At 47.4% G+C, this 266,841-nt stretch overlaps 4 protein-coding genes across 16 annotated transcripts; 2 read left to right on the forward strand and 2 right to left on the reverse strand.

The window, feature by feature from the left end:
- Positions 1-668: 668 nt before the first annotated feature.
- SLC2A5 (solute carrier family 2 member 5) lies at positions 669-53,890 on the reverse strand. Of its 5 annotated transcripts, XM_049877832.1 has the most exons (12): positions 51,961-53,870; positions 30,009-30,107; positions 29,311-29,471; positions 23,564-23,688; positions 12,590-12,742; positions 7,291-7,416; positions 7,012-7,199; positions 6,697-6,807; positions 5,624-5,725; positions 5,248-5,323; positions 4,373-4,500; positions 673-3,995 (listed from the first exon to the last, which is right to left on the reverse strand). In XM_049877832.1, the coding sequence occupies exons 1-12, from the start codon at positions 52,060-52,062 to the stop codon at positions 3,792-3,794; spliced, it is 1,575 nt and encodes a 524-aa protein (XP_049733789.1). In that variant the 5' UTR covers positions 52,063-53,870; the 3' UTR covers positions 673-3,791. The 5 variants fall into 5 exon arrangements, with proteins under 5 accessions (XP_049733792.1, XP_049733793.1, XP_049733791.1 ...); XM_049877834.1 differs by lacking the exon at positions 7,012-7,199 and having other exon boundaries at positions 670-3,995; positions 51,961-53,879; XM_049877833.1 differs by lacking the exon at positions 5,248-5,323 and having other exon boundaries at positions 3,868-3,995; positions 51,961-53,873.
- Positions 38,544-92,247, reverse strand: GPR157 (G protein-coupled receptor 157). Of its 6 annotated transcripts, XR_007516523.1 has the most exons (6): positions 91,767-92,247; positions 72,022-72,235; positions 68,042-68,236; positions 66,007-67,579; positions 54,093-54,185; positions 40,170-40,187 (listed from the first exon to the last, which is right to left on the reverse strand). XR_007516523.1 is itself a non-coding variant. In XM_049877838.1 (5 exons), the coding sequence occupies exons 1-4, from the start codon at positions 92,147-92,149 to the stop codon at positions 67,364-67,366; spliced, it is 1,008 nt and encodes a 335-aa protein (XP_049733795.1). In that variant the 5' UTR covers positions 92,150-92,247; the 3' UTR covers positions 61,887-64,127; positions 67,333-67,363. The 6 variants fall into 6 exon arrangements, 3 of the variants coding, with proteins under 3 accessions (XP_049733795.1, XP_049733794.1, XP_049733796.1); XR_007516524.1 differs by lacking the exon at positions 54,093-54,185 and having other exon boundaries at positions 38,544-40,187; XR_007516522.1 differs by lacking the exons at positions 40,170-40,187; positions 54,093-54,185 and adding an exon at positions 61,887-63,162 and having other exon boundaries at positions 63,884-67,579.
- On the forward strand, positions 92,148-163,066 carry LOC126071268 (collagen alpha-1(I) chain-like). Its single transcript, XM_049875503.1, has 4 exons — positions 92,148-92,364; positions 92,473-92,642; positions 143,955-145,102; positions 160,751-163,066. Exons 1-4 carry the CDS (start codon positions 92,148-92,150, stop codon positions 160,836-160,838), a joined length of 1,623 nt encoding a protein of 540 aa, XP_049731460.1. The 3' UTR covers positions 160,839-163,066.
- A 36,861-nt stretch (positions 163,067-199,927) lies between these two features.
- Positions 199,928-245,151, forward strand: H6PD (hexose-6-phosphate dehydrogenase/glucose 1-dehydrogenase). Of its 4 annotated transcripts, none has more exons than XR_007516525.1 (7): positions 199,928-200,470; positions 205,466-205,798; positions 213,108-213,744; positions 215,099-215,216; positions 234,696-234,965; positions 236,344-238,587; positions 243,150-245,148. XR_007516525.1 is itself a non-coding variant. In XM_049877840.1 (6 exons), exons 2-6 carry the CDS (start codon positions 205,773-205,775, stop codon positions 237,705-237,707), a joined length of 2,415 nt encoding a protein of 804 aa, XP_049733797.1. In that variant the 5' UTR covers positions 199,928-200,470; positions 205,466-205,772; the 3' UTR covers positions 237,708-245,151. The 4 variants fall into 4 exon arrangements, 2 of the variants coding, with proteins under 2 accessions (XP_049733797.1, XP_049733798.1); XR_007516526.1 differs by having other exon boundaries at positions 236,344-238,368; XM_049877840.1 differs by having other exon boundaries at positions 236,344-245,151.
- Positions 245,152-266,841: the final 21,690 nt, after the last annotated feature.

Genomic DNA, 266,841 nt, shown 5'->3' on the forward strand with positions numbered 1-266,841 from the left:
TACATGCACAGGAATCAAATCGACGACATCCGTGGAAAGAGATGATGGAAAAGCTCAATATCAGTCAGAACAAGGCCAGGGACTGACTGAGGAACAGACCATCAGTTGCTCATATGCAAGCTCATGTTGAAACTGAAGAAAATTAGAACAAGTCCACAAAAGCCAAAGTATGACCTTGAATATATCCCACCTGAATTTAGAGACCATCTCAAGAAGAGATTTGATGCGTTGAACACTAATGACCAAAGACCAGAGAAGTTGTGGAATGACATCAAGGACATAACACATGAAGAAAGCAAGAGGTCGTTAAAAATACAGGAAAGAAAGAAAAGACCAGAATGGATGTCAGAAGAGACTCCGAAACTTGTTCTTCAATGTCGAGTAGCTAAAGCAAAAGGAAGGAATGATGAAGTAAAAGAGCTGAACAGAAAATTTCAAAGGGCAGCTCAAGAAGACAAAGACACAGAGATAGAAAAGCAAAAGGGAAGAACACACTCGGTAATTCTCAAGCTGAAAGAATTGAAGAAAAAATTTAAGCCTTGAGTGCAATATTGAAGGATCCTATGGGGAAAATATTCAATGATGCAGGAAGCATCAAAAGAAGATAGAAGGTACACACAGAGTCACTGTACCAAAAAGAATTGGTTGATGTTCAACCATTTCAGGAGGTACCATATGATCAGGAACTGATGGTACTGAAGGAAGAAGTCCAAGCTGCACTGAAGGCATTGGTGAAAGACAAGGCTCCAGGAATTGACAGAATACCAATTGACATGTTTCAACAAATAGATGCAACGCTGGAAGCGTTCACTCATCTATGCCGAGAAATGTGGAAGACAGCTACCTGGCCAACTGACTGGAAGAGATCCATATTTATGCCTATTACCAAGAAAGGTGATCCAGCCGAATACGGAAATTATCGAATAATATCATTAATGTCACATGCAAGTAAAGTTTGGTGAAGGTCATTCAAAAACAGTTGCAGCAGTATATTGACAGGGAAATGCCAGAAATTCAAGCTGTATTCAGGAAGAGGACATGGAACCAGGGATATCATTGCTGATGTCAGCTGACATCTGACACTGTGTTTTATTGACCATGCAAAGGCATTCGACTGTGAGGATCATAACAAATTAAGGGGAATACTGCAAAGAACGGAAATTCCAAAACACTTAATTGTGCTCATAAGGAGCCTGTACACAGATGAAGAGATAGTTGTTCGAACAGAACAAGGGGATATGTGTGGTTTAAAGTCAGGAAAGGTGTGCGTCAGGGCTGTATTCTTTCACCATACTTATTCAACCTGTATGCTGAGCAAATAAACCGAGAAGCTGGACTATATGAAGAAGAACAGGGCATCAGGACTGGAGGAAGATTTATTAACAACCTGCGATATGTAGATGACACAACCTTGCTTTCTGAAAGTGAAAAGGGCTTGAAGCACTTACTAATGAAGGTCAAAGACCACAGCTTTCAGTATGGATTACACCTCAATATAAAGAAAACATAAATCCTCACAACTGGACCAATAAGCAACATCATGATAAATGGAGAAAAGTTGAAGTTGTTAAGGATTTCATTTTACTTGGATCCACAATCAACGCCCATGGAAGCAGCAGTCAGGAAACCCAAAGGCGCATTGCATTGGGCAAGTCTGCTGCAAAAGATCTCTTTAAAGTGTGGAAAAGCAAAGATGTCACCTTCAAGACTAAGGTGTGCCTGACGCAAGCCATGGTGTTTTCAATTGCCTCATATGCATGTGAAAGCTGGACAATGAACAAGGAAGGCTGAAGAGGAATTGATGCCTTTGAATTGTGGTATTGGTGAAGAATGTTGAATATACTATGGATTTCCAAAAGAACAAACAAACCGGTCTTGGAAGAAGTACAGCCAGAATGCCACTTGGAAGGGAGAATGGTGAGACTTTGTCTCACATACTTTGGACATATTATCAGGAGGGATCAATCCCTGGACAAGGATATCATGCTTGGTTACAAGCAAAAAAGAAGAAGACCCTCAGTTAGATGGATTGACACAGTGGCTGCAACAATGGGCTCAAGCATAAGAATGATAGTGAGGATGGTGCACAGGATCAGATGGTGTTTTATTCTATTATACATAGGGTGGCTATGAGTTGGAACTGACTCAACAGCACCTAACAACAACAGGCTCTGATTGAAACACTACCACCACATGAACTCATTCAATGCTCACAACCATTATGAGATATTTATTAGTTCCATTGAATGTAAGAGGAAACTGAGGCACAGAACAGCCAAGCAACTTACCCAATTTGCACGATTAAGTGGCAGAGCCAAGGTTTGAACCCAGGGAGCAGACCTCCAGAGTCATGGCTAAAGTTCATAGCCCCCACTCCTCCACTCCAAGACAGAGGAGATGCAGTTCATGTTAGCTGAATGGATAACTACTCATCAGTCCCTTGACCTCTGACATTCCGACCTTACCACTCCTCAGTGTTGTGAGTTTTTATCTTTGGCTCCTCTGTGCACCCTTCACATTATCGATTCCTGCTGCCAGTCAAGGATGGTTCGACCACAACTTTAGCGTATTGACTTTGTCTGGGCCCTCACTGTTCTTATAAGCTATTTAATTCATTGGCTGTTGAATCCATATTCCATCTTTACAGACCAGTTCCCAATTCCCACTGCTGTTCTGCTGGCCTCTAACCCCTGCTTCCATGACTCCCACAGGAGGACTTTCACTCCTGCCAGAGCCATTTGGCCAGCTGTCCGTGCACTTCCCTTTTCCACACCTCAAGCTTTCTCCATATTTTTATACATACCCTACCCTCTCTTTACAACCCTTCCTTTATTCGCATCTATAAGGAAAGTCTGGAGCTCTGCTGTTGGGGTGCACAGGTATTCCCTCCTTCTTCCCTCCATCTCACCTTCAAGACCGCTTGGTTTCACTGTGCACCTGAAGACACGCAGAGGCTTCCCTGGTCTCACATTGCAAAAATCTCAGCTTAGCTACCACCTTCTCTTTCCCTCCCTTCCTTCTTCCAGCAAATACTGGCTGAGTGGCTGGATCTTCCATGTCAGGCACTGTTCTAAGAATTGGGGATTTGGGGAAAAGCAAAACTGACAAAATCCCTGCTCAAGGAGCTGACATCCCTTTTCAGTCAAACTGCCTAAAGGAGAAGGGAAATGGCCCTCCTGCCTTCCATCTGCTCATAGGAAATAAGCATGTCTTGGCAAAAAGTGATCCAATGTGTTTTATTGAAGCAATTCCATTTTGTTCTATCAATAGAATTTTGGACAAATGATCTCTGACTTAATCAGTGTCTCCATAGGGACCTGGTCTCCCGCTTTCTAGACATCACCTTTGTGGACATCTCGCTTTCCCAGACAGGTTTTTCTGGAGAAGTCTTTGATAAGAGAGTGTGAGCAAATGGCGGTGGCCTGGAAGATCCATGGGATTGGAGAAGAGTTGGTTTCTTTGGCAAAAGTCGATTCCTTCCATCTCTTCACTATAATAACTATTTTTGTTATCAAATTTGGTGTTATCAGGAGCCACAAAATGACTACCCCAGCCGGGCTGAGGAGCAGCTGTCCTTTATAACTAAGGGTCAGTGACTAGTCAGTCTGGAGAGAGATGGCTGACTTGAAGAACAGCACAGAAGCCATTTGGACATTCCCAGCTGGGTGGGGAGGCCAGAGATGAGGCCTGCATTCCACACTGTACTTGTCCTTTTCTGGAAAACTAGAAGTCAGGAAAGCAAAAGGAGGACGTTCCATGCAGACCCACATGACAGGCTTCCCCTCCCCTAGTTACTGTCCAAGAGTAGAAGGTGGAAGATTCGTTAGTTCCTCCTTTTCTGGGTACACCTCTGACACCTTATTTATCTTGGTGAAAATCTGATTGATCTCTATAAATGTCTTGGCCTTGGTCTCGGGGACAACCAGGAAGGTATAAATGGTGGTGAGAAGACATATTACGGCAAAAATGATGAAGCTGTAAGCCCCCAGGCCGACCTGTGGGAAAGAGCAGGCGAGAACCATGTGGGAAGGGGCTTCCTCACCTTGCAGCTGCCAGCTCCACAGCCAGCTCCACAGCTAAGTGGGGAGCCCATGAACTTTCTCAAATAGGATCTCATTGTACTGCTTGGGAGTCCTGGTGGTCAGACAGTTAATGTGTTCATCTGCTAACTGAAAGGCTGGAGGTTCAAGGCCACCCAGGGGTGCCTCGGAAGAAATCCCTGGTGATTTACTTCCAAAAAATCAGCGATTGAAAACCACATGGAGCAAAGTTGTACTCTGGAACTCATGGGGTGGCCATGCATTGGAGTTGATTTGATGGCAAATGGTAACAGGACTTTTTGAGGATTTGTGAATTCGGGGCCCCTGCATACCTGAATGAAGGGGAAGACCAAGCCCACGGTGAAGTTGGAGAGCCAGTGAACGCTGCCCCCCACCATGTAGGCGGCTGGCCGAGAGGACTGCAGGAAGATCTCGGTGATGAGCAGTGCGGGAATGGGACCTTGGGGAAGAAAGAGGCAAGGTGTAGGATCACTGCAGGCAGCCCTTGAGGCCCTGCCCATGAAAGGCACTCTAGCATTCTAGTCTGAAGCAGGGACTCCTGGTCTGGTGGAGAAGCAGTGTGAGGATGCAAATGACAAGAGTTTACTGATGACATTTTGATGTCCCTAAACCAAAACCAAATCTGTTGCTGTTGAGTCAATTTCGACTCCTAGCGACCCTATAGGACAGAGTAGAATTGTCCCATAGGGTTTCCAAGGAGTGGCTGGTGGATTTGAACTGCTGACTTTTGGTTAGTAGTCATAGCTCTTAACCACTGTGCCCAAATGACCTCCTGTAGGCTTACCAAGTTAATCTCCCAGGGGAGCATGCTTTGACCTCCAAAAGTTACTGTACAGTTTCATTTTGGTTATGCTCCACCCAACCCTAGGAAAGGCCTGGCAATCTCCTCCTGCAAATCAGCTAATAAAAACCCTGTTGATCTTAACGGCCTGATCTGCAGCTGATCATGGGGATGGCACAGGACTGGGCAGAGTTTCATTCCATTGTGCATGGTGTCACCATGAATCCAAGACCCACTCAAGACAGCTAACAACAACCGCCCTAGGAAATAGGAGGGGTAGAGAGAATATTCCAAGTCCGCCTTCCTACTCCCTGGAACCGCTCGAAGAAGCTCAAGGTGGAAGTTTCTAGGGCTGGTGGCACAGAAAAGGGGGAATGAAACTGAGACCAGCTCTGGGGTACGTACTGGGCCCGATTGCGTGTCCTATGACATAGGAGATGACACAGACAATGCTGATGTAAGGCATCCAGGATACTGTCTCCTGTGGAAGGAAACAGAATCGCGTCACACTTTGCAAAGCAAAGACAACCTGGGAGGTGGATGTTAAGAATCTTGGGCCCCAGTGGCCGAAATTGTATGATCCGAGGGATGGCCTCTCTAGCCAGCCAGGAAAGACAGACCCCTAGCACCATCTTGATGGACCATTATCAGCTGAAAGCGGGTATGGGCTACTGGATCTTTTGTCCTCATAACACCAGTTGGGACACAGTGTAAGAGTGACACTGCTCTCCTTCCCAGGCACCGCTCTGAGCCCCGGACATTGAGCCCTGCCTTTTCTCACCTGTAGTACCAGGGCGGCGGTCAGCACGCAGCAGGCTGTGAGGCAGATGGAGAAGCCGAGGAGGATCAGCAGTCTTCTGCCCAGCAGCTCCACCACAAACACCTGGAGAAGAAGGTGAGGCAGTATGGATGGAGGCGCAGGGGCCAGTGCCCTGGCGTCCAGCTACACCCCTGACCAGAGCAGTGGGTCCAAGTACCTTTGCAGAGCCGCCTTCCTTGGGAACCTATCCCAGCCCTCACACCCTCTTCTGATGAGGCAGCTGTGTGGAGAGCCAGGTGAGCTGTGTTCTTGCCGCCTGTGTGTGAGTATGCCCGTGCTTGGCCACTGGTGTACACATGCATGTGTGTGCATGTGTGAATAATGTGTGTGTACATGTACATAATGTGTGCACATATGTAATGTATACGTGTGTGTATGCACACGTTTGTGTACATGTACATGCGTGTGCATGTGTGCATGTGCATGTACGCTCATGTGCACAAGAATGTGCCCTTAAAAGACCAGCAGGAAAGCCTGGTGGTGTCACTAGGCCCAAGCTGCCCAGGCTTCAATGGCTCCACTCCTTCCACTCCTTAGGGCCTTATAATTGTATACCCCTGAATCAGGATCCCTGCCAACTGCTGGAGGCCGTATATCTGGATGAACTCAAGAGATTCTCTCCTCCAGGGGTGGCTGAGGAGCTTCATCCAGGTGCCGCCCAACATGGAGCCATTCAGTGGGGGCACTGCCAGGGCCACCATGCTGCCCCGTCTAGGGCCCGATCCATTCCTGTCACAACATGGACCTGGCACAGGTAGCATGCACCCTGGACAGCTTGGCAGCCCCAAATGTAAGAAGCTGAGGAGTCATTTCACACATTGGAGTGGGGAGAGGGGGGTCTTCATCTCTGGGGAGGCTATAGGCTGCTCCCCCAGGAGACAGGCTGGGCCCTGAGGAGAGCTCAGAGGCTGGAGACGAGGGACCAAGGGGCGTGTCACTATTTCAGAGCCCAGACTCACTCCTTGGTGGGCAGTCCCCCTCTCAGATGCCCCTCAGTTGGTGGTGGCAGACGGGGGACAGCCCAGGACACTCACAGCACAAATGGTCATCACCACGTTGACGGCCCCTGTGCCTGCCGTCACGTACTGGACCTCGGCCTCCTTCACGCCGGCGCTGAGGTAGATCTGGTCCGCATAGTAGTAAATCTGGAACAGATGGTGGAAAGGGAGTGAGGGGCCAGACGGGGAAAGGGCTGTGCCAAGGGGCCTGCTGCACTGTGGGCTCCACAGCCACGTGAAGGAGGGCCTGTGTGTGCCCGGAAACCTGCCTCTGTCCAGGGTTTTGTGTCCCTGTCCCCCAGAGCCCCTAGACCCTGCCCAGCCTCCCTGTCCCTCTGTTAGCTCCCGTACTGCGTTGACGCCGGACAGCTGCTGGCCGCCCATGAGGACAATGATGGTGATGAGCTGCCACCGCAGGGACCGCAGGCTGAACAGCTTCAGCACGGAGATGGTACCCGCGGCCCGCTCCGCCTCGTCCTCCTTCCGGATCTCCTCTATCTCCTCCTCCACGTTGTCCCAGCCTCGCAGCCTCCTCAAAGCTAAGGGCAGTGGGCCGGGGGCATGTGAGGGCATTGAGCTGAGATGCCACGACCTCCCACCCCCATTCTGCCTCTCGGAGGACAGCGTTACCATTCTTGGCAGCCGTTTCATCCTTCTTCTGAACCAGCAGGTATCTGGGGCTCTCAGGGAAGAAGGGCAGGAGTGCAAGCTGCAGTGCCGCGGGGACCCCGGTCAGCCCCAGGAGAATCGGCCAACCTGCAAAAGACCACATCCCCACCTGAGGTCTTGGCTCTGGCACCACCTCCCACAGTGGCCTTCCTGGTGTCCCAAGTCTGCTGCCCTTGCCCACTGCACGGGGCCAGTCACACTCTGTTCATGGAGTACACACTCTGCAAGGGCAGGGGCTGTCGTTCTCCCCCAGGGTCCCAGCACCAAGAATAGGGCCTAACAAATAGTGCATACTCAGTCAGTACTTAGAGAAGGGACAACCGGTGATAACACCACACACCCAACAGATTGTCAGAAATGAAGAAGTCTGACGATGCCAAGTGCTGACAAGGCTGTGGGCAAATGGGAACTCTCCACACTGTGTTCTGGGGACACTGTGGTGTCCTCTAGACGGCAGTCTGGAGGATCTAGTGAAGCTACACATCCCCATAGCCTCTGCTGGCTGTTCTGCTCCCTGACATTTGCCCAGAGAAGCCTGTGTGTGCCCTGGGCAACCAGGACAGGGGAACTAGAATCATCAGAGCAGCATCAATTCTAGAAACTAAAACAGAAACAGTGAAAATGTCCATAACAGTAGAATGGATCCATAAATTGTGGTGTATTCATAAAATGGAATTCTGTACCTCAGTGGAAAAGAAGCAAGCCACAGCAAGGGCAAATCTCACCAACAGGATGTCGAGCACAAGAGTCTACACAATGTGACTCCACTTATATGAAGCTCAGAAATGGGTAAGATTAACTCTACCATTGCAAGAGATGGAAAAGGTCTCTGGGTGGTGCAGACGTTTTCTGTTTGTCTACTGTGGTTCAAGCCCACCCAGCAGTGCCACAGAAAAAAGGCCTGGCAATCTGTTTCCATAAAGATTACAGCCAAGAAAATCCTATGGGGCAGTTCTATTCTGCAACACATGGGTGGCATCACCACGAGTCAGAATGAACTCAATGGCAATGAGTTTGTTTTTTTTGGTTTGTTTTTCAAAAGGTGAAGAGGCTGTGAAAAAGCAAGGATGTAATGACTATAAATGTCAGCACAGAGGCTCCTCTGAGGGTGACAGAGGCATGACTGTGGGGCACACAGTGGCTTCAGGGGGACTGGTGTGGTGCTACGTCTGGACCTGGGTAGTGGTTACATATGTGTGTGATTTCTATTGTTTGATTACATGTCCATTTATGTTTTATGCATTTTTCATTATGTAGGTTACAGTTCACAATAAAAAGGGTTTAAAAATAAGTGAATGAATAGCTTAGGCTCCTTCTATCAGTCACCAGTTATGATGGAGTTGATTCTGATTCATGGCAACCATATGCGTGTCAGAGTAGAGCTGTGCTCCATAGGGTTTTCAGTGGCTGATTTTTCGGAAGTAGATCACACAGGGGCGGAGTACCCAGTAAGCAAGGTGAGCATGAACTTACTTGTGCTTACTTACTAATCTGTAGTGAACAATTTCATATGGATTTCACCACACCTTTGATGTGGGGAAAAACATGAAACTGTTCACTACAGATTAGTAAGTACAAGTAAGCCTGTGCTTACCTTGCTTACTGGATACTCATCCCTGTCAGAGATTGTAAATTTGAAAAGAGGCTTTGATTCTGTAGGAAGGTGCTGTGGGGTTGGGGTACAGATGCCAGCCATACCTAGGAGAATCTTTGATGTGGTGAAAAAATGTGAAGCTGTTCATTACTGATTGGTAGGTAAGCCCGTGCTTACCTTGTTTATTGGGTAATCTGACACTGGGATCACTAGGCCTTTCTTCCAAGGCACTTCTGGGTGGGCTTGACCATCTAACCTTTGGGTTAGCAGCTGAGTATGTTAACAGTTTGTACCACCCAGGGACTCAGGCTCCTTCCAGGAGCTGTTAGTGCCCTTGGCTGCCATCTTTCCTCCGAGGGTACACTGGGTGGTTATTGCTAACATCTGTGTGCCAGGCACTGGTCTGATCTCCTTCTCAGCAGCCAAGCTGTCTTCTGGCTCTCTCCCAGCCCTGTGACTCCAGCTGCTGCTTCATGTCTGCTGGAGCCTCCCAGATCTTCCTGGAGCCCCACGTCCTTAGAAATCTCCACCTGGGTATCCCCTGGCTACTTAAATTTAATATGTTCAAAATGAAATCACACCCCCCCACCCTGTGCTCACAGCATCTCCCTTGACCCAGCTGTTTAAGTTTGAACACTGTGCCTTATCTGCCCCCTCCCTCTGCCACACCCACCTGTACCGTGTTCAACTCTTCACCAAGCCTTGTTGAATTTTGCTTTGGGCTGACACTCAGATCTGTTCCCCCACCTCTGCCCTGGTTCAGGGCCTGAATGACCACCACAGGGTCCTGCCTGCTCTCCTGCCCCTTCATCCCACTAACCACTTCACTGCAGTGATCTTTCTCAAAACCATGGCAGGCCACCCACTCAACTACCTCTCAGCCAGTGCTTCTCTGACTTTAATGTGCCTTTGAATCACCTGGGATCTGTTAAAATGCAGATTTTGAGTCAGCAGGTCTGGGGAAGCCCAGCTTCCGCATTTGTAATAAGCCCCTGGGAGAAGCCGAGGCTGCGGGTACCACAGACCACACCGTGAGCAGTGGGGTTCAAGAGCCCAAGTCCAAGTTCCTCTAAACGGCATTCTGAGCTTTTTAGGAAGCTGACTCTAAGTGGTCCCATCCTCACCTCCCATGTGAGGCCTCCACTATGCAGGGGAACAATTTAAACACCCTGGTGCTCACAGGATTAGTTGTCTTGATTTGAGGGCTTAGGGTCTTGTGGGAAATGCAGTCAGTTGGCATAATATAGATCTTAAAGTGTATATTCTACCTCCCAGTATAGGGAGTAGTGTCTGGTATCTTAAAAGCTTATAAGGGGCCATCTAAGATACAACTAACTATTGGTCTTTATTCATCTGGAACGTAAGAGAAAGAAGGAAACCCAAGAATCAGAGAAGGAACCAGACTGCAGGACAAATTGTCTCATGAACCACTGCCTCCTATACCTTGATACCTGAACTAGATGGTTCCCGGCTACGACTACCGGATATTCTGATCAGGGGCATGGTAGGTGAATCTTGATAGAAAGGGAGAAAAATGTGGAACAGAATTTCAAATTCTTAAAGAATCCAGACTTATTGGACCTATTGAGGCAGGAGGAGTCCCTGAGACTATGGTCCTGAGTTACTCTTCAAACTTTGAATTGTAACTATCCCTGAAGCCACCTTTAAACAAAGTAGGAGTTCAGCTCAAAAAAGTAAAGACTGTCACCCTTGAGTATTGAGCTCTTTTGAAAACATTATCTATAGAAGACTAAATGGTCAACAGCTGTTTTAAAGCATAGATGAGAAGACTGGGGTGGGGGGCAGGGACTTTCAGTTAATGGAAGTGAAACAACTAGAACAGAAATAACGAGAACGTTGACACAATTATGAAGAATGTAACTGATGTCTGGAAACTATGGAACGGGTTTTGCTGCAAATATTTTCACCAAAAATAAAAAAGGCCTGGTGGTAGAGTAATGAGGGGTTGGACCCAGGGCAGGAAGGGGCTGTAGAGTGCTGCACGCCCACCTCCAGCATTCACATTCAAGTTCTAGGTCAGAGATGCATTGCAGCGAAAGATGGCCAGTCAGGGACGGAGTCCCCAACAAGCAAGGTAAGCACAGGCTTACTTTTGCTTACTTACTAATCAGTAGTGAATAGTTTCTCATGGGTTTCCAAGACATGGTGAAACCCATGTGAAATTGTTCACTACAGATTAGTCAGTAAGCACATGTAAGCCCGTGCTTACCTTGCTTACTGGGTAATCTGTCCCTGACAGGGACGGTAAATTTGAAAAGAGGCTTTGATGCTGTAGGAAGGTGCTGTGGGGTTGGGAGAGAGATAGATGTCAGCCATACCTAGAAGCAGAATCTTTGATGAGGTAAAAAATGTGAAATTATTCACTACAGATTAGTAAGTAAGAACAAGTCAGCCCGCGCTTACCTTGCTTGTTGAGTAATCCGCCGCTGTGTGGCCTGGCTACGAGTTTGCAGCCCTGGCTGTCCACCACAGTGTTTGCAGGTCCCTGAACATACAGAGCTTTTACACTTCCTCCCCCTCTGCCCATGTAAGAATGCTGGGCCTGCACCCCGCCCCCCAATCCCAGGCCCTCTCTGAGGCCCCTCCTCAAGCAGAACATTCATTCCCCCACCCCTGTACCACAGAACGCGTCACAAACACCTAGGTTCTTCATATTGCTTCCAGTCTCGTTTAAGCACCCATCACCATGAGCTCCCTGAAACAGGAACCACAGGTCACCCGCCTTTGGGCCTAGCTCCTAATGAGGATAGGCAGCTCAACACAGGTACCCTGAAGGCACGCAGGTTGAAAGTCATGGGTTCGGTGGTTAAACACGGGCCTGGGGCCAAGCTGCTGGGTTTGTGCCTAGTGAGGCCTTCTACGTGTTATCTGACCTCTCTGTGCCACAGGCTCCACATCTATAAACGGGTATGATAATAGTACACGCTTCAGGGTGTTGTTTGGACGATTGAATGAGCTAGTATAAAGGACCCTGGCCTCGGAAAAACACTTTGTATGTTTTGACTGGTGTCCTTATTAATGATGATTTCCCTTTCAGAGGTTCCAGACCTGGGATAAAGAAAGGAGAGGCCACATAAAAACGATGACTGCTACGAGTTACTGCACACCCACTGCGGCCAGACCCCAGTGCCTTGGAGAGGGTGGTGCAGGCTCAGGAGCACAGGTTCTGTCCTCACCCTGCAGTGCACAGCTTCACCTGCAGGGGGCATGCCCCTGACTCTGGGCTTCCTTGTCGTGGCCACAGCATCAAGCAGCAGGACCCTGGAAGGCTCTTATGAAACAGAACTTCGTGGCCCTAAGCACAAAGCCTGGCACACTGGTGGCCATCATTATTGAGCCCCAGGCCCCAGTACCAACAGCCACCCAGGAGGCGAAGAGAAGCTGATCCCCCAGAAAGCAGGCCATGGCACTTCCTGCTCACTCAGAGCCGCTCATCAGTCTCCATGGGAGAGACTGAAAACATAAGCTGATCTACCTCCACAAACACCACACAGGCACTGTAGGTCAGGGCTGTGTGAGACCTCCATGGAGAGCCGACTGATGAGAGAGAAAAGACCAACTGTAGAAACATTGGGCCTGAGCCCATTGCTTCGGAACAGAAGGGGCTGAGGGAGGGCTGAGGGTCCAGAGCCGTCCTGAGCTCACCTTCTTCAGTTGCGAGGAGACTCCGGAGCCCGAAGATCTGGGCCACAAAGATGCCGACGGTGATGAAGAGCTGGGGTACCACCCCGAGGGCCCCCCTCAGGTTCTTAGGGGCCAGCTCCCCTAGGTACATAGGGACCACATTGGAAGACAGACCTGGGAGGAGGGTTCAAACGGAAACATGATCAGGGAAAATTACTCTGTCAAGACAAGGTAAGGTATGTCCTTAAATACTATACATTTCTGTTAAATTGCAATCGCATAATTCAGGCCAGAACTTTCCCAAAATTATAAAAAAGAAAGCGAACATTTCTTTTAGTTCTTAGTTCTTTAAATTTTAGGAAAAAAGAAAATAGGCCACAGGCACCCTTGCTTCTTGACTGATATCACCACGGGAACCCAGGCTGGCTGGGTCTCTGGTCTTCCATCCTAACTGGCCTAGGTCTCAGAGAGGAAAAAGCTAAATGTGGTCCAGACACCCTTCTCCTCACTTGTTCCTTGGGGAGATTCTGTTAATAAAAGGCCAAGGACTGCTTCCCACCAGCTTTACCTGCTGAGAACAACATATTACATGATACACCAATGCATAGACACATTTATACACATTTAAGCGCGAGCTATAGAACAAAAAATTTAACATATATATCATGGAATCTCTGCATTTGGGGGATTTATGTAATATAGTATATTCTATTACAGTGTTGGTGAAGAATAATGAATATATCATGGACTGCCAGAAGGAACAAATCTGTCTTGGAAGAAGTACAGCCAGAATGCTCTTTAGAAGCAAGGATGGCAAGACTTTGCCCATGTACTTCGGACATGTTATCAGGAGGAACCAGTCCCTGGAGAAGGACATCATGCTTTTAAAGTGGAAGGTCAGCAAAAAAGAGGAAGCCCTTCAACAGATGGATTGACACAGTGGCTGCAACAATGGGCTCAATCATAGTAAAGACCATGAGGGTGGCGTGGGACCGGGCAGTATTTAGTTCTGTTGTACATAGGGGTCGCTATGAGTTGGAACCAACTTGATAGCACCTAACAACAACAACATGGAATATAGTAAAACCTGCAAAAGCAGGAATCTGTGTAAGGCAGAAACTTGTCAGAGAAGGAAAACTAAAATATTTTCCACTAATACCAGCGGTAGAAAAGTGGTAAGACTGTACACTGTCAAAGGCGGAAAATTTGCGAGACCTGGAAAAACAAGGCAGTCCCACCAAGTTCCAGCTCTCACAGGTTTCACCGTACATGTTGTTGTTGTCATATGCCGTTGAGTCGGTTCTGACTCATAGTGACTCTATAGGACAGAGGAGAACTGCCCCATAGGGTTTCCACGGTTGTAATCTTTATGGGAGCAGGTCACCAGGGCTTTTCTCCAGATCGCTGGTGGGTTCAAACTGCTGACCTTTTGGTTAGCAGCCGAATGTGTAACCACTGCACTACCAGGGCTTCCTTGTAATGCATGTACTACTTCTGAATCCACAATATTTAAACCTGTACTGTTTCCCCCCATACCGATCCCCTTAAGAATAGATGGAGTGTAATTTTACAGGTCCCAATGTATTTTCACAGCTATCATCCCATTTAATTCTCTTACAAGCCCCTTGAGAAGCCAAGGATCTCTGAGGAAGCTCAGAGGGGCTGTCACTAGCTCAATCGTCAGACTCCTAGTCAAGCTGAGGCTCAGAAAGACAAGGTGGTCTGTTATGAACTGAACCGTGTCCCCCAAAATGTGCGTTGAAATCCTAGCTCCTATACCTGTGAAAGGAATCCCTGGGCAGCATAAAACAAAAGGCTTGAGGTTCAAGTCCACCCAGAGGCACCTTGGAAGAATGGCCCGGCAATCTACGTCCGAAAAGTCAGTCATTGAAAGCCCTACAGAACACAGTTCTACTCTGATACACATGGAGTCACCATCAGTTGGAACTGACTTGGTGGCAACTTTTTTTTAATACTGGTGGACGTGATCCCACTTGAAAATACAGTGTTCCTTGTTCTATTAATTAGGCCATACACAAATAGAAAACCAAAAAGCAAAAAACATTGCCATTGAGTCAATACCGACTCACAGCAACCCTACAGGACAGGGTAGAACTACCCCATGGGGTTCCCAAGGCTATAAATCTTTACAGAAGCAGACGGCCACATCTTTCTCCTGCAGATCAGTGGGTGGGTTGGAATCACTGACCTTTCGGTTAGCTGCCCAGTGCTTAACTACTGTGCCACCACGGCTCCTTTACTCAAGTAGGGTGGGTTCTAAATCTCATCACTTTAGAGTTATAAAAAGTGCAGAGTAGACCCGGAGACACACACAAGGGGAAGAGGAAGGCAGACCACGGAGACAGACGCATCTGCAATGATTGCAGGCAGCCTCTAGAAGCTGAAATAGACAAGGAAGGACCTCCATCTACAGTCAGGCCCTGAACTCAGAGTTCTAGCCTCTGAACTGTGAGAGAATAAATTTCTGTTCTTGAAAGGCAACTACCTGTGGTATTTGTGTTACAGCAGCACTAGGGAACTAAGTTAGGGCCTGAGAGGGAGGCCCTGGCCACAGGCAGACATGGAGGGAACACAATTTGGGGTCAGTGATGGTTAGAGCTGCTAATTAAGGTGCCTGGGTGGCACAAACAGTTCGTGCTTGACTACTAATGTAAAGATGGGCAGTTTGAACCCACCCAGTGGCTCTGCAGGAGAAAGGCCTGGCAATCGGCTTCCGTAAAGATTACAGCTTAGAAAACCTTACGGAGCAGTTCTACTCCGTCACATGGGGTCACCATTGGTCAGAATCAACTTAATGGCAAAGGGTTTGTTTTTGTTTTTTTAATAATAATGTTGAGATACGAAGGCTCTGAAGGCTAGGTTTTCCTGTTTTCAATTCTGCCCAAAGGTATGTCTGCTTAGTGTTTCAAAAGAGAAATTGCAAGTTCGTTCACACCAATTCCTTCAGGTTTTCAGAGCAAAGTGGGGCAGTCTTTGGAGCGACCCTCTGAGAGAGGGGTGTACCTCCAGCCCACTTGGTGCCCAGAGGGCTGTGAGGAAGGGAGCCCACTAAGGACCACCAGCCTCACCATTTACCAGGCCCAGTGAGAGGCACGTGGCTTCCTAACAGCAAGGGATCACGGACATAACCGAGGATCAAACATGGGGATATGTATGAAGAGACAGGATTACCTCCATGCTAGTGGAAAGCAATCTCTATTTTGTCTTAAAATTACTCCACAGAATTTCAGATTCTCATGGAATCCACACTTTCTGGAGCCATGGTGGCTGGATGAACCCCTGACACTATCACCCTGAGAAAACCTTTAAACCTTAAACCAAAACTATCCCCTGAAGTCTTCTTAAAACCAAACAATAGTTTAGCTTAACTAGTAAAGAATGTTTGCCTTGAGCATTATGCTTTTTAAGATCTATCTAATGGACTTAAACTGAGAACACCAGCGGGAAAAATTAGATAGGAACCTTGCGGGGCAACGAGTTTGTGTTAATGGGGGAAGAACAACTCAGAAAAGGAGGGTGGGAATGGTTGCACAACTTGAAGAATGTAATCAGTGTCACTGAACTGTACGTGTAGAAACTGTTGGATTGGTGCATATATGTTTTGTTCTCAACAACAGTAACAAAATAAATTATTTAAAAAGCGTGAATTTCATAGTATGAGTGATATATCAATAAAACTGTTACTAAGGAAAAAAAAAAAAAAAAACCGACTCCACTGGGCTCTTCCAGCCAGCCTGTTGTGGCTTTTAAGGTTGAAATTCGTTCAAGCCAGTGAAAGCTTTCAGTGTTCTTACCCTTGCCAAGACATTGACTACGAACAAATCAGTAAACTCTGAGCATCTTGAAGTCCAAACTTTAACCGTTATGTGAGGCAGATCAGCAGGCCCTTTTTCTACAGCTCTGCTGGTAGGTTCAAAAAGACAACCTTTTGATTAGTAGCCAAGTGCAAACCATTTGTACCACCTAGGGACCACATCTTGAAGTCCAAGTCGCATTTATCATTGCACTTTCTTTGTCAGAGTAGGTTTACTCCCTTGTTGGATGGAACTGTGTGGTTCATATTGATAGGAATGCTTTTAAATGAGTTTCTGATTAGCATGGAGCTAGATTACACACTCCACTGACTTCTAGGAGGCATATGAAAGAATTAGGTGTAAATGGGTTACACACCAGCAAGTATTCTCAGAGCATCAGTGAGGACCCCAGAACTTCCTGAGACCTTTTCAGGAGGTCTGTAAGGATGAAGGGGCCTTGGTGGTGCAGTGATTAAACGTTTGGCTACGAATCAAAAGATCGGCTGTTCAAATACACCACCTGCTCCTTGGAAACCCTATGGGGGCAGTTTTGCTCTGTCCTGTAGGGTTGCTATGAGTCAGAATCAACTCGACAGCAATGAGTTTTTTGGTTTGTAAGGTCGAAACTGTCTTGGAAGAAGAACAACCAGGATGTACCTTAGAAGCAAGGATGGCGAGACTACGTCTCACACTTTGGACGTGTTATCAGGAGGGATCGGTCCCTGAAGAAGGAAAAAAGAGGTCAGCAAAAAAGAGGAAGCCCCTCAATGAGATGGATTGACAGAGTGGCTGCAACAATGGGCCCAAGCATAGTAACAATTGAGGATGGCGCAGGACTGGGCGGTGTTTCTTCTGTTGTATATAGGGTTGCTATAAGTCGGAACAGATTCAACGGCACCTAACAAGAGCAACAACAACAAGGTCTAAACTATTTCCATAATAGTACTGAGATGGTAGTTACCCTTTTCTTTCTTGTTCTCTCGTGAGTGAACAGTGATTTCCAGAGGTTACATGACATGTAGGAGTCCCTAGGTGGCGTGAATGGTTAAGCCCTGGACAGCGAAAAAGGGGAAGACCCTCAACCAGATGGATTGACACAGAGGCTGCAACAATGGGGTCACGCATAACAACAATTGTGAGAATGGCGCAGGACCGGTGTTTCGTTCTCTTGTACGTGGGGTCACTAATGAGTCAAAACCGACTCGATGGCACCTAACAACTAACAACTCTAACCCAGAGGTTATCGGTTCAAATCCACCTAGAGGAGCCTTGGAGGTAAGACCTGACGATCTGCTCCCGAAAGGTCACAGCCTTGAAAACCCTATGGAGTGTGATTCTACTCCGCACACATGGAGTCGCCATGAGTCAGGATTGATTAGACGGCAAGTAACAACAACAACAACATGACATGTGATATCACAACAGACTGAATGCGAAGCAAGTTTGAGAGTCCAGCTGTCCTCTCTTCAGCCAGACTTTAAGGAGATGTGCAAAAATGTAAAACAATCCCACTCTTCCAACTACATTTTTTGTTTTAGAAAATATAGTTATTTTTTGCAAAAACAGGTAATGGGTTTATTATTGTTATTTTTAAATGAATTCATGTATTTCTCAGTTGTAATTTCTAATATGGTAAATATTGAAAGATATAACTCACATAAACAAAAGCTATTTGGAGCCCTCTATAATTTTAAGAGTGTAAAGGGGTGCTCAAACCAAAAAGTTTGAGAATCGCTGGCTTAATATTTCTCAGACCCAATTGCTATAATGTTGACTCTGACTCAGGCGACCACATGTGTGTCAGAGTAGAGCTGCACTCCATAGGGTCTTCAAAGGCTGACTTTTCACAAGGCCTTTCTTTTGAGGTGCTTCTGGGTGGACTTGAATCTCTAACCCTTTTTTCTTTTTTTTAATCGGGCTTTAGGTGAAACTTGACACAGCAAATTAGTTTCTCATTCAACAATGTATACACAAATCATTTTGTGACATTGGCTGCAATTTCCGTGATATGTCGACACTCTCCCCTTCCACACCCCAATTCCCCATTTCTATCTGTCCATTTTTCCTGTCCCTTCCTACCTTTTCGTCATTGCTTTTGGGCAGGTGTTGCCCTTTTGGTCTCCTACACTTGATTGAACTAAGAAGCATGTTCCTCAAGTGTGCTATTGTTTGTTTTATAGACCTATCTAATCTTTGGCTAAAGGGTGAACTTCGGGAGTGGCTTCAGCTCTGAGTTAACAGGGTGTCCAGGGGCCATAGTCTCTGGGGTTCTTTCAGTCTCTGTGAGACCAGTAAGTCTGGTCTTTTTTTTTTTATTCTACGTTTTTCTCTTGCTCTGTCTAGGACCCTCTATTGTGATCCTTGTCAGTACTTGCTGGTGGTAGCTGGGCACCATCTAGTTCTTATGGGCTCAGGCTGGTAGAGGCTGTGGTACTTGTGATCCATTAGTCCTTTGGACTAATATTGCCCTTGTGTCTTTGGCTTTCTTGATTCTCCTTTGCTGTGGATAGGATGGCATACGGTAATGCCATTCAGCTATATGCATTCTCTCCCTAATGGAATCAGGTTTGCTCTTCCCCGAAGCACACTGGGGATGAAGTCGGGATGGACTCCGGCTAAGGGACAAGGCCAGAAGTGGCACAACTGGGCCAGCGGCCAAGGCCAAAGAATGCCTTAGCAACAAGAAGAAAAACATCTGGGCCTGGATGCGAAGTCCTTGGGAAAACTGGCTGCCCAAGAATGTGGGAGAAAACAATAAGCTTTGGTCCCAACTGGAATGGTATATAAGCTTGGGTCCCTTGCTGGGTGGTTGTGGAAAATACTCCAGCCGGCTGCCACTGGAGAGCAGCTGCTTGCCTGTGTCAGTAAGTTTCCCTGAACTCATGAATCTGGGAAGGGCTACATGTCAGTTCTTGGGATTATCTGCCAGGACACACAGTGAGGGTCTTTCCTTGCTGGAGCTGTCCCCCAACAGATGGGAACAGTAAATGTATCTTAGATGGCCACTCACAAGCTTTTAAGACTCCAGACACTACTCACCAAAGTTGGATACAGGACATTTTCTTTATGAACAGTGTTATGCCAATTGGCCTAGATGACCCCCGTAACTGTGCTCCCCAGCCCTCAGCCCCAGTAACTCAGTCCGTCAGGGGGTTTGGATGTGTCTATGAAGCTTCTGTGACTTTGCTTTGGTCAAGTTGTGCTACCTTCCCCTATATTGGGCACTGTATTTCCCTTCACCAAGGTTAATTAACACTTATCTACTATCTAGTTAATGATTTCCCCTCCCCAATCCTCCCCTCCCTCATCACCACCAAAGATTGTTTCTTTCAACTGGAAACTTTTCCTTGAATTTTATAGTAGTGGTCTTATACAGTATTTGTTCTTTCGTGATTGACTTATTTCACTCAACATAATGCCCTCCAGATTCATCCATGTTGTAAGATATTTCATGGGTTCATCATTGTTCTTTATCATTTCGTAGTATTCCATTGTGTGTATGTACCACAGTTTGTTTATCCATTCATCTATTGATAGGCACTTAGGTTGTTTCCATTTTTTGCTATTGTGAATAATGCTGCAATGAACATGGGTGTGCGTATGTCTATTCATGCGACGGCTCTCGTTTCTCTAGGATGTGTTCCTAGGAGTGGGATTGCTGGATCGTATGATATTTCTATTTCTAGCTTTTGAAGGAAGTGCCATATTGTTTTCCATAGTAGGTGGACCATTTTACATTCCTACCAGCACTGCGTAAGAGTTCCAATCTCCCTGCAACCTCTTCAACACCTGTTATTTTCTCTTATTTTGATTAGTGACAGTAATGTTGGGTATCTCAACGTAGTTTTGATTTGCATGTCTCTAATGGCTAACGATTGCCCACATTTCCTCATGTGTCTGTTAGCTGCCCAAATGTCTTCTTTGGTGAAGTGTCAAATCTCTAACCTTTTGGTTTGCGGCTGAGTGTATTAAATGCATTAACCTAACCGTTTGCACCACCCCAACCCCACTGCGGTGGAGTCAATTCTGACTCAAGGCAACCCTACAGGACAGAGTAGGATTACCCTGTAGGGTTTCCAAGGCTGAAAATCTCTAAGGAAGCAGATTGATACATCTTTCTCCCACAGAATGGCTAGTGTGTTCAAACCACCAGCCTTCTGGTTAGCAGCTGAGTGCTCTAACCACTGTGCCACTAGGGCTCCTTTGGCATCACCCAGGGACTCCCAAAGTAATGTCTACTTAAGGGGAAAGGTCAGGATCTTTAACTGTGGTTTGTTATCTATTGAAGCCGACTACAGGTAGACCCTGACTTACAACATATTCGAGTTACGACAAACCACACTTATGGCAGTCTGGTTTATTTTTTTGTACAGCTTATCCTTAGTTATATGTACTTACATACAACGTTGCAGCACATAAATTGCTAATGCTATGAGTCAGAATCGACTCGACGGCACTGGTTTTTTTTTTTTTTTTATCATTCTCTGCAAGTTTATACGCAATGTTTCCAACCCCCAAAGACTGGATCTACAAAGACACTGAAAATACAAGGCATTAGTAATAAAAACTATTAAAAAAAAAAAAAGGACTCGACTTACATCAGAACCAACTTACTATGCAGTCATCAGGATGGAACCTGGCCATAAGTCAGGGATTACCTGTATTTCCCTGCTGGAACCAATTCTGAATTGTTGGCTGTTCTACAGGAAAGTGACTAGACCGTTCACTGCTGACGACTTCAGGAGTCATCTATCTATTGCAACAGCTGAGCTTGCTGCAGGGCCAACCTGAAGGTGGGAGCAGGGCCAGGACCAGGTGCCCGGACGACCAGGTGCTCTCAGGGAAAGCTGTGCACTAAGTCCAGCTTGCCATGGGGCCCATCGTTTCCCCTTGAAATATCTCTTTCCTCTATAGGAAACTTGTTCTCTTATTTTTCTCCCCAGCCCTGCAATTCTTCATTACTGCTCTCAACACCAGGTTTCTTGACTTCTCTACTATTGTCAATTAACTCCAGCTGAGGGTGCTAACATCTGGCCAAATCACCCCTTCTCTACCTCATGCTCTCTCTTAAAAATGAGAGTTACTTGGCAATGCCAGGGCCAGAGCTAAGGCATAAACTTTCCAGAGGCCTAACTCTCGGATACCCACCTTGCACTTGCACAAACCTGAGACTGGGCACCTCCTTAAACTTGGCTCCCAGAAGCCTTGCTCCCCTCCCCCTGGTGTGGCCCTGGGAATTACTGCCTACAAAGGATGCCACCCTGGGGGGTGGGGAAGGGCACAAGCGTGGCTTCAACTAGTATCTCTCTCCGGTTTGAGCCAATTAGGGGAGAGATTCCTAAAACCACAGAAGTACAGCCTGGCCAGTAGTTCTAGAGGGTATCAGGCCAGTCTGCAAACCTGCTCCATGGTTTATCAGGTGAGAAACCTCAGGCAAGTCAGTAGCTTTCCTCAGCAGGTGAACATTAAGGAATAAATGAAACAGTGCCCATGAAAAATTCTTTGCAAACTTTGAAGTACCCTTTATACTTTACTAAGGAGACCCTGGTGTAGTGGTTAAGTGCTACAACTGCTAACCAAAACATTAGCAGTTTGAATCCACCAGGCATTCCTTGGAAACTGTATGGGGCAGTTCTGCTCTGTCCCATAGGGTTGCTATGGGTCAGAATCAACTCACTGGCAATGGATTTGGTTTTATTTTTTTATTTATACTATACTAAAGAGCTCGGTTGCTAACCAAAAGCTTGGCAGTTTGAAACCACCAGCTGCTCTTGGAAACCCTATGGGGCAGTTCTACTCTGTCCTATAGGGTCCCTATGAGTCGAATCGATTCGACGGCAATGAGTTTGGTTTTTGTATACTATACTTTAGGCACCCAGGTGGTGCAGTCGTTAAGCCCTCGGCCACTAACTGAAAGGTAGGTGGTTTGAACCCACCAGCCACTCCGTGGGAGAAAGATGGGCAGTCTGCTTCCCTGTGGGGCAGTTTTACTCTGTCCTGTGGGGTTGCTGTGAGTTGGAATTGACTTGATGGTAATGGGGTTGGTTTGGTTTTATACTACACTATGCTACCAGTGGAGCTCTGGTGGCACAGTGGTTAAGTGCTACAGCAAGCTAAGGCTGCTGACCAAAAGGTCAGCAGTTTGAAGCCACCAGCCACTCCTTGGAAATCCTGTGGGGCAGTTCTACTTTGTCCTGTAGGGCCACTGTGAGTGGGAATCAACTCGACTGGAATGGGTCATGCTACCAGTATTTCAATAACCAACAGGGTCACCCATGGTTTCAGCAGAGCTGCCATACTAAAATAGAGTAGGAAGAAAGACTTGATGATCTACTTCTGAAAATTTGCCAGTGGAAGCCCTACAGAGCACAACGAAATATTGTTCAATATAGTACTGGAAGATGAACCCCTAAGGTTCGCAGGCACTCAAAATATACAGTGGCCATAGCAATGGACTCGAGTAGACCAATGATTGTGAAGATGGCATAGGACCAGGCAACATTTCATTCTGTTGTATACGAGGTCACCATGAGCAAGAGCCAACTCGACAGCAGCCAGCAACAATATAAGAGTTGAAAGGTTGCTATCACTAAATCTTTTTTTTGGTAGAGGGATTCATACATTAGATTGCTTCTCAAACTTTTTTGACCCTCAACTCTCAGTAAAGAAGCACAGAAATATATTTTACATTGCATCCTAGTTTACACATACATATGTTGATAAATAACTGAAAATAAAGTTTCAAAAGACAACATTCACCCTTACTACGTATGATGCTTTCTACGCTATTTCAGTTTTAAAAAGAAAAATGCTGCTCACTAAACAGATTTCACTGCCCACTAATTGGCCATGGCCTGTGGTTTAGAAAACATTAAAATAAAATGTTTGGATTGGAGGGGCCCTTCTGAGCCTAGGATTCTGTACTTCAGCACTCCCAGAGAATAAACAGCTCTTTTTGCAGGAAGCATCACGGTAAGGATCACGGCAATGCTGTCTGCGCACAAGAATAATGCAGGGGTTCTTTTTTTTTCAAGCATCTACTTCACCGCAGAGGCAAAGGGACAGCTTGAATTTATATGCTTCGGAAATGCCAAATTGGCTCCAATTCCTGGGAGTCTGTTCTTCCTGCTCCTTGATCATCCCAAATAACAGACTGCCGATACATTGTAGCATTGCTTACCTGCACATATTCCCACCAAAAGTCTGGATAAAATGATCATCTCAAATGACCCAGCGACCTTGCTGCATCCCATTAAGATCGCTGGCACGATGGAAAATATGTTGTTGAACAGCAAGGTTCCTTTTCTGCAGAGGACAAAACACTGGTTAGTTTGGTTTAGGGATTTGTTCGCGGATTCCACACATTCACCAGCTGTCTCCTCTGTACAGGCTCCCCCATCACAGCTGTGGCTTTGCTGTTGTGTTTTCAGCTCTTGCTGACCTAAGACACAGCTCAAAGGCATGGCCTGGTATGGGAATATTCTCTGTGTTGGAGCAAATGGGAAGAACCACAGTTCAGAGGGTATCAGTGGTGAGAATGGAGGGAAAAGAACACCGTATTACAAGAACAAGAAAAGGTTATTGAAGACATAAGCTCACTTATGATTTTAGTACAATCTTGCCAAAATGGGCAAGTACATTAGAAGAAAAGGAAAGTATAGGTCAACCTCACTTATCAACTCCCCAAACCAAATCCACTGCCGTCAAGTTGATTCTAACTCACAGCCACCCTGTAGGACAGAGGAGAACTGCTCCGTGGGATTTCCAAGGCTGGAATCTTTACGGAAGCAGACTGCCACATCTTTCTCTCACAGAGCGGCTAGTGGATTTGAACCTCCGATGTTCTGCTTAGCAGTTGAGCGCTTTAACCACTGCACCACCCTATAGAACAGTTCTACTCTGTCACTTTGGGATCACTATGAGTCAGAATAGACTCAACAGCACCCAACAAAAAGATTATACACCTAAAAAGTCCATCAGCAGATGAATGGATAAAAAAATGTGGTATATACACACAACGGAATACTACTCGGCCATAAAGAGAAATGAAGTCCTGATGTATGCCACTACGTGGATCAACCCTGAAAACATCACACTTAGCAAAATAAGCCAGTCACAAAAGGACAAATATTGTATGCTCTAACTTATGCAGAAATCGAGATGGTGTGTTTTGTTATGTATATTTTCACCACACACACACACACAAAGATTATACTGGTGAAAATAAAGGATTATCTCAATAGAGCAGCAAAAGAAGTCAATAAATTTAATACCCACTGGTTTTATGATTTAAAAAAAAGGAGCCCTGGTGGCACAAAGTTAAGAGCTCGGCTGCTAACTGTAAGGTCGGTGGTTCAAACTCCCCAGCCACTCCCCAGAAGAAAGGACCTGGTCATCTGCTTCTGTAAAGATTACAGCCTAGGAAACCCTACGGGGAAGCTCTACTCTGTCATATAGGGTCACTGTGTGTCAGAATTGGCTCAATGGCACACAACAACAATTTAAAAACAAAACAAACAACCGTAACAAACTACAAATAAAGGGGATTTCCGTAAGCTGATAAGCTTCCTGAAGCTGGAGCTGGGCCAGTAGCAGCTCTGGAGGACCTGAAGGAAGCAAAGACAAAACTTCTCTGGATTGATCCCCTCAATCCAGGCTCCCCAGGAGTCCGCAGTCAGGTGCACTGATGATGGAGTGCCACCATTACAAAACACGTGAAACAATCCACCACATGCAAGAGGCAGCACATACAAACAGCACAGTTACAGACGAAGAATTAGACAGAGACCGTAAAGTGTTTAAAATGATTAGTGCCATAAAACGAGGAATCAAAATGGTACCATCAGAATGAACAAAAACTACTCAAAACAGTAACAAAAACAGGTTTTTAAAACAAACATACAAAACATTTGAAATGAAAAGTATAGTCATTGAAATTTCAAATTTAGCAGGTGAATTACAGCTGAAGAGAGAATTAATGAATTGGAATGTAGGCTTGGAATGTAGAAATTACCTAGAAAGCAACAGAGAGATAAGAAGATGGAAAATATGAGAGATTAAAAGACACGGAGAAATGCTGTGGGGTTCTAGAAGGAAAGAATATAGAAAATTGAGGAGAGGCAATATTTGAAGAGATAGCAGCTAAAAATTTTCCAGAACTGATGACAAAGACATAAAACCTCAGACAAGGAACCACAGTGAGTCCCAGGATGAATAAAATTAAATCCAGCCCTTGACCTATCATGGTGAAATGTTATCGAAGGACATAGAAGAAGACCTGAAAAGAACGGAGAGCTCCAGCTTGCTCATGGATGGGAACCATTCAACGGGATGTAGTTCTCAAATGGATTGATAAATTCAAAGCAATTCCAATCAGAATCCTTTTTCACAGGTTTCAATAAACTGATTTAAAAATTCACAAGGAAGAGTGAAGGACCATGAATAATGAAGATAAATTTGAAAGCAACTGACTTTCCACATGGAAAAAATAAGGTAAAATTGGCCCTCTTTCTCATCATATATTAAAATAAAATTCCAAATCTATCTGGGAAAAACAAAATTGCAAAAAAAATTTCAAGTATAGAAGAATGTCCTTATGCCACCAGGCTTTCTTAAGACACAGAATACGAAAGCCATAAATGAGAGTTAAAATCAACCACTTGAAAATGAAAAAAAGTTTGCATCAAAAGGACACTATATGTATGATTAAAACAAAAAGGAAAAAAGCAACAGGTTGTGAGCATACGTGCCCCATATAAAGCAGTACATTGTGTGTTACTAGCACATACTCACAAGCAAAATTTCCCAGGTTGGAGTCCTGGCCACCCGCCAGCTGTGTAATGATGGATAAATCACAGCATCTCTCTTTGCCTCGTTTTCCCATGTTTAAAATGAGGATGTTAATAGTATTTTCTTTAGTAGCTTTTGTAACAATTCAATGAGGTAAGACATGAAAAGCACTCAGGATAATGTCTGGCACATAGGACCCCTCAGTAAGCATCAGTTGTTACCATTATTCAAAGCACCTACAAGTCCTGAAGAAAACTCCAAATGACTGAATAGCATTTACCTCATTCTTAAGTAGACAGTTTTATAGGCAACTTCCAGCTCTGTTTGTAGACCCAAAGGACAAGTCTTTCATTCAAGGAGAAGCTACCTACAGCTCTATCTAACTGGCTTAAGTCAGTCTGTCAGCCCCATGGAGGTCCACAGGAAGAAGTGCCGCCCCCCACCCCTTATAATAAAAAATATATATATATAATAGTGGTAGATATATACGTAACAAAACACTGGCCATCTCAACATTCTTCACATGTACAATTCAGTGACATTAGTTATGTTTCCCATGTTGTTCAACCGTCACCATTATCCATTTCCAGATTTTTCCATCACCCTTAACAAAAGCTCAGTGTCCCCTAAGCAATGGGTCCCCCTTTTCCCCTGCCTCCCACCCACCCCTGGTAACCAGTAATAAACTTTGATGTCTACACACTTGCCTATCCTAGATATTTTATATAAGTGGGATCACACAATATTTCTCCTTTTGTGTCTGCCTTATTTCACTCGGCACAATCTTTTCGAAGTTCATCCATGTTGTAGCATGCATCAGGACTTCATCTCTCCTTATGGCAGGGTAATAGTCCATTGTATGGATAGACCACATTATGTTTATCTATTCATCTATTGATGTACATTTAAGCTGTTTCCACCTTTTGGCTATTGTGAATAGTGCTGCCATGAACATTGGTGTACAGGTTTCTGTTTGCGTGCCTGCTTTCAATTCTTTTGGAGAAGTTTTTTTGAATTGTGAGTTCAACGCTAACCTTCCGCGAAGATCTTAGAATCTTAGATCCCAAACCAAACCAAAAACCAAAAAACCAAACCCATTGCCATCGAGTCGATTTCAACTCATAGTGACCCTGTAGGACAGAGTAGAGTTGCCCCATAGTGTTTCCAAGAAGCGACTGGTGGATTTGAACTGCCAACATTTGGTTAACAGCCATAGCACTTAACCACTGAGACACCAAACCAGACAGAAGTTGTATATTTCTATTCTCAGATCTTTTTTTCAGAAACACTGGAGAAGAAAACAAAGTCTGGGCTCTGGTCTTGACTCTTGAGCTAAGTAGACCTGTGACCCAGAATGAGTGGCTTGCCCTCCCCCAGCCTCCATGGGCTCATCTGTGAAGGGGAGGGGTTGGATGGGATAACTCCAAAATACTGTATAACCAGGTTAATCTCTAATTTCTGGTGAATTTACATAGGGCAGTGCGATATCTTGAGGAAACTTGTTTTGGAATCAAATACAGAATATCTAATATTTCTAGAATTGGGGTCGATTCTGCCCCTGGCATTCAGAACACTCACGTTACCATGAGAGAGACACTCTAGGACCACACTTTCTCAGACCAAAGTGCAGAGCATTCATCCAAGCCATTTTACAGCTTTAAAGGTATTTAAAGGTATTCCACTGACTCTGGGCTAAACTTTGAGTTTTACCTGATCCTAAAGTAAAAGAGGAATCCCTGGGTGGTATAAATGGCTAAAGCGCTCCATTGCTAACCAAAAGGTTGGCAGTTCAAGTCCACCCAGAAGTGGAAGAAATGCCTGGCAATCTACTTCTGAAATATCAGCCACTGAAAACTTAATGGAGCACACTTACTCACACACACACAGGATCACCATGAGTTGCCGTCAACTCAATGGCAACTTGTTTTTAAGGTAAAAGAAGAGATCTTTATGCTAGTTCAGGATGCAGAGAACATTATGCGGTGAGCTAGGTTGTGACTAACATCTTGGCCATGTCATCTTGGTGTTTGATACTTCTAAAGGCAGAAAAATAGAGGAGAGAAATTGCTTTTTGTTTCTATTAGAGAAAATACCAACTGGGCAAAAGAGCAGTAAGATAGAGTCCTGGGTCTTCATGAGCAAACTCTGTTCATCCCACACTTGTCCAAGAGCCTGGAGATCCCCACTAATCCCCACTGCTAACCCCTCAGGCCTTGGCTGAGTCCCCAGACACCTTGTCCATGTCTGCTGTCTATGTTATCTAGTGCTGCTATAACAGAAATATCACAAGTGGATGGCTTTAACAAACAGAAATTTATTCTCTTAGAGTCTAAGAGGCCAGAAGTCCAAATTCAGGGTGCCAGCTCCTGAGAAAGGCTTTCTCTCTGCCAGCTCTGGAGGAAGGTCCTTGTTATCAATCTTCCCCTGGTCTAGGAGCTTCTCAGTGCAGGGACCTCGGGTCAAAAGGCCACACTCTGCTCCTGGCTCTTCTTGCTTCGAGGTAATGAGATCCCTATCTCTGCTTGCTATTCTCTCCTTTTATTTCTTCTATTTTCTCTTGTAAGATCAAATGTGATGCAGGCCACACCCCAGGGAAACTCCCCTGACATCAGATTAAGGCTGTGACCTGAGTAAGGGTGTTCTATCCCACCCTAATCATCTTTAACATAATCTAATCTTGACTCATTAACCACAGGCAGAGATAAGGATTTACAACACACAGGAAAATTACATTAGATCACAAAATGGAGGACAACCACATAAAACCAGGAATCATGGCCTAGCAAAGTTGACATGTTTTGGGGAGACACTATTCAATCCATGACGTCTGGCCTTCTTATGATCACATTAACCCATTGCCGTCGAGTTGATTCTGACTCATAACAACCCTACAGGAGAGAGTAGAACTGCCCCATAGGGTTTCCAAGGAGTGGATGGTGGATTCGAACTGCCGACATTTTGGTTAGCAGCAAAGATCTTAATCACTGCGCTACCAGGGCTCCATGATCACATTAGAAAATAACAATTACCACAGAGGTTAGTGCCCTAGTCTTATGATAAGGATTTCTGTTTCAGGCCTACTTTTTAAACCCTGACGTGGTCTGAGTTTCTGGGAGTCAAAAATTTACCTACCCTTACCTGCCAAGTCTAGTCACCAAGGGGCCAACCAGGAGGGATCCGAGGAAACCTCCGAAGGGGAACATGGACACAGAGACAGACCACAGCAAGGTCAGGGAGACCTCAGGAATATATTCACCGTATCTTTCGTAGTTGGTGTCATTGTAAAACTGCTTCATGATCTGGAGAGCAAAACAAAACAAAACACCCAAATGATCCGGCCTGGCTTGGAGAAAGAACAATGGAAGTTGTTAGGTCACCCCTAACCCCTGTCCACCTGGGGACAGTCTGGGCACACGGATATCAACAGATTCAGCAGAGGAGAAGGAGTTAGGACAGAGTCGTGGGTCCCCACGGGGAGGGCTGCAAGGCCTCTGACATGCAAACCGCCCAGCACATTTCTCACACCAGAAGCCACTGGGCAACCCTGCCCCCTTTGGGCCCATATTTAAGTTGCGAGGTCACAGAAGATCTGACCTTCTTCCTGAGACCAGCCCACATGTGTCCAGCCAGGCCTGGCCGACAAATGTTTTCCATGAGAAGCTAAGGGTCTGGGGACCTGGTTCGTCCCAATGAACCGACTTCACCTGGGTCTGTACCATACGTCCTCTCTCTTCGCTTGCAGACCCACCGCATGCATTCGCTGTGCGCACAGTACTACTCTAGCGGTCCCTCCCTGTTTCTTCAGGGGCTGCGTCTCACCTACAGCAGAGACCTACCTCCGCAGGGGAGTTGATAACAGCCACGTTGTACCCATACTGGAAGGACGACCCAAAGGCAGCAATCAGCGTGGCCAGGGCCAGTATAAGTGTCAGCCTCTGTGGAGAAATCATGGCTGAGTCAGGAAGCAGTCCCGGGGTCCAAGGGGTCTCCCACTTTACTTCAAAGGGCCCCAGTCTTGTAGAAACACATAAAAGAATCTGAAAATCTGCCATCTTTCAACTACTCCCATCTTGAAACATACTCTCTACCTACCTTGGGTTAGGACAGGCTTTTTCATTTTGCAAGTGGTCACTGCCATTTCTAGTTTCGTTTCTCTGGTCTTCAGTTTCCTCATCTTTAAAAGGAGGGTTCCATCACTTGGGCACAAAGTTATTGTGAGGATTAATTATGAAAGTGTGAAGCTGTGGAGTTGAACCTAGTGGGGCGAGCACGGGACGCTGCTCTCTGCATTCTCCATTAAAGACCTTCATCCCCTCTGGTGGAGTTTTCCCTTTTCACGTGTGATAGATACACCCATGTCCATGCTCGACCCTTCTGGGCTCCTCCAGTGGAGAGCTGAAGGCTTCATGTCTCCCTCTGGATGCTGTCCCACCAAATCTAACAAGGACTTCTTGAGAGAGCTAAGCCAGGAGGGAGCACAATGAGGGAGAGAAACAGGCACCCAGAAAGGACAGAGTTACTTCCCAGAGCAAGATAGACAAGGAGCCTTCTTCAAGAGAGGGACAATGAAAAACACACTGACACTTAACCCTTCTCATTTGCCTGCAGCATTCTTTTCCTTTCCCCACCTCAAGTGACAAATCGTTAATTCAGCAGGAAGATCCTGGTAAGAAGTAAGCCTCGGTCAAGGCAGTCTAGAGGTAGCAGAAGGCTCTGGCTGGAGTCTTTGCTCAGCCCACACCCTTTCCTGGTGTGAGTGTCACCGTAGGGAGAAGCCTGAGGAGGGGGTGACGGTGGGCAGAGGGGGAAAGCAGTTTCCACAGCATTTTCTAAAGGCAGGACCTGCGCCCACACGCATCCACACACACATACACACATGCACGCGCACACGTGCATGCACACACACCACCCCTGAGACGTAGGACACTGCTAACTTAGCTCACCTCCCATCTGAAGTGCCCGGGAGAGGCAATCATTCATTCAACATATTAAGCACCTACTGTGAGCAGGCAGGCACTGTTCTAGGTGCTGAGGATATGTTGTTGTTAGATCCCATTGAGTCAGTTCTGACTCATAGTGACCCTATATGCCACAGAACGAAACACTGCCCGGTCCTGAGCCATCCTTACAATCGTTGTTATGCTTGAGCCCATTGTTGCAGCCACTGTGTCAATCCATCTCATTGAGGGTCTTCCTCTTTTCCACTGACCCTGTACTTTGCCAAGCATGATGTCCTTCTCCAGGGACTGATCCCTCCTGACAACATGTCCAAAGTATGTAAGACACAGTCTCCCCATCCTTGCTTCTAAGGAGCATTCTGGTTGTACTTCTTCCAAGACAGGTTTGTTCGTTTTTTGGCAGTCCATGGTACATTCAACATTCTTCGCCAACACCACAATTCAAAGGCGTCAATTCTTCTTCCCTCTTCCTTATTCATTGTCCGGCTTTCACATGCATATGATGCGATTGAAAATACCATGGCTTGGGTCAGGCGCACCTTAGTCTTCAAGGTGACATCTTTGCTTTTCAACACTTTAAAGAGGTCATTTGCAGCAGATTTGCCCAGTGCAATGCATCTTTTGATTTCTTGACTGCTGCTTCCATGGGTGTTGATTGTGGATCCAAGTAAAATGAAATCCTTGACAACTTCAATCTTTTCTCTGTTTATAATGATGTTGTTTATTGGTCCAGTTGTGAGGATTTTTGTTTTCTTTATGTTGAGGTGTAATCCATACTGAAGGCTGTGGTCTTTGATCTTCATTAGTAAGTGCTTCAAGTCCTCTTCACTTTCAGCAAGCAAGGTTGTGTCATCTGCGTAAGGCAGGTACTTAACGAGTCTTCCTCCAGTCCTGATGCCCTGTTCTTCTTCATATAGTCCACCTTCTCAGATTATTTGCTCATCATACAAACTGAATAGGTATGGTGAAAGGATACAATCCTAACGCACACCTTTCCTGACATTAAACCACTCAGTATCCCCTTGTTCTGTCTGAACAGCTGCCCCTTGATCTATGTACAGGTTCCTCATGAAAACAATTAAGTGTTCTGGAATTACCACTCTTCTCAATGTTATCCATAATTTGTTACGATCCACACAGTTGAATGCCTTTGCAGAGTCAATAAAACACAGGTAAACATCCTTCTGGTATTCTCTGCTTTCAGCCAGGATCTATCTGACACCAGCAATGATATCCCTAGTTCCACGTCCTCTTCTGAATCCAGCCCGAATTTCTGGCAGTTCCCTGTTGATACACGGCTGCAGCCACTGGTGGGGATACAGTGGTGAACAAAACAAAGATCCCTCCTCTGTAGGTGGTCTACTCTGACACACAGTGGGTCACCATGAGTCAAAACTGACTCAACGGTAATTGATTTGGTTTGACTTATTGACAGCTGACTATACTCCAGGCATCAGGCTATACTCCGGAGAACTAAATGGATGCAGTCCCTGCCCTTGAAGAGGTTATGGTCCAATGGTGAAGACAAGCATTAAGAATAATTACACAATAACTTAATAATTAAACTATAACCCTGATAAGGGCTATGAAGGAAAAATACAAGAGTGGTTAAAAAGGTGAGTCACAGAAGTGACATTTAAGCTGAGACCTAAAGAAAGGAGGAAACAGGAAGAAAGAAGGGTGTCCAGAAAAGGGGAACAGTATGTGCAAAGGCCTGGGACAGAAAGGAAAGTGAAATCTTAGAGCATATGAAACACGGCCAGCAAGCCTGGAGTGCTGGAAGAGGAGGCTGAGGCAGGGGCAAGAGCCACAGGGCACTTTGGGATGTTCTGCCCATGTGCTCTGGGAGCCAAGCTGTGGGCTGGAAAGATCTGAACTTTTAAAAGATCACACCAGCTGCTGAGTGGAGAACAGAAGTGAGAAGACCGAAGAGGAAATTACTGCAGAGGGGCAGTGAGAGAAAATGGGGGCTTGGGCAAGGAGCAAGAAGTGCCAGCTCTGAGGACTGTCTTAGGAGTAAAATCAATGGACCTGCTACCCCATCAGGAAAATCTAAGTCAAATCCATGATGATTCACCACTCCTTACCCACTAACCAAACAAAAACCAAACCCATTGCCATCGAGTCTATTCTGACTCACAGAGATCCTATGGAACTGAGTAGAACTGCCCCATGGGGTTTCCAAGGCTGTAAATCTTTACAGAAATAGACTGCCACATCTTTCTCATGTGAAGTGGCTGGTGTGTTCGAACTGCCAATATTTCAGTTAGCAGCCTAGTGCTTTAACCACTGTGCCACCAAGGCTCCTTTCTTACCCACTAAAACCCAACCCAAACCCAAACCCAGTGCCATCAAGTCAATTACAACTCATAACAACCCTATAGTGCAGAGTAGAATTACCTCCACAGGGTTCCCAAGGAGAAGCTGGTGGATTCAAACTGCTGACCTTTTGGTTAGCAGCTGAATTCTTAACCACTGTGCCACCAGGGCAATAAAAAAGGCAGACACTAAGTGTTAGTAGGGCTGTAGAGAAATCGGACCTCATATATTGCTTGTGGGGATACAGTATAAATATAAAACGATGCAGCCACTTCGAAATACAGTCTGGCAGCTCCTAACAAGGTTAAACATAGAATCACCATATTGTTGTTACGTACTGTCAAGTCAATTCTGACTCATAGGGACACCACATGACAGAGCAGAACTGCCCCATAGGGTTTCCTAGGCAGTAATCTTTATGGGAGCAGATCTCTAGGTCTTTTTTCCTGCAGAGCTGCTAGGTAAGTTTGAACTGCCAACCTTCCAAAGAGCAGCTGAGTGTTTAACCATTGTACCACAAGGGTTCCTTAGAATAACCATTGTTGTTGTTGTTAGGTGCCGTTGAGTAGGTTCCGACTCATAGTGACCCTACACAGAACAGAAAGAAACACTGCCCGGTCCTGCACCATCCTCACAATTGTTGCTATTCTTGAGCCCATTGTTGCAGCCACTGTGTCATTCTATCTCGTTGAGGGTCTTCCTCTTTTTCACTGCCTCTTTACTTTACCAAGCACAATGTTCTTCTCCAAGGACTGATCCCTCCTGACAACATTTCCAAAGTGTGTAAGATGAAGTCTCACCATCCTTGCTTCTAAGGAGCACTCTGGTTGTACTTCTTCCGAGACAGATTTGTTCGTTCTTTTGGCAGTCCATGGTACATTCAATATTCTTCACCAACACCACAATTCGAAGGCTACCATTCTTCTTCAGTCCTCCTTATTCATTGTCCAGCTTTTACATGCATATAACCCATGGCTTGGGTCAGGGGCACCTTAGTCCTTGAGGTGACATCTTTGCTTTTCAACACTTTAAAGAGATCTTTTGCAGCAGGTTTTCTCAATGCAATCAATGCGTCTTTTGATTTCTTGACTGCTGTTTCCATAGGTGTTGATTGTGGATACAAGTAAAACGAAATCCTTGACAACCTCAATCTTTTCTCCATATATAATGATGTTGTTTATTGGTCCAGTTGTGAGGATTTTTGTTTTACGTTGAGGATTAATCCTTACTGAAAGTTGTGGCCTTTGATGTTCATTAGTTAAGTGCTTTAAGTCCTCCTCACTTTTAGCAAACAGTGTTGTGTCATCTGCATAATGCAGGTTGTTAATGAGTCTTCTTCCAATCCTGATGCCCTGTTCTTCTTCATATAGTCCAGCTTCTCAGATTATTTGCTCAGCATACAGATTGAACAGGTATGGTGAAAGGATACAACCCTGATGCACACCTTTCCTGACTATAAACCATGCAGTACCCCCTTGTTCTGTTCAAAGGACTTCCTCTTGATCCATGTACAGATTCCTCATGAGCACAATGAAGTGTTCTGGAATTCCCATTCTCTGCAACCTTATCCATAATTTGTTATGATCCACACAGTTGAATGCCTTAGCATAGTCAATAAAACACAGGTAAACATCTTTCTGGTATTCTCTGCTTTCAGCCAGGATCCATCTGACATCAGCAGTGATACCCCTGCTTCCACATCATCTTCTAAATCCAGCTTGAACTTCTGGCAGTTCCCTGTTGACACACTGCTACAGCCACTTGTGAATGATCTTCAGCAAAATTTTGCTGGCATGTGATATTAATGATATTGTTTGATAATTTTCACATTTGGTTGGATCACCTCTCTTGGGAAAAGACATAACTAATGATCTCTTTCAGTTGGTTGGCCAGGTAGCTGTCTTCCCAATTTCTTGGCATAAATGAGTGAGCACTTCCAGTGCCGCATCCGTTTGTTGAAACATCTCAATTGATATTCTTTCAATCCCTGGAGACTTGTCTTTTACCAGTGCCTTATTTTTCAGTGCAGCTTGGACCTCTTCCTTCAGTACCATTGGTTCCTGATCATATGTTACTTCCTGAAATGGGTGAATAACCATATGACCCAGCAATTTCACTCTTAGGTATATACTCCGAAGAAATGAAAACATACGTCCACACAAAAAATTGAACACAATTGCTCATAGCAGCGTTATTCATAATAGCCCCAAAGTGGCAACAAACAACCCAAATGTCTATCAACCGATGAATGTATAAATAAATAAACTGTGGTATATCCATAAAATATAGTATTATTCGGCCATAAAAATTCATGAAGTACTGACACATGTTACACCATGGATAAACCTTGAAAACACTACAAGTGAAAGAAGCCAGTCAGGAAAGGTCACATATGTTACGATTTCATTTGTATGACATGTCCAGAATATGCAAATTCATAGAGACAGAAAGTAGATTAGTGGTTGCCTAGGGTTGCACAGAACTCACAGACAATACTCATGTTTATGGCATTTATCAGCGAAGTAACAGATTACAGTTCAGGTTGAGGAATGCTCAGGACACAGTTCTTCCATCAGAACAGCCTCTTCCCAGCTGTGCTCGCAGACATGCATCTTCCTGACCCTTGGCCTCTGCCCTGCTCAGTCAAGTATTATGAAGCTATCTCAGCTTGGCTAAGTGCCTGGCAGCACCCTACTCTACCAGCAAGCTCCTGCCCAAAGGCACTCCGCTTTCTCACTCTGTGAGCTGGGAAGCCCACTGTGCCATCTCCTGCTGGTCTCTCCTGCTGCTCTCTCTTTCCATCATTCATCTGCCACTGCTTCTCACCATCTTCAGTGTTACAACTCTCTTTTTTTCATATCTCTTTCTCTCCTGGTTCCAGGAGCTTCTCAGGGCAGGGATTCCAAGTCCAAAGGATGCGCTCCACTCTTGGCCCTCCTTCCTTGGTGGTGGTGGGATCCTCCTTTTCTTGCCTCTGGGATGGCGCATTTCAAGCCCAGCAGGATGGCAAAACTGACCATGCCCTTGGTGGGCCACAATTACTTAATTTGCACAATCCCACTCAATCACTTGGGTGGGAGTTACAAGACCATGGGAAGAAAGGCCACACAGAAGTTATCTATTGGCTGGGAATTGAACTTGGGTCTCCCACAGTGAAGGTAACTAGTCTACCACTGAACCACAACTGTCCCCATTCTTATAAATCACTAATACTTTAAGCTAAGTCACTTTATCACACCATGAACCCAAAGTTTCACAAACTGTCATGAGGCTTAAATGGTGAGGGGAGAGTAGAGATAAAGGAACATTCTAGGGCTAGTGGTGCACAGAGGCATAATCTCTGTGCCCTCATCTTGTTGGTGAGGTGGTGAAGTGCATAGTCGCTGGAGCCAAAGGCTCTCTGGGATCAAATTCCAGCTCTAGTACTGCTGGCTGTGTGGCCTCAGGCAAGTTACTGCACAAATCTGCATCTTGAGTCCTTCACCTGTGAAATGGGGATAACAATTCTACCTTCCTCATAGGATGGTCAGTGAGAAATGAGTGAGCTCATGTATGTAAAACACTTAGAACCACATCTGGCATGTAGTAGGTGTTACATACGGGTTTGCTATTATTGTTAATTAACATCAATGAGGACCCAGAGGGCACAGAGGGAGAGGTACTTGTTTGATGTCACAGAACTAGTCTGTGGTGGAGGCACTGCACAAAAATATGTATTTTCACTTTTCAAAGTACTTTGGCATCTTTTTTTTTTTCTTTTAATCTCTTTTTAGCGGTGAGCCTATTTTCCTGGCAGAAAGTCCTTGATGCACGTTGGTCAGATCCTGGCCTTTTCTCTTTACATATGAGAACACCAAAGGCCAGGGAGCACAAGGGACCTGCCCAAGACCAGGCAGCCACTCAGGAACCAAGAGCTGGGCCTGTCCTCTGCCCGGGGCCCTCCCTATCTATCCAGCATCTTTGGAAACCCAAGGCTGGCTCAGGGCAACCCTCACCACCCCCCACTTCTCCTAGCTCCTCAGTCCTCTTCTCCGCTCCACTTAATGATTTCTCAGATACACCTGACCATAGTTCTGCTGGCTGTTTTGTTGTCGCGTCTCTCAGGCAGCCCAGCCAGTGCCCTGGCTGTCTTCCAGAGGAGCGGCCTGGCCCTTTGGGCCCCCTGTGAGGGGGAGCAATCTCCTGTGGGTGCTGAGTGTCTTTCTTCATCGTTTGGTGCCGGGAGAACGGAGGAGCAGGTAGCTGTGATGGACCCATACCTTTTGTATGTGACCGTTTTAATCATTTCCTTTCAAAATGTTTTGTTTTCAGGGAACACCATGTGGGGACATTTCTATTCCCTCTGCAGCTGCATGCATGCACATGGAGGGCAGGGCTAGGGGATGCGTTTCTCTTTGAACAGGAGGCACAGAGGAGAGCAGACCCTCCCCGGACCCCATCCAACAACTCAGTCCTCAGTGTCTCAGCTCCTTTTCTATAAAATAGGGGCAATAATACTTGATTTGTCTAACACTTTCTTAGTTGTAAGCTTCGAACAAGATGATCCATGTGAAGGCACTTAGCAAACTTTAAAGCAGTGTTTCTTAATGGAGGTGGGGAGCAGGGATGGGGGGAATGGGAGTCTGTCCTCTAGGGGACATCTGGTTCTCACAACTGGGGGGTGTATGCTACCAGTATCTAGTGGGTGGAGGCCAGGGATGCTGCTAAACATCCTATTATAGACAGGACAGCCCCCACAACAAAGAATCATCGAGCCCCAAATGTCAACAGTGCCAAGGTTGAGAAATCCTGCTCTAAATGATGCTAGAAAAGTAATGACATTTATGGGGGGGTTCCCTATGTACCAGGTACTTCACATGCATTATCTCATTTAATCGCAGTTTGATGTTGGCTAGTGGATTCCAACTCATGGCGATCCCATGTGTTATACAGTAGAACTGAGCTCCATAGGGTGAGAAGTGATTCTATAGAGTTTTCTTGGCTATAATCTTTACGAAAGCAGATCAACAGGCCTTTCTTCCTTGGTGCCGCTGGGAGGGCTCAACCGCCAACCTTTCTTTTAGTAGCTGAGAGCAAACCATTTGCGCCATCCAGGGACCTCAAAGGGTTAATAATTTCATAATAGATTTCCTTCATTATGCTTTTTCCCCAATCAGCCACAGTTATACTGAGGACAGGTAGGAATAGGGAGTATCCACAAAAAAAAAAAATCTTTTTGTCTCTAAAAAGGGAGCCTCATCGTCTAAAAGGCAGGGAAGCTCTGTTACTGATCTTACACGTGAACTAAATTCAAGTCGTGAGGCTCATGCAACTAGCAACATCTTTTCTGGGTCTTCTTTTCATGCAGCCTAAGCTGAATAATATTTAAAGTACTGAAAAGATTGAAGTTGTCAAGGATTTCATTTTACTTGGATCCAAAATCAACACCCATAGAAGCAGCAGTCAAGAAATCAAAGGATGCATTGCATTGGGCAAATCTGCTGCAAAAGACCTTTTAAAGTGTTAAAAAGCAAAGATGTCAGTCACTCTAAGGACTAAGGTGCACCTGACCCAAGCCATGGTATTTTCAATTGCCTCATATGCATGTGAAAGCTGGACAATGAATATGGAAGACCGAAGAAGAATTGATGCCTTCGGATTATGGTGTTGGTGAAGAATATTGAATATGCCATGGACTGCCAGAAGAACAAACAAATCTGTCTTGGAAGTACTGCCATAATGCTCCTTGGAAACAAGGATAGTAAGACTTTGTCTCACATACTTTGGACATGTTATCAGGAGGAACCAGTCCCTGGAGAAGGACATCATACTTGGTTAAGCAGAGGGTTAGCAAAAAAAGAGGAAGACCCTCAATGAGATGGATTGATACAGTGGCTGCAACAATGGGCTCAAGCATAACAATTGTGAGGATGGCACAGGGCTGGGCAGTGTTTTGTTCCATCATAGGGTCGCTCTGAGTCAGAATTGACACTATAGCACATAACAACAACAAAGCTGAGTAACTTGTTAAAAGGTTAACTAAAATGGTAGTGCACAATATGTTCTGTAGCCAAAATAAAAACATCTCACAATGTGTCGGGATTGGTTATCGACATATTTGGTTTCAGAATTCCATTGCCTCAAAATCTTACCTTAAGGACATTAGGAGAAATTAACCCTTTGAGTCTCTTCAATTCAGTTACAAGTACTTTTAAAGTATGTTCCAGTACAATGATTCTCCAAGAGCACCTAACCCAAACTGTTTCTCTGTTGTTGTTGGTAGGTGCCATTGAGCCAATTTTCGACTCATAGAGACCCTGTGTGACAGAGTAGAACTGCCCAGAGGGTTTTCTAGTCTGTAATCTTTATGGCAGCAGGTCGCCAGGTCTTTCTCCTGCAGAACAGCTGGGTGGGTTCGAAACACCAACCTTTTGGTTAGCAGCCAAGCACTTAACCATTGTGTCATCATGGCTACTTAAACCTTTTCTCTAGTCCTTGTAAAAGTCTGGTTGCTGGGTGGCCTCCAAGGGGCAGAACCCCCAAAACGGTACTTCCCAGCACAGAGCTCCTATAGCAACACCACGCACCCCCCGTGACTCTCCAGGCAGACTCAACAGGCCTTGGGAGCTGGAGCTGCTCTTGATTTCCTCCCTGGGTATCGAACTTACCCCTTCCTTCTTGGATTCCCCCTGTTGCTCCATCTTTCCTCAGGAAGTACAGAGTGCCGTTTGCCTCTTTTAAGCCAAAATAACGAATGCACTAGATGGAGAGAGAAGACATTCTGGCTGCACTTTGGCCCTGCCAGGTAATAGCCAATAGCATTTTTATAGCCAGTCGCAGTCAGAATAACCCTTTCAGGAGCCCAAAGGTTTGTCTTCCTCTCACTTCTTCTTTTAAGTTAACTGGGGTTTAGCCAAGCAACCAGTGCCCCTGGTACTGCAGGGGCAGCATCTTCCCGATTGGGACAGTCTGTGATATTTCCCCATTGCTAAAGCCTCCACCAGTCATGCTCTTGGGGAGTGACTCGAAGGGTTATTTCTGTTACGAACACATGAAAGCAACAGCTGTCACTGACCCTACACCATTCCAGGTAATATGGGGGCAATGGATTGGGTCATTAGAGGCTTCTTTGAAGTTCTCCCTGCCAGAAAGCCTGCAGCCAAGTCGTTCTACTGGGGAGCTGACTTTATGCCCAAATACAAAAATTTTATACTTGCCCAAATGAAAAAAGAAAATTTTGGTGAGTGCCTTATTTTCCTTTGTGACTTTCTGTGTATTCATCACTATTGGGAAGGCAGTAAATACCTCAAAACCCTTTATTGATAGGGCAGGGAAAATGAGTCACAGCTGCTGGTCTGGATCTGTCCATCCTACTACCAGGCCACTGCCAGCCCCCTGTGCTCAGCACGTGTTCAGCTGCCATGGAGCGTGCCAAGTCAAGTGGCCAAAATCCAGAGCAAAGTCCCACAAGGCCTGCAGGCTTTCGTCTTTACAGGACATACTCCCTGTTTTTTATTTGCTGTGGCACAAATCCAGTTAATTTAGTCATTCCTTCCCCTCAGTCACCTTTAAACAGTTAATGGAATATCACTAATTATCGGGCACTGTTCTTGGTATCAACAGCAAACTGGGGAATTATGAGCAGGGCTCCTCCCTGTGGGAGGCTGTGAGGAGGATGATAGTATAATAGACTCTGTGTGTGCGTGTGTGTGCGCGCGCGCGCGCGCGCGGGGGGGGGGGGCGGGGGTCCCTATTCACAAGGGAGAACTGACCGTGTCCTTTCACCAACTTCACTTAGTGCCTTTTTTTCTTTCGTGTTGCAGCCCTAATACACACAAAGATTTCCAACTAAGTGTGGGCAGACCAGAGGGTTCCAATTATTTTAAAAGAGTTTTGAAAAACTCTCCAGAAAAAAAGGCATTTTAATTTTCGGGGTGGGGGGAATCAACTGAAGGAGAAAAAAAAATCCGCCCTGAAGGAAACCGGAGGGGTAGTACAATCAAACAAAACAAAACAAAATGTCGAAAGTTGGCATATCGTCTGTCATGGTAAGCATACTGGAATCAAGAGACCCGCTTCTTGGGCCAGATCTTCCACTTCACTCCCTGCATGTCTTTGGAGGACCGCTCACCCGCCACTGCCTCGACTTCCCCAACTGGAGGGCAGGACCGTGGCCCAGTACACATGGCCCGAAGAGTGCTTCCTCTGGGAGGCGGAGGCTGCGAACCAGTTTCCTGGTGTTCTCAAGACGTTGGGAGCATAAAACCCCGGCGCCACCGACGCTCCCTAGGCCGTTTCCGGTGCTTCAGCGGTGGAGGGCGACGAGCGCGTAGGGTGGGCCAAGAGCAAGGCGGGCGGCCGCCATGATGGCCGTTATGTGGCTGGTCGCAGGCTGTGCCCTCGAAGGTCAGAGCGGGCTTGCTCGGTCCAGGCAGACCCACTGGCCTCGGCAAGTACTGTCCATGCCCGGAGTCTGCCTTTCTGGCCAAGGCCCTCCGACTGCCTGCAGCGGGGACAGCGGTCTCCAGGCCTGGAGCCTCAGGGCGCCATTAGGACGAGCCGTGGCCTCTGAGCTACGAGGATAACTTGGGAGCTCTGGGCTGGCCTGGGACAGTCAGGAACGGGCCCAACGGCTGGGGGACTGTCCCTGCCTGGTTCCTCTCCATTCTCTGCCTGCCCGTGACCTCGGGCACAGTGGCCTTCTGGCCTCAGGCCACCGTTAGGCCGTCCAGGGCCCTGGGGGCTCCAGGGATTTGGGGGCTCAGAACCGGCCTCGGACTGTGGGGAATGGCCCCCACTGGTTAGGGACGGGGGTTGTCCCTGCCTGGGATCCTCTCTGCGGGTCCCTACCCTCAGGCCGACATGAGGTGAGTGGCCTGGGCGCGCACCCTGCAGGTGAGCCTTCTTTTTGGTGTTGTCTCTTCGTGTTCATTTACTCCTTGGAGCTGACAACTGGGGATCGATGCCCACAGCAGAGTCTCCTTCGCTTAGCCTCCCGTCCTCACCCCGCCTTGCCCCTCCCCCCACATTGCTGCCCCCTCTGGACTAGGAAGGGAACCCACGAATTTAAGCCTTTTTATTTTCTCTTTGGGGTTTAAAATGGCAAATCAACACACTAACTCAAGGACTTTTTAGCGAATTGTAGTTAGTAGGTTGAGGCTTGTCATGGGAACATGTATCAGTATTTTCAGGAAACTGGATTGTGGTTTGAAATCACCTCTGTTAAGAGTCAAAGAATCACTTTAAATGGGAAAAAGGACAGTTTAAGGGCCATATTCGGGTGTTGACAGTGCCTTCCCTGCTTTCTGTTCCCCACCCCTCGTATAGTTTGATTCATCACTGAGGAGAAGGACCTAAAGCCAACTTTCCTCTTTTGCAGAGGGCCATGCCTTCTGTCCTCTTTAACCTCTCATGTTAGGCCATTTTCCAGTGGGGAAAGTGGGAAACAAGCATTTACCAAGGATTGTGGTATGAGGATTTGGTTTCTAGATCTCATTTCCAAAATCATATTACTAACATAAAATGTAAATATTAATGGTAGCTACAATTCTTTGATCCCAATGGCATTGTAGGGGATCAATCCCAGCTAGACCTTAGAAAACACACAGTTGTTGTTGTTAGATGCTGTAGAGTCAGTTCCGACTCATAGTGACCCTATGTATGACAGAATGGAACTGTCCAGTCCTGCGTCATCCGCACAATCGTTATTATCCTTGAGTCCATTGTTGCAGTCACTGTATCAATCTATCTCGTTGAGGGTCTTCCTCTTTTTCGCTGACCCTCAACTTTGCCAAGCATGATGTCCTTCTGCAGAGACTGATCCTTCCTGATGACGTGTCCAAAGTATGTGAGACGAAGTTTTGCCGTCTTTGCTTCTAAGGAGCGTCCTGGCTATACTTCTTCCAAGACAGATTTGTTTGTTCTTCTGGCAGTCCGTGGTATATTTGATATTCCTCGCCAACACCATAGTTCAACAGTGTCAATTCTTTGTCAGTCTTCCTCATTAGAATCTGAAAACTGGTTTTTCTGGATATGGTTATTCTGTGTGGTTTTAATCCTAGTATATATTTATTTATGTTCATATTTACTGCACTAACACAAGTGCTAGAGTGGAGAAACAACAGCGTACAAAAACAGCCTTGTCTTAATAGGGCTTAGACTCTAGCTGGGGAAACAGAATTTAATCGAATAATCACATCAGTGTATTTGCAGCTATAAAAGTATTCTGAATTTGGTGGTGGGGAGTGGGAGTGGGCGGTCAGGGAAGGCCTCCCTGAAAAAGTGAGTTTGAGCTGAGATGGGTTTGAGCTGAGATGGGAAGGATGAATGGAACTTAACTAGGCAAGATGGGGATGGGGTAGTGGAGAGAGCCTTCCAGACAGAGGGAACAGTATGTGTAAAGGCCCTATGCTACAAGAGTATGGTGCTGTCAAAGAATTGCAAGGTCAGTGTGTCTGAAGAGCAGAGAGTAAAACAGAAGAGTAGTGGGAGAAAGAGGGTGGTGGGGTGGGCAGGGATCAGATTAGGTAGGGCCTTGTAGACTGTGTTAGGGACCTTGATATTTGTTCTAGGAGCAGAGGGAAGACATTAAGAGTCTGTGAGAATGGTCAGATTTGTGTTTTTAAAAGTTCATTCAGGCTGTGGGGAGGAAAACTGATTAGGAGACAGAACAACGCAGGGAGAACAGTAGAAGTCCATTGCCGTAGACAGGTGAAACCCGGTGGTGATTTGGACCAGTATAATGGTAGAGATGAGAGAAGCATATGCATTTGAGAGAGATTTAGGATGTAAAACTGACAAAACTTGGTGATTGACAGGATGGGTATTGAGAGTTTCTGTATTACTGTTGTAATAAGAGAATACAACATAAAAATTGTCTTTCTGAAAATGAATCGTGTTTGGAATTTTTTAAAAAATGGTTTTTTTAATATAGGAAATTTTAAACAGGATGTAAAATGTTGGATTAGCACCACAGAGCAAGTTAGCAAATCCCTGGGCTGTTCGGTGACCAGACAGTGGTACCAGGATTTCAGGCCACTGATGATCTTACGTCCACCTGGAATGTCCTGGAATTTTAAGTTTTCCCACAGACTCTATTGCAGGGACTGCTAGTGTCTCCCCCCTCTCCACTCTCATATCCCTTGAATCAGTCCCTCTTGTAGAGTAATAGAATTCTGGGAAGGACCTGTGGTCACCCGAAATAAAGACTACATTTCCCCGTTGCCCTTTCAGTTGGTGTGGACATATGACAAAGTTCTGTCTAATGCAATGAATGCAAAAGTGCCACGTGGTAGCTTCCAGGAAGCTCGCTTTCTTCCTCGTCTCTTTCTCAATCCTGCCGCCTGGAATGTGTGTGCCACTAACTTGAACCATGAAATTGAGGCCAGGCAGAACAGAGCAACAAGATAGAAGGAGCTTGGATGCCTTACCCTTTGGAGTTCCATACCAGCCCTGGAATGCCTGCTTTGGACTTAATATGAAAATAATAATACTCTTCTAGCTTGTTTTCTGTCACTTGAGGCTGAACATAGTTTTCACTGTTATACCCATTAAACACATGCTCGAAAGTCTTACTAGGTCAGAAAACAGGAAGATACTCTAACTGAAAGTCTCTGGTTGTGCAAAGTGGACAGTCTGTTCAGCCTCAGTACACGCTTCTGTAACGTGAATGAGCTCATGAACAGTTGGTGAATAGCGGAATACTCTTGATACAAGGTCGTCAGTTCATATCCACCAAGCACTCCTTGGAAGCCCTGTGGGGCAGTTCTGCTTTGTCCTATAAGGTTGCTATGAGTCAAAACTGACTTGATGACAAGTTTTTTGTTTGTTTTTTTTTTAAATCAATGTAACACAGAAGTTGTGTTTGTTCGTGTGCCATGCTTACCAGCCTGTTCATATAATAGTTTGACATGGTTGGGGCAAGCATTCTCTCAAACAGCAAGTCTTGGCAACATATGAAAACCTTAAAAAAAAAAGCTGAAAATCCTGCATACATGCTGTAGGGCTGGTTGAGAGGTTTCAAGAAGCACTTTGCTTTCCAGAATCTTAAGCCAACTGGTGGAGTTTCAAGGACGATTGAAGAAGATGCAAAGACATTTATATATATTGGTGGTGGTGGTGGTTACTGTTGAGTCGGCTGCAACTCATGATGACTTTATGTACAGCAGAACAAAACGTTGCCCAGTCCTGCGCCATCTTCATGGTCATTGGTATGTTTGCACCCATCGTTGAGGCTGTTGTGACAATCCATCTCATTGAGGGTTTCTCTGGGTTTCAATGACCTCTACTGTACAAAACGTGATGTTCTTTTCCAGCAGTTGGTCTTTCCTGATGACCAAGGGAGCCAAAGTCTCACATCCTCACTGCTAAGAAGCATTCTGGTTCTGTTTCATCTAAGACTGATTTGTTCTTTTGGCAGTCCACAGTATATTCAGTATTTGTATTTTTATACACAGTGAAACCTGTGAGAGCCAGAACTTGACAGAACTGCCTTGTTTTTCTGGGTCTCGAAGTTTTCTGCCTTTGACAAGGTGTTGTCTTACCACTTTTCTATCGCTCTCTACTAGTGGAAATTACTTGAGTTTTCCTTCTCTGGCAGGTTCTGAATTTTGCAGGTTTTTACTATACATATCAACTCAACAATACTAAACCTGTTGCCATGGAGCCGATTCCGACTCATAACACTTATAGGCCTGAGTAGAACTGCCTCATAGGGTTTCCAAGGCTGTAATATTTACAGAAGCAGACTGCCACATCCTTCGCCCACGGAGCGGCTGGTGGTTTGAACTGCTGACCTTTCAGTTAGCAGCCAAGTGCTTTAGTCACTGTGCCACCATGGTGCCTTTATATATATAGTGTGTATGTGTGAGTGTGTGTATGTATATGTATATATAAACAAACAAACAAAAAACCCAAACCCGTTGCCGTCAAGTGGATTCTGACTTATAGTGACCCTGTAGGACAGAGTAGAACTGCCCCGTAGGGTTTCCAAGGAGCAGCTGGTGGATTCCAACTGCTGACCTTTCGGTTAGCGGCTGTAACTCACCATAGCCCTTTAACCGTGTGTGTGTGTATATGTTTATACATATGTATGTATGTGTGTGTGGATATATATATGTATTTAACCAACCAGTTGCTGTGGAGTTGATTACAACTCATGGTGACCCCACATATGCAGAGTAGAACTGTCCTCTATAGGGTTTTCATGGCTGTGACCTTTCGGAAGCAGACTGCCTGGCCTTTCTTCCAAGATGTCTCTGGGTGGGTTTAAATTGCCAACCGTTTAGTTAGCAGCTGAGTGCTTGTTTGCACCACTCAGGGTACTGTAGATATATACATATATAATTTCATTATGATTACAGCCTAAATCAGATTTTAAGGTTTGATGAAACTGCTCTTTACTGGGAGTGACAGGCCTAAGGGCCCTAGTCTAGGACAGAACACGAACCCCTGTGCTGCTGGAACACTGGGTGGAGATGGCTGTGGAGGCTTACTGGGCAGCTGTTTTTATTAGGACTGCATCTTTTTGTTAGCGTTTAGATTACAAAGCTGCACAGGATCCAAGTGGTCTGGTATAGCCCTATTTTTCCCTTAAGTCCTGTTTTTACCAAGCAAACTGGCTGACTGTGAAGTTCTTTTGTATCACGTGTATTGTGTTATAGCAGCACGTGCCTCAGAGGGCACACATGAGGGTGAGTTTTCCAAGGTGGGTGTGTATGCGGGGTTGCTTGATTGGAGGGAGCAGCAGGAAGGGAGGGCACAGGGCTCTAGTTTCTTCCATTCCAAGTATAGATAAGGAAGGAGTAATTAACAGGTCCCAGAGTGAATTCAAGGTCCCTGGGTTACACAAAGGGTTTGCGTTTGACTACTAACCTAAGGGAGTCCTGAGTGGTGCTCGGCTACTAAGTGAAAGGTTGGTGGTTCGAACCTACCCAGCAGTTCTGTAGGAGAAAGACCTGGCAGTCTTCTTCCATAAAGATTACAGCCAAGAAAACCCTATGGTGTAGTTCTACTCTGTCACATGGAGTCACCGTTAGAATAAACTTCATGGCACCCAACAACAACTAACCTAAAGGTTGGTGGTTCAAACCCACCCAGTGGTTTCATGGGATAAAGACCTGGCAATCCGCTTCTGTAAAGATTGCAGCCTAGAAAACCCCGTGGAGCAGTTCTATTCTGTAACACATGGGGTTGCCATGAGTCTGAATCAACTAGATGGTAAGGGGTTTGGTTTGATTTTTGGAGTGGATCTGAATAGGCTCTTCTTTTGCACAGTCAGTGATCCTGGTCCCATGAAGCTGGGTGTGTGTGGGAAGAAGTTGGGGAGGGCTAGGCAGTCCACTTGGTTGACACAGGACCTCCCATGTCCGGTGCCCACATAGGGTGTCTCCCTGACCACGCTGTGCCCTCTGAGGCCAGCACACCCCATCCAGGCATGCCACCTGGCCATCAAAATCCAACTTCACAGGTTGGGCAGAGGGAGAAAACGTGCACGATCCAAATTACCTTTCTTGATCTAGGAGGCAGTTCTTAGAGCTCTGTCCACGATTCCATCAGGTGCCCCCAATGCAGGGAGGCTGCCAGTCACACTCTGACATGCCTGGTGTGTGTAAACCTCAGAGACATTACAAGGTGCCTATGTTTTTTCTTACCAAGAACAGAGTTTGACCTCGCCTATCAGAGAGTGCATGTGCATGGGAGGGGTGTGGTACTGGGGAATCATGGATGAGAATCATGAAGGCAGGTGGGTCGGGAGGCTCCTCAGGGACCCAAGTAGCTCCTGTTGGTTACAGATTATTCAGGGTAAGAAAAAAAAAGTTTCCATTCAGTCAATTCTGACTCATGGCAACCCCACAGGGTCAGAGGAGAACTGTGCTCCATAGCGTTTTCAATGGCTAACTTTTCAGAAGCTGATCGCGAGGTCTTTTCTTCCAAGGAGGCTCTGGTGGACCCGAACTTCCAACCTTTTGGTTAACAGCCAAGCTCTTAACAGCTTGCACCACACAGGGACAACCTACTCTAGATAGACAATTAATTGTCTTTGATCACAGAAAGACACCCAGAAGGCCAGAAACAATATCCAGCGGTGTGTAAAAGGCAGCTCGAATGGGCTCAGCAGAGACAATGGTTAAAATATCGGGGATTTTGTGAGCACATTGTTAAACACAGCCATTATTAAAAATTAAACTATGTGAACATCAATTAAATTGTGTTAAAAACAAAGGTAACCTAAATATACACGCTAAAACCATAAAAATCTTAGAGAAGAAAATGGGAAAATTTTCATGACCTTGGATTTGACAAAGGATTCGTAGATACAACACCAAAACCATGACCAAAAAAAGAAAAAATAGATCCAATAAATTTGGATTTCATCAAAATGGAGAACTTTTATGCATCAAAGAACATTATCAATAAAGTGAAAAGACAACAGAATGGGAGAAAGTATTTCTAAATCATATATCTGATAAGGGCCTAATATCCAGAATATATAAAGAACTCTTACAACTCAACAAAAAGACAGACCAATTTAAAAATGGGCAAAGGACCTGAATAGACATATTTCCAAAGAAGATGTACAAATGGCCAACAACCACATGAAAAGATGTTCAACATCATTTGTCATTGGGGAAATGCAAATCAAACCCATAATGAGATTCACACCCACTAGGATAGGATGGCTACTATTAAAAATAAATAAAAATAAAAACCCAGAAACAAGTGTTGTCAAGGTTGTGGAGAAATGGGAAGGAATCCCTGTGCATTGCTGGTGGGAATGTAAAATGGCGCAGCCACTTTGAAAAACATTTTGGCTGCAGGCCCATAAAACAAAATGAGACTAAATGGGCACACCAGCCCAGAGGCAAGGAGGAGAAGACAGGAAGGGGGCAGGAAAGCTCGTAAAGGGAAACCCAAGGTCAGGAAGAGAAAAGTGTTCACATGTCGTCGGGTTGGCAACCAGTGTTACAAAACCATATGTATATTAGTTGTTTAATGAGGAACTTGTTTGCTCTGTAAACCTTCATCTAAAGTACAATAAATAAAGAAAAATAGTTTGGCTGCTTCTCAAAAAGTTAAACAGAATTACCATGTGTTGTTGTTAGGTGCCGTGGAGTCAATTCCAACTCATGGCAACCCCCTGCACAACAGAACGAAACACTGCCTGGTCCTGTGCCATCCTCACAGTCGTTGTTATGCTTGAGCTCATTGTTGCAGCCACTGTGTCAGTCCACCTCGTTGAGGGTCTTCCGCTTTTCCACTGACCCTGTACTCTGCCCAGCATCATGTCCTTCTCCAGAGACTGATCCCTCCTGACGATATGTCCAAAGTATGTAAGACGCAGTCTTACCATGTGAATTACCATATGATCGAGCAATTCCATTCCTAGGTATATATTCAAGAGACTTGAAAGCAGAGACTCAAACGGATACTTGTACACCAATGTTTACTGCAGCATTGTTCGTAATGGCCAAAAGGTGGAAACAACCCAAGTGTCCATCAACAGATGAGTGAATAAGGAAAATGTAGTATATCCATACAGTGGAATATTGTTGTCATTGTTGAATTCGACTCATAGCCACCCCATGTGGCAGAGTAGAACTGCCCCATAGGGTTTTCTAGGCTGTGATCCTTATGAGAGCAGATTGCCAGGTCTTTCTCACACAGAGCCCTGGGTTGCTTGGAACGACTGACTTTTCGGTTAGCAGCCAAGCCATTGCACCACCAGGGCTCCTTCAATGGGATATTATGCAGCCATAAAAAGGACTGAAGTACTGATACATGTTACATGAACCTCAGTAACATCATGTTAGATAAAAGCAGTCAGACACGAAAGGTCTCACATCATATGGTTCCCTTTCTATGACATAACCAGAATAGGTAAATCCACAGAGACAGATGCAGATTGGTGTCTGCCAGGGACTAGGGGGAGGAAGGAGCGGGGGAGCGCCTGCCTAACGGGTATGAGCTTCGTTTTGGGATGATGAAAATGTTCTGAAGCTAGATAGAACTGGTTGTTGCACAGCATTGTCAGTATACTCAGTGCCACTGAACTGTTCACTTTAAAATGGTTGATTTTCTCTTACTCATATTTCACCTCAATAAAAAGAAATACAAAGGTGGTAAATACGGAAGTGCTCTACAATAGTGTACTACTGTGCATCTCTTTCTAACTTTGTTCAGTGACCTCTCATTAGTAATGTTAAAGGAGAATTAAAAAAAAGAAAAAGATACAAATCATGGCTCTGGTACAAAATAAAAAACACGTATTAAATATTTTTTTCTTTTTTTTTAACTCATTAACGAGGGAGCCAGGTAGATGTTCTAACTGATTCAAAAGAGTTTCCAAGGAACAACCACATTTCTAGATCAGCAATGTTGAAATGATTCCCTAAAGAATGCAAAACTGGGGGAAGGAAGTCCACGGAAACTTCCCAACAGTACTTATTTGCACGTCTATAGACAAAAATTATTTTGTACCAGCATCAAAAAACCCCTTGCTGTCGAGCTGATTCCGCCTCATAGTGACCCTACGGAACAGGGGAGAACTGCCACGTAGGGTTTTCAAAGAGCGGCTGGTGGATTCCAACTGCTGACCTTTTGGTTAGCAGCAAAACACTTAACCACTGCGCCAGCAGAGTTCTATACCAGCATCAGTTATTTACAATTTAGAGAATTGTAAAAAAGGCGATCAAAGAGCAGAGCCCTGGTAGAATCAGAATCAGATAACCAGGAAGGGTGTGCTCCAAGCAATGTGTAGTCTTCCATTGAAGCAGTTTTTCCCTGCAGCAGTTTTAAATCAGCTGCTGTGGGAGTAAGAAGCCCAGGTAGCCCAAGGTGTTTGCTGTCAGCTGCTAACCTAACGATTGGCAGTTTGCACCCACCCAGCGGAGCTGTAGAAGAAAAGCCTGGCGATCTGCTTCTGTAACAATTACAGCCAAGAAAACCCCTATGGAGCAGTTGTACTCTGTCACACGGGGTCACCATGAGTCAGAGCTGATTCCACGAAAGCTAACAGCTGTGGGAGTATCACAGAAATCAGCGCAGGCTATAAATCAGCGCCACTCCCCACCCTTCCCTGTTGTTGAACATGCACCAACACACCATGGAATCTTGACCTTTCCCACCTGGGTTCTTGAGGAATGATATGGGAGCCAGCAGCCCTACAGGGGCTGCCTAACGTACAGGTTCCCTCAAGACCAAAGGAAGTCAGAAAAGCAGCGCTTTATCTCCAAGGGGGCTGGTGAAAAAGAGGTCTCCGCCAGCCAAGTGAGCATCAGCCCACAGCCTTGAAGCTTCCTCCAGGCCTGACTGGTCTGTGAACTGGCAGCATGCACACCACCTGGAGGTGTTAGAGATGCAGAACTTATTGGAATCTGCATTTTAACCAGACCCTCAGGCAATTCGGGCTCACAGTAATGTTCGAGAAGCCTGCCGTTTTTTGTGAATACAGCCTTTCCTCCTTGAACCCCTTAGCCCTCAGGCTCCTATGTCTGCACCCAGCCAGAGCAGACTTATGCCCTGGGCGACTTACCTCCTGGCGGTTTGCAGAGTGCCAGGACTTTCCTTGGTGCTCAGCTGGGTGCAGGCTGGCAAACCTCAGAGGGCAGTCAGCTCTGTCCTCCATTCTCACCATCTGATTTTCCTCCTGGAATGGTGGGTGATGGGTGGCAGAGGAACGGAAAGAGGCTCCCTCCCCTAGAGCCAAGACAATGCTGGCAGCTGAAGAGTTTCCCTATTGACATCTGAGAAACTCTTCCTGGTGCAATGGGGCAAGTCCCTGGCTCCGCTGTCTACCAGGGAAAAGAGCTACAGAAAGTCTCAGAGGGAAGGTCTGCTCCCAGCTCTGGCACAATACTCATGAGAAATTCCAGAATTGCTGTGCAAACAGGGGCCACCTCAACAAGAATAAGTCTAAAGTTCTTGCCTTCTAAAGACAAGTGAACTGTTGAGGCTGGCCCTGGGTCTCTGGAAGCAAAGAGGTGGAATGAAGTGTGTGGAACAGGTCAGAAGGAGAATTTTCAATGCCCTTAGATAACACCAGAAAGGCTAAAAGCCATAATGATAGCAAAAGTTTGTTCTTGTGGTTAGTTGCCATAGAGTTGGCCCCCAAATCATGGCAACCCCATGCACAACAGAACAAAACACTGCCCAGTCTTGCACCATCCCCAAGATCAGTTGTGGACCAGACCGTTGTGATCGCTGTGGTTTTTGCTGGCTGATTTTCAGGAGATTGCCAAGCCTTTCTTCCTAGTCCATCTCAGTCTGGAAACTCTGCGGAAACCTGGTCAGCATCACAGCAACATGCAAGCCTCCACTGACAGACGAGCGGTGGCTATGCCTGAGGTGCATTGTCTGGGAATGGAACATGGGTCCCGCATGGAAGGTGAGAATTCTACCACCCATGTCCATGGTGAAGGTGTAGAGAGATCCCATTTCTTTGGGTCAGTTATCAAGATAAGCACTGGATCTCATTTCAGTCTCATTATTATCTCCATTTTAAATGAAACTGAGGCGAAGAGAGGATAAAATAATTTTCCCAGAGTCATACAATGATGAGATGGTAGAGAGTGGCCAGAGCCTAGTTTGCCTCCTTCTAGAAGCACATGATTCAAGAGGCTGATGGTTGGGACCCACCTGCTTCTCCTGATACTGTCCCAGAGACTCAAAACCTTCCACGTAGCTTGTCTACCTGAACAGGACTTGATGAAGACATGACTGTTTCCATCAACACCACTTTACTATTCCCAGGAGATGCTAGCCCATGAAGGTAAAAATGGCAAATAACTTTGTCGTTCACTCCAGGAACTTCCAGCAAAGACTTTGGGGGTGTTGTGGAGGACCTGGAAGCCCTGGTGGTGCAGTGGTTAAGAGCCCAGCTGCTAACGAAAAGGTCAGCAGTTAGAATTCACCAGGCACTCTTTGGAAACCCTATGGGGCAGTTCTACTTGTCCTATAGAGTTGCTATGAGTCGGAGTCAACGTGATGGCAGTAGGTTTGGTTTAGTTGTATGGTGGACCTGGGAGGCTGGTGGGCAGTCAAGAAAGAGGTGATAAAGGGTCTTTGAGGGAATGGAAAACAAAGAGCTGCAGGGAAGCTAATGAGGAATAGAGGGTCTTGTGGAGGTTTCTTAGCTTGGGTGGGAGAAGCTTCTTCCGTTTTCTCACAGATAAGCATGACACATTTCATATAGATATGGAGAGAAATACAAGAAACAATAGTTAAAGAACTCCAAAGGAGCCCTGGTGGCACCATGGTTAAGTGTTTGGTTGCTAACCAAAAGCTTGGTGGTTTGACCCCACCCAGCAGGTCTACAGGAGAAAGACCTGGCAATCTGCTCCTGTAAAGATTATAGCCAAGAAAGTCCTATGGGGGCAGTTCTCCTCTGTAATATGGCATCACTATGAGTTGGAATAGACTCAACAGCACACAACAGCCAAGAACTCCAAAGTGGTCACCACAAAAAAATCAGGACAAGACATTGCTATTTCAGTATCATTTAAGAATTGTGCATGGAGTCCCTGGGTAGTGCAAACAACAAATGCACTTGGCTGCTAACTGAAAGGTTGGAGGTGCAAGTCCACCCGGAGGCGCCTTGGAAGTAAAGGCCTGGTGATCTACTTCTGAAAAATCAGCCATTGAAAACCCCATGGAGCACAGTTCTACCTGATACGCTTGGGATCGCCGTGTGTCGGACCCAACCACCAGGCTCCCAGGACCCGCAGCATTTCATTCTGTCCAGGGCTGACTCGACGGCAGCTAAAGACAGCAACAATGACATTGAGTATCTTTTCATGTGGTTATTGACAATTTGTGTATCTTCTCTGGAGAAATGTCTATCCAAGCCCTTTGCCCATTTTTCAGTTGGGTTGCTTGTCCTTTTGTTGTTGTCAGTGTGTTTTTAACTTCACACAATCCAAAAAGGAAGTGGAACAAAGAAACAGTGCTCTGGGGAGAGTGAAGTTCTCAAGGCCTAGCAGTTTGGTTTTTTTTTTGTAATCACCTGTAGGTGGGGCCCTAGAGGCTAGGCAGGCCAGCTCCTGCAAGGAAGAGCCCATTAGCATCATCAGGCGCCCTAGGACACCAGGAATCCTGTAGCTACGGTTCTTGTGGGTCACCATGTGCCATGGTAAGACGATGCATAAGGGACAGGGTGCTGGGGTCAGCCCAGGAGGGTCTCCCTCTTGCAAGGTTAGCTCCAAGTGGGGATCCTTGGAACATGAGAGTATTGATCCTCACTGGCGACAGGGCCCAGAATTATCCCACTGAAAATTATCCCACTGAAAACTCTCATCAGGCAAACTCGGGAAAACGTGGCTGTGCCAGCAGGGTGGCTGCCCACTAGACCACCTTTGCCAGTAAAGAAGGTGTGACAGCAGAACCCTTCTCCCCACCTCCCCCAATCCTTGGAGAATCAGTTTAGCAAACACACAAGAGAAAAATAATTTATTTAATTTACAATAGTAAGGCTTTGACTTCATCCCAGACAGCCATGGTTTTCATTACAATTTTGCAGGTGCAAAAACTCAACACTATGTTATTACACCATGACTGGAAGTCTGTAAAAATGTTTTTCCTTGTAGCGGACATATGAAGAGTTCTGTTTGCACCTTTACCCCGGGCTGAATAATCATATTTATTTAAAAAAAAAAAAACACCGCAAGCTCCGAAGCCTAAACAGGGAGAAAGTGGCTGGTAAACGTGATTTCAGAGAGTTTCAAAAAGTGCTTACGAAGAGACTGAGCTGACAGTCAGGGCTGGGGCACTGGTTAAGGCTGAGCTCGTACGCCAGAGACTGAGGGATGCAGGCAGGTAAACATTAACAACAATAACAGAAGAGAAAGGAATCCACTGGAAGAGAAAGCTATAACCCCTCCTGGATTTTTAGGACACTTTCATTCCCAGAGTCCCTGGGTGGTGCAAACAGTTAATGCACTCAGCTGCTAACCGAAATGGTGGTGGTTCAAGTCCACCCAGAGGCACCTTGGAAGAAAGGCCTGGCAATCTGCTTCTGAAAGTCAGCCACTAAAAACCTTACAGAGCTCAGGTGTACTCTGACACACAGGGGTCACCACGCGTCAGAGCTGACTCGATGGCAACTGGTTACTGGTTCATTCCCATTCATCGTTTAGTTCTTAACTCTACCCACCTGGCTGTATTTATTTAGTCACTCAATCCAAGACACAAGAGATGTTGCTGCTTTCGAGGTCAGAGGCCCAGCGATTCAGACACAGACAGAGCAGACCTGGCCTCAGGCCCAGGCTAAGGCACTTTGGCAAGTTCCTTCCTGGTCCACACCACTTGCCCACCGTCACTCACAGTAACACAGTAAACTGTGTGCAGAAACAGCTGGGTAGGGAAGGTGACGTGGGAATACTCACGGTGTAACTTTTTGGAGGAGTCCCTGGGTGGTGCAAACGGTTAACGCGCTTGGCTGCTAATCAAAAGGCTGGAGATTTGAGTCCACCCAGAGGTGCCTCAGAAGACTTGGAAATCTACGTCTAAAAAGTTAGCCACTGAAAACCCTGTGGAGAGACAGCCCAAGATGGCAGCTTAGTCAGGCACACCATGCCGACCGCCTACAGCAAAGACCCAAGAAACCAAATGAAACAGATACAGGTGACAGTCCTGGAGCCCTGAGCATCAAACTAAGGATAAAGAATTAGATTAAACACCGAATGGAAGGAAAAGCTGAATGATAACAGTGAATGAGGAGAAATACTGAACGGAGGTGCCCTGCCAACTGGCCTAGCACTCTGAGGCCATCTTGAGACAAAGCCAGGAGCAATCCCAGGTGAGAAGCACAGGAAGGCAACTCCATGGAATTCCCAACAGGAGACAGAGAAACTGTATAGACACACACAGAGTGAAGCAAGGTGAGCAGGACATGAACCAGATCTAAGGAGGGAAAGTACAGGAAGAAGGGTGTCATGGATTGAACTGTGTCCCCCAACAATATGTGTCTCAATTTGGCTAGGTCACGATTCCCAGTATTGTGTGACTGTCCACCATTTTGTCATCTGATATGATTTTCCTATATGTTATAAATCCTATCTCTCTGATGTTAATGAGGTGGGATTAGAGGCAGTTATGTTAATGAGGCAGGACTCAATCTACAAGATTGGATGGTATTTTGAACCAATCTCTTTTGAGATATAAAAGAAGTGAGCAGAGAGATGAGGACCTCATACCACCAAGAAAGCAGCTCTGGGAGCAGAGTGTGTCCTTTGGACCGGAGGTTCCTGCACTGAGAAGATCCCAGACCAAGGGAAGATTGATGACAAGGACCTTCCTCCAGAGCCAACAGAAAGAGAAAGCTCTCCCCTGGAGCCGATGCCCTAAATTTGGACTTGTAGCCTATTAGACTGTGAGAAAATAAATTTCTCTTTGTTAAAGCCATCCACTTGTGGTATTTCTGTTACAGCAGCGCTAGATGACTAAGAAGGAGGGCGAGAGCTCTAGGGATCCTGGAGTCCACAGAGCAGGGAAGGAGTTAGGATCCAGAGATGGGACTACTCACCAATGGCAGTCCATGACCATTAAGGTGGGCAGCATACATGGGCTAACAGATCCATGAAGTGTCAGCAGGAGGTCCCCCACCTAACCGGACTCTGCGCAGCACCCCCTCCTCACACTTGATCAGGGTCAGATCCCGACTGCTGCCTGCAGCCAGTGCGGAGCGCCCAGGCACCCATGCCCAGTGACCAGAGGAGCACACTCCCCTTTCCCCTGTCCTCCTGGTGACTGGTGGCACAAACTCCCCCCCACCACCACCCTGCCTGCCTGGGGACCACGGTACAAGCCCACCTTTCTCACCGCCACCTGCTCCCCCGTCCACCCAGTGAGCGGCAGTAAGCGCTCCACATCCCTGGTCGCTAGCTGCTGCCCTGCCCACCTGGTAAGCAGCAGCAGAGTGCTCCCACACTCCTGGTTGACCACCACACCCTGCCGCCCTGCTCTCCCGGCGAGCAGCAGTGAGCATGCCTGCCCCACTGATCGCCCACCAAACCCCCCACCTGCCACACACTCCTATCCACCACGCCACACACCCAGTGAGCAGCAGAGAATGCTTCCACACTCCAGTTTGCCTGACACTCCCCTCCACCTGCCACCCTGCCCACCCAGTGAGTGGCAGTGAGCACATCTGCCCTGCTGGTCTCCTACCACGCCTCCCACCTGCCACTCCACCCACCCACCACCCTGTACACCCAGTAAGCAGCAGGGAACGTTCCCATGTTCCTGGTTGCCTACCACAGCCTCTGCTGGCCACCCTGCCCACCTAGCCAGTGGCAGTGAACACGCCTGCCCCGCTGGTCGCCCCCTACACCCCCTGCCTGCCACTCTACCCGCCCAGCAAGCAGCAGTGAGCACACCCACCCTGCTGGTTGCTTACTACACCCCCTGCCCACCACCCCACCCACCCAGTGAGCACCATAGCATGCTCCCACATGCCACTGGACCAATGATAGGCAGAAGCCCATGCCTGCCCAGCCCGCCCCAAGCTGCCCAGCATGCTCAGTAAACAATGACGCACACTCGTCCTGCCCGCAATGCCCTGCCCACTCGGAGATAGGTGGTGAGCACTCTTGTGCTGCCAGACCAGTGGTCAATGGAACATGCTTGCCCCACCTACGCTGATAAAACAAAACAAAAAATACCAGGACAAAACAAATATACAATCAGTACATAAATAAATAAAGTAACCCCTTAATGCCTCCAAGACAGCACACAATAACAAATCATGAAAAAACACGATGAGATGGTTCAAACAAGTGAGCAAAATAAAGGGAAAGAAAACCTTCCTGAGGAAGAAACGATAATAGAACCACCTGAGAAGGAATTCAAAAGACTTATATTTAGGACCCTCAAAGAGATGGGCTGATGTAGTGGCTGCAACAGTGGGCTCAAACAGAACAACAACTGTGAGAATGATGCAGGACCCAGCAGTGTTTCGTTCTGTTGTACACGGGGCTACTGTGAGTTGAAACCAACTCGATGGCACCTAATAACAACAAAAACAAAGAGATCAAGGAGAACACGGAAAAAACCCTAGAAGAATTCAGGAAAACAATACAAGAATAAAATGATAGAATCAACAGAAAATAGATAATACAAAAACGGCTAGAAATTCAGAAGATTAACAATAAAATATCAGTAATAGAGAATTCAGTGGAAGGACACAGAAGTAGAACTGAATCAACAGAAAGAATCAGTGAAAGAGTGGACAGATTCCTTGATACTAATTTGTTTGAGGAACAATCAGAAAAAAGAATGAAGAGAAATGAAGAAAGCCTAAGAGTTATGTGGGATACCATCAAGAGGAATAATTTATGGGTAACAGAAGTTTCAGATGAGGAGATAAAAAAAAAAAGCACAGAATTTTTGAAGATATAGTAGCTGAAAACTTCCCAACTATCATGAAAGATGAGAAGCTTACCCTCCAAGAAGCTCAGAAAACCCGATACAGGATAGATACGCCCCCCCCCAAAATACACCAAAACATATCATAATCAAACTTTCCAAAACCAAAGACAAAGAAGGAATTCTGAAAGCTGCTCGTGAAAAATGAAATGTCACTTACAAAGGGGCACCAATAAGAATAAGTGTTGATTTCTCATCAGAAACCATGCAGGCAAGAAGGTAATGGGATGACATATACAAAATCCTGAAGGAAAAGAACTGCCAACAAAAATCATATATCCAGCAAAACCGTCTTTCAAAAACAATGCCAAAACTAAGACATTCTCAGAAAGCAGAAACTAAGGAAATTTGTAAAAACCAGACCAGCCTTACAAAAAACATTAAAGGGAATCCTTCAGACAGAAAACCAATGACATCAAACAACCTAAGATAAAGACATGTGACAACATCGCCCAGATACCAACCCAGATGTCTTCATGTATCCAGCAAAATAAAGCTAAAAAAGAAAAAGACTACGGGGAACCAGAGGAGTTAAGCTGTAAACAGCAACTTCAAAACAAAAAAGAAGAATAAAAAAGATACAGAACTTCCATATGGGAAGGAAGTCAAGGCAATTTCAAGATATAACAGATTATTTTAATTTCAAGAGGATTAAGGTAAACTTCAGGGTAACCACAAAGAAAAATAATGAGTCTACTCGCCAAAATAAAGAAGAAGAAACCCAAAAAGACTCAGTAAACATAAAACAACAACAATTAATAGGAAAAGAAAATCCGTATACAGAAAGAACTCAGCACAGAAAATTAAGAGGAACAAAGAAGCCATTAACACCACAAAAAAGTATAACAAAACTACAGCAATGAATCCATACCTATTGTTAATTACACTGAATGTACATGGATTAAATGCACCAGTCAAGACACAGAGAGTGGCTGTCATGGACTGAATTGTGCCTTCCAAAAATATGTGTCAGCTTGGTTAGGCCATGATTCCCAGTATTGTGTGGTTGTCCTCCACTTTGTGACTGGTGTAATTTTCCTATGTGTTATAAGTTCTAATCTCTGTCTGTAGTTAATGGGGCAAAATTAGATTATGTTAAAAAGGATTAGGGTGGGATATAATACCCTCACTCAGGTCACATCCCTGATCCAATAAATTGAGTTTCCCTGGGATGTGACCTGCACCACCTTTTATCTTAAAAGAGAGAAAAGGAAAGGGACGTGAGCACAGAGTTGGGGACCTCATACCACCAAGAAAGCAGCACCAGGAGCAGAGCGCGTCCTTAGGACCCAGGGTTCCTGCATGGAGAAGCTCATCAGTCCAGGGGAAGACTGATGAGTAGGACCTTCCTCCAGAGCCAACAGAGAGAGAAAGACTTCCCTTGGAGCTGATGCCCTGAGTTTGGACTTGTAGCCTACTAGACTGTGACAGAATAAATTTCTCTTCATTAAAGCTATCCACTTGTGGTATTTCTGTTATAGCTGCACTAGATAACTAAGACAGTGGCAGAATGGATAAAAAACATGACCCATCAATATGTTGCCTAGAAGAGACACACCTTAGACACAAAGACATAAACAAGTTAAAAATCAAAGGATAGAAAAAGATACATCAAGCAAACAGTATCCAAAGACGGAGTAGCAATAATAATTTCAGATAAAAGAAACTTTAAGTCAAAATCCATTACAAGAGATAAAGAAGGGCATTATATAATGATCAAAGGGTCAGTCTACCAAGAAGATACAACAATAATACGTACCCAATGACAGAGCTCCAAAATATATGAAACAAACTAACAGAAGAAGAAGAGAAATAGACAGTTCTACAGTAATAGTAGGAGACTGTTAGGGATTGAATTGTGTCTCAAAAAATATGTGTGTAAATCCTAACCTTTATGCCTGTAGTTATAATCCCATTCAGGAATGGGTTGTCTTTGTTATGTTAATGAGATAGGATTAGTGTAGGGTGTGTCTTAAATCAATCTCTTTTGAGATATAAAATAAAAGAGATTAAACAAGCAAGTGAGAGAAGCAGAGATGGAGGAAGAGAGATGCCAAGCCACATGAAGATTACCCAGGAGAGACAAGGACCTTCCCCCAGAGCTGACAGAATAAGCATTCCCTTAGAGCTAGTACCCTGAATTCGAACTTCTAGCCTCCATAAACTGTAAGGAAGTAAACTGGTGTTTGTTAAAGCCACCCACTTATGGTATTTCTGTTATAGCAGCACTAGATAACTAAGACAGACTTTAACACACCACTTTTGATGATGGACAGAATAACTAGAGAGAAACTCAATAAAGATAACTAACCCACTGCCATAGAGTCGATTCCAACTCATAGTGGCCCCACAGGGCTTTCAAGGCCATAAATCTCTACGGAAACAGACTGCCACATCTTTCTCAATGAACATACAGAAGATCTAAATAGCACAATCAATCAACTTGACCTCATCAACATATATACACCACACCACCCAACAGCAGCACAGTATACATTCTTCTCCATTACACATGGGTCATTCTCCAGAGTAGACCATATTCTAGGCCACAAAACAAGCCTCGATAAATTACAAAACATTGACATAATAAAAAGCATCTTCTCGGACCATAATGTTATAAATCTAGAAATCAGTAACAGAACGCGCAGGAAAAAAAAATTTTTTTTAAATACATGGTAACTGAGAAACACCTTACTAAAAAACTACTGGGTCATAGAAGAAATTAAAAATTCTTAGATTTAAGTGAGAATGAAGACACAACATACCAAAATACAGGAAAACCAGTGCTCAGAGGAAAATTTATAGCAATAAATACATCAAAAAAGAAGGTCCAAAATCAGTAACTTAACCCAACAACTTGAACAAACAGAAAAGGAACAGCAGAAGATGACCACGGTCACCAGAAGAAAGGCTATAATAAGGATCAGAGCAGAAATAAATAGAAGTATCAACAAAAGTAGAAGTTGGTTCTTTGAGAGGATCAATAAAATTGACAAACCACTGCCCAAATTAACAAAGGAAAAAAAAAAAGATGCAAATAACCAAAATAAGAAATGAAATGGGTGACATTACAACAGAACAAACTGAAATAAAGAGGATCATAACAGAATATTCTGAAAAAATTATAACAAATTTGAAAACCTAGAAGAAATGGACAACTTTCTAGAAACACACTAACTACCTAAACTAACACAAAGAGAGTTAGAAAATCTATATACAGACCCATAACAAAAGAAGAAATTGAAGGTATCATAAAAAAAACTCCCAACACAAAAAGCCCCAGCCCAGATGGCTTCACTGGAGAGTTCTACCAAACAGGGAAGAGTTGACACCAATTCTACTCAAACTATTCCAGAACGTCGAAAAAGAAGAATATTCCCTAATTCATTCTATGAAGCCAGCATAACCCTGATACTGAAGCAAGGCAAAGACACACACACACACAAAAAGGAAATTACAGACCAGTATCCCTCATGAATATAGATGCAAAAATTCTCAGTAAAATTCTAGCCAAGAGAATACCAAAAAAAAAAAAAGAAAAAAAAAAACCCAAACCCATTGCCGTCGAGTTGATTCCGACTCATAATGACCCTATAGGACAGAATAGAACTGCCTCATAGAGTTTCCAAGGAGCACATGGTGGATTCAAACTGCCAACTGTTTGGTTAGCAGCTGTAGCACTTAACCACTATGCCACCAGGATTTCCAAGAGAATACAAAGCATATCAAAAAATAACACATCACAATTAGGTAGGATTCATACCAGGGATGCAAGGGTGGTTCCACATTAGAAAATCAGTCTATGTAATTCACCACATAAATAAAGGGAAAGAGTCACATGATCATCTCAATCAATGCAGAAATGACATTTGATAAAATTCAATACTCAGGATAAAAATTTTCATCAAAATAGGAATAGAAGGGAAATTCCTCAATATAGTTAAGGGCATATATACAAATAGGGTCGCTATGAGTCGGAATCGACTCGATGGCACTGGGTTTTTTTTTTTTTTTATACAAATGGAGGCGGCGCTGGAGGTGCTCACTTATCTATGCCAAGAAATTTGGAGGACAGCTACCTGGCCAATCGACTGGAAGAGATCCATATTTGTGCGCATTCCAAAGAATGGTGATCCAACAGATTGTGGAAATTATTGAACAATGTCATTAATATCACACACAAGTAAAATTTTGCAGAAGATAATTCAAAAATGGTTGCAGCAGTATATCGAGAGGGAACTGCCAGAAATTCGAGCTGAATTCAGAAGAGGACGTGGAACCAGGGATATCATTGTTGATGTCAGATGGGTCTTGGCTGAAAGCAGAGAATACCAGAAAGACGTTTACTGTGTTTTACTGACTATGCAAAGGCATTCAACTGTGTGGATCATAACAAATTATGAATAACTTTGTGAAGAACAGGAATTCCAGAACACTTAATTGTGCTCATGCAGAGCCTGTACATAGACCAAGAGGCAATTGTTTGAACAGAACATGGGATACTGTGTGGTTTAAAGTCAGGAAAGGTGTGCGTCAGGATTGTATCATTTCACCATACTTATTCAATGTGTATGCTGAGCAAATAATTCGAGAAGCTGGCACCAGGACTGGAGGAAGACTCATTAACAACCTATGATATGCAGATGACACAACCTTGCTTGCTGAAAGTGAAGAGGATTTGAGGCACTTACTGGTGAAGATCAAAGACTACAGCCTTCAGTATGGATTACACCTCAATATAGAAAACAAAAGTCCTCAAAACTGGACCAATAAGCATCATCATGATAAACGGAGAAAAGACTGAAGTTGTCAAGGATTTCATTTTACTCGAATCCACAATCAATGCCCAGTCAAGAAATCAAATGATGTATTGCTTTGGGCAAATCTGCTGCAAAAGACCTCTTTAAAGTGTTGAAAAGCAAAGATGTCACTTTGAGGACTAAGGTGTGCCTGACCCAAGTCATGATATTTTCAATCGCCTTGTATGCATGTGAAAGCTGGACAGTGAATAAGGAAGACTGAAGAAGAACTGGTACCTTTGAATTATGGTGTTGGCGAAGAATACTAAGTTTACCGTGGGCTGCCAGAAGAACGAACAAGACTGTCTTAAAAGCAGTGCAACCAGAGTGCTCCTTGGAAGCAAGGATGATGAGACTTCATCTCAGGTACTTTGGACGTGTTATCAGGAGGGCCAGTCCCTGGAGAAGGACGTCATGCTTGGTAAGGTAGAGGGTCAGCAGAAAAGAGGAAGACCCTTGACGAGACGGATTGACACAGTGGCTGCAACACAACAAACACGCCAATGATTATGAGAATAGTGCAGAGCTGGGCAGTGTTCCATTCTGTTATATGTAGGGTTGCTATGAGTTAGAACCAACTTGACGGTACGTAACAACAACAACATACAAAACCAACATTCAACATTATTCTCAAAGAAAAAAGACTGCAAGCATTTCCCTGGAGAACAGGAACAAGATATGGATGCCCGTTACCACCACTCTTATTCAATATTACTAGCCAGATCAATAAGGCAAGAAAGGGAAATAAAGGGCATCCAAATTGGTAAGGAAAAAATAAAACTATCCCTATTCACAGATGACATGATCCTATACATAGAAAATTCCAGAGATGCCACAAGAAAGTTGCTGGAACTAATAGGCTTAGCAAAGTGGCAGGGTACAAGATCAACACACAAAAGTCAGTCGGATTCCTCTACACTAACAACGAGAACTCCAAAGAGGAAATCAATAAAACCCTATGAAGCACCACTCTACTCTGACACACATGGGGTCACTATGAGTCAGAGTCCACACGATGGCAGCTAGTGGTGGGGGAACTTTTTGGAGGTACTTACAAAAGCAGATGGCACAGACAGCAGTATCAACCATGTGGGATAAACTCGGGTGCACCCCTGGGGATCCCAAAACATGTTCTCTGAGCTGCCGGTGAATCAGCACAGTGTCCGGGAAAACTCAGGTGTCTGGACCCAGCTGTAGAGGCCACAACCTCAGGGCAGCCCCAGAGCCCAGGTCCCTGGAGCCCCTCTGAGCAGGGTTTATTCCAGTGCCACCCAGTACTACAGGGGTATGATACTCTTTCTAATTCAATTTCTGCTCCATTCTAGAAACTAAGGTGAGGGTCTTTACCAGCTATGGGCTCAATGATTTGCTCTAAGGCATGAGAACTTCCCTTACATAGTCCATTTATACAAGGCGATTGTCATACTGTGAAGTAGTTTCCCCTAGGGCAGCCGAAATCTTTCCTTGAATTCTAAGGAGTTGTGTAGTGTAAGTGATTTGCAATTGGCTGCTAACCTAGAGGCTGGTGGTTCAAACCCACCCACTGGCTCTGCAGAAGAAAGGCCAGGTGAACTCCTTCCATCCATAGAGACTACAGCAAAGAAAACGCTGTGAAGCAGCTCTACTCTGTAACACACGGGGTCACCATGAGTTGGCACTGACTCAACAGCAACAGGTTGGTTGGTTGGGTTCACCTCTTGCTGATTTTCATTAAAAAAAGAAAGAAATCTGTTTTTACAAGAAATAAAAAATGAGCCTTTTGGATTGATTTCTCAAGGTGCCTGTTGCTTTAAGATTTTCTTCCTGATAGAGATTTTGCTTTTGAGACTAAAACAGGAATTGATACTAAGGTGTGGCTTTGGTTTTAATTCAGAACCATTGTGCTAGGTTCAGAAAATCCTGTCGATTTTGCAGAGCTAGGATGGACCCAAGGGAAAGGCACCTACTACGTAAAGTTGTAGCCAGCCCTCTCCAAAACAACTCTGTACTGTGGACACACTGGGGGCAGCCGGCCCCATTCTTAGCCAATGGCTTCTGTGATTTAATTCTTGGAGCCAGTTGGCAGGAGCATTGCTTTCCAAAATAAGAGGAAAGTGTTGGTGGAAAAGTAATAGGATAGAGATAGAGATAACGACCCTACAGGACAGGGCAGATCTGCCCCACAGGGCTTCCAAGGCTGTAAATCTTTACAGAAGCAGACTGCCACATCTTTCTTCTGTGGAGCGGCTGGTGGGTTCAAACCCCCAACCTTTCTGTTAGCAGCTGAGCATTGTAACAACTGCACCATCAGGGCTCCTTTACAGATAGAGATAGAAAAGTTTATTTAAAAATTTTTTTTTCTTTTCGATGTAAATACTCACCCCATGACCCATGTCTGCACTTGCCCCAAACCTCCAAACAGTTGAGTCTTCAACCTTCTCCTTCAGGGAGGAATCTGTATTTGGGTCATTCACTCTGGTTGCCTTTCCTACAAAAACTAAACTAAACCGGAAAAAAAAAAAAAAACAAAAAAACCCAACCCATTCAACTCATAGCAACCCTATAGGACAGAGTAAAACTGCCCCATAGGTTTCCAAGGATCAGCTGGTGGATTTGAACTGCTGACCTTTTAGTTAGCAGCAGAGCTTTTAACCACTGTGCCACCAAACTCTGTTGCCATCGAGTTGATTCCGACTCATAGCAACCTTATACGACACAGTAGAAGTACTCCATAGGTTTCCAAAGAATGGCTGGTGGATTTGAACTGCCAACCTTTTGGTTAGCAGCTGTACCTCTTAACCACCATGCCACCATTGCGGCACCAGGGCTCCAAAACTAACTAACAAGTGAATAAGCCTGATTGCCTCCCAACTTACCCCTGTTGTAGTCTTCCTAAGGGAAGGACTATTGTAAAAAAAAAAAAAAAAAGACCTAGCAACACCGTGGTGGGCATCCTCTGGGCTTCTATGGTGCCTCCTCCTGCCCCTGGCCCAGCCCCTGCACGGAAGGCGAGAACCTAAATTTTAAATAACTGCCTGGCAGAGGCAGGCGTTTGGATTCTGGCCTGTCCTTGAAACTTAAACACAATCTACATCCAGGCTTGGCAGCCTAGACAGAGGGAGTTCAAGAGGCCCTGAGACCTGCTGTTCCCAAGCAGTGCTGTTGGAAGGTATCCATGTGGTCACCAAGAGACCTCAGGGGACCCTTCAGCCTGGTTACAGGTGACTGGCTCCTTACTGACCAGCCAAGCTCTCCAAGAAAAGCCAGGCTGTCCAGGGACTCAGCACACTGACAAACCAGGAATCTGCTCCACGATACTGGGGACATACCTCTGTACCCGGCACTTTATTCAGTCACGTGGTAGGATGGGTACAGAGGGCATGACCCTCTCCATGCAGGGTGTAGGTCCCTCACATTGTAAACAGCGCTGGTGGCCATCGAGAGGCTGATGGCCACTGGATGCTGAAGCACTGTGGCAGTGACAATGGACTGCTGGTTTCCCTGAATCTCATCACTGACCCTCATGTAGACAGACCCCCAAATGTGCCAGAACATGCTGTATGGGGACATAGCTGCCTGAGGGTCTAGGAGGTAGAAGAAGGTGAATTTGCAGCTGCTCCCCAGCTCCCCCCTCACCCCCCACCAGGGCTTGGGAGCTTACAGAGCAGATACCCAGCCCCACACCCACTCCCTGGATCAGGACCCACAGGGCCACCAGTCCCTGGGAAGGACAGAAGCTCAGGTGCTTGGAAGTTCCACAGGGGTCCGTCTGGATTCCTGACAGTCTCCTATCTTGGAGGACGCCAGCACCTCCGGAGGGCCGGCCGGGCTCTCGGCGGAAGGCTGGGAGGAGCAGCAGCAGCAGCAGAGAGAGAAGAGCCGAGTGCGGACGGTGCGAGTGCAGAAGACGAACATGATGCAGTTGGCTCCTCCCTGGAACGTGTTCCCTATCCCCTGTCAGGGAGGAAGGAGGAGGCATGAATGCAGGGCTGGAGCCAGCCGTAACAACACGGACACAGGAGGCTGGGAAGCACTGCTTACCCAGAACTTTCCTCCCACCCCAGAGGCTGGCCTGGGATGACCAAGCAGAGGCCTGGACTTGCAGGTCTGGCACAGACCTGTCTCTGAGACTTCAGGTTGGGAGAGACCCAGGATCAGTCAACTCTCCCGAGGCTAATCCTAGACCATTGGAGAGCACCCGGCCCTAGGAATGTGCTAGAGCCCCAAGCATCTCCACATCATCTCTCCAAGGCCCCCCTCCAGAGATGCCGTAAGCGCACGCTTCACTGTCTTCGCAGGGTGGGAGGGCACAGCAGAGTTGACCACTCTCCAGCACCATGTAAGCCGGCTCGTTGGGGCGTAGCACCCCACTGCTGCCAATACCACAGTACAGCAGGGCCAGGAAGGCAGACCTACATGCAGAACGACCAGCACTGGTGTGCTCACAGCTGGGGAACCGCACAGTGTCAGGATGAACCGCACGGTGCTCCAGACCCGCAGGCAGATGAAGATGAGTGGGATGAGGACCAGTTTCTTATCAGCCACAGAGGTGCAGCGCTGCCTGCGGTGTGCGTCGGAGAGGATAGGCCGGTACTCGGAGAGCGCCGCGTGCTGTGCAGGGGGACAAGGGCAGGCCTGAGTGGACAGAAGGTGGCCCTAGCCACATGCACCCAGGCACCCAGCTGTTCTCTGGCCCTTGACATGGCCCAAGAAGGGGACGCACCGAATGAATCTCAAGGATGCACCCATGCCTTTCCCATCTGCACACTGGTAAGTCCCAATTCAGGTCTCCAGCCCAGACGCTACCCCTGGGCTCCTGACTCATAGACACCTTGCCCACCCACATCTCCACGAGGATGCCGCAAGGATGTCCTACCTTTCCCATGTCCATAACCAAGCACCTGACCTTGACCCTAAGCCCACTACACCTTCCCGGTCTCAGTGAATGGGAACTCCACCCTTCCAGTTGCCTGGGCAACAAACTCAGGAGTCATCTTTGATGCTTCTCTTCTCTCTCACAGCCCACATCCAACCTACAGGCATGTGTGCTGGCGGCTACCTTCAAATCAGACCCAGAATTGGGACACTCTTGTCTATGCCACCACCCGGGTCCACGCCACCATCACCACTTCTCTGGGTCACTGCAATTTCTTCTTAACTGGTCTCCCTGCCTCACCCTTACCAGCCCTGAATCTCTTCCTTACCGGCCTATTCTCAGTCCAGAAGCAGCATGGTTCCTTTAAAAATTAAGTTGGACCAAATTAGTCCTCCATGCAGGACCCTTCAAAGGCTCCTGTTTTCCACATTCCTTACAAGATCCCATAGGGGCCAACCTCACTCTAGCTCTGACCTCATTCCTGCTGTTCTGCCTGTCTTTACTCCAGCCACACTGGCCTCCTCGTTACTCTCTAAACATGCCTCAGGACCTTTGCACCGGCTGTTCCCTCTACCTACAACGCCCTTCCACATTCATCTACACTGCTCACTGCCTCGCCCCCAAGTCTTTGCTCAAACATCGCCTTCTCAATGAGGGCTACCTCGACAGCCCTATTTAAACGACGAGGCGGTTCCCAGACAATCACATCCCTGTGCCTGGCTCTGTATTGGGTTTGTTTTACACAGTTCTTACCATCCTTGATTATACTCTGTCTTCTGTGCCTGTTTATCATGCTTAGTGCATACAATTGCCCTCCTCCAGAATACAAGCTCCCTAGGATAAGGGCCTGTTGGGCTCCCAATCCCCAGAACAGTCTGCCCCACAGGAGGGGCTCAGTTAACAGCTGTGTAGAGAACTCTGCTGCCAAAGGGGAGCACCATCAGCCTTGGCCTTCTCCTGCTCCTGGGCAAGTCCTTCAGCAAGAGGAAGGAGGGAGCACCTGGATTTTTACAAACACATGAAACAACTCATAACAAAGATGTATTTTTCAGCCTGGTACATGTGTCCCAGACATTGAAGTCCAGGTGGGGAGGACCCCAAGTCGTTCAGCTGACACTTGGTGTCCGAATGAACCAGATGCCTTGGCACCCCTGAGCACCCAAGCTTCTGAGACATGACAAACCTGCTCAGAGCACCTGCCCCTCCTCAGGGCCTCTTGCAGCAGCCCAGAGAGCTGATGCCCCTGTCCCCCAGTCCCTTTCAGAGCTGGTGGGGGCGGGGGAGCTGGCACTAGCTTGGGCTGCTGGGTCACTCTTCAGAGCAAAGCCTGCTCCCAAACCAAAAAAAAAAAAAAAAAAAACCAAACCCAGTGCCGTCGAGTTGATTCCGATTCATAGTGACCCTATAGGACAGGGTAGAACTGCCCCATAGAGTTTCCAAGGGGTGCCTGGCGGATTCAAACTGCTGACCCTTTGGTTAGCAGCCGTAGCACTTAACCACTACGCCACCAGGGTTTCCAGCCTGCTCCCAGCTCCTTTATTTTTAGCTCTCCTTCCAGCAAGAGGCAGGGAACAGCATGTACATTCTTACCTCCCTGCCTGCTGGTGTTGTTGGGTACTGTCGAGTTGATTTCAACTCACAGTGACCCCATGTGACAGAGTAGATCTTCCCCATAGGGTTTTCTAGGCTGTAATCTCTAGGGAGGCAGGCTGCCAACTCTTTTTCCCACAGAGCAGCTGGTGGGCTCAAACCACCAAGCTTTTGGTTAGCAGCTGAGCGCTTAACCGTTGTGCCATCCAGGCTCCCTCCCTCCCCACTAGGCCTCGTTTTTCTTGCAGAGCTGTAACAGGGGGTCCATTCCCACATGCAGGGGTCAGCCTGACAGGCACAGTCCCCCAGCTTCCCACCCTGTGGGGACTGGGGCGAAAAAGAAGATACATAAGGGTACTTCGAGGGGGCAGTCCTGGACAGAGCCTGGCAGAGCTCCCAGGAGCCTGGATCCTTCCCTGGGCAGTAGAAAGCAGGAGGAGCAGGGATGGGCACTGTGTCCCAGGGCATCAGGGAAAATGTGCCAGAAGACAAGAGTAATTGCAGACCGAGTATAAGTCCTGATGGACACTAGAGCAGCAACTCCACCCAGCTGGAAGAGGGCCGCAGGGCTGGTGGGGGGATCAGTTCATTTCCGTGTCAAAAGAGAACCGGGACTCCCGCCTGGAGAAGCACAGGGAGGGGACGAGGTGTCCTGACGGCACAGACAGCTGCTGGAGGGAGCATCCTCTGAACTCAGGAACAGCTGCAGAGCCAAAAGTACACCCTGAAAGACCGGACATACCTTTCTACAGTTTCAGCCTCTGCAGACTCAGGTGGCAATAGAAACTCAGGGGAGCTCACCAGCAAGCCTGCAGAGCTGAGCTTGCAAGCCTCATTCAGGGCATCCCATCTGAACCTCTCTGACCAGGCACCTGCTACCTTTTGTCTTTTCTTATAATTCCTTTCGCCATCGGCCTCTCTCCGGGAGGGCGGGACCCACATCTGACTCCATGGTAAACACACACTGTGCTTTTGTATGCAGAAGACACTCAATAAAAATGTATCAGCTGCGTGGCCAGGTGGATCAGTGGGTGGATTCATCAAAGGCCTTTTGGGTAGTAGTTTGCCTGTGACTAGAAGGAAGCCCAGGTTACATCGGCAGAGCTGGCAGAACAAGGAACAATCTGGCCAAATTATAAGAGGAAAACCACTCTTTCTTAGACTTCCTGGCAGCCCAGCCTATGGATCTATGAATTCCTGGGTGCCTGAAAAGTCTACCACTTATTAAAAACCAGTTGCCACTGAGGCAATTCCAACTCATGGCGACCTCATGTGTCAGAGTAGAATTGTGCTCCATGAGGTTGGTTTTCAGTGGCTGTTTTTTGGAAGTAGATTGCCAGGCCTTTCTTCTGAGGCACCTCCGAGCACAGACCTCTAGCCTTTCTGTTAACAGCTTAGTGCAGTAACTGTTTGCACCACCCAGGGACTCCCTACCATTTATTATGTAATGTTAATGGCCAAGGGTAAATAGGTGAGTTATTTGCATCGCTGATAAATTCCACAGTCCTTCCTTCTCAGGGGTATCTCAGGTCAATTTTGGGATACATTCTCACCTTTCATCTAAATTCCTTTCAAGTTTAAGTATGTGCTGCAGTCTGTCCACCAGGAGGCAGTAGAGGGCTGTGGCCGAGGGCACAGAGTCTGAGAGCAGCTCACTCCTGGGGAGCTGCTTGAGTCTGGAAACCCAAACACCCAGTACCGTCTGGGCAGGCCCCTTAATCCCTGTAAGCTTCAATTTCCCCATCTACAAATAGAGGGATAACAGGACCTGGCTCCTGAGAGGGCTGTGAGCAAATGAGACAACCTGTGTAATAAAGTATGTAGTCACTCTGGCCTGTTACTAGTTCTGTCCCCACAGACACGGCCTGTCCTCTAGGGTGGCCGACCCTGCACCTCTGTGGGTTCCCCAGGGCTGCCATGGCACACCTACCGCCCTGTTAATGTGCTTCTTGATGAGGATGTAGATCACAGGCAGTGTGACGTAGGCCAGTAGCTCCCACAGCTTCCCAGTCAGCAGCATCCACAAGGCGCGGTCCTCAGCCTCCAGGTCAATCCAGCACCAACCCACAGAAACATCCGAGGCATCGTAGCCAATCTTCTTCAGCGAGACGGCGGCCACAGTGATGGCCAGAGGAACCCCCCAGCTGAGGAATACAAGCAAAAGGGAGCACTGAGGCCAGGCTAAGGCTTCTAGCAAAATAAAAAAATAAAATAACCCCAAACCGAACACATTGTTATCAAATCGATTCCAGCTCACGGTGACCCCAGGTGTTACAGGATAGAACTGTGCTCCACAGGGTTTCAAGGCGGTGATCTTTATGGAAGCAGATCACCAGGACTTTCTTGCACTGTGCTGCTCGGTGGGTTAGAACCATCAATGGTTAATAGTTCAGTGCAAACCGTTTGCACCACACAGGGACCTAGCAAAAAACCAGCAAGGGCAGAAACCACTAGTGATACTCTTTAGAGAGGGAGAGCCATTCCCTCCAAAGCCCAGATCAGACAATGTCCCTAGAAAATAAAAAGAGGCAGATATCCTCAACCCACTGACTCAGGAAGGTGGAGCAAAGGAGACTCATGTCACCTGGTCCCAGCTCAGCTCTGCCCAAGACTTGCCACGCCCACTCTACCAGCATCCAGTAAGGGAACTCGGGGGTCCTGGCCTCCTGTCTGGACACCTTCACAACCCCCAGGAGGCCTGGTTCTAACTTAGAGTTCCACGACTCCTCAGAGGTTCACACTGGAGTGTGTGCACAGGGCTGCCTGGCTCCCAACACAGCCCAGGGGCCCATGCACCGGCACGAGCAGGTAAACACCAGCCTGCACACCCACTCATCCACATCCCATGGACAGCCAGCCCCGCTGGCCAGCCCCAAGCCTAGGGATGCACACACTGGTGGCTCAGGTGGTTTGGGTAGGGGATTCCAAGCACCTGCAGCATGATCTAGGAGAGGGATCGTGGGCTTTGGGTGGGCTCATCCCCTCAGCCCTGAGGACTACTGATCCTACGGGGAGCAGGTGTAGCTGGTAAGGGCCAAAAGCATAAAGCTCAGGAAAGGGTCCCCTCAGCCCCCTCCGAGGGCAGTCCTGGGCTCAGCTTTCTGGCACTCCCACCCCACGACCCCACAGCCAGGATTAGGTCCAAGCCTGGGCCCCTTCTCAATGGTCCCTGCACCACTCCCCTCCTTACCTAGTACCAGCGGCTATCGAGTCAATTCTAATTCATGGTGACCCCATGTACATCAGAGTAGAACTGTGCTCCATAGGGGTTTCAGTGGCTGACTTTTTAGAAGTAGATCAACAGGCCTTTCTTCCAAAACACCTCTAAAAACCACTGCCATTGAGTCGATTCCAACTCATAGCCACCCTATAGGATAGAGTAGAACTCTCCTATAGGGTTTCCAAGGAGTGGGTGGAGGATTCCAACTGCTGGCCTTCTGGGTAGCAGCCGAGGTCTTAACCACTAGACCACCAGGGCTCCAAAGCACCTCTGGGTGGGCTCAAACCTCTAACCTTTTGGTTAGCAGCCAAGCGTGTTAACTGTTTGCACCACCCAAGGACAATGTCCCACAATGGGGGTGCTTCAGTGGTAGAATCTCACCTTCCATGTGGAAGACCCAGGTTTGATTCTTGGCCAATGCACCTGCTGTACAGCTACTACCTGTCTGTCAGGGGAGGCTTGGTTGTTGCTATCATTCTGAACAGGTGTCAGCAGAGCTTCTAGACTAAGATGGACTCGGAAGAAAGGCCTGGTGCTCTACTTCCAAAAATCAGCCAATGAAAACCCTATGGATCACAAATGGTCCAATCTGCAACCAGTCATGGGGATGGCATGGGACCAGGCAGCATTTTGTTCCTCTGTGCCAGGGGTTGCCATGAGTCTCCTCCTTACAAAACAGCTTAAACTGGCCAGGGGGGACAGACACTGCTCTGTTGGGCTCCTGTGAGAGGCTATAGAGGAACAGGTAAGAGCTTGGATTGCTGGGTCCAAATCTAAACTCTGCCCCAGCTGGGCAAGTTAGTCAACCTCAAGGCATGATGAGGATAACAGTACCTATCACAGAGAATCTCCATGGGTCATTCTGAGGTTAATGAGTTAACACACGTGCAGTGCACAGACCCATGTCCAGTAAGCCTGTCAAATATGCAGGTGTCACTACTATTACAACCGTTGTTATTAGAGAGGGTGTCTTGATGCCCCAAGATTCACGACACAGTAGAGGCACCAACACTACGGGAGGCCTCTGTGCATTTCTGCCTCCAGGAAGAGGACACAAGTGACTATGTCATGAGTCCTTGGGTGGTCCAAACGGTTCATGCTCTCGTCTGCTAACCAAAACAGAGGTTCCAGTCCACCTGGAGGCACCTCGGAAGGAAGACCTGAAGGTCTGCTTCCAAATATTCAGTCACTGAAAATCCTATGGAGCACAGCTCTACTCTGACACACAGGGGGTCGCCATGAGTCAGAATGGGGTCCACAGCAGTTGGTTTGCCTACGTCATACAGAGGTCAGTGTCCCGGAGAACCAAGCAGTATGTAATCAGGAATCCAACTGTCATATCAGCAATAAGGTACGTAGGTCAGCTCTTGTTTATAGTCTGGGAGCTCTGTGTTATGAAATATTGGCTCATTCTTACAGAACGGTGTAGAAGAACAAGATCAATTCTCCATGTTAATCACCAGACTGGGCTAGGTGAAGTACTGTGTTTTGATAAGACCCTCCCAAGTGCTGCAGGACTGGTGGAGGGTAGAAGGTGGGAGGACAATGAAAAGGAGACCATCTTACAAAGCGTATGAAGCTTCTAGAACCCAGGGCTATGTTTGACGTTCCTCTCTCCCCTCTGCAAGGACACTCAGGAGTGCAAGGAGAAGCCACATCTCAGCGGCTGCTCCTCAACAGCCCGGATGTAGGAAGCAACTTGTCCTCTTTGAAGTCATAAAGGCACAGAAGTGGGAAAGAAACACAAAAGTGAAAGGATCATGAGGAAGGTACCAGGTTACACTCAGGAGTTTGTCTACTTTAAATGCTTGTTCTGTGCAAAGTTATCTATTTGATAAGTTAATATAACATATTGTCAAACTGTTTCATTTTAATAAAGGGCTGCTAACTGAAAAGTTAGAGGTTCAAGTCCACCCAGAGGTGTCTTGGGAGAAATGCCTGGTGATCTACTTCTGAAAAACCAGCCATTGAAAACCCTACAGGGCACAGTTCTACTCTGACACGCATGGGGTCACCAGAGTCGGAATCTACTCAATCAAAAAACAAAAAACCAAACCCGATGTCATCGAGTCAATTCTGACTCATACTCAAAAGCAACTAGTTATTTTGAAAACTCATGCTGACCCGGGATATGCCACAGCTAGGAGCCCTGGTGGCACAAACGGTTAAGTGCTTGACTGCTTACCAAAAAGATAGCAGTTCGAACCTGCCCAGTGGCTCTGTGAGAGAAAGACCACTCAATCTGTTTCCATAAAGATTACAGCGGGAAAACCCTATGTAGGCAATTCGACTCTGCCCTACGAGTTTGCTGAGAGTCAGAATCAACTCGACAGCACCTGGCAACAACAACATGAGCTCTGGAAGGGCAAAGGCCCAGATGGTTCTTTCTCAATCTCAGGCATCTAGAACAGTGCCTGGCACGTGGTAGGGGCAAAAAGAGGGCCCGCTGAATGAATAAATGAACAAAGGAATAAAAGAAAGAAGTCTGGATCAAGTGACAGAGGCAGCGTCCCCGATTCACGCCTCAAATACCCACTGCAAGACAAGTATTGAAGAGCAAGCACGAGGTTTTCAAAGGGCTGAAACGGCAATCCTAGAGCTGAGTGTCATTTCTCGTTGCTTGAGGGCTTACAAGATTCCTCCAGGAAATTCCGGGAAGGGGTGAAGCGCCGCATGTGAAGAAAGCGAGGATGGAGCTGACTCTCGCGATGAGTACAGCACCCCCTGCAGGCTGGGAGGGAGAACACAGCTGGGCAAGGCTGGTGGGAGGAGCACCACTCACAGTAGTCCCCGAATTCCTTCCTTCCCCCTTCCTCAGCATTCTGATTGCCCCTACAGGAAACACAGCCCCACACTTTATAACTTCAGGCTTGTAGTACTAAAGAAACATATTTCCTCTGCATTGTGTAGGAAATGGCCAGAAAAAAATAACGAGCAGACAGAGAGCGTTGAAAGGTCAAGAATGTGCGTTTGGGCCTTACATCAATGCTCACTGCAGCACTTTTCACAATAGTCAAAAGGCAGAAACAACCGAAATGTCTACCCACAGACGAATGGATAGAGTAGAACCACCCCACATGGTTTCCAAGGAGCGACTGGTGAATTCCAAATGCCGATCTTTTGGTTAGCAGATGTAGTTCTTAACCACTGCACCAGCACGGCTCCAATGGAATATTACACAGCCATAAAGAGAAATGGTGTTTTGATACATGCCACAATATGGATGAACCTAGAAAACATCATCCTGAGCGAAATAAGCCAGTCGCAAAAGGACAAATACTGTAGGATCTCACTTACATGAAATAAGCAAATATATGGAAACCCTAATGGCATAGTGGTTAAGTGCTACGGCAGCTGATCAAGAGATCAGCAGTTCAAATCTGTCAGGCACTCCTTGGAAACTCTATGGGGCAGTTCTACTCTGTCCTTATAGGGTTGCTATGAGTCGGAATCGACTTGACGGCAGTGGGTTTTTTTGTTTTTATAGAAACCAAAAATTATTAGTTGTTACCGGGGTGGGAAGGAAGGGAAAAAACTTAGGGGGTGTTATGTATTGAATTGTGTTCCCCCAAAATATGTGTTTTAAATCCTAACTCCTATACCTGAGGTTATAATTCCATTTGGGAATGGGTTTTCTGTTATGTTAATGAGGCAGTATTAGTATAGGGTGTGTCTTAAATTCATCTCTTTTGAGATATAAAAGCAGAGAAGGGGGAAGACAGATGCCAAGCCACTCGCAGACTGGGGAGGAACAAGGACTTCCTCCAGAGTGGACAGAGAGAGAAAGCTTTTCCCTAGAGCCAATGCTCCGAATTCAGACTTCTAGCCTCTCACTGTAAGAAAATAAATTTCTATTTGGTAGAGCCACCCCTTTGTGGTCTTTCTGTTATAGCAGCACTAGATAACTAAGACAGGGGGCAGTGAGTTTATGTTAATGGTGGTGGAATACTTCAGAAAAGGATAGTGACAAAGGTTGTGCAACATGAAGAATGTAATCAATGTCACTGAATTAGACATGGGGAAATTGTTCAATCAGTGAAGGGTTTGTTGGGTATATTTTCACCATCAATTAAAAAAAAAAAGACAAAACTGTCAGATTATCTAATGGAGTGAACGTTTTAGAGGAGTTAAAAAAAATAAAAAGAATGTGAGCTTGATCAGCAGGGAGTTGTTGTTTGAACTTGGGCACTGATGGCAGCCACCTTGGGGCTGGAAGCCTGGTGGGAGGTATTTAAGTGGGAGGTGGTGAGAAGAGCCAGAATCACAAAGCTGGTGGGAATGGGGTGGGAGGAATGCTCTCATAATCCCGTAAAGCAGGATCGACCAGACTCGGGACTTATAAATAGGACCAGCAATGTATGCATGAGTTACAGGCTCTCCAGAAAGAAGATGTATATATGCATGTGTGTATGTACGCACATATGTATGTATTTGCGTACATACACACGTACATACAATAGAAGTTTATTATACATTTTACTGATAGAAAGGATGTGTAACACACACTTTACAAATAAGACTAAAACACACAATACTCCTTATTGTAAATTCCATATGGCCAGTTGATTCTCATTGAGTGCTTCCCATGATTTTTGATGATCTCTGGTATCTAAAGCCAGCCTATGGTTGAAATTAGCAATTGAAAGTTCTACAGATGATTGTTGGCTGACGTTTTTGTTTACCTTAACAGGAAAGATGAAAGTGAAATAAGGAAGGCATAGAGGACAAGATGTATGTTGGAACCTCCTTCGTTCGTCAGTGACATGGGCAACTTTTGTGCTGAAGCTGATAATAGCTTTCAAACACCGGAAGCATATTTCCTGAATTCGTTCTGCCCTATGATACTGCCTCTTCTCACCACCTCCCACTTTCATACCTTTCCACCTGGTTTCCTACCCCAACATGGCTGTCATCCCTGCTTAAGTTCAGAGATGTAACTTAAAAGTAATGCTTTTAAATTTTATCTGTATTTTTAAGCATGTTCTCCATTGCTTTCTTAAGTCTAGACCAGAGGTCCGGTAAACTATAGATAGCCCTCACACCAAATCTGGCCGAAGGTCTGTTTTTTTTTAAATAAAGTTTTATTGGAACACTGACAGAACACAGCCACATTCGTTCATTTACATATTGTCTAGGAGCCCTGGTGGCACAGTGGTTAAGAGCTTGGCTAGTAACTCGAAAGGGCAGCAGTTTGAACCCATCAGCTGCTCTGTGGGAGAAAGATGTGGCAGTCTGCTTCCATAAAGATTTATAGCCTTGGAAACCCTACAGAGCAGTTCTACTCTGCTCCAATGGGTTCCACAGGGTCACTATGAGTCAGAATCAACTTGATAGCAACAGGTTTGGGTTTGGTTTATGGCTTTGAAGGAGCCTATATGGCATAAGTAGTTTGCAATTGGCTGCTATCCAAAAGGTTAGTGGTTTGAACCCACCCAGCAGCTCCACAGAAGAAAAGTTCTGGCAATCTGCTTCCATAAAGATTACAGCCAAGAAAACCCTATGGAGCAGCTCTGCTCTGGAACACATGGGGTTGCCATGAGTCAGAGGCTGACTTGACAACAACAACATAGCTGCTTTTGTGCTACAACGGCAGAGTTGAGTAGCTGTGACAAAGATTGTATGGACCACAAAGCTGAAAATGTTTACTCTTTGGACCTTTACAGTAAGTTTGCTGAACGCTGCTCTATACAATCAACAAAACATTACATCAAGCCCTGATTTATAGTATCTGCCAATTTCCATGGTGTAAATACTCCCACCATGGCTGATTTCAAGCCACCAACATACATAGTGGGGAATAGATGTGCAGTAGGACACCATTCTACGGTATTTCCACCATGCAGACGCAATAACCGGAAAAACCAAACCCACTGCCATCAAGCTGATTCCGACTCATAGCGACCCTATAATAGGACAGAGTAGAACTCCCCAGATGTAAATAACCTCTTTTTTTAGTATTTATTACTTTTTAAAAAAAATATAATTTACCCTGGTGGTATAGTAGTTAAGGGTCAGCTGCTAACCAGAAAGGTCGGTGACTAGAACCCATCAGACACTCTGCAGGAGAAAGATGCGGCAGTCTGCTCCATAAAGATTATGGCCTTGGAAGCCCTATGGGACAGTTCTACTCTGTCCCATAGGGTCACTTTGCATTGGAATCGACTCGACAGCAAGGGGCTTATAAATAATGTAATTTTTAATAATGGTTATGTTTAACAATTAACTCACAAAATTTCCAAAAATTTAACAATAGTGTCTTGCAAGTTGGCTTCAGCACCCCACTGGACAGGGGAAGTAAAGGATAAGGAGCTGAAGGTGCCCCAGGTTCTGAGCCTACAGGTTGAAGAGAAAGTCAGTATTCTTGGTAGCATCAGAGGAATAAGAGGAACCTGTTCTCTGGCCAGGTTGTCACCCCGAGGGGTTGTTGTTACCTGCCGTAGTCATCCCTGGACCCATGTCAACCCCATGCATAATGGAACAAAAAGCTGCCAGGTGTTGCGCCATCCCCACGATCAGTGAGAATTAGACCGTTGTGTTTTTAATGGCTGAATTTTGGAAGTAGATCGCTAGGCTTTTTTTCCTAGTCTGTCTTAGTCTGGAAGCGCCGCTGAAAACATACAGCATCGTAGCCACACACAAGCCTTCACTGATAGTCGGGTGGGTGGTGGCCGTGCATGAGATGCACTGGCCAGGAATCAACCCTGGGTCTCCCGCGTGGAAGGTGTGAATTCCACCACTGCCTCCACTCCGCAGGGTAAAAACCAAAACAGCCAAACCCACTGCTGTGGAGTCAACTCCAACTCATGGCAACACTATGTGCTGCAGAGTAGAACTGTGTGCCATAGGGTTTTCATAGCTATGGCCTTTTGGAAGCAGACAGATTGCCAGGGCTTTGTTCCAAGGCACCTCTGGGTGGGTTTGAACTGCCAACCTTTTGGTTAGAAGCCTAGCGCTTAACCGTTTGCGCCACCCAGGGCCTCCTCCCTAAGGGGTAAATGGTGTTAATATGGCAAGCACTCCACAAAGACATGTGTGACATAATTCCTACTTTCCAAAAGTATATACTTCAACTTTCTGACATATACCACCTAACGCTTCTTTTCCCTCCAAAAAAAAAAGACCACCAAGCAAAAACTAAAGTCAGAACAAGTAAGATATAGCTTATTAAGAGCCCACGTGAAAAAGACTAAGGGATATAGTTGATGACAACCTAGAAGCTCTTGTGGTCCGAGGGGCATTGTGGGGGCGCCCTGATGCTGGGATGCCCAGATGTGGGTAGTTGAGAACCACCAACAGTTCGTCCTGCCTGCCTCCAGGTGGACACCTGCGACCACACTCTAACCCTGAGACTGGCAGACTGGTACCAGGGCAAGTCACCTGGGGAGCTACCCTCCAATGTGTCAAGTCTTAAAGAGGTCCCATTAAAAGACAACACACAATACAGGAGAGGTCAGCACAACTGGACCAAACCAAAAGCAGTTTCCTGAATAAACCGAATGCTTCGAAGACCAGAGTAGCAGGGGCAGGGGTCTGGAGACCATGGTTTCAGGGGACATCTAGGTCAATTGGCATAATAAAATCTATTAAAGAAAATATTCTGCCTCCCACTTTGGTGAGTGGCATCTGGGGTCTTAAACGCTAGCAAGTGGCCATCTAAGATGCATCAATTGTTCTCAACCCATCTGGAGTAAAGGAGAACGAAGAAGACCAAAGACATAAGGTAGTTATGAGCCCAAGAGACAGAAAGGGCCACATAAACCAGAGACTACATCAGCCTGAGACCAGAAGAACTAGATGGTGCCTGGCTACAACTGATATCTGCCCTGACAGGGAACACAGCAGAGAATCCCTGATGGAGTAGCAGAACAGTGGGATGCAGACCTCAAATTCTCATAAAAAGACCAGACTTAATGGTCTGACTGAGACTAGAAGGACCCCAGAAGTCATGGTCCCCAAACCTTCTGTTAGCCCAAGACTGGAATCATTCCCAAAGCCAACTCTTCAGACAGGGATTGGACTGGAGTATAAGACAGAAAAGGATACTGGTGAGGAGTGAGCTTCTTGGCTCAAGTAGACACATGAGACTATGTGGGCAGCTCCTGCCTGGAGCTGAGATGAGAAGGCAGAGGGGGACAGAAGCTGGCTGAATGGACATGGGTAGAGAGGAGGAGAGTGCTATATCATTAGGGGGTGAGCAACTAGGATTACATAGCAAGGTGTATATAAATTTTTGTATAAGAGACTGACTTGATTTGTAAGCTTTCACTTAAAGCACAACAAAAAAAAATTTTAAAAAGGGGGTTAGGTGGCTGGAAGAAAGGTCAGGAGGCACCCTGTTGTCATGGTTGTTGTTAGTTGCTGCTAAGTCGATTCTGACTCATGGTGACTCCATGTGTTACAGAAAACTGCTCCGTGGGATTTTCTTGGCTGAAATCTTTACAGAAGCAGATCGCCAGGTTTTTCTCCCGCAGTACCGCTGGGTGGGTTCAAATCGTCACCCTTTAGGTAAGCAGTCCAGTGCAAACCATTTGCCTCACCTAGGGATGTTGGAGGAGTCCTGCTGGATCCTAAAATGCTCAGGACTGCCAGTGGAAGCTTCCTCAAGAGGCCAGGTGACTAGGTACAGGGGCTCTGAGAAAGGTGGTTGGGCTGCAGTGACGTGGGCTAAAGCAGGTAACCCAGGAGGCCCCGCCTCTCCAAGCCTTCGACTCAGAGACTGAGGGAAAAGCCACAGCAAGGGCTGCTTAGCTGGAGGAAGTGGGAGCGCCACACCCTGAAAAGAACCCCTCAGTTGGAAGGGGTACTCTTGCTTCTCTTGGAGCTGCCTGGGCCTAGTTTCTGACTTGTGTTTGCCCAGAAACTGGGGTCAGCCTCCCATGTCCGTGCCCTCCCCCAAGAGGCTTCCTATAAAATATATATATATATAATGGGGGGGCGGGGAGTGGAGTGCTCCAGGGCAGGGGATCAAAAATCCTCCCAGAGGCAAACGGATGAATCAAAAAGTTCCCACCCCAACCCCCACTGCACCCAGTCTGGCAGAACTGGGGTTGAGGTGCTGGAGTGCTGGTAAGCTTAGGGGAAGGATAAGCTGACAAAGAGCCATTCAGCTGTCAGGAGCTCCATGCTTCTTGGAACGCGGCTTCTTTGGTTTTTAATTCTCCTTCAGAGAACTGAAACTAGAAGTACCCACGTAGGATGAGCCACAGGCGAGCACGCCATTCTCTGAAGCCTGAATTCCCCGGCATTTGACCAGTGACCTGTCCCCAGAATAGCTGCACTCTGGGCTTAGCCAACACCTTCCCACGGAGATGGATCCCTCGGTGCGTCCAGCTCTGCCCAGCTGGGGATCTTGTGTCATGTGTTCCTGGAACCTCACCCACCAGTTAGCATTAGGGGGACATTACACATCATGCACAAACGGGAGAGATTCACTATGAAGCCATCAACTGATTTTCAAAGAGGTTTTGCCACCTTTCCCCGGCCACGCTCAGCCATCAGATGTCATCCGCACAAAGGGTCTGGAGGTACGGGGCTACTGTCATTTGCCCTGACACTGGATTCCTGTACTTTTTCTCTCCCCGAGGACCTCACTTTTCCTCCAGATCTTTTGGGGTTGGCACCTGCTGGGGGATAAAACAAAGAGGCCTTCCCCCTTTCTGTGCTGGTCTGCGGACTGTGGCCTGTTGAAAGCCTTGAACGTTAACATAACTCAAAATGCGCTTTGAGCACAAAACTATCCTGCAACAATGTGTCAATTGAGAGAACTCTTCGGAAAGCAGGACCCGGAAGGGCCCAGAGGAGAATCCAGCTGCAGTTTGCAACGGATCACAAGGCACAGGGCAGCCTGGAGGGTCCTTCCCCGGAACAATGGGCACTCATTGTCAAGTGTGTGGGGCAGAGGGATGGGATGTGGATGTGGGAGAAGGTCAAGGAGTCAGCCACTGGGCCAGGCCACGGGGTCACAGCACAGTATTGGCTGCAGAAGGGGGGAGGATGTGCAAAAAGACACGCTCACACCTGGTACCCGCTTCTGTGGCCTGGCTCTCGTGGGCATCAGGGGGCCAACCCGCAATCACTCAGAGATGCCCTTCCCACCCACCCAGGTTCTGGCAGTGTCTAAGTTTGCCCTCAGGGGAGCGGCGGGTCAGTGGTAGAATTCTCGCCTTCCACACGAGAAACAAGGGTTCAATTTCCAAACGGTGCACCTCATGCGCGGCCACCAGCCGTCTGCCGGTGGGGGACTGTGTGCTGCTGTAATGATGAACAGGTTCCAACAGTCTCTGGACTAAGATACACTAGGAAGAAAGGTCTGGTGATCTATTTCTGAAAAATCGGCCCATGAAAACCCTAGGGATCACAAGGATCCAACCTGCAACCGAACATGGGGATGGTGCAGGACTGGGCAGCGTTTTGTTCTTTCTGTGTGCTCAGGGTCGCCACAAGTCAGGGCTGACTCGGGGCAGCTGACAACCAGAAGAGCACTGACAGCCGTGGGGTGCCATTCCTGCAGCAGCTGCATTCATCCCTCATTCAGCCACCGCCTGCTCGGGCCGTGTCCAAGATGGCCCAGCTCTGCCCTGAGGTCTTGTCACCAGCCCCGCGGGCACTCTGGTTTTGGCTTAGAGAACTTTCCCTTCCAAAGCCCACATTTCCCCTTTCCTCTTCATGGGAACTTTCCACTCCCTGCAGGTATTTAATTCTCTTCCAGAGAACTGAAACTAGAAGTACCACACGGGATTAGCCACCAGTGAGCACACGGTTCTCCGAGGCCTGAATTCCCTGGCATTTGTCTAGTGACCTGTCCCCAGAATAGTGGCAGCCTGGGTTTACCCAACAACTCCCCACAGAGATGGGTGTGATCTTTATAAAAAGCAGGTCAACATGTCTTTCTCCAGCTGAGCCGCTGGGTGGGTTCAAATCACCAACCTTTCAGTTAGCAGTGGAGTGCTTAACCCTTGCACCACCAAAACTCCTTGGAGATCTATGCTATGCTACCTCAATAGCTAAGATGTGGTAAAGGGACTACCTAAGTACACTGCTTTCCCTTGAACGCTGAATGTTTTCACACAACCTTCCAAAACCAATCTTACTGCCATCCAGTCTAATTCATAGAGACCCTAAAGGACAGGGTAGAACTGCCCCATAGGGTTTCCAAGGCTATAAATCTTTACAGAAGCAGACTGCCACATCTTTCTCCCACAAAGGGGCTGGTGAGCTCAAACCGCTGACATGTCAGCAGCCGAGCACTTACCCACTGCGCCACAAGCGCTCTTCCACACGATCTTAAAAGGCAATAAAAACCAAAAAAAAAAAAAAAAAAAATCCACTTCCAAATGCTGTCAAAATCAATTGGTGCTAAAAATCCTTGCAGGTAAAGCTTGAGAAGGATCTGTTTCCATAAAGATTATAGCCAAGAAAACCCTTCTGGGCGATTCTATTCTGTCATATGGGATGACTATGAGACGAAGTCTACTGGGTGGCACCTAACAACAACAACAGCAGCAACAGGATATTTATATAGTCTCAAATATCTCTCAACAAGATACCTATTCATTACAAAAGGAAAAAATAGTAACTTTACAGTGGGGCAACCTGGCAATCATCCCGTTAACCAAGTGCTCAAAGTTAACGTTACCAGTAATAGAACAAATCAAAGTGTCCTGCTACCTGACCCATGGAACAGCAAGAACATGACATGCTATTCTTACCAAGAATACATAACCTGAATCCACAAGAAAACATTGGACAAATCCAAACTGAGGGACATTCTACAAAATAACTAGACCCAGTTGTACTCTCCAAAACATCAGAGAAACGAAACACAAAAAAGACAAAATAACTAGACTGAAGGCATGAGCTGGGATTTTCTTTTGCTATAAGAAACTTTTTAAGATGACTGACTAAATCTCAATAAAGTCCGAAGAGTATTGTTCAATGTTAATTTCCTACTTTTGGCAAGTGTATGTGGTACAGTCTCTTGGAAATACACACTCAAGTATTTAGGGGCAAGGGGGAATCATATCTGCAATTTAACTCTCAGATAGTTCAGGAAAACAAATTGGGGGAGAAGGTAAAGCTAACGCGGTAAAATGTTAACATTTGGGAAATTGGGAAAATTAAAAATATTGTCAAATTATATCGCAATAAAAAAATTCTTGTCAAGGCCAAGAGACAAGATATAATTCCAAAAGGAGCATTGAACTTAGAGTCAGTCAACACTGGGTTCTAATCCTGAGCCTTCCGCCAAGCTGTGTGGCCTTGGACAAGTCAGGGCCCTTCTCAGAACTAGTCTTCGAGGCTATGAATGTCGGGTAACTACCCTACCCATCTCATAAGGTTACTGTGTTGATCAGATGGGCTTAACGAATGGGTCGGCACATTGCAAACCATTGAGCCAGATGCAGCTCATGATGAAATAGAAATTTCCTGAGGACGAAGTCTAAGCTTCCCTTCTTCTCCAATAAGGAAAAAAAACATTGCCATAAACGGAACCCTTCATAACTGGGCATGGTGTAATAGGAAGGGCCTTAGGGAGCCATGGGAACTTGTGCATACGCAAGACTCTCTCTCCTTTCTACATGGTTGTAATCAGTTTTACAGATGGCTTTTTTTTTTTTTTTACCTAACATTATACTGTAGCATTTTAAAAACATGGTTTATAGTGTTCACAATCAGTATTTAATAGATGCATAACATCTCAAGGGAGTGGGCTGTAACGTACTGTTACCTTCCTGTTGGACATTTGGGTTGCTTCCAAATTCTTAATATTGTAATGAAGCCACCACAAACTGCTCTGTACACACAGCTTTGTACACAGTTTAGATTATCTCCTTAGACTATATCCCCAGAAATAGGATTACTGGATCAAGGGTCTAAACCAAATACTTTCTAGAAGGATTATTCTGATTTACACGGCAAATAATAATGCAGGAAAATACCTGCTTCACTGGTATTTAGCACATTAGTATTCTGCCTAATTTTTTTTCTTCCAATTCAATGAGGAAATTGTACCTCATTGTTATAACCTGTAGTTTTTTCAGTATTAATGAGTCTAATCTTATCCCCAAGGAGCCCTGGTGGCACAGGGGTTAAGTGTTCAGCTGCTAACGGAAAGGTCAGCGATTTGAACCCACCAGCCACCCCACGGGAGAAAGATGTGACAATCTGCTTCTGTAAAGATTTGCAGCCTTGGGACCCCTATGGCGCAGTTCTACCCTGCCCTGTGGTCACTATGAGTTGTGATCAACTCAACTGCAAAGGGTTTAATCTTTTTCCCATATATACTTATCAACTGCTTTTACTGTTCTCTCTGAATATGTCCTTTGCTTATTTACCAGGATATTTTGCGACTATTTTTATCAGCTCATAAAAACTCTTTATAAAATAGAGATAACAACCTTTCATTTTGTCATACTTTAAAATACTTTAATACTGGAAGGTTTAAAGAAGAGGATTGATTTTCAGTGGTTTAAAATGGCTAAACAGTGGACAGATCATATAGTTTCTGTCTAAAGTCAGAACTTCTCACACCAACGGATCCTTCATTAACAATAAACTAATTAATACTCCCAAGGAATATGTTGGCGAGTCCTTTGCAAGATCTTTGGCAGTACATTTGGGGAAGCTGACACAAGTGGTTAAGTGATGGGCTAATTAACCAAAAGTTTGGCAATTCAAACCCACCCAGCGGCACCGCAGAAGATAGGCCTAGTGATCTACTTCCGAAAGGTCACAGCCTTGAAAGCCCTATGGAACAGTTCTACTCTGAACACATGAAGTCACTATGCGTTGGAATTGACTCAACGGCAACTAACAACAATGAGGTCAACAAATGAACTTGTTATACAGGTCTTACCCAATTCCCTTTGACTAGCAAAGTCTGGGTTTAGCACTCAGCTGCCAACCAAAAGGTTGGCGGTTCGAACCCACCCAGCGGGTCCACAGGAGAAAGACATGGTGATCTGCTCCCATAAAGGTAACAGTCTAGAAAACCATACAAGGCAGTTCTACTCTGTCACATGGGCTCACTATGAGTTGAAAATTGACTTGACAGTACCTGACAACAAAACAACAACAGCAAAGTCTGAGTGCTGACTTCTTACAGAGAACTCTGAGGAATGAATTGTCAAACACACTCCCTAGCTTAAATACAGGTAATTTTTTTTTAAAAGAAGTTGGGTGGATCACATTCAACAAACAGGGCAAACAATTCTTTTTCATGGCCAGAAAGGGATACATAGACTTTCCTAGAAGGAAGCTGTTACGGATTGAATTGTCTCCCCTCAAAATGTGTATTAATTTGGCTAGGCCATGATTCCCAGTATTGTGTGGTTGTCCACCATTTAGTGACCTGATGTAATTATCTTATGTGTTGTAAATCCTAATCTCTGTGATGTTAATGGAGCCCTACTGGTGCAGTGGTTAAGAGCTTGGCTGCTAACCAAAAGGTCGGCAGTGGGTCGCTAGAAGTCACAATCCACTCGACAGCAATGGATTTGGTTTTGTTTTGGTATGATGTTAATGAGGCAGGATTAGAGGTAGTTACGTTAATGAGGCAGGATTCAATCTACAGGATTAGGTTGTATCTTGAGTCAATCTCTTTTGAGATATAAAAGAGGCAAAGAGGAGAGGGACCCCCTACCACCAAACAAGAAGAGCCAGGAATGGAGCACATCCTTTGGATCTGGGGTCCCTGCTCTGAGAAGCTCCTAGACCAGGGGAATATTGATGACAAGGGCCTTCCCCCAGAGCTAATGGAGACAGCCTTCCCCTAGAGCTGACACCCTGAATTTGGACTTCTAGCCTTCTAAACTGTGGAAGAATAAATTTTTTGGTTAAAGCCACCCACTTGTGGTATTTCTGTTATAGCGGCACTAGATAACTAAGACAGAATTTGGTACCAGGAGAGTGGCGTGCTGCTCTAACAGATACCTAAAATGTAGAAGCAGTTTTGAAAATGTGAATGGGTAGAGGCTGGAAAAGCTTTAAGGTACCTAATAGCAAAAGCCTAGACTGCCATGAATAGACTGTTGGTGGAATTATGGACATCAGACAGTTCTGATGAGGGCTTGGAAGGAAGTGAGGAGAACTGTAACATCGAGACAACGCAGATGGCGAGAAGCAACAGCAGAGAAACGGCAGCAGCAGGACCAGCAGACTAAATGGTGCAGGATCTGACGCAGGGAGCAAGAGCGCTGACTCCTTTTGGGCAAGAGGCTTCTTGGCTGAGTGGGATGCCTTGTGCACTTATCAGTAGAGCTAGGCTTGCCAATCTGTGGAAGAAGAGAGCTGAGTGCCTTCTGGCTGAGGTTTACTGGCTGAATGGGTTGAGCTACAGAGCTCTGGAACACTTGCCAGAGCAGGGCAGATGCTGGGTGGGCCCAAGAGGCCCAAATGGCTGAGGGCACAAGGGGCTGATAGGGCAAGGGACTGAGAAGCAGAAGATGAAGAGACAAGGAGCAGAGGAAGCAGAGCTACCCTGGTCTCAAAGGGTAGGGCCATGACCTCCTCTGTTTCAAAGAGTCAGATCTTCACCAACTCATTTCTGCACTGTGGGGCTGCCGTTCACGAGTGCCAGAGGGATAGGACCAGATCCACTGCCCAAAGCTGATGGGGTGAGGCTTCCATGCCCAAGGGGCAGAAAAACGGGGACTGCTGGGCCCAGGGGGTAGGGTCGACACTCAGATGAACTAGGAGACTGGGGCCACCCAAATCCGAGGGAACAGAGTTGCCGTCTCAGTAGGCATAGAGGGTGGGGCTGAAACCCAGGGCCAAGGGGTCTCTACCCAGAATCCAGAGAATGTGGCTAATATCCAGAGTCTGGAGGACAGGGTCATTGCCTAAATGGTCTCAGAGAACAGAGAGTTATTCTCAAGCCTTGAGAGCTAATATAATGTGTTCTGCTGACTTGCTTGGTGCCTATTATCTCTTCTTTCCCTCTAATTTCTCCCATTTGTAATGGAAATGTCTACCTTGTGCCTGTCCAGCCCTTGTACTTTGGAAGCAGATAACCTGTATTCTAGATTTCACAAATGAAAAGGAATTTTGCCCCGGGATGGAATTTGGACTTGATTTAGGCTTTGGGGATGAAACGATGGGGTGAATGTGTTTTACATGTGGCAAGGACATGAATTTTTAGAGGCCAAGGGATGAAATGTTATGGATTAAATTGTGTCCCCCCAAAAATGTATATCAACTTGGCTAGGCCATGATTCCCAGTATTGTGTGGTTGTCTACCATTTTGTAATCTGATGTGATTATTTTATGTGTTGTAAATCCTAACCTCCGTAATGTTAATAAGGCACGATTAGAGGCAGTTATGTTAATGAGGCAGGACTCAATCTTCAGGATTAGGCTGTATTTTGAGTCAATCTCTTCTGAGATATAAAACAGAGAAGCAAGCAGAGAGGAGAGGGACCTCCTACCACCACGCAAGAAGAGCCAGGAGTGGAGAGCATTCTTTGAACCCAGGGTCCTGTGCTGAGAAGCTCCTAGATCAGGGGAAGATTGATGACAAGGACCTTCCCTCAGAGCTGACAGAGAGAGAAGGCCTTCCCCTGGAGCTGACGCCCTGAATTTGGACTCTTAGCCTTCTAAACTGTGAAAGAATAAATTTCTCTTTGTTAAAGCCATTCATTTGTGGGATTTCTATTATTAGCAGCACTGGATAACTAAGAGAGAGGCTTTTCCTATGCATAATAGAAAATCTCCCAAGAGCACTTGATAAGAAGGGAACAGAAGAACTCCTGACTCAGGTTTGTTAATAGTCTTCCTTTTGGACAAGTAGCTGTGCCAGGTTCTCTTGATCATCTAAAAAGCATATTGTATCCAATTTTTTAAAAAGGGACAAGAGTGAAGAGATTCTTGGTAAAAAGAAAAAGATCAAGTCTGGACTCCTCCAGTACAGGTGCATGCAGGTGTGCACGCAGGTTACCCACTACCCATTCCCACCAGCCCCCACCCACCAGCCCTGCCGTGGATGAGTCTTTGAGGCAGCATCCGGTCAGGTGGGATGCTGCAAAGAGGGGAAAGGTAGCCCTCTTTCTGTTGACCCCTGCAGCATCTGCAGCACTGCTAGAATCACAAAAGTGCCATGTTGACTTCAAGAGAGGAGAAGCAGGTCACTCGGTTTCCCAGGAACCAGCTGGCCTCTGTTCAGCAGCTCCAAGAGCTGGAGGTCAAATGATTCTTATGAGCTTGCGACCTCATTGCTGTTGTCACCCAGGTGACCTCTCTCTACCAAAGTGCTGACTGTCCTTTCAGTCCTTTGGAAAGTACTCAAGTTTTTAATAGAAGGGACCTATAATTACAGCAGTAGTCAGTGCTCTTAACTGGGGCAAATGAGTCCTAAGATTCCTGCCTGTGGTTCAGCCCAGACACCGTGAGATTTTGGCATCTTGAAATTTGGCATCTTTTTATTGCTGTATATATATATGTATACACACACACAAATGCACACACACACATAACACAACGTTTGCCGATTCCACATTTTTCAGGTTCACAGTTTAGCAATATCCATTACATTAACCATGTTGTGCCACCATCACCCATAATCGTTGCCAGAAATTTGGTATCCTAAAGGGGCCAACCTTCTTCCGTGAGGACTCCCTGATGAGGCGTCTCACCTGCCACACAGGTAGGACAGGGCTGGGTTTTCCCTCCACTCAGAGAGACCCCAGCCAGCTTGCTGCCTTCTTCTAAAGCAGCCCTCTGCCACTAACCTCAGTCTTAGAGTTGCTGAATTCTAGGAAGTCAAGATTACCAAGAACAGAAATACAAAGTGACCAGGCATGAAGTCTAGAGGTGAACAAAGGAAAAATTAAAAAAGAGAGAGAGAGAGAGAGAGAATCTTGTATATGTCACAGCTTACCCACTGCCATGGGGTCGATTCCAACTCATTTCACAGCTTAGGAGCTGCGGCCCTTGGAGTGGCTGAACCTGCCACACCCGCTGTGGCAGGGGCTGGAGAGATGGCACCGAATAGGGAGCCTGGCTCTATGGCCTGGGGCAGCCACCTACTCACCTCCCAGCCTGTGGACCAGCGCGTCTCCCATTGGGCAGCAGAGATGGCCGGAGTGCAGTGAAGCAGGGGAGAGAGGGCACGAGGTGTCCTCGCCAACTCCGCGGGCCGGGCTCCGAGAGCGAGCACTGACCCTCGCCTGCTGGGGGCTCAGCTGAGGGGTCACCTGGCTCCGGGAAGCTCAGGGATGGGGCAGGCAGAGAAGGGCGCCCTCTGCGGCGGTGTTCGGGGCAAGGCTGGCAGGGAGCCGCTCGCCCAGGGCTGCCCTAGGGGCACGGAGCAGGCACTGCCGCTGAGCGCCTAACCTCGGCGGGGCCACCTTTGGTCTGGGGGAGACGCGGCAGTCGGCGGGAGGCGCAAGCCACAGGAGGGGCCTGGCAGGGGGTCCACCAGGACCGGGGACTCAAGGAGAAGCAGCGCCGCCACCACCCACCTGACGACGTGGAAGGTGCAGAACAGGTGGTCGTACTGGGGTCCGCGCGCAGCGTGCACGATGCTGAGGTACAGGTAGAGGGCGATGGCCACGGTCCAGAAGAAGGAGCTGGTGTTGGCAAAGGTGGAGAGCGCGCCCTGCAGCACGCAGTCCCAGGAGGGCCCCGAAAAGTCCTGCAGTACCCCGTAGAAGTAGGAGGCGGCCGAGAGCAGGTCGGCCAGTGACAGGAAGAGCAGCAAGCGCCGCGCCCGGCTGCGCAGGTCCGGCCACAGGGCGTGCGTGGCCACCAGCAGGCCCGAGCCGAGCGCGGAAAGCGCGCACGAGAGCAGCACCACGACGCGCTCCGACGGCATCACCACCGTGGGCGGCGCGGGCGGCCGCATGGCCGGGCGGGAGCCGAGCGGGCAGGGGCCGCGGTGCCGAGAGGACAGAGTCCGCGCCGCCTGTACGGCCGCCACCGCCGCCGCAGTCTGGGCACCAGGGCGCCAGCGGCCCGCGTCCCGGCGCCCGCCCCGCCTGCGTCCCGCCCCTCCCGGCCCGGGCCCCGCCCCTCCCGGCCCGGGCCCCGCCCCTCCCGGCCCGGGCCCCGCCCCTCCCGGCCCGGGCCCCGCCCCTCGGCCGGCGTCCCCCGCCCCCGCCCCGCCCCCACACACCTTCCAGCCCTACCTACGCCCCCCCACGTCTTAATCCAGATCCCCAACCCCAGGCTCTCCCGACACGCTAACGTCCAGCCCTCACGCCCTGCCCACGCCCTCGCGTCCCACCACCACCCTTCGCCCGGGGGCCGCACACTCCGCCTCTGCGACTCAAGGGCGAGGTCCGGTCGCGTCCCCGCTACCCCTGCTCCTGTCCGGCAACGGGAACGTCCAAATCAGTGTATGTTGTGTTGGATGGGTGGCCGCCTCTTCCTTCTGTACCGAAAATTCCCCGGGAGCGCGGTCCTCACTCCTTAAGCCGGATGGCCGCGTTCGCAGAGGCTTATTTCAGGGTGGCTGTTACCTTAGGAAGGGAGGGCTTCAATTTTTCTTCCAAAGAGTGCATACTACTTTCTTATTATTAGATCTGATTTTTTAAAAATAAGTACACATTTATTAGTTCACAATTTACAGTTTATTTTAGTTTTATATTTTTTATTGCGCTACAATTCACATACCATAAAATCCACCGATTTAAGTGTACAATTCAGCGGGTTTTACTATATTTGCAGGGTTGTGCGACCATCACCACTAATTCTAGAACATTTCCATCACTCCAGAAGAAACCCTGTAGCCATTAGCAGTCAATCACCATTCCTGCTTCCCTGGCGACCACACGTCTACTTCTCTGTCTCTATTCGTTTGCCTCCTCTGGACATTGCATATAAATGGAATCATAAAATGCGTGGCCTTTTGTGTCTGACTTCTTTTACTTTGCATAATGTTTTCAGCATTCTTCCGTGTTGTAGCATGCATCAGTACTTCATTTCTTTTTATGGATGACTAATACTCCATTTTTTTTTTAATACTCCATTGTACGTATGCACCACATTTTATTTATCCATTCACCAGTTGATGGAAATTTGGGTTGTTTTCACTTTTTTTGGCTGGTATGAATAACACTGCTATGAACATTTATACGCAAGTTTTCGATTCTCTTGCGCTATACATACCAGTGGAGTTGCTGGGTCATATGATAACTCTGTATTTAACTTTTTGAGGAAATACCTGTTTTCCACAGTGGCTGCACCATTTTACATTCCCACCTGCAACGTATGAAGGTTCCGCATTCTCCGCACTCTTGGCAACGTTTATTATCTGTCTTTTTTATTATTTGATCCTAGTGGGTGAGAAATGGCTCTAAGAATTTTATAGTTTTAGCTCTCACATTGAGGTCTTTGATCCATTTTGAGTTAATTTTTGTATATGGTGCCAGGTAGGGGTCCAACTTCATTCTTTTGCATGTGGCTATCCAGTTGTCCCAGCACCATTTGTTGAAAAGATTCTTTCTTTCCCCCGTTGAATTGTATTGGCACTCTTGTTGAAAATCAATTGACCCTAAATTGAAGGGTTCATTTCTGGACTCCCAGTTTTATTCCATTGATATATACATTTATCCTGACACCAGTACCACACCGTCTAGCGTAGCTTTGTGGAAGTTTTGAAATTGGGAAGTGTGAGTCCTCCAACTTGGCTCTTCTTTTTCAATTGTTTTGGCTATTCTGGGTCTCTTGCATTTACATAGGAATTTTAGCGTCAGCTGTCAGTTCTGCAAAAAAGCCAGCTGGGATTTTGGTAGGGATTGCACCAAATCCTTAGAGCAATTTAGGGAGTGTTGTCATCTTAACAATATTTAGACTTCCAATCCATGAACATGGAAGTCTTTCTTGTTTATTTGTTGTTGTTTGGTGCTGTCCAGTTGGTTCCCACTCACAGTGACCCTGTGTACGATGGAGCAAAACGTTACTCAGTCCGGTATGTTTGAGCCTATTGCTGCAGCCCCTGTGTCAGTCCACCTCATTGAGGGTCTTCCTCTCTTTCACGGACCCTCTACCAAGCATGATGTCCTTCTCCAGGAACTGGTCCCTCCTGATAAGATGTCCAAAATAAATGAGATGAAGTCTTGCCACCCTTGCCTCTAAGGAGCGCTCTGGCTGTACTTTTTTTGGACAGATTTATTCATTCTTCCAACAGTGGTATATTCAATATTCTTCACTAGCTCTGTAATCCCAATATGTCAATTTTTCTTTGGCTTTCCTTTTTCATTGTTCAGCTTTCTTTCAGTGTTTTGTACTTTTCAGCATACTTGAGGTTTGATTTTGCATTTAATTCGTGAAAGGCTAGATTCTCTTTGTGTATCCACCTTTTAGAAAACTGTATTATGAAATACGTATACTGAAAAGAGCATAAAATAAAATGTACACTTGAATGAATAATATAAAGCAAACACCCATCCAGAGCAAGAAATATAACATTGCCAGCACACCAGAAGTCTCTCCCCAAGTCCCTTTCTTTCCCTTAGTAATCTCCCGGCTTTTTTTCAATCACCCGTATACATACTCCTTATAGTTTGCCTGTCATTGAGCTTCATGTAATGGAATCATATTTTATGTTCCCTTTTGTGTCTTCCATCTTTTGCCCAATATTGTTTTTGCAATATTCATCCACATTCTTGAAACAGGCTGCTGAGCCACATCTTGAACAGTACCTCAGCCAATTTTTCTTCCTTCTTCTTTCTCTCCTCTCCCTCCCCAGCCCATCCCTGCCTCCGAGAAAGATCCTGATGTTAGCTCCCCAAATGGTTAAGCGTTAACCAATGTTTCCTCTAGGACTGTGCAAAGCAAGTGATATCGATCTAAGCCTGTCTAATAAGAAGGATGGCGCCAGCCACCCCTCACCCCCAGCCAATGGGATAATGGGAGGAAAAGATCAACATGTTTGAGATACGACCACCGAAACCAAACAGAAGAAAGAGAGTGCACATTCCATAAGTCCCTAAAACTTATGGCCTCTTTTCCCTTAAAAACTCGAGCTGATCGGTAGTCTGGTGAGACAGGCGACTTTAGGAAAAGATCATTCCCCTCTGTCTCCACGTACCGGTATATCTAATAAAGCTCTTGCTACCCACCTCACCCCGTCTCAAGAATTGGCTATTTGTGGCAGGCGGCTCTAACTCACGAAATTGTGGTAACATTCTTGCATGTGGCTATAGTTCATTAATTTTCTTTACTATATAGTATTCCATTGTTAATATATGTATCCATTTTACTGTTTTGTGACATTTGGATTGTTTCCAGGTTTTGGCTATTACAAACAATACTCGAATGAGCATATATTATTTTTTTATTGTGGTAAAATATGAGTTCTGATGGCTCAGTGATCAAGCTTTCAGCTGCTAACTGAAAAAGCTCTGTGGTTTGGACCTGCCCACTGCTCTGTGGAAGAAAGATGTGGCAGTCTGCTTCCATAAAGATTCCAGCCTTGGGAACCCTATGGGGCAGCTCTACTCTGTCCTTTGGGTCGTTATGAGTCAGAATCAACTGGACAGCAACGGGTGGTAAAATATATATAACATCAACTTTGCCATTTTAACCATTTTTAAGGGTACAAGTCAGTGGCATTAATTATGTTCACAATTTACACAACCATCAAATCTTATTTTTTAATCAGAAGAAAAGTTACTAAAAACAATTCTCAGCAACTTGAGCCAACACATACTAGGAGCTTGCTCTGCAGAGAACTAAAGAACAGCTGCTTTCCTTCCAAATCACTTCCGATTGTCCAACAGTCCCCTAACCTTCCGAGAGGATCTCAGACCATAAACAGACTCCAGCTGAGAATTCCGTCAATGAAGCCTCTCAGCTTTTTACTGGCGTGAAGAGTTCTAAGCTTGGATTTTGCAACCAGCCCTGGGCTCTGGTATGTGGCTGGGCAAGAGCCTGGACTGACTCCCCACCCAGATGGTGCGTCATTTAATCCTCAGGGTGTCTGGGGAGTAAAGAAGGGGAGGAGAGATTTCTGGAAACCTGCTTTGTGGCTGGATCAAGCCTGACTACACCTTTCCTGCTTTATTGAGATTAAAGCACTTTGCCCAACTCTCCAGGTGAGCAAATGGCTATTTTACAGGCAGTTGAGACCAGGAGATTGCTTTTCTTTGCCCTGGAAAGCAACATTCAAAGAACTTTCATACTTCCTACTACTAGGAAAAAAAAAAAATCTGGGAAAGACATGCAATGATACAGCTTCACATTGCTTAGATTTAAACAATTCCCTGGGTGGTGAAAATAGTTCAGCGCTTAGCTGCTAACTGAAAGTTTGGAGGCTCAAGTCCACCTGGAGGCACCTTGGAAGAAAGGCCTGGTGATCTACTTCTGAAAAATCAGCCATTGAAAACCCTGTGGAGCACAGTTCTACTCTGACACACGTGGAGTTGTCATGAATCACAGTTGACTAGACGGCAACTGTTTTATGGTTGTTGCTGATTTAAGCAATTGGTTGCAGCTAATATCCTATAGTCTGAGCTCACTGATGTTGCTCAGATGGATCCAGGCATCAACCAGGAAGCGAGAATCACAACTCCCAAGTTGCTGGGTAATATAAATTGCTGCCTCAGGCTTGTCACTTTCATCCAGAGTGACTACCACTAAAGGGAGCCCGGGACTCCCAACCTGAGGCATCACAACAGAGTTCCTGGGACTCTGTCTTCTTGTGCCCCAGTGGGTGCTGGTCCTCTGGGGAGGGTGATCGAGAGAAGTCCCAGGCTCCCAGCTGCCTCCAACGGGTCCCACTCCATATGGACTGTGGTGCCCTTTGAGCCACATTTTTTATTTCTTATCTTTTAGACCTCCCTCTCTATCTGCCTCCCCGGGGGAATTGGTAAGAAACACACATGGATTCTTCTTTTGACCTGAAGTCATCTCTCTAGTGGCTATGCCAGGCCAGCTGGCAGTTGTCTGTTGTTCCGTGTCCGATGTCCAGACGCATCATGAGGCCTCCCCTGCGCCCCCATTGTTTGGCTGCAGAACCAGTAACCCGGGCCCAGAAAGGCCCTCAAACCATGGCTAGCAGGCCCAGGAGCAGCCTGGCTTTGGGGCTCTGCCTGCCTCCACTCACCCCAGGAGCTGCCACAAGACATTCTCCTTGACATCTGCAGAGGGGAGATAATTTGACATCTCTAAATTGGAAGAGTCTTAAATGACTTTCTGAGCTCAAGCCCCACCTATATAACAAAAAAAACAAACCCAGTGCAGTCAAGTCGATTCTGACTCATAGCGACCCTATAGGACAGAGTGGAACTGCCCCATAGTTTCCAAGGAGCGCCTGGCAGATTCAAACTGCTGACCTTTTGGTTAGCAGCTATAGCACTTAACCACTACGCCACCAGGGTTTCCCCTATATAACAAGCCGTGTAATTTTTAGAACTAGAACAGAAGAAGAATGTTCTCTAGGCTTTTGGTAGAAACACGGGTTGGCGACCTCTCCCATTCCCTGTCTGAAGGTGAGTATGGCACAGGCCCTGCCTCTAATCCCTGTCCAAGTCACCATGCAGGCGCTGGTCTTGCCCCTTCCCACCCAGGTTCCACGGTGATAATGGCCTGGAAGAGGAACCCGGCCCATGTGGGCCCCACTCCAGACTCCCCCACCCCCAGCATCCCCAAGGGAAGTTAGGCAACCCCCAGGCATGTGCTTATGACCGTTTAGCCACCCAGACAATAGCCCAGGAAAAGTCTGACTGCTGGGTAGCGCCTTCCTCTTAAAGGGGCACCATCATTATCCTCAGGCGGGCAGATTTTCCCACAGGTCTTGGTAGGTATTATGGGCTTAATTTTGTCCCCGAAAAAGATATGTTGAAGTCTTATTCCCCACCCCCCACCTGTGATGTGACCTTATTTGCAAATAAGGTCTTTGCAGATGTAACCTAATTAAGATGAGGTCATTAGAGTGGTCCTAATCCCACATGGAGCCCTGGTGGCACAGTGGGTTAAGTGCTCTGTCGCTAACCAAAAAGTTTGGCAGTTCGAACCCACAAGCTGCTTTGCAGAAGAAATATGTGGCAGTCTGCTTCCATAAAGATTACAGCCTTGGAAACTGAATAGGGGAGTTCTACTCTGTCCTATAGGGTCTCTATGAGTTGGAACGATGCGATGGCAATGGTTTGGTTTTTTGGTAATCAAATATGACTGGTGTCCTTATAAAAAGAGGAGAGATACACAGACACACAGGGGAAGACAGCAATGTGACAACAGACATAGAGATTGGAGTGATGCATCTATCTATAGGCCAAGGAACGCCAAGGATTGCCAGTGGTGTCACTAGGGTTGGTGTCACCCAGAGCAGTAACTCATGGTGTCACACACCCCACCCCACCTCCACCTGGGGTAGGTGGGGCTGGCTAGAAGAAACCTCCCACAGGCCACAGGGGGCATGGCCCAGCCCCCGCCCCCCCCCCACTAGGCCCAGCGCTCAGCACCATGCTGTGCTGCCCACCCCTCCTAGCCTCACCCCCCCCATGGCTCCCTGCAGCTCCCCCCTCCCGCTGGCCAAGGCAGAGGCCCAGTGGAGGCCAAGCCACATGCATCCTCACTGGCGGTGGGGTGGGGAGGGGTGACAAGTTGCTGCACTGGGTGACACCAACCCTAGTGACTGGTGGGTGACTGGTGGGGGCAGGGGATGATGAGTTACTACACTGAGTGACAAGTGACACCAGCCTTAGTCATTCATCCACTGCCTTGGCAGCACCTCCCCTGGTGGCTCTGGCTCACCTGCCACTGTCTCCTGGGGCCCTGGGGTCATTTTGGTGTCACTCCCTCTGACAGTGTCAGGGGATTCAATCTGCACCCCCGTACCCCTCTGATGACACTGCTATTGCCAGGTACCACCAGAAGCTGGGAAGAAGCAAGGAAGGATCTTCCCCTAGAGCCTTCAGGGAGAGCATGGCCCTGTCAACACCCTGATTTCCAGCTTTCAGCTTCCAGAGCTCTGAGAGTATAAATGTTGGTTGTTCTAAGCCACCTGCTTTGTGGTACTTTATTACAGCAGGCCAGGAAACTAATATAATAGGGATATGTTTAAACACTGTCCTTCACCTTGAGCCTTCTCCATCCCCGCCCCAAACCCTGAAGGCTGTTGCTCCCAGCTTGCTGTGCCCCAGCCCTCCTGCCCACACACACCCTGCACGCCTGGCCTTGCTGGCCTCTGCGGCAGTCCCTGCACTCTGGGGCAGGGCCGCGCACATGGAAGGAACACCAAGACTCTACAGGAAAGGGCACTGTCCTCTATATCTCTGCTCAGGAAATTGTTTGCAGGTGGGACTGGCTTAATACACCACTGGGAACAGAAACAAGGTTTCATGATATAGTGGAAGACCCAAGTTCTAGCCCTGGCCCCCTCTACCCCTCTCTGCCCTGGGCATGTGTGGTAGGCAGAATTCTAAAGAAGCCCCCTGCCCCCACCAAGATTCCTGTCCCCCAATTATTCAATCAAACACTAACCTAGGGACTGCTGTGAGGGAGTTTTGCAGATATAAAGTTCCAAGTCAGTTGACCTTAAGACACAAAGATTATCTCGGTTGGCCTGACCCAATCAGGCGAAACTTGAAAAGCAGAGAGCCCCTCCCTGCCTTGGATAGTAGAAGAGGAAGTCAGAGAGATTTGAAGTGTGAGGAGGATTCAGGTTGAGGATCCTGCTGCCAGCTGTGCAAGGTCTGTGAGAAGGAATTGCAAGCAGCCTCTAGGAGATGAGAGGGATCCCCGGCCAACAGCTAGGAAATGGGGACCTCAGTTCTACGACCAAAATGAGCTGAATTCTGCCAACAACCTGAATGTGTTAGGAAACAGATTCTTCCACAGTCTCAGCTGAGAACTTAGCCAGCCGACCCTGAGCAAAGAACCCACTTGAGCCATGACAGACTTTGCCCTATGGAAACTGGGAGATAAGAAGTGGGTGTTGTTTCTAACCAGATGTAAATCCACCCACCTATGGTCAGCTGATCTTCAACAAGGGCCCAAAGTCCATCAAATGGGTGAAAAGTCAGTCTTTTTAACAAATGGTGCTGGCAAAACTGGATGTCCATGTGCAAATAAATGAGAGAGGACCCATACCTCACACCGTACACAAAAACTAATTCAAAATGGATCCAAGACCTAAATATAAAACCCAAAACAATAAAGATCATAGAAGAAAAAACAGGGTCAACACTAGAAGCCCTAATACACGCCATTAACAGAATACAAACCATAACTAACAACATACAAACTCCAGAAGATAAGCTAGATAACTGGGGTCTTCCAAAAATTAAACACTTACGCTTATCAAAAGACTTTACCGAAAGAGTAAAAAGGGAACCTACAGGCTGGGAAAAAAAAAATTTGGCTATGATAAATCTGACGAAGGTCTAATCTCTAAAATCTACAGGAAAATCCAACATCTCTACAACAAAAAGACAAACAATCCAATTTAAAAAATGGGCAAAGAAAATGAACAGACACTTCACCGAAGTAGATATTCAAGCAGCTAACAGACACATGAGGAAATGCACGCTATCACTAGCTATTAGGGAAATGCAAATCAAAACCACAATGAGATACCATCTCACCACAGCATTACTGGCACAAATTTAAAAAAAAAAAAAAAAAAACAGAAAATAACAAATGTTGGAGAGGCTGCGGGGAGATCGGAACTCTTATGCACTGCTGGTGGGGATGCGAAATGGTACAATCATTTTGGAAAACGATATGGTGTTTCCTTAGAAAGCTAGAAATAGAAATGCCGTAAGATTCAGCAATCCCACTCCTAGGAATATATTCTAGAGAAATAAGAGCTGTCACACGAAGAGATATATGTGCACCTATGTTCGTTGCAGCATTGTTCACAATAGCAAAAAGATGGAAACAACCTAGATGCCCATCAACAAATGAATGGATAAACAAACTATGGTACATACACACAATGGAGTATTACACAATGATAAAGAACAATGATGAATCTTCAAAGCATCTCACAACATGGATGAATCTGGAGGACATTATGCCGAGTGAAATAAGTCAATCACAAAAGGACAAATATTGTACAAGACCACTACTATAAAAACTCATGAAAAGGTTTACACACAAAAAGAAACAATTTTGATGGTTAGAGGGAAGGGAGGGGTGAGGACAGAAAAACATTAAATAGACAGTAGATAAGTGGTAACTTTGGTGAAGGGTAGGACGGTGCACAATACCGGAGAAGCCAGCACAACCTGTCCGGGGGCAAGGTCATGGAAGCTCCATTGACACACCCAAACTCCCTGATGCTCTGAATTGCTGGGCTGAGGGCTGTGGGGACTATGGTCTTGGGGACTTCTAGCTCAATTGGCATAATATAGTTTATAAAGAAAATGTTCTAAAAAAAAGAAAAGAAAATGTTCTACCTTCTATTTTGGTGAACAGCGTCTGGGGTCTTAAAAGCTTGTGAGCGGCCACCAAAGACACCCCACAAGGGAAAAATTGGTCCAGAGGACTGATAGAGCGCAACTACTACAGCCTCCACTGGACTGAGTCCAGTACAACTAGATGGTGGCAAGCTGTCACCATCAACTGCTCTGACAGGGATCTCAGTGGAGGGTCCCAGACAGAGCTGGAGAAAAATGTAGAACAAAATTCTAACTCACAAAAAAAGACCAGACTTACTGGCCTGACAGAGACTGGAGAAACCCCAAGAATATGGCCCCTGGACACTCTTTTAGCACAGTAATGAAGTCACTTCTGAGATTCACCCTTCAGCCAAGGATTAAACCAAACAAACCAAACCCACAGCCATCGAGTTGATTCCAACTCATAGCGACCCTATAGAGCAGAGTAGAACTGCCCCATAGAGTTTCCAAGGAGCGCCTGGTGGATTTGAACTGCCGACCTCTTGGTTAGCAGCTGTAGCACTTAACCACTATGCCACAAGGGTTTATTGGACAGGCCCATAAAACAAAATGAGACTCAATGGGCACACCAGCCCAGGGGCAAGGACTAGAAGGCAGGAGGGGACAGGAAAGCTGGTAATAGGGAACCCAAGGTTGAGAAGGGAGAATGTTGACATGTCGTGGGGTTGTTAACCAATGTCATAAAACAATATGTGTACTAACTGTTTAATGAGAAGCTAGTTTGTTCTGTAAACCTTCATCTAAAGTACAATAAAAAATAAAATAAAACGGTACGAATATAGTTAAGATAATAAAAGTTAAAGTTAATAAAAAAATCAAAAGACACATTGCATTGGGCAAATCTGCTGCAAAAGATCTCTTTAAAGTGTTGAAAAGCAAAGATGCTCTTGACTCAAGCCAAGGTGTTTTCAATCGCCTCTATGCGTAGGAAAGCTGGACAACGAATAAGGAAGACCGAAGAAGAGTTGATGCTTTTGAATTGTGGTGTTGGTGAAGAATATTGAATATTCCATGGACTGCCAAAAGAATGAACAAATCTGTCTTGGAAGAAGTACAACCAAAATGCTCCTTAGAAGCAAGGATGGCAGGACTGCTTCTCACATACTTTGCACATGTTGTCAGGAGGTATCAGTCCCTGGAGAAGGACATTGTGCTTGGTAAAGTAGAGGGTCAGCAAAAAAGAGGAAGACCGTCAATGAGATGGACTGACACTGTGGCTGCAACAATGGGCTCAAGCATAACAATGATCCTGAGGGTGGCGCAGAACCGGGTAGTGTCTCGTTTTGTTGTACACAGGGTCGTTATGAGTCAGAGCCAACTTGACGGCACCTAACAACAACAACAGCAACAAGGTGGAGGTTATTGTAGTTGCCATCAAGTCAATTCTGACTCACGGTGAGCCCATGTGTGCAGGATAGAACTGCACTCCACAGGGATTTAAGGCTGTAACCTTTCAGAAGCAGATCACCAGGCCTGTCTTCTAAGGTGGGTTTGAACCACGAATCTTTTAGCTAATAGTTGAACACTTAATTGTTTGCACCACCCACGGACTCTAAGATGGAGGTTGTTTGTTGTTGGGTGCTGTGGTGTCGTTCCGACTTGTAGTGACCTCAGGTGACAGAGTAAACTACCCCATAGGACTTTCTTGGCTGTTATATTTACAGGAGCAGATTGCCTGGTCTTTCTCCTTCAGAGTGGCTTGGTGGGTTTGAACTGCCAACCTTTTGGTTAGCAGTGTAGCTCTTAACTATTATGCCATCATGACTTCTTAAGATGGAGGCAGCAGCACCCGTTCCCTTGGTAACTGAGGTACAGCTGTACACATGGCTAAGAGCTACATCTGCTAATCAAAAGATTGGCAGTTGGAATCCACCAGCTACTCCTTGGAAACCCTATGGGGCAGCTCTTCTGTCCTGTCCCTACAGGACATGCTCACTACCTCCATGTTGGGCTCCCTGATTTATTCCTTCTCTGTAAGTTGGAATAACTCAATGGCAATGGGTTTGGCTTTGTACACATGCCCATGCAGCCAGAAACTACAATTCCCAGCATCCCTTGTAACCAGGTGTGGTCATGTGACCAAGTTCTCCCCAAAGGAGTGAAAGGGGAAGTACCTGAACCACTTGTGGGCATGGGCCTTGAAACATGGTGCCTTCCCCGCTGCCTCCTGCCGATTTCTCTAACTGGAATACTGGGGGCCCAGCAGCAAATTTTCACATGAAGACATAGACCGCGACCCGACCTAAGGGCCAGTGGAGAGCATGCAGGGCCAGTGGTCCATGGGAGGACTTTGGCTTTTACTGAGATGGAAGCCATGGGAGAGCTGAGCAGAGGCATGCCGGGAGCTGGCAAGGACAAGGATTAAAGCACGGAGCCCAACGTGTCCCAGAGGCAGAGATGATAGGATTTTTAAGACTAGAAGGATTGATGGAGTTGCTCTTCCTTGAGATGAGGAAGACGGTGGGGGAGCTGGTTTACGGGGAGAACTCAACAGGACCTCAGTTCTAGACCTGTTAGATTCCTATTGGACAAGGCAAGTGGGTGGAGTCTGGAGGTCTAGAAGAGGTCCTATGTGGAGATGGTAATTTGGAGGTTGTCGGTATAAAGATGAGGTTTAGCGCCGAGACTTGCTGAGAGCTCCCAAGGCTGAGTGGAGAGGGACGTTTGCAGAGGGAGCCTGGGCACGCCAGTGAAACCAGAAAGATGTCTTTCAGAAGTGACTCTTAATACAGGTTGGGAAAGGAGATAAAAAGCCTGTGTCCTAGAAGCCCTTCAGAATCTTATGAAAGATGTGAAGTTGTTTTTTTGTTTTTGTTTTTTGTCTTTATAAAAGGGGACCATGAGCTTAACTAGGTTGGGGGGGGAGGGAAACAAACTGGCTTTAAAGCAAATGGGATTAAAAAACAATTTTCAGTAAGAACAATTAGATATCAATTATGCACAAAACATTGTTACATATTGTAGAATGTATTCAACAGAAACGTTTTACAGAACTGTTGCCAAACCAGTTGCCAAGCCTACTCCAACTCCTGGCAACCTGGTGTGTATTAGACTAGAAGGGTGCTCCCTAGGATAGTGGCTGCTTTTTTGGCGGTAGATCGCCAGGCCTTTCTTCAAGACACCTCTGAGTGGACTCGAATCCTCCAACCTTTCAGTTAGCAGGCAAATGCGTTAACCACGTGCAGCACCCAGGGACTCCACATAAATGTCGAGTATGTAGACTCTGTTCTATGGGTGGTTTGTTTATAATCTGTCTGCCTGTAGAACTCATGCTTGTTCACGGTGTCTGCCACACAGTGGGCCCTCAGTCAGTGTTTGTGGAATGAATGATGAGGATAACAGAGCGGCTGGACCACCCCACTGGAGCTGGAGCATGGTGGAGGCAGGAAAGGGCTCTTCACCTGTGGTCAGCCACCTGGAGGGGGGCCAGCGCATTTTTGTTTTCATTGGCTTCTCATGGGAATCTAGCGTTCTGCTTGTTTACGAATGCTGGCGACAAGTCTCGGGAGTTTTCTTGAACAGTACCTGGGATTCTGCCACCAAGAGAAATTGCAGATGTTGTCATATCACATGACAGTTGTTGCAAATTTCTCAAAATATCATTGATGCTCACCATTACTTTTAAATTACTGCCACAATTAGACCAACTGTTGTTGAATCCTATTTAATGTGCTAATAAGCACATGCATTACTCTGTAGCAAACGTGGTCTTTTAAAATCTACTTATAACTGTTTAGCATTATAATTGGTTCGCTTTGTAATGCCATGTATTTAGGGGAGCCCTGGTGGTGCAGTAGTTAAGCATTCGGCTGCTTACTGAAAAGGCTGGCAGTTCAAATCCACCAGCCACTCCTTGGAAGCCATATGGGACAGTTCTGCTCTGTCCTATAGGGTCACTGTGAGTCAGAATTGAATCGAAAGCAGTGAGTTTTTTTGTTTTTTGGTTTGGCGGTGCAGTGGTTAAGGACTTGGCAAAGGTTGACAATTCTAACCCACCAGCTGCTCCACAGGAGAAAGTTGTGGCATTCTGTTTCTGTAAAGATTTACAGCCTCGGGAACCCTATGAGGCAGTTCTACTCTTCCCTATAGAGTTGTTATGAGTTGGAATCAACTCAACGGGCAATGGGTGGTTTTGCTGTGTATTTTATTTTATGCCTTTATACTGACGATCCATGGGCTCTAGACTGGCAGAGGGGTCCGTGGTACAACTGAGGTTAAGAGCCTGCTCCAAGGGCTTGCCTGTTTTCCTCCAACAGTCAGCCCAGGACACTCACTGTCCTGGTTCCAGACTCCAGTCCCATTGGTTTGTGCAAGTAGTGCCACATGCACACATACCACTAGGAGGCGCTGCTTCCCCGTGTCAGAGGAGACCACAGGGGCTGGTGTAGTGTTTCCACCCATCTTTGTCCTAACCAGGGCTGGGCATCAGACTCTCCCTAGGAGATTTTTTAAAATACATTTTAGTATGGAATATTTCAAACATGTACAAAAGTATACCAACCCCCAGCAAGTCATCGGCTTGCTTCAACAGTTACGGCCTCTTGACTGATCTTGTTTCATCTGTACCCTGCCTGGGGAGTTTTTAAGTGTAGATGCCTGGACCAGGCCCCAAACTGGCCAAAGTCTTGCTTTTTTTTAATTTAATTTTTTAAATTGTACTTTAGATGAAGGTTTACAGAGCAAATCAGTTTCTCACTAAACAATACACATACTGTTTTGTGACACTGGTTGCCAACCCCACGACATGTCAACACTCTCCCCTTCTCCACTTTGGGTTCCCCATTTAGTTTTTGGTGAAAATATGCACAGCAAAACCTGCTCCCATTTCACTGTTTCTAGACAGAATGATCAATGACATTGGTTACAGTCTTCACACAGAGTCAACATCCTCGTTTTATTTCTGTTCTAGTTGTGACAATCACAGTGTTAAGGTTAAAAAGCTTTTGTGGCAGAGACTGTTGCCCTGGGATACTCTTCAAACCTTGAACCAAAACTGTCCCCTGAGGTCATCTTTATACAGGAAAAAAAAATGTTTAGCTCAAAAAGTAAAGAATGTCATCCTTAATTAAGTATTGCACTTTTAAAAAAAAATTATATGAGACCAAAGGGACCACTGTCACTCTAAAAGCATAGATGAGACGCTCAGGGGGCAGTGAGTCGAAATTCCTGGGAGTAAAACAGCTAGAGCAGAAATAAGGAGAATATTGACACACTGTGAAGAATGTAAGCAATGTCACGGAACAGTAAGTGTAGAAACTGTTAAATAGGAACATGTTTTGATGTGTACGTTTTCACCAAAAATTAAATAATTTTTTTAAAAAGCTTCCAGGCATTTCTGAGGCCCAGCCGTGTTGAGAGCTGTCGTGTTAACCCGGCCCCTGCCTTCTGGGCACTCCCAGATGGCGAGCACAGGTCTCCGCCGGCCACTCAGAGCTCTCACGACCTTGGCAGACTCCGCCAGCCTGAGCAGCCTTCCCATCTTGCCCAAACTCTCCTGTTCACACTCATTTCCTCTTGTTCAGGCCCCACAGGAATCGGGGAACAGCTGACTCCCGTTCTCTGCACAGTCACTCTTCCTGTGTCTATCTGCAAGCCGCTATGAAGTAACTCGGCTCAGCCTCACCCTACTTGAGCAACCACCCACAGCCACATTCTGCAGGCGGCCCTGGCTGCAACGTTGGCTTTTCCTGTGGATCTCCGGAGAGCCAGTCCTGGAGCAGACAATATCTTGGCTTTTCAGCCTGGCAAGACATTTTTAAGCTATTATATAGCTTGATTTTGAGCGGTCCAGAAAGTTCTCCAAATTGATATAATTCACAAAACTGCGTAAATCCCTTTCTGGACCCTGATGAACCACCCATGCAAGGCTTCTGATAGCACCAGAGGCAGCCCCTGGCATAGGGCCCCAGGTGTGCTGTGTGTGTGCCCAGAACCTGCAGCGTTGGGTTCAGTCGAAGGGAGGATTCGATCCCATGAAGCCCCACTCACCGTGACCCTCTTTCTGGGTGTGACAGTCATCTTTTCAGCGAGCACCTGTTCTGTGCCACGCCCTCCTGGGAGGCAGGCATCTGAGTCCTGATCCCATACTATGTTCCGGTTTTGATGTGGGAGAGCAGAGTCCTTGTGCTCTGCAGCATGAAGGCCTGTGGAAGGCTGTTAGGTAGAACTGGCTACACAACTCACAGAGTCCAGTGCAAAATGAAAACATGGGGCCCTTGTTCAAGAATGATTTCAACTTTCATGTTAACGGGGGAAGAACAACTCAGAAAAGGAGGGTGAGAATGGTGGCATAACTTGAAGAATGTAGTCAGCGTCACTGAATTGTACATGTAGAAATTGTTGAATTGATGTATGTTTTTGCTGTGTATATTTTTAACAAGAATTTAAAAAAAGATATGTAAAACCAAAAAAAAAAAATTATCATCAATTCCAACATGGCAGCAGTGGAGCATTAAACCAAGTGTAGGACCCTTCTGTGTGTGTGTGTGTGTGTGTGTGTGGTGGGGAGGCTGTGTGGCTGCAGTGATGTCACCAGGAACGACCCATTCCACTGAGTCATCATTCTACCACGCCACCAGTTGTCATGGAGTTGACCCTGACTCATGGGGCCACCTCATGTGTGTCAGAGTAGAACTGTGCACCATAGAGTTTCCAACGGCTGGGTTTTCAGAAGTAGATCACCAGGCCCTTCTTCTGAGACACCTCTGGGTGGACATGAACCTCCAGCCTCTTAGTACACAGCCAAGTGTGTCAACCATTTGCTCCACCCAGGGATTCCTGAGATATCAAGAGGGCTTCTAATCTGCTCCCTGCACATCTGAGCCTTGCTGGGTGGATGTTCTCAGAACATTACATAGGTAGGGGCAGCTTAGCCAACAACCAAGGTAAGCACAGTGTTTACCTTGCTTACCAAATCTGTAGTGAACAATTTCACATTTTCTCACCACATCAAAGATTCTGCTTCTATCTATGGCTGGCATCTGTCTGTCTCCCAACCCCACAGCACCTTCCTACAGAATCAAGGCCTCTTTTCAATTTAAAATCTCTGACAAGCACAGATTACCCAGTAAGCAAGGTATAGACGGGTTTACTTGTGCTTACTTGCTAATCTGTAGTGCACAGTTTCACATGGGTTTTACCACATCTGTAAGTAAGCACAAATAAGCCTGTGCTTACCAGGTAAATCCACCTCTGAACAGGGGAGATTTATACTGTTAACAGTTTCATCTCTCGTCTCCTCTCTGGATTCTATGTTCAAGAGCACCCAAACAAAACTAAACCCATTGCCGTCGAGTCGATTCCAACTCATAGCGACCCTACAGGTCAGAGTAGAACTGCCCAATAGAGTTTCCAAGGAGCGCCTGGTGGATTTGAACTGCCGACCTTTTGGTTAGCAGCCGTAGCACTTAACCACTACGGCACCAGCGTTTCCATGTTCAAGAGTAAGTGAGTGACTCTAAATACTGTAGAAAAAGACAACTGCTCAAAGTTACTACTTTAGAGGCAGACAGGATAATTTGTGATTTCAACTTGAGTTAGAAAATTTGACTAAGACATAATGTTTTGTTTTGCAATAATGCAACAGCAAGGGTCCTGGGGAGGGGAAGAGGCAGTTCCGACCTAAGCAGAAACATCACCGCTTTGGGTATTTTGTTGATAACTTCATGGACATGAATCTGCATGACTCCAATCCCCCAAATGTGGAGATTGATCCAGTCCCCACTTTCCCACTTCCCAATCATTTGTGACACCAGCCTTCCACACAGCATGCTCTCTGGCCTTAGCCACTCTGAGCTAGAGCAGATGTCATGGGTTAAAAGACCACTGTCCTTTAGACTGCTAAATAGACGCCATTCATAGGTTTGGGAGTCCACGCAACCCCCCACTTTCACCTGCTGGCTCCCCCTTCTCCTTGGGCTCGGTAATTCCCTGAAACAACTCACAGAACTCACAGACAGTCCTATAGTTACAAGTATATACTTATCACAGCAAAAAAATACAAATCGGGACTTTTATAAGGAAGGCAAGGTCTCGGAGGGTCCCTAACGTGAAGCTTCCATATCCCAAAGAGGGCGGGTTCCCCTTCCTCACTCCCTGAGGTTAGCTGACCAGAAAGCTCTCTGCGCCTGTTCCAGGCTTATATTAAAATCATGCCTTCTGAAGCTAGTTGATATCAGCCTCTAAGGTCTCTTCTGGCCTGCCCAGCCCTACTCGCCAGCACAAATCCTCAGGTAACTGGAAGTCCTAGGCCAAGGCCCCCCAATCACTCCAAGGGTTGTTTCTCAGGAACAAAGGACAAAGGCCATCTAACTTTGGGTAATGCTAAATCGTTCACTCCACAGGTATACAGAAGCCTTCTCAGTTCAGGTGTGCAAAGGGCCTTAATACTTTTCAGTTTGACATCTCCTGTTCTAACAAAGAACAATGAAGTGGCTTGTCCAAAGTGCCCACAGGCAACAGCCAGCCTTGAGGGACGTGGACAGGGTGAAGGGCACACAGGGTTGAAGCGGTGAGTCCATTCCTCCTCCCTCTCTACCCAGGCAGGGCCACCAGTTAGGATTCAGGAATTTCAAACAGAATGGACTTGAGTGAACTCACACAAAAAGACATCTGTTGCAAAAACAATGTAGCTTCTTGAATAGAGGGACACACTCAGGCCAGGACAGGGACCAGGGAGCCCAGAGGACCCAGGTAGCCAGAGTGAAGGATCCTGTTCTTCAGGTGTGTGGCAGGGCCAACTAGCCGCCAGCACATTTCAGCTGTGCACCGTGCCCACGGCTCACATTCAGTCAGGAAGAAGCTGGGGTCACAGCAGCTGTTGGCCAGGGAAGGGCAGGCACCTTGGTGGCAGCCCCTGGGACTGCATCTGGTAGGGGGTGGGTCCCCAAAGGCCAGGCAGATGCCGCTGGGAGAGGGAACGAATTCAGCATGGCAAAACACCCAGTACCCACTGGTCCTCAGGGATTCTTACAGCACCCCACAAAGTGCAAGCACAGAGTAGGTGCTGAATGAATATTTTCATTTTGAGTGCCCCACCAATTTTAACCACGGATCCTGAAGACAGTCCCTGAACAGAAGTGCAAAGGCCATTTTTTTTTTTTCCTTTTAATGTATAACAGCTACAGTTTATAGATGATTCTGTATGGTTGCAAGCACACGCTTGGTGAACAGAAAAGACTGTGGTCTTTACCACCTTCCAGCCAAACAACAGACAGGCCCATAAAATAAACAGTAACACCTGAAAGGAACATGCTCCTTAGAACAATTATACGAGATCAAAAGGGCAGTATTTGCCCAAAACGCAAAGATGAGAAGGCAGGAAGAGGGAGAAAATCAGGACGAAAGGAAAGGGGAACCCAGGGCGGAAGCAGGGACAGTGTTGACACATTGTGGGGCATGAAACCAAGGCCATGACACACTTTATGTACAAACTATCAAATGGGAATCTATTTTGCTCTGTAAACTTGCACTTAATCCACAATTAAAAAAAAATTAAAAAATAATAAAGTGCCATCTCTTCCAAAAAAAAAAAACAATTTTTTTTTGGTCTTTAATATTCCAGGAAATCACAATCTAATTACATCAGCTCTTTTTTGTGCCTCGATTCCTGAGCTGGAAATGGGATTGCATTACAATAAACCTCCTAAGGTGTGACTCCTAAGAGGGAATTCAGGGCTCCTATTGGATATTAAGGTCCCTGGGTGGCACAGTTTATGCTCAACTATGAACAGAAAGGTTGGCAGTTTGAATCCACCCAGTGGTGCTGTGGAAGAAAGGCCTGTCGATCTCATTTAGTAAGATCACAGCCATTGAAAACTCGATGGAGCAGTTCTACTCTGACACACATGGATCGCCATGAGTTGGAATTGACTCTACGGCAATGCGTTTCATTTTTTGGTTTTACTGGGTTTTAAGAGCTCTGTAGAGTTCCCTCTGACCATGTAGTCCAACTGGGGAGAAAAACGGTCCTGTGGCCAACTGTCAAAAGAGACCTTAATTATTGGCCCATCCAAGGCACCGCGTAATGCCTCATCTAAAGAAAGTATATTTTTGAGGGCATTTAAAGTATATTTTTAAGGGCATATATTGTTAGCTGCTGTCGAGTTGATTCTGACTCATAGCGACCCTATGTACATGTCATGTGCCATCCTCACAATTGTTGCTATGTTTGAGCCCATTGTTGCAACCACTGTGTCAATCCATCTCGTTGAGGGTCTTGCTCTTTTTCACTGACCCTCCACTCTACCAAGCATGATGTCCCTCTCCAGGGACTGGTCCCTTCTGACAACATGTCCGAAGTATGTGAGGCAAAGTCTCACCATCCTCACTTCTAAGGAGCACTGTGGCTGTACTTCTGCCAAGACAGAGCTCTCAAAACAGTAAAGCCAGAAAACTCTTCACCCAGTTTCCTCTAAAGTTACCATCTTACACAACTGCAGTGCATTTATCAAAACTGAGAAATTAGCATTGCTCCAACTGAAGACTTTTCTGGATTTCACCAGTGTTTCCACTAACGTTCTTTTTCCTGTTCCACACTGCGCTTCATAAACTATAAACATAAACATGTATGTTTTAACTTTTTATTTCAAAATAATTACAGATGCATAGGAAATTGCAAAAAAAAATGTAGAGAGATTCCGTGTACCCTTTACCCAGCTTCCCCCAATGGTAATATTTTGTATAATTTTAGTGTTGTTGTTGTTGTGTGCCGTCGAGTTGATTCCAACTCACAGCAGCCCTATACGACAGAGTAGAACTGCCCCCAGGCTGTAACCTTTACAGGAGCAGATCGGCAGGTCTTTCTCCCATGGAATCAGAGATGGGTTCAAATCGCCTGCCTTTCGGTTAGCAGCCGAGCACTTAATCATTGCACCACCAGAGCTCCTTATAACTATAGTACGATATCAGAGCCAGGAAACTGATACAATCCGCAGAGCTTATCAAATATATACATATGCACATATATATTTGATAATCTCTGAAGCTTATATATATATATATATATATACATACATAAGTGTATATATAGACACACTTTTTTTATGGTGGTAAATATGTAACAAAACATTTGCCATTTCAACATTTTTACATGTACAATTCAGTGACATTATATATTTTTAAATTTTTATGTATATATATATATAGTATATACATTAATGTTATAGAGAATACAACATTTGCCAGGTCAACACTTTTCATGTGTACAATTCAATAAAACCAGTTACATCAATTATGCTGTGCAAGTATCACCAATATCCATTGCCCAATTTTCCATCCCTGTAAATAAAAACTCAATTCACACATATTTTTAAACCTTACTCTGCTTCACAGTCAAGAAGTTCAAATACTTCTCTCTGAAATGTAAAATTTGCATCTAACTCTACCTGCCTCCAAACTGAAGCCAGACCATGAAGTCCTCAGTTCCTCTCTCCAACCCACAAATTACTGACATTCGCAAGAGCAGAAATGGACTCTGCCGTGGGTCTGGATAGCCTCAACTTGCTGGACTTTTTTTTTTTTTTTTCCATTGCCATTGAGTTGACTGACTCATAGCAACCCTACAGAACTACCCTATTCGAACTGCTGATCTTTTGGTTGCAGCCAAGCTCTTAACCACCGAGGCACCTGGACCTAGAGTTCCCCAAACTCATGACCAAGGGTGTATGCGTGTGTGTGTGTGTGTGTGTGTATGTGTGTGAAGTAGCTCCTCTTTGTCCTAATTCATTCTAACATCACCCCAAGAAGCCAACCTTACTCCTCTGTCTTCCAGAATTGCTAGGAAGCTTTGTTAGGTGCCATCAAATCGATTTTCAACTCGGTGTGGTGCGATGGATTGCTTTCATATGGCCTTCCTCACCATAGTCTTGTAACTCTCACCAAATGATTGGGTGGCCTACGCAAATAACATGCTTGTGGCCCACCAAGGGGATTGGACAGCTTGCTAATGATGCAAATAAAGTGCATGGTACTCTTGTGGGGGTATGACCATGCAAATAAGGTATATGGAACCCTAACGAAGGAATTGGTCAGTTTTGCCATCCCACTAGACTTTATATGAACCATCCTAGAGGCAGAAAGGGGGCCGCATCACCATCAGGAAGAAGAGATGGTAGCGGAGCGTGTCCTTTGGACCTGGGATCCCTACGCTGAGAATCTCCTAGACCCAGGAGACAGAGAGAGAGCTTTAACACCAGAGTCAGGGAGAGACGGCGAGAAGTTGCTGCAGAAAAATGGCAGCAGCAGAGACAGCAGAAGCAGGAAACCAGCAGGAGACGGCGTGGTATGCTTCCTGGCACACGGAGCAAGTGAGCTTAGCACTTCCAGGAAGGAGGCTTGTTGGCAGAGTGCAGTGTCTCCAAGCACTTGTTGGTGGAGCTAGGTTTGCCGACCCAGCTTGCCGACCCACAGAACTAGAGAGCTGAGCACCTTCAGGCTGAGGTTTACTGGCAGAGTGGGGTGCCTCTGGGTACTTACAGTGGAGCTAAATAACTTTGTAACGCTTGCCCAAGCAGGGTAGAGGCAGGCCAAGGGACCGAGGGACCGAGGGACCAAGGGGCCGAGGGGCCAAGAGAGGCCTGCCTGTGGGCACCGCTGAGAAGAGGCTGTCCTGGCCAAAGAACTGTATCCTGAGTCCTTCCTGATCCTGAATTGTAACCTGTTACTTCCTAATAAACCCCATAACTGTGAATAAGGCCTGTGGGCTCTGCGTGGCCACTGCAATGAATTATCAAACCCAGCAGAGAAATAGAGAGTATGGTGCGAGGGAAAAAGGTTGGAGAGAAGAGGTATGTCTGACTTCTGCTTCAATGGAATCAGCCTTGGGCTGATGCTGCTGGTGATTCTCTCTCTCCCTCATGAAGTTAGAGAAGGTCAGATGCCCCACTAAGCCATTTTTACACCTAGCGACCCCATGTGACAGAGTAGAATTGCCCCACAGGGTTTTCTAGTCTGTCATATCAGGTCACTATGAGTCGGAATCAACTTGATGACGCAGAACAACAACCTTTATAGGAGCTGATCTCCAGGTCTTTCTCCCGCGTAGTGGCTGGATGGGTTCAAACCACCAATCTTTGGGTTAGCAGCTGAACATTTAACCACTGCGAATGTATCATCAAATACATTTCTTCTTCTATTGTCAGATATGAAAGTGACAAAATAGATCCTACTTGCTCTAAAGTCTGTGGAAGTAAAGGGAATCACCACATCACCCTTATCAAAGACCTGAACTGAAGCCAAGATTGTTGCTTCCGTTTCCTTGTTTATTATCTAGGATCTGCCATGGGTGAGCTTCCTCTGAGAATAACAATCGTTTTTGTTTTTATGTTGGCATAGCTAAAAGCAAAGCTAGATAGGAGAGGCTGTTGGCAAATTATTTCACCCGAACTCCAATCAGTAGGCTACTGAGGCCCTAAGCCCAGAGTGTGGCCCCTTTAATTTAAAGGCTCAGTCCCCTAATTCAACTGGTGGTGGGGGGAGGGAAAACATTCTTTACTTCTGCCTAAAACTGGGAAAAATGTGAAGACTTCGGACCTCAAGCGGTCCTAAATGCTGCCTTGGTCAACACTCCCGAGAGGAGCTAAGTATTATTCTGTCACTCCAGCGGCATTCCAGGCATGTCATGGGCCCCACTCCAGCCCACGCCCGGCTCCGCAGCCTGGGGCACAGAGGGGAATTCGTGGCCGAGTGGGCACGGCCAATCCAATGTGTGTGACAGAGGGACCCTCTCTGAACCAAGCCCTCTGAGCTCCAGTTGCTTAAGGAAAGCCAGAACAATTCCCACAGGGGCTGGGTTTTGCTGAAGTGAGTCTGACTGCCACTCTGTTCCCCTGTATTGAGAAAAGGAGCCCTGGTGGCACAGTGGTTAAGCACTCGGCTGCTAACCAAAAGGTTAGTGGTTCGAATCCATCCAGCTGCTCTGCGGGAGAAAGACCCGACAATCTGCTTCCCCAAAAATTACAGCCAAGAAAACTCTAAGGGGCAGTTCTACTCTGTCACATGGGGCCACAATGAGTCAGAATCGACTCAATGGCACCTAACAACAACATTGAGAAAGGGAGAGGACTGGCTTAGACTGGAGAAGGGACATATTGGCTGGGGTGCACCAAGGCCAAGGTTAGATTCCTCTTATGGGCTGAGCTGTGTCCCTCCAAAACATATACTTAAATCCTAACCCCTGTACCTGTGACTATGACCTTGTTCGGAAATAGGGTCTTTGAAGATATTATTAGTCAACATGAGATCACACTAGAATATAGTGGGAACTAATCGTATATGACTGGTGTCCTTATAAAAAGAAAACAGACACAGAGACAGATACGGAGGGAAGACAGCCGTATGACAGCAGAGGGAGCGATTGGGGTGATATATCTACGAGCCCAGGAACACCAAGGATCACCGGTTGTCACCAGAAGCTAGGAAAGAGGCATGCAACAGATCCCAGATTCTTCCTTGGAGCCTTTAGAAGCAGTCAACACGGCCGACACCCTGATTTCAGACTTCTAACCTCCATAACCAAGACAACAAATTTCTGCTGTTTTAAGCCACCATTTTGGGGTACTTTGTTACAGAAGCCCTAGGAAACTGAGACAACTCTGAGCCCCAGGAAACCTCTCCAAAGGCCTTCTGACTTATGTAAAGTGATTAAATGGAATAGGCTCCTCTTCCCTCCAGGGTTAGGAAGGATGGTGTCTTAGTCATCCAGTGCTGCTGTAACAAATACCACAAATGGATGGCTTTAACAAAGAGAAGTTTATTTCCTCACAGTAAAGTAAGCTAAAAGTTCAAATTCAGGGTGTCAGCTCCAGGGGAAGGCTTTCTCTCTCTGTTGGCTCTGGAGGAAGGTCTTTGTCCTCAATCTTCCCCTGGTTGAGGAGCTTCTCAGGCACAGGGACCCTGGGTCCAAAGGACGCACTCTGTTCCTGGCACTGCTTTCTTGGTGGTATGAGGTCCCCAACTCTGCTTACTTCCCTTTATCTCTTGAGTGATAAAAGGTAGCACAGGCCACATCCCTGGGAAACTCCCTTTGCATTAGATCAGGGATGTGACCTGAGCAAGGGTGTTACATCCCACCCTAATCCTCTTTAACACAAAATTACAATCAGAAAATGGAGGACAACAACAGAATACTGGGAATCATGGCCTAACCAAGTTGATAACACATTTCTGGGGGGACATAATTCAATCAATGACAGCTGGTGATAGGCAAGAGGGAGAAAAAAGGTGGTGGGGTCCAGGCAGGTGGGCTTGAGCAGGGAAGGGCCCTGGCCACGGCTGGAAGGGGAGCAGCACGCGGACACACGAGGCTGGGGGCACAGCACGTACTGGGCTTGGCCTGCGTCCAGGCCACTGGAGGACCCATCACCTGTGGCCACGTGGACCCCTGGTGCTTGTCCTGACCAATGGCTCAGAAGCATTGTCTTGGCCATCTAGGTCATAGGAGAAAGCCTCTGGCATTTGGCTTCATCCTCAGGCTGGGATCGGTTTCTGTAAGTGCTAGGTTGGGGAACAACGGAAAGAACCAGTGAGCTACAGAACTGGAGTGTCCACGGCTCAGTGCCAGGAGCACAGGGAGGCTGACAGAGAAGGCAGGACCAAAGCCTGGTTTTGTGACTCTGCTGAAGCCCTAGGGCTCACCAACGGCTGTCCCGGGCTTACTGGAGTCTCCAGCTTTACCTTGTGGTCCAACACCTGGAAGAGTCACCGCTGTCTTCCTTCTCCTCCCCTGGGAGATTGGGCCCAGTTCCTGTTGCCATGGAAACCCAGCTGGCCTCACACTTCAGTGGCCCCAAAGTTGACATCTGGAGGTGAAGTGGTGAGACTTCGAGAATTTCGCTCTCTTTTCAGCTGAGCTCCCTTGGAGGAACCTTTCCTAGCACGCGGTGGAACAGAAAACACCACCACCTCCTTATTCCCGTCAATATCCTGGGCCTGGCTGGAGCTGAAAAGAAAATTTCTCCCCAAGGCAGACACTTCTCCCAATGTCCACATAGGCACTTTCTCCAAACCTAATGGTTGCACTCGGAATCTGTCTCATGGGGTGTGTGTTCCTGTCCACGTCACCCTGCAAAGCAGGTCCACAGGGCAGTGGCACCAACTTAGACTCATCTCTAAGGACAGAGCCAGGGGTTAAGAGCCCAGATACTCGACCAGGCTGCTTGGGTTCATAAGCTAGCTCTCTTCCCTATTAACTGGATTCTGGAAAGTTACCTTTTCTCTTCGTATGTCTGTTTTCTCCTCCGTATGACGGAAATAATAACAGACTCTTGCTCCTGAGATAATACATTTACAACATTCACAACAGTGCTTCGTGCATAGCTGTTGTTGCTGTGGTTGGCTGCTGGCCCCCAACTCATGGCGGTTCCATGCACAACAGAATGAAACGCTGCCTGGTCCTGTGCCATCCCATAATTGGTTGCAGATCGGACTACTGTGACTACTGTGATCCATAGGGTTTTCATTAGCTGATATTCAGAATTAGATTGCTAGGCCTTTCTTCCTCGTCCACCTTAGTCTGGAAGCTCCACTGAAAGCTTTTCAGCACGACGGCAACACACAAACCTCCACTGGTAGAGAGGTGGTAGATGCACATGAGGTGTGTTGGCCAGGAATGGATCCTGAGTCTCCCACATAGACGGCAAGGATTCTACCAATGTCCCCAAGCACACAGTAACTACCAATGTCCTCAGGTACATAGGAAGTGCTCTGTAAATGTTTGCTACAATTATCGCTATGTGCAAACATCCCCAGCCAGAAGCCTCCCGCCTCTGCCCCTATGACTTTTTCCTTCCACATCCTTGAGCAGACTGCTCCAGGAGCTGCAGGGCTCGCTTCCCGTCCCCCGCCACACTCACCGACCAATGTCTCAGCGCACAGCGTCTCATGTCCTGGTGTCCTGGCGTCTTGTGCTGGCCCTGTGTGTCCCTCACCTCCTTCTTCCCCCTCAGGCCCACCAACGTGAAGCACTTCTAGGGCAGTATACTTGCTGATTGCTTCCTTCACTATTACTCACAACAACCAGCTAAGACACTGCCAAAGAAACACTCACAGCTGGCCCGCTAACCGTAGGGAGGCGCTGCCTAGGTCTTCCTAGGACCTACCAGGAAAAAGGAAACGGGGGTGGGGGAGAAAAGAGAGGCTGGAGGAGAACTCTGAGACCAATAAGAGGTCCCAGAGGGCTGGCCCACCACTTGTTGACAAGGAGAAAAACCAATTCCCTGGAAGAGAAAAATTGAGAAAATGATAATAGTTAAAAACCAGCATCGCCACATGAACAGGAAGCAATGAATGAAGGCACAGATGCCTTCCCAGCCCAGGCACCACTGAGAGAAGATGTTTTAGGATCCAGTGACCGAGCTCTGTTTTTTAAATTTTGGTAAAATACACACAACATAATATTTATCATTTTAAAGTGTAAGAGTCAGTGGCAGTAAGTACATTTATAATGCTGTGCAACCATTCTCTCTAGTTCCAGAACTTTTTCCATCACCCCGAATGGAAACCCATACCCATTACACAGTCACTCCCCATCCCCCCTTTCCCAGCCCTGGCAACCACCAATCTGCTTTCTGTCTCTATGGATTTGCCTATTCTAGATAATTCATATAAACGGAATCATGCAATAGGTGACCTTTTGTGACCGGTTTCTTTCACCTAGCATAATGTTTTCAGGGTTCATCCTTGTGGCAGCATGTATTAGTACTTCATTCCTTTTTATGGTCGAACAAGATTCCATTGTATAAGTTCCTGGTGGTTCACATGGTTAACATGCTCGACTGCAAACTGAAAGGTTGGAGGTTCAAGTCCACTCAGAGGTGCCTCAGAAGAAAGGCCTGGCAATCACTACCAAAAGTCAGCCAGTGAAAACCCTACGGATCACAATGGTCCAATCCACAATTGATCGTGGGGGTGGCACAGGGCCAGGCAACGTTTCATTTCATTGTGCCTGGGGGCACCCTGAGTCGAGGCCAGCTCAACGGCACCCAACAGCAGCAGTGGTGCTACACACCATGGTGAATGTAATTAATATCACTGAATATACACCTAAAAATGGTTGAAATGGCATGTTTTATTATTATTTCACCACATGAAAATTAAAAAAAAAAAAGGAAAATGGCGTATGTTTTATTATTATTTCACCACATGAAAATTAAAAAAAAAAAGGAAAATTACCATCTGGTGGTTGCACAACACAGCGAACGTAGTTAATGCCACCGAAAAATCCATACAATGGTATATTTTATGCTATATGTATTTACATGTATTTTACCACAATAAGGTTTTCTTAAAAAATCACTACCAGGACTGTGTCAGGTGGGACAAGCGTTTCCAGCTGGCATGCGGCAACCTCATTCCCCCAGGTTTCAGGAGCCACCTGTGTCTGCCCAGAGAAAAGTGAGAATTCTGGCAGGTGCCTGGGAGGTGATGTGGGTGAAAGCCCATCCCTCGGGTCGCTGCAGCTTCCCTAGGTGGGTGGCAGCATGCTTGCCGGCTCTTGGGGCTCCCAGCCCTGGAGCCCCTGCCTCTGCCCTTTGCAGAGCTTGGGGGCGGCGGGGGGGCTTGTTCATCTAAAGCCTCATAATATTGTGATTGCACCTTTTCCTTTTCTAGTTATTTGGGATGAGTCTGGAGCAGCCAACCCTGGGAGGCAGCAGGTTCATCAAGATGGAAAAGGGCTCAAACATGTGTATTATGGGGTGAATTATGTCCCCTAGAATATGTATCGAAGTCCTAACCCCTGTACCTGTAAATATGACCCTGTTTGGAAATAGGGTTTTTTTGTTGTTGTTGTTATGCTCACAGTGATTAAGAGCTTGGCTGCTGTCATGGATTGAATTATGTCCCCCGAAAGAGGTGTGTATCAATTGGGCTGGGTCATGATTCCCAGTATTGTGTGATTTTCCTATACGTTGTAAATCCTGCCTCTCTGATGTTGATGAGGGAGGATGGGTGGCGGTTGTGTTAGTGAGGCAGGACTCAATCAACTAGATTGGACTGTGTCTTAGGCAATCTCTTGAGATATAAACGAGAGAAGGGAGCAGAGAGACAGGGGACCTCATACCACCAAGAAAGAAGCGCCAAGAGCAGAGTGCGTCCTTTGGGCCCGGGGTCCCTGTGTAGAGAAGTTCCTAGTCTGGGGGAAGATTGATGAGAAGGCCGACAGAGAAAGCCTTCCCCTGGAGCTGACACCCTGAATTTGGACTTTTAGCCTACTTCACTGTGAGAAAATAAACTTCTCTTTGTTAAAGCCATCCACTTGTGGTATTTCTGTTACAGCAGCACTAGATGACTAAGACAGCAGCTAGCCAAAAGGTCTGCAGTTCAAATCCACCAGCTGCTCCTTGGAAATTCTATGGGGCAGCTCTACTCTGTCCTATAGGGTGCTATGAGTTGGAATGGACTCGATGGCAACTTTTTGTTTGTTTGTTATGCTAATGAGGTCATATCAGAGTATGGTAGACTCTAAACCTAAGCACTTCTAAGTTACAAAAAGCTCAATAGACACAGAGACACGAACAGGGGAAGACAGGCATCATGTGAGGACCCATCTACAAGTAAAGGAACACCAAGGATTGCCAGGAGACAGGAGAAACAAGGAGAGAGATCAACAGAGGGAATCCAACATGGATGAGATCCTGATTTGGACTTTTAGCCTCTAGAACTATAAGCAAATACATTTTCTGTTCTTTAAAGTCACCCACTTGTGGTACTTTTTTGTTACGACAGTACTAGGTATCTAAGCATGGAAATTACCCATCCCAGCTACTTCCTGGAAAGGGGGTCCTCCCTGTGAAAAAAGGCTGAAAGCGGTCACCATGGTGGCCTAAAACTACCCTTGCATTAAGAATTTACTAAAAAATACATGTATTTGAGGAGCAGACCCTAGGTGGTGCAAATGATTAATGTGCTCGGCTGCTACTCGAAAGGTTGGAGGTTTGAGTCCACCCAGAGGTGCCTCAGAAGAAAGACCTGGCAATCCACTTCCAAAAAAACCAGTCATTGAAAACCCTTGGGGAAAAAAAAAGGAAACCCTACAGTGCACAGTTCTACTCTGACACACATAGGGTCACCATGAGCCAGGGCCAACTTGATGACAACCGGTTATTTTAGGGGCAAGAATTATTGTACTCCCTAAATTTAGTTAGAAACCTGAATAAATTTAAAATATCCAACGTAGTGGACACTGTTGGTTGCCTGCCCCAAATCCATTGTCCCTTTTCTCCTTTGCTAACAGCCCCTGATTTTGTGTGGGTAATCTACCCTCCCTCTTTCTGGTTATAAGCCTCAAGAAGCCCATTATGGTGACCCCGTCCCTCACCAGTGTTGGTTTGGGGCTGGCCATGAGATGTAAGTCTGGCCAAAAAGACATGAGGAAAAGTCACCAGGGGCCTTGGAAAAGGTTTCCTTGTTCATAAAGAGAGATCCCCAGATTAAAAGGGGAAAAACTCAAAACAATTTCAAATTCTCATGGAATCCAGACCTTCCGGAGCCACTGAGGCTGCATGAATCCTCGAAACTATGGCCCGGAGATAATCTTTAAAACCTTAAACCAAAAATATCCCCTGAAGTTTTCTTAAAATCAAACAATGGTTTAGCTTAAGTAGTAAAGAACGTCTGCCTTGGGTACTGTGCTCTTTTAAAGAACTAGCAATATGGGGTCAAACTGACAACAGCAACTCAAAAGGTTAGCTAGGAAGCTTAGGGGGCAGTGAGTTTATGTCAATGGGGGAGAAACAATTCGGAAAAGGAGGATGTGAATGGCTGCACAACTTGAAGAATGTAATCAGTGTCACTGAATTGTACACGCAGAAATAGTTGAACTGATACATGTTCTTCTGTGCATATTCTCAACAACAAAAAATAAAATTAAAAAAAAAAGAAAGAGAGAAAACCCCATGAAGAGGTAAATGGGAGAGAAGCTGGCAGGGGCCCATGGTGATACGTTGCTGACAGCAGAGCAGAAATACGGCAAGAACCTAATTCCTTGACATGCCAGAGCTGCTGAATTTAACCCATCACAAAGATGCCCTATTTTCAGATGTGTTGTTTTATACATTGTTTAATGGCCTGATGACTTAAGTCATTTTGAGTAGTGTTTTCACTCATTTGCAGCCGTAGGAATCCTAAGTGATATATCCCATAATCTAAGCAATTTGGGCACCACAAGCTCCCTTGAAATTAAAGAAGTAAAAATAAAAAAGCAAACCTCTTTATAAACAATATCTCTGCCACAAAACCTTCAATAACAGCAAAAACAGCTTCCTTATCCTCTTCCTGTAAAATATAACAGGCTGTGGCTCATAAAATTTGGGTGATGCTTCATGGTGGTGACACATATGCAAAGGCACCGACCGTTAAGAGGAAGATGGTAAGTAAACTCTGGACTCTGTCAAATATGACAAAACAAAGCCTTGTTTCAATTGGGAAGTCCTGTATTCCTTCTTTGCTTTAGCAGACCTGTGCACCTTCCTTCTGTCCTCAGGCCAGAAATCCCCCAAACCACTCTGTCTCCAGGAATGTTAGCTGGGTAAGATGCAATGGAGGTGTTGAAGATTAAATTGTGTCCCCCTAAAATATATCTTGTCAAGGATTTCATTTTACTTAGATCCACAATCAATGCCCACGGAAGCAGCAGTCAAGAACTCAAATGATGTATTGCACTGGGCAAATCTGCTCCAAAAGACCTCTTTAAAGCGTTAAAAAGCAAAGATGTCAATTTGAGGACTAAGGTGTGCCTGACCCAAGCCACGGCATTTTCAATTGCCTCATACACATGCAAAAACTAGACTGAAGAAGAATTGATGCCTCTGAATAATGGTGTTGGCAAAGAATATTGACTATACCATGGACTGCCAGAAAAATGAACAAATCTGACTTGGAAGAAGTATAGCCACAATGCTCCTTAAAAGCAAGGATGGCAAGACTTTGTCTCACATACTTTAGACGTGTTACCAGGAGGCACCAATTCGTGGAGAAGGACATCATGCTTGGCAAAGTATAGGGTCAGTGAAAAAGAGGAAGACCCTCAACAAGATGGATTGACACAGTGGCTGCAACAAATGGGGTCAAACATAGCAATGATTGTGAGGATGGCGCAGGACTGGACAGTGTTTCATTCTGTTGCATTCTGTTGTACATGGAGTCACTATGAGTCAAAATCGGAACCGACTCCACGGGGCACCTAACAACAACAACAAAATATGTGTTGGAGTTCTAACCTCTGAACCTATGAATGTAATCCCGTTTGGAAACAGGGTTATCTTTGTTATGTTAATAGAACATACCTGAGAAGGGTGGGTTCTAAACCTAATCACCTCTGAATTACAAAAAGGGCAGATTAGACACAGAGATAAGCACATACTGGGGAAGACTGATGCCAGGTAAGGATCATCAAGAACCAAGGAATGTCTGGGGCTACCAAAAAGGAAGGAATCAACACGGCTGAGACCTTGGTTTGGACTTTTGGCCTCCAGAACTGTGAGAGATAAATTTTTATTCTTTAAAGCCCCCCACTTGTGGTATTTGTGTTACAGCAGCACTAGGAAACTAAGATGGGTGGTTCAGAAGGCCCGAGGCTGGGTTTCACACATCTAGTACTCTTAAAGGAGTCCCTGGGTGGCACAAATGCCTAAGTCCTCGACTACTGGCCAAAAGACTGGCAGTTCAAACCCACCCAGAGATGCCTGGGAAGACAGGCCTGACAATCTGCTTCAGAAAGGCCTCAGCCTTAAGAACACTATGGAGCAGTACTACTCTGCACACACGGGGTCTCCATCAGTCAGAACAGCTTGACGGCAACTAAAAACAGTAGTGTTAACAAAAGAGGCACTTTTAAAACTTCAAAATATTGCCAAATAAACTCCAGTCCAAGTGGTGTGACATAAATTCGAGTTTGGGAGGATGCACAGAACTCACCAGGCACCCTTGGGTAGGAATTAAGAGAACTGTACTGATAATGCTGCTGAGCAGAGGTGACCCCAGTCCACCCCTCTCCACTCCAGTCCTTCCTATTGGAGGAAAAGGAAAGCAGCCACTTCACCCTGATAAAGTCTTTCACAGACTTGTCCCTTGCATTTACACAAACATCTCATGGTTTTTGCACCCTGCCTTACCATTTGGCATGCACGTTCTGTCAGAAATTTGCCTTTCAAAACCAAGGACCTGAAAACTAGAAATGCTTTTCTAATGCCAAGGTCACATTTCCTGCACATGAACCAGCACATCTCTTTCCAACCAAATTCATGATTTCCCTCTAGCTTAGGCTGGGTTCTCTAGAGAAGCAAAACCAGTGAAGTGTATATACACGTAGAGAGAGAGATTTATCTCCAGGAAATGGCTCACACAGTTGTAGTGGCTGGCAAGTCCCAAGTCCACGGGTCAGGGTCAGGTTGGAGGATGCTCCTGACTCACATAGCTGCAGGAGCTGACAAACCCAAGATCAGCAGGTCAGATGGTAGGCTGCTGGCTCAAGGGCTGTGGAGGTTGACAAATCCCAAGATCGGCAGGCAATATGGCAGGCAGCTGGCTCAAGTCCCAAGAACTGTAGGTCAGATAATGATGAGCCAGATGTAGGATCCACAGCAAGCGAGCAAGCAAGCTTTGCCAGAACGCCCATATACATATTGGATGCAGGCCACAACCCCTTACAAGTCATTGGCTGATCGTATCAAGTCACATCATGGAGGATGACTATACCATCACATACTTCCAAATTACATCATTACATACTCTTCAAACTACATCATTACATAATTGTTAAACCGCTAAGAATCATGGCCCAGCCAAGCTGACATATAACTTTAACCATCATACCTCCAAATCCCAAAGGTCTTTTTCTCAAGTTGTAAATGTTCCCTGAGAAATCCCTGGGAGGTACAAATGCTTGGCTGCTAACCAAAGGTTAGAGGTTCAACTCTACCCAGAGGTGCCTCAGAAGAAAGGTCTGGCAATCCACTTCCTAAAAAATCAGCCACTGAAAACCCACTGGACCACAGTTCTGCTCTGACACACATAGGGTTGCCATAAGTTGGAATGGAGTCAACAGCAACTGGTTAGTTAAATGGTCCCTGAAGCTGTCAGAGAACAAAACCAGCTGGAAAATGGGAAGGTTTGGCTACCTGCTTTGTGGGCTGCAGTTGGACCTTCAGCTGTGGCCCCATAGCCGCAGGGGCTGGCTCCACCTGTCTGACCTGTTGGACTCACACCACCCCCAACACCACCCCCAGGCCTCGCACAGCTGCCAGGGCAGGGCTCGCTGCCAGCACCTGGCCCCTCCGTAGGTATGCACTCACCTGCTGGGAGGTACTAGCACACGGATTCTGTTCCCACCTGTGACCTCCCTCTGAGTCATTCAGATTCTAAGCATAAAGCTGGTGAAGAGCAATAACAAAAGGGAAAAGGAAGACGGGAGGGGGAGAGAGGAAAAAAATTAAAAAACAAAACCCCACACCCAGCCAACAGCCCCTCGGTGGTGGAGGTGAGGCTGGGTGGGGAAGCCTGGGCAGGGTGAGGCGCAGCGCCACGGTCACTGGGTCAGATTCCAGGCTGCTCTTTCACGATTTCACGCAGGCTGCTCTACTCTAGCAGCCAACAGACTGGCTCCCAGGGATGCTGGAATCCGGAAGGCTCGGAGCTCTGCCCAGCCCCAGCGCAGGAACAGGCAGGGGACAGCCCCAGAAAGCAGAGTATGTTTCCGCTGCTGTGGGCACCCCCCAAACTCTGCTCTGAGCACACACAGGCTCACCAGCTGCCCCTCTTGTCCCCTGGCCCTCCCACAAGGGTCCCTGAGCACTTGGGGTATGATTTGGTTTTGGAAGAGGATTTAGCTTGAGTCACTAACCAGGGTGCTGGCTGGCACAGCTGGGAGGCCTCGGGGCACGAGGTCTGGTGGCATCACCAGCTCCTTTCCTGCCATCCAGGACCAAGAGCCCTTAGCCATCTGTCATGGTTTGAACTGTGTCCCCCCAAAATGTGTGTTGTAAAGCCTAAATACCTATACCTATGGTTATATTCCATCTGGGAATGGGTTTCTTGGTTATGTTAATGAGACAGTATTAGTGTAGGGTGCGTTTTAAGTCAATCTCTGTTAAGATAGAAAAGAGAGCAAACAATCAAGCAAGGAAGCAGAGATGGGGGAAGAGAGATGCCAAGCCACATGAAGATTACCCAGGAGCAGAAGCTCAAAACAGACAAGGACCTTCCCACAGAGTCGACGGAGAGAAAAAGCTTTCCTTTAAAGCCGGCGCCCTGAATTCAGACTTCTAGCCTCCTAAACTGTGAGAAAATAAATTTCTGTTTGTTAAAGCCACCCACGTGTGGTACTTCCGTTATGGCAGCACTAGATAACTAAGACAAGGAGCCTCTGCAAAGCAGAAACTGTGGCAGCCTCAAAGGAGAGCTGGGGACACACTGTATGAGATCGTTCAATACGGGGATTTCCGAGGGCACAGCCGATGCTCAGCTATAAAGGTCCTGCTAGAACACCTACCTAGGGCCTGGCGATCTACCAATGAAAATCCTATGGATCACAATCTTATGGGGCTCCCTAGGCTGGAGGGCGTGCAAAATACACAGTGGCCACCAACAACGGACTTGAATACACTAACTACCGTGAAGATGGTACAGGGCCGGGCAACGTTTCGTTCTGTTGTACATGCAGTTGCCATGAATTGGAGCCAAATCCATGGCAACTGACAACAACTTCTGGGAAACCATAGGCCTAAGGAGACAGTGAGGAAGAGGAAGGAGCCCAAGAAAGGACCAGGGATGGCATTCAGACAGAACCAGCTCTCCTCTCTCCTTGGTTCTTGGTTACAGCCCCACTCACTCACCAGGGAAGAAGAGAAAGGCTGGGAAGGAGAAGGGCTGCCAACGGCTGGGTGTGGCCAGGCAGGTCGTGTCTGTCCTCAGTGCGGCACAGGGCTTTTGTCTGGCCTCGTTCCCAAGTCAGTGCTTGCTCTGATGCCCTCAGAAGGACCAGCAAACAGGCTGGGCCTTACCCAGGGGGCCTGAGGCACAGGAGTGGGTGTGAGCCAGGGCAGGACATGGCGGGTTCATCCTGGGACCTGACTCCTCCTCCTCCTCCATGATCCCATACAGCCAGCCCCTGCCTCTCCTCCCCGACCAGTCCCTGGGTCAGCCGCCTTGAGAAACTCCCCCAACCACTAGCCAACTGCAGCCCGCCCTGGCCCTTAGCTCATCTACTAGTCACTGGGCTAAGAACCACACCAGGCTGCAGAATCTGCAGAGCCATTTCAAAAACTGAACTGCCAAGGTACTCCGACTACAATTGGCAGCAGGAGCTCAGCATGACCCTAAATACTTTAAGGAAGTATCAACCAAGCCTGCTAAAAAAGAAGTTGAGGATTTCTGCCTCCAATTTAGCAGGGAAAACAAGACTCTAATTTACATACGAAGTCAGATGGCAGGTCACTTGGGATCCCCCAAAGAAGGAAGCCTGGCTGTGGTTATAGCTGGGTGAGTCGACTCAACAAACAAATAAGGCTGATGAGGTCAGCCTTCTGGAAAGGGAACAAAGGCAACTGCGTGGGGTGAGATGGCAGCTCACAGTGCTCACAGGGGCCACACAAAGCCCGTTTCCGAATCCTCTAATACAGTGGTCCCAATCGGGGCGATTTTGTCCCCCAGCGGACAGCTGGCAATGTCTGGAGGCATTTCTGGTTGTCACAACTGGGGGAGGGGTATACTACTGGCATTTAGGGAGTAGAGGCCATGGATGCTGCTAAATGTCCTGCAATGCACAGGACAGTCCCATGACAAAGAATTATTGAGCCCCAAATGTCAACAGTGCATGGTTAGAAACTGCTCAAGTACAATGAAAAGCATTTCTCTCTCCCCCTTGGAAATCCTGGGCAAATGGTCACCTTTAGTCACTGGATATGTCCTGGACATGTCCCTCAGCCCAGAGGGCCTCAGGTGGTAACACTTCCTTTCTGCAGCACGCCCAGTTATCAAGGGCTCAGCATCTTCGGAGGGACCCCTGGGAAGAGACCTCAGTTGGGCATGCCACCTCTTTGCAGATCCCCACCTGGCTGGTCCCTCCCCCTGGCTGTCCGGGCCTCTACTCATTCCTCCACAGGTTCCAAAATCTTGAAGCCCACCTACCTCCCTGCTGTTCTGGCTCCGAAGACTCCCAGGGAAGTGACAGGGAAAGAAAGATGATAATTCTCACTATCATAACAGAGCTCACATGTGGCAGGTGCTTTACAGGTGCCAGGAGCCTCCACACACTGTCTCACCTGAATCAACAAGGGTCCCGCCCCAGAAAGCAGGCATTCTCCATTCCTGACCTGCCAGCCCGTGGAACACAGAGACCACATGTCCACAGTGTGCTGGGGAGGCAGTGGGGCTGGAGGAGGCTGAGAGCCAGCTCAGGACCCCCAAAGACACGCTGAGAGCCTGGGGGATGGTGAGTAATAAGTTCCCAGAGTAACACCAGCTAGATGCCCCCAGACTTGAGCTCTGAGTGGAGATGGCAGTAGCCTATCTGTGGGTTCTGGGGCGAGGCAGCTCCTGACAGGTCCCCTAGGCCCCTCAGATAGAGGGTCTTGACCCCAACTGGGGACCCCACCCAGCCTGAGGCTCTGTAAATATTAGGGTCACAGCACACTCCCTGGAGTTTTTTCCGCTCTGCCATGAGTTCAGCAAACAGTTGGCAGAAACCACCCTGGGAGCTGGGTAGACTGGAAGGACACACACCCAGGACTGATGGTGGCTGCCTTTGGGGAATGGGGACAAGAGGACTGAAATCGGCCTAGCCCATCAACTTCATCTGCATCTCAACTGTTTGGCTTTTTTTTTTTTTTTTAATTGTTGTAAAAATTGAACTGTTTAACTTTTTTACCAGCATTACTGGTGCTTTTGTAACTTAAAAAGAACATTTAAAAAAAAAAAAAGAAGTAGGACATAAATGTCTCGTTTCTGCACCCACAATCCTAGGAAATACAGAATCTCGACTGCAGTCACGTGCTGTCGATCTTGTCATTAGACCCCAGAAAACTGCCTCAAGTGAGGTGCTGAAAAGTCCAAAGACAGAAGACGGGGTGGGGAGAAGGCTCCTGGGCCTGAGCAAGCCCCCCTCACCTACCAATTTCATGAAATGAGAAAAGCCAGCCCACACGCCAGGCAGGAGGCAGGGTCCCATTGAGGCAGCTGGTGGGACCAAGGCCCCAGGTCTCCAGCCCACATCCACACTGGGCAAGGTGGTCATTATCACTGCTGGTCCCCATCAGACAAGACTTTTCAGAGGGAAAGAGGGTGTCATGGATTGGATTGTGTCCCCAAAAACATGTGTATCAATTTGGCTAGGCCATGATTCCCACTATCGTATGACTGTCCATCATTTTGTCATCTGATGTGATTTTCCCAGGTGTAAATCCTGCCTCTATGATGTTAATGAGGGGGAATACGGGGCAGTTATGTTAATAAGGCAGGACTATCTACAAGATTGGATTGTGTATTGAACCAATTTCCTTTGGGATATAAAAGAGAGAAGTGAGCAGAGACAGGGGGACCTCATACCACCAAGAAATCAGTGCTGGGAACAGAGCGTATCCTTTTGACCTGGCGTTCCTGTGAGGAGAAGCTCCTAGTTGAAGGAAAGACTGATGAGAAGGACCTTCCTCCAGAGCTGACAAAGAAAGCCTTCCCCTGGAGCTGACACCCTGAATTTGGACTTCTAGCTTACTTGACTATAAGGAAATAAATTTCTCTTTGTTAAAGCCATCCACTTATGATATTTCTGATATAGCAGTAAGACACAGATATATCTAGTGAGATAACTAAGACAGAGGGTTTGTGTGGGGAGACTCCAGCTCTTCACAGAACCCTGGGAGAGTGGACCCTGGAAATGCCTTTGGAAGCTTGGGCAAAAAAGGCAGGACGTGAAAAACCTACATGTTGTATGATTCCAACTCTGTGACACTCTGGAAAAGGCAAAAACTACAGAGACAGTGAAAAGATCAGTGGTTGCCAGGGGTTCAGCAGAAGGGAGAGGGGTGTGTAGGTGGAGCACAGGGCATTTTAAAGGAGGTAAAACTATTCTGTATGACACTGTAATGGGGACACATGACATTACGCATTTGTCAAAGCCCATAGGACTGTACAACACAGAGAGCGAAGCCTAAAGTAAACTACAGACTTTCGTTAATAGTTAATAATAACGTATCAGCGTTTGTTTATCGATTGTAACAAATCAACTACAGGAATGACAGGTGTTAGTAACAGGAGAAACTCTGTGCCGGGAGGGGTATATGGGAACTTTCTGTGCAATTTTTCTGTAAACCTACAACTGCTCTAAAAAATAAAGCCTATTAAAAAAGGGGGGGAGGACAAAAAAATTTGCTTGTGTATTTTAATTAGTAAAAGAATGTCTGCTTTGAGCATTGTGCTCTTATAAATCATTATCTATGTGAGGAGATCAAACTGACAAGAGCAATTTGAAAGGTTGGATGAGAAGCTTAGGGGGCAGTGAGTTTCAGATATTGGTGGTGGAATAATGTGGTAAAGGGCAGAGAGGATGGTAGCACAACTTGAAGAGTGTAAACCAATGTCACTGAAGAAATTGTTGAAATGGTGTATCTTTGGCTGTGTGTACTTCACCAAAATAAAAAAAAATATGAATGGATTTAAAAATCCAAACAAAAAAAAAAGGGAGGAGAACATGAACCCCCATGAGATTAGGGGCTGCATTATTTCAGGTTGAAAATAGACTTTGCTCCCTCAAAGCTCCAGTGCCATCATGGCTGGCACACGTAAGGGCTATCAAGTCAAGGTGACGTTCCAAGATACATCACTCACCTCTGAGGCTGACAACGAAGAAGAAAATCAAACCCCAAACCAAACCCATTGTCATCGAGTCGATTCCGACTCATGGCAACCCCATGTGTGTCAGAGTAGAACTGCTCCATAGGGTTTTCTGGGCTGTGACCTTTCAGAGTTTGGTGGCCAGGCCTTTCTTCTGCAGCACATCTAGATGGACTCTAACTTCCAATCTTTTGGTTAGCAGCCAAGTGCTTAATTGTTCATGCCACCCAGAGACTCTTGGAAGAAAATCAGACGCTGCTAAAATGCTTAGTCCCACCTGGCACCGTTAAGCGTGAAGCCTCCTTGCTACCCAGCCACTCTCAATTTGAACAAGCTTGGCCCAGTCTCCTTCCCAGAACTGCCCACGCAGCCATTCCTCACTCCCCACTTCCCAACCTTTGGACCCCATGGTCTGCTTTTATAATCTTGCTCCAACTTCTGGCCTGAGGCTTAGCACCATTTCTACTGCTTTAGCCTCTTAACTTCTATCCTCCGTGGGTTGTGGGCTTCCCTCCTCCGACTCTGCTATCCACAGCCTAAGTGAATAACTCAAATGCCATCCCCGAAACCTTACAGCTTCCCATGTGCCTCATCCTACAAGAGGGACTCAGACTGGAGTGACGTAGCCACAAGCCCAGGAACGCCTGGGGCCGCTAGAAGCTGGAAGATGCAAGGCAGAATTCTTCCCTAGAGACTTAGGAGGGAACATGGCCCTTGTTCTGGCCTCCAGAACTGTGAGAGAACAAATTTCTGTTGTTTAAGGCAGCCAGTCTGTTTCTTTATTCCAGCAGCCACAGGAAACTCATACACCCTGAGGCCACAAATTAACTGCTGTAACAATGGCAAGAGGGACAGGTAGTAAGGGCCAGGGGCCTCGGAGCAGCCAAACTCCTGTGACCAGGGTCCTGATCTTCCTCAGAACCTATTGTTACTCCCAAGGCTCTCATATGCTTTTAATCCACACTCTCTTTGGAAAAACATACCCCCACACATATAACCTTACCATTAGCTGAAATTCAAAATCAAGTAAATACCATGACTAAGAATAATGAAAGCAATAAATTCAACCAATGCCTTGTTGTCAAAGGCCCAACCAAACTAGTCGCTGGCAAGTTGATTCTGACTCATGGTGGCCCCATGTGGGCCAGAGTAGAACTGTGCTCCATAGGGTTTTCAGTGGCTGGTTTTTCAGGCCTTTCTTCCGAGGTACCTCTGGGTGGACTCGAACCAACAACCTTTTTGTTAAGAGCAAACACATTAACTATTTGCACCACCCAAGGACTCCTTTAAAGGACACCACTCCCTTATTCTGGCCTTGGGATGGGACAAGTCCGCCCTTGAAATCCCCTATATTAACTCAACACGCCATGTTAACCTGACTTAGGGATGAGGGGAGGCTTCTGATCCCACAGTGATTTAGAAGCAGCAACTCAGAAGGAGTTTGTTAAAATCAGGTTCACTGACAGGGTCAAGGAGAAACAAAAGAGAGGAAGAGAGCAACAGAAAAAAACAGGAATACCATAAAGGCACTCACCGACACTTAAAAGAAACACTTAAAAAGACCAGGTCTGGGGCCAGGGCCTTTAGGCCACTTGCTATTCCACACTGCACAGCTCAAGAACGGACATTCAAAGTGATAATCCAACCCAAGAGAAGTGGTAAAAGGATGCTTATTCTGTTTTTAAAAGCAAGGGAAATATATGCTACATTTCAGAAAGATTTCCAACCCAAAACTGATAAAATTCAAAAGTTCTAGAGCTTAGATGACTCTTCAGCTGTCTAAAACACTCAGGGTTTCCCAGGAATCTGTCTGGGATTAGGGTACTCCCCCTGGGATGTATCTTAAACCCAAATGACAAACTGAGTATTGGAGGGAGCAATCTCCTCTCTCCCCTTTTCCTGGCAAGGTGAGGCACAGATCTGGCTGCTTCTCATCCCCACCCAACCCCTGCCATGCTCCTGAGTTCCTTGGGGTTGCCTCCACATATCTGCTCTCTCCTGCCTCTGCACACTTACATATTGTTCCCTTTGCCTGCTTTTCCCTGCAGTGAACCCTAGATTGTCCCCTCTTCACCCACCGGAGTGAAATTACCCATGATGTCCCAGGCAGAGCGACGCACCCCTCCTTTCTGTTAGCACTGCCCAGAGCACAGTGCTGGCAGTGTCGTTACACTGATGGGTATTTACTGCCAAACTCATCTTTCCTACTTAACTAGCTTCCCCATGGTCACCCCAGCATGGTACATCCACACAGAAAGAGCTCACCAAAGCATGCTGGGAACATGGATACAGAATGAGCAATAAATAAATACATTTTGAAGTTTTGATCAAATGTCTTCATTCTTCACTGGGCACTCTCTTTTCCCTCTTTGCTGATGGTGCCTCAAGACCCTGGAGCTCAGCTTCTCTTTTATAAAATTCTTGAGACCATTCTAGAAACAACCATGACTGCATTAATGCCCCAGTAGGCAAGTCCTCCCAATTCAAGGGGATCAGGAAAAATGTAAGAAATGCTGCTGGCCTCCTAACTTTTTTTTTTTTTAAGTTGTGAATCGTGGTGGTAACATGTCTTGTGGTGGACATGACAAGAAACTATGAAGACAAAAGATCCATAAGTAGAAACAGTGAAAGACAGATTCTGAGGTGACCTCCCATGGTCCTCACTTCCTGGAGTTCACACCTTGAGTGATTCTCTCCCCTTGAGTGTGGGCAGGACCCGTGACTTACTTCTAACCTATAGAAAACAGCAAAAATGATGGGCTGTCACTCCATAAGAACACTATGTTACCTAAGACTCCATATTGCCAGCAGACTAGCACTAGAGACATTCTCCCCTTGATGGCTTTGAAGAAGTAGGCTGCCATGTTGGGAGAGGCCGAGGGAGGGGGCCACATGGCAAGGACCTGTGGGTGGCCTCTAGGAGCTGTGAGCAGCCCCTGGCCAACAACCAGTAAGAAGCCAAGGACCTTGGTCCTACAACCAGTGAGAGAGAAACTCTGCTAACAACCTGAGTGAGCCTAGAAGCAGAGTCTTCTCCATTCAAGTCTCCAGATGAGATCCGAGCCGCAGCAGACACCATGACTACAGCCTTGCAGAGGACCTGTGCCTGGACTCCTGACCCGCAGATACTGTGAGATAATAGATGTGTGTTGTTTTAAGACACTAAGTTTGTGTTCATTTGTTTTGCAGCAATTGTTGTTGTTGTTAGGTGCTGTCGAGTCAGTTCTGACTCACAGTGACCCTATGTACCACAAAACGAAATACCGCCCGGTCCTGCGCCATCCTTACAATCGTTGTTATGCTTGAGCCCTTTGTTGTAGCCACTGTGTGAATCCATCTCGTTAGGGTCTTCCTCTTTTCCACTGATCCTGTACTTTGCCAAGCATGTCCTTCTCCAGGGACTGATCTGTCCTGACAACATGTCCGAAGTATGTAAGACGCAGTCTCACCATCCTTGCTTCTAAGGAGCATTCTGGTTCCATTTCTTCCAAGACAGATTTGTTGTTCTTTTGATAGTCCATGGTATATTCAATATTCTTCGCCAACACCACAATTCAAAGGCGTCAGTTTTTCTTTGGTCTTCCTTATTCATTGTCCAGCTTTCACATGCATATGATGCGACTGAAAATACCATGGCTTGGGTCAGGCACACCTTAGTCTTCAAGGTGACATCTTTGCTTTTCGACACTTCCTTTTCAGCAGATTTGCCCAGTGCAATGCATCTTTTGACTTCTTGAGTGCTGCTTCCATGGGTGTTGATTGTGGATCCAAGTAAAGTGAAATCCTTGACAACTTCAATGTTTTCTCTGTTTATCATGATGTGATTTATTGGTCTAGTTGTGAGGATTTTGTTTTCTTTTTGTTGATGTCTAGTCTTTGATCTTCATCACTAAGTGTTTCAAGTCCGCTTCACTTTCAGCAAACAAGGTTGTGTCATCTGCATAACACAACAGAAAACCAATAAATGATGATGATGATGATGATAAAGGTCCTTGACATTTACACAGTGGTGCACAGTTCTCAAAGTGCCTTCAGGCCAATTTCATTTTCCACGGTTCTTTGCATTCCCCACTCACAGTACCTGTCATACTCCTTCTTGATAGTAGCAGAGTGATTACAACTGTGGGCTCTGAGTCACGCTGTATGCAGTGTACAGAGTGTGTGTATCCAGTCGTCCCTTGGTATCCATGGGGGATTTGTTCCAAGACTCCCCATGAATACCAAAATCCAAGGATGCTCAAGTCCCTTATATAAATGGCAAAGTAGTAGTATTTGCATATCACCTCCTACGTACATCCTCCCGTATATACTTTAAATCATCTCTAGATTACCTATAACAGCTAATACAATGTAAACGCTATGTAAATAGCTATTATACAGTACTGTATTGTTTAGGGAATAAGGACAAGACTGGAGGTGAACAACGCTCAAACAACAAGTGCTGGAGAGAGGCTGAGGACCTGTAAGATGGTGGGCGGCTCCAGCAGGGTACGTCTACGCATCATTTCATTTGTATGGATTCAGCGTAGTGCTCAGCGTGGCAAATTCAAGTTTTGCTTTTTGAAACTTTTTTTTTCTGAATATTTTTGATCCGTGCTTGGTTGAATCTGCAGATGCAGAACCCACAGATACCGAGGGCCCACTGCATATGCTGTTGTTAGTTGCCATCAAGTGGGTTTCAACTCATGGTGATCTTATGTTTAATAGAACGAAACATCGTCTGGTCCTGCTCCATCCTCATGATTGTTGGCATGTTTGAGCCCATGTTTGAGACACAACAGCTTGCATGCGTTTAAGCCAGGTGCTGTCATAAACACACTTGTGCCGAGCATCTTGGTGTAAATTACATAAACCCTGTAAGCCTTGGTTTCCTCATATGTAAAATGCGGATAGTAAAGCTACCTCACAGTGCTGTTGTAAGGATTACATAATATTTGTAAAGTGTTTAGCACAGTGCCTAACACATATAAAAGCTTAATAAATATTTGTTATTTATACATTACTTCTTTTTTCCACCACCTGTCTGTCAGTTTGTCATACTGTGGTGGCTTGCATGTTACTGTGATGCCGGAAGCTATGCCACCAGTATTTCAAATACCACCAGAGTCACCCATGGTGGATAGGTTTCAGTAGAGCTTCCTAAGACAGACTAGGAAGAAAGGCCTGGCAATCTACTTACAAAAATTAGCCAGTGAAAGCTCTATGGATCACAACAGAATATTGTCCTATATGGTACTGGAAGATGAGCCCCTAGGTTGGAAGGCACTCAAAATACACAGTGGCCGCAGCAATGGACTCCAACATACCAACATCCGTGAAGATGGCACAGGACTGAAAGATGTTAGACATGGCATTGCCATGAATTGGAGCCGACTTGATGGCAACCAACAACAACAACACGCAGTATTTATGTAATTTCTGTCATCTGACTGAACTGTAAGGCCCATGGGAGGAGGGACAGTCTGTCTGGCCCTCCGCTGCATCTGGAGCATAGAGCCTTGGGTGGATCAAGGACTGTTTGGAGAATGACTGCCCTGTCTCATGTGCTCCTCAGGGAGGCTCTGAAGCCAGACGGTGCAGGTGTTATTTATTCCAAGATAAGAAAACAGGTCGAGAGACATTAAATTTGTGGCCGGTACCACTGAGGAAATGAGAGGTAGAAGGGAGACCATCTCACCCCACTGATCTTTCTTGTGTATCTCCATGGCCTTAAATACGACTTCTAACAAAGTTAATTTGACACATATTTAATGACAAGCCTAAGTGTTAGCCTCCAGTACAGTAATTAGGCTTAAATGGAAACAATTCACATAAACAAACATAATTAGCACTGTGTGTACACAGCCAAAGCACACATTTCTGGAAGCATTTGGGCGAAGGTGTGACTCTTTGGGGTAGGTGAGGGAACGGGAGAGGCAGGTGGAAGTGTTTGCTTATGTTTTGTTTGTTTTAAATTCAGTGTGGAATGATGCAGCTTACGGGTGGATCTAAAGGAATGGCACAATTCTCGCCTTCCGTGTCGGATTCTTACCCAAAGCGCCTCACGCCCAGCCGCCAACTCGTCTGTCAGTTGAGGCTTGCGTGTTGCTACGATGCTGACTGGGTTTCAATGGAGCTTCCAGACTAAGATGGACTAGGAAGAAAGGCCTGGCAATATACTTCTGAAAATCAGCTGTGAAAACCCTATGGATCACAAAAGTCCAATCTGCAACCACTCATGGGGATGGCGCAGGGCTGGGCCGCATTTCGTCCTGCTGTGCACAGGATTGCCATGAGCCAGGGGCCAACTCCACAGCAGCTAACTACAACAACAAGGGATGGAAAGTTTTGAAGTATTTTTGGATTAAATGGCTTGGGGGGGTAGGACAGTCCTCGGTGGGCGCTGAAGTGAAAGGTTCTGGAGAGCTACGGGGCACCACCCTGCAGGCTCGGAGTTGGGCAGTGGGTAAGGGGTATCATGCCCAAGGCCAAAAGGATGGGCCAAACCCGAATTCTACCTGGTCTGATACATTACTCCAGGACCTTCCCTGCTAATAGCCAACAAAGCTGTCAGCTAATGCTAGCGGGGTCTCTTTATATCCCACTGCGCACCCCTCATCTGGTTCTGCCCTGACTGGGAGGTGGAGGGTGACCAGAGCACCATAAATTCACCTATGGCTCCTGAGCAGCTGTTTCTCCAAAGTTTATGAAGAACTATTTCTCTGTCTCTCGAGGCTGGAGACGAGGGCTGAGTATTTGTCTGCTCTGGGGCTTGGGCAGATGATTCGGAGAACCACTATCCTCCTTGTGGTGATATAGAGGAGGGACTGCAGCGAGTGATTAGATCAGTCACCCTATGATTTAAAGTCGCTTCACCCATCACTGCGGGGGGATGTCATAGTAAAAGGGGGTTATAGCCAATAGTGGAGCCCTGATGGCACGGTGGTTAAGAGCTTGGCTGCTAACCAAAAGGTCGGCAGTTTGAATCCACCAGCCACTCCTTGGAAACCCTAGGGGGCTGTTCTACTCCACCCTATAGGGTCGGTATGAGTTGAAATCAACTTGATGGCAACAGATTTGGTTGTATTTGTTTTTGTTTTTTGGTGTACCAGTATTCTTATGCATTTTTGTTTCAGGTGCATTTTCATTAATTTTGTCATGAGATGACGGAAGAGATGATGGGAAAGCCTCTGAATATGTTTTAACACCAGGATTAGGAACCAATTCCATTCAACAGAGTCAACTGAGTTCCCCTCCCTCAATGTGGACACTGGCTATTGTCATGCTTCTCAGCTCCTAAGACAATGGGAAAATGGATGACAGAGGAAAGGGAGGGTCCATCTAGAGGAGAAAGAGCTGGTAGAAGAATGAGGCCTGATCTGGCCTGACAAGAGCGGGCAGTGTCCACATTGAGGGTGTCAGTTGACTGGCAAGGGCCAGCAAACTGTCCACCTTGACTCCACAGGTCCTGGGCAGGGTCTGGCTGAGCTGTGGCCCACTGCCAAACCCTGGCTTCTAGCAGCTTTGTCTGTGACATCTGTAGCCAGACCAAGAGGCAGAAATCCCAGGCTGGGCACCAATTGTCTTAATTCCTAAAGGACTTTGTAGTCAACATTTAACTTAAGACCTGACAAAGCTCCCGCCAGGCCTCCCTGACTGAATGCACACAGGCAGCCCCATTATCAGCCTGATAATGGGGCTGCCTGAAAGGAAGAGATGCTGATTTCAGTGCGTCCTGTGGCCCAGCTGGAGCTGGTACTCTCTCCCTTAACGCTTTATACTAACAGGTGTTTCTGCCCTTCCCTGTCCTAGTACAAGGCACGGCAGGCAACCCCTTCAGCAAAAGCCACCAGCATGAACTCAGCGGGAGCTGACCCAGGGCTCAGGAGGCTGGGTAGGAGGCAGCATTTCTGTTCATGAGATGGCACCATCATCACCCCACAAGGAAACAAGTCCCACAGTCTCCTTGCACCTAGATTTTTGTTTATCAAAAACTCAGATCCATCTAACAAGGGTCTGAATAGACATTTCTCCAAAGAAGACATACAAATAGCCAACAAGCACATGAAAAGAAACTCAATATCATTAGTCATTAAAAATGCAAACCAAGACCACAGTGAGATACCACTTCACACCCACTAGGATGGCCATAAATCAAAAAGATATCAATGTACGTTAGTGAGGATTTGGAGAAACTGGAACCCTCATACACTGCTGGTGGGAATATAAAATGGAGCGACCACTCTGGAAAATAGTCTGGCAGTTTTTCAAAAGGTTAAAACACAAAGTTACATATAATCCATCAATTTCAATTCCACTCCTACCCATGAAAGGGTATACACCCATGAAAAGAAAAACATGTCCACACAAAAACTTGTAACGAATGTTTATATCAGCACTATTCAACATAGCCCCAAAGCAGAAACAACCCAAATGTCCATCGACTGATGGATGGATAAACCAAACATGGTCTATCTACACAATGGAATATTACTCAGCCATAAAAAGGAATGAAGTTCTGATACATGCTACAATGGGGATGAACCTTGAAAACACATTGCTAGGTGAAAGAAGCCAGTCATAACGGACCACATATTGTGTGATTCCATTTACATGAATTGTCCAAAATAGGCAAATCCATAAATTAGCGGTTGCTGGGGAGTGGGGATGAGGAATAGAGGAGAGTGACTGTTAAGGGGTACAGGGTTTCTTACTGGGGTGATGAAAATGTACTACAATAGACTGTGATGATGGTTGTACAACTTTGCAAATATACTAAAAACACTGAATTGTACTCTGTAAATGGGTGAACTGCGTCAATAAAACTCTTTTTAAAAAGCGGAGACAGTAGTCTCTGCCTACACTCTCTCTACCTCACAGAGACTTCAGAGAAGATACCGTGAGGCTTTACACCAAGGCTGCATGGCTCTCCAGGGTGGGTCAGCAGGAGTGGCACAGTTTGCTCAGACTCAGTGGGGTCGCTCAAAATCTGACAGGAGGCCAGAGAATGAAGACAGGGCCTCTGGGCATGCTCCCTCACTCCTCTACCCCTCTTTCCTCCTGGGCCGAGGCCTCAGATGTTCCACGACACTGACTCCCCTGTATAAGAACCTTCCATCCAGCCCTAGTCCCTACCTGGAGGAGGCTCCTAAATATGTTTAGTGAATCCCCAATTTCGCTAAAGCTATTTCCCTTCAATTTACCCTTCCCTTCCCTCCAACTATCTCAGTATCCTGGGTATTCTTCCAGGCTCAGATTGAGTCCCTTCTGAACCTCCTATGAGCCCCCGAGACCCTGGAGAATTTATTATCCTATTACACTCCCCACTTGGTCTTTAGATACTCAACACTGCACAGTAGTCCCACAACATTTCATCCATCCACTCACCCATCTATCCATCCAATTATCCATCCATGCATCTATCTAACCAACCACCCATCCACCTATCCACCCACCCACCCAGCTAACAAATATTTATCAAAGGCCTGCCATATGCCAGGGGCTGTTCTGTCACTTCCCCTGTCCATTCATTTTCCCGTCCTCCAAAATGATTATCTCTCACTTTCTTCTCTCCTTCAAACCTCCACCACCCACTCCCTTAGTGATCTCACCCAAGGTCATGGTGTTGGGCACCATCTTAGTCACTCATGATTCCCTTGCCCTGACCTCTCTCCTACACTCCTGGTTCAAACACCCAATACATTCTCCATTTGAGTGTCTAACGAACAACTTACTGTAGCCAAAACAGCAAGGCTACTGCTCCCAGTTTTCCCCATCTCAATAATTTATTCACTTGTATAAGCCACAAACACTGGAGTTACCTTTGTCTCCTCTGTCTTTCACCCCATCCCTTACGTCCATCCAGCACAAGGTCTGTTTGCTCTCCTTTCAAGACCTACTGCTTCCTGCCCCCTCCACTCCTACAATTCTAGCCCAAGCCACTGTCATTTCTAGCCAGACCAGTTCTCCCTGCTGCCACCCTTACTTCATCTTTAAACAGCAGCCAGAGTGATAGTTTTAAAACCTTAGATCCTGACAGTCCCAACTCAAAATCTTCCAAAGCCTGCAGAAAATCACCCTTTGGGTTTTACTCTAAGCCCTTAGGGTGTACAAAGCCCCGCACCATCTGGCCCCAGTGAGGCTGGAGGGAGAGTCATCTATCATGACTCTGCCTCCAGCCTCACTGGCTTTCTGGCAATTTCTCAAATGCACCAAACACAGGCCCTTTGCACTTACCCTTCTGCTTTAAAAACTCTCCCCTTCTCGTTATTCAGGATTCTGCTCAATGACTTAACCCCCTCATTAAAAACAGCACCCCTCCCTCATGCTCTCATCCCTCTACCCCTTCACAGCATTCACACAACATTGTTTTATTTATTGCCTGTCTCCTCCACCAAAAAGTAATTCAAAGCTCCCCAAAGGCAAGAATTTTTGTCCATTTGGCTACCTGCTATATTCCCGATGCTAGAATAATGCTAGCACTTAGCAAAGACTCAACAGCTATTTGTTGAACAAATGAATGAGTCCTGCCTAGTGACTTTCTTACATGGGTGTGTCTGATCTCCTCCAACCAGACTGTGAGCATCTTATAAACGGGCAGCATCTTGCTCATCCTTTCACCCTTCTACACCTTCTGTACCAGGGGCTGGTTACATGGGGAGATACAGAGCCAGGGTGGCAGTGCCACGAGGATCAACGGGAAGTGGATGCCTGGCGAGCTGTGACGAGAAGGACCGGAAGCCTGTCTAGGTTTAGCATTACCGATTTTCGATGTGTGCCAAGGGCACAGGATGGAGGGTAAATGTGTAGTCCTTGAGGTTGCCAAGCCAGTTAACCAGGGGGTCACAGGGGCCAGAAGGAAAGCTGAACTGGCAGGACAGAGGAGGGCAGAGATGGCTATTCCCTAGGCTTGGGAAGCTCAGGAGACAAGCCACTTACTCACATGGCAGAAGAAGACAATGGGCCCCAGGGTACCAGCTGATGCTGTCTCCAGCAGCTCCCCTGGCTCTTGGATGGACCTTCAGAGGGAACGCCAGCAAGTACAGGAGCCCCTCCTTTTCTCAGTCCACCCATCTTGGCCATCACTGCCCAGTACTTGTGGCTCATGCAGGAGGAAACAGAAGCTCATGGGACAGGCCATTTGTCCCAAAAGTCTCTCAGAACTGGGGGTGGAAACAGAACTGGCCCCACCTAACTTATAGTGGGCTGTTCTGCCCCCTCTCCCCATGTGACTTTTGGCATCTGCTAAAGGTTATTTGGAGCCCCAGTACTGCAAAATGTTGGCAGTTCGAATCCACCAGCCGCTTCTTGGAAACCCTATGGGGGCAGTTCTACTCTGTCCTATGGGGTCGCTATGAATCAGAATCAACTCAATAGCAATGAGTCTGTTTTTTTGTTTGTTTTTAAGGGTATTTATCCTGGAGCCCGGAAACCCTGGTGGCGAAGCAGTTAAGTGCTACGGCTGTTAACCAAGAGGTCAGCAGTTCAAATCCGTCAGGTGCTCCTTGGAAACTCTATGGGGGCAGTTCTGTTCTGTCCTATATGGCCGCTATGAGTCGGAATCGACTCGATGGCAGTGTTTTTTTTTTTTTTTTTTTAATCCCGGAGCCCAGGGTGGATGTATCACGGAGGGCACAGGCCCTGGGTCTTTCTACGGAGCCATAATGTCCCCTCACTGTGCCCCGGGGGGACAAAGAAATCAGTGAGCACGCTGGGGCCGCTGCTCATATCAGTGCTGACACCCACAGTCCACCCAACCTGGGAGAGGGGCCTCTGTAGCCCCATACCTGCAGTTCCCAACCATGACTCTGAGCACCGCCCTCCCTTTCAGTCCGGGTCCTGACGGCAGCCCCGAGGCTGGACAGTGCTGGGGGTAGGGGGCGCTCCTGTTCACAGAGAGGCCGGAAAGCTTTGAAAAAGCTTTATCTCGTCTCTCTCCTTAAAACACAAGCCTTCAGAATACTCGCTCTCTTACATAACCCTACTTTAGTGTCCAAGCACTTCCTATATCTGCCGAGATTTTTCACAGCAACCCTGAGAAGCTGGTATCAACGCCCCCACCTTCATGGGGAGGGCAGGGCACCTCCGGAAGGTGGAAGTATTTGCTGCTGGCCCGCTGTTGGTTAGCAGCAGCGGTTAACACTAGCGTTCAAGCCTTCGCACTCCCAGACCGGTGGCCTCCCTCGCACCACGATGGAGACTGAGGAAGAAAGAGCATCTGGGCAAAACCAAAAAAAAAAAAAACTTTCTCCCCAGAGATTATGAAATCAAAGAGCATTTTGTTGCTTCTTGGAAATTTTCCCCCCTATGGCTCCGAGGCTACACCATTCAACAGAGTTCATTATTATTATTATTATTATTAAAGTAGTTGGTCTAGTTCCTGCCTCCTTCTTTACAAACTTTCAGACATACGGAGAAACAAAAGCTTACCTGAGTTCACCTTTGGATGGGGCGAGGTTCTGCCGACTTCCAGCCCCCTCCGGTCCCAGGACTTGGCCACAGGGTTCGAGAGAAATCTCGAAATGCCCCCGATCTGCCTGGTCCCCCGGGGAAACAGCCCGGCCCAAACAAGCCCAGGCAAGCCCGGGCAGAGCCCCGCCACCGGGGCCTCCCTCCTGCGCGCACCGCGGGCCCAGGGCGGGGGACGGGTCTCTCCAGCCGGGGACCCGGGGAGCTGGGGTCGCCCCAGACCGCGGCTGCAGCGGCACCTCACCACCTGAAAGGAAAAGGGACCAGGTCGGGCAGAGGGGCGGGACCGGCTCAGGCAGGCATGGGACTCGGGCCGGGGCGCGCCGCGCTCACGTCGGGCCTGGCTGTGGCAGTGGCCGGGTGCACTGTGCGGGGCGCGCCGCGGGGACCGGTCTGTCCCGGCCCGGGTCGCGAACCCGGCCTTCCCTCGCTCCACCCGCCTCGGCTGGCGCCTCCCCAGCAACAGAGTCGAGTCTTCCGAAGCCCCTCGCCACGGCCCCCGCGGGGTCCCGGGCGGGGCGCCTCTCCTGGAGCCGCCGTTCCCCGCTCTACGGCCATCGCGATGCTTCCGGGGGCTCCAGAGCGCCCCTTCGCGGCGGGCTCGGGGGTCCTGGAGGAAAGACCAAACGGAAACCACGGGGCGCTCTCCGGGTGCCCGGCCCGCGGGCCTGCCCCGGGAGAGGGAAGACGAAACCCACTGCCCGGGCGGAGACAGGCGCGTCCCGGAGTCTGGACGTGTTGTCTCCGCGACATCGCCAGTCCCGAGCGCTCGAAGCTCCCGCGCAGCCCCGGGCTCAAGGAGAAGGGAAAGGACCGCCGGGGCCAGGATCTGGCACCCCACCGCCCCCGCCGGCCCGCGCCCCGCCCCCATTACCGCGCCCCCAAGTCCCGGCAGCGCCGGCCGCAAGCGTGACTCGACGCGGCGCGGCGCGGCGCGTCCTGCGGCGCGGGACCCTGCTCGGCCAGCTGGCACTGCCAAGGGAGCGGCTCCGGTTCTGCGGGGTTTGGCTCCCGGAGACGCAGACGTGGACGCGGGACCCAGCCGAAAGGTCCGGGACACCGAGCTGCGGGAAGGAGCCGGGGCCCTTTTCTCACCACGTCCACGCTGCGCTGCGCCGAGTGGGCACGTGCAAGGAGGCCCCCGAAGACCCCATTCACCCACCCACCCACCAGCGCTGCGGGTAAGAGGCTCCTCAGCCAACACCCACCCCCTCAACCGTCTTGTATCCCCACCCAGTCAGATCCAGTCTGAACCCAGGACCCTTCGGGGACTGGTTGCGCTAGGGCCACCGTACTCAGGCACCTCACTTGCGCCTTCCCCTTCCCCACCCTTTTGCGGAAGGGAAATCTGCTCCTCGGAAGCAAACTCTCCTCAGGGACTCACACTCATGCACGCTCACAGACCCCTTGGTTGTCGGCTCCCTCCCCTCCCCTCCCCTCCCCGCCCCCCCGGACCCCACAGCGTGCCCAGGGCCGCGCAGGTACAGTTCCTGGCTGCATCTATTCCTCCAGAGGGACAAACCTGGAGACACCTGCAGGGCAAAAGTTTTCTTGGCTTCAGGAGGCCTCGCACCCTGAAGTGAGGGCAGGAGACTCGATCGCCCTGGGCTGGGGAAGATAGAGAAGCATTTGCTGCGTAGGTGTATGACCACATTTGGGTGTACCAGAGGCAGCAAGTGGAGGCCGGGTGTGAGCAGCACCTTTTTGACAGATGAGAACCAGGCTCACAGGGACATGTCTGCGTGGAGCCTATGCTTCCCACTCCTCCCGGGATTCTAGAACAGCCCTAGAGAAGGAGTGAGCTGGCTGACGGGTGAGCAGCCCAAGGGCCTGTAGAAGGCTGCAAGTCAGGCCTCCCTTTCCCCACGGTGACATCACCAGTCCCAGTCGCTCATAGGTCCCTCCCCTGCAGGGGAGGGGCAGCTCTTCATCCCCTTTGCCCACCCCAGGGCAGCCTTCACCATGGAGCCTATAGGGTGAAGAAGGCCTTCCCAGATCCTTAAAGACTCAGGAGGCTGAGATGAAGCCGACCACCCTGGAGGCAGCATAGGGCCATGGAAAGGCCTGCTTTGTGGCCAGACAAATGTGGATTCTAATCCTGTTAAGCCTAGTACTGTGTGAATTACGGCAGTAATCAGAATTAGCTTGAACAACAACAAAATGAATTAGGTTGCATGGAGTGCTTATGGTGTGCCAGACATTATCCTACACCCTCCCCCAGGTAACCTCATTCAGTCTTCACAACAATCCTGTGAGATGGGTACTAATCCAACCACCTCCCCCCGCCCGCCAAAAAAAAAAAACACCATTGCTGTGGAGTCCATTCCTACTCATAGCGACCCTATAGGACAGAGTAGAACTGCCCCATAGGGTTTTTAAGGAGCAGCTGGTGGATTCTAACTGCTGACTTCTGGTTAGCAGCTGTAGATCTTAACCACAGCGCCACCAGGGCTCTGAGATGGGTATTACTACCATCCTATTTCTCAAAAGAAAGGCCTGGCAATCTGCTTCTGAAAGGTCACAGCCTTGAAAACCCTATGGAGCACAATTCTATTCTGCACACATGGGGTTGCCATGAGTCGAATGACGGCAACTAACAACACCACCCTATTTACAGGTGAGAAAATGGAGAGTGAGAAGGGTAGAGCTTGGCCACCATCACATGGTGGGGAGTGGGGTGGAACCAGGACCCAGATTTATGCCTCTTGGGCCCCCAAGCTCTCCCTCCTTAAGTACCTGCCACATGGCCTCAACTTAGCAAACTGGTTATACTCTCTGAGCCTCAGTGACCTCCTCTGTGCAGACAGCATCAGGCTCATTGTACAGATTCAATAAATGTTGTGGAATGAATGAAGGATGGAACTAATAAACAACCCTCTAGGACTGCACAAGATAGTACCTGGCACCTACACTCTCACTAACTCAGCGTTCATCTACCAGCCTCAATGGCATGCCCGCTGGGCACCAGGCACGGAGGAAACGTTTGTTCTCTTCTCCATGAGTGTGGAGACTTGGGAGCCTTTTCATCTGGGTGCTCCACCCTGGCTGGAACCGTCAGAATGCCTTGATTTGGGCAGCAAATGATTGAATCGTTACACCTTGGAGACACTAGACCCTGGTGACTAGAGAACTGAAACGGATAATTCTTGTTCACTTTTCTGTCCAGAGAGGCAAAACCCTATCCAGGCCTTTTTTGTTGTTGTTTATTTGTTTGTTTTAGCATTTTAGGGTAAATGGGGGCTGTTTTAAGAAAATCTATTTGAAAAGCTATGTCTCACTTCTCCCTTGTTCCATCAGGCATGGAGAGGGTGCTCTTTCTTTTCATTTTAGACACTGGGCCCATTTATATTTCTTCTAGCACACATCTAGCATCCAGAGATAACAAAAAAAAAAAGGTGCTGTTGAGTTGACTCCGACTTATGGCAACCGCACGTGTGTCAGAGTAGAGCTGTGCTCCATAGGGTTTTCAATGACTAATTTTTTTCAGAAGTTGACCTTCAGGCATTCCTCCCAAGGCATCTCTGGGTGGATTCTGACCTCCAGCTTTTCAGTGTGCATTAACCGTGTACACCACTCTGGGACTCCACACAGTCTTACACCTCTAACTAAGGGAAAAGGGGGCCATGAAGAAAGGAGGCTACGCAGGCTTTGGTTGTTGTTAGGTGCCATCAAGTCAGTTCTAACTCATACTGACCCCATGTACAACAGAATGAAACACTGCCTGGTCCTATGCCATCCTCACAGTCGTTGTTATGCTTGAGCCCATTGTTGCAGCCACTGTGTCAATCCATCTCATTGAGGGTCTTCCTGTTTTTCACTGACCGTCTGCTTTACCAAGCATGATGTCCTTCTCCAGGGACTGGTCCCTCCTGATAACATGTCAAAATACGTTAGACAAAGCCTCTCTGTCCTTGCTTCTAAGGAGCATCCTGGTGGTACTTCTTCCAAGACAGATTCTTTCTTCTGGCAGTCCCTGGTATATTCGATGTTCTTCACCAACACCATAATTCAAAAGTGTCAATTCTTCTTTGGTCTTCCTTATTGTCCACCTTTAGCATGCAAATGAAGTGATTGAAAAATACCATGGCTTGGGTCAGGCACACCTTAGTGCTCAGAGTGACATGGTTACTTTTCAACACTTTTAAAGAGGTCTTTTGCAGCAGATTTGCCCAATACGTCATCTGATTTCTTGACTGCTGCTTCCATGGGTGTTGATTGTGGATCCAAGTAAAATCAAATCCTTGACAACTTCAATCTTTTTTCCTTTTATCATGATGTTGCTTATTGGTCCAGTTGCAAGGATTTTTCTTTATGTTGAGGTGCAATCCATACTGAAGGCTGTAGTCTTTGATCCGGTAGCATGGATAAGCTTAAAATATGCCCCCGAGTGCCCTGTGCCCACATCCCCACCCATTGATGTGAAACAGCCTGCCCAGGAGGCCTTTTGCATCTTGGATTTAACCACAGAAGCTCAGAGTCTTTTGGTGGCTACCTGGCCAACCTCCCTCTTGTAAGATGATCTTCTCCCCTCAGATGAGGAAAATTAACTCTATAAAGTACCTGGAAACATCCAGCTCCAAGTCAATCGAAAACTCAGGAAAGGCACCCCAAGGAATCCCGATCTCCAGTCTGTCTATGGACCCATCTCATCCAAAAATGTTAACTTAAAAAAGAATGACGAAATGTTCTGGAATTAGATAGTGGCGATGGTTGCACAACACCATAACACTGAGAATATACTAGAAACCACTGAATTTTACACTTTCAAACAGTGAAATTTATAGTATATGAATTGTATCTCAATTTTTAAAAAAGGGGCCACCACCTTCCTTACTGGCCTAAGAATACATGACATGAACCCAGCTAACCTCCTGCAAGCTCTGGCACTCTTGGTAAACTGATAAATACAAACTCCCCTAACTTAGAAGATCTAACCTTGGATGTGGTAATAGGAGGACCAGGCCTCCTGAGGCTGTAGCCATTCTTGGCTGGGGTTCTGGCTTGTGGCTGCCACAGAGGCAAGTGGTCAAGAGATCAAGAGGCAAATGGTCCCTTATGCCCCCAAAGATAGGACTGCAGGGACACAGGGCCCCAGACCAGGCCCTATAGAAAGAAGGTCTTGGGAGGAGGGGCTTTCCTCATTGCAGCCCTGACATCAGAGAATTCCTTGTGATGGTGGCAATGGTGGTGATAGTGGGTGGGCAGGTGAGTGTGTATGTGGCATGATGATGGTGGGTTGGTAAGTGTGTGTGTACATGTGCATATGTGTGTGTGGTATGTGGCATGGTGTTGATGGCTGGGTGAGTGTGTGTGTGTGGTGTGTGGTATATGGCACAGTGTTGGGTGGGTGAGTGTGTGTGTAGTGTGTGGCATATGGCATGGTGTTGGTGGGTGGGTGAGCGTGTATGTGGTATGTGGTATATGGCACCGTGTCGGGTGGGTGAGTGTGTGTGTGGTGTGTGGTATATGGCACGGTCTTGGGTGGGTGAGTGTGTGTGTGGTGTGTGGTATATGGCACGGTGTTGGGTAGGCGAGTGTGTGTGTGTGGTGTATGGTATATGGCATGGTGTTGGTGGGTGGGCGAGTGTTTGTGTGTGGTGTGTGACATGTGTGCATGTGCTCCAGGGAGCCCACTGAATACTTACAAGGCCCTGGCAGCGGGAAAGCACAGTTTTCAATGCCCCTTCTGTGCATAAGGAAGCCCAATTTGACTTGCTGGGCTGGTGAAGAAATTACTTGTTGTTGATAGTTGCCATAAGTCTGACTCATGAGTAAGTGTAAGAAGTCAAAACACTGTATAAAGGGGAGACTGATTTTAAAGTGTTGGCTCATTGCTTGTGCTGACTGGGCATTTCAACTAAATATAGCTTTAAGGTCCTGATTATGTTCCAGGTTCTAAAGTCTTATGCATAAAATCAGCCTTTTTTTCTAATTGAGGACAGAGGCCAACGTATCCTTAGGAGATTAGATAGATGGATTAATAGATATCTAATACATGTATGGACCCCAGTGGCGAAGTCATTAAGAGCTATGGCTGCTAACAAAGGGTCGGCAGTTTGAATCTACCAGTCGCTCCTCGGAAACCCTATGGGGCAGTTCTACTCTGTCCTGTAGGGTCACTATAAGTCAGAACAAATGCAATGGCAGCAAGTATTTTAAAATACAAATATTTTATTTTAAAAAACCAGTTGCTGTCAACTCCAACTCATGATGGTGCCATGTGTGTCCGAGTAGGATTATGCTCCATAGTTTTAATGACTGATCTTTCATAAGCGGATCGTCAGGCCTTCTGAGTGCCTCTGGATGGACTCGAACCTCCAACCTTTGGGTTGACAGCTAAGCGTGTTAATCATTTGTGCTACCCAGGGACTCCAGCCACGTGGCTAGTGGCTACCAGACTGGAAAGCAAGCTCTAACATCCATCCTGAGTTAAGCCAGAGCATCAGAATGCTGCACACATGGGCTACGTCATATAATGGCTTGCTTACGTTGAGATGGAAACCCTGGTGGCGTAGTGGTTAAGTGCTACAGCTGCTAACCAAGAAGTTGGCAGTTGAATCCGCCAGGCACTCTTTGGAAACTCTGTTGGGCACTTCTACTCTGTCCTATAGGGTCGCTATGAGTCGGAATTGACTCAACGGCACTGGGTTTGGTTTTGGTTTTATGTTGAGATACCCTATGAGAAAGTGACCTATAACACCCCTCCCCACCCCCTAAGCTTTCTCTAAGGATCTTGTTGAAACTGTTCATTACATGAAGCATACTAAGTATTGATAGGAGTTTCCATGACAACCACTTTTGGGGCCTGGAATCCCCAATCAAATGCAACATGATAAGGAGATTTTCTCTGGTCGCCAAATCGTCCTTTAAATGGGTTGAAGGCTGAAGGCCTTTCCACATAAAGTCAGCTAATGCACTTTGATTATAACTCAAAGTGGTCAAGTCCAAGTGCTCATTTTGCTCGACCCACTGGGGTCATTTGACACAGTTGATTCCTTCCTGATCTTTGAAACTCCTTTTTTTTTTTTAAATGTGGATTATTGGACACCATGTCTCTTGGTTCCCAGCTATGGCACTGACCACTCCTTCTCAGTCTCCTTTGCTGGCTTCTCCTCTACTCCCCAACCTCTTTGTATTAGAGGCCCCATGGCTTGGTCCTTGGACCCCTTCTCCACCTACACTCCTTCCCGAGTGATCTCATCCAGCCTCGTGCTTTAATTAACATCTGTACGCTAATAACTCCCAAATTGAAATCTGCAGCCACAACCTCTCTGCTGACCTCCGGGCTCTGACATCCAGCTACCAATTTAAAGTCTTGTGGATGTGTAGTGGGAACCACAAATGTAATATATCCAAAACTGAAGTCCTGACTCCAGCCTCCCTACCCAGAACTGCTTCTTAGAAGTCTTCCCCATCACCATAAAAGGCAACTCCATCCTTCCAGTGCTCTGGCCAATAACTTTGCAGTTCACCTTTGACTCCTCTCTCTCGCACCCCACATGGAATCTGTGTAGTGAAGAATTAACTTTACCTAAAGAGAAGGTCACTATGAGTCAGAACTGACTCAATGGCACCTAACAACAACAACAAAGAGAAGTCTGGCCTTGGCCCTGGGCCACTGGACAAAACCCTCCAGTAGCTCCTAAAAGGTTCAGTGTGAACTGACTCCCGACTAACTCTCTCCCTGTGCTCTCTCCCTTGCTTACTCTGTTCCAGACTCTGCAGCTGGTGTCACAGTGAAGGTGGTCTTGTGCAGACGTTTCCCCCATCTAACTTTATAGCTGGACCCTAACTCCTTGCAGCTGGGATCAGAAATCTTGGGCAGACTTGGCAGTCTGGAGGACTGTGCCCTTCACCTTGCAGTTTGGCTAACTCTATGTACAAGTCATCAGCAGAGCCTGATGGCTCCACCTCCGAATAGTTCTGAAATCCAAACACTTCTCTGCTTTGCCTCATCACCTTTGTTGCTCCACTCTTGTCTAAGCCACCATCATCTTTTGCCCAGATTATCGTCAGCCTTCTAGCTGGTTTCATTTGCCCTTTGTATCCCAATGTCTGTTCTCAGTATAACATCCAGGAGTGATCTCTTTCAGATGAAGTCAGATCATGTCAATCTTCTGCTCAAAACCCTCCAGTAACTCCTAAAGGTTCAACGTGAACTGGCCCCCAACTAGCTCTCTGATCTCATTTCTTTCTGCTCTTGGTTTGCTTACTCCATTCCAGCCACACTAGCCTCCTTGTTGATCTTGGAATGGACCAGGCACACTCCTACCTCACGGCCTCTGCACTTGCTGTTCCATCTGCCTGGATTGCTCTTCCCCAGATTCCCACATGGCTTGCACCCCCTTCCTTCAGGTCTCTGATCAAATATCACCTGTGTGATAGTGTTATGTGTCAACCTGGCTAGGCTTTGATTATCGGTGGTTGTGGCAGACTAGCTGCTCTCCTGTACGTAATGTGATGTAATTACTTTTCATGATGTGATCAGCCAATCAGTTGATAGGGGATTTTCCTTAGGGCTGTGGCCTGCCTCCAGAATATAAATGAATGTGGCAAAGCTCTCTTTCTCTCTCTTTTCCTCTGTTTCTTAACCTTGTACTCTTCTCATTGCCTAACCTCCAGTTCTTGGTATGTAAACCTGCTGAGGTTTCTAGCCTGCCACCTACCTAACCTGCAGATTTTGGATCCGGCAGCCCCTGCAACCCCGTGAGCCAGCAGAGGCCTCCAGCCTGCCACCTGACGTGCAGATTTTGGACTTGGCAGCTCCCATAATTTCATGTGCCATTTCCTTGAAGTAAATTTCTCTATATATGTTTATATATATACATCTCACTGGTTTTGATCCTCTAGAGAACCCAGACTAAGACAACGTGATTGATGAGGCTTCTCAGTTAGCCCCTATCCCCCTTACTTGCTTTATTATTTGTCTACATATATTCCATATATTTTTCTATATATGTTATATATTTGCCTGTTTGTTTATTATCTATCTTCCCCAACCATCACTAAAATTTTAGCTCCATGTGGGCAGGGACTTTGTTTTATTCACTGCTGTATGTCAGCATTTAAGATAGTGTTCAGTGTATAGTAATTGCTCAGTAAATATTTGTTGAAATGAATAAACCGGCATAGGCTACCCAACCTCAAGTCTTTGCTCATCTTACCCCTCCACTTGAAAGGTTTTCTCCACCGAGCTGTGTCTCCCAGCTCTAGTCATCACTCAGTAAATATTCTGTCCGTGTCTTAAGGCCAAGGTGGATTTAGGCTTTTTGTGATGATCTCAGTGCACACCATGCCCATGGTTCCTTCCAAGGAAAATGCTCCCTTCCTGATGAAACGGAATCCCTAGTTCTGTGTCATATAACCTGCCTCCATCTCTTCTCATTGGACCAAGGTCAACACCTCTCTATAGGTGTTTGCACCTGTCTACAGGTACTTATACCTATCCATAGGTAGCCAGTCTTAGGCTTGTAAGGGATCTGTAATGTGGCCTGGCACTAAAATAGTTGAATCAATGTGTGAAATACTGAGGGAATACAACTGTCACCAGTGGGAGCTCTAGCTATGTGGGTCATGAGGTAGAAAGAGGCCTGATGGGCTATACCAAAACAAACAAAAAAAAAACAAACCCATGGCCGTCGAGTTGATTCTGACTCATACCAACCCTATAGGACAGGGTAGAACTGCCCCATAGGGTTTCCAAGGAGCAGCTGGTGAATTTGAACTGCCGACCTTTTGGTTACCAGCCGAGCTCTTAACAACTGTGCCACTAGAGCTCCCAACACAGGTCACCTAGGAGGGCAGTGGCGGCAGTGGCAGTGGGTGCACCCACAGTGGCTCTGAGTTAGGCCAAAGGTAAGGGTCAATGAAAGTTGGGTACAAGCAGTATCTACGAGGTGGAGAAAAGACATACTGTGTAGAGAGTAGGGAGACCAGGGGGTAGAAGAAGAAGTGGACCAAGAAGAGCAGATGCACAGAAGAAACTGAGGCCTAGTGGTGGTGGAACAAATGCACAAGGATCCAGAACTGACCATGGCTGAGGATGGCCACAGAGCTCCCTTGGATTCGGAAGGTATGGTCCTCATCTTGATGAACCTAGCTGTCCTCTCTCTTGGGCCCACTACATTGGCTTCACCAAAGGAACCAAACAGAACGGGGCCTTGGGACCAACACCATCATCACCATCGTTCACCACCATTAAGCAGTCACTGCCATCATCATCTGCACTTAATAGTTAACTGAGTTTCCATCCTGGGCCCCCAATGAAACATTAGAGGGCATGGTGTAACGCAACTGAAGTGGTACTTAAGCCATGGTTGCAACACCCATTTCCTGTAGCCAAAGAGCCATGGGAGGAAAAAGTAACAATTCTTTCCTAATACAGAAAATATTAACATAATCACTTTATTTCTGATACGTTGTTGTTGTGTGCCATCAAGTTGATTCCACCTCATAGTGACCCTATTGGACAGAGTAGAACTTCCCCATAAGGTACCTAGGCTGTAATCTTCATGGGAGCAAAATGCCAGGTCTTTCTCCCATGGAGCCTCTGGTAGGTTCAAACTGCTGACCTTTCAGTTAGCAGCCAAGTGCTGAATCGTTGCACCACAAGGGCTCCTTTTTCTGATATAGATAACTACATTATTCTATTGGTTAATCAGGAAAAAAAGGAAGAGTAATCTCATGCCAGTAGAAAATGAGGAATATTCTATAGTAGAGAGGGTTGTCCCTTGAAGGGTGATGTAATGAGTTGAATTGTGTCTCCCGAAAAGGTATGTTAAAGCCCTCACCCTTGGTACCTGTGAATGTGACCTTATTTGGAAATGGGGTCATTGGAGATGAAATTAGGATGAAGTCACTAGGGTGAGCCCTAATCTCTATGACTGGTGGTCCTTACGAGAGGAGAAGAGACACAGACAGATGCAGAGGGAAGACAGACAACAAAGAGAGAGGCAGAGATGAGAATTAGCTGTCACAAGCCAAGGAATGCTTGAGGCTACTAGAAACCAGAAGAGGCAAGGAAGAACCTTCCCCTAGAACCTTTGGAGAGAACATATCCCTGCCAACACCCTGAATTTGGACTTCCGGCCTCCAGAACTGTGAGACAGTACATTTCAATTGTTTTAAACCACCCTCTCTGTGGTAAGGTGTTATGGCAGAACTAGGAAGCTAATATATTTGAGTTGAATAGAATTCTGCACCTGGGTTTTGAGATTGTGGCTTGGAGAATGCTGTAGAAATGCTGAGAGCAGGTAAAATTAAACCGAAGCCACTGCTATTGAGTCAATTCCAACTCATAGTGACCCTACAAGACAGAGTAGAACTGCCCCACAAGGAAGCTGACTGCCACATTTTTCTCCTGCAGAGCAGCTAGTAGGTTCGGAACTGCGGACCTTTTGGTTAGTAGCTGAGTGCTTAACCACTGCACCACCAGGGCTCCTCAGAGCAGGTGGGGCTATTGTTAAGTACAGCCAAAGGAAAAGAAACACCATATTTGGTGGAATGGGCCGGCCATCTAAGGGAAGTCTACCCTGAGGGATAGCCGAGGCCAACAAAAAACCAAACCCATTACCATCGAGTCAATTCTGACTCATAGCAACCCTATAGGACAGAGTAGAACTGCCCCATAGAGTTTCCAAGGAGCACCTAGCAGATTTGAACTGCTGACCCTTTGGTTAGCAGCCATAGCACTTAGCCACTACGCCACCAGGGTTTCCCAGCAAAAAAAGAGGCAGAAAGAAAGGCACGCCAGATCCTAGAGTATATGACCACATCAAACACGAGGACCCTGGGGTTGACGCTCGGAAACAGTGCAGGTGATTTTCCTTAGCAGAACCCCTTCTTCTCTCCCCAGCCACACCCAGCTGTCCCTGAATCCTCACATCCTTTGGCGGGGACTGAAGTGTTACGTATGCGAAGTCATCACCCCTTTCATCGTTATACTTAGCTGTGACTGAGCACCAGTCAGGCCTGTCTATAAATAGGAAGAACACTTAGCTCGGCCCTCAGAAAATTGTGCATTGGAAGTGTAAGGACTCCTGGCTGGAAGAGATAAAGGACACTTACAGGACTTTTTGCTGGAGCTGTGTGTCTCCCACTTGCCTTGAAGGAGGACCTTGGGAAAGCAGCCACGTTGGGCCTCCGGGGATCTAAAGAAGGCAAAGAAGCCAAGCAGTTAAAAAAAACCAAGCCAATTCCGGGCGCAGATGCACATCGAGGTGATTTGTGGGGTGCCTGGCAGATCTCTTCCAACCAAGTATCACTCACCGACCTGCCCTCCAAAGAGTGATTTTACCCTTAGGCGTGCCCTCCTTTGAATTAAACCAGAAAGCCAAGCCAGTTGCCACCACATCGATTCTAACTCATGGCAACCCCAGAGGTATCTGAGTAAAACTGTGCTCCACAGGGCTTTCAGTGCCTGATTTTTCAGAAGTAGGTCGCCAGGCCTTTCTTCCAAGGGGCCTCCAGAAGGATTCAAACCTCTGACTTTTCAGTTAGCAGTCAAGCGCGTAACCATTTAACCATCCCCACCCAGGGACTTCTAGTAGAGCCTTGTGTGTGCTGGTATTCCCCAGCAGATGCAAACTTTTAAAGTAGAAGAGAGAGATGGGTTATTCAGAACAGGAACATGGCGCTCGGGCCACTGGGCTGAGTGGAGGTGCTGAGCAGAGGCTCCTAGGTGACCTGGGGCCCCTTTAAGTCTAGGGAGTGGCCTGGGAGGCCAGTGGAATGAAGGCAGGAAGGAAGCATCAAAGGTGAGCTTGGCCTATTTTAGGATTTTATCGTTGGCCAGCCCTATTTTCCAAAGAAAACTCATTGCTGTCAAGTTGATTCCGACTCATAGTGGCCTTATAGCGACCCTATAAGAACTGTATAGGACAGAGTAGGACTACCCCATAGGGTTTCCAAGGCTGTTATTTTTACAGATGCAGACCGCCACTTCTTTCTCCTTTGGAGCGGCTGATGGGTTTGAACCTCCAGCCTTTCAGTTAGCAGCAAGCATTTAACCACTGAGCCACTGTGCCACCAGGGCTCCTTTTAGCACTATCTGACTCCTCTTGTTTTGGGAAAAAACAAGACCAGCACTCGTGCCTGGTCTACTCCCTGTTGTGAAATAAGTACACTTATTATACAGAAAGCAGCCTGATCTCTCTGAGACCTTGTACAGACTCTTGACAACACCTGGGCTGCAGGGCAAGGTGAACTTCAGGCCACAGAGGGGGAATATCTTGAGTGTGGCATCATTTCAGAGGACACGAGACACCCAGGCCACTGGCACATTGTGGGGGCCCTGGGATTTTACACAGGGAGAAAATGTCGAAACAGTTAGAAAAATGTGCATTTTAAACATTTAAGATTTTAAAACGGGGTGTTTTAACACATACATACATACAAAACCCAAATACCATTTAGTCGTGCTCTTTACTAGAAATGACATAAAAAATCTGCAGATCCTTTTCTGAACATGAAGTCCAGGCCAAATGCCCACCCACAGTGGACAGACCCTGCATCAAGGTACCCCAAGAAGGCCAGCAAAGAACTTTGACGCAGGCACTAGACTAGGAATCTGAGCCAGGATGGGAAGGTCAACTTGTAGTGCTTCTGAACTCAAATGATCTAGCCCACTGGCCAAATGACTCAGTTTCCACTCTCAACCAGGGCTTGGGTTAAGGCGGAAGCAGGAAAAGAGAGAAGCTGAACTGCCAACTCCTTCACTGACAAGGGGCCCCCTCCACCCCGGAGCTTTCCTGCCCTATCACCCATACGGTGAAACGCTGCTGTTTTTTGAAGGGTAGGGACCATGCCTAATACTTTTAGCACCAATTCTCATGCCAGTGGATGCTCAAGAAATACCTATTGGGTTGAACTGAATTGTCAAGAAGGTGCTATCAGGAATTCTCTGGTAGGTGTAATGATTTTACACCATTTGAGGGCCAAACAAAGTACGTTTTGCCTGTTTGCCCCATTTGAGACAGCCCTCGTCGACTCTCTGGATTAATTTTCTCCACCTCTCTCAAGTCAGCTGAAAAATCCCAGTTGCTGTTGAGTTGATTCTGACTCACGGCAAGCCCCTGTGTGTCATGGTACAACTGCGCTCCAACAGGTTTCCAATAGCTGATTTTTTTCAGAAGTAGACTTCTAGACCTTTCTTCCGAGGCACCTCTAAGTGGACTTGAACCTCCAACCTTTCGGTTAGCAGCCGAATATACTAACTGCTTGCACCACCCAGGGGCTCTGAAGTCAACCTAAATCTTAACCAGGGGTCTGGCAGCTTTCCCACTCTGCAGCAATTACAGAACTCACACCAGTGAGCACACACCCTGCGCACGTGAGCACCTACAACAGAGTCTTTACTTGCCCTAAACCAAAGACCGAGGAAGTCCCCACTTGGGTATGATAATATGTGCTCTATAAAACCTCTTTCACCATGGACCAGAGAGGAAATCTCATGATATAGGAAAATGAGCTGCCTTCTAGATAATCACAGCAATTCACCTCTGAGTAGTGAGTTGAAGGTCATTCATACGTAGCATTTTAGTCCGAAGGGTATTCAGATTGGGCCTAGTCACTGCACCAAATCAGCATTAAACAAGTGGAACCATTAGGGCGAAAAGAGGAAATGTGATGGGCACGAAATTGAGTTGCTCAAGTTCTTAGTGGAGCTTGAGACTCAGAACAGAACCCCCGCCCCCAACAAGGACAAAGTCAGATCATCAAGTCAGAGGCTGGTGCAAGCCAGGGTGAGACTAAATCCCCGTCTCTGAATCATGTAGACTCTGCCCTGCGTTTGTTTGCTACTGTCGTTCTGGAACATTCCCCAAGCAAGACGTGGGCGTAACACCCACCAGAAAATATAAGGACAGATTGAAACGCTTTGCCACGGAACCGAAATGTTTGGGTCAGCCTTGCTCACGGGCCGTTGCCAACTGCCTTTTGCTGCCCTGCTCGAGGCTGGACAGCCCTCCCTGGGCCCACTGCTACCTTTCCGGACAACACAGGCACAGAGGACTCACCAAGCCTGCTACGAAAGAGACCCCACAACGGAAGCCACAGCACACCCTCTGTAACGCCTTCTACAAGACCTTTGTAAAAGGCGGAAAGGAGAATGCATGGTCCGGCAACCGACACAGATCCTGAAAGTCCAGAAGACTAGCTAAGTAAACTTTTTTTTTTTATTAAGGGAAACAAAAATCCCGAAAACTTTTCTGCTAAACCCGTGGGACCAAATGAAACTAAACCCCATTCTGCCCGCCACCTGGGCCGGCCGTGAGCGGCCCCGTTTCCTCCCGGCATCCTCGGGCGACCTCTGCTGGAGGAAGCCTGAATTACAGCACAGAGAAACTGACTGGGAGCGGCCAGGCTCAGGGGATCCTGATTTCCCAATTGAGAAGAGGAGGACCCCTAAAAGACAGGTAGCGTTTTCTACCCAGGCAGCTGACACGGTGAGAGTTGTACGCCAGAGGCGCTGCCAGACCTGCTCAAAGCCAAGCGTTCAGGTCTGGAGCAATACCGCCTCCAGTAAGTTTTGCCCATGGTTCTTAGGACCCCAAATCTGTGTCTCCTCTGGTCCCCGATTTCCTTACCTTGTCCTATTCCACCTGAGCCGGCGCACCTGACGGGTCCAGAACCGATGATCTCATTCTCGTCCCACACACCAGGTTGGAACGTGTCCCACGGAGTCCCAGCTCTGCCCCAGCTGCCACGTCCTTGGGCTAGTCGGTTAACATCTCTGAGCCTCACTATCCTCGTCTCTGAGATAGGGGGGCTTTGGACCAGGTAATTTCTAAGTATCATCTGACTTTGACTAGCGCATCTGCGAGGTTGCCATGCCTCAGCTGCCAGAGTTAATGCAGAAAAGCCAAGAAAGGTTCTGATCCTTCATCCCAACCTGCAGAGAATGAGAACAGCAGAAACCGCTGACTCTGCATTGGGTGAAAAGCAAGAATGGGCCGTGGGGTCGCACCCTGGGGTCAGGATCTAGTCCTGGTGCCTGCCCTAGGATCCCAGCAGTAGCTCAAGCCTTTGATGCCAGCCCCTACCATCCTCCGTGGTCTTCACAATCTTTGGGAGTCTGGGTGCAGCTGTCTTGCCAGGCGAGCACCCCAAAGTCCCACTGCCAGTGGAAAGCCAGGTCCGGTAATGTTCCCATAGCTCCCGCCTTTTCTTTACACCTCAGCCCCAGGAGGAGCCCCAGGACTCAGCTGGCCAGTTGGCTCTGCCTGGAGGGTGCAGGAGGTCCCTGGAGAGCTGCCTCTCCCTGCATCTTTGGCAGGGAGGCTGGCCGCCGCAGTACCGCGCCTGTCCCAGGCTGAGAAACGGGATCCCGGGGGCAGTCTGGGGCAGCCACAGTCCTGAGCAGGCCCCCAAAACTTATGACATCAGCACCGAGAGGGGTCTGCAGGCTCCAGTGGCCCTGCCATCTCATCCCTTCTCCCCTCCGCCCTCACGCCTTCCAGCGCAATGCAGGACTCCAAGGGCAGACACAAGGTGGAGACACTCAGCCAAAAACCTGGGGGTGGGAAAAAGCAGCCACCAGTGCGGAGGTGCCTCCGGTGCACGTTCAGGGTCCAGAGCAGCAAGTCCTCCGTCTCTGAACTGTCTCACCACTCTGAGCATCCCGAGAAGGTCAGGCTCCTGAGTGCAACGTGACATCACTTCCCATCCTGCCGGGAGACAGGGCTTTTGCCAAGAACGGCCCTTGGGGACTAGCCAGGCAGCATTTCCGTGCCACTGGCATAAATAAAGACATGCCCCTAGGCTGCTGTCCTGGGCAGGAGGTGCTGTCTGGACCCCCTGGGGCTGCCTGCTCTCTCTCTCTCTCTCCCCAGGCCCAAAGCTTCCGCCACCCAAGCCCATCACATCACCCAGGAGGGTCAGCAGCTACTGGACCCCACCCACATTTGCTGGCTCAGCTGACCTCTGCAGGGGAAGCCGGACTCCCCCATCTCTGTCCAAGTACTCTCCACATCCAAGTTCAACCTTCCTACAACCAACTACAAGACACCCAGAAAAAAACCATCCTCCCATTGCTTTTGTGCCTCCATTTGTCCCCATAAGCTGTTTCAGAAATCATGAGTGGAAGAATTCAAGCAAATGGCGAGAGAAGGTCCCTTTGCCCTCACCCAAGAGGATGCCTTAGTTGGGGATCGCTTCCTTACCCCTCAACTGTAAAGGCAGCCTTGCATTCCAAACTCGTGTCCAGGTTCAAAGTCAGAGATACAAGGCCGAGCCCAGAGACAACTTCACTGGGCTCATCTCAAAGCCTTCACTCTTCTAACTCTTCCAAGGCACAGTAAGTCTTATTCTTCTATGAAGTTTCCCAACAGCACCCTACACTGGGTGGGTGCTCAACCCCGGAGCACCTGGAAAAGTGGCTTGTCCTTCCGAGGCCATCCGTCCAAGAGCCCAGAGGCAGGGTCCCCCAGGTATCATCCTTACCCAGAAGCCAGCTGCCTCTGCCGACCGTCCCCAGCTCCAGGGAAGTGCAGGAGTCAGGAGAAGGTGGTATAAATCAAGTCAGGGCTCACTCACTGCACCAATCAGTGACGCCGTCCTGCACCCAGCCACCGGGAGGTGGCCGTGGGGGCAGATCGCAGCAGAGCTGTTGCCTGCCCTGTGCAGTGGTGCAGGGCCTCTGCATCCCTCGCTGCTGCTCCTGCTGCATCCGGCAGCTCTCACACTGCTGACTTGGCCGGCGGCGGCTGGGGCGGGGCGGAGGGCACGCAGCAGCCTGGGCCCCAAACTCCCCTGCGCGAGGAGCCGGGCTTGGCTGGCCCGTGCTGGGGCAGGACAGTGGGGGTGGAAGAGGGCAGAGCTGGAGAAGGCTCCTGAGTCAGCACTGGTGCACTGTGAGGCGGCCCAGGGAGCACCGTCCACAGCTTTCTGTCCCCTTCCATCCACGCCCTGCTGATCTCGGGGACCAGCTCTCACCTCATTGTCCCCCTCGACAATGCCAGCACTATAATGTGCCCTGGGGCATGGGAAGATAGAGACTTCTTGTTAAAGCCCAGCCCAGGCCCATAGAATCCTCTAGATATTACTGTAGGGTGAAGCTCACAGCTGTGGGGATCTGACACGTGGGCAGGGACAAGGGGAGGCCTTTTCCCCAGTCCCACCCTGCTGCAGCCCTGAGGCTCACTTGTAGGCGTGACATGGGGGTGGAAGGGGTGGTGATCACCAATGCATGGGATTTTCTGCTGGAAACGCTGGCCCCTCACTGTCCCAGGTCAGCGCTTGCCTTACCAGCTACTCAGCAGCTGGCTTCCAGGTTCTGCTACCTGGGAGGTGAGGGCATCCAGGGACCTGCCAGAGCTCAGCCGCCCCACCCCCATCCATTCCTGAGGGTCTCCTTGTCACCTCGGCTGCTCCACCTCCTTTTTCCCAACCACCGTGATGTGGCTATTTTGGCCCACACAGCCCCTGCCAGAGGGAAGGTAGCCTCTCACAAAGAGAAGACTGCGGAAGTGGGGCAGCCAAGAGGCACTCCCCTTGTCCATCTCAGGTGGCAGGATGTGTAATTCATTCCACAGCCCCAGTGGTGTCAGAGTGCTGGGCTCTAGAGTCACCTGCTCCCCCTGCTCCAGAACACACTGGTGATGTTCCTGTCTCACCTGACCTACGCACAAGTGGCAGAGACTCCTGCACATGGACAGGATGCCAGGGGCCAACAGTAGCATTTGCTTTGCAGCATTGCTGGTATGGAATGGAAGGTGCTCCTCTGCCATCCAGGCTGGACAGGTCAATCTTCGAGGCAGCACTGCTATTAGCAGGGCTCTTAGGATGTCCAGGAGGGAAGTTTGCCCTGGCCTCCCATCTCCATTCTCCTGCTTCCTAATACCTTCATCCTACAGGCAAGAGAAGGCTAGACATTCAGACACAAACAGGCCATCCTCACAGCTTCCAGAGAGTGGGACAATTTCTGCCAGGCATACAGTGAGGGTCCATCCTCAGCACCACAGGAGACCCTGGCCCTTAGGACCCCAAGGGCCCCTCTAGGTATACTGAGCTCTGAGTCATGTATATCCAAGGCTATTCATCTAGAAAAGTAAAATTGCTGTATATCACAAAGGGATTTCTGCAAACACATACCATGGTTTCTCGGGCAGTGGCCGAAGATGGTTTTAAATATATGAGGAATGTATAAAAAACGGATGGAGCGAGAGAAGGGGTGATGAGGGAGGAGAGGAGGGTTGCGAAAGTAGGCAGGAAAAAGACACTTCTAATGGGAAACCCTGGCGGTGCTGTGGTTAAGAGCTACGGCTGCTCACCAAAGGGTCAGCAGTTGGAATCCACCAGGCGCTCCTTGGAAACCCTATAGGGCAGTTCTACTCTGTCCTATAGAGTCACTATGAGTTGGAATTAACTTGACAGCAACAGGTTTGGTTTTTGTTTTTTTTTAGTTGGGAAGGGGGCTACGATTTCAGTCTGGAGAACACTTTTCTGGTCTAGGTGATTATGCCATCTAAACAACAACAACAAAAAAACACAAAAACCAAACCCAGTGCCATCAAGTCAATTCCAACTCATAGTGACCCTATAGGACAGAGTAGAAATGCCCCATAGAGTTTCCAAGGAGCGCCTGGTGGATTCCAACTGCCGACCCTTTGGTTAGCAGCCGTAGCACTCAGCCATTACGCCACCAGGGTTTGCTATGCCATCTAAGATGTCATAAAATATTTGGCTCTGAACCTATGGGTCCCCAAATGTGGCAGACTGTTAGGCATAAGCCCCTGCGTGTGCCCTCAAGAGCTTCAACTCCAATAGTCCCCGCTAGAGTGCAGGCAGGGTTTTCTGCAGATGACCCTGCAAGCTTCACACCTGGTCTAGCAAGTGCCAGAACACAGTGCGGGAGCCCACAGAGGTCACGTCTTAATGCGTGCCTGGGCTGTCACTCCCTGTGGCTGTTTCAGGGACTTGCCTGGATAATTTATGTCTGAGAGGTTCACAGCACATCGTTCGAGCTGATTTATCGCGAGACCTGAAGTTTTTCTGCAAAATGACACTTTTTTGCTTTGAGAGGTATCACAAGGAGCCCTTCCAGCACCTGGGACCACCCAGGCAGATGCCACCATGGACACTGAATGACATTACCCACAGTACAGAGCTGGATCCAAACCGCATGTCTGGGAATGGTACTCAGGCACAGCCAGCCAAGGGGCTCCTCCAGCTGTACCTACTGAGGCAGCAGCTGGCTTTGGGGCAGTCTCTAGGCCAGGTGCAGAGGATGCTGGGTCCCAGAGACCAGAGCTTAGGTGCCTCAGCTGCTTGTGAGCATCCCCAGAAGCAGGCACTGCCCCAGGGGTGCCTTCCCACCCATCATGTGCAATCCACATCACACGAAGCCCTACAGAGCCCTCCCCACTGCCTGACACCCCAAACATCCCCAGTCCACACTCATCCCATGCTTAAAAGCTGTAGCCGCTGCCCCTGTGGGGACAAATCAACCTGTTTCGAATTTCCCTCCAAAGAGCATCTCAGTAAACCCAAAAGAAGAAAACCTCGATCCCCAACGAATAAGGCAGAGAAGGCTGCATCTATGTTCCCAGAGTTCAAGTCAAACTGGAGAAAGATCACAGTAGAAATCAGACCTGCGTTTCCCAGGTCAATTCCACCTGGCTTAGAGAGCTAGTTAATCAGGCGCGAATGCACGCGGCAGAATGACACACTCCAAGGCAAGGGCTGAGCTGAAACTCCTCAGTGAGTCCCTGGTGCTTGTCCCCACCTTCCCCCTCCCGCACCCCCTCGCATGTGGGAGAAAGAACCCAACCCAAAGTGAAGGTGCTGAGTGTGCTTTGGATTTTGCCTGGGGCTGAGTGCTCCCCAGTGTGGTACCCAGAGTGGGCATCCTCCTCTCCCTCCTCCTCTAGCTCCGGCTGCCTCCACCCGCAGCCGCTGCAGTCAGTTCTGCAGTCACTTGAAGGAGAAAGATTTCGCAGTACGGCATTCTTAAAGCTGCAGTGTCCACATTCTCCTTCAAACCCCGCCTGCCACTGTCATCCACTCACGGGGTCTTTTGCAGAAGGTGGGTGAGCAGGAAGATGGGGGACGGGGGCTTAGAGAAGTGGGGCAGGTGGGAGTCAGAGATCCAGGGTCTGGCAAGGGTAAAGAGGAGAGGCGGGCACACTGGGATAGTCTCTGCAGCTAAACCAGGTTGCTGGGACTGCAGCAGGACCGCAATGGAGTAAAAATAAAATTTTTTTAATCATAAAGCCCCTACCAAAAAATCCCTACACAAACTTAGAGTCCTTGTAGCTTCATGAAAACAAAAGGTACAAACACGAAACTGACATGAGAAAGAAACCCACCCAAAAATAAATAAAAGAATTCGAACGGTATTTACAATTTGTTTTCCGAAATTGACTCCGGTGAGCAACTGACTCAGCGTTCCCTACCTTGCTCTGCTGGAAAGCCAGACGGAGAAGGACCTGGAAGGAGTTCCCAGTACCAGCCCAGAGTTCCTGCAAAGTGCGGAGAGAGGACTCAGCTTCTTGAAGAGGAAGCTTTAGAAAACCGAAAAAAAAGGGCATCTTCCTGCCGACTCACTAAGGAGAGTGCCAATGAGCTGCCCAAATATTAAGGCACCAACACACCCCTCCCTGTAAGTTACCTCTCTCCTCTGCTTGACGCTGCTGTCCTGCTCTGGAGCCGGCAAGTTGCAGACTGCTGCTGGCGCGGCAGGACCCAAAATAAGAAGTGTCAGCTGGGTCGCTGCACCGAAATGCTGCCAGGAGTCAACGCTGCAGGCGACGGGACGGTCTCCCCCCTCCCCCAGGCTTAATTGAAACCCCTGACACTGCAAGACGCCAGCTCCTTTGGAGACTCATCTCCCATGAGCCGCCGCCCTCCGCGTTCCTTCTCACCAGGTCCAAGCTTTTCTCCCAGACATCCCAGACTTGTTCACCTGAAGATGCTTTTCTTGCAAAAAAAAAAAAAAAAAAAAGAAGCCTCTGAGGAATCCTTAATTTCTTCCCTTCGGGGACCACATTTTGGAGGAGGCAGAACTTGTTCAGAAGTTTGAGAATCACAGCCTGGTACGCAGAAAGCAGCAGAGGGAACGAGCCACTGCTTTGCTTTAGACTCGTTAACACCATCACCTTACTGAAAAAGGACAGAGGCAGATCGGGGGTAAAAAAAGAAGAGAAAAATTCCTCTCAGTCTGCTGGCCAATTTTCAACAGTTTGGGGGAAACCTCCAATTTTGCTCTCCTTTAAGAAAAATCCCATTTTAAAATCTGCACACGTGTGAAATTGAGAAGATGGCCACAAAGTGTACATTTTTATCTTGATGTGTCTGTGAGTCTTAAAGTTTTGGCTCCTGCTTCTTTTTTTTTGTCCACGCAAGTTAATCTCTTTTAAGATTGAGACAGGGATTTAATGGGGGAAAACTCCAGGGAGAGAAGCACTTTAAAAGCAGATATGGTTAAAATAGTGCATTGTGATACAATTCACAAGGGACAATGAAGAACAGAGAAACCCTGAGGTAGGAGAGGGTGAGGGGAGAAGTAGACATTCCCAGGTTTTGAATTTATTGCAAACTGAAAGTCAAGGAAAGGACAATAAAGGAGAAGGGCGGGGGTGGGGGTGGGGATTAAGACACCCCTTCTAAACAAATGGTTCAGAAGGGTCAATTACATCAATTCCATGTACATTTCATTAGAGAAGTAAGACTGGAGTGTGTGACTGATTTCTAAACAGACTGAGAGAGAAGGCTCGGCTGCACATATCCTGCCTGGGGCACAACCACGCTGCTGCAGTGCACCATGGCCAATGTGGCCCAGCATCCCACGCGCTGCCCTTGTCTACCTTCCTCGCTCCTGGGCTTTGGCAGGCAGGTGAGCTGTGTGGCACACGCAATGCGGGTGGACACAGCCGGGACCAGCCATGATCACCCTGTGGGCATGCTCCTTCCCCGTGCTGTACCCCTGGTCACGGTAGGGGGAGGCCATAGATGCATGGAGTGTCTCAGCTGGATGAGACCCCAGAGAGCATGCAGCCTAATCCCTCCATTTCATAGATGGGAACACTGAGAGCCAAGAAATGGCAGGGCCTCACCAATAAGAGGGAGAACCTGGATGAGAACTTAACCATTGCCCTTAAGTCAATTCTGACTCATAGCGACCCTATAGGATATAGTAGAACTGCCCCATAAGGGTCCCAAGGAGCACCTGGTGGATTCAAACCGCCAACCTTTTGGTTAGCAGCAATACTTCTGTATGTGTGTATGTGCTTTAGGTGAAAGTTTATAGCCCAAGTTAGTTTCTCATACAAAAATTTATACACACATTTTTATGTGACCCTACTTGCTATCCCTATAGTGAGACAGTACACCCCTCCTTTCCAACCCAGATTTCCCATGTCCACTGAACTAGCTCCTATCCCTTTCTGCCTTCTCATCTTGCCTCCGGACAGGAGCTGCCCATCTAGTCTCATGTATCTACTTGAGCTAAGAAGCACACTCTTCATGAATATCGTTTTATGTCTTATAGCCCAGTCTATTTTTTTGTCTGAAGAGTTGGCAGCCAAACTCTTAGCCACTACACCACCAGGGTTTTCGCATTTGAATTTAGGACTTTTGAATTGGATTTGAAGCGTCCCTGGGTGGTGCAAACAGTTAAGCTCTCGACTGCTAACCCAAAGGATGGCGGTTTGAACCCATCCAGAGGCACTACAGGAGAAAACCCTGGGGATCTGCTTCTGAAAGTGCACAGCCTTGAAAACCCTATGGAACAGTTCTACTCTGCACACGTGTGGCTGCCGTGAGTCGGAATCAATGGCAACTGGTTGGTTTTTGGTTTCAACTGGAATTTAGGACATCATGGCTGGTAAAGTGCCAGATTAGAAGAATAAGGGAAACCCTCAATGAGACAGCTTGACACAAAAGCCACAACCATGGGCTCAAACATAAAAGCGATCGTGAAGATGGTGCGAGACCAGGCAACATTTTGTTCTGCTATACCTAAGGTTGTTACGAGCAGGAGTTGACAACAGCAACAAACAACAATTGGAATTTAGAATTTCCGACTCTTCATGCCATGTTCTTCCCACTGCCATCACGCCCTCTTAGGCAGGCTTTGACTCTGTCACTTTCTCACGTGACCTAGACCATCTCCTCTCTGCTCTGTGGCTCTGTTTCCGCTTCATAGATGATATACAGACCTAGGCCAAATAATTTCAATTCTTTGAAAGCAGGAGAAATACTATTTTCTTGTAGCCAGAAGCAAGACCGTACCTGACGCTTAGAATCCAAAGAAAGTTTTTCTTCAGTCCCCCCAATTTTGAACCCAGAATTCCATGTGTACTAGTTGCCTGTTCTTTTTGTTGTTGGGCAACCTTCAGTCAATTTCAACTCATAGCAACCCCATATGACAAAGTAGAACTGCAGCATAGGGTTTTCTAGACTGTAATCTTTATGGGAGCAAATCACCAGGTTTTTCTCCAGTGGAGCCACTGGGTGGGTTCGAACTGCCAACCCTTTGGTTAGCTGCCAAGTGCTTAATTGTTGCGCTACCAGGGTTCCTTTCATTAGTTTCTGAGGGCTGTCATAATAAATTACCACAAATGGGGTGGCTTGAAACAACAGAAATTTACTCTCACTTAGCTCTGGAGGCCAGAAGTCCAAAATCAAGATGTCAACAGGATTTGTTCTTTCTAGAGGCTCTGAGGGAAGGTCTGTTTTATGCCTGTCTCCTAGCTTCTGGTGATTGCTGTCAGTCCTTGGTGTTCTATGGCTTGTAGGCACATCAGTCCAATCTCGGTCTCCGTTTTCACATGGCCTTCTCTCCTGTGTCTCATCTCCCTCTGTCTCACGCTTTTAAAAAAAATTAATTAATTTTTTAAAATAGTGACAAGTGTATACACCGTTTTTTAATGCAAATAACACACACCTTCTACGTTTTGTTTGCCAACTGCTCCCTCCCTCTGTGAGGTATTTTTGTAGCAAATGTGGAAGATGTATATTATTTTTGTAAAAATAACATACATAAGGTCACTATGAGTCGAAATTGACTCCACGTCAACAGGTTTGGTTTTTCGGTATACACACACACACATACATAACAAAACGTTTGCCATATGGACATTTTGTTGTTGTTGTTTATTTTTGTTGTATAGATCAAATTAGTTTCTCATTAAACAATTAGTACATATATTGTTTTGTGACATAGGTTGCCAACCCCATGAGATGTCAACATTCTACCCTTCTTGACCTTGGGTTCCCTACATATGGACATTTTTTACATGTACAATTCAGTGACATTAACTCTGGCACGATGGTGGTGCAGTGGTAGAACCCTCACCTTCCATGAGGGAGCCCCAGGTTGAATTCCTGGCCAATGTGTCTCTTGCACAACCACCACCCCCGTCTCTCAGTGGAGGCTTGTGTGTTGCTATGATGCTGAACAGGTTTCAGCAGAGCTTCCAGACTAAGACGAGCCAGGAAGAAAGGCCTGGTGATCTACTTCTGAAAATCAGCCAATGAAAACCCTGTGGATCTACAACTGATCGGGGGTGGTGCGGGAATGGGCAGTGTTTCATTCCATTGTGCCTAGGGGTCACCATGAGTCAGGGCCGGCTCCACAGAAGCTAACAATAACAAGTACATATAACAAAACATTTATTTGCCATTTCAACATTTTTTACCTGCACAACTCAGTGATGGTAATTATGTTCATCATGTGTATAACTATCACCACTATCCATTTCTAAATTTTCATTACCCTCAGCAGAAGCTCAGTGCCCCCTAAGCAATGACTCCCTTTTTCTCCCTCCCACCCACCCCTCTGCTTCACTTTTATAAAGATGCCTGTCATTAGATTTAGGGTCCCCCCTAATTCAGGGTGATCTCATCTCAAGATCCTTCACTTAATTACATCTGCAAAGACTCTTTTTCCAAGTAAGGTCACATTCACAGGTTCCAGGTGGGCATATCTTTTGGGGGCCACCCTTCAATCCCCTACATCGTCCAATGAAAGTCTTTGTATGAGAACCATCAGCAATGCATTGTGATGGCCACTAACCCCATCCCAATACTACACATGCCATAACATGAACCCCTTCAGTTACAAGATGTCACCTACATCTACAGAACACTTCCATGTGCTTGGGGTTGTTCTCAGTTCTTACTTGTGTTGACTAGTTTAATTCTTACAACAACCCTATGAGGTAAGTACTATCATGATCACCGCCAAGGAAACAAAGACACAAAGAGGTTTAAGTCACACAGCTTTTAAGTGAGAAGATTGAGGCCATTTCGCTCCAGAATCTGTGCTCCTACTCATGTTGTTATCGTTAGTTGCCGTTGAGTTGATTCCATGTGCAAGAGAATGACACGTTACCGAGCCCTGTGTAATCTTCATGATCACTGGTATGCTCGAGTCCGTTGAGGCCACTGTGTATTTTGACTGCCTTCCAACCTAAGCGGCTGATTTTACAGTGCTGTATTGGACAGTATGCTGTTATGGTCCATAGGGATTTCATTGGCTGAGTTTTGGAAGAAGATCTTCAGATCTTCCTACTCTCAGTCTGGAAGCTCTGCCGAACCCTATGCACCAAAGGTGATCCTGCTGGTATTTGAAATACTGGTGCCATAGCTTCAAGCATCACAGCAACACGCAAGCAGCCATAGTATGACAAACTGACAGATAAGTGGTGGCTGCAGGCTCTTTGCTGTCTCAACTTGACACCATAGATTTTTCTATCCAACCCATACCTCTAATTTGTTCTTTTTACAGTTATTTATTGGGCATTTTCGGGCATGTGCTCTGGGTTGATCTATCTCTGGGCATCGTCCTTTGTCATCCCTACCAGGGATGACCTCTGTTAACCTTAGACATACAGGGGAGGCTCAGTAACATTAACGTGGACAGATAAATGCATAAGTTCATCCTAAGAATGGAGGGGAGATAGCGCTGCACACCCAACATTGTCTCTGTTGTTGTTGTTAGGTGCCGTTGAGTCAGTTCCAACTCATAGCGACCCTATGTACCACAGGATGAAACACTGCCCTGTCTTGCACCATCCCTACAATTGCTGTTATGCTTGAGTCCATGGTTGCAGCCACAGTGTCAATCCATCTCATTGAGGGTCTTCCTCTATTTCATTGACCCTCTACTTTACCAAGCATGGTGTCCTTCTCCAGGGTCTGGTCCCTCCTGACAACATGTCCAAAATATGTAAGATGCAGTCTCGCCATCCTTGCTTCTAAGGAGCACTCCGGTTGTACTTCTCCCAAGACAGATTTGTTTGTTCTTTTGGCAGTCCATGGTATATTCAATATTCTTCGCTAACACCACAATTCAAAGGCATCAATTCTTCTTCGGTCTTCCTTATTCATCGTCCACCTTTTAGCTGCTGAAAACCTTAGGAATAGCTGCGGAACGTTGTCCCTAGTGACAACAAAACACCTATCAGGTCAACAATGAGCAAGAAATGAGCATTTATTTTTAAATCAATAATGAAGAAGGAACTTAGGAACCACAATGGTCATTTGGACTTTGTCAATGTTGGGGTCTTTGCATTTGCTCTCCAGTTTCCCATGTTGTGTTTTGACAGATCTGGTGATCCTTTCCCTTCCTTGAAGGACAAGTTCTAAAATATGCGATTTCTCCTTAGCCCCCAGATCCTTATGGCTTTCACATACAAAGGACCCTATCAACTTGTTCTTGTTAGTTGCCATTGAGTTGCCCCCGACTCATGGCGACACCATGCACAATGGAATGAAATGCTACCCAGTCCTGTGTCATCCCCATGATTGGTTGTGGATCAGATCACTGTGATCCATAGGGTTTTCATTGGCTGATTTTTCAGAAGTAGCTTGCCAGGCCTTTCTTCCTAGTTCATCTTAGTCTGGAAGCTCTGCTGAAACCAGTTCAGCATCATAATGACACGCAAGCCTTCACTGACAGATGGGTGACGGGTATGCATGAGGTGTATTGGCCAGGAATCGAACCCAGGTCTCCTGCATGGAAGGTGAGAATTCCACCACTGAGCCACCAATGTCTCTCTGCTTGTCAACTTAGATCTTGGAAAAAAAAAAAATGTATGCAATCTGTTTCCTTGTTGAATCTCCTATACGGACAATGAGCAGCTTGCACACACACGGTAGAAGGCAGGTATGGAGGGCCAAGTTCTTTCGTCTGCATTATGCGGGGTTAATACTCAACAACCCCATGGTCTCTTTTATTGGCAGTAAGAGCAGGAGGAAACTAGGTTAAACCAAGGGAAAGTGTTCTGTCTGGAAGTTGTTCTAAAATATTACCTCAAGAGTCCATTTTGGGATCTTTCCCTCAAGGCTTTGAACTGGTTTATTTGGATTCAAACGCCTGCCAAGAATTTGCATGTCTAACAAGTTCCCAGGCGATGCTAATACTGCTAGTTAGGGACCAATTCTGAGAACCACTAGTAGAGCAGTGGTTCTCAACATTTATTACACATCACAATCACCTGGGGGTCTTGTTAAAATGTAGGTTCTGATTCAGTATATCTCGGGTGGAAATGCAAGTTCTCAGCAGGGGTTCAGGCCAGAGCTAACCGGTTCAAAGCCCTCCTTTCCTTTTTAGGATGAGGCAGAGCTTCATTGTAGGAGAGCTGAGAGTGGTGCTGCCTGGGGACAAAGGCTGGCCCAGATGAACCCTAGACTGCCAGACTGCCAGGCTGCATGGAAGATTCCCTGTATCTTAAATCATAAAAAGTCCCTCCACTTTTAGGCAGGTGAACATCTTGGATCAGCACTGGAGAGAGCTGACCACATCACAGTGGTTTTCTTTCTGGATGAGTAAAGCCTCCTGTGATGACCTCAACGCGCTTGGCCTTTTCTCCACCAACACGAAACCACAGATACCGGGGAGGGGCACAGGAAGGCGGTTTTCGTCTTCACCAGAAGATAAAGCTTTCCCCAGCTCGAATTTTTTACATAGTTCATGTTGGTAACCACCCTGTGTGGAGTTTGTTCTGCTCTGAGCAATACCATGTGGGGTACAGCGATGACAAAGCCAAATGTCTATGTATGTGATGATTAGAAAGAACCCTTCCACCCAAAACATTCCTTCCCTCTCCTGCTTCTTCATCCTCAGCTATGAGATAGCAACCTTCTCCCCTGCCAGTCTGGCTCTGCCATAAACAGAGCCGGAAAGGCTCAAATATCGGAGAGGTCAGCTTAGGTCCACACTCTGTGGGCTTTCTCACTTGTTCAGTCACCAAGTGTTTACTGAGCACCTACTATGTGCAGAGCAGTGGACCCTGAACTAAATCAAGATTTAGCTTGCCCTCTGTTGATGGCGAATGTACCTTTGCTAAGTTGTTGCAGGTTAATTGACTTAAGCTGAGATTCTTCCCAAGGGTGTGTTTAACAGACAGATGAAGACACTTTAACTGCAAAGGAATGATGGGTGCATTTGCAGACCCTTGCAGCTGAGTGAAAAATATCTGAAGTGCAGGGAAGCCTTTCTGGGGTCCTTAGCCCATGAGCACTGTTCCCTTTGACCATGGATCCCACATCTCTTGGTCTAGGTTCAAACTTCCCCATCAAAGCGTCCTTCCCTGACAAACCTCTTTAAAACAGCACCAAGTACCCTTCGTCACGCTGATCCTTATCCTGCTTTATTTTTCTTGCGAGCACTTCTTTCAGCACCTGATGTTGTACACTTACTGGTTTACTCTCTGTCTCCCTGCACTAGAATGTAAGCTCCCTGATGCAGAGAAGTTGGCTGTTCCCCAACGCTTAGAACAATGCCTACACACCGTAAAACCAGGCGCTGTCAAGCTGACTCCTACTCATGGTGACCCCATGTCTGTCAGTTGGAGTAGAACTGTGCTCCGTACGGTTTTCAACGGTGATTTTTCCAATGTAGATTGCCAGAACTTTCTTCCGAGGTGCCTCTGGTGGACTCAAACCTACAACCTTTTAGTAGTTAAGTGTGTTAACTGTTTCCACCACCCAGGGACCTGCACACAGTAGGGGTTCCATTAATATCCATAAATGAATGAACAAATGAACATATTCCCTTCCTTCTCCATCAGTGAGCCTTTGCAGTGATGCCCAATGGAATTCCTCATCAATTCCAGGCAAACCTATGACCTCCACCATTGGGGATTTCTAATTCTCCCATGCCCAGTCAATAAAAGCTGGCTCCCCACAAGCGCTCGATGAAGGCCTATGAGGAAGCACTGGTGGAGCAGATCGTGTTCTTCAGTGCTGCATAAAATGCAGGCACCTCACCAAGGGATGAGGCTCCAGGGCCCAACCCCTGCCCACCCTGCCTCCCCTGGGCTACCTTCTCCTTTACTGGCTGACATCTGGACTCCTTTGGGTCCTTTCAAATGCCCCTCACAGAGTTTGGAGAAATTGGAACCCCTCTGCATTGCTGGTGGGAATGTAAAATGGTGCAGCCACTGTGGAAAACAGTTTTGTGGCTCCTTAAAAAGTTAAACACAGAATTACCTTACGAGCCAGCAATTCCACTCCTAGGTATACGTATATGCTCAAAAGAATTGAAAGTGGGGCCTCAAACAGACACCTGTATACCAATGTTCATTGCAGCACTATTCACAGTAGCCAAAAGGTGAAACGGTGTAAATGTCCACCAACAGGTGAAAGGATAAAATAAAATGTGGCATATCCAGTCAATGGAATATTATTCAGCCATAAAGAGGCATGAAGTCCTGAGACATGTCACAACATGGATGAACCTTGAAGACATTATACTGAGTGAAAATAAGTCAGAAAAAAAGGACAAATATTGTAGGGGAGATTCCACCTACATGAAATACCTAGATTAGGCAAATACATAGATACCAAAGTTTATTAGCAGATACCGGAGGCAGGAAGGAGGGGAACAGGTGATCTCATTGCTGAGGGGACACTGAGCTTCTGTTCAGGATGATGAAAAATTTTGGAAATGGATAATGGTGATGGTTGAACAACATGGCCAACGGAATTAACGTCTCTGAATTGTACACGCGAAGAATGTTGAAAGGGCAAATGTTTTGCTACATGTGTATTTACTATAACTTAAAATAAACACCCCTCGCTGCTCCCTCTCCCTGAAACTTGCCCCCTCAGGCCCCTTCTCATCCTTTATGTCAGCCTAAATGTCCAGTCCCGGGAGAGGCCTCCTTTGACCGTCTTCTCTAGAGGGCTGCTTGTCTTCCCCTCCTTCTCCCTTCCCAGACAATCCCTATAACCCAGTATTTGCCACTGCCTGCATCCCCGGATTGGTCTCTTCACTTAATGTTCTGTCTCCTCTCGCTAAAATGGAAGTGCCTTGAAGGCAGGGCCTTCTCCGCTTTGCGCATTGCTGAACTTGTAGCTAGCAGAGCCCCAGTGTCAATAGCATCTGTTGGGTAAAGGGACGAATCCACCACCTGTCTGCCGTCTGTCATACTGTGGTGGCTTGCATGTTGTTGTGATGCTGGAAGCTATGCCACCAATATTTCAAATGTCAGCAGTGTTACCCATGGTGGACAGGTTCCAGTGGCACTTCCAGGCTAAGACAGACTAGGAAGAAAGGCCTGGTGATCTACTTCCAAAAATTAGCCAATGACAACGTTATGAATCAAAAACAGAGCATCGTCCAACTCGATTGCTTTGGACACATCATCGGGAGGGGTCAATCACTGGAGGAGGACATCGTGTGTGGTAAAGTAGAGAGCCAGCAGACTTGAATGTGCTGGTGATTATGAGGACGATGCAGGACAGGGCCACATTTTGTTCCGTTGTACATAAGGTCGCCAAGAGTTGGAGTCAACTTGACGACAGCAATCTCTCAATCTCTTCTGTCTGTCCCTCCGTCCATCCGTCGGTCCGTCCGTCCATCCATCCATCCATCCATCTGAGGAGCCCTGGTGGTGCAGTGGTTAAGCACTCAGATGCTAACCAAAAGGTTGGCGGTTTGAACCCACCAGCCACTCCACTGTGTCCTACAGGGTCACTATGAATCAGAATCAACTTGATGGCAACAGGTTTGGTTTGGTGTCTACCTATCAATCAGTCTACTTACCTATCTGTCTAGATGAATGACTGCTTTGGGCTTTTGGTCTACAGCTGTCTTTCCACAACCTTCTGCTTTGACATTCATGTATCCACTTAGCCCACTCCCACCGACCATTAACTGGCACGAAGAGCCCTCACCCCCTCCCCAATGATCTCAGTGTCCCTTCCACCCTCTCCTCTCAGCAACTCTGAGTCACCTCAACACCCCTACTGCTCATGCTTTACTCATAGAAGGTCTCTCCTTACATCCTGGTTTTTCCAGCTTGGTTATCCAGCTGCTAAGCTCACCACACAGTAACCGGTCCCATTCACTGAGTGAATTCAGGTCCAGGCACCACCCAGGGCACTTTTTACATACTCAGCACATTTAACCCTCACACAACCCCATGAGGCAGCTCTGAGTACCCCATATTATATAGGACAGACTCAAGCTCAGACACGTAAAATAACTTTCTCAAGGTCATAGAGCAAAACATAGGGCATCTGGAGCCAAATCCAGTGCATGTGCTCTGAACTCAGCTCGTCCACAGGTTACCACGGGCACATCGTAAGTGGAAGCGGGGCTACCATAGGCAGGAACACTTACTGCAGCAGGAAAATAGGGCAGTCAGTAGGCTTGGTTAAGGAAGAGACAGAAACGTCATAAAAAGGAGGATAAGAATAAAAACACGACAATCTGGGCTCCTTTACGATAAGGGCTAAGAGCCCTACATGCCCCAGTAGTTCCCCAATGCATCATTCTACACAGCTTCGTGGACTGCAGGGAAAAAGAGTATGTTTCATGGGGGCTGCCCGATCTAGCAAATAAAAATACAGAACACCCAGTTAAATTTGAATTTCAGATGAGCAACAGTTTGTTTTGTTTTGTTTTGTTTTCTTTAGTTTAAGTATGTTTCATGCAGTATTTGGGACATGTTTTTATTTAAAAACAAAATTCATTGTTTATCTGAAGTCCAACTTTAACTGGCATCCTATATTTTATCTAGCAACCCGATGTCCAGTATAAACCAAAAAAAACCCAAAGCCAGTGCCGTCGAGTCGATTCCAACTCCTAGGGACCCTACAGGACAGAGTAGAACTGCCCCATAGAATTTCCAAGGGGCACCTGGCGGATTCAAACTGCTGACCCTTTGGTTAGCAGCCACAGCACTTAACCACTACACCACTAGGGTTGATGTTCGGTATATGCTTGGTTTGAGAAGGTGAGAAAGTACACAATGCATTCTAGAGAGATTTCCTTTTGAAAATGGTGAAAACAAAAAGATTGGTATGTAAACGACCCTTATATCAGATGTTAACAGACAAGAACTGTGTAAATAACACATAAAGAAAAAAAGAGGCAAACAAAATAGGCGTTTATTTCTCCCTCAGATAAAAAAATTTCCAGAGGTCAGCAGTCCTGGCCCGTTATGCTGGCCACGGTGACATCAGCGATCTGGGTGCCTTCCGTCTTTTCCTTCTGCCTTTCTTAGCATGTAGCATCCATCCTCATAATACTGTATTTTTACACAAATAACATGCACCTTCTGAGTTTGTTTGCCAACCTCGCCCTCCCGCATGAGGTATTTTCATAAGTGCTGCTATGCCAATTTTTTTTTACATGTTGCTGTGAAAAAAAATTAGTGCTTATGAAAATACTGGGGGCAGGGGAGGCAAACAAACCAGATGTGTTACTTGCATAAAAATACAGTAATCTCATGAGCCAATAAAGCTGCTGGAGCTCTGGCTGTCACATCAGCATTCCAGGCAAGAAGCAAGAGGAAGGTGAGTTGGAGAAGAAGAATACGAAAAAAGCACAGGCCAGCTATTGGTCTCCCTTTTTATAAATTCTACCTGGTAACTTCTGCTTACACTTCATTTGCCAGAACTGAGTCACATGGTCATATTTAGCTGCAAGAGACGCTTGGGAATGTAGGGTTGTAATGTGAACATGACCACACTGAATAAAATCAAAGGTCTGTTAGTAACAAAAAAGGGGAAAATGGATACTGAGTGGGCAAGTAGCTTCAAGGGAACACTAAGTTCTCCTATGACACAGATTAGGAAACCTGGCCTTTCCTACTGGAGAATGTTAGGTGGTCACTTTATTTAAATATGTTGTCATTAGCTGCCGTGGAGTTGGCCCTGACTCATGGTTCCCCATGCACATGGAATGAAACATATGCCTAGTCCTGCATCATCCCCATGATAGGTTGCAGATCAGACTGTCGTGCTCCATAGGGTTTTTGTTGGCTGATTTTTGGAAGTAGATTGCCAGGCCTTTCTTCCTAGTCCATCTTAGTCTGGGAGCTTCACTGAAACCTGTTCAGTATCATAGCAACACGCAAGCCTCCACCAACGGATGGGTGGTGGCTACTCCTAAGGTGCATTGGCCAGGAATCGAACCCGGGTCTCCCACATGGAAGATGAGAATTCTACAACTGAACCACCAACGTCTCGCTTATTTAAATAGAGGCACTTTTTTTTTTATTAACTTTTATTAAGCTTCAAGTGAACGTTTACAAATCCAATCAGTCTGTCACATATAAGTTTACATACATCTTACTCCGTACTCCCACCTGCTCTTCCCCTATTGAGTCAGCCTTTCAGTCTCTCCTTTCGTGACAATTTTGCCAGCTTCCCTCTCTCTCTATCCTCCCATCCCCCCTCCAGACAAGAGCTGCCAACACTCTCCAGTGTCCACCTGATATAATTAGCTCACTCTTCATCAGCATCTCTCTCCCACCCGCTGACCAGTCCTTTTCATGTCTGATGAGTTGTCTTCGGGGATGGTTCCTCTTCTGTGCTGACAGAAGGTCTGGGGAGCATGGCCGCCGGGATTCCTCTAGTCTCAGTCAGACCATTAAGTATGGTCTTTTTATGAGAATTTGCGGTCTGCATCACACTGATCTCCTGTTCCCTCAGGAGTTCTCTGTTGTGCTCCCTGTCAGGGCAATCATCGGTTGTGGCCGGGCACCAACTAGTTCTTCTGGTCTCAGGATGATGTAGGTCTCTGGTTCCTGTGGCCCTTTCTGTCTCTTGGGCTCCTAGTTGTCCTGTGACCTTGCTGTTCTTCATTTTCCTTTGCTCCAGGTGGGTTGAGACCAATTGATGCATCTTAGATGGCCGCTTGTTAGCCTTTAAGACCCTAGACGCCACATTTCAAAGTGGGATGCAGAATGTTTTCATAATAGAATTATTTTGCCAATTGACATAAAAGTCCCCTCAAACCATTTTCCCCAGACCCCTGCCCCTGCTCCACTGACCTTTTTTTTTTTTTAATAAATTTTATTAAGCTTCAAGTGAACGTTTACAAATCCAATCAGTCTGTCACATATAAGTTTACATACATCTCACTCCCTACTCCCACTTGCTCTCCCCCTCTTGAGTCAGCCCTTTCAGTCTCTCCTTTCTTGACAATTTTGCCGGCTTCCCTCTCTCTCTATCCTCCCATCCCCCCTCCAGACAAGAGTTGCCAACACAATCTCAAGTGTCCACCTGATATAATTAGCTCACTCTTTATCAGCGTCTCTCTCCCACCCGCTGACCAGTCCCTTTCATTTCTGATGAGTTGTCTTCGGGGATGGTTCCTGTCCTGTGTCAGCTGAAGGTCTGGGGAGCATGGCCGCCGGGATTCCTCCAGTCTCAGTCAGACCATTAAGTTTGGTCTTTTTATGAGAATTTGGGGTCTGTATCCCACTGATCTCCTGCTCCCTCAGGGGTCCTCTGCTGTGCTCCCTGTCAGGGCAATCATCGGTTGTGGCCGGGCACCAACTAGTTCTTCTGGTCTCAGGATGATGTAGGTCTCTGGTTCATGTGGCCCTTTCTGTCTCTTGGGCTCTTAGTTGTTGTGTGGCCTTGGTGTTCTTCATTTTCCTTTGCTCCAGGTGGGTTGAGACCAATTGTTGCATCTTAGATGGCCGCTTGTGAGCATTTAAGACCCCAGACGCCACATTTCAAAGTGGGATGCAGAATGGTTTCATAATAGAATTATTCTGCCAATTGACTTAGAAGTCCCTGCAAACCATGTTCCCCAGACCCCCGCACTTGCTCCCCTGACCTTCGAAGCATTCATTTTATCCCGGAAACTTCTTTGCTTTTGGTCCAGTCCAATTGAGCTGACCTTCCATGTATTGAGTGTTGTCTTTCCCTTCACCCAAAGCAGTTCTTATCTACTGATTAATCAATAAAAAACCCTCTCCCTCCCTCCCTCCCTCCCTCCCCCCCTTCGTAACCACAAAAGTATGTGTTCTTCTCAGTTTTTACTGTTTCTCAAGATCTTATAATACTGGTCTTACACAATATTTGTCCTTTTGCCTCTGACTAATTTCGCTCAACATAATGCCTTCCAGGTTCCTCCATGTTATGAAATGTTTCACAGATTCGTCACTGTTCTTTATCGATGCGTAGTATTCCATCGTGTGAATATACCACAATTTATTTACCCATTCATCCGTTGATGGACACCTTGGTTGCTTCCAGCTTTTTGCTATTGTAAACAGAGCTGCAATAAACATGGGTGTGCATATATCCGTTTGTGTGAAGGCTCTTGTATCTCTAGGGTATATTCCGAGGAGTGGGATTTCTGGGTTGTATGGTAGTTCTATTTCTAACTTTTTAAGATAACGCCAGATAGATTTCCAAAGTGGTTGTACCATTTTACATTCCCACCAGCAGTGTATAAGAGTTCCAATCTCTCCGCAGCCTCTCCAACATTTATTATTTTGTGTTTTTTGGATTAATGCCTGCCTTGTTGGTGTGAGATGGAATCTCATCGTAGTTTTAATTTGCATTTCTCTAATGGCTAATGATCGAGAGCATTTTCTCATGTATCTGTTGGCTGCCTGAATATGTTCTTTAGTGAAGTGCGTGTTCATATCCTTTGCCCAGTTCTTGATTGGGTTGTTTGTCTTTTTGTGGTTGAGTTTTGACAGAATCATGTAGATTTTAGAGATCAGGCGCTGGTCTGAGATGTCATAGCTGAAAATTCTTTCCCAGTCTGTAGGTGGTCTTTTTACTCTTTTGGTGAAGTCTTTAGATGAGCATAGATGTTTGATATTTAGGAGCTCCCAGTTATCGGGTTTCTCTTCATCATTTTTGGTAATGTTTTGTATTCTGTTTATGCCTTGTATTAGGGCTCCTAGGGTTGTCCCTATTTTTTCTTCCATGATCTTTATCGTTTTAGTCTTTATGTTTAGGTCTTTGATCCACTTGGAGTTAGTTTTTGTGCATGGTGTGAGGTATGGGTCCTGTTTCATTCTTTTGCAAATGGATATCCAGATATGCCAGCACCATTTGTTAAAAAGACTATCTTTTCCCCAATTAACTGACACTGGTCCTTTGTTAAATATCAGCTGCTCATATGTGGATGGATTTATATCTGGGTTCTCAATTTTGTTCCATTGGTCTATGTGCCTGTTGTTGTACCAGTACCAGGCTGTTTTGACTACTGTGGCTGTATAATAGGTTCTGAAATCAGGTAGAGTGAGGCCTCCCACTTTCTTCTTCTTTTTCAGTAATGCTTTGCTTATCCGAGGCTTCTTTCCCTTCCATATGAAATTGGTGATTTGTTTCTCTATCCCCTTAAAATATGACATTGGAATTTGGATCGGAAGTGCGTTATATGTATAGATGGCTTTTGGTAGAATAGACATTTTTACTATGTTAAGTCTTCCTATCCATGAGCAAGGTATGTTTTTCCACTTAAGTATGTCCTTTTGAATTTCTTGTAGTAGAGCTTTGTAGTTTTCTTTGTATAGGTCTTTTACATCCTCGGTAAGATTTATTCCTAAGTATTTTATCTTCTTGGGGGCTCCTGTGAATGGTATTGATTTGGTTATTTCCTCTTCAGTGTTCTTTTTGTTGATGTAGAGGAATCCAAGTGATTTTTGTATGTTTATCTTATAACCTGAGACTCTGCCAAACTCTTCTATTAGTTTCAGTAGTTTTCTGGAGGATTCCTTAGGGTTTTCTGTGTATAAGATCATGTCATCTGCAAATAGTGATAACTTTACTTCCTCCTTGCCAATCCAGATACCCTTTATTTCTTTGTCTAGCCTAATTGCCCTGGCTAGGACTTCAAGTATGATGTTGAATAAGAGCGGTGATAAAGGGCATCCTTGTCTGGTTCCTGTTCTCAAGGGAAATGCTTTCAGGTTCTCTCCATTTAGAGTGATATTGGCTGTTGGCTTTGCATAGATGCCCTTTATTATGTTGAGGAATTTTCCTTCAATTCCTATTTTGGTAAGAGTTTTTATCATAAATGGGTGTTGGACTTTGTCAAATGCCTTTTCTGCATCAATTGATAAGATCATGTGGTTTTTGTCTTTTGTTTTATTTATGTGATGGATTACATTAATGGTTTTTCTGATATTAAACCAGCCTTGCATACCTGGTATAAATCCCACTTGATCATGGTGAATTATTTTTTTGATGTGTTGTTGGATTCTTAAATAGAGGCACTTTTAATGTGCCTGCTATTTGGTCTTAGGGACTTCATTCATTACTGTTCTAAGCCACCAAAGGCACAATTTAATATGACAGAAGAGTAATAAAATAAAACAGCAGATTGATTTTTTTAATATATCTAAAATCTAATTTAAAGAGTGTTTTTAAGAAGAGTATACTCCTTGAAGAATAAACTCTTGATCTCTGCGGCTCTCCCATCTCATCCTTACACCACGATTCCATTCAGGCTTTGCCTAAACCTGCTATGTGCTGAGCACGGCTCTAGGACCAGGGAATAAAACAATGGCTGACCAGTGACTGCCAGTGCAGCGCTTACCCACTGAGGCAATAAATGGGTGCTGAAATGGCCTGAGAAGAAGCCTGGCTCCTTCACAGTGAGATGTGTGAGGATACAGACTGCACCTGTATAGGAACAGTACCTGTATAGGTGCAGTGCCTGTAACAGGTACAGTACCTGTAACAGGCACAATTCCTGTATAGGTGCAGTACCTGTATAGGCACAGTACCTGTATAGGTGCAGTATCCAGGAAGAGGGGAGTGGCATGAGGTCATTAATATACCTGACAAAGTTCATCCGAAGGAGGAGAATTCCGGTTCGTGGATGCACGTGTGTGCCATAAAGACCCTCATTTGCTGCTGGAGCTCTTAATAGTGACTTGTATCTTTGATCAATATTCTGGGCCTCCTGAAGTCACTCAATGATTCACATGGGTCCCTTGAGTTCCGCCAAGAATTTTTCACCTGTTACGTTTAATAGTAAGCAAAGCTCTTAATTCTTAACAAAAAGAGAGAAAAGAAATTCTTGCTTTGCACTCAATGTATTGGTCATGAAAAGGATGTGTAATGGAATGTTAAATGAGGTCAGGCTGTGTTCAGTTGAGAGCCTGAATCTTCAGCTGCCACCATCCTCAATTCCAGAATTTCTCGGTGGCGCAAACGGTTAACCCAGGCATCTGCTAACTGAAAAGTTGGTGGTTCGAGTTCAACCAGAGGTACCACGGTAGAAAGCCCAGATGATTTACTTCTGAAAAATCAGGCATAAAAAACTCTATGCAGCACAGTTCTATTCAGGTACAAATGGGGTCACATGAATTGGAGTCAGCTCGATGGCAACCGTTTTTTTCCTTTTTAATCCCCAATTCCAGTGTGAGGTGTGGACGACCCAGGCAAACATGCAAAGCGGTCAAGAGTTTTGCATCTGTTAACTCGACAGTTACTTTGAGGAAGAAGAAAAGACCAAGCCAATGTGAGATTAGGGAAAAATGTTTTTAGAGAGGACCCCTGGTGGTACAGTGGTTAAGCGCTCAGGCTGCTAAACAAAATGTCAGCAGTTTGAGTCCACCAGCTGCTCCTTGGAAACCCTATGAGGCAGTTCTACTCTATCCTATAGCGTCGTTATGAGTTGAAATCAACTTGATGGCAACAGGTTCAGTTTTTGGTTTTTAGAGAAAGATGTTACTGTCTTTCAGCATCGCCCCCGCTTGGGGAAGTGGGGCTTGCTTCCTGCTTACCTTGAGTGTACTGAGAATATCTTCATGGAGACCACTCAGAGAGCAGGCATGTGTCCCCAGGCCCAGGGACACAATGCGCTGGGGTGTACCCCCCACCCAAGAAGCCTAAAGGGGGGACCTGGTTAAAGCAGCCCCTGGCAGTAATGTTCCTTCACTGACAACCTATCCAAGGTGGGTGCTTCCCATGGACCAGGTGTGGGTCTGGGAGAGTCTTGGACTCCACCTGGAGGAGGAAGGAGACTCAGAGGAAGAGCTCTGGGGTTTACCATCTGATCTCCAGGGGCTGAGGGTGGAACAACAAAAGACCAGCCAGAGAAGACGTTTTCACTGGAGTCCAGGTACGAGGTCGTCAGTGTTGAAGGAGTCTCCAAAGACCCTCGAAAGTGAGAGAGAAACAATAAGCAATTACCGTCAGCTCTTTTTTTTTTTTCTGACTTACGGTGCCCCCACGTGTGTGTCGGAGTAGAACTGTGTTCAGTGGAGTTTTCAGTGGCTGATTTTTCCAAAGCAGATCTTTAGGTCTTTCGTCTGAGGTGCCTCTGGGTGGATTTCAACCTCTGACCTTTTGGTTAGCAGCTAAGTACTTAACCACTCACACCACCCAGGGACTCTGGGAGATACACAGCTTTAAATGCCTGACAAATCCAGGGAGCAGTGATTCCAGCCCATGGGAAACCTTACCTGTCCCCACTGCCTTCCTGAAGGTGGCGGAAACTGCAGGCAGCTAGTTGAGGAATGCATCTGGTGGATAAACAGCAGGGAAGCCAGCGGTGGCCATGCCTGTTTCCCACTCAGGCTCCCTACCAGGAGGCGGGATGAAGCTGTACCCCAGAAGTTTTGACTATTAAACTGGAGTGGACATTTTAAATCCTGACTTGAAATGGCTGGAGAGAGTCCAGGAAAGTCATGAGGCTTGCCCCAGTTTTCATCCAGGGGGCAGGTAAGAACGAGTTCACGCAGGAGGGTTTGAACCAGTGGTGGGGGGGAATGAAGTTGTTTTTTCTGTTGCACCCAAACAGTCTTACTTGTTCAACATCCCAATTACACACAAACACTTCTAAAATATATGCCAGGGTTAATCACCCAATTGCTAAGAAGCACAATTAGCAAGTGCGTTAATGAGGGCTCCATTTACACTTCCAGCCTCACCTCTAAATACATGTTTATTTGGAGCTAGTTGTCCTAACGTCAGCTCTCCTTAATGTTCTATTTGTAATTCGGATTTCTTCGAGTACCTGGGAGCCTCATGCTAACATTACCCAACACAGGGGGACTTAGTACAGGCAAGCTCATTTTGGGCCTGTCCACGGGGCGCTTAATTCTAGAAGAGTTAGGAAAGCATCGTTATTGGGTTACTCAGTTGCAAGGAGTCTAGGAACAAAGTTTTTCGTATGCTTAAATTTCACAAGTCTGTTTTGCAACAGGGGCTCAAACGTACTAAATAGTCGCCTATAATTGTAATTGAGGCAAAATGTCTGACTTTAACCTGACACATAATTACTCTTTACAATAAACCTGCAGATGGGACAGTCATTGTTGGGAAAGACATAGGAGAAGCAGAAGACAAGATCAGAGGTAGAAGTTGACTACCAGCCCAGCTCCAGGTGTCAGCTCGTGGGGTTAAACCATATAGCTAACCCTCCCCACATGGATGTGTTATGGGTTGAATAGTATCCTCCCCAAAAGATAGTTGAAACCCTAACCCCAACCTGTGCATGTGACCTTGCTTGGAAATACAGCCTTTGAAGATGTTATCAGTTAACCTGAGGTCATACTAGAGCAGGGTGTGTTCTACTCCCATCTGAGCGGTGTCCTATAAAAGAGAAGAAGAGACTCAGAGGCAGGTATAAAAAAAAACAACCTGTTGGTGTCAAGTTGATTCCAGCTCTTAGCGACCCTCCCTGTAGGACACAGTAGAATTGCCCAATAGAGTTTTCAAGGAATGCCTGGTGGATTCAAACTGGCGACCTTTTGCTCTTAACCACTACACCACCAGGGCAGGTATAACCAAAAACCCACTGCCATCGAGTCGATTCCGGCTCATAGTGACCCTATATGATGAGGGCAGGTACAGACAGAGGAAAATGGCCATTGAAGATGCAGTTACACATCAAGGAACGTCTGGTCTACCAGGAGGGACAAGAAAGGACCTTCCTCTAGAGCCTTCAGAGAGAAGATGGCCCTGCCAACACCGTGAATTCAGACTTCTAACCTCCAGAACTGTGAGACAATACGTTTCTGTTGTTAAAGGCACCCGGTTCGTGGTACAGCAGAGGGCATACTGGATTGCAGGACCAGCTCAGTCTCTCTCGGCTTCTTTCATCCTCCAACGCTACCTCCAAATGGGGCTTTTTGCATATGAAAAAAAAGTTGATCTGACAAAAATCTGCCAGCTATTGTTGTTAGGGGTCACTGAGTCAAGTTGGTTTATGACTCCTAGTGACCCCATGTGACAGAGAAGAACTGCCCCATTGGGTTTTCATGGCTATAAATTTTATAGGAGCAGACTGCCAGGTCTTTCTCCTGAAGAGCTCCTGGGTGGGTTCGAACCACCCACCTTTTGGCTAGCAGTCAAACGCTTAACTGTTTGTACCACCAGGGCTCCTCAATCTGCTGGCTAACAGCTGACATGTTAATTCACCCATTTAACCAACAAGCATGTATTAATGAAGTGTTGTCACAGGGGCCATAGTGGGGTGTAGGTTTATAATAATAGCCACCAGACATCCCCTCTGGCAAAGTGTGGTTGACAAGAGGCACCCACAAAAGAGAACAGCTGACAAAGAATAACAATGTCTGCTTACAGGTGTCCTGAGATCATTTGAAATGTGTGACTTCCAGTTAATGAGGAATGGTGTGCTTGAGTGTCATGGGAGGTTCGCAAGGGAAAGCCACATAGCTCCCTTGTCACCTGCCCTGGACCGCACAATCGAGTTTCTCATCAGCAATCAATACTTCCCTCTGTACAGCGGATGCTGTGTTACATCTAAATTAGTGAGAACTTTACCTTCAGGTGTTGTAACATCCCCAGCTCATTTAGTCCCTCACCAGGTCAAGGTCATGTTCTAGGGCAGGAGCTCCTTTTTTTTTTTTAATAATTTTTATTGTGCTTTAAGTGAAAGTTTACAAATCAAGTCAGTCTGTCACATATAAGCTTATATACACCTTACTACATACTCCCATTTACTCTCCCCCTAATGAGTCAGCCCAATCCCTCCTTCCAGTCTCTCCTTTCGTGACTGTTTTGCCAGTTTCTAACCCTCTCTACCCTCCCATCTTTCCTCTAGACAGGAGATGCCAACACAGTCTCAAGTGTCCACCTGATACAAGTAGCTCACTCTTCATCAGCATCTCTTTCCAACCCATTGTCCAGTCCCTTCCATATCTGATGAGTTGTCTTTGGGAATGGTTCCTGTCCTGGACCAACAGAAGGTTTGGGGACCATGACCACCGGGATTCTTCTAGTCTCAGTCAGACCATTAAGTCAGGTCTTTTTATGAGAATTTGGAGTCTGCATCCCACTGTTCTCCTGCTCCCTCAGGGGTTCTCTGTTGTGCTCCCTGTCAGGGCAGTCATCGGTTGTGGCCAGGCACCATCTAGTTCTTCTGGTCTCAGGATGATGTAAGTCTCTAGTTCATGTGGCCCTTTCTGTCTCTTGGGCTCATAGTTATCGTGTGACCTTGGTGTTCTTCATTCTCCTTTGATCCAGGTGGGTTGAGACCAATTGATGCATCTTAGATGGCTGCTTGTTAGCATTTAAGACCCCAGACGCCACACTTCAAAGTGGGATGCAGAATGTTTTCATAAATAGAATTTATTTTGCCAATTGACTTAGAAGTCCCCTTAAACCATAGTCCCCAAACCCCCGCCCCTGCTCCGCTGACCTTCGAAGCATTCAGTTTATCCCGGAAACTTCTTTGCTTTTGGTCCAGTCCAGTTGAGCTGGCCTTCTCTGTATTGAGTATTGTCGTTCCCTTCACCTAAAGTAGTTCTTATCTACTAACTAATCAGTAAATAACCCTCTCCCACCCTCCCTCCCCCCCCTCATAACCACAAAAGAATGTGTTCTTCTCAGTTTATACTATTTCTCAAGATCTTATAATAGTGGTCTTATACAATATTTGTCCTTTTGCCTCTGACTAATTTCACTCAGCATAAGGCCTTCCAGGTTCCTCCATGTTATGAAATGTTTCACAGATTCGTCACTGTTCTTTATCGATGCATAGTATTCCATTGTGTGAATATACCATAATTTATTTAACCATTCATCTGCTAATGGACACCCTTGGTTGCTTCCAGCTTTTTGCTATTGTAAACAGTGCTGCAATAAACATGGGTGTGCATATATCTGTTCTTGTAAAGGAGGAGCTCCTTTTTAAGCTTTGCAATAGATATAAAAAATCACCTGTTATATTCACACAATGGAATACTACACATCGATAAAGAACCATGACGAATCTTGGAAACATTTTATAACATGGAGGAATCTGAAAGGCATTATGCTGAGTGAAATCAGTCAGTTGCAAAAGGACAAATATTGTATAAGATCACTACTATAAGAACTCGAGAAATAGTTCAAAGAAGAAAATATTCTTTGATGGTTACGAGGGGGGAGGGAGGGAGGATGGGAAAGTGGTATTCACTAATAAGATAGTAGATAAGAACCACTTTAAGTGAAGGGAAAGACGACACACAATACAGGAGAGGTCAGCACAACTGGACTAAACCAAAAGCAAAGAAATTTCCTCAATAAACTGAATGCTTCGAAGGCCAGTGTAGCAGGGGTGGGGGTTTGGGGACCATGGTTTCAGGGGACATCTAAGTCAATTGGCATAATAAAATCTATTAAGAAAACATTCTGCATCCCACTTTGGAGAGTGGCGTCTGGGGCCTTAAACGCTAGCAAGCGGCCACCTAAAACGCATCAATTGGTCTCAACCCACCTGGATCAGAGGAGAATGAAGAACACCAAGGACACAAGGTAATTTCGAGCCCAAGAGACAGAAAGGGCCACATAAACCAGAAACTGCATCAGCCTGAGACCGGAAGAACTAGATGGTGCCCAGCTACAACCAATGACTGCTCTGACAGGGAACACAACAGAGAACCCCTGAGGGAGCAGGACAGCAGCGGGATGCAGACCCCAAATTCTTGTAAAAAGACCAGACTTGATGGTCTAACTGAGACTAGAAGGACCCTGGTGGTCATGGCTCCCAGACCTTCTGTTGGCCCAGGACAGGAACCATTCTCAAAGCCAACTTTTCAGACAGGGATTGGACTGGACAATGGTTTAGAGAGTGATGCTGGTGAGGAGTGAGCTACTTGGAACAGGTGGACACTTGAGACTATGTTGGCATCTCCTGCCTGGAGGAGAGATGAGAGGGTAGAGGGGGTTAGAAGCTGGTGAAACGGACTCTAAAAGAGAGAGTGGAGGGAGGGAGCGGGCTGTCTCATTAGGGGGAGAGCAACTGGGAGTATGTAGCAAGGTGTATATAAGTTTTTAATGTGAGAGACTGACTTGATTCATAAACTTTCACTTAAAGCACAATAAAAATTAAAAAAAAATCACCTGTTCTGCCTTCCAGAGCCCTGGTGGTGCAACAGTTAAGCACTCAGCTGAGAACCGAGAAGTTGGCGGTTAGAACATACCCAGCGGCTCTGCAGGAGAAAGACCTGGTGATCTGCTTCCGTGAAGATGACAGACAAGAAAAGTCTATGGGGCAGTTCTGCTCTGTCACATGGGGTCTTTCTATGAGTCAAAAATCAGCCTGACAGCACTTAATAAAAACAACTCTGACAAAACAAATCACATACAACTCGAGCACCTACTTTGTGAAATAAGGCACCTTGTTTTTAATCTTGATTTTGGAATAACAGGAGCAGCTATTTCTCGTTGTTGTTGTTAAGTGCCATCTAGTCGGTTCCTACATACACAGAACAAAACACTGCCCAGCCCTACACAATTCTCACAATTGTTGCTATGTTTGAGTCCACTGTTGAAGCCTGTGTGTCAATGCATAAATTTAAGATAATAAGACCTTACAAAGAAGAAAAATTAGAAAGCAGTTATTTACATGGTCAAAAGAGCCTACGTTTTGGAAAGACTTCACCTTCAATTCTTTTAAAGGGTCTCCTAACATAAACAAGGTGGGTTTATAGAAGCATTCCACCACCTGTCTGCCAGTTTGTCATACTGTAGTGACTTGCATGTGGCTGTGATTTTGGAAGCTATTCCACTGGTATTTCAAATACCAGTAGGGTCACCTGTGGTGGGCAGGTTTCAGCAGAGATGTCAGTGGCTGCAACAACGGGCTCAAACGTACCAACAATGGTGAAGATGGCATGGGACTGGGCAACGTTTTGTTCTGTTTTACCTAGGGTCACAATTAGTCAGAACCAACTCGATGGAAACTAACAGCAACAACATAGAAGCATTCAATTCCTGGGATATAGTAGCAGAGACCCTCGTCACAGAAAGCTCCTGGGCCTCAGACAAGTGAAAGCCAACCAAAAATCATACTTGCTGAAATGATAACATAAGTGCGTGTGAAATCTATGATTTCTAAATGGTTAACACGAATCTTTACATTATGCATTACTTTTTTAGCAACATATCTGTTATTTCAAGCATGGTACACTTACGCTTCAGGAAACCTAATGCCACTAACTTATTTTGTTGACTTTCCGTCCTGGAATCCTGGGTCCCCTGCAAACGTTTAAGCTCCTTGAGGGTAGCTATGTCTCCTGGCCAGGTACACAGGAAGTGCCCCCCTACCTTCCCCAAGACTTGCTTCAAGATTGAGGTGGCCTAATTGCTGAAGCCAAAAGCTGAGGCAGCATCCTTGGTTCTTCCTCCATCATCAAATGTTGTCAATTTTCTCTCCCTAATCTCTCTCTGCAGGATACCGGTGCCCCTGGAGCTGTGCAGTCCAGCCAGCCTGGCCCCTACCATAGCCTCCCACTCATTCAGCATGCTTCTCCTCAAGACCTGCAACCCTGAAGCAAGAGGTACTTTTCTAGAACGAAAGCTGATGATGTCACTGTCTTATTTAAAATTCCCCAGAGGCTTCCGGTACAAGTTAGAATAGGACCCACATTCTCCCTGTAGCCTCCAAGTCCCCGAGTGCCCCGGCCTCTGCCTCTGTCTGCAACACTCTTGGGCCACCTCTTGCTCAGTGCTTCAGCCATGCTGACCTGACCTCCTTTCAGTTCTCCAAAGAGGCCAAGCCACCTCCTGCCTCGGGGCCTTTGTACTTGCTGTTCTTTCTGTCCAGAACACTCCCTCCAGCTTTTGCACGGCTGGCCTGTCTTCCCATGATCTCGGTCAAATGCCATCCCTCTGGAGAAATCTACCCACCAGACACTCTATCCCATTACTCTGCTTTATTTTCCTGGTAACACTTGTTATTCTATATCCCTTTAAGTGAGGACTGGTTTATTGCCTGTCTCCTCGACACACACGCCCACTGGCACTAGAATATAAGCTCCTTGAGAACAGGGAAGAAATCCCTCAGTGATGCAAATGGTGAATGTGCTTGGTTGCTAACCAAAAGGATGGAGGTTCAGGTCCATCTAGAGGTGCTCTTGGAAGAAAGGCCTGGCAATCTTCTTCTGGAAGGTCACAGCCTTAAGAACCCTATGGAGCACAATTCTACTTGACACACATGGGGTCACCGTGAGTCAGAGTTGACTCAATGGCAACTGTTTTTTGAGAATAGGGGCTTTGTTCACAGTCGTGGCCCCAAGCTTGGCACATCATATTGGTTGAATGAATGAGGGCACTTTACCTGTGTTTCCAAGACTGGAAAGATGAGGGGTGGTGAGGAAGGGACTGATGACTGCAGAGGAGTCCCCTGCTGTGACCCTGAAGTCACTTGGGAGCTGCCAGCTCTCTGGAGGCTCCCAAACTCTTGGCCCTAGGCCAGGGCACTGCAGAGTGAGGGCTGGAACGCCAGGCAGTGCCAGCTTCCCAGAGAAGCACACGGGAGCCGTCCTGTCTCATGAGCTACCGCTGACCACCCCATTTCCCTCCAAGGGTGCCCTGTCCTTCTCTGGCCCCAGGCCTCTCCATTGCTGCTTTAGAAGCTGGGCCATGCCCAGGCTGCGTTTCCACTTGGCCTGAAGGATACGATGCAGCTCCTGCTGGTGCAGAGCTGTCTGGGGTGGCTGCCAGCACTTTTATCTTCTCTTTTTATCTGTCAACCAAGAGCTTTTCCCTGCTTTTGCCTCTTGAAGCTCAGGCAAGAAATAATGACCTTGAGTATAGGTGTGCCTCTCACTTCCTTACCCAAGTCCCCAGTCCTGATTCATGTCCAGGCCAAAGGTTCCCAGTGTCATCTCTTCTTTACCCTTGACCCCTTCCTTCCCCAGGCAGCCCCAAAACAAAATTAAATTTTTTTGTTTGTTTTTTGAGATCTGTCTCAGGCAGTAAGAGCACTGGTAGTTTGCCCCTTTTAACAGGGAGCACAATGCGCCTCCAGACTCTGGCCAAGTGACCACTTGGAGAAAATTCTCAGAATCACCCATAGCCGTGGGAAGAACAAAGGGGCTTCAGTTCTTGAACTTGGGGCTCTGGCTCCCCAGCTTGCAGCAAGTTCACTTGACAAACATTCTTGAGAGTCTATGAGTTGTCAGGATTGGTCTTCTAGGGTCTGTCTCACTGGACTGGTTGAAGACTTTGATAATAATGTCAGTGTTGTGTACCTATCTGAGGAGGTATTTTTGGAGCACAACATTATGTGACGGTTCAACCAAGGCTGCTGGGACAACTGGATATCCATATGCAAAAGAAAGAAGTTGGACACATATACAAAAATTAACAAGAAACTAATCAAGACATAGAACTAAAACTATTAAACTCTTTAAAGGAAACATAGTATAATGTTGGATTAGGCAAAGCCTTCTTGGGTCTGACACCAAAAGTACAAGCAACAAATGAAAAAGATAGCAAAATTGGATAGCATCAAAACTGAAAATGTTTGTGCTTCAAAACACACTATTAAGAAAGTGAAAAGACAACCCACAGAATGGGAGAAAGATTTTGCAAATCTTATATCTGATAAGGGTCTGGTATCCAGAATATATAAAGAACTCCTACAACTCAGTTTATAAAAAAACAAATAACACAATTTAAGAACGGGCAAAGGATTTGAATTGACAGTTCTCCAAAGAAGATACGCAAATGGTCAACAAGCATGTGAAATGATGCCCAATATCATTAGCCCTCAGGGAAATAAATCAAGACCCCAATGAGTTACTACCTCACTTCCAAGAGGATGGCTAAAATAAAAAAGACAGATAATAACAAGTGTAGTGAAGATGTGGAGAAATTGGGACCCTCATATGCTGCTGGTAGGAATGTAAAATGGTGCAGCCACTTTGGAAAACAGCTTGGCAGTTCCTCAAAATGTTAAACACAGAGTTACTATAAACCAAAAAACCCAAACCTATTGCCGTCGAGTCAATTCCGACTCATAGCGGCCCTATAGGACAGAATAGAACTGCCCCAAAGGGTTTCCAAGGCGCGGCTAGGGAATTTGAACTGCCAGCCTTTTGGTTAGCAGCTGAGTTCTTAACCACTACACCACCAGGGCTTCAGGGTTACTATATGACCCAGAAATTCCACTCCTAAGTGGAATAAGAGAAATGAAAAAATATATCCCGATGAAAACTTTATAGCATCAGTCATCTAGCATTATCCATAATAGCCCCCAAATGGAAACAACCCAAATGTCCATCAACTGAAGAATGGATAAACAAAATGTGGTCCATCCATACAATGGAATATTATTCAGCCATAAAAAGGAATGAAGTACTGATAGAAGTTACAACATGAATGTACCTTGAAACGTTATGCTAAGTGAAAGAGGCAAGTTACCAAAGGCCACATATTATATGCTCCCATTCATGTGAAATATCCAGATTAGGCAAATCCATAGAGACAAAAAGTAAATTAGTGGACGTCTCAGGCTGGGAGGGTTAGAAGGAAATAGGGAGTGGCTACTAATGGGCAACGGAAACCCTGGTGGCGTAATGGTTAAGTGCTAGAGCTGCTAACCAAAAGGTTGGCAGTTTGAATCCACTAGGTGCTTCTTGGAAACTCTGTGGGGCAGTTCTACTCTGTCCTGTAGGGTCGCTATGAGTCGGAATCAACTCGACGGCAACGGGTTTGGTTTTTCTTTTATATAATTTTTATTGTGCTTTAAGTGAAAGTTTACAAATCAAGTCAGTCTCTCACACAAAAACCCATATATACCTTGCTACACACTCCCAATTACTCTCCCCCTAATGAGACAGGCTGCTCTCTCCCTCCACTCTCCTTTCGTGTGCATTTCGCCAGCTTCTAACCCCCTCTACCCTCTCATCTCCCCTCCAGGCAGGAGATGCCAACATAGTCTCAAGTGTCCACCTGCTCCAAGAAGCTCACTCCTCACCAGCATCCCTCTTCAACCCATTGTCCAGTCCAATCCCTGTCTGAATAGTTGGCTTTGGGAATGGTTCCTGTCCTGGGCCAACAGAAGGTCTGGGGGCTGGTTTGGTTTTTTTGGCTAATGAGTATGGGGTTTCATGTTGGGATGATAAAAATATTCTAAAATTGATTGTGGTGATGGTTGCACAATTGTGAATATGTCAAAAACCACTGAATTGTACACTTTAAGTGGACGAATTGTATGGTATGTAAATTAGATGTCAATAAAGCTGTTACCAAAAAACAACTACATGATAAATATCCTGGCTCAGGAGGGTTTGAGAATCTGAAAACTTACAACTTGTGGTGGGCAGAATAACGTCCCCCTAAATTTTAAATATATTGAAGGGGGCAGTGATGGTTCAGTGGTAGAACTCTCGCCTTCCATGAGAGAGACCCAGGTTCGATTCCCGGCCAATGTACCTCATGCCTGCACAGCCACCACTTGTCTGTTAGTGGAGTCTTGTGTGTTACTATGGTGCTGAACAGAGCTTCCAGGCTGAGATGAACTAGTAAGAAAAGCCTGGTGATCTTCCAAAAATCAGCCAGTGAAAACCCTATAGATCATAGCGGTCACCGTGAGTTGGGTACTGACTCGACAGCATCTAACAACAACCATAATAAAGTTTCTTTATCCTAATCCCTGGAAACTGTGAATGTTACCTTATGTGGAAAAAGGGACTTCACAGGTATGACTAAGAGTGTGGACCTTGAGATGATGGGCAGATGGGTCCAATCTAATCATATGAGTCTTTAAAAGCAGAGAACCTTTCCCTGGTGGGTCAGAGAGATGAACTGGAAGAAGAGGAGAGAGTCAAAGCACTCACCCACCCTTGCTGCCTTTGAAGATGGAGCAAAGGGGATCCTGGCTTTGAAGGTGGAGGAAGGGGGCCATAAGCCAAGATTTAGGGTGGCCTCTCTAAGAGCTGGGAATAGATCTCAGCTGAGAGCCAGCAAGGAACCTGGCATCTTAGTCCTACAACCTCAAAGAACTGAATTCTGCCCAAACCCAAATGAACAAGAAAATGGCTCCCCCAGAAAATGGCCCTGCCAATACCTTGACTTCTGTGAGGCCTGTGTTGGACCTCTGACCTCCAGAACTGTAAGTCGATAAATTTGTGTTGTTAAAGCCACTAAATCTGGACTAATGGACCACAACTACCACAGCCTCCACCAGACTGAGTCCAGCACAACAGATGGTGCCCAGCTACCACCACCAACTGCTCTGACAAGGATCACAATAGAGGGTCCTAGACAGAGCCAGAGAAAAACGTAGAACAAAATTCTAACTCACAAAAAAAAAGATCAGACTTACTGATCCGACAGAGGCTGGAGAAACCTGGAGAGTGTGGCCTCTGGATATCCTTTTAACTCAATGTTGAAGTCACTCCTGAGGTTCACCCTTCAGCCAAAGATTAGAGGGCCCATGAAAGAAAATGAGACTAAAGGGGCACACCAGCCCAGGGGCAACAACTAGAAGGCAGGAGGGAACAGGAAAGCTGGTAACAGGGAACCCAAAGTCAAGAAGGGAGAATGTTGACAGGTCGTGGCATTGGCCACCAATGTCACAAAACAATGTGTATTGTTCAGTGAGAAACCAATTTGCTATGTAAACCTTCATCTAAAGTACAATTAAAAAAAAAAAAAAGTCACGAAATCTACTGTAGTTTGTTATGGTAGCAACAGATGACTACAAGCTTTTGGAAGCCTTTTTTTTTTTTTTTTTAAGTTTTCCTAGGCTTCTCACGTCTGGGGATGAAAAGGTCTCCACAGGGCTGAAAATCTGACACCTGTTCTCTCCCTTCTTCTAGGAGAACAGTAGAATGAACAAGAGGAGCTGAGTTTGTGAGTGGTATCTGAAAATAGAAACTGCAACAGGGTTTTATTTCTAACTCCACAGACATCTCTCGTGTCTCATTCATCTTCCTGGGTCTCCCTTCCTTGTCCGCAAAGCAGGCTGACTTCTGCCTACCCCACAGTTGAAGATCTAGGAAGATTTAAAAAAATCAGCTTCACAAATAAAGCCCCAGGGTGCTCCTTGTCAGGCAGGGGATAAACCACAGACACAGTATCGCCATAGGACCCACCACAGATATTCCTCCTTTCTCTGGCTCCTTCATGGGGTTTGGACACACCTAGTCCCTTTTGATGAGGCCTGGGGTGCCTTGTAACTGCCGTTAGCACAGGAATGAGAAAAACTTGAGACTGGTGAACATGCTGAAACTAATCACATGGCCTAAATCCACAAGGTTTTAGATTTTTTTGTTTTGGGGTGGGGGGGGCGGGTTAGTTTCCTAGGAGTCCCTGAAAGGCACAAAAGGTTAAGTGTTAAGTACTCTTTTACTAACCAAAAGGTTGGAGGTTTGAACTCACCCAGCGGCACCTCGGAAGAAAGGCCTGGTAAGCTGCTGCTGGAAAGATTATCACCAAGAAAACCCCATGGAGCAGTTCTACCCTGTAACACATGGGGTTGCCACCAGTCGGAATTGACTCAATAGCAATGGGTTTAGTTTTCTATGGTTGTCAACAACGTACCACAGTGTGTGGCTTAAAACAACAGAAATTTACTGTCATAGTTCTGGAGACTAGGAGCCAGAAATCAGGGTGTCAGCTGTGTGTTGATTCTTTCTGAGGCTTTGAGAAAGAATCTGTTCCATGCCTATCTCCTCACTTCTGGTGATGGCCAGCGATTCTTGGCTTGCAGCTGCATTACTCCAATATCTGCCTCCATAATCACATGGCTGTCTTCCCTCATGCCTCCCTGTCTCTGTTTCTCTTTTCTTCTTTTATAAGGTCTGCAATGAGCCCTGGTGGCACATTAACCAAACGGTCGGTGGTTCGAACCCATCAGCTGCTCCACGAAAGAAAGATGTGGCCGTCTGGTCCTATTAAGATTACAGCCTTGGAAATCCTACGGGGGCAGTTCTAGTCTGTCCTATAGAGTCGCTAGAGGTTGCAATAGACTCAATGGCAATGGTTTGGCTTGGTTAGAATGACAGCACTCAGACTGGATTAGGACCCATTTTATTCCAGCACAATCTATTATTAATTTATCTGAAAACATCTTCAAAGTCCGTTTTTCCAAACGAGGTCACATTCACAGGTACCAGGGGTTAGGACTTCAACGTATCTTTTTGGGGGAACACAATTCAATCCATAACTGGGGGGATATTCTCACACATGGAGGACTAGGAGTTAGCATGACCAAATGGCTTTCATGCAATTGCCCAAATCAAGCTAGAAGGTTCAGAGGCTGGATGAGATGAGATGGAGACACCAGGTCTCAAGGAGCAGCAGAAAAGTGAAAACACTTTGAAGATGTGTGGTAGTGGAAACACCAGCAGGAGGGACAGTTGTGACACTCATGCTCATTTCCCACCACTCCTCAGACCCTATTCTACCACCAAATTAGACACACTCATTTCCTTAATAAGCTGATTTCAATCAACTTTATTTGGGGATATTCTTTAAGGTGCCCTCAGGAAAACTAAGACACTTTTCACAGTAGCCTAAAGGTGGAAACGACTGAAATATCCACCAACAGATGAATGGATAAATAAAATATAGTATATACACCCAATGCAATACTACTATGCCATAAAGAGAAATGAAATCCTGATGTATGCCACTACATGGACGAACCTTGAAAGCATCATGCTGAGCAAAATAAATCGAACCAAACCCATTGCCGTGGAGTCGATTCCGACTCATAGCGACCCTATAGAACAGAGTAGAACTGCCCCATAGGGTTTCCAAGGAGTTCCTAGGGGACTGGAACTGCCGATCTTCTGGTTAGCAGCTATAGCTTTTAACCACTACGCCACCAGAATTCCGAGCGAGACAAGTCAGTTGTAAAAGGACAAATATTGTATGATTTCACTTACATGAAATAAGCAAATGTATAGAAACCAAAGATTATTAGTGGTTATCAGGGGTTGGAGGGAGGGGGAAAACAGGAGTTTTTACTTAGTGGGCACTGAGTTTATATTAACGGTGGTGGAATGGTTTGGAAAAGGGTGTCCAGAACGGTAGCACAACTTGGAGAATGTACTCGGTATCACCGAATTGTACATGTAGAAATTGTTGAGATAGCGCATGTTTTGATACATATTTTTTCACCACAATAAAATTAAAAAAAAAAAAAAAGAAGACCACCACCCTTGTGATTGCCACAGAGTCCTGGGAAATGTTCACTTGGCTTAGCTCAGGCCCTGGGCACCTGCCTTCTCCCATCCGTGCCTCTCTTAGCCCTGGTGTTCATGGGTGTGTGGGTGCATGGCACACCCAGGGTTATGGAGCGTAGGAGGTGCCACCAGGCCACATCCTGGCATTGGACAAGTCCGGTTTGACTGGCCCCTGCTGGAGACCTCCTGCCCACTTCCGCTATGAAGGCTCCTGGGCCCTCCCTGCATGCCCTGGCTCCTTCCTGAGGCCCCCAGGTAGCCTTGGGCTCCCCAGCCTTCCTGGAAGTTCCTTGCCTAACACTCCGTGTGGCAATCGCGCCTATTGGCCTCACTTAGTCCTGCCGGTCACTGCCAAGCTCCCTCTGGTAGCCAATGCTCCCACCTCTGACTGAACCTTCCTTAAATGAAACACTGCTGCAAGTCCTCTCTCAGGTCAGAATTCCCCTCTTGGGGATCCAGTGTTCTTGTTCTCCAGCAGGGGGGCTATCCCTTCCTCTGTCCTGGGGTGAGAGGGAGGTGGGTCTAGGAGTGGGATGGGGGAACCTAAGCCCAGGAGGTGGCCCTGCCTTGATGAGCCCTGAGGGCTCTGCTGAGAAAAAGGGCCAGGGAGGGAGCAGCTGCCTCTCCAGTGGCTGGGACTCCATGGGGGCAGTGACACCGATGAAGGGCTTGGTCCCGAGGTTGCTGACCTTCACATATTGCATGATAATGGTAAAAGGGTGGGCTGGAGGACTGGAAATAACATCCACTGAGCACTGTGAGGAGAGGCTGACCCACGTTATTTAAACACTTCACAATCGCCCCACAAAGACTCCTTATTTTCCCATTTACAGATAAAGAAACAGAGACTGTTACCTCTTAAAGCCACACCGGCACAAACTACCATTTACTGAGCCCTCCGAGGTGGGGACTTCCATTGCCCCCATCGTACAGGTGAAGAAACTGAGCCTCAGGTTAGTGTGCTCAAGGTCACAAGAGATTCGAAGCTGTCTGGTGGAAGCGTGGCAAGAGTGTGCTCGCCAACCCCTAAACCACCAGTTCTGGGTATTGACCATAGATGGACCACGCCCCTCGTTCTACAGATGGGGAAAGTGAAGCCTGGAAGGTCCCAGAGCTGGTGCCAGATCCTGGGGAGATGCCGCCCGGCTTCCAGACTTCCTCGGGGCTCATCTGTGTAACAGACTCAGCCAGGCAGCCCCTAGGATGCACATCAGAACCCGGGGGGAGGGGGGAATGGCAATGTATGGGAGAGCGTGAGGGAGGGCGGTGGGGTCCCCAAGAGCCCGGCCTCCTGCCCGCCCACTTCACTCCGAAGTCCAGCAGCTCCCCCGCGAACCAAGGAATCACTGCGAAGGCTCCGCCTCCTCCCCGAGTCACCCCGAGCTAGGGGGCGTGGCCTCGCCTGCGCTTCTGCCTTCGCTGAGCACAGCCCGCGCGCCCCTCTGCGCCGGGGGCCTCACTGCGCGCGCGCCCCTGGGCTGGGGCCCTGGCGCCCGCGCGCCCCTAGCCCGGGGCCCCACTTCGTGCGCGTGCCCCTCGCCCGGGGCTCCTCTGCATGCCCGATCCGGGGAGAGCGAGGCTGCCCGGGGGTCCCCATGGCCTGACACCTCCCCGCCTCGGGTCGGAGTGAGAGCGGGAGCGCGGGGCAGGGAAGGGGAGGTGGCCTCGGGGCGGCCTTGGCCTCGCGCCTCCCCTCTCACCGTCCCCGGCTCCTCCCGCGAAATCCGAGCCTGCTGTCAGGCGTGGGGCCGCGTGACGCCCGCACCTGTCGGAGGCCCCGGGCCGGCCCCGGCAGCCCGCCCTGCGGAGGAGGATGTGTGGGGCCCGGGTCAGAGGCCCGCGCGGGGGAGCCCCCTCTCTGCCGGGGCCGCGTCGGGCCTGAGCCCTCCGGCAGCGCCCGCGCCTCCCCTGCCATTTCCCGGAGAAGCGCCCGGCCCCGACGAGCGAGATGAAGTAAGCTGCACCCCCGCTTTCTCTCTGGCTCCTTTTGCCAAAGGCGCTGCTTATAACCGGACAGCATCCGCGTACGCGCGCGGGGCCGAACCAGAGGTCGGGCGGTCAGGCGGCCCCGGAGGCTGGCCTCTCGTGGTGGCTACAGTGCCTGGGCATTTCTTTCAGAAGAGTCATCCCAACCAGCCACCCACCCGCTGCCTCGGCTCAGACCCAGGCAGTGGCAGTTCCTGCCCTTAATCACCCTCCCAGGCCTCCTTCCGCAAAAAAAAAAAAAAAGTTAATGTTCACTTCCTCCTCTGTAGGTCCCCGTGGCGCGGTAGTTCTGACTTGGTGGCGGTTCTGTAGGAGGCAGCCAGGCCCTTCGAGGGTAGTACAGGGGTTCACAGGCGTCCCTTTCCCTAGGTTTTCTGGAATTTAATTCTAGGAGCGTAGGAACTCAACTTATTTATTTTTTTCTGGAATCTGCTTAATCTTTGCCAGCAACCACTCAGGTTTCAATCACTGTTTACAATGCACAGTTCCACCGAGTGACTTTCTGGAATCTCCCTGGACCACTAGAGATCAGATCCCTCGAACTTGAATGCTTAGCTGGGAATGAGAACTTCTGGAAAGTGAGGGGTCGCAGATGAGGGGAAAGTGGTGTAAAATGGGCATAAATTATGGTCTGCATTCTCTGTAGCAATGGATGGCTGATAGGATATTTGAGTTTCTGAGGCTAATCTTTTGGTACGTTTTAGGGACAGCTGTGATAAAATGTTCAGTGTTTGGCATGAGCAGAGCTTAGTTTTCAGGCAGCTTTTTCTGTAACTGTTTGAGGTAAATGAATGCGCACAAACTCTACACAAACATATTAAAAAAAATTTTTTTTTTTTAATCCAGAGACTTGAGTTTACTAAATTACTGTTACTGTCAGGTGGTTTTATTGTTGTTGCTTGGTGCCATCGAGTCGATTTTCGACCCATAGCCATCCCGCGTGACAGGATAGAACTGCTCCGCAGGGTTTTCTAGGCTTTAATCTTTATGGGCAGGACCGGGTAGTGTTTCATTCTGTTGTACGTAAGGTCGCTATGAGTCCGAACCGACTCAACGACACCTATCAACAACAACAATACTCTTTAAGAGAGCAGATTGCCAGGCTTTTCTCTGGCAGAGCTGCTGAGTGGGTTCGAACGACCAACCTTTCAGTTAAAAATTAAATCCATGGGCAAACAAAGGGGAAAGGAAGAGATATCTTTGATCATCTGTGGCCTACAGACTTCTCCTTTTATTTATGCCACTTGCACAAGCGGTAATAGATGTCATTGCTTGTTGCCAGACCTCACTGTGAATGCCACCGGGCCTTGTCTAACCCAGTAATCCTGAGAGCAGGCGGTGGTCTTTCTCCTGTTCTGAGGTGGGAGTCACATGGCCATTTGTCTGGGAGATTTCTTAATACCACATCCTCCCAAAGATCTTCATGACCGTGATCTGGGTGTTTTTTTTTTTTTGGCCAGACATTAGTATGAAGTAGATCATCTCCATTTCACAGCTGGAGAAAAGGAGGCCCTCGACTTAAGCGAAAGAAAGGCTAGAGTATAAACCCCTCGAGGGCTGGCCTGGAGACTTTCTAACCGGGAAGAATTCCAGCATTATATCCCTTTAATTTTTCCTCAGTATGAGTCAGAGGTCGTGGTGAGGTGTTTCTTGGCATTTTTTTCTGCGGTGGTATGAGCGATTGGTTTTACAGCAATTCTAAGAAGCCAGCAAGAAAAGCCCCTCCATTGACGATGCTGTTCGTTTAGTAGTGACGGAAGTTAACATTTCTTGAGTGCTTACTGTTTGGCAAGCATCTGTGTAATATCTTACACGGATTATCTCGTTTTGTGTTTCTAATGGACTCGTTTTCCTATCCTGTGTTTGAGGCACAGAGGGGTAAAATAACTTGTCTGAGGTCACACTGTTACTAAGTAGAAAAGCAAAGATTTGAATTCAGAGTTCAGACAAGCTAATACAGTGTTTAAAATTTCTTCAGTTTGGAGTTGTAGCCACACATTTTACAGGTAGGTAGCATGAGCCTGGCTCTCAGATTGTGAGCTTTGGAGGCAGACTGCCTATATTAAGATCCCATCAGCACTGAGCTGCCTGACCGTCAGTAAGTTATTTTACCTCTCTGTACCTTAGTTCCGACTCGTAGCGACCCTATAGGAGAGAGTAGAACCGCCCCATAGAGTTTCCAAGGAGTGCCTGGCGGATTCAAACTGCCTACCCTTTGGTTAGCAGCCGTAGCACTTAACCACGACGCCTTATAGGGTCACTCTGAGTCGGAATTAACTCGACGGCACTGGGTTTGGTTTTTTTTTTTTTTGGTGTTTGTACCTTAGTCCCTGCTCTTTTGACTGCTAACAATGGGAATAATAGTAGTACCTACTTCCTAGGGTTGTGGCAAGAATAAAATGGCACGCTGCGTGTCACATTCTTAGCTTGGCGTTTGGCTTATAGTTAAAAAGTCTATAAATATCTCTTTGATTGTTAATAGTTTTGTTACAACTAGTAAGCTGCTATTGGTGTGTGATGTGTCACAGTGCTTGAAGTTCACCGTTAGGGATTTATTCTTTCGTGCCACCGTTCCAATGCAGATACCTCCAGAAGCTGGTGGTCGTGTACAAATGGGATGTGTTTGTTTGCTCAGCAAGTATTTATAGAGCACCTTCTGTGTGCCAGACCCTGTTTTCGATACTAGAAATACGGCAGTGAGCAAAACAGACGAAAATCCCACCCTCATCGCCACTTAACATTCTTGGGGGGACGGGTTGACAGACAATAGAATAAATAGTCTAATCATGCAGTATGTTAGAAAATGCTACATACTACAAAAACCAAAACAAGAAACTAAGCATGTTGCTGTCAAGTCAGTTCCACCTCATGTAGATTCCATGTGTTACAGAGTAGAACCGCTCCTTAGAGTTTCCTTGGCTGAAATCTTTATAGAGGCAGATTGCCAGACCTTCCTTCCACTGTGCCGCTGGGTGGATTTGAACCACCAATCTTTAGGTTAACAGTCAAGGGTAAACCATTTGCGCTACCCAGGGACCTTAAGTACTATAACCAAAAAAAAAAACCAAACCCAGTGCCGTCGAGTCAATGCTGCCTCCTAGCGACCCTATAGAACAGAGTAGAACTGCCCCATAGAGTTTCCAAGGAGCACCTGGCGGATTCGAACTGTCGACCCTTTGGTTACCAGCCATAGCGCTTAACCACTATGCCACCAGAGTTTCCTTATGTACTACAGGAAGAAGTAAAGAAGGAGAGGATAGAGAGTGTGAGATGGGATGGGAGGTTTATAGTTTTACAGAGAGTGGCCTGAGAAATCTCACTGAGAAGGTGACATTTCAGCAAGGCATTGAAGTTAGTGAGGCTGTGAACCATGCGGACAACTGCGGGGTGGGTGTGGGGGGAGTGGGCCAGGCAGAGAGAACAGAAAGTACAAAGGCCTTGAGGCAGGAGGATGGGTGGTGGAGCCTCGGGAGGGGCAGAGTAGTAGGGGAAGAGGTCAGTGAGGTAATGGTGGGAGGCGAATATATAGACCCTGCAGTCCTCTAAATTGGAATGAGGTGGCCTGACCCACTGCTGTGTTGAGGCTTAACTATAGAGAGGGCAAGCAGGAGGCCAGTTAGGAGTTGCTACAGTAATCCAGACAGAAATGGCGGTGACTAGGGCCTGTGCAGAGCATTGGAAGGTGATGAGGAATAGTTGTAGATAAATTTTGAAGATAGAAACTATAGGATTTGCCGACCCCAAGGTTTCTGGCCTGAACACCAGAAGGATAGAGTTGTCAGTTACTGAGAATGGAGAATGCTGTTTGGAGCAGGTTGGGACATAAGTCAGTTCAATTTTGAGCATGTTAAATCTTGAAGACATCCAAGTAATGGCATCAGAGTAGGCAGTTGGCTGTATGAGTGTGGAGTTGGGGGACAGAAATCCAGACTGGAGATTTGGGAGTATCAACAGTTACATGCCGGTAAATATTTAATAACTGACTTTGAAGGGGGCTGTTTGGGGACCTCTATTTTATAGCATTTGCCAATTCCTGTGGTGTAAATACTCCCACCCTAACCAATATTCAACCACAATGTTATAGGATACCTTTACCATACAGGTAATGTCAAGAGCATAGACAATAGTAAAATCTACTAAAATAGTTAGAAAGTGATGAGTTCGAGTACTGATGACCTTTGCTTTTCGTAGAATTTATTTAATTGTAACTTCATACAATTCAGTTTTTAATAATGACTGTGTTTAACAACTGGCTTGAAAAACTCCTGAAAATCTAGCAATTGAGCTACGTGTGCAGGTTTCAGCTGACTCCAGCATACCACTGATTATAGGGACCCAAGATTGGTCCCTGAAGAAATGGTAGGAATGAGGATTCTCTGAGATTCGGGAGGAATAAGGGAAACAGGAAGGAGCCCTGGTGGTGCAGTGGTTAAGCACTTGGCTGCTAACCGAAAGGTTGGCGGTTTGAACCCACCAGCTGCTCCGTGGAAGAAAGATGTGGCAGTCTGCTTCTGTAAAGATGAAAAACCAAACCTGATTGCATCAGGTTGATTCCAACACAGCGACAGCCCTGGAAACCCTATGGAGCAGTTCTGCTCTGTCCTGTAGTGTCGCCGAGAGTCAGAATCGACTCCACGGCAGTGATTACTGACAGCAGAGCCTGATCGTGTTTCTTGTGTCCCCAGTACAGCCCTGAGGGAACTGAATGCAGATCAGAGTTCACTGACAAGGGGTTTGACTTGTGTCTTCATTGATGTGTTTGGCACAGATGGGCCAGATGTAGAAGCAAAGAGGGCAGGAAAAGTACTTGAGATGGCTTGTGAAACAGGGACTGGGCAATTCCTTGTGCTTAGTTAAGATGATCTCCAGTTTGAACTCGTTTTCCTCCCACACATTCTTTTAAAAATTCCAAACTCATGGGCTGTGACCATAAGAAAATTTCCATTCATCATCCCTTTGTAGGCAGAGGTCAAGGTGCAATGTGGTGTTGGGAAAGGGACTTGGCAGCGGCGGCCACTGACCTTCACCCCCAGCTCCTTTCTGCCGCCCCTTGCTGCCGGGAATAGAGGCTCCAAGCTGCATCCTGTGGTTGACCAGAACCCGCTCTGCTGCTGGAGCCCCTGCACAAGCTGAGCTGCCTGGGGCTGGTCAAGGACGCTGGTGGCTGCTGACCAGGCCTGCCTCCTTCGCTGGGGTGAAAACAAAGACCGGAACCCTGGTTTCCATCCGAACCCTCTGGCTGGCCAAGCCAGTATTCACAGGTTTTGCGATGGTGGCAGAACCCGTTTTTAAAAGGTGAGTCTCCCAGGATAGAAAGCTGGTGGGAACCTCTCAGATTCGGAGTTAGGGCAGTGAAGGGTGCCCTGGACCGTGTGTGGGTGCCCAGAATCAGCCCGAACGCCGAGGGAGCCTGTCAGAAAAACATCTTTTGTGCCTACCTAGAGGATGACCCCACGGCATCACACTTTCTAGTGTGGCGTATTTCTGGCAGCTCTGTTGAGTTAGAATTGCCGTAAGTGAAATCACATCTGCCATGCTCTTAAGTTATAGCTTCAAAGAATTTTATCTTAACTTCTGAGTGATGCCCAGTTATCTTTGTATTTTAGCTCATCGCTTGGTATATTAGTCCTGTCTTTCCCTGTCCTGCTGCATAGGTCTAAGGCTCCAAGCGCTCAACTTATAAAAAATCCAAAGGTGTCTTCCCTGATATTAGGGTGGCCGTCTCCTTTCCAGGAGCCCTAGTGGCGCAGATGGTTGAGTGTTTGGCTGCTAACCAAAAGTTTGGCAGTTTGAATCCACCCAGCTGCTCCATGGGAGAAAGACCTGTTAATCTGCTTCCGTAAAGATTACAGCCACAAAAACCCTATGGGGTAGCTCTCCTCTGTCACATGGGGTCACTGTGAGTTGAAAATGACTCGACAGCATCTAGCAACAACAACATCTTCTTTCCTTGGGGAACATAGGACTTAGGAGTCCCTGGGTGGCATAAACGGTTAAGCACTGAACTATTAACTGAAAGGTTGGTGGTTCAAATCCACCCATAGGTACCTCAGAAGAAAGGCCTGGAGATCTGCTTTCAAAAGGCCACAGCCTTGAAAACTATGGAGCTCAGTTCTACTCTGCACAAGTGGGGTCACCATGACTCAATGACAATTGGTTTGGGTTTAGGGGCAATAAAACAAAATATCATATACATCCTTTGGCCCATTTTCCTCATTTCAGATTAGGAAACCAAGACCCAGCCCAGTTAAGTGACTTGTCCAAAGTTGTGTGGTTGTTTAGCATTACGGTCTGGACAAGAATCCCCATAGCCCAATTCCCAGTCTAATACACTGTGCTTCCTCTCCTACAGCTTGTTAAATTTTTCACCAGGGTTTTCGTATTCATTTTATTAAAAGTAGAAGAGATTCATCACAGGGTCAGCTGCTGAAGGACTACCTCCATGCTTTTAGGCTAAATTCAAAATTGTGATTTTTCAAGATTTCCTTGGTGGCGCAAGCTGTTGTGCTTGACTAACCTAAAGGTTGGCACCTTGAACCCACCCAGCATTGCCACGGAAGAAAAGCCTGGCAATCAGCTTCTGTAAAGATTACAGTTAAGAAAACCTTACGGAGCAGTTTTACTCTGTAACACATGGGTTCACCCTGAGGCAGAATCCACACGATAACGGGTTCGGACTTTTGTGTGTGTATTTTATCTTCCTCTCAGAGCAGGCGTGGAGGCAGGAGGGAGAAAGGCTACAGGAAAAAACTTTCAAAAGTGGAAGCTCTGCAGTGTGAGTGGGGAGGTTCGGGCTGCAGGTGGATATGGTGGAGCCATGATGGATTTCCTGTTACCTCGCCTCTAGTTCAGAGGCCGGCGTGCTTTTCCTGACTCTGACTTAATTGGACTTCTTGTGGTGGCACAGTGGTTAAGAGCTTGGCTGCTAACCAAAAGATCAGGAGTTCGAATCCACCAGCTGCTTCTTGGCAACCCAACCAGGCAGTTCTATTCTGTCCTATTAGGGTCAGCTCAACTGCAACCGGTTTGGGGCCAGCCTGTTTTCTGTCTGGGCACAGGGAGGATAGCCCCAGGGCAGGGTATAAGAACTAGTGGGTAGGGGGGAGTGGTATGCAAATACCAGGGTTTGTTCTTAGTGCTGTAGCCCTGGGAAGGGAGGGAGCTGCACAGATAGCATTTGTCCTGACAGCCAGGGCATTATGCCACCCTTGGGGCCAGGAGGCACTTTGTATTTCATTAACTTAATTAACATCTGTTTTTGTCACATGCATTACCGCCTCTCATTTAGGTTGGTGGTATTAGCCCAGTGTCTTAGTCATCTAGTGTTGCTATAACAGAAATATCACAAGCGGATGGCTTTAACGAAGAGAAGTTTATTCTCTCACAGCCTAGGAGGCCAGAAGTCTGAATTCAGGGTGCCAGCTCCTGCGGAAGGCTTTCTCTCTCTGTCAGCTCTGGGGAAGGTCCTTGTCATCAGTCTTCTCTGGTCGAGGAGCTTCTCAGTGCAGGGATCGTGGGTCCAAAAGATGCTCTGTTCTCCTGGCTCTTGTTTCTTGGTGGTACGAGATCCCCTGTCTCTCTGCTCCCTTCTCTCCTTTATATCTGAAAAGAGATTGACTTATGACAAAACCTACTCTTATAGATTGAGTCCTGCCTCATTAACATAACTGCCTCTAACCTGCCACATTAACATCATAGAGGTTAGGATTTACAACACACAGGATAAATATATCAGATTACGAAACGGTGAACAATCACAGAATGCTGGGAACCATGGCCTAGCCAAGTTGACACACGTTTTTGGGGGATACAGTTCAATCCGTCACACCCAGTTTTATAGATGAAGAAACGTGGACCCAAATTGATATGCTGGTTTAATTAAGTCATACAGCTAGGGAATGACTTTGAACTCAGCTCTGACCCAAATACCATGGCACCATGTTCCTCTACTCAACTAAGGAAGCCGTGTAGCCTAGTGACCAGGGTCTTGGACTTTGTGACTTGGCAGTCTATCTCACCTCCCAGCTTACACGTCTGTAAAATGGGAATCATTACACCAGTGTTGGGAGGAAGTCTCGAGACAGGCATCTGAAGCATCTGGCTAGGGCCTGGCCCACGGCAGCGACTCGGTAAACATCAGGTATTGTTATGGGACTGTCAGCACACCTAATCCTCATTTATCGATATTTTGCGTTTGTGACAATAGTAAATAGTAAATACTACCTGGCTATTTTGCACATCAACGAGGTGGTGGGTGTGGCGGCAGTGGTTGTGGAGTGTCCCTTCCCTCTAGAAGGCTCTCTGTGCTGCCCCCACACTCTGCTTCCACCTGCCCGCAGAGGCGCTGCATCCAGTTGCCATACAGGGCTGGCCTCCTCTATGGCTATGGCCTCTGGAGTGACGCACAGGCAACATTGAGTCAGTGGGGCGCCTGTTCTGGGTCCCCAGCTGCCATGCAGCCTGAGGCCCTGAAGCTCAAAATTGCTGTGGGGTGGGAAGAGAGGAAAGAAAGGTATCGGAGAGAGTATTTGGAAGAAATGCTTGCAAATTTAATGACATCCCACAGTGAGCTGAAATGGGCCTGAAGCCTCCGCCTGGGTGAAGCTAGGTGCGAGGCCAGGCTCCCAGGGCCCTCACAAGAAGCACCAGCCTCTGCCTCAGTGACTCACCAGGCCTGGAGGGCAGAGCAGGCTCCAGGATCATGAAAGCAGGGCTTGCAGGGGTGGGAATGAGCCCTGGAGGTGGCTCCGCAAGGGAAACTCTGAGCCAGCACAGGAGGAAGGTGAAGTGGTTAAGCCGCGGGCCCTCCAGTCACACAGGCCGGCTTTATCCAGATTTATCTCCTCCAAACCTCCTTCTCCACAGAGGAATGATCCATAACTGGACTCATCACAGTGATGACACATTGGTAAATCTTAGCTGTTACTATTTTTATGATCGAATTTTATAAATTAAAAAAACTGGACAAATGGATTATCTGAAAAAAAAAAAACAAAAACCTCCATTTTCAGATAACACAGGTTTTCACTTAACGACCTGGTCTTTGGAACCTAACCACCTCGATAAGTGAGGAATGGGTGTAGTTGGCATCCAGTTTTTCCGGGGGGGGGGGGGGGGCAATGGGGGACAAACGAATCCAAATCATTCAAGGCTTTTTTGAAATACCTTGTTTGGCCCCATCCTGGACCTACTGAAGCAGGGTTTCGTGGGGTGAAGGGACCAGGAGACTAGCTGTGTGTGTTTTGAAAAGCCCTCTCGTTGATTCTGATGCACTCCTCTGCTGGGGAGCCATTGCTTCATAGCCATGCTACTCAAAGTGCAGTCTCTGGCCCCTTCCCCAGACCTTCTCAATCAGAATCAGCCTTTTAAAAAGATACCCAGGAGATGGGAATGTACATTAAGGGTTGAGAAACATGGTAATAAAAACAATTCGAGCACACACATTCTAGCTTAGGAAAGAGTTGTTCCCTGGTTGTTTTGCAACCCCTTGTAAACAACTATGCTGAAATGCCTGGTCTCTTTGGTTTGTATTTGGGGACGTAAGTGGGAGATAAGGAAGGTGAACCTGAGAACTGGGAGCCTGGAACAGGGGTGGGCAGGGAAGACTCAGAGTCAGAACTGGATCCCATCAAGGTCTGGGTGTCATTTCAGGCCAGGTGACCATTCATCACACTTATCTGCAGTCTTCTGGGGTGGGGTGGGGTGCTGGCCCTTGGGGCTCCCCCATCTGCTTGCCCAGGCACTCTGAGGCTCTTGAGCTCCTCCCCTTGTACCAGTCTAGAGCCCTGGCTCCCGGGATCTGCTCAAGAGCTCTGGAATTCAGCCTGCCAGCTGGCAGCTCCTCCTTTACCAGGCTATTCTCTGGGCTTCAGGTTTCTCTCTGCCTCTCTCCTGCACTGACCTTGCAGCTTTTCCTTCCCTCCAGTTGAGAAATTCTCGAAGGGTCAAGGGCAGGGATTGGGAAGCAGGAGAAGAAAGTAGAGTGGTCCTGTGACCCCTCTGTGGGTTTGGAGGTGAGTACAGATGGCAGGAGCGTGAAAAAGGAAGGCTGGCGGACCACTCAGGTGGTCCCTTGATCCTTCAGCTAAAGCTTCCATTAACGAGAAGAGTTGACATGCAGATATCTGGTGTCCTGCTGCCACTGGCACAAACACTGTTGTGTCCTCATCTTGGTTTGGCCACTAATCATCTTGGGGCTGGATCTCAAGAGAGAGGAAGAAAACGCAAAGAGAGAAGTGGGAGGAGGGGGTCAGATGTCACAGTTAAGGGGCAGATCTGACCCTCTTGCAGGGAGAAGGAATGAGTGGGAGGGTGAACTGGCAGTTTCTGCAGTCTGGGTACCATGGCCTTTTATAAGCCACTTTTTATCTCTTTAAATCTCAATTTCCCTATCTGTATTTTTTTTTATAACCCTGGGTGGCACAAACAGTTAAGCACTGACTACTAACCAAAAGATTGACCATTCAAACCCACCCAGAGGTGCCTCGGAAGACAGGCCTGGCAATCTGCTTCCAAAAGGTCACAGCCTTGAAAACTCCATGGAGCAGTTCTACTTTGCACACATGGGGTCACCCTGCGTCAGAATCGCCTCAACGGCAATGAACAACAATAACATATTATATAGCCTAAGATTGTTGAGATTTTATTAATCCTCTATCTGGAAATCCTGGTGGCATAGTGGTTAAGTGCTATGGCAGTTAACAAAGTCAGCAGTTCAAATCCACCAGGTGCTCCTTGGAAACTCTATGGGGGGCAGTTCTACTCTCTCCTATAGGGTCGCTATGAGTTGGAATTGACTCGATGGCAATGGGTTTGGGTTTTTTTGGGGAGGGGGTTCTATCTGTATGAACCCACCCAAGGGCGTGGCAAAAGAAAGCCCTGGCCATCTGCTTCTGTAAAGGTTACAGCCAAGAAAACCCTGTGGAGCGCAGTTCTACTCTGTTAATACGTGGGGTCACTGTAGGTTGGGATCGACTCGATGGCAACGGGTTATATCTGGTGGAATGCCTGTGACATAAAAAAAAAAAAATTTTTTTTTTTTTTATATAGTAAGTGCTAAATCAGCCATCTTAGTTCCTTGCACCAGTCCCACCCTCAGGCAGTACCCCGCTTCCCCCTCGATCGCAGATGGCTGGTGTTGCTGACCAGGGTTACTTTCCTCCTCACTTCCTTCTACCCTTCCCTGAGTGCACCAGCCGTGGTGGGAAATGGAAGAACTGGGTAGAAGCTATGGAGTAAAAGTTCAGCCCATTAAGCCGAACAACCTTGGTGAGAATATAAACCCAGAATAAACAGATCACCTGGTGCATTTGTGACAGACCCTAGGACTCTTACCCGTCAGCTATTCCAAACTGGACAGAAAAACAGCCAAGACGCCAGCATTACCCCAGGGAGGCACCAACTGCCGCCCACTGAGCTCAGGAACCAGGGAGCCTGGTTTCAGGCCACGCTCCCCTACTTTCTCCTACCTAAGCCTCAGTCTTTCCGTCTGCAAAAGGGGGCACTGTAATAGTAGCCACTCCATGTGGCTCTTTCCAGGATCCTTGTCTGGATTCAGTGAGATCTAACGCAGACATACGTTCTTAGTTCACTGTTTGGCACATGCCAGCATTCAGTGTTTCACATGGTGTTTGCTGCTATTACTTAGATTCCATAATAATACCCAAAACCAAACCAAACCCAGTGCCATTGAGTCGATTCCGACTCATAGCGACCCTAGAGGACAGAGTAGAACTGCCCCATAGAGTTTCCAAGGAGCGCTTGGAGGATTTGATCTGCTGATCTCTTAGGGTTTCCTCCATAATAATAGCAACCACTTATACAGTGTTTAGGAGGTGGTGGGCACTGTACTAAAAATATTATAAATATTAACAAATTTCATCCTCATAACCACCCTATGATGTAAGTACCACCGTTATCCCCATTTCAGATGAGGAAACTGAGGTACAGAGAGGTTAAATAACTTCTCCAAGGACAAACAGCTAGTAAGGGGTTGAGTTGGGATTCAGGTTCAGGCAGTTGACTCCAGGGTTTCTGTTTTTAATCCTCTGTGATAGCAATTATTATTCAGCCCTTTGTACTTGGAGCCCTGAAGACATGGGAAAAGTAGAGAGAAGCAGGAGGAAGTAATCATATCTTCTCAGTCCAAGCTGTCGGTTAAGGGTCTGTTACCATTCCTGGGCTGGGGTTGCATCAATGGCCCTGATGACCTCTGCTCATGGGTGGGGCCGGCCTTGGTCGTAAAGTGGACAGCTCTAGTCCTAGGCCCCCAGCAGCCTCATGAGCCTCCCTGGTAGTTTGTGCCATGTTCTATGCTTACGGCAGCAAAAGGGTCCATCTCTAGCAGGTGGTCCATGCCCTTCGTGGGCACAGTCCCTGTGTGCAGACACACTCCCTACCCCCTGGCGTCCTGGCATGGCACCCAAGCTCCTGAGGATGGATGGGAATCTGTGGGGCTGTGACATTTTCCTAAGACACACGTGGCTGTGTCTTGCCAGGCAGGAAATATTTGATACCTTAGAAATGTGTTTACTTTCCCATCACAGCCACCTGAACCGGGTCTGATCCTTCCTTGTTCCTTGTCCGTCTCTCCCGTGTCCACCAGGTACCCAGGCTTTTGGAGGATGCTCATAGTGGCAATGTGCACAGCCCTTCTGAGCTGCCTGCAGGCCCAGGAGCTCCAGGGACATGTCTCCATAATCCTTCTGGGAGCGACTGGGGACCTAGCCCGAAAGTACTTGTGGCAGGGGTTGTTCCAGCTCTACCTGGACGAGGCGGGGAAGGGCCACAGTTTCAGCTTCCATGGGGCTGCCCTGACGGCCCCCACGGAGGGCCAGCAGCTCATGGACAAGGCTCTGGAGACCCTCTCCTGCCCCCAGGACATGGCCCTCGATCACTGCACTGAGCTCAAGGACCAGTTCCTACAGCTGAGCCATTACCGCCAGCTGAAGACGGCTGAAGACTATCAGGCCCTGAGCAGGGACATTGAGGCACAGGTCCAACAGGAAGGCCTCCGGGAGGCTGGCAGGATTTTCTATTTCTCAGTGCCTCCCTTCGCCTATGCAGACATTGCCCGCAACATCAACAGTAGCTGCCGCCCGGGCCCAGGCACCTGGCTGCGGGTTGTCCTTGAGAAACCCTTTGGCCACGACCACGACTCAGCCCAGCAGCTGGCCACAGAACTTGGGAGCTTTTTCCGAGAGGAGGAGATGTACCGGGTGGACCATTACCTTGGCAAGCAGGTGAGCCTCAGCCAGGGGCCTACCAGGGTTGGGGTGAGCTGGCTACAGGTAGACCCCATCAACAGGCCTGAAGGCATGGTGAAACCCGAGTTCTCACAGTCTCCTTGAGGGTGGTGGGCAGTGAGGTGGGAAAGGAAAGGCAGTGAACAGCAAGGACAAGGCAGCTTGGTCCTTATCCACGTGTCCAGCCTTGCTAGCAGAGACTGTGTTCTTTTGTGTAGCCCTGCCCTCTTGGGTCCCCTGCCAGGGCCTGGGCTCTGGTTTCTGATTAATCAGGGTTGCCATGTGTCCTCTACCGAGGTGTGGCCCTGCGACTCTGGTGTCTGGATCAGCTTCCAGTTGGGTATGCAGTGGGAATTAGAATTAGCCTTCTTATTCAGCACCCATCTGCTCTTTTTTTCTTCCTGAGCCCCTTTTTGAGCCAGATGGCTGGTAACAAGATCTTAAATCTTTATAGCAGGGACAAGGGGCCCTAAAACCATGCCAGGCTGTGAAGCAGGAGCCTGGGGCTAACCTTCAGCTGGCCAGTTCACTCTGACCGTGCCCTCGGAGCCCTTCCACGGCATCTGCGGTGAAGCCCAGTTGAGAACTCACCAGCCTGTGTTCTCTGGTCCTGAGCAGGCTGGTGAGCCCAGGGTCATGGGGGTGGGCAGCAGGGTGGAGGCATTTATATTGATTCACCAGGAGATCTGGAATTGGCCCTGGGTCAGCAGCCACTAGTCTGGGTTCTCATTTGGGCTTTGACAAGCCCTTGACTTCATTTTCCTGTCTGTTGCACCACAGTGATAATACCCACCTCATTGTTACAAAATGTTGGTATAAGGATCCCCAGGAGCAATGCCTGGTAAAGCATATTTGGTGAACGCAGGTCACGTGGGGCCCAGGTAATTCTCTAGGAGAGAGGCATTTTTTCCACTCACCCCTCTTTGGAGTTACCCACAGCAGTGGTTCCCAAATGGTAGTCCTCAGACCAGTGCCTGTCCTGGGGAAGTTTCTACCCATTTAAGGCAAAATGAGGAAAAGTACTGAATGTATTCAACTTGAAGGTTTTCTTGCTACATTGTTGGTGTCAAAATATCTTCCCATTTATGAAAAGTTGATGGTAATGGAAGATAGAAACTTTTAAATATCTTTCTTTCTTGGCAAAATAAAAAGCTGGTAACCCTGTGGAGGTCACTTAAGATTTTGGGGGAACTTCTCTGAGCTGTGAAGCCCTGACACCCAGGAATGCCTGAGCCAGATAGCACCTTCTCCTCCAAGCAGGAACTAGCGAGGCTGACGCCCCCCTTGGAGTGAGGAGTCTTTCTTCATCCCGAGAAGGGTCTGGAGCACAACCAGTCTTCTTCTCCGACAGGCCGTGGCCCAGATCCTGCCATTCCGAGACCAGAACCGCAAGGCCTTTGACCACCTCTGGAGCCGGCACCATGTCGAGCGGGTGGAGATAATCCTGAAGGAGACAGTGGACGCGGAAGGTGTGTGAGGGGTCCCAGGGCTCTGCCAGGCTGGGGTCTGTGGGGAGGTGTCTGCCCACTGCGCTGGAGGGTCAGCCAGGCTCCACCGTTGGTCAGAGGGACATTTTCTTCTGGTGTGTGGCCTCCCTCTAGGACTCTTGTGTGCCCAGCTGTGGGGCCGTGTTGAACCCAGGTGCCTGCTGGCAAAGCCTGAGGCACTGCCGCCCTCAGGAGCGTACTGTCCAGTTATGTGAACTTGGCATGGACGCTCGGAACAACTAACCAGCCCTAAATACTGGACATTAACCTGAGTTTTACTGGGTGTGGTAAAGACCATAAGGACTGGAGGGGGCTCAGGGAGAGGACAGCAGCAGCTCATCTGGGCCTGGAAGACCTGGGGTTGGGTCAGGAAAAGAGGAGAAAGGGGATGATCCCAGCAGACAAGGAGATCTCAGGAAAGTCAGAGGGGAGAGGGAGGCCTGAGGAGGTTCTTGGAACCAGTCAGACTGGCACCAGCCGTGGACAGACCCAGGAATGTTGGCATAGTACAACGTGGGGTTTGAGACTGTTCTGGGCTCCCAGGGGCCCTGAGGAGGTAACATCTCAGGGACTGATTACTTTGCAGCTTCCCGTTGCTCTTAGACCCACGAGGCCCTGATCTGTTGACCTGTCCAGCCTCCCTCAGCCTGTGCTCTGTGTTGCTGCCTGGGCCCTAGGCTGTTGCTTCTCAGTCTTTTGTTCTTCACACAAGCGGTACCCTTCTCCTGACCTCCTCCTCACCTTCCATCCTCTTCTCAGCTCAGTTGTCACTCTCTTGAGAAGACCTTTGCTGACCATCTTGACGAGGTCTGCTCCCCTGCATTGCTCGTGGCTCCATGTACCCCCTCACAGCCCTGCAAGAGTGTTACACTTGTATTATGCATGTTCAGGCTGCTATTCCACCCGACTGGGCTCCAGGAAGACCCTGTTCTCTGGTACCTGGCCCACTGGGACATGCTGTATCAAAGCCGTGGGAGCAGTGCCCACCCCGAGTCAGGAGACCCACGTGACGCCTGTCTCTGCCATTAGCCGGGTCACTTCTCGTGGCTCTGCCCTCTCCGGACTCTGATTCCTCATCTGCGAGATGAGCAGGCTATGTAGATAATGATAGCCAAGCCCCTTTGAGTGCAGGCATTCTGTGCTTGCATCACGTCTTTGAGCACTGACTGCATATATTAAAAGCAAGGGGTCTTACCCAATAGAAGTAAAAGCTGATTCCTGTTGTGTATGTCACCCCTCCCCCCACAACATCTGCGGTAGTTACTATTATTAGCTCCTCTGACAGATGAAGTTTGGTAACCTGCTCAGGGTCTTGCTCGCACTGAGTGGTGTAGCCTGGGTCCAGGGCAGGCAGGCTGGCTCCAGCACCCAGCTCTGCACCGTCACGCTGGGCAGCCAGCACAGCCTGAGTGACCAACCTACCCCTGGGACTGCTTTCTGCAGCTGGAGGGGTGGGACCCAGAGGCCACACCCCCATCCACACACATGGGCGCCCATGGCCAGGAAGGGTGTGGTCCCAATCCTTAGACCTGGGGGTGGGGAAACCAGAGGGTGTGTCTCCTTCTCTTTTCCTTTTCTTCTTTTTATTTCTTCTTCCCATGGTTACCCTCTTCAGTGTTCTTCCCTTTACCCCTTGATGTGTGTTCAGGCTGGAAGCTCTGTGTGGGGCTATAGCTGTACAGAGAGGTGTAAGATCCAGCCTCCATCCCCCAACACCTCACAGACCCCACAACAAATGATGCAGGGCGTCAGGGGAAGCAGGTAGGACTCCTGATCCAGGCCTTGAATGACATTCCTGTCTGAGAAGGAGTAGGGTTTCTCCACTCTGGAGCACATCTCAGAAGAGGGGTCTTCTCCCACTGCTGTGAGCCTTTGTGGCTCTCGGGGATCTCCAGATCTTCCACTGTGGATCCTCAGCATGGGCTCAGCCAGGGTGCCTGGTGTGCTGTGTGGGTCTAACGTCTCGGTGGGAGGGTGTGCTGGTTTGCCCTTGCTTCCTCCAAAGAGGGGTGAGCTTCAGATCTGCCGCCAAGAGCCTGAGCAGGCAGGAGGGTGCCACGCCACCCCTGCTGCTGGGGGCAGGTTGTTGGTGCCAGTGCCTCTCTCTGCTGGACTCGGCCCAGTCACCGGCAGGGCTAGGAGGCCAGGGCCCCTCACCTCCCCCTTTCCAGCAGCTCTTTCCTGTACCCACCGTGGATTAGGGAGGAGCCATGATGCCTGGAGTTACCAGTTGGCACTCCTGCCTCTCATTTCTTCCAATCCTCCTACCCCATTTCCTTCTTGGAATCTGGTGTCATCTGTGGATTTCTTTGCAGGGCCCTGTGGAGCCAGGAGCTAGGCAGACTGCAGGCCTGATTATCCTAGGAAAAGTACCTTTGGATTTTGGAGAAAGGAAAACAGGAGACAAGACAGAAAGACAGGCAGGGGCCTGGCAGGTCTGCTGGCCCAGACATGCCTGAGGCAGGAGGGTCTTGGATTTGAACAGCTGCATAACAGCCTGGGCTGGTCATCTCTGAGGTCCAGAGGGATAGGCACCTGAAGCCCTGATTTAAGGCTACACCATGCCGCTATCTGCCTTGGCCTGTGGGCATAGGTGTTTGAAGGACAGGGTCACACTGCTTCTAGTCCTCTGAGCAGAGTGGTTTTTGCTCAGCTGGGCTCTGAGCCTTCAGCCTAGAGGCAAAAGGAGACAGCCGGGCAGATGGCTGGAATCAGCCCATTCTGTGGGGCTTGTAGGCTAGTTCAGCCCACTGCCCTTGGCCAAGATGGCCAGTAGGACAACACTGTCCTGGGGACCGGGTCTCCTGGCCAGCCCCGGCCCAGAACAGGTGACAACAGGGCATGGTTTCCTGCTGCTGTGCTCATGCCACATGCTTGTGCTCATGACCTCTGGATGCGGGATGCCCCAGCCGCAGCAGGAGTTCCCCCTCTTTCTCTGGCTGCTTGGCCTTGTGGCCTAGAAGGATGTGCATTGGACATGAGGCCTGAGAAGGTGGCCTGGTGCCACTGTGGTGGTCCAGCCCTGATCCACACTGTCCCATCTGGTCCTGCTCTGTAAGGATGGGCCCTTACAGACCCTGTAGTCAAGTTGGAGAGAGAGGGCAAGAGCTGAGGCTCTGCAGCCCAGCCTGCGGCCATGAGCCCTGTCCAGTGTGGCAGAATGGGAGGGGCGCAGTGTCTTGCTGGCACTGGGTGAACTCAGAGGCCAGTGCTGCTGCAGTGGGACAGCGTGTGCCCAGCAAGTCTCCCAGGCGGGATCCAGAGGGCAGCAGCCTGAACGTCAGCAGAGGGCAAAGTCCAAGAGGGCCACTCTGCCTCACCACACGCTTTGCTTGTTCTTCCTTCCTGCTGCAGGTGTGCAGCCCTGACAACTCCTGTGCGGGGGTAGGGGGAGGCACCTGGCTGGCCCCAGTGGCAGCCTTGACCGCCACCCTGAGAGCTGGAGATGGCAGGGGCAGCGTGCCAGGTCAGGGAAGCAGAGCTGTCCCAACCCAGAGCTGCTACAGGGCCCCTTCCAGCCCCACTCACACACACCACATGGGTGGAAGTGGCTTCCCCACTGCGTCCTCCTGGCTGTGTGTGAGGATTTCTTTTGTCCCTGCTGCAGTCTCTGGCCCAGAGGAGTTTGCCGCAGAGTCAAGGCTACTGCACAGGCGGGGGCGGGGCAGGGGGAGTGGAGGAAGAAGCCATCCTTCAACCACTGCAGGTGTCCGGCTCCCTCAGTTTGACCTGAGGTGCTCCTCCGGAGAGTCCCATCCATTGAGCCCCTGAGCCACAGACACCCTGTGCACCCTGGCCAGCATGGGCCTTAGTAGGAGTGACCTTGGCCGGGCTACCATCGTGGCCAGCGTGAAGGGCTCTGCAGACAGCAGGGGCTGTGCTGGCAGCGGACCACGGTTCGGCTCTCTCACCAGGATGCCTTGTCTTCTGAGAGTGCTGGGACCTAAACCACCCTGTCTGTGGCCCTAGAACCCAAGCTTCTGTCCACTGCACATTACAGCCTCCCAATCTGGCCAGACCCCAGCACTTGGCCTTCCTTCCAGTGTGTAGGCAAGGGCCGTCCTCTGCTGCCTGTTTCCCCTCTGGGAAGGAGGGAGACTTCCTGCGGCTGGTAAGGCTGGCCCTGTTTGGGAGGGTCTCCTGCAGCTTTGGGGAAAGGAGCAGGATGCCTGTTCTCTGCGGGCGGGAAGACCGAGCAGTGCCCGTCACCAAGGGCCAAGGCTGCAGGGCTCTCAGTCCCACACCAGCTGCCTCCCCTCCCACCGTCTGCCGCCTGTCTGCAAGGTGAACCCGGCGCAGCTCCCCGCCTGATCCCAGAGAGCACAGGCCAGCCAGCACCCGGCTCTCTCTTCACCCCCATCTCTTTTATTTTTAGTCATCCCAGAAGGTGTTGGTAGGGATTGCAGCTGGCAGTTGAGTTGTTGTTTTTCTTTTTTTTTTTTTCTAAACATGTTTTTGCTGGGAAAAGTGGATCTTCCACACTGTGGAGACCTGGGGAAGAAGTTTCTGGTCCCAGCTCTGAGGGGTGTGACGTTCAGCACAGCTCCTGTGAAAAAGATAAGCCCTGCTCCCTCTCTCCTGGGGTTGCTTGAAGGATAAAATCAGATAATGTACACGGAAATGCTTTACAAATGGAAATGCCCTTATCCTTCCAAGTTTGCAAGGAGAGAAAGAGGCAATGTTCTTGCAGTCTCTCCGAGCGCCATGTGATTTATATGTATCGACTTATATTGGATTATTTAGGGACCTGTCATTGGTCTGTCACATACATCTATGTCCATATTTCAGTTAATATTATTTCACATACACACACACACACACATACGCGTGCATACATACATATTTGAATTTCCATGTACTGGTCATCTGCATCATATATACCTTTTAATATCTATATCTCTGCTCAGTTCTGTCTGTACCACAGAATATGCATTGTTCTATTATTAGGTATTATTCTATTATAGTTTTTGCTATTTTAAGTAGTACTTTATGAGCTTTTTAAAAAACTGAGCTGGAATTCACATGCTGTAAAATTCGGTGGATTTTAGTACCTTCGCAAAGTTGAGTGACCTTCACCACTATCTGCTTCTGGAACATTTTCCCCATGAGCATTTCCAAAGAATATTTGCCGTTTAAGTATACTTCCGAAGTGAAATTACTAGGCCAAAGGATAAAAACTACTTTATTGCTGTTGTTCCATCTTATCAGACTGTTTTTTTACGTAACAGTATTCCTTTACCTTCGCATTGGGCGTGACTGTTTCCTTTGTCTTAATCAATTTGGTGGGCTTACAGAGGCTCTTTGAACACCTCTCTCTCACCTTCCATGGGATACTACCCCATGAGGTTTTGGGGGCAGCATGACTTGGGGGGGCTCCCCTCCTTATGGTCTTGGACAAGCCCAGGACTTGATAAGACCAAGTGTATGAGGCTGTTTCTCCCCGTTGTGCTTCCCCCCCACCTTGTTCATACACTGATGGGCTTTAACTTTCCATTTTCAACCTAGGAGAGTGTAGTAGAGTCAATATAGATACTTCTCAGGAAAAATCAGCCTACAATACTATGGTAACTAGAAAAAAAATCAACACATTGGCCATTACCAGGAGGAAACCCTTTCCCATGGAGTTGATTCCGACTCAGAGTGACCCTATAGGACAGAGTAGAACTGCCCCATAGGGTTTCCAAGGCTGTAAATCTTTATGGAGGCAAACTGCCACAGCTTTCTCCCACAGAGCAGCTGTTGGGTTCAAATAGCTACACCTTTCGGTTAGCACCTGAGTGCTTACCCCCTGCACCACCAGGGCTCCATTTCACCAGGAGGGCTGGCCTCCTAGTTCCTGTCCTTGTGCTTGGCAGCCTCTGCCGGGAAGTGCCAGGCCGGGTCTGGTCACTGCACTTAAGCTCTGAAAAGACAGGATTAACGGAGAAAAGGGTCCAAGTCCATAAATCTGTAGGCTGTGTTAAACACGTGCGCACCCCTGAAGCTTGAAATTAAGGAATAAAAGAAGCCCTCTTCTGCACAGCAGGAAGTAAACCCATGGAATGCATTCTCGCCACCAACTGAGATGGGATAAAAATAGGAGAAGGGCCACTGAGGGATTTGCTAAACTAATGAATAGTAAGCAGCTAACAGGGCTTTTAAGGACTCGGCTGCTTTCCCCAGGCTCTCCATCAAAAATGCATCTCTCCTCAAAGTTTAACTATTCTCTTTATACTCTTAAATCTATTGTAGTTCATTGATTCTAAGACACACCTTTGTTCATGTTTGAACATCTGTGAAGTTGGATTCGTCTTGCCATCGGCGGGGTAACAGAGGTGAATTGGCAGCCCTTTTCTGCTCGGTGGTTATAAGATAATGAGATCTTCGCCATTGATGGCGTTTAGGTGTGGTGAATGCCAGTATTTCTCCAGCTTTCTTGGCCTTCTCAGCCCCAGTCCTGTATCCCCCACCCCTGCTGCCTTCTAGAGATCCCACTGGATATCCCATCGTCACTCAGACTTGGCAGGTTTAGAACTGAAACCATCATTGCATTTTTCTCATGAAATGCCACCTCCTGTTTCTAACTTCTCTGTTTCCAAATGATAGCAGCATGCTCTGAGTGGCCTGTCTGCTATCCCCTCTCTCACAGCCCGTGTGATAATAAAAGTTGTTGTTAAGTGCTGTCAAGTCATTTTTGACTCATAGTGATCCCATGTGACAGAGTAGGACTGCTCCATAGGGTTTTCTAGGCTGTAATCTTCTGCTTGCAGCACCGGGGCTCTTAACCAATATTTATCAGTGCACCATGTGCCAGTTCCAACCCTGCGTATACATTAACTCACCGTCCTCACAACCACCCACAAGGGTGGTACTGGAGCAATTCCTGTTTTATTCGTGAGGTGGAGACCCCTTGCCCAAGATGGCACCATCAATGGGTGGCAGAGCCAGGCTGTGCACTGGGCAGCCTGCTCTGGGGTCCACACTCAGATCACAGCTCCGGGCTGCCTTTCAGGAAGCTAGTCAGTCTCCAGGACATTTTTATTCATCCACTAAAAGCTGTCTCTGCATTTTCACTGCTCCTTCCTTTGCTCCTGCCCTGTGACTTCCCACAACTGCGGCGGAGGCTGCTCGTTGGTCCCACTACCGCCACCCCCTCCATCAGTTCACCCTGCAGGTGCCAGCAGCTTCATCTTCCTGCAGCACCTCTCATGGCTCCACTTCCCTGCTGGAAAGAGCGTTCTTTTTTTAACAACCACATTGAGATATAATTCACATACCATATAACTCACCTAAAGTGCACAACCTGGTGGGTTTTAGTATCTCCACAGAGCTGTGCGTCCATCCCACAACCACTTTTAGAAAATTTTCATCACCCCACAAAGAAGCCCAGCAGCAAATGGTTAATGTGCTTGACGGCCATCACTGTAGCCATCACCCACCCCTCATCTTAGTCATCTTGTGCCGCTGTAACACAAGTGGATGGCTTTAACAGAGAGAAATTTATTCTCTCACAGTCTAGGAGGCTAGAAGTCTGAATTCAGGGCGCCAACTGTAGGGGAAGGCTCTCTCTCTCTCTGTCGGTCCTGGGGTCCTTGTCACCAATCTTCCCCTGGTCTAGGAGCTTCTCAGAGCAGGGACCCTGGGTCCAAAGGATACACTAAGCTCCCAGTGCTGCTTTCTTGGTGGTAGGAAGTTCCCATGTCTCTCTGCTTGCTTCTCTTTCTTACATCCCAAAAGAGATTGACTTAAAACACAACCTAATTTTGTAGATTGACTCCTGCATCATTAACATAACTGTCACTAATCCCACCTCATTGACATCATAGAGGTACGATTTACAACACACAGGAAAATCACATCAGATGACAAAATGGTGGACCATCACAATACTGGGAATTGTGGACCAGCCAAGTAGACATTCGTTTTTGGGGGATGCAGTTCAATCCATAACACCCCTCAATCCTCATCACCATCACCCTCCAGCCCCTTGCAACCACTAATCTACTTTCTATATTTATGGATTTACCTATTCTGAACATTTCATATAAATGCAATCATACTGTTTGTGGCCCCTCTTTCATTCAGCGTTTTTTTAAGGTTCACCTATATAATAACATGTATCCATACTTCATTCCTTTTTATTGTCAAAGAATATTCTATCATGTGGATTTTATTTTTCAGTTGATCTGGTGATGGACATTTGAGTTGTCTGCATTTTTGGTTCTTAGGAATAGTGGTGCTGTGAACATTTGTGTACAAGTATTTGTGTGGACATATGTTTTCTTTGTCTAAAGTGTATACCTGAGAGTGGAGTTACTGGGCCATATGGGAACTCTGTTTACCTGGCTGAGGCTAAGAACTTTTAACTCATTCTAGCTCTCAAGACTTGTTATGGATTGAATTGTGTCCCCCAAAAAATGTGTGTCGACTTGGCTAGGCCATGATTCCCAGTATTGTGTAGTTGTCCTCCATTTTGTAATCTGATATATTTATCCTGTGTGTTTTAAATCCTAACCTCTAGCATAGTGGTTAAGTGCTACGGCTGCTAACCAAAGGGTCGGCAGTTTGAATCCACCAGGCGCTCCTTGGAAACTCTGTGGAGCAGTTCTACTCTGTCCTATAGGGTCGCTATGAGTCGGGATCGACTCAGCGGCACTGGGATTTTTTGGGTTATGATGTTAATGAGGCAGGATTAGAGGCAGTTATGTTAATGAGGCAGGACACAATCTATAGGCTTAGGTTGTATCTTGAGTCAATCTCTTCTGAGACACAGAAGAGAGAACCAAGCAGAAAAAAGAGGGACCTCACACCACCAAGAAAGAAGAGCCAGGAAGGGAGTGTGCCCCTTGAATCTGAGGTCCCTGCGCTGAGAAGCTTCTAGACCAGGGGAAGATTGATGACAAGGACTTTCCTCCAGAGCCGACAGAGAGAGAAAGGCTTCCCCTGGAGCTGGCACCCTAAATTCAACCTTCTAGCCTCCTAGACTGTAAGAGAGTAAACTTCTCCTTGTTAAAGCCGTCCACTTGTGGTATTTCTGTTATAGCAGCACTAGTTAACGAGGCCCTTTCCATCTATTTTGGATTTCTGCTGTTCTGAGTCACAGACTGGCTACTTCTGCCAGGCCTGGCTTCCCACTGCCATCTGAACTGCATGCGTCGTATGTTTCTGCCCTCTGACTCACGCTATTCACCTGGCTAGCACATGGCCCAGGCACAAACTCAGCTCCTACATATACTTCTTTGAGACACACGATGTTTTTTAAAATCTGAATAATTTGTGCACATTTAAAAATCATGAGACTACACTTAGTACTCCACATCTCTACCTTCTGAAAAGGAAGATTTGATCACATTGAGCCCACATTCCTATAAGGTGCCACCAGACTGCACCTGAGGGATTTACCTGTCCCCCGAGGTGGCACTTACCCCATCCTCCTCATACTTTCACTGGCTCTGGTAGGCATTGGTTCTCTGACCTTTGACCTAGACTCATCCCAAGGTCTAGGTCAAAGTCAGCTCAGCTTGCCTTTGACCACGCTGCTACGCTTCTGAAAGCCGCCAGTGTTCCTGCCCTCAGCTGCTACCAAGTTTAAAGTTCTGATGTACAGTTGTTGAAATAGGAGTAAACCAGTTGTCGAGTTGACTCAAACTCATGGTGACCCCATGTGTGTCCAAGTACAAGTGTGCTCCACAGGGTTTTCAATGGCTAATTTTTCAGAAGTAGATTACCAAGCCTTTCTTCCAAGGTGCCTCTGGGTGGACCCAAACCTCCAACCTTTCAGTTAGCAGTCCGGCACGTTAACCATCTGCCCAGGGACTCTTAAATGGGAATGTTGTTATTTGCCATCAAGTTGGCTCTGACTCACAGTGACTTTATGTATAACAGAACTAAACGTAGTCCGGTCCTGTGCCATCTTCACCATCTTTAATATGCTTGGGCCCATTATTGTGGCTATTGTATCAGCCCATCTCATTGATGGTTTCCCTTATTTTTGCTGGCTCTGAATTTTCTCAAACATGATGTCCTTTTCTAGGGACTGGTCTTTCCTGATGATGTGTCTAAAGAAAGCAAGATGAAGTTTCTAATAGGGAGATATTCGGCCATGGTGTAAGCCATGGTGTAGCCTTCCTGGGTTCTAATCTTATTTTTACCAACTTCCTGGGTTCTAATCTTATTTTTACCAACTTCCTGGGTTCTAATCTTATTTTTACCCCTTTATCAGCTGTGTGACCTTGGGCAATTTACCTGACCTCTCTGAATGGGAGTAATAGTAGGACCTCCTTATCTGTCATTATTTTGAGGAGTAAATAAGCTAATATGCATGTATTGCTCTCACTGCCATTATTATCTTTTCTTGATGTCTTCTCAACAATATTATAAGAACATTGAAGGTGAGAACCCAGTGTGGTAGGGGACCTTGGCCATGGTTTTCTCACTGGGAGCACTTGTGGTATTTTGGGCGACCCGGTTGAGCTGAACTGTCCCGTGCATTTCAGGGCTTAGATCCCTGGCCAGAGCTGCCCCCTCAAGCTCCATTTGAGAACAAAGCAGTCCTACTTCTGTCATTGAGGCCGAGGGTGTCTTCCTTTAAGAGGCCCCTTGCTTCCAACACTGGTACTACTACTGGGGATGGAGTAGTGGACTGAATACAGGGCAGGCTGTCCCTTCTATCACAGCTGGTCCTGCTTGCTGTCCAGCAGCCTAAGCAAGCTCTGCAGCCCCAGTGGAGAGGGGGAGGGGGTGGGTGGCTCAGGACAGGTGTCGAGGACCAAGGGGCCACTTGAAAGGAGCCATAATGGGCTGAGCAGGTCTGACCTAGGACCCATTCATGTCTTTAAGTCTAAGGTGTATCTCTTGTAGGCAGCATATAGACGGATCATGTTTTTTTTAATCCATTCTGCCACTCTCTCTCTCTTTATTGGTGCATTTAGTCCATTTAGATTCAGCATAATTATGGATAGGTATGAGTTTAGTGCTGTCATTTTGATGTCTTTTTTTTGTGTTGTTGACAGTTTCTTTTTTCCACTTAATTTTTTTTTTTTGCTGACTAGTTTATATATTGTCTTTTCCTCATATTTGTTGTTATTGATTTTATTTTTGCTGAGTCTTTATGTTTTTATTGTATTTTATTTTGATGTGTAGTATAGTTAGTCTCCTTTGTGGTTACCTTAATATTTACCCCTATTTTTCTAAGTTTAAACGTAATTTGTATTTCTTTATATCACCTTGACTTCCTCTCCATATGAAAGATCTGTGACTACATTTTTTAGTTCCTCTTTATTGTTTTAATGTCATATTTTACATAATGACATCGCTGTTTCCCTGTTTTGAGTGCTTTTTTATCTTGATTTGTTTTTGTGATTTTCCTATCTGGATTGATATCTGGTTGCTCTGTCCTGTGTTCTACTGTTGGGTTGATATCTGATATTGATTTTCTAACCAGAAAACTCCCTTTAGTATTTCTTGTAGTTTTGGTTTGGTTTTTACAAATTCCCTAAACTTCCGTTTATCTGGAAATGTCCTAATTTCACCTTCATATTTGAGAGACAGCTTTGCTGGATATATGATTCTTGGCTGACAATTTTTTTCCTTCAAGGCTTTATATATGTCATCCCATTGCCTTCTTGCCTGCATGGTTTCTGCCAAGTAGTCCAAGCTTATTCTTATTGACTCTCCTTTGTAGGTGACTATTGGTTTATCCCTGGCCACTCTTAAAATGCTCTCTTTATCTTTGGTTTTGGCAAGTTTGATTATAATATGTCTTGGTGACTTTCTTTTGAGATCTGCTTTATGTGGAGTTTGATGAGCATCTTAGATAGATATCTTCTCATCTTTCACGATATCAGGGAAGTTTTCTGCCAACAAATCTTGAACAGTTCTCTCTGTATTTTCTATTATCCCTCCCTGTTCTGGTACTGCAATCACTCGTAGGTTATTTCTCTCTTGATAGAGTCCCACATGATTCTTGGGGTTTCTTCGTTTAAAAAAAAAAATTCTTTTATCTGATTTTTCTTTGAATATATCGGTGCCTAGTGTTTTATCTTTATCTCACTAATTCTGCCTTCCGTTTCCTCAATTCTCTTCCTCTAACTTTCTATTGAGTTGTCTAATTCTATAATTTTATTGTTAATCATCTGAATTTCTGATTGCTGTCTCTCTACAGATTCTTGCAGCCTATTACATTTTTTATTATGTTCTTGGATAACCTTTTTAATTTCTTCAGCTGCTCTATCTGTGTGTTCCTTGGCTTGTTCTGTGTTTTGCCTGATCTCCTTCTTGATCGCTTGAAGAGTTCTGTATATTAATCTTTTGTATTCCACATCTGGCAATTCCAGGAATATAATCTTCATCTGGAAGATTCCTTGATTCTTTGTTTTGAGAGCTTGTTGAAATGATCATGGTCTGCTGTTTTATGCGATTTAATATTGACTGTTGTCTCCAAGCCATCTATAAGTTATTGTATTGATTTATTTTATGTTTGCTTACTGTGTCCTAGCTTCTTGCTTTGTTTTGTTTTGATATGCCCAAATAGGCTACTTGAGTGAGCTAGCTTGGTTATTTTCACCTTCGAAGCTCTAACATCCTGTCACCAGATGGCTAGAGCTATTACCAGGTATATGAGCCTAGGAGTCCATTCACTTTTCTTGTATGGATTCAGCTCAGGTGTCCAGGTAGTCAGTAACCAAGTGTGTGGTCCAGGCTCTGTCCTACAGTCTTAGAGGGGCAGGGGTGATTGGTGTAAGCACAGGCATCTGGTTACAGCAGGGAGTCATGCTCTGAACAAGGCAGGGGGCTGACAACTGTCCCCCAAGTGTCTGTGAGGAAAGTGCATCCCTGTTCCCTAGAGCACACGGGTGGGTGGGTTCTGCAGCTGGTTCATGGACACCCAATGCTTTTTGGTTGTAAGGACTGGGAGGCATCACTTATCCTTGGACCCTTGTTGCGGGTGGCTACGTGACATGGGTGGAACCACCAGTCCTCAGGCCTCTGATGTGGGTAGGTGAGGACCCTGTTTAGTAGGCAAAGCGGTGTCGAACATCAGAAACCCACCTCTCCACCACACAGCTGAAACAGTTGAAGTCAGTCAGCACTAGAGCATATACACACTGTTGCAGCCTGCCAACAGGGGCCTAATCTCCTGAGATGGGCCCACACAGGTCCATGCAGGGGTGAAAGGTATTCAAAGCCCACGGACCATTTGTGCCTGGACAGGAGCCACTTCTGTCCTGAACTCTCCAGCTTGGTGGAGTTGGAAGATTATTTTTTCCCCCAGTTGTGAATTTATTCCTTCTCCAAGGCCAGGAGGATGGCTCAGGATGCACAGCAGAACCTATCTCAGGTGCAGGGAAATTGACAGCTACTGAAGCCAGCTTGGGGGCTAGGGGCACAGTAAAATAAATGCAAGTACTTAGCTTTTGCCGAGAGCGCTGTTCTTCTCTGATTCTGGAGGTGTGAGTAGGCTGTGCGGCTCACTGTCTCTCCCTGAGGAAACCACATCCCAAACACTACCACCAGCCCTGCCATAGTTGCACCAGGGGATTGTGCCTGAGGGGCGCTTGTTCTTGCCGAGTCAGGTCCGGCAATTCTCACTGCTTCTGAACTGTCTCTCCCTCCCCCTGCTGCTCAGTCCGATTTTGTAACTTTGCCTTTGATGTTCAGGGCCCCTAGCTTGTCATATATATAATCATTCCACTTGTTTTTTCGGGTCTTTGTTTGTAAGAGGGATCACCGGAAGCGTCTGACTACTCTGCCGTCTTGGCCCCACCTCACCCCTAGGACCCATTTGGGTTTGCTTGTTCAAATTAAATATTGACTAGAGACAAGATGAAAAAGAATGTTTGCAAAATGTATGTAAGATATATAGAACTATGACATAACAAACACCAGTGTACCCACCTATCAAATCAGTTTTTTAAAATTTTTGTTTTGTTAAGAATATACATAACAACCCCCCCCCCCCCACAAAAAAGTAGTGCCGTCAAGTCAATTCCTCCTTAGCAACCCTGTAGGACAGAGTAGAACTGCCTCGTAAGGTTTCCAAGGAGCGCCTGGTGGATTCGAACTGCCAACCTTCTGGTTAGCAACTATAGCGCTTAACCACTATGCCACCAGAGTTTCCATACACAGCAAAGCATACATCAATTCAACAGTTTCGATGTGTACAATTCAGTGACATTGATTATATTCTTTGAGTTATGCAACCATTCTCACCCTCCTTTTCTGAGTTGTTCCTCCCCTATTAACGTAAACTCACTGCCCCCGAGGTTCCTACCTAATCCTTCCAGTTGCTGTTCTCACTTTGATCCTGTGTAGGTAGTTCTTAAAAGAGCATAATGCTCAAGGCAGACATTCTTTACTAGTTAAGCTAAACTATTGTTTGGTTTTAAGAGGACTTCAGGGGATTTTTTTTTTTTTAAGAACTTTATCATCCCCTGTGCACCGCCCCCCCCCATCTCCTTTCCTTCACTATTCCAAATTTGGGGAAGATTTTTCCCTTCCTTCTCTTTATTGTTTCGATGTATGTTTGGTTCCCTAAATAACATATTGTTCAATTTTGAATAGGAGTCATACTCCATCTAAGTAAGCGTGACTCTTTTTGTCTCTTTATCTTGTGTTCTGGACAATTTCTTTGCATCTGCCTTCTATTAACTGATTCTTTCCAACTGCCCTGGTTGCACAATGGTCAAGTGCTTGGCTGCTAACTGAAAGGTTGGTGATTCAAACCCACGCAGCAACTTCTCAAGAGAAAGACCTGGCGATCTGCTCCCATAAAGACTACAGCCTGGAAAACCCTAGCGGACAGTTTTTCTCTGTCACATTGGGTTGCTATGAGTAGGAATCAACTTGATGGCACCCAATAACAACACTGAATTTCTAATTTCCAACCGTATTTTTCATTTCTTGAAATTCTGTTAGTTTCTGTGACTTTGTACCCTAATTTCAAAATTAATTTTGATTTTATCAAAGTAACTCTCTTAGTTATCTACTGCTGCTATGACAGAAATACCACAAGTGGATGGCTTTAACAAAGGGAAGTTTATTCTCTCGTAGTCTAGGCAGATAAAGTCCAAATTCAGGGTGCCAGCTCCGGAAGAAGGCTTTCTCTCTCTGTCAGCTCTGGGGAAAGGTCCTTGTCATTAATCTTCCCTGGTCAAGGAGCTTCTCAGCACAGGGACCCCAGGTCCAAAGGACACGCTATTCTCCTGGCTCTTGCTTCTTGGTGGTATGAGGTCCCCATGTCTCTCTGCTTGCTTCTCTCTTTTACATCTCAAAAGAGTTTGGTTTAAGACACAATCTAATCTCGTAAATTGAATCCTGCCTCATTGCCGTAACTGCCGGTAATCTCATCTCATTAACATCATGAAAGTAGGATTTACAACACGTGGGAAAATCACATCAGATCACAAAATGGTTGACAATCACACAGTCTGAGAACCATGGCCTAGCCAAGTTGACACATATTTTGGGGGGACACAATTCAATCTATGACAATAACCGTGCCTCTTTCCCATGATATGGCGTCTTTTAGGTTCACCCTCGATGGCTGCATGTATGCGTGTTCCCTGCTGTGTAGCACTTCACCGAGTGAATGTAGCTCTGCCTTAGGTGCGAGGGATGCAGCAGGGAGCACAGAGGCAGTGCCTGCTCTGGTGGAGCTCAAAGGGTAGCAGGGAAGAGAGACAAAAGTTACAGCCAGCTGGCCTGGGAGAAGACAGGGCACTCCAGAAGGCTGGGCCAAGAGTCGGTAAAATCTCTTAGATGCTGACACCTGAGGAGTAAGTAGGAGTTAGCTGGTGAAAGACCAATCCCAGGTAATGAATAATTTTGCCATAGCTTTCGGTAAATGATTGTTCTTCATGTTACAACATCAGGCCTTCTCTGTCTGTTGTTGCTGTTGGGTGTCATCAAGTCGATTCTGATTAATAGTGACCCTATGTGATAGAGTAGAGCTACCCTATAGGGTTTCCTAGGTTGTAATTTTTATGGGTGCAAAGACCTCGAGTTAGAAAACCAAAATGGAAGAACATGCTTGGCATTTCTCAAGCTAAAAGAGCTGAAGAAAAAAGTTCAAGCCTCCAGTTGCAATATTGAAGAATTCTACGGGGAAGATATTGAACAACACAGAAAGCATCAAATAAAGACGGAAGGAATACATGGAGTCACTGTACCAAAAAGAATTGGTTGACATTCAGCCATTTCAGGAGGCAGCATGTGATCAAAAACCAATGATGCCGAAGGAAGAAGTCCAAGATGCACAGAAGACACTGGAAAAAAACAGGTCTCCAGGAATTGATGGAATACCAATTGAGGTGTTTCAACAAACAGATGCAGTGCTGGAAGTGCTCACTTGTCTATGCCAAGAAATTTGGAAGACGGCTACCTGACAAGATGACTGGAAGAGATCCATATTTGTGCCCATTCCGAAGAAAGGCGATCTAGCAGAATGTGGAAATTATCAAACAATATCATTAATATTATACGCAAGTAAAATTTTGCTGAAGATAATTCAAAAATGTTTGCAGCAATACATTGACAGGGAACTGCTAGAAAGTCAAGCCATATTAGAAGAGGATGTAGAACAAGGGATATCATTGCTGATGTCAGAGGGACCTTGGCTGAAAGCAGAGAATACCAGAAAGATGTTTACCTGTGTTTTATCGACTATGCTAAGGCATTCAACCGTGTGGATCATAACAAATTATGGATAACATTGCGGAGAGTGGAAATTCCGGAACACTTAATTGTGCTCATGCGGAACCTGTAGATAGCCCAAGAGGCAGCTGTTCGAACAGAACAAGGGGAAACTGTGTGGTTTAAAATCACGGAAGGTGTGCGTCAGGGTTGTATCCTTTCACCATACTTATGCAATCCGTGTCCTGCGCAAATAATCCAAGAAGCTGGACTGTATGAAGAACGTGGCATCAGGATTGGAGGAAGACTCATTAAAGATCTGCATTATTTATGTGACATAACATTACTTGCTGAAAATGAAGAGGACTTAAAGCACTTACTGATCAGGATCAAAGATTACAGCCTTCAGCATGGATTACACCTCAACATACAAAAATCCTCACGACTGGACCAATAAACAACATCATGATAAATGGAGAAAATATTGAGCTTGTCAAGAATTTAATTTTACTTGGATCCGTAGTCAATCCCCATGGAAGCAGCAGCCATGAACTCAGACAACATATTGCATTTGGCATATCTGCTGCTAAAGAGCTCTTTAAAGTGTTAAAAAGCAAGGCTGTCACTTTGAGGACAAAGGTGCACCTGACCCAAGCCATGCTGTGTTCAATCACCTTATATATGCATGTGGAAGCTGAACAATGAATAAGACCGAAGAAGAGCTGATGCCTTTGATTTCTGGTGTTGGTGAAGAATACTGAATATACCATGGCCTGTAAGAAGAACCAAAAATCTGTCTTGAAAGAAGTACAGCCAGAATGCTCCTTAGAAGCAAGGATGGCAAGACTTTGTCTCACGTACTTTGGACATGTTATCAGGAGGAACCAGTCCCTGGAGAAGGACATCAAGCTTTGTAAAGTAGAGGGTCAGTGAAAAAGAGGAAGACCCTCAATGAGATGGGTTAACACAGTGGCTGTAACAATGGGCTCAAAGATAGGAAGGATTTTGAGGATGGCACAGGACCAGACAGCATTACGTTCTGTTGTACGTAGGGTCTCTGTGAGTTGGAACTGACTCCACGGCAGTTAACAAAAACAACCAACAGTCTTTATGGGAACAGATCACCAGGTCTTCTCTCCCATGGAGTGGCTGGTGGGTTCAAATTGCTGAGTGCTTAACCATTGTGCCAACAGGGTTGTGAATTGACCTGGGTATTTGTGAAATAGAAACTCCACCATATGAAGTGCTGTGCACTTGAATCCAAGCTTTAAGACTCTAGGGCTTATGAATTCAGGTCATTTGGTCATTCACACTTGTGTTCCTGAGGGAGGGAGTCTGGGGCAGTATGTGGTGACGAGCGTGTCTCTGGAGTCCACTGTGGGCTCAGCTCCTGGCCCACCCTGGCTGGCCTGGTCACTTAACCTCCTTCTTCACGTGCACAGACAGCCTCAGTCCCTGCAGGGTGGGAGAGCTGTGCATGTGAATAGGAGTGGTGAAGAAGGGGCTTGAGCCATGCACCCACCCGCAGCAAGCATTAGTATAGTCACGGTCGTTATTCCGGGTGCTGGGTTTTGGCTCTGTGTTCCCTGAGTTACTTCCTTACTTCCTTTCACCCTCACGGTAACCCTGTCCACCTGCCAACCAGACGTCTCTACCGGAGTGTCTGAAGTGTAGACCTACCTGAAACGGAGCTCATGACTCCTCTCCCAGTGAGCGGCTTCTCCCCCAATCTTCCTTTCTCTGTAAATGGCACCCCCCGCCTCCGCCTCAGCCTGTTGCTGAGCCCAGAGTTCTAGGTGTTATCATTGGTTCCTCCTTGTTGCTTGTGAGTACCACACTCAATCAGCAAGCCCAGTCAGTGCCCTCTCCAGAGCTCACTTTGCATCTTCCACTCCATCTTCATTATCTTCATCCACCCCCTCCCCAGGTCTCTCTACCTCCCGGCAACTGCAGGGGCTTTCCTACAGCCTTCTCCCCCAGCAGGCCAGGACCACTTCTAAATACAGATCAGCTCTTGTTCTCCTGCTGCAGACCCTCAGTGGCTCTCCTGGAATTTGGGATAAAGCCTGCCTCCTGACCTTGTCCTCCTGCACCCCTGCAGCCGTCTCTAACCTCACCCCATCTGCTCCCTTCTGCTCACCTTTGCCCCTGCATGCCCAACCCTTTACTGCCTCAGGCTTTTGCACAGGAGGTTCCTGCATTCACAGGGCTCCCCTGGCTTTGTGCACGGCTGGCTTTCTCCCCCTCAGGTCTCAGAGGGGCCTTCTTGTTTATCCTCAATAAGTAACCTCCCATTATCCCCTGTCTCAATATCTTTCCCTCCCTCCCTCCCTTCAGTGGCAGCTGAGGCAGGGACCTCGCCTGTCCCCTCAGCGCCTAAACATTGCCTGGCACATATGGGCATCTAGTATAATGGGGTTCCATTTGTTGGCCCCGTCGAATGGCAGGATGTAGAAATGGGCTCAGACGCCAAGTAACTCACCCAAGAGCACACAGCAGGAGCCAGCCGGCAGACTCAGGCCCTAACTATAATGCTGTGGCCTCTGAGAGTGGCCTGTGCCAGATGGGGCTGAGCAAGAGGGGTCACTGCTGGGCACCCAGACCAACGCCATGCAGGTCCCTGGAGGCCCAGGAATGACACTTCCCTCAGAGTGGCTTTCAGGGGAGGGCGGTGGCTCAGAGACCTCCTTCCTTGTCTGGTGGAGGCTTGCTCCAGCATTGCTGGTTTTTACAGGCTTCCTGGACTGGGGGTGAAGAAGCCAGGACAAGGATGTGGGTAGGGGTCTTGGTGCCCGTGGGAAAGCTGACATGGGGGCCCCCTGACAATCTCTCATCTCCCCTCCTGCCCAGGCCGCACGAGCTTCTATGAGGAGTATGGCGTCATCCGTGACGTCCTCCAGAACCACCTGACTGAGATCCTCACCCTTGTGGCCATGGAGCTGCCCTACAACGTCAGTGACACAGGGGCCGTGCTGCGGCACAAGCTCCAGGCTTTCCAGGCACTGCGGGGCCTGCGGAAGGGCAGCGCCGTGGTGGGCCAGTACCAGGCCTACGGCGAGCAGGTGCGCAGGGAGCTGCAGAAGCCAGACAGCTTCCAGAGCCTGACACCAACCTTTGCAGGTGGGCTTTGGGGCCGCCCGACCCACCGGAGCACCTCCCAAACCCAGGAGCCCTTGGTTTGGGTTGGAAGGGACCTGAGGTGGGGATTTCCACAAGGGGCTCAGTGGCAAGTGTGAACTGCCCCACCTGGGTCTCTGGTCTCTAACAGCTTAAAACACTACATCCCTGCTGGCCCCTCAGGGTGAAGGGCGTCCCTATGGTCTCCACGCCAGCCTCAGTTAGTCCAGGTTCACAGGTGTTCACTGGGGCTGGCTGTGTCAGACCCAGGCATGGAGCTTATGCCAAGCCACTAAATGGGCAGCAGACCTGCCCAGCCACAGTGGGGACCCTCCAGTGGGCAGACCCCTGGCTGGCCAGACAGATGCCACCAGAGCCATCTGGGAGAGCCCTGGGGGAGCCTGTCTTCCTGGAGGACAGCAGGCAATCACCACCACAGCACGAACAGCAGCTGTTTATTGAGCACTCACTGCGTACCAAGCATTTTCACACCTTATCTCATTTAATCCTCACACGCACACACACCCATGCGGCAGGTAAGATTATTACCCCATTTTATAGATGAGGAAAGGTGAGGTTCGTGAAGTCATGAAATGTGCCATGGTCGTGCGGAGAGAACGTGGGAAACCAGGTTTGGAGGGTGGGTCTGGCGCACAGTCAGAGTCTGGCTCTCACTACCAGGCTCCTGCTGCCGTCCACCTTACCCTGCAGACCACTCGTTAGTGACCCCTGGCCCCCCTGCATCTGACTTCGCTTGAGGCACATGCACATCCCGAGTGCTCCACAAATAGAAGGGAAGCCCTTTTCTCTGTAGGACCCCCCAAGAGTCAGAACCTCCCCACCCTGCCCCATGACAAGACTTCTCCTTTTAGAGTCTCGAGGCTGGCAACGCTCAGCCCAGCTCTCCATGTTGTGTGGACTGTAACTTTATGAGGCGCCTCAAAGGAGGTGGGTGTCCCAGCGATGTGAAGGCCCAGGGGCCGACATTCTCAGTCTGGCAGGAAAGAGACTGGAGTGGGGGCGGGGGCGAAAGGTCGGGGAATCAGTAGAGGCTGTACCATATAGGTACCAGCTGCCGTGGAGCCAGTTCCAACTCACGGAGACGCCACGTGTGTCAGAGTAGAACTGTGCTCCACTGAGTTTTTAATGGCTGATTTTTTTGGAAGTAGAGTGCCAGGCATTTCTTCCAAGGCACCTCTGGGTGGACTTGAACCTCCAACTTTTGGTTAGCAGCTGAGCATGTTCACCTTTTGCACCCCAGGGACTCCTAGTACAGGGCAAGGGCCTCTCAGGCAGTGGGGTGGCCCAAGGAGGGGCTCAGAGAGGGCAGTGTCCTTGTACTGTGCTGGAGTGTCACCCCTCCTGCTCTCTGTCCCCTCAGGTGTCCTTGTTCATATTGACAATGTTCGCTGGGAGGGCGTCCCTTTCGTCCTGATGTCCGGCAAAGCCTTGGATGAGAGAGTGGGCTATGTGCGGGTCCTCTTCAGGAACCAGGCATACTGTGCCCAGAGCGAGAGGCACTGGGCCGCGGGCCAGAGCCAGTGCCTGCCTCGGCAGGTTGTCTTCTACATTGGGCATGGCGACCTGGGCAGCCCCGCTGTGCTGGTCAGCCGGAACCTGCCCAGGCCCACGCTGCCCTCTGACAGCTGGAAGGAGGTGGAAGGCCGGCCTGGGCTCCGCCTCTTTGGCTGCCCTCTGTCTGATTTCTATGCCTATAGCCCCGTGAGGGAGCGGGATGCCTACTCCATCCTCATCTCACACATCTTCCATGGCCGCAAGGACTCCTTCATCACCACGGAGAACCTGCTGGCTTCCTGGCATTTCTGGACGCCCCTGCTGGACAGCCTGGCCCGTGAGGCCCCACGCCACTACCCGGGAGGAGCCAAGAATGAGCACTTGTTGGACTTTGAGTTCAGTGGCAGCCAGCTGTCCTTTTCCCAGCAGCAGCTGGAGCAGCTGGTGCCTGGACCTGGTGCTGCCCCAATGCCCCGTGACTTCCGGGTCCTCAAGGCCACGTACCGTGAGAGCCCACTGATCTTGGCCTGGGCCGAGGAGCTGATCGCTAAGCTGGCCAATGACATTGAGGCCACAGCTATGCGAGCAGTGCAGCGCTTTGGTGAGTTCCACCTGGCCCTCTCAGGTGGCTCAAGCCCTGTGGCCCTGTTCCAGCAGCTGGCCCTGCAGCACTTTGGCTTCCCCTGGGCCCATACACATCTGTGGCTGGTGGACGAGCGCTGCGTCCCACCCACGGACCCGGAGTCCAATTTCCGGGGCCTGCAGGCCCACCTGCTGCAGCACATCCGTGTCCCCTACTTCAATATCCACCCCATGCCCGTGCGCCTGCATCAGGGCCTCTGTGCCGAGGAAGACCAGGGCAGCCAGCTCTATGCCCGGGAGATCGCCGCCCAGGTCACCAACAGCAGCTTTGACCTGGTGCTGCTAGGCATGGGGGACGATGGGCACACGGCCTCACTCTTCCCTCAGTCGTCTACTGGCCTGGATGGCAAGCAACTGGTCGTGCTGACCACGAGCCCTGTCCAGCCACACCAGCGCATGAGCATCAGCCTGGCCCTCATAAACCGGGCCAAGAAGGTGGCCGTCCTGGTCATAGGCAGGATGAAGCACGAGATCACCATGCTGGTGAGCCGGGTGGGCCAGGAGCCCAAGAAGTGGCCCATCTCGGGTGTCCTGCCAACTTCGGGCCAGCTGGTATGGTACATGGACTATGAGGCATTTCTGGGATGAGGACACCTGTGCCCTCTGCTGAAAAGCCCAGGCTTGCTCCCCTGCTCTCTCCCTCCCCGCTCAGCCACGTGCCCCACATGCCCTGGGTCTCTGCAGTCTGGTGCCCCAGGGCCAGACCCCTGAAGAGGGAAGGAAGAGGCCCTCTCCATTTGTCTAGTTGTTGCAGGTAGACACAGAAACAAGGACAGGATCCATCCCTGCTCATGGGAAGCTTCAAACCTAGGCTGGGAGAGCAAACATTCACCTTAAGAAAGAACCTACAACTGCCGTTTACACACTAACACCCACCAGCACAAAATAAGATGGTGTGAAAGTTCAAAGAGGGAGCTCAGGGACAAAGGGTAATCAGGAAGTACTTCCTGGAGGAAGTGGCCCTGGGACTAGCTCCTGTGGAACAGAAGACCACGGCCTGGAGAGGAGGGGGCCCAGCATCCACACCGGGCAGAGGCCTCGGAGGCTCTGGCCTGGCCAAGCCCTGTACCCCCTCTGTCCTTTCCCTCCTGACCCTCCACCATCCTCTCCTCTTGGTGGCTGCCTCCACCGGCTCCGTCTCTCTGGAATCCTCCCTCCTCCATCTTGTCTGTGGAGGAGGTCTGCCTGGTGCTCTGTCTCTGTGCTGCCCTTCAGAAACCACACACAGACTCCATTTGCAACGTGGCAGGTAATCACTTCGGGAAAACGGATGAGGGGCGATAACAGTTATGCAGACGCAGATACTAGGATGCTACAGAGTTTCCAGAAGTCTCAAAGCTGTTGTTCGGAGCACCTTTCATGGTTGATGAACTTCTTTGCGTGGAGGACAGCTTCCTCAGGGAGCACCCTTGCCCTCCGCCCCCACGCCTTCCTCTGGCCATACACCAGGAGACACAACTGAGTGCAGGTGATCAGGCCATCCCAGGGATACCCCTTTAAGAGGGCTGTTTACATCTTGGGGGACTGCTGAGTGGGTGTTCCTGCCCTCAGCCTCTCTTGTTTTACTAGGTGAGATCCCATGAAACCAGCCATTCCCTGATAGTGACGTCAGGTGACGCTAAGCCATGCAGGCAGCTCTGATGGGATGAACGGGAGGCAGGCTTCCTGGTGGGACAGCTGTAGTTCCCAGGCAGCACGGTGGCCCTGTCATCTGTGCCAGGGAGTGGCAGTGCAGCCTCTCGGTGGTAGCACCTGAGCCTGCCCACCTTCTGCCTGCTGGCCCCTTCTGCCGCCGCTCATGTCACCATTGACACACTCTCAAATTTGGGAAAATCAATAGGTGCCTTCTTGTTAGCATAGGTTGGGTCCCGGAGCCAGCAATACCTGCTTCTTGGAAACGCCCAAGAGGGTCTCTGAAATCTTAACAAAAAACAAATACGCGTGGTACACATTTAAATTTTATTTCAACTTTCCACATAGTTACGCCCCCCAAGGTATGACCGTACAAGAATAAGATAGGTTTTCAGTGACTGTTATCCCTATTCTGAGTCACACTTTGTATCAGGCAAATAACACACTTTGCATGTCACACAGAATTTTGGAAGAGAGGGCTTTTGTTTGGCAAGCAAGGAGCATCCCTAAATCTTTCTCGCCTTTTGAATGTTTACACTTTCTACAAGGCTGCAGGTTGAGAAGTGTTACTTTCATTTGAGATGTTTGTATGCAAAAGGGTTGAGCCAGGGGCTCAAGGCACTCTTGTTAAAAGTCAGCTTACTCTGGTCTCCAGCGACTCAGTCCAAACAAAACACCTCTCTTTATACGAAGATAGCTGACCTTGGCAGGACAGAACCAGGTGCCCGGGGTAGAGAATCCTACTCCCTGTTGGTGGTCAGCTTTTGAGCTGTTTTGCATCTGGTGGGTGGAGCCTCAGGAGTGGACACATGTGATTGCAGGTTAGATTCCACCTCTGACCACATGAGGGCGCTCTTGCGCCATCTTTGACCAGTTGGCCGGTTCGTGTGCGGTTATTTGCGTTTCTGCATTTTCCTTCCTGGGTCCTTGGCCCTAGCATGCCCTCATCTGTTCCTTAGGAACTTCCTCCTCTGTGCTTGCAACACCAGAGAGCGAGGGGCCTTCATGTGCCCAGGCCTCACCGCAGGGCAAGGGTGAGCAGGCTTTTGATGTCACCATTTCTGAATAACCGTGAGTCACGCTGGGCCTGAGCTAGGATATCCTGTTCTTACTCAGGAGAGTGCCTGCATCAAAATGTGCTCTTTATCTGTGACGACCGTGGGGATGAGGGTGGGGTGACGGCAAGAGATACCAAAGACTTCCTTTCCAGAATCAAGTGTTTTCTTAAAATCACATGGGGCGAGTCCACACTGAGTGACATTGTTGGTGTCCCTTTGTTCTCTGTTTCGAAGGGGACACTCAGAACCGCGCCATCTTGGCAGCTGGTCTCAAACCTCGGACCATGATCCATGATAGGAAACACACATTACACCATGAGTGAGTACTCACATTTGTGTATAAATCTGTGTTGCAAACAGAAGATTCTCGGGGGATTCTTACCCTCAGGACCTGGGCTAACTTCTGGTTTCCATTTGAAAAAAAAATTGTTGCAATCCATTAAATTGAGTTGGTATGTAGTTTGAAAAATACTGCTCTTAACCATTACGTGCTCAGCTGCTAACCGAGAAAAGTTGGTGGTTCGAATGCACCTGACAACTCCTTGGAGGAAAGACCTGGCAATTTGCTTCCTTCTGTAAAGATTATGGCCCAGAAGTCTTTGGGCTCTGGGGCAGTTCTGCTCTCTTAGAGGAGGTCGCTATGAATCAAAAATCGACTTGATGGCACCCAACAACGGTCGGCTTCCTTCCCTGATGCGCAGGGCCTTTTTGGAACTTAGCAGTGACTCTCAATCTAGGCTGCTCCCAGCGTCTTAGCTCACCCTCATAGGAGGCTGCTGCAGGGCTGGCTCAGTGGTGAGGGAATGGGATGATCTTTCTGTTAGGTGAAGGCGTGGCTCCCAGGGCTGCTAGGATCTCCGCACCTGTTCACCCGACGGGAGCGGGAGGATAGGCAGCGAAGAAGCTGTTGTCAGAGGCGTGGAGGTTACCTGAGTGATCGTTACACATCAACAGGCTCAAAACCAAACCCTTTACTTAGCACCATCTTGTTTGTTGATGTTAACTCCCCCCCCAAAAAAACCCCACTGCTGTCCAGTTGATTCCAACTCATAGCGACCCTATAGGACAGAGTAGAACTGCCCGGTAGAGTTTCCAAGGAGCACCTGCCGTACTCAAACTGCCAGCTTCTTGGTTAGCAGCTGTAGCACTTAACGACTTCGCCACCACGGTTTCCTTGTTGCTGTTAGGTGCTGTCAATTAGGTTCCGACTCATCGTGACCCTGTATGTACAGCAGAACAAAGCACTGCCCGGTCCTGCGCCATTCTCACAATCATTATCCATCTCATTGAGGGGCTTCCTCTTTTCCGATGACCCTCCACTTTACCAAGCACGATGTCTTTCTCCAGGGACTTCTCCATCTTGTTTACTTCTTGTAATAACCCTGTGAGGTGAGTGGTGGGATCTTCACCAACAATTATGAAACTGAACCCCAGGTTAAGGAACCGCTACCTGAAAATGCACCATGAGGAACTACGCTTAGAAGGCAAGTGCTGGGGATCAGGGAGCCCCAGGTCCTCAGGGCCGGGCAGTGCTACCCAGAGCACCGGTTCCCTGATGGGGAGAGAGGCTTACCGTGAGGAGCCTCAAATGTGCGTATTTATGCTTCTGCATGGTAGACCCTCTTTGGGGGCCTTGTCAGTTAATGAGCACCTCTAGTGCCAGCAGCGTGGCCATTCCTTTTGGGGAAAGAATCGAGGGGCTTTCCAGGTGGTTGTGCACTAGATTCTGGTTTGAATTACCGTGAGTGACAGTACCCTAGTCTTGGTTTTCCCACCAGCTTCTCCTTGCTCTGCCGACTCATAGCCCTTTATTCCTATTCTTGGACCTCCAAAGAAACAGTGTAATCAAAGTTTCCACAAACCCAGCATTGCTGGGAATATCCCCTCGCGTGTTTTCATTCTAGAACTTTCAGGCCTGGGACCGATCCCTCTCCTGGGTGCTTCTTTTTGCTTCATTTGGCTTTCCTCCTTCACCGGTCCTTACGGGGACAACCCAGGGAACAAGCTGGGGTGGTGTGGTAGGTCAAGGAAGTGATGTTGCAAAGCAGAGCTTATATAAAATCTGGAGAGGTTATTTCCTGGAATTTAGTTTTGTAGAAAAAAGAAGTTTCTTCCTGAAAGTATCTGCAGCTTCACACAGCAACCTCTTTGCCGCAGCTGTCCCCAGCTTAATTTTTGTCATGAGCACATGGTGTCCCTGCAGGTCTCCATCCGCTAGTGGAGAAGCTGCTTGGCAGGGTCTCGGTGTCAGGACCTAACACCCTAACACCGCAGTGAGACGAGGGCGAGGTAGGATGGTGGCAACGCAATTGCCAGCGTCCACCCTGCAAGGGCTGACCTTGGGGGTGGGGGGGCTTGAGAGGATGCTGCCTCCGAGGTCACTGGGAGCGTGGCCTCTGGACACCACCCACCCCTGGCCGAGCCCCTGTGAAACTGAAGAATGTGCCTGTTGATTTGCTCCCATGGGAGCGCTGTGACCCTGCCCTGAGCCACATAGGTAGGGAACCTGCAGCAGGTGCTGGGGCCACTTGCGGAGGTGCCAATCACTGTGTGACATTTCCCAGGGGGAGGAGGTGGTCCCTTCCGCCTCATCCGCATCTGGCAGCTCGTTAGAGCTTGAGGGGGCACCTGAGATGTAGTGTCGTGTGCAGGGTAGTATCATCCAGTGATCCACACATCTCCGTTGGTGCTGCAGTCCCTCGAACTGCCTCGTGGGAAGTGCAGACTTAACCCCTTCACAGTCCTGCCTGCCCTGATCTTCTGCCCGCTGGCTGCAGTGTCAGCCCAGGCATCCACCTGTGTGGCGCATTCTGCCTAAGCTCATGTGGGTGGCTGAGGGGACACTAGTTTGTGCTCTGTGCAGCGTGTGAAGCTGCCACATGCAAATCCCACTGCCTGCCCTTCGCACTCCGAAGACACTCCTGCCTCCCTGGAGGCCAGTGGGAGCCCAAGCCAGCCTGTGTTCCCAGAAGCCCTGCAAGAGCAGATGTCCTCCAGGTGCACGCACAGGCCCTGCCCTCCAGAATCTCACACCTGGCCTCGAGGCAGCTCAGGGCTGGTGAGAGCAATCAGGATTCCTCCGCTTACTGCCAAGCCAGGTGCCAACCTCTGACGCTGTCGTCAGCACCAGACAGACTCGGCAGATTTGGGGATGCGTTTCTGAAATTACAGCAAAACATGGGGAAGATGATCCGTTTGATGATACTTCCTCTCCAGTCAGCTTTCAGGAACATGTCTGTTTGCAAAGCAGGTCGTTGGGTATGTGCATGTCAGAAAAGGAAGGGGATTTTGAATATTTGACAAATTATGCTTCTCTCTTGTTTTTTTTTTTATTCTCTAGGATGATCTTTGTTTAAAGCCCCTGCTTTGCTCCCAGGTGTTCGAAGGGAAGCCTTGCATCTTTTCAGTCCCTGTGCCGTGAGGAGGAGGAAACACATTTTCGTTTGCTGAGAGCTGTCTGGAGTATATTTAAGCGGCTAATAGTTAGCTTTGAAAACAGATGTGTAACCAGGCATTACATACATTTGTCAGTTTGGGTCCTTAGCTACACCCCTACAGAAGCCTAGAAGGGTCAGTTATAACAGCTCGAAACCAGTTCTCGTGGCGTCAGCTCTGATTCACAGCAACCCCATGTGTGTCAGAGTAGGACTATGCTCCCTGGGGGTTTTAATGGCTGATTTTTCTATATCACTTGGCCTTTTTTCCATGGTGCCTGTAAGTGGACTTGAACCTCTAACCTTTCAGTTAGCAGCCAAGTGTGTTAACTGTTTCACCACCCATAAAAACCATTGCCTTTGAGTCGATTCCAACTCATAGCAACCCTGTAGGACAGAGTAGAACTGCCCCGTAGGGTTTCCAAGGGTGTAATCTTTATGGAAGCAGACTGCCCCATCCTTCTCCCATGGAGCGGCTGGTCATTTTGAATTGTGACCTTTCTCGTTAGCAGCAGAGCACTTAAACCACAGCACCACCAGGGACTCCTATAACCTTACGAGGTACGTAAGTAGAAGAGGAAAGGACCTGGATTAGCTGGTCATCGAGAGCCCACCTCCATCCAGTTCTCTGGCATGTGGCCTCTCTGGTCCTTTCCCTCTCCCATTCTGTCCATTTGGAAGAGTCAGGGTAGAGCCGACACCAGGGGCAGAGCTTCAGCTGTCACAGAGCTCATCCCTGCCCCCTTGCCTGAGGGGAAAGTCTTGTTTACAGGTAGAAAAGGTCAGGGCATACTGTGCTTAGGAGGCTGTTCCCAGCAAGAGACCTAGCTTGGGGGTGGGGGTGAGGGGTAGACGCTGCAATCACATGTCTCGCAATCAGAGTTGGTTCATCGTATTCTCTGCCCCACCTGGGAAGCTCAGAGTACTGGGATCCTGTCAGTCCAGGAGAAGGGGACTGTGCTTGTTAAGGTTGTGTGTCAACTTGGCTGGGCCGTGGTACTTGGCAGGAGCCATTTCCTTGAGATAAATCTCTCTCTTTCTCTGGTTTTACTTGTAGAGAACTCAGCCTGTGACAGGGACCGCCTGCTCCCTGGGGGGGTGGGAGGAGAGTGGGCATGAAAATCTCTCTCTGCCAGGGCAGCGAAGATTGGCCGTGTTTTTTTTTTGTCAGAGACACTGCCCCTGGTTTTTGCGGAAACACTGGAAACTTTAAGATGCCTCGGGATGAGACACATTCAGAACAGTTTTTAAAATGCCTTTTGTATGTCACATGGAAAATTTATTTTTTAAACAATAAAACTGTTTTACCAAAATCCATGCTTTGAATCTTTCTTTGAGAGATGGAGCGGCTTGGCTTGTGGACCTCGTGACTCTGCCATGTGTTTCCCAGGGGAAGGGCCAGGGCTTGGTCAGGGTCCTGGAGTTGTAATTGAACGGGGGTTCTTGTCCCGTCCTATTAGCTGACTGAAATAAGACAGACGTCACACCACCAATTGCAAGGGAAACAGTGGAAATTTATTGTTTGTGCAAACAAGAAGCAACATGGGGCCTAGCAGCCAAAAGACCACTTGCTCCCAGCCCCAGGGGAGCTTGGAGCTTTTATGTCCTGTAGTCCCCAGGGGGTGGAATTGGTTCCCAAAATCCGACACCCCCTGCCCACGTCCATATTTGGAGATCCAGGTGCTGAGTCATTTGCGAAGGAAGGGAACTTCGCTTTGCAAATGGCCTGCAGTGCAGCTGTGTGTGGAGAACATCTTCCTCTCTAGTGAAGTTCAGGTCCAGGGTCGAGTTTGGGGCTACACATCTTCATGTCCTGTGCATGCGTGGGGATCTCGGTTTGTGCATGCGCAGGATTTTGGTGCCAAATTCAAACAGGAGTTAGGGCCTGCTGTGTGGTTGGGCCAAGCCGCAGTTAGAAACCTTGGCTTGGCAGGCTTTGAGGGTGGGGGGACTGCAGCTGAGCGGGGGAACACTCTGTGGGCTACAGAGTGAGGGCTTAAGTTGCGTATGCATTGCAATAAGGGGCATGTCTGGGCAAACCAGCTGGATGCTATTTGCACGAGAGTCCAATGGGAGGGATAGTGGGGGGCTCAATGACTGGGCTTCACACAGTTTGAGAACAGTCATCCCCTAGCCTTCCTGACACCCACTAGATGGGGAAGGACTCCATGCTGAGGGCAGCGGATCATGGACCTGAGAGGGAACCGCTGGGAGGGAACATCTTTGAAAGCAACATCACCCAATGCCCTTGTTTGTTTTCTCTCTTGGCCTCTGCATGCTGCTCACCTCCGACCTGGATTGTGTTTCCAGGAAGATGTGGAATTTGGGGGCTCAAATTGCAGGGCCGCTGAAGGTATAGGAGCTAGAGGTTTATAAAAGCCAGAAACCCTGGTGGTGTAGTGATTAAGAGTTTGGCTGCTAACCAAAAGGTCAGCAGTTTGAATCCCCCAGGTGCTCCTTGGAAACCCTGTGGAGCAGCTCTACTATGTCCTATAGGGTTGCTATGAGTTGGAATCAACTTGATGGCAATGGACTTGGGTTTTTTTTTTGTTTTGGAGATTTACTGGTTGTCACAAAATAGCATGCAGGACCCAAACAGATTTGTTGAAATCACAGGGTAACAAAGGGACATCCGAAAGAGGTGAGACCCGGGCAGGGGCCACAGGCAGAGATGATGGAAACCAATGGGGAACACGCCCAGGGCCCACGGGGAAGTGGGGAAGGCAGGTACAGGAAACGAGAGCTGGAACTCAGGGGCTGCAGTCAAGCCCTTGACTGTCCCTTAGATGGGACACAGCGGGGCATTGCTTCCTGGTGAAGTAGCCCAGAACTGAGGGGAAGCACTGTCTGTTTCCTGCGGCTCTAGGCTTATGGCCATGGGCTCTGCAGTCCTCACAGAAACACAATGAGGTGGACTCTGCCTCCCCCAGACTTGAGATGGTGGGTCCCAGCTCAGTGTCAGTGAAGGCAGCTGGAAGAAAGGTTGAGTTTTCGTCACCTGGTACCCATTCCCCCTTTGGGGAACACAGTCTAGTTTTCTTTAGGAAGCCACTCTGCACCTTGCCCTCAGTCTGTGTGTTTTGAGGTTCTGGTTGCAGGAGTGAGGCGCGTGACCCAGGCCTGGGTGATCAAGGACGTCAAGTTCTCTTGTCTGTAGTGACTGGCTCAAGGATGACCCAGTGGGTCACATCAGGGAATCCAAGGTGGGCTGAAGCTGCTCTGTTTCACTGGACTTCACCTTTGGGGTTGTAGCCCTGGAGCCACATGCAGCCATCTCGGCCCCACAGGGAGTCTGAGAGTGACCCCAACAGGGAAGATACCAGGGTCTAGAGCTGCCCATTCTGGAGATGTCACTTGAGGACCTGCATCTGGTCATGCCTGAAATCTGTCCTCAAACTTTTCATCTATAGGCACTAATCCACTCCTTTTTTTGCTTAAACTAGTTAAAGTTGGGCTACAGCTTGTAATTTAAAAAAACCAAACCTGTTGCCGTCAAATCCATTCCAGCTCATAGCGACCCTATAGGACAGAGTAGAACTGCCCTATAGGGTTTCCAAGGAGCGCCTGGTGGATTCTAACAGCCGTTCTTTTGGTTTGCAGCCAAGCTCTTAACCACTGCGCCACCAGGGCTCCTAGAAAGACCGAATTGATATTGCAACTTTGTGCCGTATCCCAGAAAGCCTGGCAGAAGGTGAGTCTGGCTAGTCAAGAGGGCACGTGTCTTTGAGGCCAGGATTTCACCAGCTCAGTGTGGCCTGAACCCAGTCTGGTCGGCCCAGTGCTGTTCAATTTTGGTTGTCTTCTTATTGCTTAATGTGCTCCATTTTCCTGGACAGATAGGAGGGCAGCAAGGTTAGAGGGTGCTGTCATAAAGGTAGAGACACTCCATCCTTAGTGGAGATATGGTCAAGAACTGTTGCCAAGCCAGTCTTCTCTGAGGCTCTGGCTGGCTGCCTGGGCCCACAGCCAGAGAATCTGGAGGATGTCAGCTTGCCTATGCCCACCCCTGACAGAAGAGGAGAGAGTGGCTGCCCTCCACTGGACACCCCTTCTCCCCACCTCCACACTCACCTGTCCAGCTGATTTTGTGTTTCTGCTCTCAGCACAGCACCCTGCAGTGAAAGAGTAAATGACTGAATGAATGGCAATAATGTTGGCTGCAGCCGGGGGGGGGGGGGCGCGGGGTGCCTCTGGGATTGTGCAGGCCTTAGCATCCACAGGTCGACTGAGGGTTTGTCACAGGTTTTGGTGTCTGGGCCCCAAGGCTGGAGGAGCTGGAGTTGAGCAGGGCCATCTCCATGGTGACCCAGGCTGTCTGCCCAGCAGCTGTTCCACCATTGCTCCAGACCCGGTGGGGAGTCACCAAGAGAAGCTCCAGAGGGTATGCTGGAGGGGCCCAGGAGGGTGTGCATGGCCCCAGACCTGGTGTCCGTGGGTGCCTGGGAGCACGAGTCTTCCATTGAGGTGTGGTCAGCAGAGAGGCTGGTGGCAGGAGGGCAGCCTGGCGCTGTGTCATCTCCTCTAGGGAAGGTGGCTGCAAACACTGTCTCCTGAGTTCAGAATGGGCTGGGGGCCATGGTGTGAAAGATGGTGGTCCAGCCATGATGGCACCAGCACTCTTGCTGACACTAGCAGGACAGGAGATCGAGGTCTGACCCCCGTGCTAGACAAACTTCCACTTGCTGTGGTGGAGCACAAGGCCAGGAGGTCCAGCCTGCTGCTGGATGGTGCAGCAGGCATGGGCAGAGGGTGGTCACCAAGCCAGCCTGCTCACCCTCTGCTGTTCCAAGAGGCGTTTGCTGCAGCCCCTTCCTCTTCCCTGTCCCCAGTGTCCAGCTCATGGAAAGACACCATCACAGTTTGTTTGAAGAAGGACTGTTAGGGAAGAAAAAAAAAAAATCATAAAACCAAGCTCAGGTTTACAGTTAGGCCCTCTCTGCTGCTCCACAAACCTTTATCTTCTACTAAAAAAAGAAAATACAGAAAAGCACAAAGGAGGACCATCGGTCCCTGCAGATTGCCTCCACCCAGCAATAACACTAAGAACTTTGCATATTTGTTGTTTTTACATTGAGGTGAAAGTCACGTAACATAAAACTAACCATTTCAAAGTGAGCAAAAAGTGGCATTTGATACATTCACAGTACTGGGCAACCACCACCTCTGTCTAGCTCCAGAACATTTTCATCACTCCAAAATAAAACCCCAGATCCATGAAGCAGGAACTCCCTACTATCCCCACCCCCAGCCCTTGTGATTGTTAGATGCCATCAAGTCGGTGCCAACTCATAGCACCCTATGTACAACCGAATGAAACGCCCAGTCCTGTGCCGTCCTCACAATCATTGCTGTTTGAGCCCATTGTTACAGCCATTGTGTCAATCCATCTCGTTGAAGGTCTTCTTCTTTTTCGATGAGCCTCTATTTTATCAACCATGATGTCCTTCTCCAGGGACTGATCCCTCCTGATAACATGCCCAAAGTGCATGAGACGAAGTCTCACTGTCCTTGTTTCTAAGGAGCACTCTGGCTGTACTTCTTGAAGACAGATTTGTTCATTCTTCTGGCAGTCCGCTGTATATTCAATATTCTTCACCAACATCATAATTCAAAGGCATCAATTCTTCTTTGGTCTTCCTTATTCATTGCCCAGCTTTCACACGCATATGAGGCGACTGAAAATACCGTGGTTTGGATCAGGCACGCCTTAGTCCTCAAAGTGACATCTTTGCGTTCTAACACTTTAAAGAAGTCTTTTGCAGCAGATTTGCCCAGTGCAATACGCTGTTTGATTTTTTGACTGCTGCTTCCAAGGGCATTGTTTTTGGATCCAAGTAAAATGAAATCTTTTACAACCTCGTTATTTTATCTGTTTATCATGATGTTGTTTATTGGTCCAGTTGTGAGAATTTTTCTTTATGTTGAGGTGTAATCCATACTGAAGGCTGTGGTCTTTGATCTTCATCAGTAAGTACTTCAAATCCTCTTCACTTTCAGCAAACAAGGTTGTGTCATCTGCATATTGCAGGTTGTTAATGAGTCTTCCTCCAATCCTGATGCTGAATTCTTCTTCATATAGTTCAGCTTCTTGGATTATTTGCGCAGCATACAGATTGAGTAAGTATGGTAAAAGGATACAACCCTGACACACACCTTTTCTGATTTTGAACCACTTGTTCTGTTTGAATGACTGCCTCTTGGTCTATGTACACGTTCTTCACGAGCACAATTAAGTGTTGTGGAATTCCCATTCTCCTCAATGCCTTTGCCAATCACCTATTTACTTTCTGTTTCTATGGATTTGCCTATTCTGGGTATTTCATATATGTAGAACCATACAATATTTGTCCTTTTGTGTCTGACTTCTTTCACTTGGAATAATGTGTTTGGAATTCATTCATGCTGTAGATGTTTCAGTACTTCCTTCCTTTTTATGGCTGCAATATTCCATTGTGTGGATATGTAACTGAATGCAGGTTCTTGTCCAGTTTAATTAGCTGATCGAAATAAGACGGTTGCCACACCACCAGCTGCAAGGGAAACAGAAAGTGGAAATGTATTGTTTGTGCAAACAAGGAGCAATGTGGGGCCTAGCAGCCAAAAGACCATGCAGCTCCCCAAGCCAGGGGAGCCTGGAGTTTTTATATCCTCCAGTGCCCAGGGGGTGGGATTGGTGTCTGAAATCGGACACCTGATCGCTCCCAAGTCCATATTAGGAGATCCAGGTGCTGAGTCATTTGCAAAGGAAGAGAACTTTCCCCTTGCAAATGGCCTCGGTGCAGCAGTATGCCAGAGAACATCTTCCTCTCCACGAAGTTCAGGTCCGGGGTCAAGTTTGGGGCCACAGCTCTTCAGGTCCTGCTCATGAGCCGAGATCCTGGTTTTCACATGCATGGGGTTTTGGCACCAAATTCAAACAGTGGTTAGGGCCCACGCAAAGCAGTGGGGCCAAGCCACAGTTAGAAACCTCAGCTTGGTGAGCTGTGAGTGGGGGGGAAACTATGGTGGAGTGGGAGAAACCTCAGTGGCAGCTTCAGATATGCTACAATTTGTTCATCCATTCATCCAGTGGTGGACGTCTGGGTTGTTTCCACCTTTTGGCTGTTGTGAATAATGCTGCCATGAACATTTGTGTACAAGTTTTTGTGTAGACATAATATTTATTTGAAGTTCAGCAATTCCTTCAATTTCAAATAAAAACTGGTTTTCAAGTCTTTGGGGGCATATACCTAGGAGTGAAATTGCTGGGCCATATGGTAATTCTATGATTAACTTTATGAGGAACGGCCAAACTTTTTTGTAGTGGCTGCTCCATTTTATATTCCATCAGCAATAGCCAAGGGCTCTAATTTCTCTACATTCCTGCCAACACATGTTATTTTGTTTCTTTGCTTGTTATAACTATCTTTGTGGATGGGAAGTGGTATCTCATTGTAGTTTTGATTTACATTTCCCTGAAGAATAATGATCTTGAGCATCTTTCCATACACTTATTGACCACTTGGATATCTTCTTTGGCAAAATGTCTCTTCAAGTCCTTTGCCCATGTTTAATTGGGTTGTTTGTCTTTTTGTTGTTGAGTTATAAGTGTTCTTTATATATTCCAGCTACTGGGTCCTTATCGGATATATGATTTGCAAATATTCTTCCACTCTGTAGATTATATTTTCACTTCCTTGACCATGTTTTTTAATGCATATATTCACTTTTTTTAAAGAAAATCATGAACATTTTAATAAAAATAATGCATGCTTGTTACAAATGAATTCAAACAGTGCAGAAAAGTACACAAATGAACGTAAAACAAAAGATGACTGTAGTCTGACCACCCGGACATTAGCAACAGTAACACTAGATGAATAGCTTTCTAACCCTATATACAAATAGAGGAGATTAAAAATATATTTTATAAAGATGGGATCCTTCTCTTGATGCTATTTTTTTAATAGCACGTTAATGATTTTATTTGAAACTGAAGGAATGCCTGAACTTCAAATAAATATTTTGTCACCTAATAAATATTATTTTCAAAAAAGATGTCTTTAAGCTTAGAACTGTATGAAAAACACTAAGAGGCTGGAGTCCTTAATGGTGTTTAGCTCCATATTTAAATTTTGATTTTGGGGTCTATTGACTTTGACATCGACCCTCACGTGGCTTTCCATTGCCCACCTCCTAACTCTAGATTTGTGTAGGTTGTATTATTTCATGGCCAATGGTGGTTGGTGGTAGAATTCTCACCTTCTACCTTCTACAAATGTGGGAGACCCGGGTTTGACTCCTGGCCAATCACCTCATACACAGCCATGAACCCATCTGTCAGTGAAGGCTTGGCTATTGTTCTGATGCAGAATAGGTTTCAGCAGAGCTTTCAGGCTAAAATGGACTAGGAAGAAAGGCCTGGAGATCTACTTCCAAAAACCAGCCAATGAAAACCCTATGGATTACAACAGTCCAAGCCACAACTGGTCATGGGAATGGTGTAGGACCAGGCAGTGGTTTGTTCTGTTGTATGTGGGGTCGCCTTGAGCCGGGACAGACTCAACAGCAGCTGACAACAATAACAAAGTATTGTTTATCTTGTTGTTTTCCAGGATCCTTAATCCTTTCCTCTTTGTTGGCTCTCTGAGCAATTTTGCCTCCTGGGGTGGGGGGATGGCGGTGGGGGAGGATCTTTATAGAACAGTCGCCCCACTTTCCCTGATGGGTGAATGTGCAGCCCCTCCTACTCTTTGGGAAGGAGGAAGTGGCCTTGGGAGAGCTCTCTGTGTCTCTTTGTTTTCCCTCTGCACGTGCAGCCTCCCTCTGTGATCCTTCTCTCGTCGAAGCTGATGCTGTACCATCTGACGTGTTCACCCGCGTGTGTGGGTGGAGCAGCCACTTAGCGCCAGGCTCTCAGCAGCCTGACCACACAGCCCTGCCAGCCCCACTCGGGAACTTGGGCTCTAGGACCATTTGACACATACTGAACAGCTGCTAGTTCAGGCCAGGCACTGTCCCAGGCCCATGGGATACAGCAGGGAGACAAAGATCATGTCCTCATGGAGCTTGTTGCTGTTGGTAGCTGCCATCGAGTCGTCCCCCAACTCATGGCAATCCCATGCACAACAGAACGAAATACTGCCTGGTCCTGCACCATCCTTATGATAGGTTTGGCTCAGACTGTTGAGATCTATAGAGTTTTCATTGGCTAATTTTCAGAAGTAGATCACCAGGCTTTTCTTTCTAGTCTGCCTTAGTCTGGATGCCCCACTGAAATGTGGTCAGCATCACAGCAAAACGCAAACCACCACTGACAGATGAGGGTGGCCGAAAATGAGGGGCATTGACCAGCAATAAAACCAGGTCTTCCGCATGGAAGGTGTGAGTTCTACCGCAGAACCACCCGTGCCCCCTTTATGTATAAATAACACCGTAAAAAACATGAAATGAAGAAAAATTGTAGTTATCCACAAGGCCTGCCGCTCTGCCTGCTAATTTATGCTCAGCATGAACATCCCTCCTTGGAAGCTTAACATTTTAACCATCTTTGTTTACACACAATTCTGTGCTCTGCTTTATTTGATTTTTGTCTTCTCATGAACATTTTCCGCAGTCTTCATATTTACAATTTCAATGCAGGCATAATATCTCATCGAATGAAAGCCTCCTAATTAACTTTTCCGGTCTTCTGTAACTGAACATTTAGGTTATTTCTCACGCTTAGCTGCTGGACATTATGCTGCTACAAAGCATATTTATAGCGCAGAACAAAACAACAAAACAAAAGCCCTTTTTTTTTTCTTTTGTAAATGATGGAAATGTACGGTCAGCACAAATTATTTTGTCATCAGAAATCAAATCAAAATGGATAATAATTACAACCACCACAGTAATAATCAGTGATCTGGAGAAGGCTAAGAAAAGGAGAGTTTAGAAGACATGATATATTCCAGGCACAGGAGGAGGCCCGGGAAAGCAGTAAGTCAGGAGGAAGAGGAGGGCACCACAGATGTCAGCACAGGCCACGTGCTATGTGGGTAGCCACAGGGAAAGGTGGTACTGTGAGAGAGAAGCAAGGAGAAAGGCGATGAAGCCAGCCAGAGCCAGCAGTCCTCCCTTCGAGAGTTCTTGAGCCCCTCGTTCTAGACTGTGGGTCTCCAATTCCCTGGATTTCCATGTCGTTAATTTGTTCCTGAATTTTGGCTATCAATTGCTATATTAACCAACACTCTTTTGGTTACAAGTGACAGAAACCCAACTCAAACTAAATTAAAAAAAAAAAAATTAAATTATTTGGTTCCTTGGTTTGGAAGCCGAGTGTCATGGTTTCACAGGACATCCCAGTTAATTGGCCTAATAACATGTTTAGTGCTTCTATTCTACCTCCTAGTTAGTTGTGTAGTGCCTAGGGCCTTAAAAGTTTGCAAGTGTCCATTGAAGGCACAACAATTGGTCTCTATTTGCTTACAGCAACAGAGGAAGAAGGAGAGTCAGGAATAGGAGGAGGAAATGCAATGTGTGGCTAATTGTCTCTAAGAACAACTGCCTCCTTTGCCATGAGACCAAAAGAGAGTGGTCCCTGGCTACCATTAATGAATATTTTGATCAAAGATTCTATAGAGGAATCCCGATCAAAGGGGGGGAAACGCAGATCAGAATTTCAGATTCTCGTGGAATCCAGACTTCCTGGGAGACATGGAGGCTGGATAAACCCCTAAAACTCTTATCCTGAGATAACCTTTAAACCTTAAACCAAAAATGTCCCCTGAAGCCTCCTTAAAACCAAACAATAATTTAGCTTAACTAGTAAAAAAAAATCTCTGCCTTGGGCATTATACTCTTTTAAGATCTATAAGGAATCAAATTGACAACAGCAACTCGAAAGATTATGTAGGAACCTTAGTGGGCTGTGAGCTTATGTTAATGGAAGAGGAGCAACTCAGAAAAGGAGGGTGAGAATGGTTGCACAACTCCAAGAGTGTAATCAATGTCACTAAATTATACATGTAGAAATTGTTGAATTGGTGTATGTTTTGCTTTGTATATTCTCAACAATGACAACAAAATAAATAACATTTTAAGAAAACATGGTTAAAAAGAAAAAGAAAAGGAAAGAAAATGCCTTGGGTCCTGTCCTTGGGAAGTTCAGAGGTGGGAGCAGCTTCATTGGGCTACGGGACACGCAGTTAAATTTGAATGTCAAATTGTGGTGAAATGAGTTCCTTTATGTCGCTTTTTGCTTTGGTTCTTTGGAAAAACAGCTTGAGAGATATTTCCCTTAAACCCTTAGGAATTACTTTTGCCCAGTTTTCTACCCCAGAGAGTTTGTTACTTTGTCCAGGTTGATTGACATTTCCTGGGTAAGCTGTAAACAATTTATAGTTTCATACTTCTTCTTTGGCCCCAGGCTGCAGCCTGCCCTGTAACTGGTATGCACCTTGCAAGGATTGGTCGATAGACTATGCAAATGAAGTGACTGTAGCCTAGCATGCAAATGAAGTATTTATGGCCTATTGAGAGGGGGTTGGTCAGTTTGTGGCCCTGGTGGGAGGGCTGTGCCTTTAAATTGATGAGGAGTTTGTTTATATATGCAGCCAACCCCACAGAGATGGGCAGATAGAAGCAAAAGGAAGAAAGACGAGAGAAAAAGCAAAGAGCGAGGAGTTAAGGAACCTTCTAAAAGAGCTGTTACATGGGTTAAGGGCTGTAACGCTGAAGACAGTGAAAGGCCTGGAAGGTCTCTGTGGCAGAGTCAGATGTCATGGCAGAAACCTGCTGCTAAGAATGTAGCTAAGAGAGCTGAACAAAACTGCTACACTGGCTACGAGCTGGGTCAGTTAGTATTGGGGAGGTTGACGACAGGGAGGCTGAAGGCAGAGAGGCCTCCGGGGCTGAGGGGGTGTGCACAGCCAGAAGGAGACCTGTCCTGAGCGGCCTGAGTGGAGGAGTGCACAGCAGAGAGAGAAGGGCCTGCTTGCTTGCGCAGCTGAGAGAAGCTAAGAGAGCTGCCCTCTCCTGAAGGAGGGAAGGATGAGCCTTCCAGACTTATCCTGCATGCTTCCTGATCCTGATCCTGAGTTGTACCCTGTTGCTTTCTTAATAAACCACTTAACTGTAAGTATGGTCTGTGAGATCTGTGTGGCCACTGCAACAGATTGTCGAACTCAGAAGATAGGTGGAGAGTGCTGTGGGAGGGTTGGCTGGTGTCAGAATTGGTTAAAAGGCTGGAGGGTGGAGGTACCTATGTCTGACCTCCACCTCATAGGGATCAGCTTTGTGCTGCTGCTGGTCTTGATTCTCTCTCTCTCCCTGAAGTTAGACAAGGTCTGATACCATGCCATTTTTACACAAATAATTTTTTTTTTTAGTATAAGTGTGTCCCAAATGTTGCATGGGACATACTTATACTAAAAGTTTATTTGTTCTTTATCCAAAATTCAAATGTAACTGAGTATCCTGTATTTTCTCTGCCAGCCCTGCTTTGTGTGTTGGCTTCATTCTTGTTTCCTGCAGGCAGCATTTACTGTCAGGGAAGATGGCCCCAAGCAGGTCAGCTCACAAAATCTTGATGGCTCAGGATATCAGAGGAAGAGAGAGCATGGGACTCCATGACTGTGCCTGGACGTCCTGGGGAGGCCTTGGTTTGGTCGGTCCAACCTTGGACACTGTGCTGGTAGCACCAGAAAGTGCCTGGAAGGTCCTTACCACCTCCCTCTGTCCCCATCAGCCTCCTTCCCCCCAGTTGTTAACTCTGAACAATTGAGAATTTCTCAATCTCTGTCAATGCTGTGTCAATGCAGCTTCAAGGTAAGTATCCAACTCCTCTTTCTACTTAGATTTCTGCCCCAAAGCCCCCTTCATGGAAATTCTAGTAGGACCTGTCCCCAAATCAGTCACTGGATGGGGGTTGGGGTGGGAGTTATCCATCCCTGGGATTGGTCTCCTCCCTACAAGAGAAGACTCTGAACACAAACCCACGTGGAGCCACCACGTGGCTGGAAGCATATTAAAGATGTTCACCTTGCTGCCTCCTGGTTGATAGAAACAAGGGCAGCCTAGTTCATAGAAATAACAGTTTAAGCAGTTGTTATTCCATGTTCTGGGGAAGAAAACATCCACCCAAAAGTTTTTCTAATCACAAAGTTATTTCAGAAGCAAGTCATCCCCCAAGAACACCCAACCGAGGGGCCTGTCTACAACCACAGTTTTGTAGGCAGTCAGCTGGTAACGCCCACCCATGTTTGGGAGCAAAGTCAGACGCAGAGCCAGCCAGGAGGGGACATGCCCAAGAAGAGTCTTCATGCTCTCAAAAACAAACACGGATTTGAGAGCTTTTCTGGGCCCCCACACAGCAAACTTGCTAAAATTACTCTTTGTGCCTCAGAAATTCCAGGGCCACCACAGCCTCTCCATTCTTAGCTGGGGCTGAGTCCTTGCAAATATTATGACTTAATGTGCAGCCGCAAGGAATTTTCCCCCAATGCTAAAATGCAGTGTAGAGGGCCAGGGGAGGGGGAGGCTGAGGCTCCTGAATGTAAGCGACAAGGGTCAGAAGCCAGTGGGCCTGCCTTGAGCTGCTGCAGACACTGTGCAGTTGGTTACCTCGGGCAGTAAACCTCCCCCCAAGACCTCGGGTGACAGAGAGGCAACCTCCCCTTCCCCTGAGAGCCATGTCTACACTGTCTACTCCTGTCATAGCCACTGACCCCTACCTATGCTACCCCCACCCCCACCCCCATGACTCTTGGGTGGAGAGTTTCCTGTGAAAGGATGTTCCAGTAACTCACATCATAGGCTCCATTTTTCCTGAAAAGGGACTCCTTTCTTTCCGTTCCCTCAGCCCTTCCCTTCTCCTCCTCCTTGGTCGTCTCCAGGCTTCCCCACCAATTACCAATGTGCTCCACTCCAGGGAAGCCCAGCCCTCTTCCCTGCAGACCCCTGGAATTCATTCAGCAGCTCCCTTCCCCAACCAGGGACTCCCCTAAGCCCTGGAAGAAGGTGCTATGTGGCATGAGGTGCCCAGCGCTGTGCTCCCTCAAGGAGAGGAGGAAGAGAAGTGAGTCCCCAGGTGTCCTCGCAGTCTACGGTGGCCATGTGCCAGCATCCTGGCCCCTGGACACAGGCCCCAGGGAGGTGCTTGCTGCCCCCAGGGGGGCCCCTGGTACGTCCCTCCACACAAGGCTTTGCAATAGCATCATTCACTCATTTCTTCAACAAGCACCCATTTATCAGTATTGAACCCTGGAGGGAGAAAGAGGGAGTCCATCAGAGGCCCTGACCCTGGACCTGACAGTTTGCCGAGTGGTGCTGGGGCCATTGCCTTGATCTTCCCAGCACCTCTTCCTCCTTCTCCTGGTGAAGGCAAGATCCAGGGGCAGTTAGGGATGCAGCAGGCAGCACAGACCCTCTCTGTGGGGACTTAGGTTTGCCCATCCTTGCTCCTCCCTGTCCCTACCCACCCTGGCTGGGTCCCAGGGGCTAGGCTTCAAGACTGCATCAAACAGCTCCCTCACCCAGCTCTGGGTGGATCCAGCCAGTGAGGAGATGGGTCGATCAATAGGCTGAGAGGGAGGGGGTAATTTATTGCTCCAACTCTGAGGGGTCACCTGGGCTGGCTGCCTCCCCTAAAGAAGGTCCTGGAACCTGTGCAGGCAGCTCTCCCTGTGTGACACCCTCCTTAGGGTTCCAGCACTGCTCCCTCCTCCCTCCTGCTGGCTGAGAGGGTGGAACAGTCCCCACCCCCCATCAGTAGGGCTATATTATCTTGTGGTTTCCCTAAGGTGCCCATACTTTTGTAACTAGGCCCTTCTGAACTCTCCTAGGCACTTAACCACTACGCCACCAGGGTTTCCCTAGGAGTCCCTGAGTGGTGCAAATGGTTAATGAGTTCAGCTGCTAACTGAGAGGTGGGGGGGTTCGAGTCCACCCAGAGGTACCTCAGAAGAAAGACCTGGCGATCTGCTTCTGAAAAATCAGCCATTGAAAACCCTATAGAGCACAGCTCTACTGTGACACACATGGGGTCGCCATGAATCGGGGGTGACTTGGTGGTAACTCGTTCTGATTTGGGACTCCTCTCGAAGGATCTGAATTTGTGTATGCCACCTGTTTTCACCTGGGACCTATGCCTTCCTGAAATTTTTCTACAGGGGCTGGTGGAAACAGCTTTTTTCCTTTGACTGCAGACCTGTTCTGGGCTTGCCGGGCTGCAGGTGGCCAGGCATCCTCCCTCCCCAGAAAGCCAACCCCAGAGAATGAAGCCAATTAGACAAGAAGCACTCAGGGCTCCTACCTTCCAATCATCCCTGAAGCTTGCTCCACCCTCACCTTTCTCGGTTTTGTAAACCAGTCAACCCTGCCTCTTTTTCAACTTAACTAATTGAAATTAGATTTTTTTTTCCCTCACAATAACAGTCCTGGGTCGTACCGGGGACAGACTGAAACAGATGCTCCTAGTTACTGTATTAAAAGGCCACTGGCCGTCAGGTTGATTCTGACTTGTGGTAGCCCCATGTGTGTCAGAGTAAAATCGTGCTCCATAGGGTTTTCAGTGGATGATGTTTTGGGAGTAGATCGCCAGCCTTTTCTTCAGAGATACCTCTGGGTAGGTTCAAACCACCAAACTTTTGATTAGTAGCTGAGTGCTTAAACATTTGCACCACCCAGGGACTCCTAATACTGTATTTTGTTGTTGTTGTTAGTATAATAATTTGGGGTTCAGAGGGCTTCCTGAAGGGGGAGGAGGAGGGCTTCCTGATTTGCCGGCAATGGCCGAGAGAAGGGGCTGGGGGTGGAAGAAGGCAATCCCAGATAGTAGGCAGACCTCGGAGGCCAGAAGCAGCCTTAATTGGGGGTGAGGGTGGGGGGCGGGGGCAGCATGCTGTGCTGCTGGAGAGCAGAGTCTGAGGTGGACAGACCTGGGGCAGCAGAGGCTGAGGGAGGCCAGATCCTAGGGGCCTTGAAGGCCAACCAAGGATTTCAGACGTTACCCCATGCCAATCCCAGCTTCTCAAACAGGATCACTCCACAGGGTGGGAGACTTGAAGCCATAGGACCAAGGAGGCGCAATCTCCTGCAACAAAGATTGTACTCCAAGGGTCAAAGAAAACAAACAAAAAAGCAAACCCATTCCCCTCGAGTCGATTCCAACTCATAGCAACCCTAGAGGACAGGGTAGAACTGCCCCATAGGGTTTCCAAGGAGCAGCTGGTGGATTCAAACTGCCGACCTTTTGGTTAGCAGCCAAGTTCTTAACCCCACTGGGGCTTCACGAGTTGAAGAGGAAATTTTATTTCTACGCTAAAACAAACCTGGAGCAGGATACAAAATTCTATCCCTCTCAAACATAAAACCCAAGGCTTCAAAGATAGTCCCGTTTGAGGAGGGTTAGGGTAGTATGGGGGGAAAGTTAGAGAATCATTTCATGGGCCCTGGGTAATCATCAAAGGGTTTTTAACAGAGGAGGAGTCCAGTCAGCAAAGGCGGGGTAGGTGCAGAGAGCTGCCAAACCAACTTGCCACTGGAGTCATTCATCCATTCACTCATTCATTCATGTATTTATTCATTCATTTGTATGTTTATTCATGTATCCATCCATCCATCCAACCATTCATCCAGCCATCCAACCATTCACCTAATAAGTAATTACTGAGTGCCAGGCCCCATGGCAGGCTCTGCAGACATAGCCATGAACAAGAGAGGAAGGTTCTGGGCTCCTTCCCGGATTGTGATGTATCTGCTGATGGACCTTCCCTACTAGCTTGACAAGGGCTAACTGCTCATCTCTATGGTCCCATTGCCTGATACACAATTGGCACTCACTAAGTGCTTATTGTTAGCTCTCCTATCGAAGTAGTCTGAGTGGGACCGTGTGTGCCATGTGGCCATGGGAGTTTCCTTTCCATGTGTTTTTGATCAGCTGCAAAGGCAGCCCAGGTCCTTGTACCCCACGTCTGGCCAGATCCGAGGGGTCTGTCTGCTCCATGCTCTGCCCACACACCCCTGCTCTGACTCTCAGGGGCTACTGCCAAGAGAGGTTTTCTTTTAGACCAGAGGCCTGTCCAAAAAACACAAGTATCTTTGTGGCACATTTTCCACTCATCTGTAGGAAGTAGCTTAGCTGCTTAGAGGAGGGGGATATGGAGCTATTTTATCACTCTGAGCCTCAATCTTCTCTGGAAACTGGGAGAATAACCCTGCTTTCCAGTCTGAATTTCAGCATGGCACTCACTATAAGCCACACAGACATTCTGCTCTCAGGGGCTCTGAGTAAGAGGCTCGCGCTACCACCAGGGGACGCAGGGATGTGTATCTACATGAGTCCAACCATCAACCCATCATTTGACAATCCCAGGCCTCTCGGATGCCAGGGATATGGTCAATAGAAGAGTGACTGAGACAGGCCCTGCAGTCCAGCAGGCGAGTCAAGTACCCTGACAGGGGTGATCTAAGTGTTGCAGATGGACTTGGGACTGGGGACAGCAGGGCTCCAAGAAGGGACAGGAAGCCTGGGAAGATTTCCATCAAGTAGGTGGCAACAAATTAAAACCAAAGTAACTCCAAACCTGTTGCCATCAAGTTGATTCTGACTCATGGCAATCCCATGTGTTACAGAGTTGAACTGCTCCATGGGGTTTTCTTGGCTGTAATCTTTATGGAAAGCAGGTTGCCAGGCCTTTCTTCTGCAGCACTGCTGAGTGGGTTCAAACTACCAACCTTTCGGTTAGCAAACTGTGCCACCCAGGGCTGCAAATAAGGTATCCAGTAAAAGCTTATAGGCTGATTTTGCATCATTCCATCAGTATTGATTAAACATCTACTGTGTGCCGGGCACCATGCTAGGTGTTGGACAAACTGGGCAGCAGGACAGAGGAGGCCTCTGTCCCAGGTCTCCCAGACTTGGGGTGGGGGGGAGGGGAATGGACAAGGACCAGGTGATCCCAGCACAGGGAGGCCAGGGCTGTGGGAGCACCTGGCAGGGCATCGACCTACCCTGGGCAGCATCATAGAAGGCTTCTGCAGGAAGGGATGCATCAGCTGAGAGCTGAGGTCCACTCTGCTGTGTGACGTGGGGCCAGCTCCTTCCCGTCGGTCTCATCCTCTAAGCTGAGGACAGAGCTACTGTTCTCTGAGGTTCTGGCTGGCTTTGAACCACCAACCAAGGCATTCACAGGTGGCCAGGAGCATCCATAGTGGGGGATCTTTGTTGTTGGGTGCTGTTGGACAGAGTAAAACTACTTTATAGGGTTTCCTGAGCTGTAATCTTCATGGGGAGCATATTGCCAGGGCTTTTCTCTGCTGGAGGGGCTAGTGAGTTGGAACCACTGCCCTTCTGGTTAGCATTGAGTGTTTAACCATTGCACCACCAGGGCTCCTTCAGGTCTCCTCCTCTTTAGTGACCTGGAAGCTGTTTGAAAGCTTGGAGCCTTCTCAGAGTGCTTGTTTACTTGTGGACACCACAGCTGCGTGTAGAGGTAGGTCTCCCAGCAAAGCTGCACATGTGCCCCCCTGCCCCAGGAGTCCTGCTCAGCAGCTTCCCCTGAACCTTGGTGCTGCCCAGGTCTGCCACAGCTGCACGCTCCACCACCTGAGCAGAGCCTGGAGCCCCCATGGAGGAGGCAGAGCTTCCTACAAGGTCTTGCTGCAGCTCCCCATGTCCTTTCCAGGCCCCAGGAGACAGGTGTGCCTGCATGGCCTGCACTAGGGGACAGAGGTTGACCATCGAGGATGGCCCTGGCTTCAGGCACGGCTGCTGAATGTCTCCCAGATGTGCCTTCCTGCAGAGCTCACCCACTCTCGGTGAGTGCCAGCCGCCTGGGTGGTCTAGTATCGGAATGAAATCTAGAGGCCAGAAAGAGCCCGGGTTCAAATTGCCACCAATTTCCTGAAAGTTCCTTCTGGAGCTCCAGGCCAACCCACAGGTTGAGCAAGGGAAAAAACAGACCCCTCACTTAAAAACAGATGTCAGCATCTGTCCTGAGCAGCTCAGGGAGAGGAAAGGCCTCCTGCTCCCTCCACCTCTCCCTTCCTCCTCCTCCTCCTCCCCCTCTCCCCATCCTAACTTTGCTGTCTGGGACAGCCACTGCTCAGCCACAAAACAGACCGAGAAGCCCCTGTGCAAAGGAAGTGACTTCTTCGCTGGCACCTAAAAATATTTACTTGTGTTTTCTTCTTTAAATAGAAAGGAAATTCAACTCACTCCACCCCAGACCTCCTGGGTTCCGGGTGGGTGCCCTTGGGACCTCACCCAGACTCATCTGGCCCCACACTGGGCTTCCAGGGCCCCTGGGGGAGGATGGAGCAAGGACAAGGTGGAAGACAGGAGGTAGTCTCAGGGGAAAGGAGGGGAGGAGGGCTGGCTGCCGCTTGTCACATCCATTATCCCATCAAATGCACCATTTATCCAGAGAGGGTGGTCTTTGATTACAGCACCAGGAGTCTCTCTGGCCCCTGTAAATCAGAGGATAAAGAGGCCAGGGCTACCAGACAACCCCTATGAGAGGGGGAAAAGGATACTCTGATGCCTGGGCCAGCGAGCAGACTGCCAGGCTCCTCCAGGGCCACCTGGTTGACACACCTCTCCTTCCTGGAGTCCTCCACTGTGCCTGTCTGGGTGGTGAGTCAGGGGGGCAGTGGCTGGGCTCTCAGCTCTGCCAGGGAGCAGAGAACAATGGGCCCGAAGGCTCTGCTCCCGAGTCTCTGTGGCTAGTCGGGTCCTCTCGCAGGATACAGGAAAGAACTCACCCAGGGTGCCCTGCACCTGGGGAGACCCTGAGCTATAACCCAGCAATGGACACTAGAGGGAGACCCCTGTGCCTGGACAGGAACCATCTCCAAGACAGGCTGTTCAGGGGAAAGAAGCCAGAGGGAGACCAGGTACAGAGGGCAGCTCCCCACCTACTTCTGAGAGCACAGTCAGGTCTGGAAAATCAGGACAGACAGACACACACACACAGAGGAACCTGGAGAGAGTGGTCACCACTGGGGAGCAGGCTGAGGATCCCATTTGTACTCTCTGAATTTCCTTTTCTGGGTTTAATTTTTATTTTAATCAAAATAATCCGTGCAAATAGTTTTAAATAATCAGAGCGCTACGAGTAAAACAACAACAAAAAAAAAACCCAGCAATTTCCTGCCCCACCCGGCCCCACACTAATTCCTACACCCAAGAGGTAACTGGTCATGATTTCTTCTAGCTTCTTCTTCTGATATTCATTAGGTAGTTTTCAATAGCCTGTTTATACTACTGTTTCTTGTCTTTCTTTTGTTCTTTTCATTTCTTAGATATCATCTAAAAGACCACAGGGAATAGAGTTAAGTTGCTGACTTTTGAACCACATTGCTGTTGTTTTTGTTGTTGTCAGGTGCTGTGAAGTCGGTTCTGACTCATAGGGACCCTATGTACAACAGAACCAAACACTGCCCCATCCCACACCATCCTCACAATCGTTGCTATGTTTAAGTCCATTGTTGCAGCCATTACGTCAATCCACCTCCTTGAGGGTCTTCCCTTTTTTCGCTGAGCTTCTACTTTGCCAAGCATGATGTCCTTCTCCAGGGACTGATCCCTCCTGATAACATGTCCAAAGTATGCGAGACAAAGTCTCACCATTCTCCTTTCTAAGGAGCGCTCTGGCTGTACTTCCCAGACAGATTTGTTCGTTCTTCTGGCAGTCCATAGTATATTCAATATTCTTCACCAACACCACAATTCAAAGCCATCAACTCTTCTTCATTCTTCCTATTCATTGTCCAGCTTTTGCATACACATGAGGTGATAGAAAATACCATAGCTTGGGTCAGGTGCACCTTAGTATTCAAGGTAACATCTTTGCTTTCTAACACTTGAAGGACATCTTTTGCAGCAGATTTGCCCAATCTAATACATTGTTTGATTTCTTGACTGCTGCTTCCATGGACGTTGATTGTGGATCCAAGTAAAACGAAATCCTTGAGAACTTCAATCTTTCCTGTTTATCATGATGTTGTTAATTGGTGTGGTTGTGAGAATTTTTGTTTTCTTTATGTTGAGGTATAATACATATTGAAGGCTTTAATCTTTGATCTTCATCAGCAAGTGCTTCAAGTCCTCTTCGCTTTCAGCAAGGCCGTGTCATCTGCATATCATAGGAAGTTCGTGAGTCTTCCTCCAATCTTGTTGCTGCATTCTGCTTCATATAGTCCAGCTTCTCAGATTATTTGCTCAGCATACAGACAGAATAGATACGGTGAAAGGATACAACCCTGACGCACACCTTTCCTGATTCTAAACCACACAGTATCCCCTTGTTCTGTTCAAATAACTGCCTCTTGGTCTACGTACAGGTTCAACATGAGCAAAACTAAGTGTTTGGGAATTTCCATTCTTTGCAATCTTATCCATAATTTGTTATGATCCACAAAGCCTAATGCACAGACAAACATCTTTCTAGTATTCTCTGCTTTCAGCCAAGATCCATCTGACATCAGCAATGATATGCCTCATTCCATGTCCTCTTCTGAATTTGACTTGCATTTCTGGCAGCTCCCTGATGATGCATTGCTGCAACTATTTTTGAGTTATCTTCAGCAAAATTTTACTTACGTGTGTTATTACTGATAAAACTGTTTCCTGTTGGATCACCTTTCTTTGGAATGGGCACAAATATGGTTTTCCAGTTCATTGGCTAGGTAGCTGTCTTCCGAATTTCTTGGCGTTGACAAATGAGGGCTTCCAGCATTGCGTCCGTTTGTTGAAATATCTAAATTGGTATTCTGTCAATTCCTGGAGCTTTATTTTTCGCCAATGCCTTCAGTGCAGCTTGGGCTTCTTCCTTCAGTACCATTGGTTCTTGATCATATGCTACCTCCTGAAATGACTGAACATCTACCAATTCTTTTTGGTACAGTGACTCTGTGTATTCCTTTCATCTTCTTTTGATGCTTCCTGCATCATTCAATATTTTTCCCATAGAATTCTTTAATATTGCAACTCTAGGCTTTTTTCCTTTAGTTCTTTCAGCTTGAGAAATGCTGAGCGTGTTCTCCTCTTTTGGTTAGAATTTCTAACTCCAGGGCTTTGCACATTTCAGTATAATATTTTACTTTGTCTCCTCTAGTCGCCCTTTGAAATCTCCCGTTCAGCTCCTTTACTTCATTGTTTCTTTTTTTTTTCTTCTTTCCTATTGTTTTAGTGACATTTTGCTTTCTTCATGTATGATGTCCTTTATTTCATCCCAGAACTCATCTGGTCTTCCATCACTAGTGTTTAATGAGTCAAATCTATTCTTGAGATGGTCTCTAAATTCAGGTTGGATATACTCAAGGTCATACTTTGGCTTTCATAGACTTGTTTTAATTTTCTTCAATTTCAGCTTGAGCAATTGATGGCCTGTCTGGCCTTGTTCTGACTGATGATTTTGAGCTTCTCCATCGTCTTTTTCCACAGACGTAGTTGATTTGATTTCTGTGTATTCCATCCTGTGAGGTACATATGTGTAGTCGCCATTTATGTTGTCAAAAAAAGGCATTTGCATCGAATAAGTCATTAGTCTTGCAAAATTCTATCATGTGATCTCCAGCATTGTTTCTAGCATCAAGACCATATTTTCCAACTACTGATCCTTCTTATTTGTTTCCAACTTTCGCATTCCAATCACCAGACCCTGCCACTTAGTAGCTGTGCAACCCTGACCAAGTTTTTTATCTCATTCGTGTCTCAGTTCACGTATCTATAATATGGGATAGTAGTACCTACCCCATAAGGCTCTTGTGAGGATTAAATGAGTTGACACATGTAAGTACTTACTCTGTGCCTGGCACATAATAAGCTGTCAGTAAGGACTGGCTAAGGAGCCCCAGTAGCACAATAGTTAACAGCTTGGCTGCTAACAAAAAGGTTGGTGGTTTGAGCTCACTGAGTGGCTCTTCAGGAGAAAGCCCTGGTGATTTTCTCCCTTAAGGATTACAGCCTAGAAAACCCTATGGGGGCAATTCTACTTTGTCACATGGGGTCACTATGAGTCAAAAATTGACTTGATGACATCTAAAAACAAGGGTTGGCTATTATTTTTGTAGGGTCCCCAGGTGGCACAAGTTGTTTGCAATTGGATACTAACATAAAGGTTGGTGATTCAAACCTACCCAGCAGTGCCACAGAAGAAAGGCCTGGCAATTTGCTTCTGTAAAGATTACAGCCAAGAAAATTCTATGGCACACTGTTCTACTCTGTAACACATGGGATCAACATGAGTTGAAATTGATTTGACAACAATGTTTTTTTGCTGTTATTCTTTTTTAATTGTCATTAGGGGTCCCTGGCTGGTGATAATGGGTAACACGATTTGCTACTAATCATCAGGTTGGTGGTTCAAGTCCACATAGAGGCACCTTGAAAGAAAGGCCTGGCAACCTACTTCCAAAAAATTTAAACCATTAAAAACCATATGGAGCACAGTTCTACTCTGACACACATGAGTTCACCTTGGGCTGGAGTCAACTTGACAGTGACTCGTACTGGTGGAGGTCTGTCACTGTTCAATATTTATTCGTTCAGTCCCTCAGTATTTAATTAAAAAATAAATAAATACTGAGAGACCAGAAGAGTATGGGGGAAGGCTTCCTTTCTGTTGTTTTAAT

This window comes from Elephas maximus, chromosome 3, assembly GCF_024166365.1.
Source record: "Elephas maximus indicus isolate mEleMax1 chromosome 3, mEleMax1 primary haplotype, whole genome shotgun sequence".
In the NCBI taxonomy this organism is placed as follows: Eukaryota; Metazoa; Chordata; class Mammalia; order Proboscidea; family Elephantidae; genus Elephas; species Elephas maximus.

Bases quoted from the DNA above. Each gene is read 5' to 3' on its own strand.
- H6PD (XM_049877840.1), top strand. From the start codon at position 205,773: ATGGTGGCAGAACCCGTTTTTAAAAG. The intron at 215,217-234,695 runs GTGTGTGAGGGG...CCTCCTGCCCAG, and splicing joins GGAGACAGTGGACGCGGAAG to GCCGCACGAGCTTCTATGAG. The intron at 234,966-236,343 runs GTGGGCTTTGGG...CTGTCCCCTCAG, and splicing joins CCTGACACCAACCTTTGCAG to GTGTCCTTGTTCATATTGAC.
- GPR157 (XM_049877838.1), bottom strand. From the start codon at position 92,149: ATGCGGCCGCCCGCGCCGCCCACGGTGGTGATGCCGTCGGAGCGCGTC. The intron at 72,236-91,766 runs GTGGGTGGTGGC...TGTATTCCTCAG, and splicing joins TGCACCTTCCACGTCGTCAG to CTGGGGGGTTCCTCTGGCCA. The intron at 68,237-72,021 runs GTAGGTGTGCCA...CCCCCTGCACAG, and splicing joins AGAAGCACATTAACAGGGCG to CACGCGGCGCTCTCCGAGTA.
- LOC126071268 (XM_049875503.1), top strand. From the start codon at position 92,148: ATGGCCGGGCGGGAGCCGAGCGGGCAGGGGCCGCGGTGCCGAGAGGAC. The intron at 92,365-92,472 runs GCCCGGGCCCCG...CCCCAACCCCAG, and splicing joins CCCGGGCCCCGCCCCTCCCG to GCTCTCCCGACACGCTAACG. The intron at 92,643-143,954 runs GTATGTTGTGTT...ACTTGGCCACAG, and splicing joins ACGGGAACGTCCAAATCAGT to GGTTCGAGAGAAATCTCGAA.
- SLC2A5 (XM_049877832.1), bottom strand. From the start codon at position 52,062: ATGGTGAGAATGGAGGACAGAGCTGACTGCCCTCTGAGGTTTGCCAGC. The intron at 23,689-29,310 runs GTAAGGGTAGGT...TGTCCTCTGCAG, and splicing joins TTGGTGACTAGACTTGGCAG to AAAAGGAACCTTGCTGTTCA. The intron at 7,417-12,589 runs GTGAGCTCAGGA...GGTCTTTTGCAG, and splicing joins TCTCCTCGCAACTGAAGAAG to GTTGGCCGATTCTCCTGGGG.